We start from the raw sequence: 278,143 nt of genomic DNA, 5'->3' as shown, positions 1-278,143 counted from the left end.
ACCCCAGAAAAACAACTAAATGAAGTGGAGATAGGCAACCTTCCAGAAAAAGAATTCAGAATAATGATAGTGAAGATGATCCAGGACCTCGGAATAAGAATGGAGGCAAAGATTGAGAAGATGCAAGAAATGCTTAACAAAGACCTAGAAGAATTAAAGAACAAACAAACAGAGATGACCAATACAATAACTGAAATGAAAACTACACTAGAAGGAATCAATAGCAGAATAACTGAGGCAGAAGAATGGATAAGTGACCTGGAAGACAGAATGGTGGAATTCACTGCTGTGGAACAGACTAAAGAAAAAAGAATGAAAAGAAATGAAGACAGCCTAAGAGACCTCTGGGACAACATTAAACGCAACAACATTCGCATTATAAGGGTCCCAGAAGGAGAAGAGAGAGAGAAAGGACCCGAGAAAATATTTGAAGAGATTATAGTCGAAAACTTCCCTAACATGGGAAAGGAAATAGCCACCCAAGTCCAGGAAACGCAGAGAGTCCCATACAGGATAAACCCAAGGAGAAACACGCCGAGACACATAGTAATCAAAGTGGCAAAAATTAAAGACAAAGAAAAATTATTGAAAGCAGCAAGGGAAAAACGACAAATAACATACAAGGGAACTCCCATAAGGTTAACAGCTGATTTCTCAGCAGAAACTCTACAAGCCAGAAGGGAGTGCCATGAGATACTTAAAGTGATGAAAGGGAAGAACCTACAACCAAGATTACTCTACCCAGCAAGGATCTCATTTAGATTTGATGGAGAAATCAAAAGCTTTACAGACAAGCAAAAGCTAAGAGAATTCAGCACCACCAAACCAGCTCTACAACAAATGCTAAAGGAACTTCTCTAAGTGGGAAACACAAGAGAAGAAAAGGACCTACAAAAACAAACCCAAAACAATTAAGAAAAGGGTCATAGGAACATACATATCGATAATTACCTTAAACGTGAATGGATTAAATGCCCCAACCAAAAGACATAGACTGGCTGAATGGATACAAAAACAAGACCCATATATATGCTGTCTACAAGAGACCCACTTTAGACCTAGGGACACATACAGACTGAAAGTGAGGGGATGGAAAAAGATATTCCATGCAAATGGAAATCAAAAGAAAGCTGGAGTAGCTATACTCATATCAGATAAAATAGAATTTAAAGTAAAGAATGTTACAAGAGACAAAGAAGGACACTACATAATGATCAAGGGATCAATCCAAGAAGAAGATATAACAATTATAAATATATATGCACCCAACATAGGAGCACCTCAATACATAAGGCAACTGCTAACAGCCATAAAAGAGGAATTGTGTAACACAATAATAGTGGGGGACTTTAACACCTCACTTACACCAATGGACAGATCATCCAAAATGAAAATAAATAAGGAAACAGAAGCTTTAAATGACACAATAGACCAGATAGATTTAATTGATATATATAGGACATTCCATCCAAAAACAGCAGATTACACGTTCTTCTCAAGTGCGCACGGAACATTCTCCAGGATAGATCACATCTTGGGTCACAAATCAAGCCTCAGTAAATTTAAGAAAATTGAAATCATATCAAGCATCTTTTCTGACCACAACACTATGAGATTAGAAATGAATTACAGGGAAAAAAACGTAAAAAATACAAACACATGGAGGCTAAACAATACGTTACTAAATACCCAAGAGATCACTGAAGAAATCAAAGAGGAAATCAAAAAATACCTAGAGACAAATGACAATGAAAACACGACAATCCAAAACCTATGGGATGCAGCAAAAGCAGTTCTAAGAGGGAAGTTTATAGCTATAGAAGCCTACCTAAAGAAACAAGAAAAATCTCAAGTAAACAATCTAACCTTACACCTAAAGAAACTAGAGAAAGAAGAACAAACAAAACCCAAAGTTAGCAGAAGGAAAGAAATCATAAAGATCAGAGCAGAAATAAATGAAATAGAAACAAAGAAAACAATAGCAAAGATCAATAATACTAAAAGTTGGTTCTTTGAGAAGATAAACAAAATTGATAAGCCATTAGCCAGACTCATCAAGAAAAAGAGGGAGAGGACTCAAATCAATAAAATCAGAAATGAAAAAGGAGAAGTTACAACAGACACTGCAGAAATACAAAGCATCCTAAGAGACTACTACAAGCAACTTTATGCCAATAAAATGGACAACCTGGAAGAAATGGACAAATTTTTAGAAAGGTACAACCTTCTAAGACTGAACCAGGAAGAAACAGAAAATATGAACAGACCAATCACAAGTAATGAAATTGAAACTGTGATTACAAATCTTCCAACAAACAAAAGTCCAGGACCAGATGGCTTCACAGGTGAATTCTATCAAACATTTAGAGAAGAGCTAACACCTATCCTTCTCAAACTCTTCCAAAAAATTGCAGAGGAAGGAACACTCCCAAACTCATTCTATGAGGCCACCATCACCCTGATACCAAAACCAGACAAAGACACTACAAAAAAAGAAATTTACAGACCAATATCACTGATGAATATAGATGCAAAAATCCTCAACAAAATACTAGCAAACAGAATCCAACAACACATTAAAAGGATCATACACCACGATCAAGTGGGATTTATCCCAGGGATGCAAGGATTCTTCAATATACGCAAATCAATCAATGTGATACACCATATTAACAAATTGAAGAATAAAAACCATATGATCATCTCAATAGATGCAGAAAAAGCTTTTGACAAAATTCAACACCCATTTATGATAAAAACTCTCCAGAAAGTGGGCATAGAGGGAACCTACCTCAACATAATAAAGGCCATATATGACAAACCCACAGCAAACATCATTCTCAATGGTGAAAAACTGAAAGCATTTCCTCTAAGATCAGGAACGAGACAAGGATGTCCACTCTCACCACTATTATTCAACATAGTTCTGGAAGTCCTAGCCATGGCAATCAGAGAAGAAAAAGAAATAAAAGGAATACAAATTGGAAAAGAAGAAGTAAAACTGTCACTGTTTGCGGATGACATGATACTATACATAGAGAATCCTAAAACTGCCACCAGAAAACTGCTAGAGCTAATTAATGAATTTGGTAAAGTTGCAGGATACAAAATTAATGCACAGAAATCTCTTGCATTCCTATACACTAATGATGAAAAATCTGAAAGAGAAATTATGGAAACACTCCCATTTACCATTGCAACAAAAAGAATAAAATACCTAGGAATAAACCTACCTAGGGAGACAAAAGACCTGTATGCAGAAAACTATAAGACACTGATGAAAGAAATTAAAGATGATACCAACAGATGGAGAGATATACCATGTTCTTGGATTGGAAGAATCAACATTGTGAAAATGACTATACTACCCAAAGCAATCTACAGATTCAATGCAATCCCTATCAAATTACCAATGGCATTTTTTACGGAACTAGAACAAATCATCTAAAATTTGTATGGAGACACAAAAGACCCCGAATAGCCAAAGCAGTCTTGAGGGAAAAAAATGGAGCTGGAGGAATCAGACTCCCTGACTTCAGGCTATACTACAAAGCTACAGTAATCAAGACAATATGGTACTGGCACAAAAACAGAAACATAGATCAATGGAACAAGATAGAAAGCCCAGAGATTAACCCACGCACCTATGGTCAACTAATCTATGACAAAGGAGGCAAAGATATACAATGGAGAAAAGACAGTCTCTTCAATAAGTGGTGCTGGGAAAACTGGACAGTTGTATGTAAAAGAATGTAATTAGAATACTCCCTAACACCATACACAAAAATAAACTCAAAATGGATTAGAGACCTAAATATAAGACTGGACACTATAAAACTCTTAGAGGAAAACATAGGAAGAACACTCTTTGACATAAATCACAGCAAGATCTTTTTTGATCCACCTCCTAGAGTAATGGAAATAAAAACAAAAATAAACAAATGGGACCTAATGAAACTTAAAAGCTTTTGCACAGCAAAGGAAACCATAAACAAGACGAAAAGACAACCCTCAGAATGGGAGAAAATATTTGCAAACGAATCAACGGACAAAGGATTAATCTCCAAAATATATAAACAGCTCATTCAGCTCAATATTAAAGAAGCAAACACTCCAATCCAAAAATGGGCAGAAGACCTAAATAGACATTTCTCCAAAGAAGACATACAGACGGCCACGAAGCACATGAAAAGATGCTCAACATCACTAATTATTAGAGAAATGCAAATCAAAACTACAATGAGGTATCACCTCACTCCTGTTAGAATGGGCATCATCAGAAAATCTACAAACAACAAATGCTGGAGAGGGTGTGGAGAAAAGGGAACCCTCTTGCACTGTTGGTGGGAATGTAAATTGATACAGCCACTATGGAGAACAATATGGAGGTTCCTTAAAAAACTAAAAATAGAATTACCATATGACCCAGCCATCCCACTACTGGGCATATACCGAGAGAAAACCGTAATTCAAAAAGACACATGCACCCGAATGTTCATTGCAGCACTATTTACAATAGCCAGGTCATGGAAGCAACCTAAATGCCCATCAACAGATGAATGGATAAAGAAGTAGTGGTACATATATACAATGGAATATTACTCAGCCATAAAAAGAACAGAATTGAGTCATTTGTTGAGAAGTGGATGGATCTAGAGACTGTCATACAGAGTGAAGTAAGTCAGAAAGAGAAAAACAAATATCATATATTAATGCATGTATGTGGAACCTAGAAAAATGGTACAGATGAGCAGGTTTGCAGGGCAGAAGTTGAGACACAGATGTAGAGAACGGACATATGGACACCAAGGGGGGTAAAACTGCGGTGGGGTGGGGATGGTGGTGTGCTGAATTGGGCGATTGGGACTGACATGTATACACTGATGTGTATAAAATTGATGCCTAATAAGAACCTGCAGTATAAAAACAAACAAACAAACAAAACAACTAATACTAAACTTTCATTGGGTTATTTGTATGGAAATATGTTCATATAAATGTTTCAGACATTACATGAAATTTCTAAAAATCTTATATTTGTATTTGTATGGAAATATGTATGGAAATATGTTAATATAAATGTTTCAGACATTACATGAAATTTCTGAAAATCTTATATTTGTATTTGTATGGAAATATGTATGGAAATATGTTAATATAAATGTTTCAGACATTACATGAAATTTTTAAAAATCTTATATGTTCTGGTATAATGTTATAAGTAATAATTCTAGTTATTACTTTAAAATGTATATCTCAGAAATAACTAATTTTCTTGTCAACTGCATTATTATGAACTTTCATCAAATCTTTAACTGTGGTCATTTTTAAGTCTTTTGTCATTTACAGACAGTTCTGTGTGTACTCTGATGCTTTTGCAAATATGTTCCTATAAAAGGGTTTCATCTTCAAGAAATTCATGGAAAAGACTCTGACAAGTACAGGTTTCTGGTAACTGACTGTACTGCTGAACTGAATGAATAAGCATTTTCAGAACTCTAATGAAAAACTGATGAACTCATAAAAGTGCTAACAAAAGATCAAGATGAAAAAAAAAATTAATTACATGGGACTGAGTGAACTGATGAGGATGAGTATAATTTTTGTGACTTTCTGTCTGAATTTAAAAAAAAAAAATCCCACAAGGACTCAGAAGCAAAGAATATACAAGTCAATTTTCACTGCAAAGTAAAGGAGCTGTTACAGTGGAGGATTACTGGACTGAATGTCAATATTATGACATAGTATGAGTGTGTTTCATGTTTGGTAATTGCAATCATTGTTGCTTTTGTTGTGGTCATCCATGTACAATGCTTGGCGTCAGTCTGTTTATCTCTTGTAAAAATAAAATAGTGTGTGTGTGTGAAAAAAAAAAAAAAAGGAAAAAAAAAAAAAAAGAATATTGATTCACCGTACACGAATGCTGGGAGCTGGAGCACGCACGTGTGTCCCTCTGACCCATGTGTGTTCTGTCAGGTTCTATGGGGAAAGAGAAAAACATGAAGTAGAGAAGCTGGTGGCTGTGAAATGAATTTCCTGCTATATGTTTCAGGGAACCACAGGCAGGAAAGAAACAGCCAGGAAAGTCAGCAGTCATAGCCCACTCCAGAAACTGAATGTCATGCTCAGGGGTAGGTTGAGGAGGCGATGAGAGAACAGGAAGGGAAGTCATATCACCCCAAAACAGGAGAACTCTCAGAAATGGCAGGAAACCCACCGACTAGACCCTGCTTCCCCAGGGCCAGGGTGGCTCCTGGCTCCACAGACTCTCCTCACCACACCCACAGTGGACATCTTCAGGCCACTGAGACACAGGGCTGTGCAAGAAGAGGCACAAACAGAACTCACAACCTGCTTGTTTGGTGGGGGCGCAGGCACGTGAGACCAAAAGAAAAGAAGCATTCAGGGCTCTGCCACACTTGCCCTGGCCTCCCTGCTACTAATCACAGAAACAGAACTTGAGAGCAAAGATGATCTCACCCAAATCCAACAATTTCCAGATAAGAAACTCAAGTCCAGAGTGAGCAAGTGACTTTCTCATGGTAACAAAGGAAACTGGTCGCTTAGCTGACTCAGAACCAGCTCTCCTCACTCCCAGCCCAGGGCCCTGCCCCATCTCTGGATGTCCCCAAGGACCCAATGTGTGAACATCCCCAAAACTGAACTCTATAAACTCTCAGTTGTCCTCACTCAAGGCAGGCAGTGTAACTGGATCAGCCCTCCAAACGCGTCGTGGATGGTTCATATTTCCTCCTGTTTATCTGCACTGCCCGGCTCAGGGCCCTGAGGGAGACTAACCCTCCATTTCAGAAAAGATGGGGAGCACGCAGACCTCTGTGTGGGTGACAGGATTTCCACTTCACATGCCAGGCTTCAACTCCACCATCCCCAACCCTCAGCATGTCCCCGCTCCTCATGGGGTGAAGCAGCTGAACCTCATGGAAAGCACCACCTCCACATCGAGGGTGGCCGGGCCTGAGAGGAACCACAGTGAAACTGCTCCTGTCCCAGCGCTCGTCCCCCCAGCACCAAACCACACAGATGGTGCCCCGCCCTCCCCCAGTCTGGTCCCACACAGGTGGTAAGCCACCCGGGACAGATGGCTGAGGGGGAGTGGGTGGGGAGGGGCTATAAGCGAGGAGAGAAGCAAATGAAGGGTGAAAGGAAAATGGGAATAAAAGCCACTGTCTCCAAACGTCTCCTCTAGCATAAGCATCAGCACGATTTCACGCATTCTCAGAACGGAATGTACCCCTCCAACGGCCCAGAGAAAGAAAGAAAGCAGAGACTACAGTGTCGACCTCACAGAGGGACGAGACCCAAACTGCAGGTGGCTGGAGAAGGCAGGATTCCATTGCCTTCCAGAACCAGACATCCAGCCCCAACTCAGTCTCAAATATCAGTGTTTGAGGTCCTGCTTTTGGTTGCTCCAAGGTGAGGCCTATACATCTGAATTTTTAACAAACATCCCAGATAACTCTGATGCAGATGATCTGAGGACCACCCCATGAGAAGTCCCGCCTCATCACTGCCCCACAGGACTGCTGAGTGGTTAGAGCACAAGTAGAAAGTCCCCCAGGCAACCTGGCTTCAAGTTCTGGCTCAAGCACTGCAGCTGCAAGGCCCTGGGCAACAGACTGCACCTTAGTCCCCTCATCTGTAAAAAAGGGCTAATAAAGTACCCACTGCATGTGCCCTTGTGAAGATCAAGTAAGGTCATCTCACTGAACCTCACGGAAAGCTCCACCTCCACATCGAGTGTGGCCGGGCCTGAGAGAAACCACCGTGCAACTGCGGTTAAAGTGTTTGTAGCACACTGCCTGGCCTGCAGTAAGCACACAATGTTTGATGACTATTAGTTGTTCTGTTAGTACATGACTAGTGGTACTAGTTGTCAATTGTACCGTAATTATTAGCAAGCAGGCTGAATTTGTTGGCTGTTAGGAGTTCATATTGCAATATGTACATATAAAACTCATTACTCCCAAGAAATTGACAGGTCAAGTAATTTTTCAGCAAAAAGTAGCCTTCCAAGGAGGTTTCTAGACCTAGTAGCCTAGATACTAGCTTCATCCTTCTAAGATACTTCTTCCCCTCTGCCCTCCCAGTCTCACCCCTCCCTCTTCTGCCCATGGACATGGTGCTCTCAACAAAACCTTACATTCACGTTGTGCTCTGTGTTTCATAATGAATGTTACAGTGCTTTATAGTGTGTTTGGAGTGCCTGCCCTTCTCTCCCATCTTCTCCACAAGTCCTTCCTTTCCTCCTCCCCTCTCCACCTCCCCCCTCGTCGACTAATAGCTCCCATTTTCCACAAGACTTACAGGCGGTTAGGATGTGACCCCAGGTTAAGAATATCTATCTGACCAAAACCCTGAAAAGTCACCCCTATCACAGAGAAAAGGTTGATGAAGAGTAGAAGTCAGCCCTGGACGCTTGACGAGGAGACCAGGCCGAGCAGTACGGCACAGGCATAGACCCTGGGCTCGCTCCCTCTTCTCCACCTCGGCCTCCACCGCTCACTTGCTGCAGCCCCAGCCTCCCTGTAGACCTCTCCCCACTGCCCACACAGTATTTCCACCCACACAGTCCACAGGCATCTTATCTAAACATATCCAAATCTGAGTTAGCATCTCGGTCCCTAGGCAACCACCGCTCATACTTCTCTCCGGGCTCATGACATCTGATCACCCAAGAGCCCAAACTGGACGCAGCTGCCGCTCATCTTCCGGCCTCCTCCTCACCACCCTCTCCTCTCTGGTCACTCACCAAGGCCTGCCAATTCTTCACAAAGCTCTCCTGTCCCCTGATCTCCGTGCCCTCTGCTCTCCCACTACAGATCTCAGACTCTCGTGGGGACTTCTCCACAGCCACAGTTCTCCCAACATAACAGCTGCCAGAGAGCAGGCCCCGAAACGCAGATCTGACCAGGTCGCTTCCACTTAAAAACTCTGGGGGCTTCCCTGGTGGCGTAGTGGTTGAGAATCCGCCTGCCAATGCAGGGGACACGGGTTCGAGCCCTGGTCTGGGAAGATCCCACATGCCGCAGAGCAACTGGGCCCGTGAGCCACAATTACTGAGCCTGTGCGTCTGGAGCCTGTGCTCTGCAACAAGAGAGGCCGCGATAGTGAGAGGCCCGCGCACCGCGATGAAGAGTGGCCCCCGCTCGCCGCAACTAGAGAAAGCCCTCGCACAGAAACCAAGACCCAACACAGCCATAAATAAATTAATTAATTAAAAAAAAAAAAAGCAACTTAAAAAAAAAAAAAAAACAACAACAAAACTCTGGTAGCTGGCTTCCCTGGTGGCGCAGTGGTTAAGAATCCGCCTGCCAACGCAGGGGACACGGGTTTGATCCCTGGTCCAGGAAGATCCCACATGCCACAGAGCAACTAATCCCATGTGCCACAACTACTGAGCCTGCACTCTGGAGACCGTGAGCCAAAACTACTTAGCCCACGTGCCACAACTACTGAAGCCCTCGCGCCTAGAGCCCGTGCTCCGCAACAAGAGAAGCCACCGCAATGAGAAGCCCGCGCACTGCAACAAAGAGTAGCTCCTGCTCGCCGCAACTGCAGAGAGACCGCGCGCAGCAACGAAGACCCAATGCAGCCAAAAATAAATTAATTAAATTTTTTAAAAAACAACAACAAAAAAACCTCTGGGGGCTTCCCTGGTGGCGCAGTGGTTGAGAATCTGCCTGCCAATGCAGAGCACACGGGTTCGAGCCCTGGTTTGGGAAGATCCCACATGCCGCGGAGCAACTGGGCCCGTGAGCCACAACTACTGAGCCTGCGCATCTGGAGCCTGTGCTCCGCAACAAGAAAGGCCGCGATAGTGAGAGGCCCGCGCACCGCGATGAAGAATGGCCCCCGCTCGCCGCAACTAGAGAAAGCCCTCGCACAGAAATGAAGACCCAACACAGCCATAAATAAATTAAAAAAAAAAAAAAAAGTATTTGCAAGGCAACTAAAAATAAAAAACACTTTAAAAAAAAAAAAAAAAAAAAAAACCTCTGGTAGCTCCTCACTCATGAGAGTCCAAACTCCTTGGCTGTTCCTCATCAAGACTTTCACTGTTTCATACAACGCTACCCCTCCTGCCACCAAAAAGAGCCCCAAATAAGACCAGGCCAAAAACACCCACCCCGTTCACTCTATCCTAAAAAACCAGCAACCGGTTACATGATATCTGGGAGTGGGTCCCCTCTCATACAGGCATTAGTCAAATTTATTTTATCTGATGGTAGATCCTTGGGTTCCGAAGGGATGATACAGATTTCAATGAGGAAGAGGAAAGAAAATGCATGGGAGGGCGTTCAAGCTGTAGGGCTTGAGTTCATCTAGTCAAATCTCCTCATTTTGCAGCAGGCGAAGGTAAGGCCTAGAAGAGTAAATCTACCAATTCAAGGTCAGAGCTTAGTCACCAGTCCCAGGGCGCAGGTTCCCTGGCCCACAATTCTGCTTCTCCTGCCAACAGGCCTAGAAGTCTTTCCCAAGCACAGCTGCCTGGGATCCCCACAACCCTCCCCATTCCCTGGATGCAAATCAGGACCCCCTACCGCACCACACAAGCCTGCAGATTCCAAGATGACCTGGAAGAAACAGAACAGGAAAGCTCAAACTGTGACACCAGTTCAGGGTGTAACTCCTGGGGACAAACACAAGGGCCTTTGACTATAGGGAAAAAATAGGCCTATTGTTTTGATGGGCAGAACCAAACCACAGCAGGATCAAGGAAACCAGTTCTATGCCCAGAGATCAGGACTTGGCCTGAAAATATCAGAGTGGAGAAGCGGGAAACGAGAAAGAAACACATACTTTGAGAAAACAAGGGCACTACAACAGTCCTTACTCACCCCTGGTTTTTGTTTTTTAGTGTTTTGTTTTTCTTTTCTCACATAGGCCTCTGAGTCTCCTAGGGTCTAGGAGGGCCAGGAAAAGGAGTGGTTCCCTGGAAGGCAGAGGGCTCGGGATGAGATTTGATGGCTCCATTATGACACTGTTAACAGAGAAGAAAGCCACTCCATCATCTCCCTAATTACAAGCAAAAGAAAACAAAAAACCAAAAACCAACTCTATCCCTCAACAAAGGAAACGTACCCTCCTGCAAAATACAGGGGACTCATTTGGAAACTTCCCACCTGCCCACCTCAGTAGTGCAAGAAACAGGAGGAGGGAAATGCAGAAAAGCCTGAGCCTTAAACAACAACTATTTCATGAGCACATCCTCCGCAGCCACCAAGTCTGAAGCTACTTGATATGATTTCAAATTGCCAGAATGTCTTGTTTCGCCCCCTAAGCCGTCTCTGACCATATTCCTTGATGCCTAGAGATTCATTCCTTTGGGTCTGATCCTTTGAAGTGATTGAACATTTAGACTGAAGAACAAAGTCTCGTGCTCAGCCCCAGACAAAGTCTATCATTCCTCCCTTCCTGCCCTGGCGCAAGCTGTTCCTCTACGTGTAACATCCTTCCTTCTGCCTTTGGCCTCAGCAAACTCAAATGTCATGCTCTCTCAGAGAGCGGGAAGGGGCTCCACAGGCAGATAAGTAGTGGTTCCCTCTCCATGCTCCCACAGTTCGTTGAACGTACCCCTATTTATAACATCACAAAGTAATGATATTTAATTTTTTATTTTTGAAAATTAAGATACAGTATGAAAAGATAAAGCACCACCTATATTCCATTTTCTACCCATAATCTAGACTTAATCATTGTTTAACAATTTGGCATATTTCTTCCAGTCTCCTTTTCTGGGTGGCATACTGTAACCTCCTGGAATGCAATGACGATATACTCTTTCCCCTGTTCCTACAGTTCTGGAGGTTAGAAGTCCAAAATGGGTGTCACTGGACTAAAATCAAGGTGTTGGCAGGATGGCATTCCTTCTGGAGAGCCAAGGAATGAATCCACTCCCCTACCTGATTCAGTTTCTAGAAGCCACCCACATTCCTTGGTGCTCAGCCCCCTTCATCTGCAAAGCCAGTGATGGCTGGTGGAGTTTTTCTCACGCTGCATCATTCTGACCCTGACTCTCCTGCCTCCCTCTGTCACTTATGAGGATTCCTGTGATGACATCGGGCCCACCTGGATAATCCAGGATACTCTCCCCATCTCAGGATCCTGAACTTCATCACATCTGCAAAGTCCCTTCTCCCAAATAAAGTAACATTCACAGGTTCCAGGGATTAGGATGCGGACATTTGGGGAGGACCATTATCTGCCTAAACTTTACCCACACCCAAAACTTGCTTTGCCTTCCTCCTCTTTCACTTTTCTTCTTTTTTAAAAATTTAATTTAGGGCTTCCCTGGTGGCGCAGTGGTTGGGAGTCCACCTGCCAATGCAGGGGACACGGGTTCGTGTCCCGGTCCGGGAAGATCCCACATGCCGCGGAGCGGCTAGGCCCGTGAGCCACAACTACTGAGCCTGCGCGTCTGGAGCCTGTGCTCTGCAATGGGAGAGGCCGCGACAGTGAGAGGCCCGCGCACCGCGATGAAGAGTGGCCCCCGCTCGCCGCAACTGGAGAAAGCCCTCGCACAGAAACGAAGACCCAACACAGCCAAAATAAATAAATAAATAAATATATTTAAAGTCCAAAAAAAAAAAAAAAAAAAGGAAACAGGAAATCTAAAAAAAAAAAAAATTTAATTTAAAAAAAAATTTTTTTTCAGTTATACATATACATGTACCTATTCTTTTTCAAATTCTTTTCCCAATTAGGTTGTTACATAACACTGAGCAGAGTTCCCTGTGCCATACAGTTGGTACTTGTTGCTTATCCATTTTATTATTTTTTCTTCTTTTAATTTATTTATTTGGTTGTACTGTGTCTTAGCTGCTGCAGGCAGCCTCCTTAGTTGCGGCTCGCAGGCTCCTTAGTTGTAGCATGCGAACTCTTAGTTGTGGCATGCGAGATCTAGTTCCCTGACCGGGGATCAAACCCGGTCCCCCTGCATTGGGAGCTCGGAGTCTTAATCACTGCACCACCAGGGAAATCCCTGGTTACCCATTTTAAATATAGCAGTGTATATATGACAATCCAAACTCCGTAACTATACCCCCCCAACCCTTCCCCCCTGGTAACCATAAGATCGTTCTCTAAGCCTGTGAGTCTGTGTCTGTTTTGTAAATAAGTTCATTTATATCATTTTTTTTTAGAATCTTCATATAAGTGATATCATATGATATTTCTTTCTCTGTCTGACTTACTTCACTCAATATGACAATCTCTAGGTCCATCCATGTTGCTGCAAATGGCATTATTTCATTCTTTTTAATGGCTGAGTAATATTCCATTGTATAAATGTACCACATCTTCTTTATGCCTTCTTCTGTCGATGGACATTTAGGTTGCTTCCACGTCTTGGCTATTGTAAATGGCGCTGCAGTGGACATTGGGGTGCATGCATCCTTTTGGACCATGTTTTTCTCCGGGTATATGCCCAGGAGTGGGATTGCAGGATCATATGGTAGCTCTATTTTTAGTTCCTTAAGGAACCTCCATACTGTTCTCCATAGTGGCTGCACCAATTTACATTCCCACCAACAGTATAGGAGGGTTCCCTTCTCTCCACACCCTCTCCAGCATTGTTTGTGAGTTTTTTGATGATAGCCATTCTGACTGGTGCGAGGTGATATCTTGTTGTAGTTTTGATTTGCATTTCTCTAATACTTAGTGATGTTGAACATCTTTTCATGTGCCTCTTGGCCATCTGTATATCTTCTTTGGAGAAATGTCTGTTTAGGTCTTCTGCTCATTTCTTGATTGGGTTGTTTGTTTTGATGATATTAAGCTGCATGAGCTGTTTGTAAATTTTGGAGATTAATCCCTTGTCAGAGACATCATTTGCAAATATTTTCTCCCATTCTGTGGGTTGTCTTTTCATTTTGTTTATGGTTTCCTTTGTTGTGCAAAAAGCTTTTGAGTTTAATTAGGTCCCATTTGTTTATTTTTATTTTTATTTCCATTATTCTGGGAGACAGATCAAAAAAGATATTGCTGCTATTTATGTCAGAGAGTGTTCTGCCTATGTTTTCCTCTAGGAGTTTTATAGTGACCAGTCTCACTTTTAGGTTGTTAATCCATTTTGAGTTTATTTTTGTGTATGGTGTTAAAGAATGTCCTAATTTCATTTTTTTACATGTAGCTGTCCAGTTTTCCCAGCACCATTTATTGAAGAGACTGTCTTTCCTCCATTATATAATGTTGCCTTCTTTGTCACAGATTAATTCATCGTAGGTGTGTGGTTTATTTCTGGGCTTTCTATCCTGTTCCATTGATCTATATTTCTATTTTTGTGCAGTACCATACTGTTTTTATTTTTTAAGTTTTTTTTTTTTAATATTTATTTATTTATTTATTTATTTGGTTGCACCGGGTCTTAGTTGCAGCACGCATGTGGGATCTAGTTCCCCTGCCAGGGATCGAACCCAGGCCCCCTGCATTGGGACCATGGAGTCTTAACCACTGTGCCACCAGGGAAGTCCCTAAGTTTTTTTTTTGATGTGAACCATTTTTAAAGTCTTTTATTGAATTTGCTACAATATTGCTTCTGTTCTATGACTTGGTTTTGGTTTTTTTTTTTTTTTTTCAAAGCCTCGTTGTTTTTTTTTTTTTTTTTAAAGATTTATTGATTGATTGATTGATTACTATGTTGGGTCTTTGTTTCTGTGCTAGGGCTTCCTGTAGTTGCGGCAAGCGGGGGCCACTCTTCATCGCGGTGCGCGGGCCTCTCACTACTGTGGCCTCTTTTTGTTGCGGAGCACAGGCTCCAGACGCGCAGGCTCAGTAGCTGTGGCTCACGGGCCTAGTTGCTCCGTGGCATGTGGGATCTTCCCAGACCAGGGCGCGAACCCGTGTCCCCTGCATTAGCAGGCAGATTCTCAACCACTGCGCCACCAGGGAAGCCCTATGACTTGGTTTTTTAGCCACAAGGTCATGTGAGATCCTACTTCCAGGACCAGGGATCGAACCCACAACCCCTGCATTGGAAGGTGAAGTCCTAACCACTGGACCGCCAGAGAAGTCCCAGTACCATACTGTTTTGATGACTACAGGTTTGTAGTATAGTCTGAAGTCAGGGAACCTGATTCCTCCAGCTCCATTTTTCTTCCTCAAGATTGCTTTGGTTATTCAGGGTCTTTTGTGTCTCCATACAAATTTTAAGATTTTTTGTTCTAGTTCTGTGAAAAATGCCATTGGTAATTTGATAGGGGTTGCATTGAATCTGTAGATTGCCTTGGGTAGTATAGTCATTTTGACAATATTGATTCTTCCAATCCAAGAACATGGTATATATTTCCATCTGTTTGTATCATCTTCAATTTGAAAAAGGGGAAGTTACAACTGACACCACAGAAATGCAAAGGATCGTAAGAGACTACTACAAGCAACTGTATGCCAATAAAATGGACAATCTGGAAGAAATGGACAAATTCTTAGAAAGGTACAAATTCCCAAGACTGAACCAGGAAGAAATAGAAAATACAAATAGACCGATAACAAGTACTGAAATTGAAACTGTGATTAAAAATCTCCCAACAAACAAAACTCCAGGACCAGATGGCTTCACAGGTGAATTCTGTCAAACATTTAGAGAAGATCTAACACCTATCCTTCTGAAACTGTTCTAAAACATGGCAGAGGAAGGCAAACTCCCAAACTCATTCTACAAGGCCACCATCACACTGATACCAAAACCAGACAAAGATACCACAAAAAAAGAAAATTACAGGCCAATATCACTGATAAACATAAATGCAAAAATCCTCAACAAAATACTAGTAATCCAAATCCAACAATACATGAAAAGGATCATACACCATGATCAAGTGGGATGTATCCAGGGATACAAGGATTTTTCAATATCCGCAAATCAATCAATGTGATACACCACATCAACAAACTGAAGAATAAAAACCATATGATCATCTCAATAGATGCAAAAAAAGCTTTTGACAAAATTGAACACCGATTTATGATAAAAACTCTCCAGAAAATGGGCATAGAGGGAACATACCTAAATATAATAAAGGCCATATACGACAAACCTACAGCTAACATCATACAAAACGGTGAAAAGCTAAAAACATTTCCTCTAAGATCAGGAACAAGACAAGGATGCCCTCTCGCCACTTTAATTCCACAAAGTTTTGGAAGTCCTAGCTATGGCAATCAGAGAAAAAAAAGAAATAAAAGGAATCCAAATTGGAAAAGAAGAAGTTAAACTGTCACTGTTTGCAGATGACATGATACTATACATAGAAAATCCTAAAAATGCTACCAGAAAACTACTAGAGCTCATCACTGAATTTGGTAAAGTTGCAGTTTACAAAATTAATACAAGGAAATCTTTTGCATCTCTATACACTAACAATGAAAGATCAGAAAAAAATTCAAGAAACAATCCCATTTACCATTGCATCAAAAAGAATAAAATACCTAGGAATAAACATACCTAAAGAGACAAAAGACCTGTACTCCAAAAACTATAAGACGCTGATGAAAGAAATAACTTTTCTTCCGATGCTGAGGCAGGAGCACAAGCTTCGAGGTGAAACACACTAGCTCTGTCACTAACTGGCTGGATGACCCTGGACCAGTCACTTCACCTCCCTTAGCCTCTTCTTCCTCACCTGTAACACAAGGGTAACTCTTACTGCATTAGGAAATGACAGTAAAAGAGTAGGTGAGATATCTAAGGCATTAAACACTGAGCCTGGTACGTGATGAGCCCTCAGTAAACATTCCTTTCAACCCGTGCCTTTTTCCATCCCATTTTCTCTCACCCTCGTCCATTTTCTCCTTCATCTCCTTTCACTTCAGTGACGCAGTCTAACCATTTAGCTAAAATGGTCACACATCCGTTTCCTGTGGTTCTGCTTCAGTGCTTCTTTGGATGGAATCTGATATCACTCAAGATAGTTCACTATACTTATACGGAGAGATCTGTTTTTTAAAAAGTCCTTTTACGTTCACATGAAGCTTTTATATACGTCCTCATAACTTACACCTGCCAGTCCTAATACTGCCCTGTTAATTTATACATACATTTCTTTATTTTATCGTTTTTCAGTCTTTCCCTTACACCTCATGAATAAGGATAGTACACAGACAAAAGTAATGCCTGGACACAACAGGGAACTCTTTAAGCAAATGAGTGCATTTTGCAAGACATCCCCTGAAGCCTGTTTCTAGGCTTGGCTTTCAGTGAAACCATTTAACTCTAGGACACATTCCCAGACTCCCAGGGACAATAACGGTGACCCAAGCCATACACCCTCCGGGTATTCCTGACATTTTGCTCTAAGACATTTTCCAGAACGTTGTTTATGAGTTACCTAATCCTTCCATTCCTGGAAGGTAAACCTCCCTCTGCCATTTCTTTTCCAGCTGGCCTGCCAGGACCCTGACTAGAAGATGCCTCCCCGCCCAGGTAACCAGGGTGGCATCTTTGCCTGTTCCCATAATTATTATAGCTCACACTCACTCACACTCACCACGTGCCAGGTACTATCCTAAGGACTTTATACGTAGGTACAGTCTTCACTAAAAATCTCTGCTTTTACAGATTAAAAAAACGGAGACAGAGAAGTTAATATTTACCCAGCATCGTACAACTCCATAATTTAACTTCATCTCTCACTCAATTAAATATTAATTATTTAATCTGGGCAAAGGACACTCTAAGATTTCTGAGGTCTCCTGAATGAAATCCACCTTTCAGAATGATTTTGCCCCCTCTGTTTTCAGGATTCAACAAACACAGCATTTTGTTTTCTGTCTTGCCCTTGACTTACACATCTGTTCCCTAACATTACACTCACAATTACACATCCCTTCATAAGAGCTAGCTTTTATGAATTTCAATCTCCTTGGGAAAGAAACAGGCTCAGGTTCGTCGTTCCCATGAAAAGTCATTTTTACTGAATTGTCAACTATTTGTGTTAGGAAACTGCTGACCGAAACCATTGACCGAGAGCCCCGCCCCAGGCCTGCTTGCCTGAGTTGTCTCACAACAGGAGGTCCTGATAAGGAACATGGTGCTGCCTCTGAAAACTAACGGTGAGAATTTGGGAGGGGCCAAAAGAGGGAGGAGATGACCAACCTCCCAGAGTCCTTCTCGCTGGAATCCATCTTGGCTGAGAGATAGATGCGTGAGCCACCAGGAATGACCCTGAGTCAGACTATGGGCCAAGCAAGATGATTGGCCACAGACAACCTGGAAACTAACCCCATTACCATAAAACCCAAGACTGTAAGCCACATGACAGAGCAGTTCTCCTGGGTTCCCTTACCCTGACGCTCTCCGCCCAGGTGCCCCTTCCCAGTAAAGTTTCTTGCTTTAACAGCACGTGTGTCTCCTCAGACAATTCATTTCTGAGTGTTAGACAAGAGCCCACTCTCAGGCCGTGGAAGGGGTCCCCCTTCCTGCAACATTTGCACAGACATTCTCTGGCCATATAAGGGGTGCACTAAGAAAACCATGTGTAATGAGAAGGAAAAAGAGGACGGAGAGTCCCTGGAATGATCACAAAGGAGAGGAGACTCCAAATGCAAAAACAGTCATAAAACACACCCAGTTTGTGGCCTTTGAACAATGGCAGCCCCACCTGCCTCTTTCAGTGCCTGCTGGCCTCTGACTTCCTCCTCAGCCCCACGTCCTGGCCCTGACTTCTTAGACCCGTAGTAGGGGCCTGGGACCTGGGGCCAAACCACAGCACCCAACACTGAGCTGTGTGGGTAGAGGGAGCAGAAAAGGTGTAAGTATTCAACTCACAGGGGACGTGACACCTGTGTACGCATCACTTGGGCAAGGAATGGATTAGTGAAGGGTTGCTATGCAGGACTCATGGTTCAGGGGGTCTTACTAAGGAGTCTACTTCCTCAGTGCTGTCCTGCTGAGAGCAAAGGTGGGTGTGGGAGGCATCAGAGCTTTCTCCCAATGTTTCTAACCCATTCTCTACCTGCCCCCACCCCGTTGGGTTACATTCCCCTATCCATAGGTCACTTATTTCTGAGTTGGCTTCCAGGGTAAAAAATCTCAGTTAAATTGCTTGAAGACTCACGCACTCAATTCAGTTCAAGTGTGTCTGTCATCTTAGTGCTGACCAGACACAAATATCTTTTACCGGCTCTGGAGGAAATTTTGACAAGAGCCTTTCACCACACACCACCTCTGTGAGGACAACTGAGCTACGAACAAGAGGAGGAAGGCGCCTCCTGTGTGCTGGGACCTTTATGTTTATACCTCATCTAAGGCTCACAACGACCCTTTAAAGTAGGTACTAGTACTATTCCTATTTGGCAATGAGAAACCAAAACTCCAAGAAGATCAGTTAACTTGTCCCTTATCCAAGAACTGATAGAAGTGGATCCAGGATTCAGACTCACATATTTCTGAATCTAAAGCTCATGTTTTCACTCCACACCATCCTACCTACCAGAATTCAAGGAGAGGAAAGATGACTGCTTCTAACAGAAATACTCATAAAAGACTTCAGTGAAGGGACAGGATCTGACATAGGCCTTAGGATGAAAAATAATTCAGGAGGCTGAGCAGGAAGAGAAGGGTATTATAGGAAGAAGGAAAAGAATTTGAATAAATGCAGACATGGGAATGTAAAATGTGGGTTCAGATCTTACTACATAGACCAAGGGAGCAGACAGGGTCATGCTTTGGGGATTTTTGAATGGCAGCTTCAAAATTTGAACTTCGTCTTAACAGATGACAGGAGTCACTAAAAAGTTTTGAGAAAGTCATAAACATGACAAAAAGCATTTTCAGCAAGATTACTCTGACAGTATTAGGCAAGATGACTTAGGAAAGTGGTTCTCAACTCTGGAAACTCATTAATTACCTGGAAGCTTCTTATTTTGCTTTTCTTTTCTTAACTTTTCATTTTAACATAATTTTAGACATTCAAAAATGTTTCAAAAATAGTCCGAGTTGCCATATACCCTTCACTCAACTTCCCCAAATATTAATGCTGTAGGTAAAACCACAGAGATTATCAAAATCAATAAATTATTATTGATATAATCAATTAACAAATCTACAGATTTTATTCAAATTTCATCATCTTTCCCACTAATGCCCTTTCTCTGAACTAGGATCCAATCTAGGATACCACACTGCATTTAGTTGTTTTGTCTCCTAAATCCCCTTTAATCTGGGCAAGTTCCTCAGAATTCCTTATACCTTCTTGACCTTCACATATTTAAGAGTATTAGCCAGTTATTTTGTAGAATGACCCTCAGTTTGAGATCATCTAATATTTCTTCATGATTAGACTTAGGTTATGCAATTTTGGCAAGAATACCAAAGAAGCAGTGCTATGCCTTCTCAGCCCATACCAGGCCCATGATATTATCTCATTACTGGTGATGTTAACTTTGAACACTTGGCTAATGTGGCTCAAAACTTTTTAGTGACTCCTGTCATCTGTTAAGATGAAGTTCAAATTTTGAAGCTGCCATTCAAAAATCCCCAGAGTATGACCCTGTCTGCTCCCTTGGTCTATGTAGTAAGATCTGAACCCACATTTTACATTCCCATGTCTGCATTTATTCAAATTCTTTTCCTTCTTCCTATGATACCCTTCCCTTCCTGCTCCCTCCACTCTGAAATGACTATTATTTTGCTTGGAAGCTTTTTAAAACTACCAGGGCCTGGGCCACACCACAGACCAATCAAAAAAGCCTCTCTGAGGATAAGGCACAGGGGTTGCTAGGTTTAGGTGTCCTGCAGGTGATTCTAATTAGCATCCAGGGTTGGAAACCACCAGCTGAGACAAGAAGATTAGAATTCTGGAAATCAGCAAGGAAGCCATTCCTTGGGCCTCTCTTTTTCAAACAACAGCTGGTTCCAGGCACAGATAATCATAACTGGACTTTGGCATGAACACATGGTAGGGGGAAGTAAAGGCCAAAAATCGCCTGATTGAGAAAGTGATGGGTGAGTAGACTGCTGTCCCATAAAAGAGAAGGCAGGATGCTTAGGTAACGTGTCCAGCCCTCCTGGTCTATTTTCTCTCCAGACCTCAGAGAAACCTTTGCTGCAGTGAAAGCACACACCATATAATTGTACTGTCATGAGCCTGATGTGAGCTCCTAAGTGCCACTGAGGGAGGGAATCATGGATCACGTGATATAAATATATGACCACACATGCAAAGATGAACACTTTCGGGTACAGTTGAATGAATAATTCACAGAATCTAGGTCAGAGGTATGTGACCTCCCTTAAACGACCTTGCCCTCCCCACCTGGTCTTTTGTCCTTAATCTCTTCTGAAATAAAAGAGAGTAAGGACTTCGTTAAAAATTTCATGAAATAGGAAAGTGTACACATCTCCTGTCACCAGGCTGTTGAAGCAATGATACTGTGCTCTACTTCCTTATCGGTATTTTCTAGGGGTTTCCCGAAAGAGATTTCATCAACCCCTTCCTTGGAGGGGCCATTCAATAACATACAAAGGGAAACACCAACTTACCCAAAATGCAGAGGCTGGAAGGAGCCTGACAAGAACTAGCCCTAAAGAATTCACAGACTACCAGGATCTGGTGCTGCTAGGCGATAAGTGACAAAAGGAAAGGCAGGGAGTACTCTAAAACTCAGCGAATACTAAAACAAGAGTTCATTCATTATCCCTCAATTCTTACACAGCCAGTTATCCCTGAAGCCTCGCTATGGGGTCTCACTGAAAGGGCTGGCAAATAATAAAATGCTAATAGACAGATGAAATAACTTATAGAAGCGTGGGCTCAACTAGGTGAGGAATGGCTGGGGAAGGTTTCACGAAAGAGGCAGGATTCAGGTTAGATCTTTGACTGGTTAACTCTCATGGAAACAGACAAAGAGAAACACAAACACAGAGAACCAAGTGTCAGGCACCACTGTAGATGCAAGTTTTGAAAAGGATTTCAGAAATGAGAGTGGGTTTGCATATGTTATTTTATTTACTCCACTTAGGGGTTATTTCAGAGGAGGATGCTGGTCCTCAGAAAGGTGAAGTAACTTGCCAAGGTCATCGATGGATCTGGAATTAGGAAGTAGGAATATCTAACTCCAAGCCCATGCCAGTACCACTACCACTGAGAGAGGACTGAACACAGTATGTTTAGGGAACAGGAAGGAGCAGGGAAAGCTACAGAGGAAACACAGGGTTAAGGAACAATGGATTTAAGTAAGCTTGCAAGAGTGGGACCACATGTGGTACAGCCATGAAAATGAGACTGAGACATTTGAACTTTATTTTGTGGTAAAAGAAGAGCCACTGAAGGTTTCGAATAAGGGAGTAACCAAAGTGATGCCTCGAGCAAAGATTAAACCAAATGGTGGTAAAAGTGAGAGTTATGATTCCCAAGCTACAGAGATGCCACCACAACAGGAAAGGGGGCCACACGATATAGTGGGGCAGGAAGTGGACTAAGAGTGAGAAGCCTGGGCTGAGATGTAGAAAGCTAAGTGCTGAAGTCATGGCTACGTCAGGCAAGGCACCTTCTCTCTCTGGACTTCTGCCTCTCTTCATCCATAAATTGGGGGAAAGGAGAATTAATCTACATGACCTCTAAGGCTTTGCTATTCAGAGTGTGGTCCAATAACCAACAGCAACGGCATCATCCGAAAGCTTATGAGAAATGCAGAATCTCAGGCTCCACCAGAAGAATCAAATCTGTATTTGAACAATATTCTTTGGTGATCTGTCTATAAGCACATTAAAGTTTGAGACACTTCTCTAAAGTGTCTTCCAGTTCTAAAATGCAATGGTTTGAGACTCACCTCAACTCTCTCACTTCGCAGAAGAAAAAAAAAAAGTTTACCTAGTCACTTCCCTTGTGCCCTTTTCCTGATCCTAACTTCATCTCCGACTCGCCCACGTCTGGGGAGTCTTCGGAAATACCAGCACTTAGGCAGTGCTGCCACCCTGTGGCCAAAATCTGTAAATGCACTTCATCTTACCTTTCTCACCAGTTAAGGAGCTGGGAGGGTTGGCTCTTCTTGCCCCAAACATCAGCACTTATTAAACATGACTCATTCCAGAGACTTTAGGAAATGGGCTCAAAGACGGCGGGAGTCTGGGCTTAAGTGCTGGGTGATATTTATGGGGCTGAGGGGAAAGTTAACAAGGAAGTCCTCCCTGGCTCCTCCAGGCAGGAGTGAGTAAAGGTGGTGTGACTTTTGTTCCAGCCAAGAGGAGGGAAGAGGCCAGGTGTAGTTTTTGTTTGCTCATTCTTACCCTCTCAATTTCAGATTATTTCTGCCTATGGACATGTTGGAGAGTTGACTGTAGACTTTGCTACTACAAACTTTATAAAGCGTCTGCAGGCGGCAGGCACCGTGCTAGGCAGTGGAGATTGTCCTCGAGTTGGAGGCTCGGTCTGCGCTTGGTCTGATGTAAACCACTGATGTGGCTCCTCCCTGGAAAATTCTAACAATGGTCTCTGTCCTCAGGAAGCTCAAGTTTAGCCAGGGAGATGACACACACTTCATAAAACCTAGAGATACAGTGCTACCAAGTTTCAGAAGTGGCAGCAGTTCACCATGGACGGTGAGTAGCTCAGCGGACTCTGGGTTCGGTGGAACTCGGGCTGGGTCTGGAGGGTGGGGTAGGATTTGTGTTGGTGGATGGCAGAGAGGAGGGCAGGGCCGAGGAGAAGCATGCAGCTAATTGGGTGGGGATTTTTGAGACAGGGGCTGTTAATTGTTCATTTTTACGTTCCTGAACTTATGTAGGGCCTGGCACTTTGTGGGTATTCTGTAAATGTTTGTTGAGTTGAATGATATTTTTGTAACCCTTTAACTAGGCCTGCTATGTTAGAAAGCATGTGAAAGTGCAGTCCCTTACCAGAAAAAAAAAAAATTTTTTTTCACACACATGGAGCCTGAGGGGGTGCTTTACTTTCCCATCAAGTCGTGCACTAGTAAGGTTTAGTAAGTGCTGATGTTCTGTACCCTTGATGTTTGCTCCAAGTAATGTTACCCACCAGGGTTCTTGGCCTCCTTAATCAATGGAAATTGATCAGAGGCCAGACAAGAAATTCAGGCAAGGGGTTACTGGGGCCCCTGCTGCAGCCGGGGGAAACAAGAACAAACAACAGGTTCCCTTGCTCATTTGTTCCCTGAGTGGGGGTGAGCTTGTTCCTTATATAGGGTGAGGGTAGGGGTGTGTCCAGGGGTCGGGCTGCAGGGGTAGCTTAGGTGGTTTCCCCATTCCTTAGGTGGTACTGTGTGCAGGGGGCATTCACAGTACCCTGCTTTTGCTCCCGACCCCCTGCTTTTGCTCTGGGCTCTTCAAAAGTGGCAGTTGGGTTTTTTGGTCTCTATCTTTTGTCAAGAATTTGCCCCAACTGCCAGTGCATGCAGTTATTTTTAGTCCCATACAGTTTCTTTGTATTTTGTTGCTCCAGGAGAGGTGTGTCCAGGCTCAAACATTGCAGCACTGCAGCAAAGGGTCCCAGGTCCCAGCCTCAGTATCACCTCCTTCTTTCACTTTGGGCTGTTTCCAAACAAGGTCTGAAACAAGAGCCCCAGCAGCCTGGGCAAACACCTTCCCCACTGTGGCTCCTGTTTCTCGAACCCTCTTGGACCTGAAGCCTTGAGGGTCTTCCACCAACCCAGTTCCCTCTCCTTTAGGCGGGAGCCACGAGGCCACAGCCACCTGCCTGACCAACAACAAGGAGGCCTGCTTTGACCCAGTGCCCCAGGCCAGGGTTCGGGGCAAGAGAGAAGAGCCTCTCCTCCTCGATCCTCTCTGCTTCCCTCTTTATGTGGACACAGATTTGGAGGAAATTGTAAACAGTGGGGACACGTCAACTTCCCAAACAACAACACTGCTATTGCTGATCCAAGGATGGGAGTGGGGAGGACAGAGGGGAAACACGCCGTGTGATTCTCTCTTTGCCAGCCCTTAGCACTCTCTTTCCTGACAGATACTAAGCTAGAAAATGTCACTCACATGTATAAGGAAATTCAAACAAGGAAAAAGACTTGGGGAAGAAATCATAGCACACTGGCGGGTAGGGAGGCGGGAGGGAGGAGGGGAGGGGCTGAGAACTGCTGCCAAGTTATCAGTCACCCTCTCATGTTCCAAAGAATATGCTTCACTCCTTCTCTTTGGCCAGTTTTACCTTCCATATTCCCATAAATCACATGGCCCAGTAACCTAACGAGACCAACGTCACTTGGCCGTTCTCGCCCTCTAATGGGAACACTGGCCTGGGAGTAAAGCGCAGACCCCCAAGCCACATACCACGCACGGCCTGAGCCACTCCAAGAACTCGGGACCCTCTCACTGGGAACCTTCCACACACTCTTCAAGCAACTCACAGCAGCACCAACATTTGAAATGAAAGTTCTAATCTCTTCCCTCCTTCTGTTGCTGCCACTAATGCTGGTGTCCACGGTCCACAGCAGCTCAAATCCAGGTAAAAAAAAATTTTTTTTCTATGAAAGATAAAGAGGGGGGAGAAACATGGCAAAACAGAAAAGAACATGACCACACAGGCAGTAAAATGTAGCCCCTTTAGGTTACAGGGATTAGGGGCAAGTTAGCCTGTCTCAGTGCCCGTTTCTTCATTTACAAAAAGGAAAGAACTGTACATAAATCCAAAGAGTGTTGTGAAAGTTAAAGAGGTCCGTGTGCATGGAAGTATCTGCAACTGTAGCTGGCGGGGGAGAAAAAAATAATGGCCCAACAGAGATTTGCTGCCTCACCTGCCCCCAATCCCTGTTCTAGAGAGTAATGAATGTCCCCAGGGCCAGGCTTGGAGGCAGCGGTGGGAGGGTGTTGAAGGCAACTGTACATCCACAGACAATAAGTCATCCTCGATTGTATTCTTTACAGTGCACCAGACGTGCCCCAACTATTTTTAATGCTATTTCACAGTATGGTGATAAACTAGAAAAATCACACCACCAGGTAGCACCCATGTTTGAAACTGTAGCCACACCAAGCCCTGTTTGAACAACTCACCTTTGGGAAGCAGACCCTGGGTTAGGGGCTCCGAATCGGCTCCACTTTTCACTACAGCTGAAGTGGCCTAGCCCTTAGCAGAACAGCTGTGCAGAAGAGACCTCATCCCGACCTATGTCTCCACTCGAGGGGAACATCTCCCCAAGGGCTACTTTGAGGTGAAATAGCTTTGTTATATATTGAGCATCAACTCTGTCCTAAAATCAGGAGTTCTCCTGACTCCACCCCAATGTCCAACATTCCCTCCCTATAGAGAGAGCTCTCTGGAAGCTGCTGGGCCCCCCAGCCCTGGGGCCTAGACCACCATTCTGGAAGGGAAGGCTTTTCCACCGCTATGACAGACACCAAGGCTAGAGTCCTGAGCCTGGATTCCAAGCTCCAGCCACAGCTGCCTTTCCAGTCCAGCCCTCCTCGCACTAAGTGCTCTGTGCTCCGTTCAACTAGACCTCGGGCTGCTCCCGAGCTGGTCTTGTGCTTTCCCACCAGCTCAACTTTGCTCACAAAACCCACCCCAAGCCACCTCCTCCCACAGCCTCCCTTGATTCGTCCCAGGACCATATGTGAGCCCTCCCTCCTGTGAACAAGCTTAAGCCTAACTCGACTCTCTGCCCTTTTCATGTTCTACCTTAAGTTGAAGTGTTGGTGTGCCTCTCCCACCTCCACCCCTGCCCTTCTACACTGTAACCTCCCCTCTGGCACAATCTGGTGTATTGTTTCCACGTCCCTCATGCTATCCCGCACGGTGCTCAGTAAATATTTGCCAAGTGAAAGAATCAATCCTCAGGTTTCTGAGTTCAAAATGTTGCCCTTAGGAGACTCGACACCCGCGTTTCATAGCAGCCCCACTGACATTAGGGCTGGATAACTCCTTGTTGTAAGGAGGGGGAGCTGCTCTGTGCTTTGTAACCTGTTTAACAACATCCGCGTGGCCTCCACCTGCTAGAAGCCAAGAGCAGCCTCTCCCCTACCACCCTCCCCCGCCCAGTTAGTACAGCCCAAAATATCTCCAGACATTGCCAAATGTCCCCTGGAGGGGGACCCACTGCCCAGTGGAGCCAGTGCTCTCTACCAATAATTCTCAAACATGGCGACACGTTTAGACTCACCTGGACCTTGACACTCAGACTTGAATTCAAGCGATTCAAATCCTGGCTCCGTCGCTTACTTTGCAACCCTGGACAAGATACTTAACATTCTTCAGCCTCAGGTTTATCATCTTAAAATGAATAAAATACCACTTAGCATGTACAACTGTTGTAACGAGTCAACGATTGATAATGTGAACTTAGTAAGGGTTCAGTCAATCAGGTGAGTAAAGTAGCTACTAAGGCAAAAAGGCAACGAGTTGAGGAAAGCTCACTGAGCTTCCAGGTGGCGCAATTACAAAGCAGAGGGGATCGGTGGTGGCCGGGCTCAATTCTTTTTTTTTTTTTTTTCAAATTGAAGTATAGTTGATTTACAATATTGTGTTAGTTTCAGGTGTATAGCAAAGTGATTCAGTTTTGGGGGTTTTTTTCAGGTTATTTTTCATCATAGGTTATTACAAGGTATTGAATATAGTTCCCAGTAAATCCTGTTGCTTATCTGTTTTATACATAGCAGTGTGGATCTGTTAATCCCATACTTCTAATATATCTTTTCCCCACCCTTACCCTTTGGTAACCATAAGTTTTCTATGTTTGTGAGTCTGTTTCTATTTTGTATATCGATTCATTTGTATTATTTTTTAGTTCCCACATATAAATGATATCATATAATATTTTTCTTTTTCTGACTTATTTCACATAGTATGATATTCTCTAGATCCAACCATGTTGCTGCTGCAAATGGCAGCAGTTCATTCTTTTTACGGCCGAGTAATATTCCATTGTGTGTGTATATAGCTATATCTATATCTATATATTTCGCATCTTCTTAAGCCAACTGTCTTTTGATGGGCACTTGGGTTGCTTCCATGTCTTGGCTATTGTAAATAGTGCTGCTATGAACATTAGGGTGCATGTAATTTTTCATTAGAGTTTTCATCTTTTCCGGATATATGCCCAGGAGTGGGATTGCTGGATCATGTGGTCACTCTATTTTTAGTTTTGTAAGGAACCTCCATACTGTTTTCATAGTGGCTGCACCAATTTACATTCCAACCAACAGTGTAGGAGGGTTCCCTTTTCTCCACACCGTCTCCAGAATTTATTACTTGTAGACTTTCTGATGGTGGCCAATCTAACTGGTGTGAGGTGATACCTCATTGTGGTTCTGGTTTGTATTTCTCTAATAATTAGAGATGTTGTGCATGTTTTCATGTCCCTGTTGGCCATCTGCATGTCTTCTTTGGAGCAATGTCTATTTAGGTCTTCTGCTCATTTTTTGATTGGAATGTTTGTTTTTTGGATATTGAGTTGTATGAGCTGTCTGTATATTTTGGATATTAACCCCTTGGCAGTCACATTGTTTGCAAATATTTTCTCCCATTCCACAGATTGACTTTTTGTTTGTTTATGGTTTCCTTTGCTCTGCAAAAACTTTTAAGTTTGATTAGGTCCCATTTGTTTATTTTTGCTTTTATTTCTTTTGCCTTAGGAGACTGATCTAAGAAAATATTGCTACAATTTATGTAAGAGAATGTTTTGCCTATGTTCTCTTCTAGGAGTTCTATGGCAGCATGTCTTATATTAGGTCTTTAAACCACTTTCAGTTTATTTTTGTATATGGTGTGAGGGAGTGGTCTAATTTCACTGATTTACATGTAACTGTCCAGTCTTCCCAACACCACTTGTTGAAGAGACTGTCTGTTCTCAATTGTATATTCTTGCTTCCTTTGTTGTAGATTAATTGACCGTAGGTGTGTGGGTTTATTTCTGGGCTCTGGATTCTGTTCCATTGATCTATGTGTCTGTTTCTGTGCCAATACCACACTGTTTTGATTACCGTAGCTTTGTAGTATTGTCTGAAGTCTGGGAGGGTTATGCCTCCAGCTTTGTTCTTCTTCCTCAGGACAGCTTTGGCAATTCAGGGTCTTCTGTGGTTCCATATAAATTTTAGGATTATTTGTTCTAGTTCTGTGAAAAATGTCATGGGTATTTTGATAGGGATCACATTAAATCTATAGATTTCTTTGGGTAGTATGGCCGTTTTAACAATATTAGTTCTTCCAGTCGAAGAGCATGGGATATTTTTCCGTTTCTTTGAATCATCTTCAATGTCCTTTATCAATGTTTTATAGTTTTCAGCATGTAGATCTTTCACCTCACCTCCTTGGTTAAGCTTATCCCTAGGGTTTTTGTTTCGTTTGCTTGTTTTTGATATGATTTTTTAAAATAAATTTATTTATTTATTTTTGGCTGTGTTGGGTCTTTCTTGCTGTGCACGGGCTTTCTCTAGTTGCGGAGAGTGGGGGCTACTCTTCGTTGTGGTGCACAGGCTTCTCATTGTGGTGGCTTCTCTTGTTGCGGATCACAGGCTCTAGGGCGCGTGCGCTTCAGTAGTTGTGGCACGCAGGCTCCGTAGTTGTGGCTCACGGGCTCTAGAGCGCAGGCTCAGTAGTTGTGGCACATGGGCTTAGTTGCTCCGCGGCATGTGGGATCTTCCCAGACCAGGGATTAAACCCATGTCCCCTGCATTGGAAGGTGGATTCTTAACCACTGTGCCACCAGGGAAGTCCCTGATGTCTTTTTTTTTTAACTTTTCATTCTTCAGACTTCAAAAATATGGTAAAAATAATCAGAGTTCCAATATCTCCTTCATGCAGTTTTTTTCAAATAACATCATACATAACCATAATATCGTTATCAAAACCAGAAAATTAGCAATGATACAGTACTATTAACTAATGTACAAATTTTTAGATTTTGCTAATCATCCCATTAGTGTTCTTTTTTTTGAATTTTATTTTATTTTGTTATACAGCAGGTTATTAGTTATCTATTTTATACATATTAGTATATATATGTCAATCCCAATCTCCCAATTCATCCCACTAGTATTCTTTTTCTGATCCAGAATCCAATCCAGGATCCTACACTGAAGAAATATATCATCTCTCCTGGTCTCCTCCAATCTAGGGTACTTTGTCAGCCTTCCTTGTCTTTCATGATCTTGACACTTTTGAAGAGTATTGTCAGTTATTTTATAGAATATCCCTCAACTTGGGCTTATCTGATGTTTCCTCATGACTAATTGCAGATTATGCATTTTTGGCAAGAACACCACAGAAGTGACGTTTGCCTTCTCAGCACATCAGAGGCCCACAGTAACAATACTCATTTATGCGTGATGTTAAGTTTGAACACTAGTTAAGGCGGTGTCCATAAAGGTACTATATTATCATTGTAGTTAATAAGTATCTTGTGGAGAGATACTTCGAAACTATGCAAATAGCCTGTTTCTTCTCGTCATACTTTTGCCCATTAATTTTTAAAATCCATTGATGATTCTCGCCTACAACAGGTATTACTATAGTCTTAGCCAAATGGTGATTTTCTATTTCCAACATTCCTTCTAAATGTATTAATTAGGATTCTACTATAAGAAAGAGCTCTTCCGGGGAATTCCCTGGTGGTCCAGTGGTTAGAACTCCATGCTTTCACTGCCAAGCGCGAGGGTTCAATCCCTGGTTGGGGAACTAGGATCCCGCAAGCTGTGTGGTGCAGCCAAGGGGAAAAAAAAAAAGAAAGAGCTCTTCCTTCTCTCTCATTTATTCAGGTATTCAATTATTTATTTATATAAGTAAATTCTCAGGGGTATTTGTGGATTATAATCCATTACTATCCTTATTTATAAAGTCATTCATATTGTCCCAAAACCGGCCACTAAGAACTTCTTCAAGTTGGCTTCTGCATCATTTTGACATATAGGGGGTTATTTTTAGCAGTTTCTGACTTTCTGACACCACTAGATGTTCCAAGCTCATCTTCTACTTTCCTTCCCTGTCCTTGGAGTCAGCCATTTCTCCTCAGAGCCACGGCTCCTTTCAGGGGAGAATGATATACACAAACCTTGGACACAAGGTATTGCCCATTGCTACAAGGGCTATTGCATCGAGGCCCTCTGGTGGACAGATGTATGCATACACACACCAACGTACTTTTTTTAGCCCCATTTTATAAATTAGGCAAATGAGGCACAGAAAAGTTAAGCAACTTGTCCAAAGTCACAAAGCTAATATGTAATAGAACTGGAAAGTCAAAAAATAATAGATCTATTGCAAAAACTAACAAGTGGAAGTTACTTCTTTACACATGCAAATCAGCAGAAAGCAATAAGACAAACATTCCAGCATAGACACACCCTTTGGGAAATAACTAGAAGTCTGCAATAATAACCACAATAATAACCATCATGTACTGAACACCTACTTGGGCACCAGGCCCCCAGTAGCTCCTTTATTCCTAACAACACTGCAAGGTGGATACTAATATCCACTCTTTACAAACCAGAGAACCAAAGATCATAGAAGCTAAGTGACTTCTCCCAGACTACAGAGTTAACTGACAGAGGAAGCAGCTGACCCCAGGTCTGCCTGGATATAAAGTCCATGCTTATTACATTGTATCAATATATTCCAAAACTGATTTTAGGTAGAACATAAATTAGTTTTTACTTTAATAGTTACATGTTTACTTTAATGCATGTTAGAAAAAAATCTAAGCATATATCAAACGGATAATCTCACAAAAAATATTGCATAGAATGAAGATGTTATGTAAATTAAATTTATTTAAAGAAAAAAGTATGAAATAAATAATAGTAGAGGTGGTATAAGCTATAGCAAAAATCATTAAGGTGGTCCAAAAATGCCTGACGTTTGGGGGACATAATACTATAGTAACGGCTTCATTTTCAGTTACACCATGACATTAGGTCATGTAGGGCTGCAGAAAGAACAGCAGAGTAGGAGTCTTGGACCTGGATTTTAGCTCCAGATGAGTCACCATTACCTTTGTGAACTTGGGCATTTCATTTGCTCTCTCTGGGTCTCAGTTTCCTCACCTGAAAATAAAAGGGACAGTGATTTAATTAATTAGTACAACTCTTTTAAAAGCAACTTGGTAAAGATATCAAGAAACATAAAACTGTTCTTAACTTTTGACCCAGTAATTCCACTTGGGAAATCTTCCCCGAGACAGAAATCCAACATTTAGAAAACAGTTACAAAGAAATTTATCAATATCCAAAAATAAAACAATCTAAATATTCAACAATGAGAGAACAATTAAGTAATCTGGGGACTCCCCTGGTGGTCCAGCAGTTAAGACTCTAAGCTCCCAATGCAGGGGGCCCGGGTTTGATCCCTGGTCAGGGAACTAGATCTTGCATGTTGCAACTAAGAGCCCGCACACCGCAATGAAGATCCCACGTACCGCAACTAAAACCTGGCGCAGCCAAATAAATAAATAAAATTTTTTTTTAAAAAAGTAATCTGAAAAGTAACACTTGGGAGTGTTATGTAGTCATTCAAAATGTCTGTTATAAATGTTGTAAGACAACATGGGAACAAGCTTATAAAGTGAACAAAAAGAAATTCGTTCACATACTGTGGTTATCACTATATTTAAAAAATCGTATTCACACTAAAATTCCAACAGTTGGTAAGAGTAAAGTTTATTTTGGACTTAACAAATTTTCTCTAATATAGTTATGTCCCATTAAAAATGAATATATATGGAATCTGAAAAAAAAAATGGTACTCATGAACCTAGTGGCAGGGCAGGAATAAAGATGTAGACATAGAGAATGGACTTAGGACATGGGGTGGGGAGGGGGAAGCTGGGGTGAAGTGAGAGTAGCATCGACATATACACACTACCGAATGTAAAATTGCTGGTGGGAAGCAGCAGCATAGCACAGGGAGATCAGCTCAGTGATTTGTGACAACTTAGAGGGGTGACATAGGGAGAGTGGGAGGGAGGCTCAAAAGGGAGGGGACATGGGGATATATGTATGCATATGGCTGATTCATTTTATTGCACAACAGAAACTAACACAGTATTGTGAAGCAATTATACTGCAATGAAGATCAGTTTTTTTAAAAATGAAGAAGAAAAACTCATCAGTGAAGGTGTTCCAAGATACCTCATCTCCAAGATACCTTCTGGCTCCAGTATTCTGTGGCTTTTCTCCAGAACCAGAAGTAGAGGTCAGGCGAGAGTAAAATATTAGAAAAGTTTAGACAGCAGGGGCCATGCTTGTTGAAATTAACACAACTCAAAACAGCACATGAGAACATTTGGAAGCCAGCAAGTAGGGAAATGATGCAACACCCTCCATCTGTGTGACAGAAAGGGCAGAAAGGGTCTGGGAAATAGGGCTGGATTGAACCAGATGCTGCTCTAAGGGCCCTCTCTGGACAACCTGTCCATCCACTTATCAAAAAAACATTTACCACGTGTCTACCATGTGTCAGGAGCCCTGTAGCTGAATGACTACTGAGCCATTGGTTCAGACTCTAGTGAGGGAGAAAGATTTTCAGTTTGCTAGGACTGCCATAACAAAATACCACAGGCTAGGAGACTTAAACAACAACAACTTATTTTATCACAATTCTGAAGGCTAGAAAGTTCAAGATAAAGTGTCAGCAACTTTGGTTTCTTCTGAGGCCTCTCTCCTTGGCTTACAGATGGCTATCTCCTTACTGTTTCCTCACCTGGTCATTCCTCTGTGCATGTACATGCCTGGTGTCTCTTTGTGTGCCCAAATCTCTTCTCCTTATAAGGACTCCAGTCAGATTGGATTAGAGCCCAACCATCAGGGCCTCATTTTAACTTAATCATCTCTTTAAAGTCCCTATCCTCAAATACAGTCATTCTGAGTTATTAAGGGTTAGGGCTTCAATGAGTTTTAGGGGGACACAGTTCAGTCCACAACACATTTCAAACAACAAGCTATGAGTGTAATTGTGCAATGATACAGCTGCATTCAAATGTGATGGGGAAACATGTGAAGGCATAATTAAGTCTGGCAGGAAATATGAGCAACTCCTATACAGAGGAAGCGTCATCTGGGCCCATTTCTAGTCCCAGAATCTCTATAAAACATCATACTTGATTGTCATAAAAATATTTTAGGTATCACAAAATGCAAATAAGATAGCATCAGGTGATAAGACAGACCTGAATGGAGGCCAAAACAGAATGGATTTGTTCCAGAGGAACAAAGGTAAATACCATCCTCTTATAGTTGAACTGGGATTATGGATTCAAATACAACCAAACATGGAGGTCAGGTGAAGTTCCTGACTGGTTAATGGAATAATCTACTCCTTGCTCTCATTCCTTAAGTCTTGAGGATTTTAATGGGGGGAGGATGTAAGGTCTGGATTAACCCCTACCTTTTGTGCTCTTTTCCATCCAGAAGCCATTCTTTCTCGACCTACTTCCAGGTAAGCTTTTCTCTAAGCCAGATTTTAAACTTCAATTCCTTATCCATTTAAAATACTCCTCTCTTGGGTGTGGAGAAAAGGGAACCCTCCCACCCTGGTGGTGGGAATGTAAATTGGTGCAGCCACTATAGAAAACAGTATGGAGGTTCCTCAAAAAACTAAAAATAGAATTGCCATATGATCTAGCAATCCCACTCCTGGGCATATATCCAGACAAAACTATAATTTGAAAAGATACATGCACCCCAATGTTCATAGCAGCACTATTTCCAATAGCCAAGACATGGAAGCAACCTAAATGTCCATTGACAGATGAATAGATAAAGAAGAGGTGGTACATATACACAATGGAATATTACTCAGCCATAAAAAAGAATGAAATGCCATTTGCAGCAACATGGATGGACCCAGAGATTATCATACTAAGTGAAGTAAGTCAGAAAGAGAAAGACAAATACCATATGATATCACTTATATGTGGAACCTAAAATATGACGCGAGTGAACTTATTTACGAAACAGAAACAGGCTCACAGACATTGAAAACAAACTTATGGCTACCAAAGGGGAAAGGGGGTGGGGGAAGGATAAACTAGGAGTTTGGGATTAGCAGATACAAACCATTATATATAAAATAGATAGGGGACTTCCCTGGTGGTCCAGTGGTTAAGAATCCACCTTCTAATGCAGGGACGTGGGTTGGGAACTAAGATCCCACATGCCGCTGGGCAACTAAGCCCACACACCACAACTACTGAGCCCGCACGCCGCAACTAGAGAAGCCTGTGTGCCACAACGAAAGTTCCCACATGCCGCAACTAAGATCCCGCGTGCCACAACTAACACCCGATGCAGCCAAATAAACTTAAAAAAAAAATAAAATAAAATAGACAAACAAAAAGGTCCTACAGTATAGCACAGGGACCTATATTCAATATACTGTAATACATCATAATGGAAAAGAATATGAAAAAGAATATGTGTGTGTGTGTGTGTTTGTATAAAACTGAATAACTTTGCTGTACACCAGAAATTAACACAACATCATAAATGAACTATACAATTTAAAAAATATAACAGGGAATTCCCTGGCATTCCAGTGGTTAGGACTCTGCACTTTCACTGCCAAGGGCCTGGGTTCAACCCCTGGTCAAGGAACAAAGATCCTACAAGCCACGCAGCATGGCCTAAATAAATAAATAAATAAAATACGTATAAAATACTCCTCTCTTCAAGTTCCCTAGATCCCTGAGTTAAAAAGGAAGAGCAATGGAGCTGCACTGACCTCAGTAGCACAATGACAGGGGACCAATTCTCTTGGCGCCTTTGCTTTCCAGTGACTGGAAATGATCTGTTTCCTTCTGACATGGGTCACCAGAGGCCATAGGGACCAACGCCAGGCTTCTGGGAGGTGGCTCTGAGAAGGCGCCCAAGAATGTGAGTGCAAAGGTCAGTAATTCAATATTGACAACAGGGGTGCACCATCAACATCCCAGCTTGCTCCCCTGAGTCCCTCTGGGACCAGAGCAGATGTTATCTGAGCTGACCTCACCCTCTCCCCTCTCCACAAGACCATCACATGCAGCAACAACACTTATTTTCTTTCTGACGCTTAGGCAAGAGCTGGACTCCTCCAAGGTCCAGGGGGGAGCTGGCTGAATCTCTGGCTGCCTCCTCTCCCTTACCCTTTTTTCCCCAACAACCCAGGGCTGCCTTCCAAGACCTTCCTGGACCCCATTCTCAACCTTATTTTACTCACAGGCAAGACTGAAATCAGAGAGGCAAGGCTTGCTTGAGGTAAAGCAGCCACTAAAAGGCAGTCACCTAGGTCTTATTCCTTTTTTTTCAGTCTCCCTAATGATACCCTGATGCCTCCTCCTAACCTGCCACCAAATTCTTTGCCCATACAGGTCAGGCAAATAACTTAGAGACCCTGGTGCTCATAGAACTGGATATCTCCACTGTTCTTGGTTGACCCTTTCCCACACCCACTGCAGTATGAAAACGAATCAAGAGGCAAGGACGATGGCAAGTAAAGTCCTAGCCCTCAAACTTGTTGACCCTCCTAAGCAGCAACCCCCTTACTTCAGATTGATTCCTGAGAGCCCCTGAAAGAAAACTCATGACAGTGCCCGGGCTGCCAAAGAAGCCACGTCCCTGTGATCATTTCAAGGGCAGAGTGAAGAAAACCAGTAAGTTGCAAAAGAATGACATTCCTTAAACGAGAGTCACTCTGTGGAATCAACTAGGGTTGAAGCAGGGGTTGCGAAGAGATAAGAGAGATGAAATGAAGATCAGGATAAGCACACTCCTCAGCCATTTCTACTCAATGTCAACTTGTGGGGAAAGAGGAAGACAAGAAAAGCAGAATACAGTTCTCTTACAACTAGAGAGGTATAACCAAATTCTTTAATGATAGAATGCCATTGCTTATCAAAGTGGAGGGAGATGGGGCTGTTGGGGACCTGGCCATTGATCTTTGGAGATGACACCAGTGTTGGTGTCAAACAGAATTTGATTGCTCCCTAGTCTGTTATTAAATGTCATATAAAAAGTATATTGGCAAATCTTAAACTGATTGATATTATGATATTATCAAGAATAAGATAAATCAAGAGGAGGAGACAAGATGGCAGAGTAGAAGGACATGAGCTCACCCCTTCTTACAGAAACACCAAAATCACAACTAACTGCTGAACAACCACCGATAAAAAAATGCTGGAAGCTACCAAAAAAGATATCCTACATCCAAAGACAAAGAAGAAGCCACAATAACATGGTAGGAGGGGTACAATCGCGACAAAATCAAATCCCATACACTTCGGGTGGGCAACTCACAAACTGGAAAATTATACCACAGAAGTTCTACCACAGGAATGAAAGTTCTGAGCCCCACGTCAGCCTCCTCAGCCTGAGGATCTGGCAACATGAAGAGGAGCCCCCAGAGAATCTGGCTTTGAGGGCCAGTGGGGATTGACTGCAGGAATTCCAAAGGACTGGGAGAAACAGAAACTCAACTCTTGGAGGGTAAACACAGGGTCTCGTGCACACCAGGACACAGGGGAAAAAGTGGTGACCTCATAAGACACTGGGCCAGACTTAACTGCTATTATTAGAGGATCCTGTGCAGAGGCAGAAGGTGGCTGTGGCTCACTGTGGGGACAAGAACACTGGCGGAGGCAGTTCTGGTGAGTACTCATTGGCATGAGGCTTCTTGAAGGCCACCATTTTCCCACCAAGACCTGCCCCCAGCCAATAGCCTGTACGCTCCAGTGCTGGGACGCCTCAGGCCAAACAACCAACAGGGTAGGAACACAGCCCCACCCATCAGCAGACAGGCTGCTTAAAGTCTTCCTGAATAAACAGCTACCCAATAAACACACCCCCTGACACAGCCCTGCCCAAGAGGGACAAGACGCAGCTCCACCCACCAGTAGGCAGGCACCAGTCCTCCTCACCAGGAAGCCTGCACAACCCTCTTAGACAGCATCATCCACCAGGGGACAGACAGCAGAAGCAAGAAGAACTACAACCCTGAAGCCTGTGGGACAGAAACTGCAATCACAGGAAGTTAGACAAAATGAGACAGCAGAGGAATATATCCCAGATGAAGGAACAAGATAAAACCCCAGAAGAACAACTATGTGAAGTGGAGAGAGGCAACCCACCTGAAAAGGAATTCAGAGTGATAATAGTAAAGATGATCCAAGATCTCAGAAAAAGAATGCAGGCACAGATTGAGTATATATAAGAAATGCTTAACAAACAGCTAGAAGAATTAAAGAACAAACAAACAGAGATGAAAAATACAATAACTGAAAACTACACTAGAAGGAATCAATAGCAGAAGAACTGAGGCAGAAGAATGGATAAGTGAGCTGGAAGACAGAATGGTGGAAATCACTGCCACAGAACACAATGAAAAAGAAAAAGAAATGAGGACAGTCTAAGAGACCTCTGGGACAACATTAAACGCACCAACATTCGCATTATAGGGGTCCCAGAAGGAGAGGAGAAAGAGAAAGAACCTGAGAAAATACTTGAAGAGATAATAGCTGAAAAATTCCCCAACATGGGAAAGGAAACAGTTACCCAAGTCCAGGAAGCACAGAATCCCAGGCAGGATAAACCTAAGGAGGAACACACCGAGACACATAGTAATCAAACTGACAAAAATTAAAGATAAAGAAAAAATAGTAAAAGCAACAAGGGAAAAGCAACAAATAACATGCAAGAGAACTCCCATAAAGTTATCAGCCATTTTCTCAGCAGAAACTCTGCAGGCCAGAAGGGAGTGGCATGATATATTTAAAGTGATGAAAGAGAAGAACCTACAACCAAGAATACTCTACCCAGCAAGGCTCTCATTCAGATTCAACAAAATTGAAGAAATCAAAAGCTTTAGAGACAAGCAAAATCTAAGAGAATTCAACCACCAGACCAGCTTTGCAACAGATGCTGTGAGTACTTCTCTAGGCAGAAAAGAAAAGGACACAACTAGAAACAAGAAAATTACAAATGGAAAAGCTCACTAGTAAAGGCAAACATACTATAAAGGTAGGAAATCATCCTCACATAAATATGATATCAAAACCAGTAATCATGAGAGGAGGAGGGTACAAATGCAGGATATTTGAAATGGATTTGAAATTAAAAGACCACCATCTTAAAACAATCTTGTTTATATATAGACTGCTATCAATATATCAAAACCTCATGGTAACTGCAAACCAAAAATCTACAACAGATACACACACAAAAAAGTAAAAGGAATCCAAACACAACACTAAAGTTACTCATCAATCACAAGAGAAGAGAACAAGAGAGGAAGGGAAGAAAAAACACCGCAAAAAACAAATCCAAAACAATTAACAAAATGGAAATAAGAACAAACATATTGATAATTACCTTAAACATAAATGGATTAAATGCTCCAATCAAAAGACACAGACTGACTGAATGGATACAAAAACAAGACCTGTATTGGGACTTCCCTGGCAGTCCAGTGGTTAAGGCTCTGCGCTTCCACAGCAGGGGGCACAGGTTTGATCCCTGGTCAGGGAACTAAGATCCCACATGCCACACAGCACAGCCAAAAAAAAAAAAAAAAAACCCAAGACCCATATATATGTTGTCTAAAAGAGACTGACTTCAGATCTAGGGACACATACAGACTGAAAGTGAGGGGATGGAAAAATGTATTCCATGCAAATGGAATTCAAGAGAAAGCTGGAGTAGCAATACTCATATCAGAAGAAATAGAATTTAAAATAAACACTGTTGGGTCTTCCCTGGTGGCGCAGTGGTTGAGAATCTGCCTGCCAATGCAGGGGACACGGGTTCGGGCCCTGGTCTGGGGGGATCCCACATGCCGTGGAGCGGCTGGGCCTGTGAGCCACAACTACTGAGCCTGCGCACCTGGAGCCTGTGCTCCTCAACAACAGAGGCCGCGACAGTGAGAGGCCTGTGCACCGTGATGAAGAGTGGCCCTCGCTCGCTGTAACTAGAGAAAGCCCTCTCACAGAAACAAAGACCCAACACAGCCAAAAATTAATTAATTAATTAATTAATTAATTAATTAAAATAAACACTGTTACAAGAGACAAAGAAGGGCATTACATAATGAACAAGGGATCAATCCAAGAAGGAGATATAACAATTGTAAATGTATATGCACCGTTAAAAAAAGAAAATGTATATGCACCACACATAGGAGCACCTCAGTATATAAGGCAAATGCTAACAGCCACAAAAGGAGAAATCAACACTAACACAATAATATTGGGGGGTCTTCAACACTCCATTTTCATCAGTGGACAGATCATCCAGACAGAAACTCAATAAGGAAACACAGGCCTTAAATGACACATTAGACCAGACCAACTTAATTGATATTTATAGAGCATTCCATCCAAAAGCAGCAGAATACACATTCTTTTCAAGTGCACATGGAACATTCCCCATGATTGATCACACGCTAGGCCACAAAGAGAGCCTCAGTAAATTTAAGAAAACTGAAATCATATCAAGCATCTTTTCCAACCACAACACTATGAGATTAGAAATCAACTACAAGAAAAAAACTGTAAAAAACACAAACACGTGGAGGCTAAACAATATGTTACTAAACAACCAATGGATCACTGAAGAAATCAAAGAGGAAATCAAAAAATACCTAGAGACAAATGAAAATGAAAGCACGACCATCCAAAACGTATGGGACAAAGCAAAAGCAGTTCTAAGAGGGAAGTTTATAGCAATAAAATCTTACCTCAAGCAGACTCTCAAATAAACAACCTAACAAGAAGAATCTCAAATAAACAACCTAACCTTACACCTAAAGCAACTACAGAAAGAAGAACAAACGAAATCCAACGTTAGTAGAAGAAAGGAAATCATAAAGATCAAAGCACAAAGAGTGAAATAGAGAGGAAGAAAACAATAGAAAAGATCAATGAAACTAAAAGCTGGTTATTTGAAAAGATAAACAAAATTGATAAACCTTTAGCCAGACTCATCAAGAAAAAGGAGGGGGGTGCTTCCCTGGTGGCGCAGTGGTTGGGAATCTGCCTGCCAGTGCAGGGGACACAGGTTCGAGCCCTGGCCTGGGAAGGTCCCACATGCCGTGGAGCAACTAAGCCCATGCGCCACAACTGCTGAGCCTGCGCTCTAGAGCTCATGAGCCACATCTGCTGAGCCCACGTGCCACAACTACTGAAGCCTGCATGCCTAGAGCCTGTGCTCTGCAACAAGAGAAGCCACCGCAACGAGAAGCCCGCGCACCGCAACAAAGAGTAGCCCCCACTCACTGCAACTAGAGAGAGCCAGCTCGCAGCAACGGAGACCGAGTGCAGCCAAAAATAAATAAATAAATAAATAAATTTATTAAAAAGGAGGGAGAGGGCTCAAATCAATAAAATAGAAATGAAAAAGGAGAAGTTATAACAGACACCACAGAAATACAAAGGATCAGGGCTTCCCTGGTGGCGCAGTGGTTGAGAATCTGCCTGTCAATGCAGGGAACACAGGTTCGAGCCCTGGTCTGGGAAGATCCCACATGCCACGGAGCAACTAGGCCCGTGAGCCACAACTACTGAGCCTGCACGTCTGGAGCTTGTGCTCCGCAACGAGAGGCCGCGATAGTGAGAGGTCCGCGCACCGCGATGAAGAATGGCCCCCGCTTGCCGCAACTAGAGAAAGCCCTTGCACAGAAACGAAGACCCAACACAGCCAAAAATAAATAAATAAATAAATAATAAAAATAAAGGAATTCAAAAAAAAAAGAAATACAAAGGATCATAAGAGACTACTACAAGCAGCTGTATGCAAATAAAATGGACAACCTAGAAGAAATGGATAAATTCTTAGAAAGGTACAATCTCCCAAGACTGAACCAGGAATAAACAGAAAATATGAACAAGACAAACCACAAGTACTGAAATTGAATCTGTGATTTAAAAACTCCCAACAAACAAAATCTATCAAACATTTAGAGAAGAGTTAACACCTATCCTTCTGAAACTATTCCAAAAAATCACAGAGGAAGGAACAGTCCCAAACTCATTCCATGAGGCCACTATCACCCTGACAGCAAAACCAGACAAAGATACTACAAAAAAAGAAAATTACAGGCCAATATCACTGATAAACAAACATGCAAAAATCCTCAACAAAATACTAGCAATCCAAATCCAACAATACATTAAAAGGACCATACACCATGATCAAGTAGGATTTAACCCAGGGATGCAAGGATTTTTCAATATCTGCAAATCAATCAGTGTGATACACCACACCAACAAATTGAAGAATAAAAGCCATATGTTTATCTCAATAGATTCAGAAAAAGCTTTTGACAAAATTCAACACCAATTTACAATAAAAACTCTCCAGAAGGTGGGCATAGAGGGAACATACCTCAACATAATAAAGGCCATATATTACAAGCCTACAGCTAACATCATACTCAATGGTGAAAAGCTGAAAGCATTTCCTCTAAGACCAGGAACCAGACACTCTCGCCACTTTTATTCAACATAGTTTTGGATGTTCTAGCCGTGGTCATCAGAGAAGAAAAAGAAATAAAGGGAATACGAATCGGAAAAGAGGAAGTAAAACTGTCATTGTTTGCAGATGACGTGATACTACATGTAGAAAATCCTAAAGATGCTACCAGAAAACTACTAGAGCTCATCCATGAATTCGGTAAAGTTGCAGGATGCAAAATAAACACACAGAAATCTGTCGCATTTCTATACGCTAACAACAAGAGATCAGAAGAGAAATTAAAGAAACAATCCCATTTACCATCGCATCACAATGCATAAAATACCTAGGAATAAACCTACCTAAGGAGGCAAAAGACCTGTACTCCGAAAACACAGGATGCTGATGAAAGAAATCGAAGATAACACAAACAGATGGAAAGATATATCATGTTCTTGGATTGGAAGAATCAATATTGTCAAAATGACATACTACCCAAGGCAGTCTACAGATTCAATGATTACCAATGGCATTTTTCACAAAACTAGAACAAAAAAAAATCTTAAAATTTGTATGGAGACAAAGAAGACCCCAAATAGCCAAAACAATCTTGAGAAAGAAAAGCAGAGTTGGAGGAACCAGGCTCCCTGACTTCACACTATACTACAAAGCTACCGTCATCAAAACAGTATGGTACTGGAACAAAAACAAAAATATGAATCAATGGAACAGGATAGAAAGCCCAGAAATAAACCCATGCACCTTTGGTCAATTAATCTACGACAAAGGAGGCAAGGGTATACAAAAGACAGTCTCTTCAATAAATGGTGCTGAGAAAACTGGACAGCTACACATAAAAAAATGAAATTAGAACATTCTTTAACACCATACACAAAAATAAACTCAAAATGGATTAAAGACCTAAAGCTAAGACCAGATACTATAAAACTCTTAGAGGAAAATATAGGCAGAGAACTCTTTGACATAAATTGCAGCAACATCTTTTTCAATCTGTTTCCTAGAGTAATGGAAATAAAAACAGAAATAAACAAATGGGACCTAATTAAACTCAAAAGCTTTTGCACAGCAAAGGAAACCAGAAACAAAATGAAAAGACAACCCACAGAATGGGAGAAAATATTTGCGATCGAAGCGACCGACAAGGGATTAATCTCCAAAATATACAAACAGCTCATATGGCTCAATATCAGAAAACCAAACAACCCACTCAAAAAAATGGGTGGAAGATCTTAATAGACATTTCTCCAAAGAAGACATACAGATAGCCAAAAACCACATGAAAAGATTCTCAACATCACTAATTATTAGAGAAGTACAAATCAAAACTACAATGAGGTGTCACCTCACACCAGTCAGAATGGCCATCATCCAAAAGTCTACAAACAATAAATGCTGGAGAGGGTGTGGAGAAATGGAAACCCTCCTACCTGTTGGTGGGAATGTAAATTGGTACAGCCACTATGGAGAACAGTATGGAGGTTCCTTAAAATCCTAAAAATAGAGCTACCGGGCTTCCCTGATGGCGCAGTGGTTGAGAATCTGCCTGCCAATGCAGGGGACACGGGTTCGAGCCCTGGTCTGGGAAGATCCCACATGCCACGGAGCAACTGGGCCCGTGAGCCACAATTACTGAGCCTGCGCTTCTGGAGCCTGTGCTCCGCAACAAGAGAGGCCACGATAATGAGAGCACCGCGCACCGTGATGAAAAGTGGCCCCCACTTGCCGCAACTAGAGAAAGCCCTCACACAGAAACGAAGACCCAACACAGCCATAAATAAATAAAACCCAAAAGTTTAAAAAAAAAATACTTAGTAAGAATAGGAAAAGAAAACATTTAAAAAAAAAAATAGAGCTACCATACAATCCAGCAATCTCACTCCTGGGCATATATACGGAGAAAAACATGGTTTGAAAGGATATATGCACCTCAGTGTTCATTGCAACACTGTTTACAATAGCCAAGACATGGAAGCAGCCTAAATGTCCATCAACAGATGAGGACAAAGAAGATATGGTGGGGACTTCCCTGGTGGCACAGTGGTTAAGAATCTGCCTGCCAATGCAGGGGACATGGGTTTGATCCCTGGTCCCGGAAGATCCCACATGTCACGGAGCAACTAAGCCCCTGTGCCACAACTACTGAGCCTGCGCTCTAGAGCCTGCGAGCCACAACTACTGAGCCCACGTGCCAAACTACTGAAACCCATGGGCCGAGAGCCCGTGTTCCACAACAAGAGAAGCCACCGAAATGAGAAGCCCATGCACTGCAGTGAAGAGTAGCCCCCGCTCGCCGCAACTAGAGAAAGCCCGTGCTCAGCAACAAAGACCCAATGCAGCCAGAAATAAATAAATTAAATAAATAAATTTTTTTAAAAAAGAAGATATGGTACAAATATACAATGGAATATTACTCAACCATTAAAAAGAATGAAATAATGCCATGCAGCAACATGGATGGACCTGGAGATTATCACACTAAGTGAAGTAAATCAGACAGAGAAAGACAAATATCATGATATCACTTATATGTGGAATCTTTAAAAAAAATGATACAAATGAACTTATTTACAGAAACAGAAACAGACTCACAGACTTAGTGAATGAACTTATGGTTACGGGAGGGAAGAGGGGTGGGGGAGGGATAGACTGGGAGTTTGGGATTGACATGTACACACTGCTATATTTAAAATAGATAACCAACAAGGACCTACTGTATAGCACAGGGAGCTCTGCTCAATACACTGTAATAACCCAAATGGAAAAAGAATTTGAAAAAGAATAGATACATGTATATGTATAACTGAATCACTCTGCTGTACACTTGAAACTAACACAACATTGTTAATCAACTATAGTCCAATATAAAATATAAATTTTTAAAAAAGAATAAGATAAATCAAGATCTTTATCACTGTTGATGGAGGTAAAATACAATTTGGTAGTATACCTATCAAAAACAGGGAGTTCCCTGGCGGTCCAGTGGTTAGGACTCGGCGCTTTCACTGCCAGGACCCCGGTTCAATGCCTGGTCAGGGAAATAACATCCTGCAAGCCGAGAGGCGTGGCCAAAAAAAAAAAAAACTTAAATGTGTGCACCTTTTAACCAGTGATCTCACTTCACAATCTCTAGTATAGAATATTAGCATGCATACTCAAAGATATATGTACAAGCATATCAATTATACCAGTATTTGTACTGACAAATAAATGAAATTTTAAATGTTCATCATTAACAGACTTATTCTGTGATCATTTCACCATGTATACAAATATCGAATCATTATGTTGTACACGTGAAACTAATATAATGTTACATGTCAATTATACCTCAGTTTAAAAACTCATCAAAAGCAAATTGGGCACTTCTGCAGTTGACAAAAATAATTAGGTAGATCATTATGTATTCATTGGAAAGATATCCACAATACATTAAGTGAAATAAAGGTGCAGAGACCCCTCTATTTTAAACCCATCACAAAAATAAAATTCAGTGAATTAAAGATCTAAATATGAAAAACAAAGGAATGTAGGAGAATATATTCATGACCTTGGGGTAGGAAAGGATTTCTTAAACAAGATACAAAAAATACGTCATAAAGGAAAAGATTAATAAATCGTCATTCATTGAAATTAAGAATTTTGATCATCAAAAGAATAAAATGGGGAATTCCCTGGCGGTCCAGTGGTTAGGACTCAGCGCTCTCACTGCCAAGGGCGTGGGTTTGCTCCCTGGTCAGGGAACTAAAATCCCACAAGCTGCGTGGCACAGACAAAACAAAACAAAACCAAAAGGAAGAATAAAACGACAGTCTACAGAGTAGGAGTAATGTCTACAACATATATGATCAACAAAGGATTACTATTCAGACTATATAAGGAATTCCTGTATATCAATGGCAGGCAACACAACAAATAGGAAAAAGACTTGAATAGGCACTTCAGAGACAAGAAATCCAGGTAACTAATAAACATGTGAAATGGCACTCAACCCTTCTAGTAACTGGAAAAATGTGAATTAAACCCAAACAGAGATCATTATATATCATCAGACTGGCAACAATTTTAATGTCTGACAATACCAAGTATTGGCAGAGAGTAGAACAGAGAAACTCTCATCTCCTGCTAATGGGAGTGTAAATTGCTAAATCACTTTGAAAAAGTGCTGGTGGTTATTTACTAAAGTTTAAGCTTTGTGACCAAGCAATTCCACTCTTAGATGTATTCTCAAAAAGAATGCTTGCTTATGTACAGCGGGAGACATGAACAAGGATTTCATAGCAGCGTTGTTCATAACTACCCCAAACTGAAAACTGATCCATGAATAAATAAATAGTACTATATTCAAATATTATATATCTATGAGAATGAACAATAAAAAAAAACATAAATGAATATTACAAACATAATGTTGAATAAAAGAAAAAAAACAAAAGAAAATAGTTATTGCCTGATTTCATATACATAAAGTTCAAAAAAAGGCAAAATTAAACTATTTAGGAATTTATACGTAGGTGGTAAAACTATAAAGAAAAAAAGTAAATGTTTACTATAAAAGTCGGGATTACCAATGTGAGGGGGAGAGAGAGGTTAGTAATCAGAAAAGGAGGAGGGTTGTTGGCAATATTCTATTTCTAGGCCTGGGTAGTAGTTTCATGAATATCTTCCTTGTAACTATTTATTGAACTGCACACATAAGTTTTATGGACTTCTATAGATGTATAATATTGTGTGATGGGGACTTCCCTGGTGGTCCAGTGGCTAAGACTCCATGCTCCCAATGCAGGGGGCCTGGGTTCAATCCCTGGTCAGGGAACTAGATCCCACACACTGAAACTGAGATCTCGCACGTGGCAACGAAGATCCTGCATGCCACAACTAAGACTCGGCACAGCCAAATAAATAAATAAATTTAAAATATATATATATTGTGCAATAGGGGCTTCCCTGGTGGCACAGTGGTTAAGAATCCGCCTGCCAATGCAGGGGACACAGGTTCAAGCCCTGGTCCGGGAGAATCCCACATGCCTCGGAGCAACTAAGCCCGTGCACCACAACTACTGAGCCTGCGCTCTAGAGCTCATGTTCCGCAACAAGAGAAGCCACCGCGATGAGAAGCCCGTGCACCACAATGAAGAGTAGCCCCCGTGACTTCTCTGGTGGCGCAGTGGTTATGAATCCGCCTGCCAATTCAGGGGACACGGGTTCAAGCCCTGGTCCGGGAGGATCCCACATGCCTCGGAGCATCTAAGCCCGTGCGCCACAGCTACTGAGCCTGTGCTCTAGAGCCCACAAGCCACAACTACTGAGCATGCGTGCCACAACTACTGAAGCCCACAGCCTAGAGCCCATGCTCTGCAACAAGAGAAGCCACCGCAATGAGAAGCCCACGCACCGCAAGGAAGAGAAGCCCCCGCTCGCCGCAACTAGAGCAAGCCCGCACAGCAACAAGACCCAAAGCAGCCAAAAGATAAATTTAATTAATTAATTAATTAATAGTTGTTTTTAAAAAAGAGTAGCCCCCACTCGCCGCAACTAGAGAAAGCCTGCGCGCAGCAATGCAGACCCAATGCAGTCCAAAAATAAATAAATTTAAAAAATATTGTGCAATAGTAAAAGATTTGTTAAAGGTACAGAGCAAAACAATATGTATAGTATAAGCTCATTTTTTTTAAAGTAAACTATTATGTTTACCTACAAAAAGATATGGAGAACAAACTATTATGTATAAAATAAATAAGTTTTATTTTAATTTTTCCACTAGATGAGTCTTACTTTTAACATTTTAAAAGCTCTCATAAAAATTAAATTTAAAAAATGCATTAACAGTAGTCTCCCCCTTTTGTTTTCAACCTAGGACACTAAAGACACCACAAGAAGCCAACCAAGCCCTCCAGAGCCTGCCAGCAATTTCTCAGCTGGCAAGCTTTGCTCTGCCCTTACAGGAGCTATGAGAGCCCACCCTCCTGATGAAACATTCTCAGTCAACAAGGCAGTGAGCGCACCTTAAGATGCTCTTCTCCCACCTCAAGCTCCCTATCCCTGTCTCTACTCCCTAAACCATTCTAGTGTTCTCAAAAAAAAGCATTATCACCAAAATTATTGCTCCCTCTAATGCCTTCTCCTGACGGTCTTTTCCTGTGCCCTCTACCTACCCAGGCTTAAGCTTACTTACCTGAAAGAAACCAGGAAATCCAGGTTTCCTAGCTGGCACCACCTGACCTTAAATACAACCAGGCAAGTAGCAAACATAAGTCAATTAATATACCTAAATCTAATAGAGCAAAATCATTTTGTTTCAAAGGGGTCCGGAAATTCACGTTCAACCCAGTCGACCCATTTTACCCTGTAAATTCTAAACTTAATCCAGATTCTACACACACCTCTCCCCAACACCACCCTCAATCTTTCTCCACTGCCCAACCTGTTATTCCTTTACTCATTCAACAAACCCTTCTGAGCTAAGAGCTAGGTGGGGCAAAGAAAGGAGTTAAAGCAATGAATCAGACATTGTCTTAGTAAAGATAATATAGATTAAAAAAAAACCTGACACAATTTCCTAGCAGGTAAAATGCTTCCAGTATGTATGATTATCATCATCATCATCATCATCACCATCATCATCATCATCATCAATGGTCATCTGACTCTGTAACTTTCCAATCTACTACAGAATACATATATGCAGAAGCAGAGTTGAAAGCTAGAGACATGGTGTGGTCCTGAAAAGGGCTTCAAGTGAAAAAATGAGAGGGTGCCTTTTTTTTAACATGGGAGTAAAATGATCAGAACGATAATATAAGGAAATAAAATGGCAACCATTTGAAAGAATGAATAAAGAGGAAAACATTAAAACAGTGTAGATCCGGGGAATTCCCCGGCGGTCCAGTAGTTAGGACTCAGCACTCTCACTGCTGTGGCCCTGGATTCAATCCCTGGTTGGGGAACTAAGATCCCGCAAACCGCAGCAGCCAAAAAAAAAAAAAAAAAATGTGTAGATCCTGCCTCCCCCTCTGACCATTTCCTCAAACATCAGAAGGGGAGAAAAGAAAAGAAACACCAAGCCAGAATCTGGCTTCTATCATCCAGGTTGAACAGAGGACTAAGTTGGGATGCTGGCCTTATGAGGAGCAGCATTTTAACTGAGTGGTGAGTTGGGCGGGGTCCTAGTTATGACACAACAGGGCAAGCCCCTCCCCTCTGATAGGAGAGTGTGCTGGGCACACAGCCTCCTCCTGTTCCCAATCCTCCTCTGAAAGCAGGAGGAACAGAGCACATCACTTGGCACAGGAGTAGGGGGCCACTTGCCAACTGCCTTAAAAAAGGAAGAGCAGGGATGCCAGGATGAAGGAGTGGAACCCAAAGGGAGGAGCCATCATGGGCAATCAGTGAGGGATCTGTGACAAAGGAGGCCTGTGGGGGCCGAGAAGGATGAAGCCTGGGAGATCAACATCTCCCTTCCGGGAAATAACAACAATGGAGCCAGGTTCTAAGTTAGATTCTAGGCCTGACTGGGAACCTGAGCCACACCAGACACCCATCACCCAGTCAGAGTCTGGGCCAGAAAAGACACCCACAGCTCAGCCAGCATCTAAGGTTCAGCAGGGACCCGATACCCAACAGAAGCACACTGCACAGCAAAGACCCCTTGCCCAACATGAAGCTGAATCCCAGCAGGAACCTCCAGCACAGCAAAAATCTGCTTTGCAGCAGGAATTTCTTGCCCCACAGGAGCCTGCACCACAGCAGTCACCTCCCATCCAAAGGGTGCCCTTCAGGAAACAGGAAGCTGCCTCACAGCACAGACCTGGGCCAGGAAAAGATTCTAGAACTCAACAGGAGCCGGAATTGAGAGAGGGAGCTGGAGCCCAGGTAGGACCTGGACCCCAAAATGGACCACCTGCCCAGACGGAACTGGTGTCCCAAGAGAGAAGGCGACAGTCAGACCCTACAGCCCAGCACGCAGCTCCAGCCCAGGGAGCCAAATCCCAAGAGGGATCTTTGGCTGAGTGGCAATTTCTGTCAAAACCAAACGAACCATCCATACAGCAACCGGCCTCAGAACATAAGACATTTCTTGAATGGGTCACAGATTCAGGCCCAGAATCAGATTTGGGGTTCATGTTAGAGACCAATTTGCCAGCCAAGAGGGGTGGAACAGTGGCCCAGGGAATGAAGCTGGTCTCCAAGGGGAAACCTGGTTATGAAGTGATGTCAGGATTTGGTGGGACGTCATTACCCAGTAAGAAAACCAGCAGCCAGAACCCCAGACACTACCGGAACCCAGGTAAGTTGAGCTTGGAGGAAGGGGGCCTCCCAGGGATGGTCATTCATTTGGTCAGGAAGAACTTAGACCTGCCAGAATGTCAGGTGAGCTCAGGTGACCCCGCAACAGTCCCGGCAGACACTGATCAACAGCCCCATTTGACGGAGGAGGAAGCTGAGCCCTAGAGAAGAGAGGGATCCTGCAGGAGGCTGGGCAGTTAGGGGCTGGCCAAGCCAGGATCCCCATCTAGCCTCTGACTCCTTCCCCTGCTCCAGGCTGCCTCCCCGCGGGGATCTGGGGGAACTCGAACAGAAACTAAAAAAGGCCCTGGGCGAGGGCCCCGTACTCATCCCTTGGGCCCCCAACTCCGAGCACCGCTCTGGGGCGGGCACCAAGTGGGCCACCGCGGCACCCTGCTGAACGTGGACCCTTACCCTCGCCGAGTGTCCACGCAGGCCAGGCCGAAAACCGGGCAGGAGCGACCCTTGAGCTCTCTGGGTTGTCCAGTGGGCAGGAAGACACTCGTCCCCAGGGAGTCCCAGGCCCGACGGGCCCATGGCCTCGTGGGTTGTGATCTCAGGAAGGGGGCGCCTGGGAGAGGCGCTGGGGCTCCGTCCCAGGCGAGGTCGGCGCTGACGGGAGGGAGAGCTGGGGGAGCGGCGTGGGCGGGTCGTGGGCACAAGACTCCGCTGGCGGCAGCATCCCCGCCCCTCCTCCGAAGCCGGCCATGGTGCCCCCGGGGAGCAGGCTCGGGCCCTGAGCTCCTTCTCTGCGCTCAGAAGCCCTGCCCTGCACAAGGGGGGCCCGCAAGTTCTCTCCGGGGAACGTGGGGAGACTCGGTGAAACAGCCAGAGGGGGGGAAACAAGGCGGCCCCAATCCGGAAGCTGAGGGCGCTGTGAGGACGGTTAGTCCGAAGGCTGGTAATGGGGATCTCAGCCCAGAGGCCTGTGTCCCCCGGAAGGGCTGGGCCGCCTCTCTCAGGACTGAGGAGAAGAGGGTCATCGGTGTCTCTCAGTGCCACGGCTGCTCGTGTGCTTTGGGAGGGCGGGGAGGAGGGACGGGATGGTGCTTCTGGTGCTAAACAGCGGTTTCCCTGGGCCTCCCGAACCCAGTCTCAAGGTACGCCTTCACCACAGCGCCGCCACAGACAAAGCCGCCTCTCCGGGACCCTCAGAAAGACAATTGAGTGTGTGCGCACGCGCGAGCCTCGAGCCTCCTCTGTTTCCCGCCTTTTCCCAGGTTCGCGCAGTTCCCGCGTTCGCCTCTCCTCCCTGCGGGCCAGTGCACGGCTTGGAGCTAGTGCGCAGGCGCCGAGCACTCTACAACCCCCTCCCTTCCATTCTCGCGGGCAGGGACAGGGCAGAGAGGAGAATCCCAAGAAACGGAGCAATAGGAGAACTAAAAGACAGAGGACAGGGGGGAAAGGCGGGGCTTCCTCCTCCAAAGGCTCCCTGGCAGAGCCACGCCTCCTGCACTGCAGTCCCGCCTCGGCTTTGAATTGCCCGAGGACCTGGCCCGCTCCCCGCCGCTAGGCGGAGGATAAGTGGCACCCGGCTCACCTCTCGGCGGGCAGACCCGGTGCGTTCTAGACAATCCCTACGTGGGAAGGTGAGTGGGAAGACAAGGATGACAGCCAACACGTGACAACATCGGGGCTTCCTTGCTGGGGTGACCCCCGTGGGACTCCCCACTAGTTCTGACCGAATACGCTTTTAGCCGCCTCCAGGGATGCTTTTTTGTTGGTCGCGGGCCCTTTAATGCGTGCGAGGAGGCGGGGCCAGGTTGTAGGCACTAGCGGTGGTGGGCGGGACCCGACCGTGGAGGGCGGCTCTCCTTGCTCAGAGGGCGGGACCCAGAGAGAAGCAAGTCCAAGATTGGGTGGTGTGGGGGCCCGACGGTGGTACGTAGCGAGGATTGATCCTCGGGGCGGTGACTGGCGGCTGGAATTGGCCCAGGTGGGTGGAATTGGCCCCGGGGCCCGGACCGCGGAAAATTGATGGAGTTGGCCAGGGAAATGCGGTTCCCGGTGGCCGCTGGGGCTCCGGGCTCGAAGAAGGTTCAAGAGGGGTCCAAAAGTCAAAGGCGCGGGCGGTGGCGAAAAGGCAAAGCCAAAGGTGAGTGGGAGGAGGCCGGAAGGAACCTTAGACATCCTGTGGGAAACTGGGGACTGAATGGACTGACCTCCTGCCACAAGAAGTGGGGGGGCCCGTGGACTGTCTCATTGCTGCCCTGCGGGGCGGGGGTGCGGGGATAATTCACTGTGAGAAGCGGGTGATGTGAGAGGGAAATATCATCTCCAGCATAGAAACTCTCGGACGCCCCAGTACCGTCTTGGGAGTAGAGTCCAGAATGTTAGTGTCCCGAACCAGGGTTCCCGCTCTAGCTCCGTATTCGCTGTGTGACCGTGGCAGCTCTTGCCTTGTGATTTCAACGTGGGAGATGGTTCAAACGCCGATTTTCAGGTCTCTGACACTCTTGAGACGGTAATGGAGAAGAGATTTAGAAGCTGTGGCCCAAAGAGGAAGTTTAGGGGTGAGTCAGGTAGGAGGAAGGGGTGCCCTATAGTGGGGAATGCCTGGAGGAGGGGTGCAGTACAGCTTCAGACTGTCCTGTCCCACCATCCTTCATTCAATCCGATCATCCATTCGTTGTCAGTCCGCCTGCCTCAGCCTGGCTGCCCTAGGACATAAATTCCTGACTCCTACTCCTAGGACTAAGGGGCCCTGGGTTGGCTTTGGACAGCCTAACCTTCACTTGGGAGAAGGAAGTGCTGTCACCTGGGTTCCCTAGGGGGTCACATTATTTACAGGTCTCAGCGGGCTGGAGAAACACTGACAGACCAACAGAGATGCTGCAAGCCTCGGGCAGAGGCACACATGAAGTCCTTGCTGGATTAGGAGTATGTGTCAGTCCAAGTGAGGACCTATGGGAATTTCCTGAGCAGGAAAGAAACTGACATAGCCCCCGGGCCCAGAGACCCCCAGACTCATCATCCTCCCTGCCATAGACATCATCATTAGCCAAGGATAGAACTGGAGTTGGCTCCAGACGCACACAGGAAGGCTCAGACAGGCTCAGAGCTCAGACTCTCTTTATCCTGAGAGCAAGGGTGGAGGTGTTGAAGGGTTGGGAGTGTGTGACCAGATTTAAGTTTTAGAAAAATCTTCTGGCTGCTATGTGGAAAAGACATGGAGGGGGCAAAAACAGAGACACAGAAAGAGTTGTTACAGTCATCTAGAGAAAGGGGCAGTGGAGGTGGGAGAAGGGCCAGGTTCCAGTGCTTTCTAGGGGAGGCAGGGGGAACAGGACTTCATGATGGATTGGATGGGACTGGGAGGTGGCCATGCTGATGCCCTGGGTTCGAACTGGAGCAAATGGGAAGAGATGGGTACCATACACACACACACACACACACACACACACACACACACACACACACACAAAAGATATACGTCCATACACATACAAACACATGGCCACACAATCTCACAGGCCAAGAGAAATAGAGACACAGAAACCCTCACAGGCTGAGCAACACAGATAGGCCGTGACACATGCATACAAATATGCTTGCAGACATACTGAGCAACGAAAACACACAGACTGAGAAAAAATGTGGACACACTCACCCACAAACACAGGCCGGGACCAATGCTAGGCATGACAGGAACCTACATATGTATGTACCTCCATGTGAACCTCAAAGACATACTCACACCTGCCCACCCAGAAAGCACAGAGCTGAGACATGACAGAAGGAGCAACACGGATACACACAGAAACACAGCAGAGAAGCTGTGCCATCCTTGCTGGCTCGGTGACCCTGGGCGGTATGTCACCTCTCTGCATCTCAGTTTTCTCATCTGCCAAAATGGGTCATGATGGTTCCTACCTCACGGGTTGTGGAAAGGATGAAACAAGTTACCTGGCCTAAAGCACAGAAAGAGGGCAGTGCCTGGCACACAGCTGTCTTAGAGCAGTGTCTGCTCTTTCGTGCCGACACAGTCAGGGACAGAGCCACGGCCACTGCCCCCTCGCCTGCATCTGCCCCCAGGCCTCTCCCCTTCAGAAGGCCTTGCCCCTCCCAGGCCCCATACCTGGCCCTTCCTCCATCTTCCCCTCACTTACTTCCCTACCACCCTTCTCTCTCCTGCTCAGTCCCCAGGGATCAAAATCCAGGCCGGGTCCAGTTGTCCTGTGACCGTTTAGGGCAAAGGGCTAGTGCCCAGGCTGCAGGACCCTCACCCTTCCCTCTGCCCCAGTCCTCACCCAAGGCCCTGATGGCCTGCCCCTGCCCCAGTGCCCTCTGCCTCAGATTCTTGGCAAGCCTCTGGCAACCTCAGCATCCCACCCTCCCTGCTCCATCCGGCCCAGCCCCCAGGGAGCCGCCTGGAACAGGGCAAAGGGCAGCGCCTGGGATCCAGCCTCTTCCTCACTGCTTTGTGCAGGTTACTTCTTCTGTCCAGATCTCCTGTGCCCTCATGTTCGATAAGGAGCCCTACCCCAGAGACAGGAAGTAAATGACAGCTGCTTTATAAAATGGGAAACCGCAGCCATGCAATAAATACCACGCTAGCCCTGTGCCGGGCATGAGCAAGGGATGGGGGTACAGCAGTGAACAAAACAAAGTCCCTGCCCATAGGGAGCCTATAATCTAGTGTCAGACACAGAAGGCAAACAGCACAAGCAGTAAATTGTACAGTATGTTAGATGGAAAAATGACCCGATACACATCTCAGTGAGGCTGAGTGAGAACCACAAAGCAAACCACGAGCAGAAATGCCGCCGTGGGGTCCTGCTTACGAAGATCATTTCCAGCCCTCAGTGGGCAGGATGGCCAAGTGCAGTTTCCAGATGAGGAGAGCAAGCTCATCTAGGATCACCTGGCCAGTGGCTTAGGCCGGTGTTCTGTCGTCACAGCCACCAAGCTCAGAGCTGCCTCCAGAGGCCTCTGTCTGTCCATCCGTTTGTTTGTCCTGGGAGGGGTGGGCCTGTCCCAAACTCCCATCCAGTCCCTCCTGCCCCCACTCTGTCTCTTCCCTTTCCTTCCTTCTTCAAATATTTGCTGAGCACTTGCTATGTGCTAGACCCCATGATGGACCCTGGGGCCATCCCGTGCCCCCATGGGGATGATATCCCAGGCAGAGTGACAGGGGAGGATTCAGCTACAGCCAAGCACATGACACTGAGGCCTCTCATTTGCACAGGCCTCTTCCAAGACCCTGTACCTAATATCATACTTGTGGTTTTCTATTCTTTTTCCTAAAGAGCCCCACCTCCACTTGTAAAAGCGTCACAGCTCCATGAAGCCTGGTTCTGCCCCTGGGGGGACACAAACAACAAACATGGAAACAAATAAATGGAAAACTGCAAATATGTAAAATTCTAGGAAGAAGAACAGCTTAAAGATGATGGCAGAAAGCAGTGGTAGGGGGTGCATCTTAGATGGGGAGAAGCAGTTAGGGAACGCCCTCCTGGAGGAGGTGAGAAGCTGAGTCCTGAGGGTGAGAAAGAGCTGGCCAGGCAAGGAGCACGTGGCATAACGAAGGTGAAGTGTGTCTGAGCTTCAGTTTCCCATGTGTGAGGTGGGAATGACAGTCACAGCAGGATGGGCTGGAAGGGTAAGTGGCAGGTGCAGGGTGCCCAGGGTGGGAACACCACACGGCAGGACCTGTAGCTTGGGTCCCTAGCTGAGCTTGGCACTGCCCTTAATCAGCTGTTGTCCTCCTGGGAGGGACAGGCAAGGCTGGCTGCCTTCTCTCTCCCCACCAGCTGGGGCCAGCTGTGCCACGGCCAGTCTGGGGGCAGGAGCTGCTATCAGTCATGGTGCTTTTGCTCCCTGAATCCACCCTGGGGAGAAGGAGGGCAGCCAGGCTGGGTGAGAGGGCACACTTTGTTCAGGACTAGGGTGAGACTTCTGGGTCTAAGGGAGGAGGGGACAGGGGAACTGCATGCCTCAGTTTCTAACTGTTGAGGGGACTAGGGGTCTGGACTCCTGGGACTGAGCGAAGAGGGCCTTGGTGGCCCAAACTCCAGGGTTCAAAGCCAGAGGAGGAGCCTGGGAGTCGGGCCCCAGGCTCTGTTTACAGCACTGGGCTCTCACTGTCCTTTCTGGGTGGGAGGTGGAGCTGGTGGCCACACCCCGGGCAGGCTGGGCCCCTCCCCGGGATTATCACCCCAGGCTGCAACTGGCACTAGCCACAGTCAGCAGTCCCAGCCCTGGGGAGCTCTGAAGAGGCCTGGGAGGGGTGAGTTCACTGCCAGCTGACAGACAGGAGTAGCTGCTGCCAAACCCCAGGGCCTAGAAGGGAAAAGAGACACCTTTTTCTGGGGGATCAGGGGACCCTCGACTTGGGAGTCAGGCAAGGTGCTGGATGGGCTTCAGGAGGGAAGAGTATCTGAAGCAGAGGGCAGCATCCCCGCCAAGGGGCGCAAGAACAGCTTGTCCAGGACCTGGGTGACAGGACAGGGATCCCGAAGGGAAGACTAACCGGGGACCCTGAAGTGTGGGGAGTCAGGCCTAGTCCAGGGCAAGTTTTTGAGGGCCAGAGCTAGAGGCCCAGTCTCCAGAGCCCTGGGACGGAGACCAGCAAAAGTAACGGCTCTGGCCCCAGAGATCTGGGTCTGACTTCTGCTCTGCCGCTTTCAATGCAACTTTCATCTCCTTACTTAACACCTCTGAGCCTCAAGTTTCCTCTCTTGTAAGATGGGAATGCTCCTAATAACAGCTGAAACATGAACCGAGGCAGTCTGGGCCTCAGAGGGTTAGTGAGAACCTAAAGGAGCAAACAGAGAAAGCTCTTAGCACAGAGTCTGATGCAGAGTGAGTTCAAGGTTAATGGCAGGGATGAATGCCATCCTAGGCAGGGAGCAGGGCCGGCCCGTGCAAGCTAAGCCAGGCCTGAAGGCCAGGGACCCAGCTGGGGGAGGAGTGGAACCAAGGTTTGGGGACCCCCAGAGAAGATTGGAGGGGATTCCACAGCCAGACTGGAGGGACCAGGAGGGGGCAGGAGTGACCCCTCAGCTGTACGTAAGGCTAGAAATATGAACTCCTGGGTTCAGGAAGAGAATTGGGCTTGGGACCAGGGTCCTGGAACACCACCAGGTGGATGGGAATCGGTGGGTTGAGGGCTGAACTCTCCCAAATATTGCAGAAGGCAAGGGCCTGTGGGCGACCCCTGGGACCTGAGAAGGAGGTAGGATGGGGGCTTGAACTCCTGGTCCTGAGAGAGGGGACCAACAGGGGGTCCAGACTGCTCAGAACCTAGAGGGAGTCCTGGGCCCCGGGAGAGTAAATGGAGACAGATGCCTGAACTTGGGTCCCTAGAAGGGAGAAAGGGTTACATAGACTCCTGGGCTGTAGGACAGATTCTGGAGCTAAGGAATCAATCAGTGTCCCAAATAAGAGAGGACAGGGACTCCTGGGGCCTGAAGAAGAGGGTTCTGGGGCCTGGACTCCTGGGTCTTAGGATGGTGGGGACTGAGGGATCAAACTTGGCTCTTGAGGAGGGAGAAGGTGGGTACCTGGACTCATGGGTCCCAAGGAAGGAAGGAACTGGAGCCCTAGACTCCATCCTTCGGTCTGAAGGAGGGGCTGTGGTCTGACGTGAGTCTGCGGGAGGAGGGGGTAGAGCCTGGACTCCTGGACGCCAGGGCCCAGCTGATCCAGCCCTGCCTTAATGTGCCTCCCGACCTGCCCGCAGCCTCACGGCTCTCGCACAGCATGGACCTGCGCACAATGACACAGTCGCTGGTGACCCTGGCAGAGGACAACATGGCCTTCTTCTCCAGCCAGGGCCCTGGGGAGACAGCACGGCGGCTGTCAGGCGTCTTTGCAGGTGTTCGGGAACAGGCACTGGGGCTGGAGCCAACCCTGGGCCGCCTGCTGAGCGTGGCACACCTCTTTGACCTGGACGCAGAGACGCCGGCCAACGGGTACCGCAGCCTGGTGCACACAGCCCGCTGCTGCCTGGGGCACCTGCTGCACAAGTCCCGCTACGTGGCCTCTAACCGCCGCAGCATCTTCTTCCGTACCAGCCACAACCTGGCCGAACTTGAGGCCTACCTGGCCGCTCTCACCCAGCTCCGTGCTCTGGCCTACTACGCTCAGCACCTGCTGGCCACCAACCAGCCCGGGAGGCTCTTCTTCGAGGGTGATGAGAGGTTCATTGCCGACTTCCTGCACGAGTACGTCACTCTGCACAAGGGCTGCTTCTACGGCCGCTGCCTGGGCTTCCAGGTGAGCCCCCTGCCCTGCCCCTCCGGGCCCATGGTGAAGGCACACGGTGGGCCCCAACCAGGCCCAGTAGCATAGTAGAGGAACCACAATGGTCTGTGTTACTGGATTCAGCAAACAGCAGATGCAGGAAGGGGAAGCCGTCTGGGGCTCAGACAGCACTGCACGAAGGGTCTCAAACTTGTGGCCCTTTGGCCGAATCTACCGTGGAGGAAGAAATCTTTAACTTGCATGGCTTCTTGCACCAGGATCTCCACTGCTCCCTATCGTCCTACACTCAGGAGATTCATTCACTCTTTTTTTTTTTTTTTTTTTAAATTTTATTTATTTATTTATGGCTGTGTTGGGTCTTCGCTTCTGTGCGAGGGCTTTCTCTAATTGCGGCAAGCTGGGGCCACTCTTCATCGCGGTGCGCGGGTCCCTCACTATCGCGGCCTCTCTTGTTGCGGAGCACAGGCTCCAGACGCGCAAGCTCGGTAGTTGTGGCTCACGGGCCTAGTTGCTCCGCGGCATGTGGGATCTTCCCGGACCAGGGCTCGAACCCGTGTCCCCTGCATTGGCAGGCAGACTCCCAACCACTGCGCCACCAGGGAAGCCCCATTCACTCTTTTATGTGACCTGTCTGGCACCTGAATTCATTGGAGACCCTCTAGGAGAGTAGCCAGTACTGTTCTCAAGGCCAGTTTGTAAGAGCACGTCCCACTTAGTCATCCCCACCGAAGGCCTGGCAGGCAGGGAGGAAAGGTGCCAGCCCCATTTTACAGAAGTTCAAGGGGAGGGGCCCCAAGCTTCTCAACTGGACCCACGTCAGCCTGGGCATATCGACTCACCTAAGGCACAGTAGAATCCAGATGTTCAGGTTTCAGGGAGAGCCAGGGAGCATATCCAAGTTGGTGGCAGTGAGGAAGACCTGGTTGTGGCCCCTCTCCTCCCTGAACCGGGGCCCTGACCCCCAGCTGCAGGCCTTCTCCTGTCCTCTGCCCACCCCAAACCACCCTCAGGGAGACACAGCTTATCTCAGAACTGACAGGGAAGCAGCCCTGAGGCCTTTGGACTCACAGGAAGAGTATTTCGGGGACTCAGAATTGGGAAGCACTTGGAGCACCAGGCGCAGAGCCAAGGCCCAACTTGCCCCCATCTGGGGTCAGTGCTGGGTCCACAGTCCCCAGCCACATCTGGGACCCCCAACAGGAGTATATGGAGCTGTGTAACCCTGTACCCCTTCAGACCCTCTCTGGGCCTCCCCCAGCCTCAGTGTAGCTGAGCTTGGCAGTCTCAGCCTCTTCCCACCACACCCCACCTTTCTCTGCTTCCACACGGGGCAGCCCGTCCTCACCAATCCAGCCTGGGCTTTCCCGGGAACTTCCCCTCGCCCAAGCTGAACCCACAAATACTGATCGGCCCAGCTGGGCCAGCCTGCTCCTCCCTGTGACCCGGCCGTCCCCTCGAGGCTCGGGAGTGAGAACCCAGGGCCACCTGAGCCCGGCTGTGCTCTCTGGCCCACTGGGCCCCCGGCCAGGGGCAGGGCCATGCCTGACAGCTCCTCTCTGAGGGCCCAGCTGTGCCATGTTGCAGGACAGCCTGCCCCTGTAAAATGCCAGCCCCAGGGGGCAGAGGCCCTCTCTGTCTAGGTCTCGTTCAGCCCCTGCTCCAGCCCAGTGCCTAGCACGCAGTAGGACCCAGGCCAGTATTTGCTGAATGAACAGAAGAACCCTGCTGGCCCCTTGCCCAGCCTTCTGTGGCTTTCTTTTTCCTCTGATCTGGTCTCTCTATTGTCCTTTCTTAGCTGCCTGGCTCCTCTCAGAAGCTGGGTCTCCCCATCTGACTCTTTCTGCCTCAGGATCTTGGGCCCTGTCTCTGACCTTTCCCATTTCTGTCTCCCTGCTGCCCCTTAACTGGCCCCCACTGCCTGCGTCACCTCATCTCTGTCCTCGCTGAGTTTCAGGGATCCCTGCATCATCCTTCTCCCAGCTCACCACCCTCTATGGCTCCATCCACATCTAGAACAAATCCAAATCCTCAGGCTCCACGTGAGCCGCCTTTGCTTCTCTGATCTCAGCCCCTATCCCCTCCCCTGGCTCACTCTGCTCCCGCCACACACATCATCACACCAAGCACAGAGCCACCTCAGAGCCTTTGCATGTGTCCCGCCCCCTGCAGGGAACAGCCTTCCCTCGCTTCATTCCCATCCCTCCTCAAGTCCCCTCCTGGAGACCCGTATGAGGAGTCAGACCCCTAATCATCAGTCTGTCCCCTCCACCTGCCGTCTTTTCAAACATCGATCGTTACTTCACATTATATGGCACGCCTTTATTTGAGTATTCTCTGTCTTTTCGACAACATCAGCTCCGTGAAGGCGCCTAGAGCAGTGCCTGGCACGCAGCCAGAGCTCACTAAATATTTGCTGAATGACCACATCTACCCCCCATGTCTCTGCCCCACCCCACTCCTGCCCACCCCTGGTCCCTGACTTGGAGGCATGTCTCCACAGTTCACGCCCGCCATCCGGCCATTCCTGCAGACCATCTCCATCGGGCTGGTGTCCTTCGGGGAGCACTACAAACGCAACGAGACGGGCCTGAGTGAGTCCCTGCAGGGACCTGCCTGCAGCCTCCCCTCCCCTCCTGTCCCTCCTCCGCACCGCTGCCCCAGCGAGGCTGCCAGGGGCTCCCTGACACCCCTCCTGACCCCCAGGTGTGACAGCCAGCTCCCTCTTCACCGGCGGCCGCTTTGCCATCGACCCAGAGCTGCGTGGGGCCGAGTTTGAGCGGATCGTACAGAACCTGGACGTGCACTTCTGGAAAGCCTTCTGGAATATCACAGAGATCCAGGTGCTATCGGTGAGCACGGGGCACGGTGAGGGCCCCAACCTGGTGCATGATAGGGAAACTGAGGCCCAGAGACACGTCCCGGGCCTCTGCAGTGTTCCAGGTCCAGGGATAGCACGGGAGGAAAAAGACTGGGGGTCGGGGGGGAGGTGTGAGGGGAACCCCTGCCAGCAGCCCCTCCCAGCGCGCCTTCTCTTCCCTCCCACCAGTCTCTAGCAAACATGGCATCAGCCACCGTGAGGGTAAGCCGCCTGCTCAGCCTGCCACCCACCGCCTTTGAAATGCCGCTGACTGCTGACCCCAAGGTCACGGTCACCATCTCACCCCCACTGGCCCACACAGGCCCCGGGCCCGTCCTCGTCAGGCTCATCTCCTATGACCTGCGTGAAGGACAGGTAGGGTCCCTGCCTCAGCCAGAACAGGTACAGAGCTGAGGAGCACGGGTGCACCTTCCCCAGACGTCCTCCCGCCTCTCACTGCCCACACCTGCCCCGACTCCTGTCTCTGAGCACATACCCTTGGTGGGGTGAGGCCCAGGAGGAGCACACCGGCCTGACCCACCTCCTCGTTCCTCACCCCCAGGACAGCGAGGAGCTCAGCAGGCTGGTGAGGTCCGAGGGCCCCAGGAGCCTGGAGCTGCGGTCACGGCCCCAGCAGGCACCCCGTTCCAGGTGCCTGGTGGTGCACATCCATGGCGGCGGCTTCGTGGCCCAGACCTCCAAATCCCACGAGCCTTACCTCAAGAGCTGGGCCCAGGAGCTGGGCGCCCCCATCCTCTCCATCGACTACTCCCTGGCCCCCGAGGCCCCCTTCCCCCGGGCGCTGGAGGAGTGCTTCTACGCCTACTGCTGGGCCGTCAAGCACTGTGCCCTCCTCGGTGAGCCTGAGCCCCTCACTGCCACCGGCTCCCCGGGCCCGCCCCGGCCTGCTGCAGGGGGAACGAGCCATTAGTTGCTCAGGCCTCAGTCTTGCACGCCCCGCCTCCCCTTCCATCTCCTGCCACCCGGCCCTCTGCCGCCTGTTCGCCCCGCTTGTCCCACCGGCCCACTCTTCCAGCTCCGCCGCAGTGCTCCCACCTTCCATCTCAACCACTTCCTCCTCCTGCCTCCGGCTTCCGCCCACTCTAGTCCCCCACCTCCCCATGGCCTCCGACCTTTCCTTCCCTCCTCCCGTTTCTCTACCCACTGCTGTCCTGTGCTGGCAGCCACCTGGCCTCGCTCCAGCCCATTCTCCCAGCTCCTCCGACCTCCCACTTCCCACAGCTTGGGAAGCACAGGATGAGGCCGTGCGTCAGGGCACAGGGCCCGTGGCCCTCGCGTGCAGTCAGCCTGAACCCTGGCTTCCATCTGCTGGCCTCGATGCCCCTCCCTCCTGAAATGTGCCCTTGCTCTCCCCTTTCCACCACCCTCCCTCCTTGCTTCTGACCTCCAGCCTCCCAAGCTTCCCAGAGCTTCCTGCTCTCCAGGCCTCTCCGTGTCCCAAGGCTGCCTTATCCTCTGACCGCTATCCCCCACATGGGTCCAAATCCCTGCCTTAGTTTTACCAGTGTCTAAAATTGCAATTGGCTAGACCCTGGGGTTGGGCCCCTGACGCCCGACCTCTGAGAGCCCAGTGCTCCTGGCCCAGAGCTCCAGTTCCTCCCTGCCAGGCTTGACCAAGCCCCCTCCAAACCAGGCTCAACGGGCGAGCGGATATGCCTCGCAGGAGACAGCGCAGGAGGGAACCTCTGCTTCACCGTGTCCCTTCGGGCAGCGGCCTACGGCGTGCGGCTGCCAGATGGCATCATGGCAGCCTACCCGGCCACAATGCTGCAGGCGACCGCCTCTCCTTCCCGCCTTCTGAGCCTCATGGACCCCCTGCTGCCCCTCAGCATACTCTCCAAGTGTGTCAGTGCCTATGCTGGTTAGTCCCACACCCACTCGACTGGGGCCCTGCGGGTGTTTGGATACCTGGGTCCTTTGGGGTCAGAGACTAGAGCCCTGTCTCGGTGGGTATGAAGGAGAGGGAATCTGAGACTCCTTGTTCCTGCTGAAGCCATCAGATATTCTGGGTCCCTGGGGGCACAGATGCCTGAGGTTCTGGGTGTTGAGACCGGGCCCAGAAAGAGAAGAGACCAACTCAGCCCCCCACGTACACTCCCAGGTGGGGAGACCGAGGACCACTCTGACTCGGGCCAGAAGGCGCTGGGCATGATGGGGCTGGTGCAGCGGGACACAGCCCTGCTCTTCCGAGACCTCCGCCTGGGCGCCTCCTCGTGGCTCAACTCCTTTCTGGAGCTGAGCGGGCATAAGTCCCACCCGAACTCGGTGCCCATAGCAGGTGAGTGATGCCCTTTCCTCACACACCCATCCAGCGTGGCCAGGAGGGACAGCCTGGCACACCAAAAGTCCTGGGGGAGGCAAGAGGCTGTGCCCTGGGCCCTCAGGGAAGCAGAGATCACCTTCCTGGCTCTGCCCCATATCTGTGCCAAGTCCCTACCACAAAGCCTTGATTGTCCACGACAGCCCACATCCTAGAAATTCCAGGACTCTGGTCCCCCGGGTCAACTCAGAATCCCAGGAACTGTAAGATTTAGCTTTCTAAACAGCCTCTCTCAGAAAGGCACCCTGGGGAATGACTCAGAAGGCCTGCCGAGGGTCCTGATTTTCAGTCCCAAGAAGCCCACCCAAATCCCTTGGGCCCTCGGTGGGAGTCCAACCCTCCTAAATTCTTTCCAGACTTTTAACAGAAGTGCATGGGGATATACCCCCTCCAGGGGCTGGCCCTGGCATGGGGAGATCAGAAGATTGGACAGACCTCAGGAAGGGGAGGAGATTCCCAGCCCTGGGTGGGTAGAAGGACCCTCAGGCAGCCAAAAATCACTTCCATCCAGGGATCCATTTTTTCCCACCATTTCCTAACATTTTAAGGATTTTAAAGCACAACCAATTCAAATCACTTTCAATAGTATTTTCTGGGTAATAGAAATTGCATGTTCAAAAGTAGATACATTAAAAAAAAAAATACCAGATACAGTTCCCACAGAATTTCCTGGTGGTCCAGTGGTTAGGACTCTGTGCTTTCACAGCCGAGGGCGCAGGTTCAATCCCTGGTCGGGGAAGTAGGATCCCGCAAGCCGCGGCCAAAAAAAAAGTAGATACAGTTTCTGTTATTCAGAAAAACATTCCAATTGAATGTGCTTTATTTTAAATTCAGTTTTTAATATTAGGATATTCCAATGGTTGCAAATAAATATACCCAAAAACAATTAAAAGAGATTTTGAATTTCAGGCACATGGACCATTGGGCATAAGCGGTTTCCTTGTAGGAGAAAGGTGACAAGAGCAAACCCTAGAGGCGCACACGCCAGTCTAGAGGCGCACACGCCAGTCTAGCTCCCTACTATACCAGGTACTGGCTGGTTGCTGGCTGACGTGGGCAGGTCACGGTATCTGTGAGCCTTGCTTTGCTCCTCTGTGAAATGGGTACAATAAGAATACCTGCCTCATAAAGTTGTTGTAAGGACTGCATACACCTATTTGTGCCAAGCACCCAGCACAATACCTGGCACACAGTAGGTGCTCCTTGAAGATGCTGGTCCCCTGACTGGTGCCCTGTGACTCTAGCCAACAGTTCTGTTCCAGTGACCCTCTGGGGCACAGGGCACCTTTGCAGTTATTTTCATATCGTCTTGCGTTTTGCCTTTATGGATTTATAAAGGCAAGTGGAAAAAAAACTGAAAAATGTAAGGTCCTGGCCCTAGTGGTAAGCAGCATGAGTCTGATAAAGTCAGTGGAGCTGAGGCCAAGGTGGGTATACCAGGCAGGCCTGAAGCATACCTTTAGCATCATTTGGGCACTTGCTTGTCTGGTCATTCAAAAGGAATGGATGGGGAATTTCCTGGGGATCCAGTGGTTAAGACTCCACGCTCCCAATGCTGGGGGCACGGGTTTGATCCCTGATCAGGGAACTAAGATCCCGCATGCCACCCAGCGTGGCCGAAAGAAACGAAACAAAGGGAAGAGATGAAGTGAACATGAAGGAACTTTTGGGAGCATATGTACGTGGCTAAAGATGTGGGATCTCTAGGAACCTGATATGTCCTCAAGATTCTTTTTAGCTCCCTGTGAACAGAGCCTCCTTTCAAGCCGTGTGGGCCTGCTGACTACTCCACTTTGATCCATTCATACCCTCTGTGTCAAGTGACAATAAAAAGTTGACTGGGCCTCGTGCTTGGGCCAGGGAGGCAGCTGGAACTGGGCACCTGGTAATAAAACATAAATATTGATATATTATGACCTCCCAGGGGTAGCACTACCTAATCCCAAATCTTATTATCCCACTGAGTTCTCACCACCTCCTATGAGGTAAGGGCTATTTTTATCCCCTTTGTACAGAGAAGGAAACAGGCTCCCAGAAGTAAACAAACACCCTCTATTAGCACACAGCTCCACCTCCAAGACCTGCGACTCCTTCCACCTCCCCCTTGGAGTTGCAGCCTGGGGCATCCTGGAGTTCCCCGCCCACCCCCAGGGAAGGAGTCTGGGGGAACACTCTAGGCCTCCACAGCCCTAGGGTGCAACTCCTCCACCGGCCACTGCTCTTCCCATGATCTTCCCGGCCAGCCAACCATACACACAGCCAACAGAGCCAGGCTTACCTGTGTCCCTGGCTGGCCCCCTAACCCTGCTCCTCTCGCAGAGCCGATGCGGTGCAGTGTGTCTGAAACAGCACTGGCCCAGCCTGAGGGCCCACTGGGAACAGACTCCCTCAAAGCCCTGACGCTGCATGACCTGAGCCTAAGGGGCAGCTCTGAGACACCGGACACCCCAGAGCTGTCACTGTCAGCGGAGGCACGTGGCCACTCCACACCCTCAGCCATCAACTTCTTACTTCGGCCTGAGGTTGCATCTGAAGAATCTGAGGCCGGGGCTGAGCTGAGCACCAAGGACGGAGTTCAAGGTGTGTGTGCTGCCTTCCCTGAGGGTTTCCACCCCAGGCGCTCCAGCCACGGTGCCAAACGGATGACCCCCTACTCGTCGCCCATCGTCAAGAATCCCTTCATGTCACCGCTGCTGGCACCTGACAGCATGCTGCAGACCCTGCCACCTGTGCACATCGTGGTGAGTGCCAGACAGGGAAGGTGGAGCTGGCAAGGAGCGAGGAGGGCGGGGCAATGGTGCACCTGGGGAAGGGAGCCCCCAGCGGGGGCAGAGTGGGGGGAATGGAGGAAGCCTGCCTAAGCCTGGCTGAAGAGGAGGGAAGGCCCGGCAACGGGTGGACTAAGGGAGTCTTGTTGAGTACCTGGGGCAGGCGCTGGGCTTGGAGAGTCGGGGAAGGGGAAAAGAGAGGGTGGGTCTCTGGGGGAAGGGAGAAGCTAGGCAGAGGCCAGTTAAACTCATTCTCCGACTCTCCGCCCCCCTCCCCATGTCTCCTGCCTCTATCCACCCCCATGGCCACGTATTTCCCCGCGTTCATCTACCCTGCCCCTGTGCCCCACCCCCGCCGTCCCGCAGGCGTGCGCGCTGGACCCCATGCTGGACGACTCAGTCATGTTCGCGCGGCGGCTGCGCAGCCTGGGCCAGCCCGTGACGCTGCGCGTGGTGGAGGACCTGCCGCACGGCTTCCTGAGCCTGGCGGCGCTGTGCCATGAGACGCGGCAGGCCGCCGCGCTGTGTGTGGAGCACATCCGCCTCGTCCTCAATCCGCCGGGCCCGCCGGTCTGAGCCGTGGAACGGAGCCAGGCCACGCGGGGAGAGGGGGGCTGCGAGGGGCGACACTAAAGGCCTCTTGTACCCATCTGCGCAGGGCTCCGTAGTGAATGCGCCTCGGAAAGGGCGGCGGGGACCCCTGCCCGCGGCTCCCGGCCCATCCGGAAGGGGGCGGGCTGTGCCTTAAATCGAGGGTGCGGCAAGGGTGGGGGCGGGGCGAGGGCCCCCGAAAGCTAAGACCCTGGCCTGCGGGAGGGGGGCGCCCACAAACCAGTCTCCGAGACAGCTGGACCTGCACTCCACCACTGCCTTCTGCTGCCGCGACCACCGCAGGGGCGGGGCCTGACCCTACTTTGCAGAAAGGTTTGCTTTGTTTGTATTTTGTAAATAAAAGTATTTAATTAGTTTGCCCTCTCGCAGATAGAGTGGGTGGGGGGGTCGCCCACCAGGGGGCAGCATCGGAAACCGAGAAACTTGGCCCCGGAGAGCAGAGGCTCAAGGTCTGGATCCTGAGGAAGGAGGGGTCTCCGGGCCTGGATTCTCTAGTGAGGAAGGACAGGACCGCCCCCTACTAACACAGACCCACCTCCCCCTCAGACCTAATTCAGGTACAGTGCCACAGGACTCTGGCTTCTCAGCTACTCCTCTCTACAAACCCAGCCCCAGGATACACCAGGAAAAGAAAACCCGAACTCCGTAGAGAACTGGGGCAAAGCTAACAGGAAACCAGAAACAAACTGGTCACCCAAAATACTGGAACCCAAGCTCTACCCAGCTGTGACAGTCACTCAGTCCCTCACCCTTTGTAGGCCCTAAGTTTGGAGCAGAGATTTCCATCCAGGGCCAGCCTTCAAGAAATTTCCGACCCTGGACTCAGGGAGGGTGTGGGGAGAGACCCAGACACAGGCTGTCGCAGTCCCCGCAGGCTCCATCTGTGGTAGTCAGGGAGTCCTTCACAGAGGAGGTGATCCAAGGATGAGCAAAAGTTTGCTAAGAAGAAGAAACACGCAACGTTGTGGGAGCCCACAGGCAGTGGTCAAGGCTTCTGCCTGGCCAGAAGTTCAGGTGCAAAGTGGGGAGTGGTCAGCAGCAGATCGTGAAGGGCCTGGAGTGCAATTTGGACTATAAATGAAGGGCAGTGGGAGCCACAGAAGGGCTTTGAGCAGGGGAGGGACAGGATCAGCTCAGGCACTGAAAGAGCCTAGTGGGAAACTGGGGAACGGACTGAAAAGGGCAAGACTAGAGCCCTGGAAGCAAAAGAGGAGGCTGGGGACAGGGAAGACAAGCCCTGAGCTGGGGCAGAGGCCATGAAGGTAAGGAGTAGAAGTAGGGGCGGAGCAGATCCCAGAGCCATAACTGAGGCTGGATAAATGGGACTTATTGAGGGTGGAGCAGAGGTTACAGGAAGGCAGGGGGATGAAGGGGACACTCAGGTCTGGACGGGGGAGCAGGTGGACAGTGAGACTCTTTACTGGGAGGAGACTCAGGCATGTGAGAGGTGGGTGAGGTACTGAGGGTTGTTTTGCACACAGATCAAAAGGTCTTCATGAACACAAACAGGCTCAGGGACATAGAGAACAGACTTACGGTTGCCAAGGGGGAAGAGATTGGGGTGGGATGGAGTGGGAGGTTGGGGTTAGCAGATGTAAGCTATTCTATATGGAATGGATAAACAAGGGTCCGACTATATAGCACAGAGAACTATATTCAGTATCCTATGATAAACCGTAATGGAAAAGAATACTAAAAAGAATATATATATATATATATATATATATATATATATATACTGAATCACTTTGCTGTACAGCAGAAATTAACACATTGTAAATCAACTATACTTCAATAAAAAAAAAAAGTCTTCATGAGACAATCCAGGGGTACATCAAGGAGGCAGGAGGAGTCAGAAGAGGGAGGTTCCCTCCTCTGAAACCTTTCCTGACCCACTAAACCCAAAAAAGACTCTCTTGGACTCCCCTGCCTCTGCCCACCCCTGCATATCAATATGTGGGTCTGTCCTCCCACCTGACCTGGCCTCCTTGAGGACACAGCCCAGGCCTGATTCATCTTGGTTACCACCATCGCCCAGCACGAGGCTTAGCACATTGGAAGCCTCAGGAAATGTTTAAGTAATGGGTGGCCGAGTGTGTGAATGAGCGGGTGCCAGTGAGTGGCTATACGAGGAAATCAGTGAGTGAGGTACTTAATGAGGGCAGGAAGGACTGAACGCATGGGTGAGCAGGATGGGTAGGGGCAGACGAGAATCAAGTTTAGGGTGGGAGGAAGGGAATGGATGGATGAATCTCTTAGATTGTGCACCCAGCTCCCCGCTCCGCCTCAAGCCTCACCAAGGCTCACCGTTTCCCGTCCGAGCTATGTCCAGAACCCCAATACTGGGTGTTCTGTGAAGGGCTTACCAGGACAGCCTCGCAGAACCTGTCCACTCAAGAGCCGCTCCAGCGTCTAAGAAGCAGACCCCAACACCAACCGGCAAAGGCCCGGCCTCCTGACACCCTGGCAGGACAGGCGGGGAGACTGGGTCTATCGCTGTCAGACTCGAGCTGTGGGCCCCGCCTACCAGGGAACTCGCCCTGCTCTGAGTGGCCCAGGGAGTTAGGAGGCGGAGTATCTATTGGCTGGAAGATAGTGACTGACGTCGTGGGTAGCTTATCACAGCTCGACTGCCGCGGAGTGCTCGCGTGTCAGACACGCCTCTAGAAAGACAGAAATGGGAGATAGCTGAGGGCGTGGTCGACTGCAGAAGGACCAGGAACGAGGTTTCCGGCTGCACGAAGCTGGAAAGTTCGACGGACTGATCCTGTCCTGAGGGAGGATGAGAGTCCGGATTCCTTGGTCCTGAGGGGGGAGGGACTGAGGAGCCTAGACTTCTGAGTCTGATTGAGGAAGAGGCTGAGCGTCCGGATTCCTGGATCTTGAGGGAGGGAGGAGCTGGGAACCTGAAGGGTCACGCTCTAGGGACAGGGATTCCTGGATCCCAAGAGTCACTGGCCTGACCAAGGAAGACAGATTTGGGGTTCGGGGCTTTATGTGGCTCTGTATTGTACTGGAGCCAGACCTTGTCCCCAGGCCAGAGTTCTGGGTCCTGAGGTGGGGCTTGGAGTAGAGATGAAAAGGAAAAGGCTTAGGGGAAGCTCTGGCCTCGATAATGCCCTTTCCTCATCCCTGAAAGGGAACCCAGGGGCGGGTGCTGTGTGCAAAAGGAACCCAGAGCAGGAGGAGACTTGAGACTCATGTGGAAACAAAGAGAAAAACATACATACCAACTGAGAGATTAAAATACTGAAAACAATAAAAATAATAGAGGCTTCCCCAGTGGCACAGTGGTTAAGAATCCGCCTGCCAAAGCAGGGGACATGGGTTCGAGCCCTGGTCTGGGAAGATCCCACATGCCTCGGAGCAACTAAGCCCGTGCGCCACAACTACTGAGCCCGCGTGCCTAGAGCCCGTGCTCTGCAACAAGAGAAGCCATCGCAATGAGAAGCCCGGGCACCGCAACAAAGAGTAGCCCCTGCTCACCACAACTAGAGGAAGTCCGCATGCAGCAATGAAGACCCAACGCAGCCAAAAGTAAATAAAATAAATTAATTAAAATATATATATATAAAAAGTAATAACACTCACTTGTATGGGATTTACTGTGGCCCAGGTTCTGTGCTAAGCATTTTACATAATTATCTCATGTCTTCCTCCTACCAGCTCTAAGAGATTGGATTATTATTATTATTAATCCCATTTTACAAGTGAGAAAATTGAGGCCCAGTGAGAGAGAATCAAGATACAGATGTAAAGAGACAGGAGAGACACAACACACAGATGGAGATAAACAGATAAAGACAGGCCCAGAGAGAGAAGAGAAGGTACACAGCAAAAAAAGAAGGACTGAGAGCTGGGACTCCCAGGCGGTGGGGGTGGGGGCTTGAGGTCTGGGACTCCTGGGGCCTGGGGGAGGAAGGACCAGGGATGGGGACTCCCAGGTATGTCCTCCTCGACTGCAAGATACCAGGCTTGTTCAACCCTTCTCACTGTGGGTGCTGGGCCTGACTGAGGTCGAAAATAGTGATTAGGAGGGTACAGGTGGGTCATTATCCTATTAGGAGATGATAAGAAAATGATTCACAGGGGTGCTCCTGGCCTGGGAGGATCCTTTCCCCCATGGCCTATGTGTTCTTTGATCTGGACAGATCAGCCTCAGGGAGGATCGGAGAGGGGCAGGTCCCTCTCTGTCCCTCCCCATTGCTGCATCCCCATCACTCAGAACTGTCACTGAGGCCCACTGTGGACGCAGGTGGGCCACCCTGGGGCAGCAAAAGCTTTCTTGGTGGGTCTTCATCCCTCTAGGTCTCTCTACCTTGAACCAATGCCTGCCAGAGGTCCTGGCACATTGCAGGGGCTCAGCAAATGCTTATGGAATGGACGGACGAACATCCACATCTCTCTGTGTGGCTCTTCCTCTGTCCCCATCCGCCATCTCTCTCTGTTTTCCCATCATGTTCTTTCTCATCCTCGCCCAGGCCTGACCTGTCTCCTCCCACCTTCCCTTTCACCCTGGTGTCTCTCCTGAAGCCACTGGGCCCACCATCCCCATTAGGGAGAAACTGCAGCTCATTTTGAAATGAGTTTGTCCTACGGGGCATGTAAAGGAGTGGCTGAGAGATGAGTTCTCAAGACCCCAAATACAGGCACATCCCTGGCACCTCAGAGTCAGAAGTGTAAGATCACAGCAAACATGTGTCCTCACAACACCCGCTTGGTGTGATCTTGCATTTACACCCACACAAGCAGAGAATCCACACACGGCATGTGCAATTACCTACAAACACACACATAGGCACACAATCGTGGAATCGCTCGCACTGACAACACAAAGAAATATCCCATTCCTCATGCAAAACAGACACCCCAGTTATGCAGTTATATGCCCAGCCATAGACAGGCCATTCATCTAATCCCTACTAGGTCCATGAGCAAAGACCTGGTTTTATTCACTATTGTATCTCCAGCAACTAGAGCACCGTCGTCATCCCCATAAACACAAAAATGTTTCCCATGGTCCAGGTGCAATTCTTTACATGGATTAACTCGTTTAATCCTCTCAGCAACTCTATTCCCAGCAACCCATCTTGTAGATGGAAAAATTGAGGTCCACAGAAGTTTAGTGGTTTGCCCAGGGTTTCACAGCCATTCAGAGGCCATCAAGATTTGAACTAAGGTTTTCTGGCTCTGGAGTCCAGCATACAAAGCTACCACTCAAAAAATAATTCCTGCCTTAATCTAGTCAGAATTAGGGAACTTTCACAACTGAGACCACACCCAAACACAGATGCACAGTAAGGAGAATCACAGGAGGGCAATACAGACACGCAAATAGAAAAGACCTCCTCACATGTCATACCCCAGAATGCGGGAACACGCAAAGAGAGACACATTGTGACAAACCCCACACAGATGCACAGCACCCGGAGAAGCACACACCACACAAAAGAGATACAACACACCCAAACCCAGACACGGTGACGCATCCAGAGCTCCGAGTCCCTCCTGTTCCGCTCCCAGCCCCGCTGGGCTGGCCCTGGAGGATGCAGCAGGCTTACAATGGGAAGGGGGCCACCTCACTTGCCTGCTCAGCCAGACCGGTTCCGCCAGTGCCATAGATGGCACCACCCGCCTTGTGAAACCCACGTTGGGCAACTGTACCCTGAACTGGCCTGGACACCTGAATTCTGGGGAGAAAGAGGCTGGGAGCCTGGACTCCTGGGTTCTGAGGGAGTAGGGGCTGGGTACCTCATTCATGGATTCTAGGGGAGGAGAGGAGTGGGAGTGGGACCTGGAGTCTGAGGAGGGATTCCTGGGTTCTGGGAAAAGACCCAGGGACGTGGATTCCCCTCTTTGAAGGTAAGTTTCCAGATTTAGCAAATAAAAATACTGGACACCAAGTTAAATTGGAATTTCAGATAAACAGCAAATACTTTTTAAGTATAAGTATGCTCCATCCAATACTTGGGACATACTTATACTAAAAAAGTATTTGTTGTTTATCTGAAATTCTAATTGAACTGGACATCCTGCATTTTATCTGGCAACCCTATTTGAGGGGGATGCAGGCCAGAAGCCTGGAGACGCTGCCATGCTCACTCCTCAGCCCCCAGCTCTCCTCTTCCTGCCACTGCCCTCCTCCTCACCCCCAAGCAGGCCACCTCACAGCTTTCCCAGTCCTGATTTCCTCACGTACATGAGTTTCTGTATCTATCTAATTGGGGCCCTCAGGCTGTGTCAGAGTTGGGAGAGGAAACTTGAGGACAACTCAGGTTGTCATCTTGGGAGCCCTAGGGTCTGACCCTGAGTCACCTGCAGCCCATGGTCTGGACAGCTGGGGGATGGGGCTCTGTGGCTGCCTCCATAGGGCAAGCCTCAGGATGGGGAGAGATGCTGAGATAGGACGCAGAGACTTCAGGATAAGGACACTGAGACACAGAGCTTGGGAAGAGAGACTCAGAGATGAGGAGACAGAGAACCAGGAGAAATTTGGAAACAGATCTGCAGAGATAAGGAAAGAAGGAAAGGAGAGATTCAGAGCCAGAGAGACAAAGATGTGGAGATGGGGGAGGGGGAGGGGTGGGGGGACAGGGACCCTAGAACAGAAGGGGGCAGAAGATGTTTCCCAGACATGCAGGCTCCCGGACCAAGTGATGGACACTGACAGACAAGACGCTGAGTGCTGCCCTTACGTCTGGGGACAAGGACAGCAAGCCATCTGGGTGGTGTCAGGAAATCAAGGATTGCGGGGGGAAAGCTGGGATCCCAGACCAGCAGGGTGATCCACCTCATCATCCCATACTCATACCCAGTGTGGTGACAGCACCACCTTCTCTGCAGCCGACACCCCAATTTTCTGGTGCCTCCTACATTTTTGGAATGACACCCGTGGTGGGAACCCCACCCAGCTCTAATTCTGCTTCATTCACTGAGTCACCTCCAACCCCGCCAGACCTGTTGAGGGGAGACTTTGGTGACTCAGGCCTCCAGGCCCCCATCTCTTTCATCTCCCAGGAAGCCAGCAGTCTGGGTATTCCAAGACCCCTACCCCACGCAGGGATGAAGCCTAGCTTAACCCCAAGAGTCTGGACGCCCAGCCCCCTCCTCCCTCAGACCCAGGCGTCCGGGGCCCCAGTCCTCTGCTCTGTTAGGACTGAAGTGTCCTAGACCACATCCACCTCCCTCAGGAACCAGAAGTTTCTCAGTCCCCAGCCTCCTCCCTTCCCAATTTGGAGTTGGGTGAGGTGGGTTTATTTACTTTGGTTCCAGCATGGGTCACCCCCAAAACACACTGCCCCCCATGTGCCCGGTGGCCCTGAATGGGGGCACAAAGCCCCTTCTCCCCGGGAAGTCGGGGCCTCACTAAGGATGGTGGGAGGGGGCCCAATGGGATCCCACTCCGCACTCTCCTGCACCACCGGCCTTTCTCCTCTCCCTGTTTCCCTTCCCTCTAAGCCTTGGTGTGGCCAGTGGCTGGCGCCTCCAGTCACCTGACCCTCCACCTTTCTATCTTTGTGTCTTTTTTCTGAACCTCTTCTCCCCCTTGTTATTTCTCCCCAGATCTTTGTGCCTCTCTGTCTCGGCATCTCTTTCTCTCTCTCTCCATGTCTTCTCATCTTATCTCTCTCCATCTCTCTGAATCTCCTTGTCTCTCTCTCCCCTCTGGGCCTCTCCTTCTCTCTCTGTCTCCCATTCCCTCCCTATCTCTCTTGTCTCTCCCTCTCTTTTGGTGTCTGTACAGCTGTGCCCCTTGCACCTCCCCTCAGCCTTCTCTCTCCATCTCTCGGTCTCTCTGCCCACTTCCCTTTAGACCTCTACTCCCAGCTCCTCATCCTTGGACCCCTTCCCCCACGATTTCCTTGGTCCTCTGAGGCCAGGCAGGAGGCAGGAGAGGGGGATGAGGGATGGAGAAGGAGGAAGGGGAAGTCCCAGTGTGGGGAAGAGGGTCAGACAGACCGGCTTGGCTCCCTGGGCATCTCTGTCAGAGCCCCACCCAGGGCCACGTGGCCCGCCCAGATATAAGCAACTCAGTTCCCAGTTGTCACCCACACCTCTGTCTCCATCATCGCCGTAGCAGTCCTGCAGGTAGGAGCATCTGCCCACAGCCTTCTGCACAAAGGTTGGTGCCTCTGCTCTGTTCTCCCCCCACCCAACTCCACTCACATCTCTCTGTCCCCTTACAAGTCTCTGTTTACCTCTCTGGACATCCCTGTCTTTCTCAATATCCCCTGTGAGTTGAAGTTGGAAGTTCTGGGGGCCAGTACCCCCTCTACTAACCCTCTTGGCTGGGCCATCAGATGTGAGGCATTTCTCTTCAGCTCACTGAGCCTCAGTGTGCTGTCTGTGAAATGGGCTTGCAGAAAAAGAGTACTGGGCAGGTGTGACTGTTACTGGTGGCATCTCTATAGGCACCTACCTCTGATCTCTTTCTCCCCTTGTCTCTGACTCTGCCTGTCTCTGTCTCTTGGTCTTTCTCTCCAGCTCTGCCTTTGGTATGAGGAGGTTTCTCTGGGGTCTGTGGGCAGCTGCACAGAGATGGGCGAGTTTCTCGCCCCCAACCCCATACAACCCTATCCCACGTCTCTCCTAGCCGGCAAGCTGATTTGGCCTCTTTCTCCCCAGCTTCCTTACCCCTGAGAACCCAGCCCCCAGTGCCCCTGCCCCTTGCCCTGACCTCCCCCAGTATCCAGCATCCCTTGGACAGATTCTGACGCTGTCACCACTGCCACCTCTACTGTCCCCAACGGCCACCTCCTCAGGGCCAGCAAGATGCAATTTGAGATGCACGACAACGTGAAAGGCAAAGGTGGGATTGCTGGATGGAACCACAAACCTTCCAGCCCCCGGAACATGGCCACTTCCTTCCCCTGGGCGCCCTGGCTTCGAAGACAGACAGCGCCTACTTGCACCCCAGAAGCCCCGACATGCAGGGACCCAGCTCCCCAGGCCCAGGCGTGGAGGAAGCGGCGGCACGTCTCCGCCACGCCCACATGTGGCACCAACCTTCCCTAGACTTGCAGGCTCCCCGCCCACCCCACCCCCAGCTGAACCAGTTGTGCAGGAGGCACCAACAACAGGGACAGACTGGGGCGTCGATGCCCAGATGTGGCATAAAGAACGGGGGAGGCACAGTGGTGTCCCCTCAGTGGGCGGCCTGGTGGCCTCGCCCGGACTGCATAGGTGCAAGGGCCCAGGAGGTGCTGCGAAGCTGCCCGCTGACCCCCGTCTCCCCCCTCCGCAGCCATGTCCTACCCAGTGACCAGCCAGCCCCAGGGTGCCAGCAGCTGCTACCAGACCCAGCCCTGTGACTGGAACACCACTCTCATGGACTGCTGCAATGACATGCCCATCTGTGAGTGCCCGCCGCTCCCTCCCCAGGCCCGGGGAAAGAGCGGGAGGGGAGCGAAGGTCACCCCCAGCCCCTTCCTCGCCCTACTAACCCCACTCCCCGTTTCCTTCCTTGGGCCCTGAATTCCCAGTCTCTAACCCTCATGCCTTCCTGGGACGCCCGACACTCCCTAGGATCCCGGCCTCACACCTTCCAACTTCCACTGGGACCCTCAACGTCCCCCTTGCACCCTCACTTGTCTTCCTTAGGGCCCCAACTCCCCCTTCAAACCCTATTTCCCCATCTTGAAACCCCACTCTTCGGACCCCTAATTCCCTCTGGGACCCTCACTTCCACCAACACTCAGCTGCCTCTGGGCCCCTCAACCGCGCGCCGCGGACCCCGCCTCGCCCCTCCCCGAGGCGGAGCCGGCCGGTGGCACCCTGTGGGCCCCGCCCTTAGAGCCCCGCGTCCCCTCCAGGTCTGTGCGGCACTTTCGTCCCTCTGTGCCTCGCCTGCCGCATCGCCGACGACTTCGGCGAGTGCTGCGGCACTCCCTGCCTTCCCGGAAGCCTGAACTCCCTGCGCACCGGCATGCGCGAGCGCTACCACATCCAGGTGCGCGCCGGCCCCGGGACCCGCAGGAGCCGAGGGCTGGGGACGGGCCTCCTGGGATGCAAGTTAGGGCTGCTAACCTCTTTCTCCCACCCTCCAGGGCTCTATCGGGAAAGACTGGGCGGCCCTCACCTTTTGTTTGCCCTGCGCCCTCTGTCAGATGGCGCGGGAACTGAAGATCCGAGAGTGAAGACGTTCCCCTCACCCTTCTCCTTTTCCACCCGTCACGCCTGCCCTCCTCCGCCTTCTCTTGGGAGGTCCTAACCCTCCGCCCTATCCCGCCACCAGAAATGCACCCACAATAAAAAAAAAACCTAAAAACCAATTCCGCCTACATCCTTTTTGTCCTAGGGAAGGAATCTGGGTGGAGAAGGAGGTTTGGTGAGGGAGGCGGGGACACAGGGAACATGCCTAGGTGTGGAAGGAGTTCCAGAGTCGAGTCAGATGCTTGACCCGGATCTGCTCCGTACGACATTGGCAAGTCTCTTCCCTCACTAAGCCGGGGAGTCCTCACTAACAAAGTAAAACCACCAACTCCCTAGCTGCCTACCTGAAGCTCCGCGCAGAGCCTGAAAATAAGCAAAACCAGAAAGGCTGTCTGGGGACTGTCCAGGTAATAACCATTCAAAGAAAAAATTAGGAGAGTCCCCCTGATCATTCAATACCTATGGACTCTTGGCCTGCACACAATCCTAACAGATGTGGAGGCTCTCTGTCTTCAAAGCACACAACTGTCAGGTTTAAAACTCTCTAGAGCTGAAAGGCAGACTCAAAGATCATACAATTCAATCCACCCCCTTTACTGAAAAGCAACTAGCAGATTAGAAAATGTTTGGGTCTCAAAGTTGGACAGACCTGGGATTCAATCTTGACTCTTGCCACTTACCAGCTGTGTTCTCTTAGTAAATTAATAAACCTTTCTGAGTCTGTTTCTCCCTCTGAGGATAATCCCTAATATGTCATATGGCTACCGTGAGAGCAAGAGATGGAACAGATGGAAAGGCCAGAGTCAATTTAACAAACTGTTGTTAATATTATTAGATTATGTAATAATTTATAACTATTCTAATATTAATATATTATTTGTATTATTTGCTATTCTTCTGTGTGTATTCAACCATCGAGTGACATTCTTCACTTGGAATGTCTAATAAGCATCTTAAGTTTAACGTGTCTAAGACCTGACCCCTGATTCCCCACCGCCCCCAAGTCTGCTCTTCCCACAGTCTTCCTCATCTCAGGAAATGGCAATCCCCATCTCTTCTGTTGCCCACTTTCTCTCTCACCCAGTGTCCAAACTGTCAACAAATTCTGTTGGTTCTACTTTCAGAACAGATCCAGAATCTCCCTCCACCCCATTCTACTGAGCCTCCTTGTTCCAACCACCCTCCTCTTTGGCCTAAACAAATGCAGTGCCTCCTCACTGGGCTTCCTGCCCTAACTCCACCCTTTTAGTCTCTTCCACACGGAGAAGCCCTGTGGCCATCTGAAATAGATCACATGCCTCCTGTGCTCAGAACCCTCTGACGGCTCCTCCTGCACGTCGTAAAAGCCAGAGTCCTCACGGTGGCTCAAGGACCTGCAAAATCTGCCTCTTATTCCCTCTGTGACCTTACCTCCTCTTTATTCTCTCTACTCCACGAGTCTCTTTGTTGTTTCCCTTAAGATGTTAGGCACACTCCCACGTCAGGATCCTTGCACTGGCTGTTCCCTCAACTCGGAATTCTCTTTCCTCAGATGTCCCTATGGCTCACTCTTTCACTTCTGCTCACATGTCATCTTAAGAGTGAGGCCCGCCCAGGACTTCCCTGGTGGCACAGTGGTTAAGAATCTGCCTGCCAATACAGGGGACATGGGTTCGATCCCTGGTCCTGGAAGATCCCACATGCCGCGGAGCAACTAAGCCTGTGCTCCACAACTACTGAGCCTGCACTCTAGAGCCCGCGAGCCACAACTACTGAGCCGATGTGCTGCAACTACTGAAAACCATGCTCCTAGAGCCAGGGCTCCGCAACAAGAGAAGCCACTGCAATGAGAAGCCCCTGCACCGCAACGAAGAGTACCCCCAGCTTGCTGCAACTAGAGAAAGCCTGCACGCACTGACAAAGACCCAACGCAGCCAAAAATAAATTTTGAAAAGAAGAGTGAGGCCCCCGCTTCCACCTTACATTAAATAGCAAGTACCTACCTCCCCATCCCCCTCCTTCACCGCCTTGTTTTTCCAGTCATTTTTCAACATACCGAATCTTTTATTATTTGGCTCCCCACTGGCTTGTCAGCTCCATGAGAGCAGGGACCTTGTTGACGGCTATATGTCCAGAACAGTGTGGAGCCCAATAGAGGTGGAGACAATGTGTGATCACAGGTGGGAGACGTTGGCTTAGAAAAGGCAAGAGATTTTAGAGGTAATACATGGGGGCAATGGAAAGTCAGACAGGCTTGTGTCGGAATCTGGACTCGTCTACTAATCTGCCCTGAGCTTTAGGCAAGGGACTTAACTTCCGAATCTGCAGAATGGGGGAACATGCCCATACCTCCCAGCTGTGATGTTGGGAAGATTAAAAGACTCATGCCAAGCACCCAGCACAGTGCTGGAGTTCTGTAGGCCCTTGGTAAAATTTCTCCCCTTTTCCTGAAGTCCCTAGGGCATCAGTGGCCACACATGGGCTAGAATCCAGGTCCCTAGCATCCCGTGTCCAGGCTTTCTCTCACTTCACCACAAGCCCCTTGCATTCGGGTGTGCGGGTACCAGGGAGAGGCAACCGCTGAGGGGCTGACATGGAAAAGGAGGAACACGTGCTGTGGGGCACTGGTACAGGGGCATCTGCATAGCAGTGACAGGAGCTGGAGTGAAGGTGGCTCTGTGCCCCAGAGCAAAAGTCCAGTCATTGCAAACGCTCTGCTCAGCAAGGCAAAGCCACAGGGTGACTGCTAATAAGAGACCTTACCAAAGGGTCCAAACACAACATGGAGTCTTTTTTTTTTTTCCTAAGCATTTAGCAGGACCTGGCAGAGGGCCAGCACTTTTGTTTATTTTATTTATTTTTGGCTGTGTTGGGTCTTCGTTGCTGTGTGCGGGCTTTCTCTAGTTGCAGCGAGCGGGGGCTACTCCTCGTTGCGGTGAGCGGGCTTCTCATTGCGGTGGCTTCTCTTGTCGTGGAACACGGGCTCTAGGCACGCAGGCTTCAGTAGTTGTGGCTCACGGGCTCTAGAGCACAGGCTCAGTAGTTGTGGCGCCCGGGCTTAGTTGCTCCGTGGCATGTGGGATCCTCCCGGACCGGGGCTCGAACCCGTGTCCCCTGCATTGGCAGGTGGGTTCTTAACCACTGCGCCACCAGAGAAGCCCCCATGGAGGAGTCTTGAAGAACCACCTTAACTCTTTTCTGGTTATGCGGGATGACCCCACTGGCCTCAGGACTCCCTGAGGCAGCATGTCCCACTGCTAGTTAGCTCCCCAGTTGGGAAATTCTGCCTTGTCCGGAGCAGAAATTGGTCATTTGGAACACCTACTCCTAGTGTCCACTCTGTGCTGAGACAGCTAGGTCAACTTATGCTAAATAAAGCAGTCCTTCCTTGGGAGGTGGAAGAGCCTGGTGGTCAGGAACGTGGATGTGAGAGTCAGGTCTGGGTTCAAATGGCAGCTGTCACTCAACAGCTAAATAATGTCTATCAACTTCTGTCTTCTCATCTGCAAGATGGGGATTACATGGTACCTACCTCATAGAGTTGATTGTTGGAAAGATCATGAAAACATCAAGCGAGCCATCTGGCATTAGTATTCAGTAAAATGTAAGCTCACAGTCACGTCTTGGAGGTTAGGTACGACTATCAGCTCATAAAGGCAAAACGTGTGTGGGCAGAGTAATCCCTGAAAATTCCTTAAATTGCTCATAAAGTCTGAAAATACTATGATATTCACAGGCCACACTGGAGACCCACGGGCCCCCTAAATCCAACACATCGTCATGGCCTTGGCTCAGTATCAGATGAAGCAGCCGGTCTGTACCTAGGGGCTGGGTTGTAAGTACACTGTGGAATGCTCCCAGCAAGACTCCCACACTGAGCGAGGCCCACTGACGGGATGGAGATCTCCCACTCCCACCTTCCCTCACAACAGGCCTCTTGCTTGGCCGGGGGACTGGCGGATAAAGGTTCCCAGGATGCTTTTGGTTTGGGCTGAGAATCTACTTGAATTAGAGAAGAATCACCATGCTAGGGCCTCATCTCAGTCTTTGCGCTGCCTGAATTCTCTTACGTCAGGGGCCAGAATAAAACCCAAACCTGGGACCAAGGCAGTCTGTTTTCCTTCCTGAGACGAGCAGGGGTCTCCTTGTGACAGGGATCTGGGCAAGGGTCAAAGGCCTCACTGTCCTCATGTCCCCTCAGTTCATCCCTCCTGGGGAACAGGAGCTTCTGTAGTGGCACCACCCCCGCCAGGAGAGACAGTGAAGAGCCAGGCTCAGGCCACGTGGCTTGGAGGGGGCACCAAGATAAGGACATTTATCTGATTTAACCAGCTCTCAGGTGCTGGGTCAGAGAGCCAAGACGGCCCACCTGCTGCATACAGACAGCACTTGGACACTGGATCTTCCCCACACTATTTGTTGCTTTAATTGCTCCCCCTCTTTCAGACGGCCTCTGATGGCACACATGGTCTCAGACGGAGAGGAAGACACAGGGCCCAGCTCCCCAGGGTCCAAAAAAACAGCTGAGGGATGGAGTCTTGGGAAAGGAGGAGTCCCAAGTTCAAGATGGTTAGGATGGGGTGGGGGGCAGAGGCGGTCCTCAAGGGGCAGAAGGGCTCAGAAGTCCAAGGTGGTGGCTGGGGTGAGGGTAGGCCCTGGGGAAAGGCCAGATGCTGCTTCAAGGCAGCGTTGTCTGGGAAGAGAGCTGTATGTCGAAAACTCTGCCATTTCTATTCCCAACCCTGGTGTCCCCCACCCAACCCTGCCTTTCCTGGGGCGGCATCTCAGGCAGGGGCTTTGTCTCCTTATGCCCCCTCTGAGCACAGTGACCCTGGTCCTGGGGTCAGGTAACACCGCCTGAGCCTCGTCCCCCCAGCCTAGTGGTGGCGGCAGCAGCACCCTGCTCTGGCTCGCCCCTGGGCTGCCTCACTGTCCCATCTCTTCTCGGCAGCGTCCCTCACCAGTACGGCCAATCCCCGCACTCAGCTCCCTTTGCTGAAATACTCCGGGTGACTCTGTTTCCCTGGTTGGACCTACCCGAAGAGATGTCTCTAAAGGGGATCTTAGGTCTAAAGCTGGACTCCTGGTCTCCCCCCCAACAGCTCCAGTCTGCCCGGTCTTTATAAACCCACCTTCCACCCACAGTTTGGGCCACAAAGTTGGGGTCAGCCTGGATTCCTTCCCTCCCTCGCTCCGACGTCCACACCATCGTCACATCCTTCCACCCACAGCCTGCACCTGTTCCCGACTCCTCTTCTCACGGCCACTTCCCTGATCTGGCCCATCTCTTGTCCCCCCGCAGCCGCTCTCTCACCGTCTCCAGTCCACTCTCCACACAGCTGCGTGACCTCTTAAATACATCGGGTCCTGTCATTCTCCCTCCTAAAACTGTCTGATGGCCGCCCAATGCCCTGAGAATAAAACCCCAAACCCTATGTGTGGCCCACAGGCAGGCCCTGGGTGATCCGCCCCCTGCCTGACCCTGACCTCATCTCCTCTTCACACTTGGTCTGGGTCACACTGGCCAGCTTTCCTATCCTTCCAATAACAGAAGGTGGTTCCCGCCTCAGGGCCTTTGTCCTTGCAGTTCCCTCTGCCTGGATCCCACTTTCCACAGCTCTCCCCACAGCCAGTTTCCTTCTTAAAGTCTAGCTTCGCACAATGACCAACTGACTACCCCGAGGTTCCTCACAGCCACGTCCCGTTGCCACCTCACGGCACTCGTCCCATTCGCAGTGGCCTGACTCATCTGTGTGTGCGCGCGTGTGTGCGTGCATGCCGACGGTCTCCCTTCGCTAGAACCTAAATCCCACGAGATCAGGGAACCTTGGCTGTCTTGGTTCCCGCTCTGCCCAGTGCCTTCAACAGTGCCTGGCACATAGTAGGTATTCAATAAATAATTGTTGAATGCAGAACAAAGAATGCCCTGTCTGGGGACCCCACCCCACACCCCCACACCCCCACCCCCGCCCAGGGGAAGGAAACCAGAGGTCTCTGAGGACACAGTGTCCCAGGTGGAGGGGCCCCAAGTCCAGGGCGGCCCCCTCAGGGGACTCCACTGCTGTGGCTGAGGGTCCCACCACGGGTCAGAGGGACATGCTGGTGAGGTTGTCCTGGCTCAGCAGTCCCTTCCGGCCTGCACCAGCCCCGTGCCCACCGCCCCCAGCACCCCCGCTCCCCCCACAGTACTCATGCAGCCTGTGCCGCAGAGTGACAAGGGCTGACCCCAGGCAGGCGCCGTTGGGTGCGTGGGGCCCGCCAGGCAGCTGGAGCAACAGGGTGGCCACGCCGGCCATGCCATCTTCAGTGGGCTCGAGGGTGATAGGCCCGGCTCGCAGGCCGGCAGTGGTGGCGGGGATGGCTGGTGGGCAGCAGCTCCCTCCCACGGGTCCCCAGGGCCCACTGGCCCCCGTCAGCAGCAAGGGTGCCAAGAAGGGCTCAGAGCGGCGGAAGGCGGGTGGTGGGAGCCCGGCCGGCTTCCAGGCGGGGGCCGGGGCAGCAGGGTCGGGCGGGAAGCAGACGGTGACCTTGGCGAAGGGGCGGCTGGCCATCTTGGTCATTTCTTGCAGGTGCCGGCGCTGTTCCTGCCGCTGATCCAGGGCCTGCTTGGCCTTCCAGAGCAGCACGCAGAGTGAGAGGAAGAGGAAGAAGCAGGAGAAGAAGACGGAGAAGAAGACAAACAGGTCGATGTGGGCCTGGTCCTGCCGGAAGAAGAGCAGGCCCTGCGAGTCGGCCGAGCCATTGGCACTGGGTCCACTTGGGTCTCCCACGCCCAGCAGGAGCAGGTAGAAACGGCTGGACTTGAGAGTGTGGTGCTCGTGCGGGTAAGTGATGACCAGCCGGTCCCGCACGCCACGGACCACCAGCACCACGGATGGCTCCGTCACCGTCACGTAGGTGATCAGGCCCCGTGGCCACACCTCCCGCACTCGTGGCTCCGTTGGGGTGGCCGGCCCACCTCCGGCCCCGGGTCCCCCCAGATCCCCAGCCCCCCGGGGCCCACCGTCAGCAGGGGGTGGGGGGGCTGGGGGAGGCGGTGGTGGCTGGATGTGTACGGTGTGGACGCCAGTGTCGGGGGCCACACGGACCACGAAGGTGTCATAGGAGGTGGAGACGTAGAGGTCCACGGCGCCAAAGGTCACGTCCAGCGTCAGGCGGATGTCCACATTGGTGAACTTGGGCTGCACGCCGAAGAGGACCGTGCGGCCGGGGCCCAGAGCGCGGCGCTTTGGCTCGTGGAAGCAGTTGGTCTGGGACGTGGGGTCCAGGCAGTACTCCTGCTCCACGGAGATGAGGCGGTAGCACTGCTGGCCACCCAGCGGGCTCCCGTGGAATGACTCCCGGCACTTGGCACACTGCGGGCAGGGTAGGGAGTGGAAGTGGCCATCAGAGCTGAACTCAGTGTCCAGCTCTCCTCCAAGGAGGACTGATATTTTGTACCTACTGCTAAGTAGCCCGTGCCCTGGGTTTCCACAGTGTCCCAGCAGCTTCCTTGTGACCCCCCTGGATTTCCCTGACACAGTGTGGACACTAACAGCATCCTACACTCCAGCACTGCTGTTCCTGGTGTCACCCCAGTGACCACAGCACCCTAATGGCAAGGCCCCTGGAACTCTGAGGCACAGCAATGAAGAGCTCTGTTGAATCCTGGCTCTACCTCCTCACTAGCTGTGTGGCCTTGGAATAGTGACTTAACCTTGCTGAACTGGAGATTCTTCCTCTGTACACAGATAGTAAACACTACTGAAATCACAGGCCCAGCACAGGTGAGCCAGCCTTGCCTGCTAGCCTTGCTGTTTCTGGACTATATTGGGTAGGTCCTGCCTCAGGGCCTTTGCACTGGTTGAGTCTCTGCGTGGATCGCTCTCCTGCCTTCCCCGCCCCCCGCCCCCCGCCCCCCATGTTTGAATGTCTTTACTCAAGTGTCATATTCTCACTGAGGCCTTCCTTGGCCACTGTATCTACCATTTCCGTTCCCAACATTTCCTAGCCCTCCTTTCTGCTTAATTTTCCTCCTTACTGCTCATCACTCACACACTGCATGTCTGACATATTCATTTGTTGGTTGCTGGACTCCTCCATGAATTCCCTGAGGACACAACATTTCGCCTGTTTTGTTCCCTACTGTGTCCCAGTGCCTTGCACAGTGCCTGGAATATATTAGGTGCTCAGTAAACAGGTGTTGAGTGAATGAGTTGGCTGGATAATAGCTATTTTGATTCCTGTAGTCCAGTGGAAACCACTCAATCTCTGAGATTGACCAGGGTCAGTCCAAGCTCCAAACCCAGCCAGCTGTCTGACCTGGGACAAGTCTCTGAGCCTCCTTTTGCTCTTATGCCCACAGCTCACCGAGGCCCTAGCACGGCCTTCATGAGCCTTCCATGTCTGTGCTGTCTCCACTGTATCTATGGCAGGCACTCCTTACATACTAACCACTACTGCTATCATTAGAAGCTAAAGAAACTGCTGTTTCAGAGCTACCCACAGAGCTGCTGGAGGAGGAGGTCTGAATGAAGCTCTGAAGTTGTCTGTTTTGACAAAGACCAATGGGCCTTTTGATTATGCATCAAGCAAGCAAAAATTCTGGGGACTTCCCTGGCGGTCCAGTGGTTAAGACCCCGAGCTCCCAATGCAGGGGGCACGGGTTCGATCCCTGGTTGGGGAACTAAGATCACGCATGCCGCACGGCAAGGCTGAAAAAAAAAAAAAAAAAAAGAAAGCAAAAATTCTGGTCTTGGATGGAAATGTTAGGGGTCACTAAGGCTTGTGAAGCTCTGTCGTCATTTTGGGTGTAGTCGCATCTTTGCCAATAGATGGGTAGGGAGACTGAGGCAAGCAAGGGATTCCCTCTTCCTTCTGGAACTAGAGAGAAGGTAGGTGGGTGGGGTGGTAGGAGCTGTATTCCAAGGAAGGAACATGGAATATCCCCTCTGTGGGAGGTGAGCCTGCAACACAGTAACCAACGAGGCAGTCAGTACGGGGGCTCCAGGAGCCCCCCAGCTGAAGAAAAGGGATATGGACTCAAGGGGAATTTGCATATGGGTATTAGTAATAATATGAGATCCCCTACTGGCCCCAAGTGATCAGGTGAGGGCCACCACTTGAGCAAAAACTTGCCTGAGAATGAAGCCAACCCAGAGGAAAGCAGAGTCAAGATCCAGGGAAAGAAGGACTCCTGACTGCATTGTGTGAGCACCCCGATCTGGCCATTCCTGAAGTGGACTCCAGACCTCAGTTTGGAGAGCCAACACATTTTCTTTTTTGCTTAAGCCACTATGAGATGAGTTTTCTGGCATCTGCAATCTTTAAGTTGTGACTATCCGTAATGGAGTCCGTCTCCTCACCCCCACCGCCCACAAGAGGCTCATTTCTGGGTTCCCAGCATCACCGCCCGGGTCCTGAAACTGACTAGGGCTCAGGAACAGTCCATCAAGTTGACCTTGATCCCCAAGACCACAGATATCGGAACCACGCTGTCAGTCCTGCCCGGGCCAGGCTACCTCATCCCAGCTCTGACCTCCTCTGGGCATGGGGCCCTTGGCCCATAACTTGCTTCTCCAGCCGCACCTGGTACTTGTAGCAGTCTCGGCGGTCATTGGGGGAGCTGCCCTGGCACGTGCCCGTCTCTGTGTTGTTCTGACACGGGCAGCCTGTCCCGTCCTGCTCGTTACATGTGTCCGCATGGCCATTACACTGACATCTGAAGAGAGGGAAGAAGACAGGGGTTATAGAGCTCCCATGACCTACAGGGCCCCAGGCTGGATGCTGCAAACATGAGCTCCAATCCATGAGGCCAGAAGAGGAAACTGAGGCTCACAGAGGTCAAGCCGTTGACCCCAAGGCCACAGTGTTGTTCAGTGGCAGAGTCAGGATTAGAACCCAGGATGGACGGACTCCAGGGCTTACTGACCATTCAGAAGGAAGGGGGTGGAATGGGGAGCCTGTCTTGAGGCCTCTCCCTCAGGGCCCTCTCTCTTTGCCCAAGAGTCTCCACCAGGGCTGCTCGGTAGCCTGCGTTTCAGCACTGGCCTGAGGGAGAGGGTCTCCCACCTCAGTCTAGTTCATCGCCCCCAACCCCCGCCTCAGGGGATCTCATCCTTTCCCGACTGAGGGCAGAGGACCGGGGAGAGGAGCCTGGCTCCCAGAGCTATTCCTACTGAGCGGGGCTAAGGGTTCCTGGCCCCCCTTCCACTTACTTGGTGCACTTCCCATCGAGGAGGAAGTAGCCATGGAGGCAGCTCTCACATTTGTCCCCATAGCTATTATTCTGGCAGTTCACACACACGGCCTCGTCTTCACTAGGACCCTCTGTCACCCAGTTTTCGATCTGGCCAAGGAAGGACAGGGTGATCACAAAAAGGCATGGACCAGCCCCTCCTCCCTCAGAGCCAGGAGTCCAGACCCCAGCAGCCTCCTCCTCCCTCAGACTAGGAGTCCAAGCCCCCGGCCCCCTCCTCCTTCAGACCCAGGAGTTCAGGACCCCAGCCTCTTTCACCTCATCTGGATCCAGCGAGTACTTCTCCGGCTCCCTCCTGGCCATTTCAAGCTCCTTCCTGGAGACGCAGACCTGGCTGTTGCCCCGGCAAAAGGCGTGGCAGGGCCGGCAGGTCCCGCCCCCCACGGCTGAACCCACGAACAGGGGGAGGCACTGCTCACAGTGGCTGCCCTGGAAACCAGGGAAAGGGCGGTCAGAGGGGGTGAAGAGTCACAGCCGGTGTGAGAGTGGGGGAAGGTTCTGAGAGCACCAGGGGAGGGCAGCAACGGCGCAGGCATTTGGCTTGGGCAGTCCCAGCCCAGCTGCCATTTAGCCCTCCGCCTTCACTTGCACACCTCCAGTGATGGGGCTTCACTCCCTTCAGCCCCAAGTGTTGAGCTCAGAAAGCCCTTCCCCACAGGATTCCAGATGCTCCTCCACGTGATCCCCCCTCCCTGGTCCAGTACTAAATCTGTCCTGCTATCCAGGGCCCTGGATAGCGGCTCCTCTGTGATACAGACCCAGACGGTGTCCCCAGGGTCCTCTCGTACTCCCCTGGGATAGGGCCAGGCCCCCTCCTCCCTGTGCCTAGCTCACTGGGGCTTGGAAGGAGGCTCAAGATGCCTGAGTGTCGGCTCAAGGCACAGAGGCCCGGGGCGAGGGCCTGAGGTCCCGGACGGACACCTTGGTGTGATTGTGGCAGAGCAGGCAGTGGTCGCGGGCCCCCACGCCGGCGCACTCGCTGTGGCGGTTGCAGCGACACTCCGTGGAGCAGTTGTGGCCGACAAAGCCGAAGTGGCAGCGGCAGTGGTCGGGCTCCACACACGAGCCGTTCACGCAGCCCTGGGCGCACACGGGGCGGCACAGCCCCGTCACGCTGCAGGGGTGGGGCAGGAGTCAGCGCAGGGCAGCGGGCCGCTCCCTCCCAAAGGCACACCCAGCCGTCCACACGGTCCTCACCTCGCCTCTGAGGCCACCACCGGCCAGCCCACCCTCTTCACAACTAGTCCACCGCCCGGTCTGCTGCATCACTCCCCTGCCCCAGGTCCAGCCCAGCGCCTCCTCCAGGGGCGACGACCCCCTCCCCAGGGTACCCTGTTAAACTAACTGACCAACCTTGCCCTCCACGACCCAGCCCCCGCCCTCACACCCTCCTCCACACCTTGGACTATGTTTTCTTGTGTCCCACTTTGATCCATGCCCCTTCCTCTACCGCTCCCCACAGACTCTCCCACCCCACGGTCTGCCTGGCCCCGCTCCCCTCAACCCCACCCAAGCCCCCCCGTCTGGCCTGTAGCCTCACTTGTCCATGGTGTAGCCCGTCTTGCAGCTGCACTCGTAACCGTGGGGCCGGTCATGGCAGTTCTGTGTTTCGTTGCAGTCGTGGTGCCCGTTTGCACACTCGTCCTCAGGGGGGCAGGACAGGAAGGCCCAGGAGGCCCCAGGTCGCCCACATGTCAGCCCTGGCACGAGGATACAGGGCTTCACTGTGGAGGCCTCCGAACCACCTGCCTAGCCACCCGGGCCCCTGCTCCCCCTTCCCCTGAGCGCCACCTGTGAGGGCCCCCAGCGCCCCTCCACGTTCCCTGCACCAAGCCCCACGTCAGAACGCAGACAGGGGCCAGCCCCACTCACCCCATCCGCAAACCCGTCTCACCATCGCGGGGGCCGCTGAGTCCACCCTCCAGGCAGCGGCCGCCCCCATCCTGGCCCCCCCAGGCACACCAGCCGCAGTGGGGCCGCCGCAGGCACAGGGCGCACTGCGTTGCCTGAGCACAGCCCAGGGAGCAGCTCTCGGGTCCTCGGAGCAGCCGCCCGCAGCCTCCGGCCATACATCGCAGGGGCAGGTAGGAGGGGCTCAGACACTACAGGGGAGGGGAAATGGCAGAGAAAGAAGATCAAACAAACACCTCCTGGGTATCTTCCTGGATTGCACCCTCTTCTCAGAGATCTCACCCCTGCTGGCCACAACCGGGTGGACCAAAATGGACATCAGCTGGGGTCATCACATTCTCCCTCCTCGGCATTTGTAACTGCAAGTTCAGACCAGAAGTCAGGCTAGGGACATCCTTGAAACTAGATTGTGTAGACTAGGGCTGGCTGGGCCGTTTGAATGAACAAATGACAGCAAATGAAGAGAGCAGAGAGAGGCAAGAAAAGAGCAGAGACAGAAGGAAGCAGAGATGAGACTCACACACCCCAAAGACAGGCAGACAGGCAGCTTTCCGGGCTCCATCTCCAGCCCCTGGTACGGCCTGGCTGCACTCTCCACCTGGGTTACAAGAGGCACCACTGTGTCGGTATGATGAGCCCCTTTACCCACCTGGCTTGGGATGCAGCTGTTTCTTACAATCAAAGAAAGGCAATGATCCCAGGTGGAAAAGGAAACAAGCCATCAGGAGTGGGGGTGCCAGCCACAGCCTCTTAGAAAGAACATGGACCCAGCTGCTGGGGCAACAGGATCCTCCCGCCCTGGGCTGGGAAGCTGAGGAGTCCGTGGTCAGGGGCTGCAGAGCAGCTCACACACACCATCACTTATCGTGTCCTGGGACCCAGACACGGTGCTCAACGAGGTTCACACTCCTAACTTACCTCACTGTATGAGGGCATTTTATTTACGGCTTGGGCCTTAAGTAAAGTATAAGAGGAAAGAGATTAGTCTAGGCTGGCTGTCTGGAAGCACTCAGGAAGAAACAAAGCTACCCTGCAGTCCTGAAATAGAAAACCCCGACAGCTGTGGCCGGAGCTCTGAGTCCCTACGGGTCACGCCGGTGATGAGCCGAGCCTGGCTGAACTGCCAGAGCCAAATTCTCCTCCAGGTTAGGCTTCCAGATCTGAATTTAGTGCACCCCTTGGCAAACAGCGGGGCAATCTGGAAGGGGGCCAAGAGAAGCCCGAGGCTCCAGTCTGCTCAGCACTTTCTGCTGGGACCCCCCCCCCCTAGTGGCCAAATGTGATTCTGCCCAATACCATAAACTGCATTTCCTGTGTTCCTGGAAGAGATGCAGGATCCTAGCTCGTCTGCTGACATATGCCCACAGCCTAGCAAAGTGCCCGGCACAAGGAAGGTGCTCAATGAAGAATTTGGGAAAAGGACAAAGGGAAGGAGGGAAGCCGCCAGCCAGCCAGCCAGCCGGCCAGCCGGCCAGCCAGCCAGGCGGGGAAGAGAGCACCTTGTTGTCTGTCCCAGGCTCTGAGGCCAAAGGCATTCAGAAGAACAATGCCTGACTTAAAATAAGGCTGCCCTTGAGCCGAATCACAACAGGTCTGGTCTGCGCACCTGATCTGTGTTTTTAACACACCTGAGCCAACAGTTTTAACTGATTTTCCCAGAAATCAGAAGATCTGGCAGCAGCCCTCTGACACTCCCATGCAGCATCAGCTCCGCGCTCCCCACTCGGCCGCCCCACCACTCCCTCCCGCCTCACGCCTCCTGAGCTGCCTGCAGGCTCTCTGGTGTCTGGTCCCAGTCCCTGGGATCCCGATAAAGACAAACAATGGAAATCTCAATAATATTTAGGGAGGACGTGTATCACCGGAAGGACCCCAGGCCTGAGGACGAGAGGCCTCTGCTTGTTAGAGGTGCCACCGCAGGGGGCCTCTGCCCTTGCAGCCACCCTGAGAGCCCCACGGGGAGCACCCCCCACTCCCAGCCGCTGCACTGACCCTCTTGGTGTGTCCCAGACAGCGGAGGCTGGGAATCCTCCCAGTGGGCCGAACGTGGGGATGTTACTGAGTTTTTACTGAATAGCAGGTCGGGCTCCACGCTCTACATACATTCTCCCATCTAATTTGGACGACCTTCCTATGGGACGGTGTGGTATGATACAAAAATGTATCTGGCCTTTGTCCCCGGTTCCTGGTACTGAGCTACTAAAACACAAAGGGGTTCCTGAGCAGTGGGGATGTCTTTTGCTGTTTCATAAGGAACCCCTTTTACACCTGAGTTTATGCTAACGGGGTGACTTAGGGGAGTCAGAAGAAAAACCAAGTGATTAGAGCCCCACCCACTCACCCGGGGTCAGGGGAAAGATTGAGCTCTATAAAAACACTTGAACAATGAGATTCAGGGGACTTCCCTGGCGGTCCGGTGGTTAGGACTCTGCTTTCACTGCTGTGGGCTGGGGTTCAATCCCTGGTCGGGGAAATAAGATCCCGTAAGCCGCGCGGCATGGCCAAAAAAAAAAAAGAACAACAACAACAGTGAGATTCAGAGAGCTTCCAGGCTGATGAATGCATCTTCTGGGAGGGTGGCGTGTCCAGAGAAGACATGGAAACTCTGCATGCCTTGCCCTATTCATCTCTTCTATTTGGCTCTTCCTGAGTTGTATCCTTTATAATAAACCAGTATTAGTAAGTAAATGTTTCTCTGAGTTCTGTGAGCCATTCTAGCAAATTATCAAACCTGCAGAGGGGGTGGTAGGAACCCCCAATTTACAGCCAGTTAGCCTGGATTTGTGACTGGTATCTGAAGTGGGAGCAGTCTTGTGGAACTGAACACTTTAACCTGTGGGATCTGACTCTGATCTCAGGTAGATAGCGTCAGAAATTAACTGAACTGTTGAACACATAGTTGGCGTCCAGAGAACTGGAGAACTGGTTGTTGGTGTTGGAAAACACCCCAGACAGGGTCTGTTGATAGCACTCCTATTTTACCAAAGACTCGTGTGGGCTCTTGGGTTGTGAGCTGGTGAGTAATCACACCTCAGTTGGGTCTTGCACAGTCTTGCACAATAAAGATGAATGAGGAGTAGACAGACTCACAACTCTGGCCCAGTGACACTGTTTCTGGATATGAGAGCAGTAGCTGAAGCTTTCTTATCTCCTGCTGGGGATAAGGGGTGGGGCTGGGGTTGACTGCCTGTGTCTGCCACCGGGACAGCTAAATCATGCCAGGCAGAGGCATCTTTGGTTTTTTTGTTTTGTTTTGTTTTTCGGCCGTGCCGCACAGCTTGTGGGATCTTAGTTCCCCGACCAGGGATTGAACCCGGGTCCTCGGCAGTGAAAGTGCGGAGTCCTAACCACTGGACCACCAGGGAATTCCTCCCAGAGGCATCTCTGGATGGACTTTATGAGACAGCACGCACTGGGCAGCCAAGGGGTGGACTGTACCTCCCCAGACCATGCCCATGTTCAAGAATCATCTCTAGACCACAGCCATGGATGAGGGGTGGGTCTGAATGGCCGTGTCAGAAGCAGTGCTCCTTCCCTTCCCTGGCCACATCTCACTGGACCACGGCTGGACATCTAACTCGTGAGCTGAGCTGAAGTCTTCCCCGAGAATGTGAACTAACAGAAGAACACAGAGATGACTGTGGTCTCTGGAATCAGAAAGTCACATAGAGACTCCCCTGGTGGCACAGTGGTTAAGAATCCGCCTTCCAATGCAGGGGACGTGGGTTCGACCCTTGGTCGGGGAACTAAGATCCCACATGCCGTGGGGCAACTAAGCCTGCGTGCCGCAATTACTGAGCCCGTGTGCCACAACTACAGAGAAGCCTGCGCGCCACAACAAAGAGCCCGCAGGCCGCAACTAAGACCCAACGCAGCCAAGTAAATAAATAAATAAATAAATATTTTTTTAAAAAAAGAAATTCACATAGACTGAGGGTCAAGGTTTGCCAGTTGAGGCGGTGTGTGTTGATGATCAAGCCAAGAGAAACCAGAGGATGGAGATGTGCAGAAAACAGCTGAGATCAGACACCAGGCGGCCCGAGAAGGATGAAGCAACAGTACTTCCTACCTTCAGACAACATCAAATACCCCCGGTTCCTTATAATAACACCAGCTCGAGTGGGTTTCTGTTTCTTACAACCAAAACTTCTAAAAGTAGAGAGAGAAAGAGATGGAGGAGGAAAGTGGAAAGGTGTGGGAGGGAGAAGGGAGATGGTATTGAGCCATGGGAAGGATGGGGCGAGGAGAGCTTAATTGAGAGTTGGAGAGACACCAGGGCTGAGGAGTCAGGAAGGGGGCGCTGGGACATGACGGGGAGACTCACAAGGCAAGGAGAGGGACTTCCCTGGTGATCCAGTGGTTAAGACTCCACGCTTCCACTGGGGGCGCGGGTTCGATCTCTGGTCAGGGAACTAAGATCCCCCAAGCCGTGAGACGTGGCCAAAAAAAAAAAAAAAACAACAAGAACAAGGCGAAGGGACTTCCCTGGTGGCGCAGTGGTTAAGAATCCGCCTGCCAATGCAGGGGACACGGGTTCAATCCCTGCTCCAGGAAGACCCCACATGCCATGGAGCAACTAAGCCTGTGCGCCACAACTACTGAGCCTGCACTCTACAGCCTGCGAGCCACAACTACTGAGCCCACATGCCGCAACTACTGAGCCCTCATGCTGCAACGACTGAAGCCCGTGCGCCTAGAGCCCATGCTCCGCAACAATAGAAGCCACCGTAATGAGAAGCCCGCACACCGCAACAAAGACCCAACGCAGCCAAAAATGAATTTTAAAAAATAAATAAATAAATAAATTTAAAAAAAAAAAAAAAAAGAACAAGGCGAAGAGGGAAGAAAGAGATGTTGGAAGGGGAGAGAGAAGAGAAAGTGGGAAGAAAGAGAAAGTGTGATGGTGGGACCAGCCCTAAGGAAATGGAGGCGGACGTAGGACAGCGGCGGCGGGGCTGGAGAAAGGTCAGTGCGCAGCAGGGAGGAGGGCCACCGCACACCCCGCTGGGGGCAGTCAGTACCTGTTGGAGGCTGCTGCTCCAGACACAGTGCTGCCAGCCCCCGTCTGCACCCTTGGAGTCCAGGCAGGAGGTGCAGTTGGGCAGGAGGTGACAGGGCGTGGGGCAGGGCAGCGGGGGCGATGATTCCACCGGCATCGGGGACACGTTCAGCAGAGAGTGGCTGAAGCACGTCCAGTCATAGGTGGGCTGCACCGAGAGGATGCGGCGGGTCTCCCCTGGGGTTGGGGGCACACGGATTAGAAGCAGGTCCGGGCCCCCAGCCCAGCTCCTCCCTCAAACCAGGCCCCTGAGCCCCCTGCGTCCTTGGAGCAGGAATCCAGGCCCCCAGACTCTCCTCTCGGGGAGCAGGCCTCAGTGCTCACCAGTCCTCTTGAACTGCCGCGTCCACATGCACTTGCCCTCCCTCGTGCACTGCTCGCAGTCGGCCGCCCCACACACGGCCTCCGAGCAGTTCCCAGCCCAGAAGACCTCGCGCTGGTTGATGCGACAGTCATTCTCCGAGGTGCAGGACCCATTGCGCCCGATGCAGGCACCCTCAGGGCAGTTGGTACACCACTTACAGCGGGGGGCAGATGCCTGGCGGGGGGATACGGGCTCAGCGGGGTTGTCAGGGCCCCCAGCATCCCTCCAGCCTCAGCTCTTGCCACCCAATCCCAGCTGAAGAGCTCAGTGGTGCCTGAGCCATGCCCCCGCCCCCACCCCCACCCCCACCAGTCACCTCTCCATCTCCAGGCTGCAGGGTCCGGGGATGGCGGGCCAGGCACTCACTACAGGTCCGCAGGCGTCGACATTCCTCGGGGGAGTGGGGCATTGGCGAGCAGGCGGGACCACCACAGCCCAGCCTGGGGGGACATGAGGTCTGGCTCATCACATTCAGCCAGGCCCCACCCTTCCTCCTCACCCTCGCCTCTTCCTGGTGCCTCGTGGACACCGTCCTGCAGGCCCCACATATGCATCCCAAACTGCTCTCAGCACAGGCCTCCCAAAGCTGCTCCTCCCCACCTCACTTGGTGAGGGTCCCACGTCCACCTATCACCCAGGCCAGAGACACTGAACGATACCCCATGTCCTCCTGGCCCTCCAGCCATCGAGGCCTCTGCCTCCTGAATTCTTCTCCGACCGTCCCCTCCTCCTCCACCCCTGCAGCCCCCCGCCCAGTTCAAGCCTCCCCCTTCCAGGCCTCCACCTGCAGCCTCCCCTCACCACCCCCTCCTTCACAAGCCTGCCCCTGCCCTCTCCTGCTTAAACCTTCTGGGGCTCCCCATCACCCACAGTGGAGGGCCATAATCCCTTACTCAAAATCCTTGAAGGCACACCTGTTCCAGAACTTTCCAGGTTTTAGAAAAGCAGTGCGTGCACCCGCTGTGACATAACACCCCTAGCAGAGTCTGGGGGAGCACCTTAAAAATCACTCCCTTTAATATTCTCTAGTAAACATGGTGACACATACAATGGGGCAAAACAAAGCCCGTTAGTAGCCTCATACCAGTGCAGGATAACTGCGCAGTCAAGTTAGTTTGTGCTAAACCTAGGACAGCGCCTTCAGCCTCCTGATGTGTTTGGATTCCCAGACTCCAGACGAGGAGTCTCTGGAGCTGGACGGAGCCCAGTTCAGCCACAGGCACTGGAAGCCCTGTCTGAGCCGACCCACCCACCTCTCCAATCTCGTTCTTCCCCAACTCACATGGTTTCTAAAATACACCAGATACAGCCCCACCTCTGAACCCTCATGGTCTAAACTTGACTGGGTCATTTAGGGCCCAGGTCTGACTCAGCTAACCCCAGCCCACAAACAGGGCTCCCCACTCGGTGAGGTCCCCGAGCCTGCCCCTGCCTGTGATAAGCTGCCCATTTTCCCATGTGAGCTGGTCTCCTAACCAGACCATACCCTGCTGAGGCCTCCCCCACAGGCCTGGCCTGGCACAGAACCCACTTTGGAGGGCACCAGTACCACCCCCCCACCCACGTGCTGTCAGTCTCCATGGTTACCTATGGGCCTGGTCCCCGGACAGGCAGGCCCCATGGCACCAGGTACAGGCCCCAGACTGGTTACAAGCTTCGGGCGAGGGCAGCAGGTGGCAGGGGTCAAGGGGCAGGGTCAGGGCCAGCAGGCGGCCCAGGGCCACTCCCCCAAAGCCTCCTGAGATATACAGGCGACCCCCTACCGCCGCCACAGCGTGGGCCACAGACTCCTCCATTGGCGGTCCCACAGAGGCTGGGCCTGGGGAGAGACAGAAAGTTCAGAGAGAGAGAGCAGGAGACTCGAGGAAGAGATTCACACAAAGGTACCAGTCAGACAGGGATGCTGAGAGGAGAGACAGTCTAAGGAGAGCAGAGACAGACAACGAAAGACAGAGAGAAGGTAGATAAGGCCAAATAGGACAAGAGCATCAGACACAGACAGCAAGACAAAAGAGAGGGAGAGAGACACACAAACAGAAAAGAGTGGAATAAGAACAGAGACAAATGTTGTGGAACCCGGGGACTTCCCTGGCGGACCAGTGGTTAAGACTCCGCGCTTCCGGGCTTCCCTGGTGGCGCAGTGGTTGAGAGTCTGCCTGCCAGTGCAGGGGACACGGGTTCGAGCCCTGGTCTGGGAAGATCCCACATGCCGCGGAGCAACTGGGCCCGTGAGCCACAGCTGCTGAGCCTGCGCGTCTGGAGCCTGTGCTCCGCAACAAGAGAGGTCACGATGGTGGGAGGCCCGCGCACCGCGTTGAAGAGTGGCCCCCGCTTGCCGCAACTAGAGAAAGCCCTCGCACAGAAACGAAGACCCAACACATACAAAAATAAATAAATAAATTTTAAAAAATAATAAAATAAAAGACACTATGGACTTCTGCTATACTTGGACTCTTTAAAAAAAAAAAAAAAAAAAAAAAAGACTCCGCGCTTCCACTGCCGGGGGCGTGGGTTCCATCCCTGGTCGGGGAACTAAGATCCTACATGCCGCGTGGCACGGCCAAAAAAAAAAAAATGCTTTGGAACAAGACCAAGGTGGTGGTTGAACCACACTGTGAAGGTACTAAATGTCGCTGAATTGTTCATTTTACGATGACTAATTTTGTTATGTGAATTTCACCTAAATTTTTTTAAATCCTCAAAAAAAAAAAAAAGAGCCACAGAATAGTGGAAAAAATAGATTAAGAGCAAAAGAGAGTAGGAGACAGAGGGTCAGAGAGAGAAACAAAAAGCAAAGGAGACAGGCCCAGAGACACACACACACACACACACACACACACACACACACAGAGTCAGTCACTTACAATGACTGTCAAATGAAATAAAACTGCAAGATACAATCCCTTTCCAGCCTATGAACTGGAAGGAAGCACCCTCACATATGACAGTCGTTGTCTCCAGAGAATGGGATTATGGGGGATTTTTTCCTTCCTAGTTTACAAATTATCTACAATGACTATCATTACTTCATAAACAGAATTTAAAATTTTCTAAGGAAAAAGAAGGAGGGTGTCTCCGTGGGTGCTTAGATAACGTGGAGAGGACAGGAGCTTCGCTTGTGGGCCTGAAGGGGCCCAAATGACCCCTAATGAGTGAGAGTTGCAGGACAGGGCCAGGGCTCCCCCTGGTCGTCCCGGGGCCTCCCAGGGAGAGTGGCGGACTTACGGATGAGGTCGGGCAGGAGCCAGGTGTTGCAGTTGACCTGGTAGAGCAGAACATCGCTGCTGAACTCGTCAGGGTCCGAGCGCCCCCCGAGGACCACCATGGTGTCCCCTAGCAAGGCTGAGGCGTGGAAAAGTCGGGGGCGGGGCTGATGGGGAGACACACGGCAGGACGGGCTGTCAGAGCCCACAGTCGTCCGCTCTTCGTGCTCCCTCTCAGCTCACCCGCCACTCCGAACCTCCCCACGCCCCAGCCCTTTCCAGCCCACCCAATCCTAACCTTCCTCAAATCTCACCTCCTTCCTTCCGGGAAACCTCCCTCACTCCTCAGAGCCGTCTCCACAGCCATCTCCTTTCCCTGAACTCCCAGAACCCCCAAACCCCATGCAGTTCCTCAGGAACCCAGCCTCCGATGCTTGAGATGAGCCCCACATTTCCTGTGTGACCTCGCCAGCTGGGCCGGGGCGTATCCTGCTGGGGCTCTTACTTCCATCTCCCTTGCGGTCCAGCCCCAAGAAGGGCTTGGGAATATGTTTGGGAATATGTTTGTGGACGGCAAATGCAATTGTCTCTAATCAGCATACCCGGGGTTTCATGCTCTCCCACACACTGTCTCCTTTGGCCTTGAAGGCAGAAGCACAAGGAGCCTCAGTGTCCCGTTTCACAGCTGGAGAGGCCAGGAAGGGGAGGGACCTGTCACAGCCACGCCCAGAGTGTGGCAGAGCTGGGGCAGAACCCAGGCCTCTGACCTCCTGGTCTAGGATTCTTACCTCCAAGTCACAGAGGGAAGAAGGGGAGACTTGGGGTACTGGAAAGGAGGCAGAGTAGGAATCCAAGGTTCAGCCAGTCCCTGGGGCACTGGGAAAGGGGGGCCCCTCCCTCCTGCCCCCTACACTCATCTGTCTGGACCTTCTTTCCTGACCTTTGCCCCCTGAGAAGGGGCCAGCAGGCTCCAGGTGCGGTCAGGACAGTGCAGGGAGTAGAGCTCAGGGGATGGGGCCGCCAGCTCCACGTGGAAGCGGAAGCCCCCAAACACGTAGAGGGAGTCAGTGGCCTCGTGATACACAGCGGAATGACCATAGAGACCTGGGGGCGGAGGATGAGTGAGCACAGAGGCTGGGGGAAGGGCTGGTGATCAGGAACACTCCCCATCTTCCTGGGCTCCCCCTCTCAAGACCACACCACCACCCTACCAGGCCCTGAGGCCAGAGACCGGGAAGCCTTTCTCAACCCCTCCCTCTCCCTTCGGTTCTAAAGGACAACCATTAAAGAGACTCTGGGAAAGGGAAGAGAGGGAGACGGTGACCAGAATGACCTTGCGGACGGTGATCAAAGAATGTAGAAGGAGAGAGAGAGAAAGGAAAATACTTGAAGGGCACTGATCTAAGACCTGGAAGAGGGAAAATGTGACCCACTGCTACTGGGCAGGAGGTGGGCAGCTTCTCATGAAGTCTGGGAGGGGTATATAGAGAAACTGAACTTCTCAAAAGGCGGTATCCTGAGAATGTGGGTGGGTGATGGGGGTAGACAGGGAGACAACAGGTAGTGGGGGCAGTGACTGCAGACTACAGGAGTGGACAGAGAGGACGGCTGGGAGTCAAAAGCGCAGCGCCCCCTCCCCGCCACGCCCCGTCCCCAGGCCCACCTGTGGGAGGTGTCCCGCTCTGGGCTCCGGACACCCAGGTGCCGGTCGCCAGCTGGTACTCAAGCAGCTGCTGGTTGAAGCCATTTTCAGGGGAGTAACCACCCACCAGGAGCAGAGACAGGCCTCGGCGGGCAGTAAGGGTGTGACCAGCAACTGCTGGCAGCTCCACGGTCTGCGGGGCCTCGGGGATGAAGGGTGGAGGTCACGGGGGTGGGGGGGCAGAGGTCAGGGGTCATTTTGTGGGTAGAAGCAAGGCTCAGAGTTCCCCGAACTCCCCTTGAACCACTAAGGAGGTAGTGAGCTGCCTGGGGCTGGTCAGACCCCAGGCCTTCCCGCCAGCCATGGTCCCGGCAGGTGAGCAGCAGACCTCTTGCTGTTTCTGCCTGCTCAGCGTCACTTCTTCAGGTAGGAGTAGCCTGGGAGCCTTTGGGAAGCCCTTGCCCCTCGGCTCTCACTCTGGCTGCATGGGGCTGACCGCACCGGCTCCACAGCGGGCTGCGCCCCAGCCTGGAGACCAGAGCCTCGCGTCCCCTCGGCCAGGGGTTGACTCAGGAATTAAATGTGACCCAGAGCGGCCAATGAAATTCAATGCTGGGACTTGTGCTGGAGCCCCGGGAGGAAGCCTCTTCCTCCGGGGGCAAAGCTGGCAGGAGCTGCTTTGGTCATCTTTGCTAGAGCCTGGTTGTGGGGACTAGGGGAGGGGAGAGATGCTCACCTTCTCCTGCCGCCACTGCAGGGTGGTGAGGTTGAGGACCCAGAAATCCCGGGCGACGCCCCCAGCCGTGAGCCCCCCCAACAGGTACATGGCACCACGGCCAGCAGGCACATAGGCAGCTGCATGGAAGGAGCGGGGTGAGGGGCCTGGGCCCCCATCCTCAGCTCCTGCCAACATCTGTGTCCACCGCCGTTCGCTCACTGAGTACCTGGGGCCAAGATGCAAAAAAGCAGCCTCACTATACAGTCATACCAGCATCCTCTTGGATGACCCCCCCACACACACTGGTATCCCAGCATCCCCTGGGATCACCCCCACACTTGGCAGGTATCCCAAAACCCCTAAGGTGACCCTCCTATGACAATCACCTTACCATCCCCTGGGGTAGCACCACCCAAATAAGTATCCCAGTCCCTGAGGTCAGCCTCCTGCGACAAGTGTCCCAGCATCCTTTGGGGTATCCTTCACCTGTAGAGGTTTTTCTGCACCCTCCCCCCCCGAGGGGACTCTTATGTGAGAGGCATCTCAGTGTCCCCTGAGGTAACCTTTTCTCATTCAGGTATCCCACCTCCCCAGGGCAGTCCTCACCTGTACAGGTTTCCCAGCAGCCCCTGGGGCAGACCCAGGCCCCCAAACATCCACAAGGTGGCCTCAGGTCCCTCCACCATAGTGTGCCCCAGGCGGTGCAGGAAGCGGCTAGCGGTGTCCTGTGGGTGGAGTGCGGATATGAGGGCTCAGGTAAGGTCATTACAGAGCGTCAGGCTGGGTCTAGGGTCTACGGGGTAGTCTCAGGAGTGGAATGGGGCTGCACGGCACCTCCCCGGAGAGTGGCGTCCACAACTCACGGCTGAGAGGCGGCTGTCCATGAGGGTCTCCCAGACCAGCTGCCCACCGTCCAGCTTTGTGGCACAGTCAGGGCCCCCGAAGCCCTCAGCACAGATGCACACGCCCAGGCTCTGGGGAACAGCAGAAGGAAGCTGGGGAGGAGCCCTGACTACCCCCACCCAGCTCCCTGTCCCGCCCAGCTTGCCCTCTTTCACCTGTACCTGGTTACAGGTCCCTGCCCCGTTGTGGGCATTACAGTTCTCAGGACACAGAGCCATGCGGCAGTGTGGGCCAGCCCAGCCCTGGGGACATCGGCAGAGTCCAGCATCTGCGGCCCCGTCCTGGGGCACACACTCCTGGGGGACAGGGCAACTCCCGGGGCCCCCTGACCCACAGCGGGCAGAGCCCACGGAGGCATTGAAGCCCCAGGACGAGGAGCCGTTGGCCTCCCAGTGCAGCACCAGCAGCCCTGTTGGAGAGAGTCCAGAGGCTTGTCACAAGGCCTCAGTAAAGTGATATTTAAAAAGGAGGGGGGGGGGGGCTTCCCCGGTGGCACAGTGGTTAAGGACCCACCTGCCAATGCAGGGGACACGGGTTCGAGCCCTGGTCCGGGAAGATCCCACATGCCGTGGAGCAAATAAGCCCGTGTGCCACAACTACTGAGCCTGTGCTCTAGAGCCACGAGCCACAACTACGGAGCCCGCGTGCCACAACTACTGAAGCCCACGCGCCTAGAGCCCGGGCTCCACAACAAGAGAAGCCACCGCAATGGCAAGCCCACGCACCGCAACGAAGAGTAGCCCCCGCTCGCCGCAACTAGGGAAAGCCCGCGTGCAGCAACAAAGACCCAACGCAGCCAAAAATAAATAAAAATAAAAATAAAAATAAATAAATTTATTAAAAAAAAGACAGAGGGGTGGCCTGCAGGCCCTCTGACCTCATCACCTCCCACTCTCCCGGCCCTCTTGGCTCCAGCACCACCGACCCGCTTCCTGTTCTCAGAGCCTGGGCATCTGCTCTTCCTCCACCTGAACTAGTTGCCCCTTGCCCACACCGTGAAATCCCCCTTCTGCAAAGACTCCCTCCCCAGCTCCCCAGACAAGCCAGGCTCCCCACTCCTTTCCATTTCCTCCTGTCCCTTACCAAAAGTGTCACTATTCTGACTACAACTTGTTCCCTGGTCTTCGTCACTCCCCACCTCTGCTGTGAGTCCGTGAAGGCAGCGCCTGTGTCCCTTGTTCACTGCTACATGCACAGAATTTAGCTCAGGCCCAGCTTACTGCAGGTAAACATTTGCTGAGTGAAATGAAATCGAGGGCCCCTCAGCTCTAGTTGCTCACTGTGAAGGGTCTGGGCTTGTGTGCAATCGCCGTCAGGCCAACTACAACTCTGCCCTCTCTCTCACAGCCTTGGAGCCACTCTGATTTACAATATGAAGAGAAGCATTTCCAAGCCTAGGCCCTTTAACTGCCATGGGTAACAAATTATTTCTAGTGCATCTCCATCAACTAAGCGCAGCTGAGGTAACGGGGCCTGGTAATTCTTGGTTGTGGGGGCTATAGCCTGTGCACTGCAGGATGCAGAGTAGCATCTCTCACCTCCACCCACGGGATGCCAGTAGCAGCCCCAGTCATGACAATCAGAATGTCTCCAGACATAGCCAAATGACCCAAGGGGCAAAGTCACTCCTGGTTGAGAACCAGCGGGCTGAGGAGATAGACGCTCAGGGGCCCTCGCACCAGCTACATTCTGTGTGTCCCTAAAACATGTCCCACGTGGACCTTCTTCCCAGAGACACAACCCAGCCAGTACAATCCTCTCTATTTGCCTCTCAGCTGAAGAAACTGAGACCCAGTGGTGGCAAGGGACTGCCAGCAAGTCTCCCAGCAGGTCAGCTGGCAGAGTCAGGCTGGGTTTTGAGCCCACCTCAGGTAGCAAGGTACAGGGACAAAGGACAGCCCAGGACAGAGGTCCCACTTCCCCCAGTCCCCATACCAGACAGGGCCTGCACAGTGAGGGGCCTGTCCCGCCGCTGGCCGCAGAAGGCAGCAATGAGGCTACGGTCCGACTGGACGACACCAGTGTCCAGGAAGCGTGGGAATCCATCAAAGGCCAGGACATAGCTCAGCTGGAGAGGTGTAGAGTAGGATCAGGGGATGATGAGGATGAGAAAGAGGAATGCTTGGGGTCTGGGAGGAGGTGCAGCTCAAGAAGAGAGGGCAATCTGAGACTGGGGAAAAGGCTGCTTGAACCACCTGGGCAGACTGTCAAACTGTGGCATGGAGGCCACCATTCCCACTCCTGTGTTCATAACAGACATGGTTAATCAATCAGGCACTCTTGTAGGGAGCCTCTTTCTCAATACACAGATCCTGGCAGCCACTACCAATCGATCAGAGTTGGCACACAAGGTACCAATATTTACCATACCTGGACTGGGGAATGGGAAACTGGAGTCCAGGAAACAGGAGGCAATCTGGGAAATGGGAGGGTCTGTGGGCTTAGGAACAAATGGATAGGGGTCTGAGGAATAGAGTTGGGGGTTTGATGGATGAAAAAAAAAGGGACATGGGGGCCAGGGTCCATCTGAAGATTCAGACTGGGTGGGGGAGACGTGGGCCTGTAATCAGTGCCCTTGGTGCTCACCGTGCAGGGGGTGCTGCTGTCGGGGGAGAAGGTGAGGGTAAGTGGGGGACAGAGGGTCCCAGGGGCACAGGGCTGTAGCACCTCGGTGGCTGAGACAACCCACACACAATAGGACAGGCCTGGCCCAGCTCTCGCTGCCCCACCACCTGGAGGCAGTAGCCCCCCAACCCGGCGTGAGCCCAGTGCCACGGAGGACACGTTGGTGAGGAGGGCACGACCCCCACACTCCCGGAAGCAGGAGCCACCAGCCCTGGGGAGATGGAGGAGAGCCAGCGTCAGACCAGTCCTGCCCTATCCCACCACGTCCCTAACCCCACCCTGCCCCGCCTGGCTGGCCCCTGGCTCACCGGGGGTCCCCATAGTAGCCAGGGGAGCAGAGCTGGCAGTGGGCGCCCTCAGTGTGGTCCTGGCAGAAGCAGAGCCCGCTGAGGTTGTCGCAGTGGCCTCGGCGTGGGTCCCCATGCCCGTTGCACTGGCAGGGCCGGCAGCCTCCCGAGCCTGTGGCGTTACCAAAGCTGCCCGGCCGGCACCGTTCGCAGTGTTCCCCCCAGGTCCAGTCTGTGGAGGCCCCAGCAGCCAGGATGCAGAGTCAGGGCAAGGGTGAGAAGGAGCCCGACCCTCCCCAACCCCACCTGGCTCAAAGGAGGGTAACTGGAACCCCGACTGGGGAGCAACTGCAAATCCCAAGAGGGAGTGCTGAGGCCCGCCAGAGAGGTGGGTGGCACCGAAACCTGTCTGGGGGTAAGGGGCAGGCAATGGGACAGAGGGACTCAGAGCTGGGTGAGGGGACGCCGAACCCCACACAGACAAAAGAAAACAGAAGCCCCAAGGAGGCTCCCTTGAGGCCAGTCCCGAGGAGCTCAGGATGAGGGCTGCTCACCCTGGCACTCATCGCAGAAGCCAGGCCCCCGCTTGTGGCAGTGGCTGTGGAAGTTGCAGCCACAGTCCCGGGAACAGCGGGGGGCGGGGGGTCCTGGGGCAGGCGTGGGAGGGGGCGGGTCCGATGTCCAGCCCAGGTCACACACGCAGGTGAAGTCTGGGGGGCCACTGCACACGCCATGGCCACAGTCCTCCAGGCACCTGAGGGGGTGTGGCGGGGGTGGCGGAAGGACTGGGCAGGCTTGGAGCCCCCAAGGCATCCACCCCTCACCCCACTCCACCCCCATTATCTCCATGGCAACACCATCATAAGCTACTGCCTGTTCCACAGATCCTGGACTACATGGGTGGCCGTGTCTCCAAGGCAACCCCATCACATGTAGTAACTCCTGTCTCTATAGTAACCAAATATCACCACTGGTGATCTGTTCCCTGTGAAAACCCCTTTCAACTTGGTCCTCCTCTATCTCTATGGCAACGCTGAAGCCTGTGGCCTGCAGTCCATGGGTGACCTGTCTCCACAGTAACTAGTGTTACGTTGAGGACCCTATCACTCTAATAAGGGCCTGCTCTGCAAGGCAAAAACCCAAGGCTCACTGGGGAGGCAGCCCAGCACCATGATCACTTCCTCCCAACATCTCCGCATGCACCAGCCCTGGGGCGACATCTCCATGGAAACTCATGCCCCACTCACGTGCGGTTGCAGTATGTGATGCCATCACCCTGGTAGCCCCTCTGGCAGTGACACTCATAGCTGAGGGGTGTGTTCAGGCAGGTCGCCCGCAGGTGGCACCGCGCCAGGCCCAAGCGACACTCATCCACGTCTGGACAGCGGGCATATGCCCAGCGGGCAGGGAGGGCCACAGACAGCCCCAGGCCCTCCCCGACCCACAGGGAGCAGTTACCCCCACCCAGAGGCCCGGAGAAGTCCCCCTGGAGGCAACTGGGGAGGGGGGGGCAGGTTGAAGAAGGTGGTTCGGTCGGGGCCGGGGTGCGGGGATGATAAAGAAACAAGAGACAGAGACAGCAAAACAGGAACAGGGAGAGGGGCGATCAATCAGAGAGAGAGAAAGAAATATGAATACGGAGAAAGACAGAAAGCGAAATGGAAGAGAGGCAGAGAAAAACCCAGAGAAGCCAGACAAAAAAAGATTTTAAAAGACAGGAGAGAGAGAGGGATACAGTGAAAGGGAGCCAGAAGAGAAACAGAAACAGACAAGAAGAAAGAAAACAGAAGGAAAGATGAGAGAAAACAAGTCACAGAGACAGGGAAAGAGATGGCAGGGAGAAAAGAGAGAGAGAAACAGAGAGAAGGAGAAGAGGGGGGAGAAAAACAGAGATGACGGTAAGAAAAAGGCAAAGGGGCAGAAAAACAAAGAGGCCGTTAGAATTAGGGTGGGCGGAGAGCCCCCACCCGGCCCCGCCCCCCAGGCCCCTGCCCTGCCTCACCGTCCCAGCGTGGGGTTGTCCTCATTGCCACACCAGCCACACTCGTGGCTCTGCAGACACTCGTGGCAGGTCAGGAAGCGGTCACAGCTCCGGCACCGCGGCTCTGAGTGCACGCTGCAGGGTGATGGGCGTGGGGCTGTCAGAGCCACCCCGCTACCCTGGTCCCTGCCCTCCCCTCCTGGAACCCTGCCCCCCGGACTGCACCTGTCGTCCCAGCCGCGGCAGCCCCCGTGCGGGTACCGGGCCAGGTAGGCGGCGAACATGAAGCAGGCGTGGGTGGACTGGCACCAGGCGCACTGGCTGGAGTTGGCCAGGCAGTCGTCGCAGGTCAGGCGCCTGGCGCGGGGAGCGGCGGCACGGTCACCCCACGGCCTGGCCCCCACACACCATCACGCACCCCCTCCCTGGGCCCAGCTGCGCTCACTGGCTGCAGAGCGGGGGACACTCTTGCAGGCTCTTCAGGGCACCCCGACCCCGGCCCCGCCGGCTGCACGCTGCGTCCCCCTTGCGGCTGGTGCTCTGATGCCACTCGCAGAAGGGGTCCTGGGAGGTCGGAGGAAGAAGAGCCCGGCTTAGCCTTCTCCCTGGGGCTCCCAGCGCCAGTCTCCCAGCACCAGTTCAACAGGCAGCTGCCTCCCTTGCCTGCCAGGGCCCACAGACCCCTGTTCCAAGCCCAGCTCCTTGCTACAGCCACTGACATCCATGGGTTCTGCCTGACCGGCACCCACTCCCTTTTTGGGCAGTAGCACCACTTTATGTGGTCCAGGTGGGGCTGATTCAATCCCTGGGGTCCAGAGGTGGTCAGGGGGACACTCTCCTTCCTCCCAGCCTCATTGATTGGTCCAGGAGCTGGCACAAGCCCCAACTAGAGCAAATGAAGGCACTTTTGAGACTTCTGTTGAACTGAGGGGTGAGAGTGAGATGGGGACAGAAAGGTGCTCTCCTTCCCCTTGGGGCTCCAGTGGCTGGGTGGGGGGATAAAAGTCTGGAGCCCCTGAGGCTCCCTTGCCACTCCCAAGGAATGAACCTCCAGGGAAAACGAGAACGTGGAATGGAGGGAGGTGAACAGCTGACTACACGGTTTGAACCTCTGGAGCTAGCAGGCCTAAAGCCCTACTCTTGGACTCTGGTGTCTAAGGGGATAAATGCCCCTCTGGTGCAGAGGTGCTGAGTTGGGTTTTCTGACCCCTGCAATATGCAGAGTCATGACTGCCAGGAGCTGACTCTCCAGCCCCTCTCCGCAGCTCACAAACGACAAGGGCCCCAACTGTCTACCCCACCACCGCCCACAGGGCCCCTCAGCTGCCCATGCCAGCTCTGGGGGGCCCACCCCCTTGCTCAGTCGCCTGCTTTGGCTGACTCCGTGCCGAGACCTCCCCACTGTGGCCTGGTGGGCACCTGGGTGCAGGCGTGGCAGTCTCGATGCTCCTCACAGAGTGGGCAGAGGGCAGGCACCAGCACCAGCAGGGACCCGCCGGCCCCGCGGTCCCCGCAGTGGGCCCCGCTCTGGCGCAGGTGGCAGGTCGCGCTGGCCAGGCACCAGCCACAGCCCTGGTCTGCCAAGCAGCCCAGGCAGGAGGAGTAGGAGGTGCAGGCCGACGAGCGATAGGGCTCCAGGAAGAAGAAGGAGATCTCCTGGGGGAGGGGGTCATATGAGGGTCAGGGGCCCATGCTCCAAGTCAAGGTTTGGGATAGGGATTAGAGTTTAGAGCTAAAGACTTAAGTGTTTGGAGACAAGGTTGAGAACTCGGGCCTGTAGAAAGTCAGGATTTAGGACATCACCAGACAAAAGGGGATCAGGGTTTGAGAAAATCCAGAGATTAGAGGTCAAAGTATGGAGGGCAGAAGTCAGGGTCAGCAAGATCAGGGCAGGAGGAGTCAGAGACGTGGGCAGGGGTCAGAATATGAGATCAGGTCAGACTCTGGGGGTCGGATGTTGGGGTCTAGGGGGGGTTCAAGGTGAGGCCCAGAGTTCAAGAGCCAAGGAGTAAGAGGTCAGGGTCAAGGGAGTTAGTTTGTGGCCCAGGGCATCTGAGGCCAGGGGCTGGGGTAGGGTCAGAGGCGGGGACCTTGGTACTCACGCTGCCACCTGGCACGCCAGTCCGGTCCCACAGCAGGGTGAGCTCGCTGTGTCCAGGGCCCGCTGAGCCGTTGAGCTGGCCCCGGATCTCTACCGCGTACTTGTGGCCCCGGCCAGGCAGTGGGAAGAGGCGAGCAGACCCTGGACGCTGCAGGCGCCTCGTCTCCTTCTCCTGCTGAGCCACCCAGCGCCCTACCTCCTCCTGAAGTAGGGGTGAGGGGCAGACAGGGGCCTCAGAACTTTCCACCCACGCTGACCCCCTGAAACCCCCAAGAGCCCCAAACCCACCTAGCACCCACCCCCTCCTCTTCCCAGGAGGGCCTCAGAGTTTCTTAGACCCCCAAAACCTCCAAGCGCCCCTAAACCTCCCAGCAACCCACCTCCTCAGGGGAGTCTGACTTGGTAACTCAGACCTTCCCCTTTCTTCAAACCCCCCCCCACCCAGTTCTGTTCACAACTGAAAACCCCAGGGCCCTCCCGCCACTAAGGATAGATCCCATGCCTCTGATTTCTCCCCATTCCTCCTCCCCACCACACATCCAAGCCCCCATATTTACCATAAACAGCCCCCTGCATGTCCCAGGCACCCTCACCATGTTTTCCGTGTCAGGGCCACGGGCCATCCGGGCCAGTACGTGCAGGCGCTGGGCCCGGGCCCACACGGCCACGTCCTCAGCCCCTGGCCCTCCAGGCCCTCCTGGCAGCAGTGGGTGGATGAAGCCACGGTAGACCAAGGACACGTCAGTCTCTGAGCTAGGTGTCAGGGTGATGGTCGTACTGCGGACAATCAAGACCTGTGCCAGCCAAGGAGGGAGGCGTGCATGAGGACCTCTCTGCATCGCCCCACAGTCCTCACACCTCTCCAGCCACATCAGAGCTAGAAAAGACCGGGCAACCCAATCTCCTTCCCTAGTTTACTAAATGGGAGACTGAGGCCAGAAGCAGGGGGGATAGCTCGCCCACGGTTACTCTGGGAGAAGAGTTGGGACTCCGACTCAGACAGCAGACAACAGGGTCCCAGCCCCTGCTCATCTCCACCTCTCATTAAACTCCAAGACCCTGGACCTTTCAGCATCTTCTTCCTCAACACCCCATCTTTCCACCTAAGCCCTTAAGAGTCCAGATCCCGTAACTAGTGGGTTTGGAGAACTTACAGGTTAGTAAACACATTCATGTGCCAGGAGGGTGTCACACCCCAACTCCCCAGGGACAGAAGCTCAGGCCCCTTCTGGACCTCATCCTATGTATCACATTCTTTGTTATATAATGAACCAGTATATATGTTTAAAAAAAAAAAGAGTCCAGATCCAATTCCAACGTTTGAAGCGACGCACATACTATGTGATTTACTGCTAGTATGTGTTCTTGTAATTGTAAAAGAGTGAACAACCCAAGTGTTCATCATGGGAGACTGTTTAAATAAACTGTAACACTACAGCATCAGAATGTAAATAGAGTATTATGAAGCTGTTAAAAAAGAAAAAAAAAAGAGGGTGTTTCCTAAGTTCTGTTAATGGGAAGCTTGCCGGGATACATTAAGAAAAAAAAAGAGAATGAAAAAACAACAACAACAAAAAAAAGACAAAAAAAAAAGAAAAAAAGGGAAGTGGTAGTACAGTGTAGATAATATATTACTTTTGGTGCAAGAAAGAAAAATAATTAAATGTCACATTTACTTGTATTTGAATAGTTGTAAACAGCGGGATATATAAGAAATCCAAATAGATCTCCTGGGGAGAGTTAGGGTGGTCTTGAGTTAGGGGGATGCTGAGGCCAGCTTCCCACACTGAGGGGTGAGGACTGGGGTAGATGGAAGAGACTTTTCACTTAACAAATTTTTACATTGTTGTGGGGTTTTATTCTGTTGTTTTTGTTCTTAACTATCTAGGATTCATTTATTCTATTTTATTTTATTTTTTTTAGCCACACTGTGCACGGCATGTGGGATCTTAGCTCCCCGACCAGGGGTTGAACCCTTGTCCCCTGCATTGGAAGCTCAGAGTCTTAACCACTGGATGCCAGGGAAGTCCCCATTGTTATGGTTTTTGAACCATGTGACTATAATACCTATTTTTAAAATTAATAAGGAACCACTGTGGAAAACACTTTGATGATTCCGCAATAAGTTAAACATAGGATTACCCCAGCAATTCCGCTCATGCTGAAAATAGGTTTTCATTGCAATATTTGCAAATATCAATTCATTATGCTGTACACTTAAAACTAATATAAGGTTGTTTGTCAATTATACCTCAATTAAAAAAAAAAAAAAAAAGAGGGACTTCCCTGGTGGTCCAGTGGTTAAGAATCCACCTTGCAATGCAGGGGACACTGGTTCAATCCCTGGCTGGGGAACTAAGATCCCACATGCCGCAGGGCAACTAATCCCGTGCGCCACAACTAGAGAGCCCTCATGCCACAACTATAGAGCCCACGTGCTATGGAGCCTGTATGCCACAACTAGAGAGAAGCCTGCACACCGCAACAAAGAGCCCCCACGCCACTACGAAAGATTCCGCGTGCCACAACTAAGACCCGACAGAGCCAATAAATAAATAAATAAATAAAATATTTTTTTAAAAAGGATAAATTTGCCAACAGGTGTAAACAACCCAAATGTTATCAGCTGATGAATGGACATGGCTTGGCCATACAATGGAATGTTATTCAGCCATAGAAAGGAACGAAGTTCTGGGACTTCCCTGGTGGTCCAGTAGCTAAGACTCTGTGCTCCCAATGGAGGGGGCCCGGGTTTGACTCCTGGTCAGGGAACTAGATCCCACAGGTCACAACTAAGAGTTTGCATGCTGCAACTAAAGATCCCATGTGCCACAACTAAGACCTGACACAGCTAAATAAATAAATAAAATTAAAAAAAAAAAAATGAAGAAAGTTCTGACACATGCCACAACACGGATGAGCCTTGAAAACGTTATGCTGAGTGAATGGAGTCACACACAAAAGGCCACATGTTGTATGGCGCCATTTATATGACCTATCCAGAATTAACAAATCCAGATACAGAAAAAGGAAAAGGTTAGTGGTTGCCAGGGGCCAAGGGGAGAGGGGAATGGAGAGTGATTACTTAATGGACCTGGGGTTTCCTTTTGGGGTTATAAAAATGTTCTGGGGGGGCACATCTCCAGTGGTCTAGTAAGGCTCCATGGTCCCAATGCAGGGGGCCTGGATTCAATCCCTGGTCGGGGAACTAGATCCCACATGCATGCCGCAACTAAGAGTTCACATTCCACAACTAAAAACAAAAAAACAAAAAAACAGGGCTTCCCTGGTGGTGCAGTGGTTAAGAATCTGCCTGCCAATGCAAGGGACATGGGTTCAAGCCCTGGTCCAGGAAGGTCCCACATGCCACGGAGCAAATAAGCCTGTGTGCCACAACTACTGAGCCTGTGCTCTAGAGCCCACGAGCCACAACTACTGAGCCCATGTGCCACAACTACTGAGCCCGCGTGCCACAACTACTGAAGCCTGCGCGCCTAGAGCCCGTGCTCCGCAACAACAGAAGCCACCGCAGTGAGAAGCCCGAGCACCGCAACAAAGAGTAGCCCCCGCTCGCCTCAACTAGAGGAAGCCCACGCGCAGCAAGAAAGACCCAACGCAGCCAAAAAAATTTTTTTAAATAAAAATAAAATGAATACATTTAAAACAAAACAAACAAAAAAACATGCCTCAACGAAGATCCTGCGGGCCGCAATTAAGACCCGGCGCAGCTTAAGAAAAAAAAAAAAAAGTTCTGGGGACTTCCCTGGTGGTCCAGCGGTTAGGGCTCCGCGCTTCCACCACAGGGGCGCGGGTTTGATCCCTGGTTGGGGAACTAGGATCCTGGATGCCGCGCGGTGCGGCCAAAAAAAAAAAAAAAAATGTTCTTGAACTAGAGAGTGGTGATAGTTGCACAGTATTGTGAAGGTGATAAATGTCACTAACGTTAAGTTTTATGTTATGTGCATTCCACCAGTTAAAACTTCTCTTAAGTCAATAAGGAAAATCAGACCCTTGCACGTAAAGACTTAAGGGGTGAACGCAAGAGTGATAAAGATCCATTTGAAAAATGAAAACTCTAAGACCAAGCCCTTCAACACTCCACACTGGGCCCCATCCCCTGGCTCCCCACCTTGTCAGGCTGGGAGGCGTTGGGCGGCTGCTGGAAGGTGAGCAGGTGCAGGCCAGGCAGGAAGCTCTGGGTGACACAGGCCTCCAGGGAGGTAACGAAGACAGGTACGGGCCCCCACCAGCCCACGGTGCCTGAGATCTGCTCCCCTCGGCAGCGGGCCTGCTCTGTGAGGACAGGAGGGTCGGGAGATGGGGGTTGGCGTGGGGTGCTATGCTGCCCCCTCCCACACTGCCACTGGACACTCACCAGGCCGAGGGAGGCAGCTCTCGTTGTGCACGCACCAGCCCAGGGCGCCGGGCCCCCGGGGAGGAGCGGCGGTGCTGCTGAACGCCAGGCAGGCCTGGCAGTCACCCAGGAGGCGGCCCAGGCCCAGGCAGCTGGCAGCCGGACACTGCAGAGAAGGGAAAGACAGGGGTCACTACCCACTGGGGCTTCAGGGACCTGGGAAAAGCTGTGGATTCCGGAGGCTGGGGGCGGAAAGGTCAGGGGATTGGAGAAGGGAATTGAAAGCTGGGTTGGAACGAGAAAGATCAAGAGGACAGGGGTGGGGGATCCAGGGACAGAGACGTAAGTTCAAAAGGATCGGGAAGAGGGTCATAGGTTCAAGGGTCAGTAGTCAGGAATGCTGATCTTAGGTGTGAAAACGAGTCTCCCAAGCGCAGGTCTGGGCAGAAGAAGACACTGCGGACCAGGTCTCCGTGCTAAGGGGCAGAGTACTAGGACGGTCACTCACAGCCCCCGAGGGAGTCCCAGGAGGCGGTGCAGCCTGGCAGGCTCCCTGACACCAGCTGCATTCCGGGTCTCGGGAGCAGACGCTGTGGTCCGTGTACATGGAGCAATAGTCCAGGTGGTACTGTAGAGAGATGGGCAGGGAGGAGGGGGCGCCTCAGACCTGGGGCCTGCTCCCACGTCCTCGCTCGCTTTGATGAGCCCAGGGAACCCCAACTGCTCAGAACCTCGAGGACCCCTATCCACTTCTCCCCCAGCCCCAGGGACCACTGCCCCTCTGCCCTCAGCTCCAGGGACCACCCACCATTCCTCCTCCCTTGGACCTGGGGACTGACCTCCCTCCTCTCATGGCCCTAGGGACCTCCTCTCCTTCTCCCAGGGACCCCCCCCAACTTCCTCCCTTAACCATGGGAAACATGCTACCTCCTCCCCAGCCACCCTCTCCCTATCACCCCAGTGCTCACATCTGGAGCAGGCGCCTGGAACACAAAAGGAGGCACCTTGTAGGCCATCAAGTCCCCACGGGGCCGGCCACTGTACCCCCCTGCCACCAACAGGACACTGCCACCAAGCACAGCCGCCACATGTGAGTACCGACCACTGGGAGGTGCTGCTCGGCCTAGGAGAATACAGACCCCCAGAGGACATGTGACCCCCCCCATCCCCCCTTCATGGCTCCCACCTTGAGGACCACCCCTGACTCTCCTGTGCCTCAACCCCACTTGCCCAAGGAAACCCTCCCAGCCTGCCTGGCCCTGCTCTAGTCTTAGTTCTCTCACCTCCTGGAGCTCCCACACTGCTGCCCAAGTCACCTTCCAGACAGACCATGATCTTTGGGGTCAAATCCTGGATCTACCATTTCCTTGGTTTCAAATCATGGATCAACTACTGACTAGCTGTGTGTGGCCTTGGGCAGGAGACCCAATTTCTCTGAGTCTTGGTCTCCTCCTCCGTGCATGGAACCTTGCCCTGGGGGAGCGGTGGGGCAGGCTGCCTGGCTCTCACCCGTTGTTGTCTGTCTGACAACAGCCTCCCTTCTGGTGACAGCTGCTGACTTTCCTCTGGAAAACCACCCCTCCCACCCACAGTCCACAAGGCTCAAGTCGAGCTGTCCCTGCCTCTAGCAGCAGCCGGGCTTGAGCCCAGGCCTATAAGACAGAGTCAGTGACTAGTTCAGGGAGGGGACCCAATTGCTACAGTTCTTGGGAAAAAGGTACTGTCTTCCCTCTGGGCATTTTCAAGGGGTAGGATATAATCCCAGGGCTGCTGGTGACCATCTACAAAAGGCAAACCTGCTACAGACTGAAGGAAATCCAGCTGAGAACTGGGGAGAGAAATGGCTCATGCCATTATGTGAGCACCTGGACCCAGGCCGGCCTGCAGCCAGTTTTCACTCAAGTGAGTCAAGAAATTCTTCTTTTTGCTTAAGCTGGTTGGGTGGGGTTTCTGTCACTCACAACCAAGAGTCCTGACTGACGGGTAAGCGGTCAGTGATTGGTGACTCCCTCACACTCTTACTGACCTGTATGCTCTGTAAGTGTATGGGACTTGGCCCAGAGGATCAAAATCTACAAAGAAGGAAGAGGCCTCCAGAAACCTCACACTCCGTGTGGAGGGACAGGAGAAGCACTGGAGCCCTGGATTGGAGGCCTCCAAAGCTAGGCTAAGGCTTTATTCCTTTTTTTCTTTTTTTTTAATATTTATTTATTTATTTATTTGGTTGCACTGGGTCTCAGTTGCAGCAGGCGGGCTCCTTAGCTGCGGCTCGCCAGTTCCTTAGTTGCGGCTTGCTGGCTCCTTAATTGTGGCATGCAAACTCCTAGTTGCAGCATGCACGTGGGATCTGGTTCTCTGACCAGGGATCAAACCCGGGCCCCCAGCATTGGGAGCACGGAGTCTTAACCACTGCACCACCAGGGAAGTCCCATTCCTGATGGTCAAACAGGACTCCTTGGGGACCCTTCCTCTTGCCCAACCCTTTAATGTTACTGTCCCTTCTTTTATGTTTGTCCTTTGTCCTCACTCTTCTGTTCAGAAGGCTGGGGAGAACAGATGGGCCTCTGGGAAGTCCACAGTCCCCTGAAAGGATATGCCCAGTTTGTGCACACAAGTGCCTTTCTGAGGAGAGGGCCTGTGACTTTCCTCCCATTCACAAAGCAGTCTCTGATCTAATGAGCTTGAAAGGCTTCTCCACACCCCCTCCAGGTGAGCCCTCTGGCCTTGCGCTATTAGGACAATGTGTTGGGCCCTCCACTGGACTGTCTTCTTTCTTCACTTCATTTTACTCAATTTATTCTCACAACAGCCCAGTGGTTTAAGTGTTATTACATTTTACAGAGGGGGAAGCTGAGGTGCAGAGAGATTAAATGATGGTTTTTGTACAAAAGGTTGTCTAGGAATGGCCATCCTGGTTCTGCCACTTGCCCACTGTGTGACCTTGAAGAAGTTGCTTCTTTGTAGGCAGTCCCCTGGGACAGCTGATAATTGGCAAAACCTGGATTGGAACCTAGATCTGATGCTTCTGAAAATGTCTCCCATCTCCATAGCAACAATGCCCTGGTCCTAGCTCTAGTGCAGGTGTGCCTCCTGAGGCCAGCTCCGATAGGATATTGGGCTCACCCCAACAAGGACCGGGGTGGCTCCTGCCCAAAGCCCAGTATCACTGTGGGAGCAAGCGTGACCCTCAGGAGCCCCTCATGGAAAGAGAGGGGCCACTCACCCTCAGGAGTTCCTGGAGGGGCAAGCTCGGCCCCCGACACCCACTGATGGCAGCCAAGGTGGTAGAAGAAGATGCCATCTTCATAGCACTTTTCCTCCTGGTAATGGGTGTGCACGTTGCCCCCTGGGAAAGGAGGAAAGGAACACAGCTGGCAAGCCTGGGGGAGGTGAGGACACCCCTGCAGGGAGCCTCAGCTCAGCCTTGGGCCCCTGGCAGGCAGGCAGGTAGGTGGGATCGGGGCGCCTCCTCACCATAGACCACCATGTAGTTGCCCAGGACACTGGCTGTGTGAAAGGCCCGCTCCCGTGGGCCCTGAAGCCCATCCCGGCCCTTCAGGGTGGTCCACACGCGCCGATCCACGTGGAAGAGCTCGGTGGAGTTCACCCGCACAGAGAACCTGTAGGGGAGGGGTAGAGGAGGAGCTTGAGGCAGGAAGGGCCTCTCTCCCTCCTCTGGGCTCTTACGAGTTGTGTGATCACCCATAGTTGAGACTGGCTTTACTGGATTTATATCCCCTCAGAACTAGAAGCTCCTCATGGGCAGGACCCAGGTTTGATTGATCTCTGGGTTCCCCGCATAATCTAGCCAGGGCTAGACACCAAGCAGGGGTTGGTTAAATGACTGGATGAGTGGGAGTGCGTGGGGAAGCAAGTGACCAAGAGATTGAATGACAGATTAGAGAATGTGTGAGTCGGGGAGTAAATGAGTGAATAAACAAATGAGTGAATGAATGACAGACGGGGTGACTGAATGACTGCAGGGGTCTATCAGTGGGCAAAGACCGTTAAAGCATAAAGGCCCAGGGTGCTAGACCGGGCCTGGCCCTGCAAGGCATGGGCTGTGGGGCAGGTCACTCACCGGGCAGTGGAGGGCCGGTGTCCACCGTGAACCAGCAGGGCACGCGACGGGGCATGGAACACCATGGAATGGCCAGTGGCGGCAGGGGGCCGCCCACCTGCCGGAATCACCTGCTCCCAATAGCCCCCACTGGTGCTGTCGAGGCGGAAACGGAAGAGGCCAGAGGAGAAGAGGTCGTGCTGGGTGCGGCCACCAGACACATAGAGCCAGATGCTGTCCACTAGGGCTGCTGCGTGACCTGCCAGGCCTGGCGGCCCTGAGGAACTGGAAGCAGCTGGTGCCAGAAGCTCCCAGTGGCCACCGCCCAGCGGACTAAAGGCCCAAACGTCACTGGTGAGGGAGCCGTCAGCCAACTCACCACCCATCAGCACCAGGGAGCCGGCCCAAGCCACAGCCACGTGGGAGTGACGGGCAGCCTGTGAGGAAGAGACCAGGAGACAGAGATGGAGAGGGAAACAGATGGTGACACAGAGGAAGAGAAAGACAGAGAGAGATGCAGAGACAGGGCAAGATGGAGAGACAGAGATACAGAGAAAGAGAAGGTGAGAGAGGGGCAGAGATAAAGACAGATAGAGACATGCAAAGAGAGAAAAGAAGAGAGACGGACCCAGAAAGACAGACACATGCGAATAAAAACAGAGGTGTGACAGAGAAACACAATAAGAGAAGGCGGAGTCAGGGAGAAATGACAGAGACCAGTAGAGAGAGTAAGAGGTATAACCCACAGAGAAGGAGACACAGAGACCGAGAGAGAGCAGACGACCAAGAGTCAGAAACAAAAACCGAAAGATGGACCAAGAGAGACAGGAGACACACAGAAAGGTAAGATGCAGAAAGGAAGATAAACGAAGAAGAAAGAAAATCAAAGACACAAAAGCAGAAGCGGGAGGTGTAGGTGGTCATGTATCACGCTGCGGGAGCTGGGGGTGTGCAGGGTGATGGGGTCGCTCTGGGGCGCCCTGGCTGGGTCTGACAGAGTAGACAGGCACCTCCAGGCAGGGCAGAGGTGGGGTCCATACCGGGGCAGGACTCAGGTCCCAGCGCTCCCAGGTGTTGGCAGAGAAGTTGTACAGGACGAGGTCACCCAGGGCGCTGTTGAGGTCCTGGCCTGTGGAGAGGTGGACAGTCTCAGGCCCTGGCCACAGGCTGCCAGGCCTCTAGACCCCAGACTCATATCCCATCTGCTCACCTCCGAAAACAGCCAGCAGCCCCGGTGGGGACAGGAAGGCACCAGCCGCCCCGATACGGGCGGAGAAGGCGGGGTCCCCGGCACTCACGTTGTGCCACCAGCCAGCCCCCTGGTTCTCCCATAGGTGCAGGTCACAGGCGCGTCCCAGGAAACCAGGCTCACAGCGGCACGGTCCCAGGGGCTGGGGGGAAGGGGGCACAAAGGCAGGGACAGAGAGAGAGAGAAAGAAACAGACAGGGAGCAGAGAGAGAGCCAGAGTGAGACAGATGGAGCAAAACGGAGAAGGAGAGAGATGAACAGGAAAGGAGAGGACGGAAAAATAAAGATAGAGAGACAAAGAAAGAGACAGGAAGGAGACAGGCCAACAGACAGGAAGACATGGACACAGAGACACAATCAGAGGGAGGCAGAGGAGAGGAGAAAAGAAGACAGACCAACAGAAAAAGGGAAAGAACAAAGAAAAAGACCCAGAAAGGAAAATGAGGACAGATAGAAAGACAGGTTGGAGAAAAAAAAACTGATGAAGTCAATGTCGGCCTGGGCTGGAAGAGCTCAGATCCGCGGAGGTCAAGGCAGGGAGGGCTCAAGGCGTGATCCAGTCCCGAAGCTGGATATGCATGGCTTAGGCCCAAGGTCAGTGGTCAAAAGTCAGAAGTCGTGGCTGGGGGCCCAGGGCCAGACAGAGTGGCTGGGTGGGAGGGTGGAGTCAGGCCTGGCACGAGGAAGGCAGGCAGGTTCACTGGTGAGAAGCGGGCTACAGGTGAGGCTGGGAGTGAGCTCAGGCAGAGGAGGGGCCCCCAGGGAAGGTGGAGTGGAAGTGGAGTAACGGGTGGGGGGAGTGGGATCTGGAAGGAGAGGGAGGAGAACGTAGGAGGGAGCAGGGCCCCTGGCGGGGTCAGCGTCATGGGAGAGGATGGGACGGCAGGGGTTGTTTCAGGCAGGGGCAGAGTCAGGTCTAGGACACGGGAGCGGTAGCGGTGATCACAGGGCAGGGCCCCAGGGGGACACAGCTGGGGGCAGGCTCACCGAGGCGCAGGTGCCATGGCTGCCACAGTAGGCTGGGCACTCCTGCAGGCCGCAGTCAGGGCCCCCCCAGCCCGGCTCACAGACACACACCCCCGGGGGCTGGCACTGCCCATGGCTGTAGCAGCCCCCCGGGCACAGGGAGAAGCGGAACGAGGCGTTGAAGCCCAGCAGGTTGTAGTTGGCATCGCTGAAGAGGTGCAGCAGCATCTGCAGGCACAAGGTGGGTAGGGCTCTGGGGCTGGACTGGGAGGGGGTCCACTCCTGCCCCCACCCCACCCTGGGGTCCCCATCTCCTTTCTTTGTCTCTCTCCACCTTTCTTTGTCCCTGTATCCTTCTGACTGATGTCAAGCCCCCCGCCTTCTGCTTCCCTCTGTGTATCCACCCGCCTGCCCTGCACACTCCACTCGGATCCTCCAGCCACAGCCCCGCAGCCTGGCCCCACCAACCTTGCCTGAGGAAGCCTCAATGGGCGGAGGCCGGGTGCTCCCACTCAGACTGGCAAGCAGGGGCCCGCGGGGGGAGTCACCATCATACACGAACAGGTAGTCATACGTGCATTCTGTGTCCAGGAAAAGGAAGTCCAGCAGGATCCGGTACTGGGAGCTCGGGGCTGAGCAGTGAGAACAGGTGGGCCAGGCTCAGATGTGGACCCTCTCCCCATGCCTCCATGCAGCCCCCCCCCCGACAAACACCGAGCCCTGCTCCTCGTAACGCTGGGATGCGGGCCCAAAGATGAGTCAGACCTGGGCCTTGCCTTCAAGGGGCTCCCAGGCTCACAGCCCAGGGAGGTCAGAGCTGGGACAGCAAGAGGGACAGAAGCTCAAAGAAGAAATTACAGTATCATCCCTGGAAAGGACCCCTGAGATCAGGCTGAACACCGCCTCCTATTCAGATGCGGAAACTGAAGTGCAGAGAGAGGAACCCCATCCCAGTGGTCACACAGAACTTCCCATTTATTCTTGAGCCTCAGACATGCCCAAGCCTGAGGGTCGGTCCAGGCGTGAGCAGAGAGGCATACTCCCAGCTGGAAAAGGGCCTCTGTGAGGGTCCTCTGTTCTGGGCTCAAAAGAGCTCTCAGGGAAGAGGTCCCTTGCTTCCCCCTGGCCAAAGACTGAAGCTTGGAGCACCACAGCTCCCCTCTGTCCCCACCCAGGGTCTCTTCTCTCTGTTTATTGTATTGAATAGTAGCTACGGGCACAGACTCCGGAGCCAGACTGCCTGGGCTCCAATCTTGGCTCTGCCACTTACTAGCCACTAGCTGTGTGACCTTGGGCAAGTCAGCTAACCTCTCTGGATCTGTTTCTTCATCCCTAAAACGGGGATATAATCACTCTGGTCGATTCAAACTTCTTGGCCACTAATCCCATCAAGAGATGATGGCTGACTCCCGGCCCCTTGTATCTGGGAAGAGCCTCAGAGACTAGCTTGGCCAATACAAACCAGAAGAAGTGATGCTCTGGGACTTCCAAGGCTAGATCAGAGGAAGCCTGCAATTTTTACCTGGGCCTCGTAGAATACTCCTTCGCAGAACCCAGCTGTCATGCTATGAAAAGCCAAAGTCACGTGGAGGGGCCGTGTGCAGGCGTCCCAGCTGTCACCCCAGCTGAGCTTCCAGCTGACAGCCGGCATCAACTGCCAGCCCCGTGACGGAGCCTTCTCGGAAGCCCGGCCCAGGTGAGCGTTCAGATGACTGCAGTCCCCGCTGGTCTCACTGCGACCACATGGGAGGCCAGAACGGATAATGCACCTAAAGCCCTTATGATACGGCCTAGCACTTCAGAATGCTACTACTCCTAGCACTGTCGCGCTTCTTGCTCTCTGCCAGGTCCTGGTTGCAGAAGGTTCTCTCAGCCCACATCTCCCACTAGGGGCTCAGGGAAGGCTTGTGGGCTGAGGAGACTAGGAGACCTGGGTTCCAGCTCTGCTCCTGACCCTAGGCCAGCCCCTTTACCCATGCTCCTCAGTACACCCATCTGCATACTGGAGATGCTCGTCCACTATTCACGAGCTGTGTGATCTTGGGCCAGTTCCATGGGCTCTCTGGGCCTCAGTTTCCTTGATGTAAAATGGGGATAATTCTCCTCAGCCACCAAGGCTGGTATGAAGACCCTAGATGGTGACTCTAACGTGCCAGCCCAGGCCTTGTCCTCCCTCACCAGGACCAGTGATCCAGCCTCCTTCCTGGCCTCCTGGCCTGCGCTGACATGGGTCCCTGAGGGATCTCCCCAGCTCGACATCTGGCCCTTACCCTCCCCCGCTCAAAAGCCCTCCATGGCTCCCCACCATCTCCAGGAGAAAGTCCAGCTCCCTGACCTGGTGTTTGGAGTCTCAACTTGTCTCACATCACCCCACGGCTTACAGCTCTATCAGGAGCTGGGCCTGTGCAGAAGTTCCTCTCTCTGTCTAGAGCACATTCTCCCTTCCTGCCAGCAAACTTCCCCACCTTCTCCAAGAAGCCTTCCCTGATGCCCCCTGGCTGGGTTAGGTGCCCCTCTAGGTTCTCACTTTCCAATACGACCTTCATTCCTCTGGGCCAGGACCATCTGTGTCCAGGTGTGTCTCTCCTGCAGCCTAGGAGGCCCACAGGACAGGGCCTGGGCCTACTCATCTTGGGGATCCCTCCCCGACATTGCCCAGAACAGGGCTTGGTATTGAGAAAGGGCTCTGGATACTGGATGAAGGAAGGAAGAGATGCACAAGACAGAATACTGAAGTTGGCAGCTCTCCCTCAGGCTCTGGCCAGAGCCCCCAAGAACATCACACATAGACCCCGAGCTGTGGTCTGGAGAACGCAGAAGAACAATTCAGTCAGGCCAGGCAGCCAGACCTCCCAGAATCTTACCAGCCACAACCAAACTATAAAGCTCTGATCCTAGAATCACAAGCACATCTTTGCCAAGTGCCCACCAGGGGCCGGCTCACCATCTGCCTTCCTCACGTTCCACCTTAAGTTCAAGTCCTCCTGTTTCTGCCCAACATGGGCCTAACCCCCAGACCATCCTGGACAGAGATCTGACCCTAAATGCCCCTGCTTTTCAAAAGCATATGCCTCTTATCCACGAGGATGTTATGAGGACTGGCCACAATGAAGTGTGAACACGGTACAAAAGTAAGTGGGTCAGTTGCTTATTTTTTAATAGATGGGGGAGCATGTTGGTTCTTAGAGGTGACGGACATTGGGAAGGATGGGAGCTCAAGGGGGGTCCAGAAGTCTCCTGGACTCCTTCTTACCCCAACATCCAGCCAATCGGTCCCCCAAGTCTCACTGGTGAAACTTCACGAATCTCTCAGTGTTCTCTGTGCCTCTCCACCCCCTTAGTTCCTGCCCCAGTTCAGAACTCATCCTCTCCCACAAGACGAGCACACCAAGTCTCCAGTCCACCCCCGACCCAGCCTGAGAGCCATGCCCCACTCCTGCTCAAAATCCCCCTTTGGCTCCCCATCAATCCCAAGAGAAAAGTCAAGTTGCTCAGCATGGCATTCAAGGCCCCTCTTCCCCTCCTTCTGGTGCCCTCCGCTCCTCCCAGCCAACAGTTTAGCCAGACCAGACAAGCCTAGACATGGCTCCTGAGACCCACCAGGCCCTCTTTTGTCTTCCTAGAGGCTGTTCCCTTTTCTCACCAGGTAAACCCCTTTGTATGTTTCAGAACCCTGCTCTGGTGGCTCTTCCTCTGTGACTCCCAGCAGAGTCTTCTCACTCCCCTAGGCCCGTCTACCCAACCCTGCACCTCCGTCGGTCTCAGCCCTGAGCACACCGGGGGCTAAATGTCTGTGTCCATCCCCAACCAGGCTGGAGCTCTTCAAAGCCAGAGAATGATTTATACCCCTAACACATACACACACTTCCCATTCTCTTCTCATCCCCTAGACAGGAATGGCCCCCAAGCTGGGGACAACACACTTCGCCCCAAAAAACATGCTTCATCCATACCCCACACAACAGCCATAGAGATCTTCTAAAACGTAAATTAAATCATGTCTTTCCCCTGCTCAAAACCTTCCATAGATGCCCAGTGTCCCCAGACAAAGACCAAGCTCCAAAGGCTGCAAAAGGAGGCCCTGCACGATCCAGACCCTGTCACACCTCTGGCCTTTGCCCAGGACCTCCTCTGGGGGACTCCCACCTCTCCCTGGAGGCCAGCTCCTCATCCACTGCCAAGGGAGCCTTCCTGGACCTCTCCAGCCACTGTCTTGGATTTCTCTTCCACCTCCCTACTGCCCTCAGGACACAGCTCAAAAATCACAACGTCCTACACCGCCTGCTTCCTCCCAACCCTTCAACCTCTGGCTCATTGTTTGTCTTCTTGGATTCTGTGTCCCAGCACACAGATTTCTAGTTCCTCAAAAGCATCATATCCTCCTGTTTCCAGGCCTTTGCACAGGCTATTCTTCTTACCTGGAATGCCCTTTTGCTCTCTCCTGCACATGCCTCTGGTCTCAGGTATAGCCCAGGCTAAGTCAGATGTCATCTCTGGGATTCCCACTCCCTGGGGGTGGGTTTGTTTCCCCCACTAGACTGGGAGCCCAGGAGGGTAGAGATGGTGCCTTTGCACAGGCTGTTCCCGCTTCCTGGAATGACTTTCTCCTCCTCCTGGCTAATTCCTATTGGTTCTTCAGGTCTCAGCTCAGACATCTCCTCCAGGAAGCCTTCTCTGCTCTCTCCCGCCCAACAGGTCAGGCACCTCCTCTGGGCTCCCCAGACCCGTGGGGTTCCTCCATCACAGCCCCTACCACTCTGGACTGGACTGTCTGTTAACATGTTTGCCTCCCCCACTGGATTCCAAGCCCCAAGTCATCGGGGATTGCTGGGGCTGTGGAGGTCTCTGCTATGTCCCAGAGGCAAAGACAATGCCTGGCACATGAATGACTGAAAGAAATGCTTTTATTGAAGTACTTTAAAAAGGACAACACTAATAATCCTAAGACCATTTACTGGGCATTTATTATGTGCCAGGCACAGTAAATACCAGTTCTCATTTAAGTCCAACAGCCCTATGAGGGGAGTACTATTACTATCCACACTTGCAGGAAGGGAAAGCTGAACCTCAAAGGAAGGAAGCCACCTGCCCAAATTCACAAAGCTGGTAAGAAGTGGAACCCAAATTTGAAGCCAGGTGGTTGGGCTCAGAGCCTGAGTTTCTAACAGTTACTCAGAATACCCCTCACTGATGCTTCTGGCTTGTAATTGTCCATCTGGGTCTGGGTGCAACTCCCCCATCAGACTTCAAGGCCTTCCAAGGCAAGGCCTAGGCTGGCTGCATTTTAGAGCAAAGGGCCTGCACCAGAACCGGTTCCGGGAACATGGTGAGTGGATGCAAGATTGCACAAATGGATGAATTAGCACACCAGCCAGTGTGTGACCCACACGGCCCCACTCACCCTCGATGAGCCACTCGCAATTGCCATTGACGCTGTAGTTGCCCGCACCATCTGTCACGAAGCCTGGCGCCTCCCGCAGCACTTGCCGCTGTCCCTTGCAGTCCCCTGCCCGGGCCCCAGGGGACAGTGGCCCCAGCACGGCCAAAGATAGAGCCAGCGCCGCGGCCAGAGCCCGGCCCAGGGCCATCGCTGTCTCCAGCACTGACCCTTACAGAGGGACGGGTCCTAAAGACCCGGAGAAGCCCCTCCACCCGGTTTGAAGACCTGCAAATGCGACCTCTATAGATGGGACATGGTCTTGAAGACCAGGGAGGTCCAGGAGTCGCTGTCCCCGCGACGGAAACCTCCGCTGTTGATGGGCTCTGGAAACCGAGGGGTGGGCCCTATAGACCCACGGAAAACCCCGTAAATGGGGTCGTTACGTACGGGGCAGACCCCTAGGGGCCATGGGAGTCCCTTATAGACATGGGCCCCCATACGCTGGCTGACCTCATAAACGGGCCGCTGCAGGCCGAAATGGACCTCGTAGACCACTGGGTCCCCAGTGGGCGAAGGGCTCTACAGCTCGGCGGGGGCCTACATAGAGTGCGGGCCGGGCCTGGCCCGGATGGTCCTCCGGGAGAGACCCCCCTCCAGCCAGGGGCGGGGCGCGAGCGGGTGCCCAGGGCAGAGTCAGTCTTCAGGGGCTCAGGCCTGGACACCACAGACGAACTCCCTTGCTCACCCACCCGCGCCTCCCTTCCGAGCCGGATGAGCCAGATCAGAAAGATGAAGGGACGCTCGGGCCAGAGCGGCCCCGGGAAGACCCGCTTGGAGGGCGAGAGGGCGGGGGCCGAGTGGCCGCGATGGGAGGGAGGACGGAGAGGAGGCGAGAGTCGCGGAGACGCAGGTCAGAGCGGCCCTGGGAGGACTGCGGAGCATCCAATCCCACCCCTCCACAAAGGGAGACTTCCGGAAACTTCCCCGCCCATTTGTTCCTAAACGCATGCGCAGCAGTGACCTCCTTGGCTGGCGAAGTAAGAATCACACATGCGCAGTGCTAAAATCGTAACCCGAACTCCCGGCGCAGGTGGCTGAGCGAAGCTTCGGCCACTGGAGGGCGCGTCTGCCTCTAACTGGGGAAGAGAAGGTAAAAATAAAGAAGCCGTACAATAAGAGGACTCTGCTAGATGATGATTTATATTTTCAGGGCTCCCAGATTCTGGGTCAACAAAAGGTCAGGTTATGCAGGCCCCTCCCAAGATACCATTTCACAGTTGGGCGCACTGAGGTCCCGAGCCTGGAACGGTTCTTGCTCAGCCCCGTCTCTGAGCACTGTCAAGATGTAAAAGAGCCCATCTTAAACATAAAAACTCAACGAATCCTCTTTATTTTGGCAAGAAGGGGAAAAAAGTCTTTCTGCCAAGGACCTGAGGGAGGGCCTCCGGGATGGAGATAGGGTGGACAGAGTACGGGTCCTAGGTCACAGAGATCCCAAGGGAAGGTATGAGTCGAGACTAGCTTCACAACATCCGTCCCGGGAGCGGTGGCTCGGGGTCGCGGAGTCCTGGAGAGTCACAGGCAGGGTCCCGGCGATCGTCACTGGTGTTCCGGGGTCCGGCGGGGTCAGAGGTCTCGGAGAGGGCCAGGGGGCCGGAGGTCACGGAACAGCGGGAGCCCAGAATCCGGTGCCGCTCGGGGCAGGGGCTGAGGGAGGGGACGGGGAGAGCGGCTCCCGCGGGACTGTTTGGCACAAGAGTCGGGGGAAGGGGCGGGAGCGGGACACTACGCACCCCTACCTGGGCGCGCGGGGTGGGGAGGTTTGGGAAGGCCGGGGTTGGCAGAGCCCTGGGGCCGGGATAGAGCGGGGATCCGGAGCCCGGCCGGAGTCCGGCCGGGGCCCGGCGCGCGGCCCATGGGGCAGGGGCGGGCAGGGGTGCTCAGACCGGGGGTGCGGTTCCCCCGGCCGTGTGCATGCTGAAGTATTCGGTGAAGCCGGTGTGCGGCGCCGCTGTCTGGGGCACGAGCGGCTGGTAGGGCGGCGTCGGGCCATCCCAGCTCGGGTCGGCCGCCTTGGGGAACCGAGAGGAAGGGGACGGGGAGGCCGCGCCCGGCTCGGCCATGGTCACCACGCGGCCCCTCGGGGCCACCGCCGCCGCCACCGCTGTCTCCTCCACCTGCTTCCCGGCCTGGGAGGGGGGTCAGGGTCAGAGGCCGTCCAGGACCCACAGGGGGCAGATGCGGCCCCGAAGGCCCGTCCCTCTTCCCCCGATGATCCCCCCTCCCGAGGTGTGGGCGCAGGTGTCAGTCAGGGGCGCCTGGACAGTGGGGCCAGGTACTCAAGGGGCGGCATCGGGGTGCGCCGGGCGAACTCCGGCGGCGGCCGGGGAGGTGGGGGAGAACCGCGGAAGGCCGGCGGCGGCGGCGGGGGCACCGCGCGGGGTGTCTGAGGGGGCGTACGCAACAGCGCCAGGACCCAGTCCGGCAAGGTGGGCGCGGGCGCCGGGGGACGGTCGCGGCGCGGCGTTGGGGCGCTGGGGGTGCGAAAGGCAGGGGGTGGGCTCAGGCGCCTGGACGTGGAGGGCGGTGGAGGGGCCGGGAGCGGGGTCAAGTACTCCAGGGGCGGCGCCAGCAGCTCCTCCGGCGCCGGGGCCGCGGGGCTTACGCAGGAGGTGGGCGGGGGGATGGAGAAGAGCTCCGTGAAGTTGGGCACCGAGTCGCTGATGAACGTCACGTTCCCGTAGACGTGTTGCGGGAAGGCCTTGTCTGCGGATTGGCTTCCTCCGGGGCCTGGGGCTCCGGCCGAGGCGATCTGCGATGTGCGCACGTGGTACGGGAAGTTCTTGTTGGCCGCCGAAGGGCGTGTCATGATCTGGGGCGAAGGGCAGGCGCAGGTTGGAGAAGGACTGTCCAGGTCTCAAGCTGCCTCCATAAACATGAGGCCCTGAGGATTCCCCTTCACTTGACATCCCCCGCTTCCCTGAAACCCTTCAACTGGATTAGGCGCCTCCCCTGAGCTCTCGCAGTGCCCTGGCCTCTAACCTTTCCCGTCCATCACAACTCTTACTACTCTGCCGATGCTTCCTCCATCAGAGCCCTGATCAGCCGGTTATCACTGAATGGTTAAGCTTCAGCGTCCTACTCTGTCTAGTATGATAGCTACTAGCTATATGTGGCTATTTAAATTTAAATTAATCAAAATTAAACTAAAACTTTCATTTCTCAGTCACACTAGCCACATTTAAGTGCTCAATAGCCACATGTGGTTAGTAGCTATTGTATGGGACAGCACAGATTGTAGAATATTTTCATAAACACAGGAAGTTCAATTGGACAGCAACTGACAGACTCTAGAATGTTAGCTCCATGAGGGCAGGTACTTGACTGTTCTCTTCCCTGCTGAATCCCCAATACCTTTAGAACAGTGCCTGACACATACAAGCTCTCAATAAATATTGGTTGAATGCAGAGATGTCTCCTGAATTAGCTGGCAGGCCATGAGGGCAGGGACCGGGTGTGACCCTAGCACTGCAACAAGGGAGCCCAGCACAGTCCCTCTAAGGTAGTTGCTGAATAAGTGAACAAGGAGCTGAAACCGAAGAACTGTAGAGTGCCAGAGGTGGAGCTGTGCTGAGCTAACATGAGCATTTTTAGGAAGGAAACTGGTTGAAGGTGAAGTCTAACAGAAAGGGCACCCCACCTCCCGGCCCCACAGCTCACTGAGTGTGGGATCTGGGGCACATTGATTAAACTCCCAGAGCCTCACTGCAGAAAAGGGGTTACAGTGCCTACTTGGAAAGATGAAGAGAGGGTGGAAATGAAAACCACTGGTGCAGAGCCTGGCACGTGGTGGGTTCTCAGCATTTCTCCTCTCTCTGTCCCTTTGTGACTTCCTGGAACAGAGCCTCAAGAGGGACTGTCCCGGGAAAGTGAGTCTGTACGTAAGGTTCTAGGGTAGAACATGTGGGACCTGGCCCCCTCCCTCAGTGGCTCAGTATATTCCCTGCAAAGAATACATGGTGGACCCCTTGAGTCAGGAGCCGGGGTCTTCAGCAATGCCTATTTCCCTGTGTGATTCCTTCTTATGCCAGATCTTGTGGTCTGCTGGAGAAGGATGGGGTTCAAAGTCTCCCTGCCCCCCGCCACCAAAGGCCATGGAGCCTGGCAGGTCACCTCCCTTCTCTGGGCTTTAGCTTCCCCTCTCTGTATAGTGGGTTCAGTGATGGTTATCCATCCTGGCTGGGGTTGCTCTGCCAATTAAACAAGAGGACGAAATAAATGCACGTGAGTGTTCCCAGCATGAAACAGAGGCTGGTTCGAGACAGGTGTCCGTTGAATGGTGGATGGATGGATGGATGGATGGATGGATGGATGGATAGAAGAACTGTCAGCCAGAAGGCCAGATAGGATGTAAACCAAGGCAAAGAAGAGGTTTGGTGCTCGAACCCTCTGCTGCCATTCAGACTTAGGCCCCCTGAAGCCCCAGCCTGACCCACCCCAGTTGCTTCTTCCTGTGATAGAGCAGCAGAGATGGAAGAGTGTGGGGGGGAGGGGGGAGGAGAGACCAAGGGGCTTAGGGAAGGCAGTGGGGATAAGAAGGGAAGAGTGAGAGTCTAGGGACACAGGGTCAGGATGGAAATGGGGAGGGGGGCAAAGAAAGAGGGTGGGGTTGGGGGAAGAGGCCAGGACACAAAAGTGGGAGAGAGGAATAGAAGAGGGTGGACTCTGGGGGATACAGTGGAATAGCCTGCCAGAACCCAGCAGGCTCTCAATAAGTGTCTATCGAATGCCTAAAGGGATGAAGTGAAGGAAATGGATCAAGAGCTCAGAACAGAAGGTTCAGGCAGCTCAGGCGTGGAGAGCCTCATGTACCCTCCACCCACTGGTTTCCCATCCCCAACTGGATGCCCAGCCTCACCAGGAACACGCCGTGGGCATACAAATGGATCCCCAGCTGGATGCCATTGACAATCTTCTCCCGGGCCCACTTGGGGATCCCAAAGTTGGCGATCAGGGCCATGACCGGAACTGCAAAGAACCTGAAGGGGAGGTATTGGGTCTGTAGAGACACTGTCCCTGCCTTCCACCCCACCCCATGGCCCCAAATACCCTGCTATGCACACACATAGGTCCCAGGTGGGTCCCAAACTGGAGGGAAGCCAGTGTGACCTTCAAAAGCCAGAGGTTAAAAGGAGACAGGAATCCCACTGGCATGGGAAATTTGGGGGGGGGGGGGGCAAGGAGTAGGTTGAATTTAACTCAGTTCTATCCCACCCCAATCCTGGCACCTGATAGGAAATCAATAGATGTTTGATGAATGAATTAACATATGATAAAAACAATTAAGGACTTACTTCATGCCAGACCTGTTTCTAAGCATTTCACATATATACGGTCATCTAACTCTCACAGTGACTCTATGAGGCAGGTACAACTTCCATCCCCATTAAACAGGTGAGGAAACCGAGGCAGAGAGAATTTAATTGACTTGTATAGGGTCACACAGTTTACAAGCTTTAGAACTGGGTCTAAACCCAGGCAATCTGGCTTAGAATCCATCTACTTTACTGCTGTGTTATGTTGAATAAAAAATATCACAACTAGCTTTTATTGGACATTTACTATGTGCCAGACTCGAAGCCCTCATCTGTTGCCCTATGCATGCTCAAGATAACCCTTTGCAGGAGATACCCCTGACAGCCTTTCTTTATGGGTAAGTAACCTGAGGCACTCTTTTTTTCACTTAGGGAAAGTAATTCTTTCCAGGTTACAAAGTGAGTAAGTGGCAGACTCTGGTGACAGCTGCCTAACTTGAAAGCCCATCTGCCTCCAAGAGGAGGGTTTGAGTTGGGAACAGCCATTTCTGAGAAGCCGGGGAAGGCAGGGGCAGGTTGGGGGCCCAGCACGTCTCACCAGAGGGTGTAGGCAGCAAAGAAGGGCACATAAAAGGGCTGCTTCTCTGGGAAGTGGCGCAAGGAGATGAGCACGGCATAGCAGAACCACACGTAAGCTGCCACCTGTAGCCCGATGAGCCCGTAGCCCGCTGGCGACTCATACGTGTACAGTACCTGGCCCGGGTCAAAGAACTGGACCCAAGGGAGAAGGCTGGTCATAGCCCTGGCCTCCAGCCCTCCACACAGGGACCCCAGACCCCACCCTCAGGTACCCAGGGGGCAGAGGTACTTGGTCAGGACAGAAGCAGCAGGAGAATGAGAGATAGAGATGAAAGCATATAGAAGTAGACAGAGAGGGCGAAAAGATAGAGAATATATCTGCTACCATGGGCCCAACACTGGGGGCTAAACAGCACCATGTGTAAGCTTTTCCATTGGCATCAACTTGATGAAGTAGTTCTTATTTTCACCCCACTTCACAGAAGGGGAAACTGAGGCTAAGCAGGAAGACTTTCGGCCAAAGTCAAGGTGATATAAAGCCTTAGAGAAGTCCCCTGGGGGTAGGTAAGATCCTCCTAATTTTACAGAAGAGGAAACAGGCCCAGAGAGGGGGGCCATCAGCCAAGGTTAGCCAGCTGGGAAGTGGGAGAACCAGAGCGGAATCCAGGTCTGTGTGACTCCTGAACTTAATCACGACACTGAGCATTAAATGTGACAGACAGTGAGAGACAGAGGGAGGAGGAAGAGAGCTACTCAGAGATGGTGAAGAGGGGAGGAATGCACTTAGACAGATGGGAAGGCGGAAAACCACAGAGTGGGAGAGAGGGAGCCAGGAAGAGCGCGATGTGGGGAAGGGCTAGCAGACAGGTGGAAGAGGCCACCAAAAGCTTTGAAGGGCGAGGAGGACGGGGCAGAGCCTGAGCAGTGGCAGGCAGGACTCACCTCGGCCTCATAGATGAGCAGCGCCACGTGGGTGAGGGTGTACAGGGTCATGTAGACAGACAGCTTCACCGAGCCCGAGTGGCTGATGCGGCCCCTGGCGGCATGCCGTGAGGGGGGACAGCAGGGGTGGGGGCCGTCAAGAGAGGAGGGGGCAGCCACCCCCCCAGCCCAATCTCTGCCCTGCTCCCTAGCCCAGCCACCACCCCCCCACAGTGGTCCCTCCCGCCCCAGCCCGGGCACCGTGTCACCGTGAATCCCTTCCCCAGAAGGATGAGCATCAGCAGGAAGATGAGGAAGCTGGAGGAGAAGAGCAGCTTGGCTGGTAGGAGGGAGGAGAGGGCAGCTCAGACACAGGCTCAAATTGGAGAGGAGCCCCAGCACCCTCCCGGACCCACTTCATTCTCACCCAAGATCTTCAGACTCTCATTGCCAATGCCATCAGTGGCATATTGGCCCCAGTAGATGCAGAAGAACAGGAGGCTCAGGACTGAGGGGAGGATGGGCAGAGAGAGGAAAGGACAGAAAGCAGCTTTAGGGCATCACTGTTCCCTAACACTATGATCCAGATGACCAAAACCCTTTCTTCAGCCCCGTCAGGATTCTAGACCCTTTATTCCCACTGACCTCCTAGGAAACTCTGGAGTCCAGGCCCCAGACCCCTCCTCCCTCTGACCCAGGAGTCCAGGCCCCCAGCCCCTCCTCTCCCAGGACCCAGGAGTCCAGGCCCCCAGCCCCTCCTTGCTTAGGCCCAGGTACATGAGCCCTAAGGCCCTCCTCTCACAGAACTCAAAAGTTGGAATACTCTACACCTCACCCTCCACTCCTGCTGCAGCCATGAACATTTTATAAGTCGTGTGGAGCAACTGACGACCCTTCAGCAAATCTGGAAGGAGGGTGGGGAAGGCTGTACACAGACAGGAGGGGAGAGCAGCTCATCTCCTCCAACCTTGTTTCCCCTCTCCCATCTCTCCCCCCCACCCCATGTGCTGGACTCACATCCAAAGTAACAGGAGAGGAAGAAGATGAGGATGAAGACGAGAAGAAAAGTCACATCCGTCTCCAGGATCCCTGCCAATTTGGTGGAAGGAGGAAACCGTGCAGTCAGGATGGGTGTCCCTCAACAGGCTCCCAGCTCCAGGCTCCCACAAAAGATCTGGGGTCCCCGTATGCTCACCAAACTCATCAGCAGAGAAATGCCGTGTCCAGAAGGACTTGCCATTGGTGAGGACCATCTCATACTCCAGCTGCAGCCCATCTCCCTGTGGGGAGTGTGGAGGCCTAAGGGGGGCCCTGGGCAGGGAGGGGGTCGGCAGGAAGGCAAGGAGGAGAAGGCAGGCCCTGGTGGCCGGCCCAGCCCCTTACCCCACACTTGCTGAGTGCAATGTACCACCACCTTTCACGCACTGAGCGGAAGCTGCGGCCGCTCGAGCAGCTCAGGTAGCGCATTCCCTCCTCTGACACCACCTGGGGAGGAGCAAGAAGGCTGAAGCCTGCCTGTGCCTCCCCCTGGCCCTTGACCTCCAGCACCTGCCCATTCCCCACAAGCTGGGCCCATACCTGACAGCCTGACCAGGCATACTGGGTGGTGAGGTTGATGACCTGGTTGTTTTCTGGCCTGATCACCGACTCCTTGGCCAGGCAGTCCTAGGGGAGGCAGGGCCATGGTCACTCCTTGGCTAGCCTCAACCTTATCGCCCCTCCCCTACACCCTCCTCACAGACTTCACCTTGTCCCCTGTCTTGTACACGGCTGGCCACTGGGATGGGTCGTCGAAATAGAGGAGGATGTTCTGACAGCACTTGGCCTGCAGACCCAAAGATTTGGGGGGTTGGGGGAGCATAGGGAGCTGGGGTAACCCTTGCCTTGGGAAGCCAAGGGAGCATCCAGCCTTAGCATGGTGAGTGCTTGGGGAAGGCTCACCTCAGGGTATCGGAAACGGAAGTCCAGTCGGCCGTAATCCGAGAGGAAGCAAAATCTCGTCAGGAACACCCAGTCCTGGAAAAGGGGCCCACTCAGACCCTCTTCTGAGTCCCTTGAGAACTCTCCTCGACTCCACAGACAACCCCCCAACTTTTCGTCCCTACCCTGGAATACCTGCTTTCCCAAGAAGCGTAAGGGGACCAAGTCACCTCCAAAATTCTTCTGCGATCATTTCACCTTGGTTCCAGGATTCCTCCTTCAGATGCCCCACCCCGCCCCAAGTTTCTTCCCCTCCTTTCAAACACTTCTCCCATTTGCCAGGCGCCTGAGAAAGACCCTGGAGGGCCAGATCCCCATCCTGGACACCTTTTATCAGGGATACCATCCCACCAGCTTTGCCCTAATTATCCACACATGCCCTCACGGTGGTCCCAGAGACCATTAGGTGCTGGGGAGTATTCCAAACGGCCCTCTCCTGGTCCTGAACAGGAGTGTGGACTCAGGCTCAATGCGCAGTGAAAAGTGCTGTCCCTTCAGCACCACCTCGGCGTCCCCCACCCCCACCCCAAACTCCGACTCTCCCAACCCGGTCCCCCTCCTCGCCCAACTCTGACCTCAATGTCCCTCCTACAATCCCCGAGTCTCCTCTCGACCCAATGGCCCCCCTCAGCCTCAACCCAGACCCAGTCCCGCACTGTGCCTGCCCACCCCCCACCCCAGCCCCCACGCAGCACTCAGGGACCGCCCGGGGGAGGCGGCAGGGGGCGGGGCGGCACCTGCCCACTCCCCTCCCTCTCTTCCCTCGAGGGCCTGGCGGGTGGCAGGGGAGGGCCCGGCGCGCTCACCTCCTTGGAACTGAGGTTGCCCCTCACATACTTGGCGCGGGCGCGGGGGTGCAGTGGCAGCAGCAGGAGTAGCAGCGGCGGCAGCAGCAGGCGGCGCAGAGCGGGCGCGCGCGGGGGCTCCATTCCACCCGCTCCGGCCCCAGCTCGGGCTCCGCTCCGGCTCCCACTCCGGCCCGGCGACGGCGGCGAGAGCGCGCGGGCCGGCTGGCGCGCGCCCCCGATTAAAGGGGCCGCCGGGCGCCGCGTTCCCTGCCCCCTCCTCCACAGGATGACCCGGCCTGGACCCTTCCCAATCCCCGTGGGAGGGGACGCCCCTTTCCCATCCTCTCCACGCCTCCGCAGCCTCAGTCCTCCCCTCTGGGAATCTCCTTGGTACCTCCAGCTCCCTGTGTCCTAAAGTGAACTCACATTCCCCCAAGCCGAGTATCCTCCTCCAGATTGCCATCTCAGGATGGCCCACAACCCCCAGGCCCCAGCTCTGTCCTGACCTCCCCCCAGTTTAGTCCCCAAACTGCTCTTTGACTGCCCATCCCCGCCCCCATAACAGCCATCACCAGCTGTGAACACCACAAATCCCATGCACTCTGTGAAGTTCCTACAGAGACACAGAGGCACAGAGTAGGCAAACCACTTGTTCTGGGTCACACAGCTCCAAGGTGGCAGAGAGCCCTCAGCCACAACCACTACACCCTGCTGCCTGACCCTGCCCTGTCACTGCTTACCAGGGTCTGAAACCAGCTGCTGTGAGGCAGAAGAGGTGGTATTGCGAGAAACCCACAAGCAGACCCTGAAATCAATTGCTTGGGCTCAGATCCCAGCATTGCCACTTCCTTCCCATAAAACCTCAGCCAAGTCACAGCTGTGTGACCTCCCAGTTCAGTCTCCTACACCCTGGTACTTACTTTATGGTTTCCCTGTGGGCAATGGGGAGGCCTGGAAAAGCTTTACAGAGTACAGTCCAAGCCCCTCAGCTTCATTTTCCTGATCAGATTCCAACACATTTCCAGCTTCATCCCTCCCCCTCCACTGCAGAAAATCTGCTGCTCCTCAAAATATCATTTTAAAAAACTTTCTAAGTCAGGAGGCCAAGCAGGAAACGTAAGTGTGTGAAATGCTTTCAAAGGAGAGTGTGGACCCCACAAAAAAGGAGCCTCTGCTACTTGGCTTCAGCCAGTTGTTGACAGGAGGGATAGTAGGTCTGCTGCCAGGTTTTCCTTCCTCCCTCCCTCCTTCCTTCTCTCCTTCTTTTCTTTCTTTCTTTTTTTCTTTTGAGAGAGAAGCCAGAATTTCTTTTTTTTTCAAATCAAGCACACTGGTTTGTAACAGTAGATAACTGATTCTAAAATGTTAAATATACTGTAGCCCAAAGAAAAAAGTCTATCGCCATAGCCAGGCTTCATGTGCCATTCCTGCCCGGATCCTGCACACACACTGTTCCTGTGCCCACCAGACCAGAAGCCTCTCACAGGTAGAACCCAGACGGGACTCACTCTAGATCCCAACATGGCCTAGGGATATAGGCTGAATGAAAATGGTCCCACATCCCCTATTTGCCCTCCTCCAGGCCTTACACATGTTGTTCCACAGAAGAGCATTTCTAGATTGCCTGAAATATTCTTTTCCTACTGTACTAGCAAGTTTCTACCAAACTTAAAAAATACAAGGGTCTTATGTCAACTCCCTCATCAGCAGGGCAGAGTCATGACTCCCTCCTTGGACTCTCAGCCCCTGCACCTCTCTCTCTCCCAGATGCAACCACTAGGGCTGAAACTGTCTGTGTTCACCACTGTACTGGGAGTCCCCTGGGGACACAGCCTCAGTCTCACTCACTCTGGAGCCCCAGCATTATCAGAGCTCAGAGTCGAGCACATAGTTGCAGTGGGTGGATGTGTTAGACTGACTGAAGGCCCCTGGGCCCTAGGAAGGCAACAAGTGACAGTACCTTCCCCTCCACCCTGGACCCAGAACTCAGAGCTAGGAAAAGCTGCTCTCCTGGGCCAGCCACTCACTAAAAACCAAGAGGATCATGAGGAAGGTACTTTATTGAAGTGATCAGAGTATGGGATTCCTTCCCCCAACCCAGCCTCAGCCTGCTCAGTACAGTCTCATGGGTGGAAAGCACCAGGCCCCTGGGCTGCTCTGGGCCACCACCCAGGAGAGGCTGGGCAGTGGGGCAGGGGGGCTGGGGCTCCAGTCCAGGGCAGAGGTTCGGGACAACAAGGGTGATGGTGGCTGAGGCAGGGGTTGTGGTGGGCCAATCCCCCAGGGCCGGGGAGGGGGAGGTGTGTCTACCAGCCAGATGCTTTTCAGCAGATCAAAGGCTGTTGGGGGGCCGCAGGCCGCCCCAGATGGCGAAGGCAATGGGGACAATGGGGGTGGCCAGGGACCTTTAGGTGGTGCCAGGTTCACCCGGTACACAGTAGAAGTGCTGGCGGTGTGAGACATGGCGAAGGTGAGCTCCTTTGTCCCCTCTCGCCTCCTCTGCCTCCCCTCCCCTGGGGCCTCCTCAGGGCTGTTGATCCAGGAGGGTGTCATCCTTTGTCTCTCAGGGCCCCTAGGCTTGGTCCCTGGCACAGAGGAAAGAAGCATGGGGCACAGCTGAGCTAGAGCAGACAAAAGAAAAGGAAGCTCAGGGGGCAGGAGGTGAGCTCACCTGGCAAGTGTGGCTGGCAGCCCCGGAGCACCAGAGTAAGGTCAGGCACGCAGCCATGGCAGGCCTGTAAGGTGCCCACGATGGCATCCCTGGCCTCTTGTACTAGGTTCCTCCTGGGGAAGGCCTGTGGCAGAATCAGCTGGCATTGCAGCTCCCCCAGCAGCTGCCCCAAGCCAGGGAGCTGGGGGGGACTAGGTGGGCCTGGGCCCGAGGCTCCAGGCACCTGGTTTTCCTTGCCCCTTGACGGTGGGGCTGGTTCTTGGGCCCTGCCTGGGCTTGGGGAGGACTTGGTGGGGAGCGCAGGGGTGCCTGACTCCAGGGACCCACTGCTAAGCAGCCGTGCCACGTCCAGAGATTTCACCTCGTGGTTGAAGAGACCCCGGTGCTCCCGGCTCAGGCGCCCCTGGGTTATGACCACGAGCTTGGGGGCAGCAGGCACCACAGAATTCCGGAGGACCACATGAGGATCCCGACTGGCCACGGGAGGATCCTGATGGGCCAATGGCCGGCGACTGCCCGCCAGGGCCTCGTTAAGCTCCCGCCTGGTCTTCCGACGGCGGACACGACCAGGTTTCTCAGGCCGCTGGAAAGGCTTGGGGGCTGGCCCCCTGGGGTCCATGGTGCCCTGGAAGATAAAGACAGGGTGGTCATCAGCATGCAGAAAAGTCAAAGACCTAGAAGTGAGTAGTGAGAAGAGATGGTTTGGGATGAGCTGGGAGTATTATTTAGAGACACAAGATGGACAAAGGGATTGGTAGAGAGCAACTGGAAAAGGCTTGGTCAGGGTAAGGTCAGAAAAAAAGGCAGGGTCATAGGAGTAGGATGAGGTCAAGGGAGTCATGCTGAATGGGAAGATTTATCAGGGGATAGAGAAAGGGTTAGAGAGAACAGGGATATGAAGAAATAGCTAAAAAATGGGGGATGGGAAAGGGATCATTATATTGGAGGGATCTGGTGAACCAGAAAGGGACTTTGGACAGAGGAGAAATCCAGGGGTAGAGGAGGTACTGGAGATTGCAGAAAGTGGAGAGAGATGGTAGAGAGAAAAAGGCAGGAAAGAGAATGGAAGTTGGAGAAACAGAGAATAACTCGGAAGGACACAAAGGGCAACAGAGGAGCTATCAGGGACTGGGGCCTGGTCATGGAAGGGGGTAGGAAACAAGGCTGCGTGAGGCAGATGAGGTAGGGAAGGGGGTACAGTTGGTGGGGACGGGGCAGGGCAGGGAAAGGGCACCTCACCTTCTCCTGACTCCAACGAACCCCCCCCTCCCCGCCCACTCCACGTGGCTGTGTGGTACAATGGCTTCTTTTCCGCGGTGACCCTAGCTCCGGAAGCGCCTGATGCTCTTCCGGGCCTCACACAGGGCCTCGTGCAAGCACGCATGCGCGTGCCCCTCCCACGCCCTTTGGCTCCCCACCCCCACGCCAAGAGGCACAGGCCCAGGGGCACGTGCCAGCTGCCCTGAGTGCAGGTTATAGCCCCGCCCCTCCTGACCTCACATTCGGAAACCTCTTTCATTTGTCCTTAGGCACCTCCTATCCACCAATTGGCTGTGAGGTCAACTAGGCCCGCCCCCTTCCTCAATGCTGATTGGTTTAGACATCTACCGCGGACTTTCTCTCTGGAGCGCGGAGATGTAGGCGAAGCCAAGGGGGAGAAGGGCTATGGTAGCCTCTACACACAGCCAGTCTCCAAGCAGTCACAGGCTTTATCCCTAGAGAGTCAGTATAGTGTCGTCATTCAGAGCTAGGCTCTAGAGCTACACTACCTAGGTTCAAATGCCCAGGCACATTTGAGCTCTGTGACCTCGGAAAAGCATGTAACTGCTCAGAGATTCAGTTTCCTAATCTGTAAAATGGAGTTGGTATCTTCTCCTTCTTATAACTGCTGTTAAGTATGAAATGAGCCAACATACAATTTGAAAACAGCGCTTGGTGAATGGATGCCTGTAAATTTTGTTTCTCACTACACTTGTCCCCTCAGACTTTTTTTTTTTTTTTGGCCGCGTGGCTTGAGGGATCTCAGTTTCCTGACCAGGGATTGGACACCGGCCACAGCAGTGAAAGCCCGGAATCCTAACCACTAGGCCACCAGTGAGCTCCCCCCTCAGAGTTTCAAATCAAGCTATGCCAGGGTATTCCCCATACCCTAATAAGCTATATTCTATATTACCTGGTAATATTGCTTGCCCAACCTTCACTATCTTTCAAAGCCTAACTCCTTAGATACTACTCCTTCTAGGAAATCCCTCACCCTGAGTCCTTCTCTTTCTCCTCCCACAGAGGTCCTCTGTGCATTCCTTAATCACAACCTTGATCCCTCCCTCAGCTTTGTGTCTGGATCTGCCTCCCCCAACACACTGGGACAAGGCCAGGATCTGACCCATTCCTTTAATACTCATTCAGCAAGTACTTGTGAACAGCCATAGATAGTACTTGGTATTAATACTGGGAGTCAGGCCCTGTTCCAGGCAAATGGATTGAGGCAAAACACAAACACAATAAATAAGATTCATCTCTATATCTCAGTATCAACCTACCTAGAAGGAATGAATAGATAGGAAGATCCCATCTGGGAGTGGAGCTACAGGAATATGACCAGGACTTTGAGGGTGGTGTGGGACCCCCACCTGGTCCCCCAGAACAGGGAGATCTGGGAAGACTTGAGGTCTGAGATTAATTTGGGGCAGGAGGTGGGGGGCAGCGACCTTAGATGGCCTTGGCTGTGGATGTAAGTTTTGGAGCTCAGACACACCCAGCTGAAATTGTTGGTCAGCCATAGGTTTAGGGAGGGGAGCAGAGGCCACAGATCTGTAAGACGAGCTGCGCGGGAGGGGCTCCAGGCTGGATTTGGGCCTTGCAGCATCTCTAATTTCCTTTATCTTTCTGCGTCTTCCACTACCCTCTTGGCAGGGTAATGTCTGTAATGCAAAGACATATAGTTTAGAAATCATGCCACAAAAACTGGCATAATTTGAGCAGGGGAGGCCCATTAGCAGATAGGCTCACTAAAGTCCTGGCACTGCCTTAGCGTGAGTGTCTCCTTACAGCTGAGCCTCTAATTTTCACATTTCCATCCTCCTTTTCTCTCCCCCACGTCAGAAGAAAATGGGAGCGTCCCTTCCTTGCCAGGTGCATTTGAGCCACCCCCTCAAGGATCCAGCATGGACTCGTCCACTCACTCCCCTACCACCACGTGAATGAGACACACAGACACAGACACACACCCCCACACACAGTAGGTGGTTCCTTCCCCACATTTCTCGCCCTACAGCAAATGGTTTCTTCCCCCGAGGAAGGGCGCTAGATTTTCCCCACTCTGCTTTCACGGTAGGGTGGTTTCTCTCTCCTCCCCTCCACGGGTGCTGGATGGTCTCGCCTCCCCCCACGCCCCGTGCCGCCGCCGCTGCCGGAGAGTGAGCGGCCCGGGCAGGAAGCGCCGGACGAGCCCACTGCGCGGCCGCCGTGGGGGAAGCAATTCCTCTAAGTGAAGGTTTCCGCCCCGGAGAGGAGGTGGCGCCCGGGATCGGCCGCGCCCTCCGCTGGAGTGCGGGCTTCGGGACAGTCCATTGTTGCCTGAGGGGTAGGGGTGGGCGTGGCGGCGCCGCCTCCTCCGGGAACACTCCCCGGCTGACCGCGCTCGCTCATCCTGCTGGAGACGCGGCGCCAAGATGAGTGGAGAAGAGAACCCAGCCAGCAAGCCCACGCCGGTGCAGGACGTGCAGGGCGACGGGCGCTGGATGTCCCTGGTGAGCGACCCCGCCCGCGATACTTTGGAGTCCGGGGCTGGGGGCTGGGGACTGGGGGCTGGGGGCGGGGGAGGGGGGAAGGCTCTGAGAGAGTAGCTGGTTTGCGCCGCTCTCATTACGAGATTGGGAAACTGAGGGCACTTGGCGTGGTGCCGCCTAAGGAAGCGGGGCGGGGCGGGCCCAGCAGCGCGCGTGCCATTGACTCCCCCTTTACGTCCCCAAAGCACCATCGGTTCGTAGCCGACAGCAAAGATAAAGAACCCGAAGTCGTCTTCATCGGGGACTCCTTAGTCCAGCTAATGCACCAGTGCGAGGTGAGGCCCGTCCCTCTCCTCCTGCCCCACCCCCGCCTGTGCCCTCACAGACAGACCTGGACCAGAGCCCAGGCCAGGCGGTGTATGGGGTACCCGAAATAGCCTCAGGTAGCGCCGGGCACCCAGAATCTCAGTATAATGTGCCACATTCTACTGAGAAGGAAGTGTGTGTCCTGGCTTTGTCATACTGGGTTTGTGTATAGTGAGACTTAAAATGAGGCTTCGTGCAAGATTGCCTAGGATGAGGCTCTTTGTTTGCTTAAACTAGTGCCCAGCCCTAATGGATTTCCACAAAGCTATAGTTATTTCCACAAAGTGAAGGTCAACGGTAATAGGTCTCTACTAAGGGGGCTCAATTCTATCTTTCCATTAAGCGATGTTAAACCATGGCTTTCCTCAAAGTGAGGTTCAACTGGAATGCTGCTGGTTCGATGCCTGGCTCAAGTAGAATGGGTTTCCATGCCTGGCTCAAGTAGAATGGGTTTCCGTGAAGGGAGTCCTGCTTCCATGGGGTTTTGTGAAAGTGAGACTATAATGGGTTTGCATAAAATGAGGTTTGACCATATTGGGGTTTGCTCAAGGTGAGATTTAACCAGACTGCTTCCGTAAAGCAAGGCTCTTCCATGATGACATTTGGTTAACCTTTGGATAGGGAGCGGTGGTCCATGCTGACAGTGCCCCTGTGCCCACACCACTTCTTGCCCACAGATCTGGCGGGAGCTCTTTTCCCCTCTTCATGCACTTAACTTTGGCATTGGCGGTGACAACACGCAGCATGTGCTGTGGCGTCTGGAGAACGGGGAGCTGGAACACATCCGGCCCAAGGTGAGCAGGGCTTGGGTGGGCAGCTCGAGCACCCTTAGCCTGCCCCCTCACCACTGCTTCATGCCTCTCTTTCCACAGATTGTGGTGGTCTGGGTGGGTACCAATAACCACGGGCACACCGCAGAGCAGGTGGCTGGAGGCATCAAGGCCATCGTGCAACTGGTGAACCAGCGGCAGCCCCAGGCCCGGGTCGTGGTGCTGGTGAGAGAGTGGGAGGATGGGAAGGGAAGAACGGCAGTGTTCTGGGACCCCTGGGCAGCTTAGCACAGAGCAGTGGTTGAAGGCAAAATCTCATGTTGAAGCTTGCTACACCCATCAGAGGGGCTGTGGTTAAGGACATGTTCAGGGACCAATTAGCCCCTTTTGCCCAAGGGACTGCTAGAGATTCCTGGGGTGTTGAGAAATTCAAGACACTTAAAGAACCAAAAGTTGTCAGGCATTCCCAGGGTTAATCTTGCTTCCATTACTTCCAGAAGGTCTCACTTCTAGAATAAGGTCTCAGACCATCATCTTCCCATCCCTAGTGTATTCTGCAGCTGGGGACTTACTGGTGGGGGGTGGAGGACAGCTTGGCACAGGGAACAGGATACCCAGAGGCTGGTAGGATGCCTCCTCACAACTTTTCTTGCCTTCCTCAGGGCCTGCTTCCTCGGGGCCAGCACCCCAACCCACTTCGCGAGAAAAACCGACAGGTGAATGAGCTGGTACGGGCAGCACTGGCTGGCCACCCACGGGCGCACTTCCTGGACGCAGACCCTGGCTTTGTGCACTCAGATGGTACCATAAGCCACCATGACATGTATGATTACCTGCATCTCAGCCGGCTGGGGTACACACCTGTTTGCCGGACCCTGCACTCCCTGCTTCTGCGTCTGCTGGCCCAAGACCAGGGACAGGGTGGTGCTCCCCCGCCAGAACCCACACCCTAAGCATCTGCCTTCCTGCAACATTAAATTTTCATTCTTCAGTCTCCCATTCTCTGCTTTATGGCCAAGCCCTTCTGGGTACCTGAATCTCAACTCCAATGTCTGTGACCCTGCAGCTCTACCCAAGGCAGGCCACACCAATCCATCAAGATACTCTGGCTCTTGTAGAGTCAGGCAGATTTCTGTCATCACAGTGGTGCTCCAGGCAGGCATGACCAATCAGTAAGACACGAAGTGAAACTGGTTTGCTAACATGACCCTATAGGATTATGGTCAAGCAAGAATTCTGGGTGACCCAACAGTCAAAGCCCACCCAAAGCTGCCCTCCAATCTGCACATGCTCTTCCCCCTGACTGGAACTTCTGGTGCTCTGGTCCTAGCTTAAGTGTGGCTTCCTGTGGAAGCTTCCTGACCTTCCCACCCCTAGCAGTCATCCCTCCACACAGCGTATGGGTATTTTTCTCTCCAGAGAAGCACTGTCCCCAGGCTGTGACAGAAGCGTAAACCAGGAGAGGTTCCTTCTGGCCTGGCTGCAGTGCTGGCTCAGGCCCACAAGGGCAGCAGGGGTCACTGGAGACAGCATGGTACTCGGGCTGACTGGCCTCCCCACCCAGTGCCACCCCTGGCTCAGACCTCTCTCGTTCAACTGGAACGTCAGAGGTGAACTGCCCTTCCTGCAGTACCACATCACAGGCCTCCCCCAACTCGTGCGTGTTGGACGGGTGAACAGGCATCTTGACTCTGCCCACCACGTCCCCCTGATGTAGGGAAGGGACGGTCCTGGAATCGCACCCCCCACCTCACGGTGGTTAGGGGGAGAAGTCCAGCTCCACGGCCAGCTGGGGGTCGGACTGGTACGACCAACATCCCTTCTCCCTTCCGAGCAGGCAGCCACACAGGTGTGTTAAACAGCTTTAATCTCGGTCATTGCGGCTTCTCAGCACAGTAAGAAATATTGCACATGATCAACATGTTTTGTTCTGGGGATGGGGACAGGGTCGGGGAATCACCTTCTTAGAAAGTACAACCCAAGCTGGGAGGGCAGAGGGGGTGGGGAGAGAACCCTCCCCGTGCCTGTGGCAAAGTGCAGGAGCCCCCACCCCCAAACTAACCTGAGTCCAGCCCCTCTGGGGAAAAAAGGGGTACATGAACTCCCCCTACTCCACAGGCGCCTCCCTGTGGCCCGAGGCCCACACTACCCTCCAGCTTGCAGCCCTCACACGAGCCATTTTGCATAAAGTACAAGTGAAAAGGTCTGAAGGTAACACACTCCAGGTTATGTACAGGGGCTCGGTGGAGGGAGACTGTGCCCCCTGCTTCCCCTCAGCTGCCCCCCATCACAGGGAGGGAGCTGTGGGGGGAGGGGGATAGACAAGAGGAGCAGGCCTCATTCCGTCCCAAACTGGAAAGGACGCAATGGCTTCGCTGGGGAGGAGGTAACCATCCTGCCCCCCCATTCCTGCCACCTACATACTGTCCGTGTCCTGAGGGGAGTACTGTGGGTCTGGGGTCTTCTCAGGAGCCCCTCACCTGCCTGTGGCAGCTGTGGAGGGACCAGAGGGGGGTGGTGAGGGTTGGGGGGGCCCCTCCCAGCCAGGCTGTCCGGGCCCCGGCTCTGGGGGCGGAGGCAATGGCGGGGCAGCCGGGGCCGTGCCAGAGTCCGAGCCAGGTGAGGTGGGGTCAGGGCCCCCAGCAGGGCTGGGAGTGGGGACAGGGGCAGCAGCAGTGACAGTGGGGGGCGGTCCAGGGAGGGGGGCCTCGGCTCCCGGGGGCTGCTCCGTGGGAGTGGCCGCCTGCATGATCTTCTGGCGCACCTCACGGATCTTCAGCTGCAGACAGACCTTAGAGGGGAAGATGTCTGCGTAGCGGGCCTGGAAGGCTGCCGTGGCCTGGGCTGTGGACAGAAGGGTGGTGGGGAGGGCAGGGTGAGATGAGTGGGTAGGCCCCCTCCAAGTGCCCCCCAAGACTCCGACACCTGCTCACCTGATGGGAAGAAGCCATGGTCCTGGAAGAGCTGCATGACGAGGGCCCGGCGCTGGTCCAGGGTGCGCCGCAGCGACGAGTATGGCACCTTCTCATATTCCAGCTCCCCGAGCACATCCTCAGCTTCTGTACCTGGGAGCAGCGCAGGGAGCACAGTCGAGCCTCCGCAGCAGCCTGGCCCTCCACCACTGTCCGGGGGGCCACTCCGCCCTCACTGAATTCTATTTCACAGCGGGGTTTAGAGACGGAACCCACCCAAGGTCACGTACCAACTTAGGGGCCTGTTGAATATCAGAACCCACCCTTGACCTGCTGTCCCTCCTCTCAGCAACACCCACCCCACCTCTCCCATCTTTAACCCCGTTCCTGAGACCCCCACCCCTCTTGGAGGCCCAAGGACCCCCGTAGCTCTGCCTGCCACCACACCGGCACCTGTACGGTCAAAAGTGAAGATGTCCCCCTCGCACTTGGCACTCTTGGGGGTGTTGGGCTCCGAGCTGCAACTGGAGCGTCTCCTCATCTTACGCTTGGGCGAGGTGGGGTCCTCGGGGGCTGAATCCAGGTCTGGTCAAATGGAAGCAGGCTCAGTGGAGATGGCCCCGGTCTGTCCCCCACCTACCCTGGGTGCTTTACGCTCGCCTACCAGTGGAGTTCTTCCTCTTCTTGCGGTAGGAACCCAGGATGGCCCGGGGTGAGGTGGCCAGAGACTGCAGGGTGGGCGAGGGCAAGACCTCCTCAGGCCGAAACTCGGGCAGCTCAGCAAAGCGCTCTTCGAAGTCCACCTCTGACAGGACCCTGCTGGAGAGCGGGCAGGGTCACCTCCTCTGCCCCAGCCTGCAGCTGCCCCCTCTGCCACCAACCCACACACTCCAAGTCCCCCAGCCCATGCTCACTTGTCCACAGAGTCAAAGGTCTTCTTCAGGGGCGGGGGCCGCACCTTGACCTTCTTGCCAGCACTAGCCGCCTCCTTGCGCTCGGGGGTGTCCCCAGCTGCCCTCCCACTGCTGCCCTCACTGCTGCTGCCGCTGCTACCAGGGGCTGGGGCCGGAGCTGGGGCCGGGCTGGGAGGGGTGGGAGGCTCCCCTCGGCTCTCCAGGCCCAGCCCGGGGACACGCCAGTCTGAAGATGAGCTGGGGAATTTGCTGGCCTGGGGTGAGGATGGCAGGGAGATGGAGGACACTGGGTTCAGACTCACCTGGGCAAGACCCAGAAATACAAGAGATGAACGCTGACGGCCAAGACACAGAGCCACGGGGAAGACCCAGTCATGCAGACAGACAGGCAGGAGGACAGAGGAGGAGCCACAAGAGTTCAGACAGAGACAGAAGAGGGGTGGAACAGAAGGGCAGGCAGGGGACTGAGGGGCCGAGCCCAGCAGCAGGGAACCCCCAGGCCTGCTGGGCACTCACCATGGTCTCAGGGCCCTTGGCACTGGTCCGCTCCTCAGCAGGTGGGGGCGGCGGGGGACTGCTCCGGGCCGGGGGAGCCCAGGTCTCTGGGGGCAGTGGAGGGGCTGGTGTGGTTGGCCGTCCCTCAAGCTCTGACTCGGATGCAGGGGGCTCACGAGCTGGGCCAGGCTCCAACGGCTGCCGGGGCGCAGGGCCTGGCCGCCCAGGGGCACCTGCCTCAAAGGAGCCCACGGGAATGCTGGCGATGGCCGCCTTCACTTTCTGGGGGGCCTTGGGGGTGGGCCGCTGGGCCTTGGGGGCCACTAAACTGTAGGTCATGGAGCCTGCTGGTAAAGAGAGTATTCGCTGAGCCAGGCCTGACTGGAGCCCATCCCCTGGGTCTCCCCACTCACCCCACCCTCGGTTGGCCCGACACCCACCTGTGGCACTAGGGAAAGGGCTGGTAGGGGCCGGGGTGGCAGTGGCGGGGGCCGGTGGGCCCTTGGGCAGGATGGTGGCAGCAGGTGGGGTGGTGTTGGTGGCCACGGTGTAGACCAGGCCGGGGGGGGCCTGGGATGGCTGGGCCAGGGGTGCTGAGGAGGTGGGTACGGGGCTGCCAGGGTAAAACGCTGTGATGACGGGACCACTGGGGGCTGCGCAGGTGGGAGGCAGCTGGGGGCTGGGCACGGGTGACACGCCCACCTGGCCAGGAGCCAGCAATGGGGCTTGGCCTGCAGAGAGAGAGACAGAGGAGAGGCAGGGGGCCGAGTTAGGGCCGGAGCTGCCTCAGCCCCACCCTTGGTCCCCAGCTGCCTGCCAGGCCACCCCTCACCTGAAAGCAGGGGCTGCACGAAGGCGGGGCCGCTGGGCCCCAGCGAGGTGAAGCCTAGGGCTACTGAGCTCGTGGGTCCGTACGAGGTGACTGTTCCAGCCTGACTGGACGCAGGACCGGTGCCCAGGGGCAGCGCATGCCCGCCTGCTGACTGCACGTAGGTGATTCTGCCGCAGGGAGAGGAAAGAGGAAGGTGTAGGTGAGCTGGCCCCACCTAACCCCTTCCCTGCACTCACCTCCCGATGAGGGCTCAACTGCCATTACCTGGTGGAGGAGGGCAGCAGAACCTTCTGAGGCTGAGAGGCGGGTCCGGGGAGCGTAGCCGGGCTGAGGGGCGGCACCAGGCCGCTGGGTGTGCTCACAGGCACTGGAGTCAGCTGGATGATCTGTGGGCAAGGACACCACAGGCTGAGGTGAGCTGGGGACCCAGAATGGGGCAGGGGAGGACCAAGACCTCGGAGGCTGGACCTCAGCAGAGACACAGGACAGAGAAATCGGGATGCGGACGGGAAGGGAGAAACAAAGACAAAGAAGACAGCGAGAGATAGGAAACACAGAGAAGGGACAAGGTACAAACACGGAGAGCAGAATCAAGATAGCGAACAGATGTCGAGCAAGACAGGGGCCAAAAGACAAAAAGGGAGAAAAGGAAAAGACTGAACAAAAGGCAAACACAGAAACCGTGGGACACAGAGGCTAACACCCAGGAAGAGAAGAATAAGAAACAGGCGGGGCCACCACCAAGGTACCCTTACCTTGCTGGGTGGCTGAGCACCATTCTGCACAGGTACTGAGAAGGGTGGGCTCACCAGGGGCAGCGGCTGGCCGGCCCCTCCTCCCCGCACTGACATGCTAGGGGTGGCCAAGGGCACTAGTACCTTCCCAGGTAGCAGCTGGGCTGAGCCACCCGGGGGTGGGGCCTGCACAGGAGAAACTGACTGGGCTGCAAGTGGAGAGACGAGGGAGCAGGTGGTTACAAAGGAGTTGAATAAGCCTGTGGTCCCTCTCCGTGTGCTGCGCAGCCCAGGCCTCACCTTTGGGGGGCGGGGCGGAGGGTACGGACTGCAGGATGGGGATGCCAGGAGTGGGTGCGGTGGCAGCCAGGACTTTGCCGTTGGTGGAGGTGCCCGGCGGGAGGGTGAAACGGATGCTGGTGGTGGGTGCAGGGCCGCTGGGAGCCGCTGCCTTGGTCCCAGGGGCTGGTGCTGGGGCAGGCGCCACTTGAAGTTGCTGGGGCAGCGTGGGCAGAATGTACTGCACCTGGGTGATTCCCCCAGCCTTGCCCAGGGGACCTGGCTGCAGGATGCCCAGGGGCATTGGCCCATTGGGCCCACTCCCAGCACCTGCTCCTGAGCCCGCAGCCGTCCCGCTGCCAGGGCCCCCCTGGGCAATGAACTGGACAGCGGGGGGCGCTGGGGCCCCATAGCCCGGGGCGCCCACCAGCAGGTTGGTGACAGTGGCAGGCGCCTTCCCCACAGTGCCCAGTAGGGGTCCAGCCACCAGATGTGGGGCTGTTGAGGTGGCTGCTCCCGACTTCTTGTCCGAATACACTAAGCTGACGCCCAGTGGGGAGCCCCCAGGTGCCCGGGACCCAGCGACTGTCTCAGTCCTGGCACCGGCTGTGTCATTTGGAGACGCTTCTGCCCGGCCAGAAGTGGGGAAAGGCTTAGAGGCGATGGGCACAGGAGTGCTGCTGACAGGCCGCACCACATTGGTGACCATGGTGGCGGCCGGGCGGGACAGGGGGGCTGCTGGGGCCCCATAGGCCAGAGATGGGGCTGGGGCCGAGGGCATGCGAGCTCCACTGCCCTCCCGTTCCTCCTTGTTTGAGGGCAGGACCAGTGTCTGCAGAACACTTCCTCCCCCGCTGGGAGGTGCCGCAATGACTGAGGGGCCTGGTGGCTCCAGGCCCCCCACGCTTTCAGGTCTCTTGCGCCGGAAGGTGGCAGGATCCGTGGGGAGAAACCGGGTGGCCTTAGGTGTTGCTGGGCCCCCAGTTCCAGGGGGTGGGGGCCGTAGGGGACCTGTTGTGCTGCCCTGACCTGACTCCTGGGCTTTGAAGGTCCCTGAGCCCAGCGGGAAGGAGGTGGCTGCTGAGGCTGAGGAGGAGGCAGGCGAGGATGAGGAGGATGGGGTGGGCCCGTAGCCTTTGCCGAAGCCTGCAGGTGGATCTGGGGGCCCTGGGGGCTCAGGGTCCAGCGATGGACGGCAGTGAGTAAAGGAGGAACGGATCACAGGCGAGAACACCTTCCGACCAAAGCCCTGAGTGGCAGGAGAAGGGAGACACGAGCATGTCAGGGGAGCCTGGATACCCACACCCTGCCCATCCCGCCCATCCCAACCTCCCCGTCCCGCCTGGCAACCAGGCCAGCCGAAGGCCTCCACTCATCCAGACTGAGACCCAGTTCCCCATGAAGCAAGTAGCTCACCTTCTCTGCGCCTTAATCTTCCCCTCTGTCAAGGTACAGAGAAGTAACATTCCCCCCCATTCCCAGGATGCATGAGACCAGACAGCAGCAAGTCCCAAGCCCTCACCTTGCTGCCCTCTGGGTCCTCCCCAGAGCTGTCTCCGCTCTCGCTGTCGGTCACCCGCTCCTTGCACTTGAGGTCAATGTCAGTGGTGCTGAAGCCATCGTCAGCTGAGAGAGCAGAGGGAACAGGGCTGGTAAAGGGCTGGGTGCAGGGCTGCCAGGAGGGACAGTGTGGAGCCTGGCTCTGGCCTCGGCTCTGCCCCGAGTTAGCAGTTAAGTGCTGTCCAGGAATGCTGTTCCTCACCAGGAACAAATGTTGTTCCAAGTGTTGTCCAAGAATGCTCTGCCCACCTGCCCGCCAGCAGACCCTAAGAGCACACTGGTAATAGCATCTAATACTGTGTCCATTGGCCCGGCCATGCCCGTGTCCTCCCGGCTTCCTGTCAGGCTTGGGGCTTCTTGAGGGTAGGGCTGGGCTTACTCAGTAGGGCCTGAACTGAACATGCCCGCAATCACAAACGCAATCACAAACGAACGTGGAAGGGAAGAAAAAGAAGGGGCCTAAGGGCCTGGACCAAATCTTCACCCACCCTCCAAACCTTAGCCAGCTGCTCCCTGGACAGGATTCTGGGCCCTGCAACTGCTTACCAATGACATCATCATCCCCTTCCTCCTCACAGATGACCATGCGTTCCTCGTCACTGGTCATGTCCTCACTGGCTGCACGCTGGGAACGGGAGGCCCGGGTGGGCAGCAGTGGGGGCCGCCCACTGGCTGCCAGAGTGCCTCCCTCACCGGGGGCCGCAAAGGGGCCTGGAGCCCCATATTGGGTGGAAGGCTTTGGGCCAGAGTAGGATGCAGGGCCAGACACCATCTGCAGGGGAAGTGCAGGGAGAGTTCAGCCAGTGCTGTCACCGTGGGCAGCGCTCCCTGCACATCGCCCCTACCCCCATGGCCTGCACTCCAGACCTGAGTCAGTTCCTGTAGTGCCTGGCTGTCTACTTCCCCACCATCCAGGCTGTGGACCCCGCTGTGGGAGAAGGCTCGGGGCCGGGCTGAGGCAGGTCCGCCGACTGCGTGCAGACGTTCTGCCCCACAAGAGCTGCTCCCCGGAGCCTTGGTGTCCGAGCTCAAGAGCGTCTGGGCTGTGACGGACAGGAGCTCCGAGGACACTGTAGGGTGGAAAGAAAAAAGTGTCGCAGTCAGGAAGCCTCCTCCCAGTACCCAGGCTGGCCAAGCCATCCACAGATATTTCTAGATACCAGGCAGAGGCAGGTTGGACTTCCTGGGCCACCTGGCAGAAAAGAGATACCACCTACCAGGCCAGCATTTCCCCTGGTTCCTGCCCTCTTGGGCTGCGAGGAGGAAGCCCACTGCTCCCTGGGAGGCAGCCTTTCTGAGAGCATGAAAGCCTGGAGACAGGTATGTGTGGCGTTGCCTAGCTAATAACCAGTGGACTGTCTGAGCCTCTACTCCCTCATCTCGGAGAAAAAGGAACGTCTCCTCCCTCACAGAGTCATGGGCCCAAACCCACAGGATCACTCCAGAGAAGCGCCTCAGAATGGTGCCGGGCACACTAAACACCCTCAGTCAGTAGAAGCAGCCAACGAGGGGCTTCCAACTGTGGTCTTGAGAGCCAGATGAGCTGGGGTTTAAATTCAAGCTTTGCTACTTACTAGTTTTTTAGTGAGTTCAAGCAAGTGCTTTTGTCTCTCTAAGCCGTTTCTTCATCTGGAATATTAGGTGTGCTTTTGAATACTAGAGATTATGCCCTTCTTGATGCCTGTGACATAGTAAATGCTCAGCAAATGGCACTTCACAATAAGATTTCTGTTCAGAAATCTAATCTATTTGGATCTCTCTGACCCCCTCACAAGAGATAAATACCAGTTCCTTTGTGAATAAGGGTCCTCAGATAAAAGAGATAAAGCTGAGAGGAGCTTCTGGGGAAGGGGGTGAGCAAGCAAAGGGGAGGTCGGTGTCAGGGCAGAAAAGCCAAAGGGCTCACTAACCTCCAGGGGCAGCGGCGGTGCCTGTCTCCGACATGCTCCGCTCCCTTGGCTCCTTGTGCCCTCCTGCCAGCCCCAGGCTTGTAGGCTTGGCCTCTGAGCTGGACTTCTTCCGGTCCTTGTTGCACCACTTCCAGTCTGGGTGGGCCTTAAAGTGGGCCTCTTTCACCTGGCAGGAGAGGGCAGGGAGACCCTTCACTCACCCACCCTGCCAGAGGAAGCGGAGGAGCCAAAAGGAGGTGGAGTTACCTGGAAGGCCAGGTCGTGGTACTTCTGCTTCTCCTTGGGCCCCAGAGCGTACCACCACTCGCCCAGGATCTTACTGACGGTCCGGTTGTCCTGGTTGGGGTGACGCTGGTGGACCAGGGCCCGGTGCCGCTTGCTGAAGATCATGAAGGCATTCATGGGCCGCCGGATATGGTCCTTCTCCCTCTGCAGCAGACACGGGCCCGAGCAGGAAGGTTAGGACTGGGGAGACGGGCTTGGGCGGCCACAGGGTGAGTTGGGGACAGGTGGAGATGAGGCACCTTGTTGGGGCTGCGTCCATCCTTCTCTGAAGATGAGTCTCGTTCCTTGGGCAGGGCGCTGAGAGACTGCGTCCGGCGTTTCCCAGGCGGCAGAGGCAACTGGATCTCAGGAGACATGATGGAGAGGAAGCTGTGGCGGGAGCGGCAGGGCAGTGAGAGCCACGTCTCTGGCCACTCCACCCTCCTCCCCAGTCCCAAGCCTCAGGGCACTCACGCATCGTCGTGGTCACTCTCTGTCTCACTGTCCAGCCTGGGCTCTCCTGGAGGACCGGGGGCCTCCTCCTCCGTGGTGGGAAGGGGGCCCTTTCCAGGTTCCACCACCCCCAGAGTGTGGGGGGGTCCAGGCCCTGGGCTCTCAGGGCATGTAGCTCCAGGGGGCCGCCCGGGGTCAGCATTCCCCGTCCCGCCTGGTGGCTGCTCGTGAGCAACAGCCGCCGACTCAGCAGGTTCTGGGGACAGAGCGGCAGGCAGATCAGAGAGCTCCTGGGCCATCTCGACCCCATCCCCATGCCTTCCCACAGCCTCCCAACCCTCACCTTTGCTCTGGTTGGAGGCCACTAGATGGCTAGCAGGTTGCTGGGCCTCACTTGGCTGCACGGAGGGGTCAGGCTGGCTGGGGGCCAGGAAGGGGACTAAGGAATGCCAGGGGAACACGGCCACAGAGCGAGGTTCCACGTTCGTCCACACTGTGGGAAGGACTCAGCTGAGCTGTGCGGCAGGAGAGCTTGGCCTTGACCCCCAACTCAAACTCTTCTCCACCCTGGACAAGGTGGCTCCACCCCTTCTTTACACCCCCTTCCTCAATCCCAGAGCCCCCTGGGCTCGTGCATGCGACATCACTCAGGAAAAACTCCTCCCTGAAAGATTTCTATATTTTTAAGAAAGAAAACAGAAGCAGGGAAACGGTCCTCACACCCCACTCCCTCCCCCACTTCCACCCCCACCTCCACCTCCACCAGCCTTGCCACCAGGGACCAGGCCAGAGAAACGACTGGCTCCTGTCGCCAACCAGGCCATGTTCGCTTGCCAACTCACTCTCTCAAGGCCCCTAGACCTTAGCAAGGCCGCAGACCCTCCCTCAGTCAATTCCTATCACCGTGTTGCCGTCTGACACAGCCCCTCACCTTGGCCTCATACTCCCTTTTTCCTTTCCTGAGGCAGATGGCCCAGTCTCCCCACCCTCCCCTCTCCTCCCCACCTTCCCCTCCCCTCCCCACTACTCACAGGACATGGGGTCTCAGGCCTTTCTCCTTGCCTCCCTCCCCCCTACCACAGACCCCAGGGAGCCAGATCTGCCTTTCCCAGGCTGGGCACAGGTGACTCCAGCATCTCCTTCCTCCTCAAAGAGAATCTACTGCCCATGAAGAGACCTCCCAGCCTCCCTCACTCTATACCCCTGAGCTTATCTCTAGTGTAGTGTCCAGCCCCCTTACCCCAAAAGATGGGAGGGTGTGGTAAACTCTTCAGACAAAAAGGCACAGACAATGGGACAGACGAGAGAATTATTACGAGACTCTGCCCAGGCAAGGCAAAGGGGCCAGGTGTTTCCTTAAGGCTACGCACAGGAAGGTACTTCCCTCACCAGGGCGCTGCTCCTAGAGGTCCAACCTTCTGCTCCAGGAGCTGGGTGGTAGAGGAGCCAGCCCACCCCTTATGGCTGAGTCCCACCCCTGGCTGGACTCCTGGGGCTGGCCCAGGCTGGGAGTGGGCTTCCTACTCACTGCCAGCTCCCTGGGGGAAGTGGAAGCAGCAGAGGAGGCCCCTGCTAGGGGAAGACCAAGAAGAGAAGAGGGAAACGCCCTAGCCCTGGTCCCCATCATTCCAGGCTCCCCCTGATCTAGATCAATCTGACCTAGGCTGATCCCCCCCCACCCCCGCCAATGCCTTCAGAAGGCTGGCCTAGGGGAGCCCCTATGTGAGGCACTGACCTCAAGACCTGATTCTGTGAGGTGCTGACAAAACAAAAAAGTAGACATCAAGGCAACAGGAGACGAACAAAGAAGCCCACACTAGAAAAGGACTCAAAACACTGTGAAGATTCCATCCACTAGCACGGGGGCACTGGAGCCCCAAAAGCCTGCTGGGCCCTCCAAACCCATGACAGCCTTCAGAGACCTGGACCTGTCCCTCTCTTCACAAGGATCTTTCCCATCAGGCCCCCTCATCTTCTGCTAGGTGGGAAAGAAAGGGCCCAGTATACAATGGTAGAACAGTCCTTTGGTCCTGTCCCTCCTGAACTCCTCCCTAGTGCACTACCCTCCAGGTTCCTGGGTCTCTTCCTCTCTCTGAAAAGCAAACCACCAACACGTCACTCTGTTCTGAGCAAACAGTGCCTCACTCCCTTCCCAAGACCTGTCCTTAGCCCCACTACTCAATCACAGCCCCTAGTCCCTTCTCCCTCTATTCCACACCTGGCACCAGCAGGTCTCACGCTGCTCCTATTCTAATCCATGCTCTGAAGCCAGGTACTCTGCACCCCTCCTCACCTCCCATGACAACATACCTTTTCCACCCTACACCTAAACACCACAGCTGTCCTCAGCTACTCCCCACTCTGCACTCCCATCCCTCCACTACACTCCCACCTGCCGTCACTAACCACTCAGCCCAGCCGAGCTCTGTAACTTTCCCCTCTACTCTGCCTCCACCGTTCTCTTACTATAACCCCATCACCATTACTCCGCACTCAGCACCCCGACACCTTGACCCCTGGAGTCCCAGGGCCCAGGCGCTACTGACCGAACATGCCGAGGCCACGGGAGGCCGCGCCGGACGCGGGCACCAGGGGCCTGTGGGCTGAGTACATGGTCCGGCACGGGGTGGCCCGGCCGGGGCTCGCGCCTCCTCAGCGGCCGCCGCCGTTCCGCCCGCCGCCGGCTCCTCGGCCGCCACCGCTCGGGCCCGGGGGGAGCTGGAGGCCGTCGCCGCATGCCCCCCCCCACCGCCCCCCCTCCGGCTGCCCCACGCGGGGGGTCTCAGCCGGGCGCGCCTGCGCACAACGCCACCTGCCTCCCGCCGCCCGGGGGGCGGGGGGAGGTCAGAGCGCGCCGGCCCCGCCCCGCCCCCCGGCGCGCGCGGGGGCCGTCACGGGGCGCGCAGCACCCAGGCCATCGGCGCCGCCCCCTCCTTCTCCCTCCTCCCGCGCGGAGCCGGGCGGGCGGGGCAGGTGGGGCGGGGCGCGGCGCGCGTGCGCGGGGGCGGCCCCCTCCCTTCCCCGTTCGCTGGCTCCCTCCCTCCCTCCCTCGCAGCTCTGGCGGGTAACGGCTCTGGCCCCGAGCGCCCCGGTTTGCCGGCGCCGCGCCCCGCCTTTCCGGGCCTGGGGCCCGCGGCTCAGCGCCGGGTCGGCCTCCGGCCCCGGGCGGGCAGACGGACGAGCGTGCGTGCGTCCGTGCGCTCCGAGCGAGCCCCGCGCCGAACCGCCGCCGCCTCCCCGCCCCGCCACTACTACGCGCTCCCCTCCCCCCGCGCACCTCCCCCCGCCCCTTCCCCGCTTCCCCCGCGGCCTTCCGCGCAAGCCCGGCCCACCGCGCGCGAGCCCATTGGCTGCCGCCGCCGCGCGCGGGTCAGGCCCCGCCGCGCCTGCCCCCATTGGCCGCCCCAGGGGAACGTCAGTCATATGCAAATAAGGGCAGGGCGGGGCGGGCTCCGGTTGGACCCAAGCCGGCCCGGGGCGGGACCGTGGGAGGAGGGCGGCAGGGAGGGCGCACTGCAGTAAAGGCACTGAGCCAGGGGGGCGGTTCGGGGCGCCGCGCTGCAGAGGCCCGGGGCTGTGGGTGGTGCTTGTGTGTCCAGTCCGCGCGAGGAACACGCTCACGCGCGGCTCGGCCCACCTCCCTCACGCCCACCTGGGCACGCGCGGCCCCGCAGGGCAGACAAACTGCGTGTAGGATTGGGCGAGCCACCCCTGAGCCCTCACCAACTCTCACAACAGCAGTCACAAACACACACACACACACTCCTCATAGACAGACTTTCCTACCACACCCATTATCTCATACACAGTCCAGGGTCACATGTACCCTCGGTCTTACACACGAAGTCACACACCCGGAACACCTCACATAAATGTACTACCTCCCACACTAAACGTCCATCACTCCCCACCCACCATCACACACACTTGTTCTCACCCATCTTCTTCACATCACCCATTTCATACATGCCCTGTCATATGTGCTTCATCAAAGCATATCCTCATACACATCCACCAGCCCATGTGACTCATACAAACACACAACATATCAAACAGGCAGAATTATCTCATACACCTCATCACAGCCACTGCTTGTCCACAGCACACATCCTACATCCCTCCAACACAACCACACACTCATATGGCCTTCCCGGCACCCCCCAACCCCAACACAGGTAACTCTCACAAATGCCATCATACTGACCCCAAACACTATGTAAACTTACCCTGGTGAGCACTAACTACTTCAGTACCCTGGCTCATCAGGTATGCAAAGTGCCATGGCCATTCCCATTGATTCAGCTACCCTGCCTGACACTTAGCAGCCACCTGGGACCCTCTACCTCACAGTGGAAGGCAGGGGGCCACCACTCTGGCCTGGGAGCCACCCTTTCCAAAAGACGGCCAAGAGGAAGAAAGGAAACTAACACTGGGGCTGCTACATGCTGGGAGCTTGTATGTATAACCCTGTGCATTGAATCCTCACAGCCACTAGGGAAGTACACTTTATTATGCCTATTGTTCAGATGAGAAAATGAGGCTCAGAGAAATTGAATAAATTGTGCAAGATCATGCAGCCAGGACGTAACAGCCCAGCACTCCAACTCAAGTGCTCTTTCCACTACTGAAAATTTCACCTCAGGGTGGACACAGGCAGAGACTCCCAACAGAGGCCTGGGAATATGTTCAGACAATGGTATCGGAGAGACTGGTGAACTATAGAAAGGTCAGAGGGTACACACCGAGACACAGGCAAGGTCTGGGGCCCACCAGGCAGAGAGGCAGAGGCCTTGGATCACCCAAGAAGGGCCCTGAGGCCACATCCAGTAAAGGCAGAGGCGTGGGGTCATACCTGGGCAGGTAAAGATTGCACAGGCTCAGATGCACCAAGACTGGGCTCCCACACATGTGGGATCAGTGATGGGCACAGACAAACCCTTTTCCCAGCCTTCTGCAGCTACAGACAGAGATGAAGGCATGGAGAGGGGGCAAAAACCGGGTAACCTGGGCCCAGAGGGGAAGGGGAGGTCTGTAGTCCTCTGACCTCCAGAGACTACAGGGCCAGACACTTGGCTGTGGGCCTGGAGAGACCAACAGAGGGACTATTAGGTGACTGCCCCCTCCTCCCTATGCAGCCCCAGACTCAGACCCTCCATTACCTCACTGCCCCAGGGACTGCAATGTGAAGCAGAAATCAAGGCTGAAATCAATGTGGCCTGCTCTATCTCCCTACCGCTGCCCCCTCCTCTCCCCACCGGTGAGTCACCTACTGGCAAGTTAACCCCTTCCCAACTGCAATGAAGCCCAGGGACTGAGCTCAGAGGAACCCTACTGCCAGCTCCCCCAGTTCTGTTGGGTGAGAAAAAGAGCTAAGCCTGGCACAGTAGGGAAAGAGGGCCCCATACATCTGGGAGGGTTGCACATCTGGTAGAAGACAGTGCCCACATAGGAGGGATGGGAAGAGGCCCCTTACAGGGTAGGGTACAGCCAAGTGGGGGCCCAGCCTAGCAGGGAGGGGCCGGAATCCGGGCGGGAAGGGCCCCCCTGCCCTGGGCGCTGGGCCAGCCCTATACTTAGCTTCCATTGTTTGGAATGGAGGAACCCTGAGTGGGGGTGATTAGGAGTGGAGAAGAGGGAGCAGGTCCTGTCCCCAGACAGCTCCATCTCTCTAGCCATCCCCAACCCTAACTGGGGCCTCCCTAGTTGGAAAAGTCTGAGGGAGTTCCCCCAAACCAGGGCCCCAGCCCCATCAGAGAGGGGGGTGCATCGCCATCCTTCACTCAAAGCAGGTACTAGGCAGAACTACGGTGCAACCACCCCCTGCACTACCCCATAGCCAACTCCACAAAAGGTTTGGCCCCAAACAGCCCGCACAGCCCCACCCCACCCCAGCCTGGGGACAGGGAGCCCAGATGGAGAAAGCAAGTGCCACCCAGGGTGGCACAGGCTGAGGCCTGCCCAAAGGCCTGGGGCGCACAGCCAGGGATGCTGACAGGCTGAGGGACAGGCAGACATGCTCTGAACTCACGGGCCCCCGTTTACTGAGCCCGAGAGGCACCGCGCCCTGCCGCCTGCGGCTCCCCACCCTGCTCTCCAGGCCCGGGTCCCCGCCTCGGCTCACCACCCCAGTGTCCCCAGCTCCCCTCACCCGCTCCCCACATACACACCCACCCACCCACCCCGGGCGGCGTCGGAGACGGCCAGGGTTGCCTGGGGAACGAGCCCAGGATTGGACTGGTGCTGCTCGGGAGGGATGGGGGCCTAAAAATAGCGCCAGGGTGAGTCAGTGAGTGGGGCTGGGGTAGGCAGGGGGACCAGAAGGGAAAGAGAGGCAAGCGAGAGGTGCGGGGGAGGCTCCCCAGGGATTGGAAGATGGGCGGGATAGGATGGAGAGCGGGATGTGGATTTGGGGGTAGAAGAGGGGGTTGAGCGGGAGTGTACAGGCGCCGGGGCTGCGAGGGCTGGTCCGCGCGGGCTGAGGGAGGGGCCACTGCCTGGGCGGAGGAGGGGGCGCCGCCCTGCGCTCTCCTCCCCAGCCCCGAGCTCACGAGATTTTCCACTCGCCGCCTGGCCCCCAGCCAGCCCCCGGCGGGCCCCACAAAGCCGCTTTGTGCTGGGAGGGCGGGCGGGCGGGCACCCGGCCGGGCTGACACCCACGCGGGCAGCGGCGGTGCGCGGGTCAGCTGGCACCCGAACTGTCTGCTGCGGGGGGGTGGGGGCCCCCACCCAGCCCGAGGACGCGGCCGCGCAAGGGTTAATGACGCAGGGGCCAGGGTAGCAAGTCTCGGCCAATCGGCGTCGGCGGGCGCGACAGCGGCCAATGGGAAGGCCGGAGGCCCGACGCCCCGGGCCTACCCCCTGGGGCGCGGGAATGGGCGCGGCCCTGACTGGGTGCCCGTCTGGATCCACAAAGCCCCCGATGCACCGTTTCCCGGGCTGCTTCGCAAAAAACAGGCTCAGAAGGGCGTAGGATCTCGCAGTCAGGAGGTGGCACGGTCAAGATTCGAGCCCAGGTCTGCCTGGCTTCACAAATCAGCTTTTCCACCGAAATGGGGAGACGGGGGTTCCCAGTCCCAGGCCCCCAAGCGGAGCGGGAACAGGCAGGGGACGGGGTGCGGGCGGAGGCGGCGGCGCGGCAGGCTAGGGTCCAGCCGCCTGCGGTGCAGCCGCTGCCGCCGGTGGTAATGGGAGCCAGACGCCGTCGTCGCCGCTAATGCGCCTCCCTCTCGGCCACTAATGGAGCCATTAATGCCCGGGCGCCGGGGGCTGCGGGCCACACACACCACCCCGCCGCTGCGCATGCGCGCGCCAGCAGCCCCGCCACCCGCCGCCAGCAGGAGGCAGCCTGACCCCTTGCAGTGCCTGGCGCCGGGGGCTGTTCCAAGACTCACTCCTGCTACCTCAAAAAAGCCTCTTCTCTCTCCCGCAAATCATCCTCTTCTTCCCAGTCTAGGTCTCCTTCCTTTCCAGGGATCTTTGACACCCTGATCCAACCCTTTCCCTCTGCTCTAAACCCTTTCTCGGCTCTTCACAGGCTGACATTCAAGCATGGCCTGGCTGGACCTGTCCTCCTTGGCACCCTTCTGCCAAGACTAGGCTCGTGTCAGCTCCAGCCTCAACTGGCCACTCAGAGGTCATGCACTTTCACCCCTCCTGGCCTTTGCTCCTGTGGCTGCCTAAGCCTGGATGGCCCTTCCCTTTCTTTCACTACCCTGAAATCCTCATTCCTGCTTCAGCTCAAATGTCACCTCCAGCGAGAAGCCTACCTGAACCTTCACTCATGGCCTCGCATTAAGCCAGAGTTTTCTCTCTCCTCTGGCCTCCCCAGGCTCTGTATCTCCCTCTGCTCATCCTTGCCGGTGCCTGCATCCACATCTGCCTCCCCCACCCACTTATCCCAGGGCTGCTCAGCCTGGACCTGGTAGAGGGATGAGGAGTGACTTCCGGTGAGAGAGAAGGGGTTCACTGTTTGAGACAAAACAAATTCTGGTGAGCAGAATCTGGATCTGGATATGGGGAGTCAGGACACTCTTGGCTCCTCTTTGGGCCTCATTTTCCCGACACACCCAAGCATAGTTGGTGGATGTTGCCTGGTCTCTGAGGTCCTACTGGTTGGGGTGGACTACACGTGGGACTCAATTAAATGGAGCTGGCACCAAAGTGTCTCCTGAAAGGCGATGGGGGTGGTGGTGGTAAGGGTGATCTGGGTCATGCCCTCGAGCAGGTGGGTGGGCACAGGAGCTGCTTTCCTGCTTCTCCCCCACAGCCGGATCTCCTAGCTTGGCCCAAAAAGCCCCCGCCTTCCTGCCTGTCTTGGGAACAGGTGCTTGGGTGTGATGGGTCTGCAGGATGGCTCCCAACACCTCTCAGCAGATTTCAGGGACATTAGTGGGCATTTAATTTGTCAAGGGACAAGCGGGGGCTCCCAGGCCTAGACATTCTCCCAACACTCCCCATTCTCCCACCTGTTCCCCAAGGAGCAGGAGATCTGGTGCTTAGCAACTACCCACTGACTTAAAGGAACAGAGTACCTGATGTGCACAGAGTGTGGGTGGGGGCTAGGATGGGGGAAACATGTCTGTCTAAAGAATGGGAGAAGGAGGGCCAGAGGAGAGGCCAAGGCTGGACCAGAGACAGGATTCCAAGATGGGGGAATCAAAACAGAAAGAAGGTGGAATGAAGCCTCAGACCAGAACTGATGTCTAAGGAGGTACAAACCTGGAAAGGCATAGCGAGCCAGACTCAGAGAAAGTCAGACAGAAGTCCAGAGAGAGAGAGACTCGGGGCCAGAAACAGAGACCTAGACAAGAGACAGACATAGGAACCCGAGAGAGACAGACATACAGTGGGTCAAACAGGCAGATGGGCAGACAGGCCCAGGAGAAGGGGCACTGCCTGTGAATATGGGGAAACCAGGCGGGAGCTGGGAGCTGGAAGGCAGGCCATGCCAGAAACAGGGCTGAGACATCTGGCCTCCTGGGTCAGGGCTGCAGGCCCTGGGGCGGCTTCCTCTCCTGGGGAGCAGGCGGGAAGAGTCAGAGGGAGGTGGCAATGGCAGCTGGCTGGCCCGGCCATGCATAGAATGTAGAGAATGCAGGCCCGCCTGCTCCGGCAAGTCCCCCAGCGGAAGCAAATGCCTGGCGGGGGGCAGAAGCAGGCAGGCTGCCCCGGGCCACCCCCTCACACCTGCTGTCCTGACTGAGGGTCAGGCCCTGGCATGGGCGGGCAGAAGGGGCCAGGACTACAGCCTCACTCTTCCACTGGGCACAGTCTGCCCTATCTGGGCCTCAGAGAGAGAAGGCCCCAAGGTGCCTACCTCCCAAGGGTTTAGGGAGGCCTCTGAGAGAAGAACAAAAGGGCCTGCTGGCTGGGAACCTGAGGGCAGCCTGGATACCTCAGCATGGGTGTAGTCAGGGAGGCGCTGCTCAGAACCGCCAGGACAGGCACTGGACAAGTTCTGACGACCAGGTGGCTTCCAGCAAGGGGCCTCCCCTCCCTGAACCGCAGTTCCCCCCCTCCCCCTGACAACAGGGCTGGTAATCCCTGTTTCATAGTATCAGGAGGTTTCGATGAGATGGCCCCACGCTTGAGGCTGGGCACATGGTAAATGCTCGGTAAAGTGGGCTACTATTATTGTTTTCATTATTCTAATTGAGAGTGCTTAAGAGCCTGGGCTCTGGAGCCAGACAGCCTGGATTCACACTCTGGCTCTCCCTCTTCCTAGCTGAGTGACCTTGGGCAAGTCACTTTGCCTCTCGGGCTACAGTTTCCTCCTCTGTCTACTGGAACTAATAATCGTGCTGATCTCCTGGGTTGTTGTGAGGATTCAGTGAGTAAAGGCTCAGTCAGCGCTTACTGAGCAGTGTGCCAAGCACATGCATGGGTGGTACTCAATAAATTATTATTACTGTTACTTCTAGTAGGAAGACTCCTGTGATCTAGAGATCAAGAGACCTGGTTCAAGGCCCAGTCCTGCCCCTCCCTGGCTGGGTGACCTTAATCAGGACTCTTTTTCTGTCAGGGCCTCATTTTCCGCATCTGGAAAATGGTGGCAGGAACCCCCCACCCCCACCCCCGCCGGACCACCCTGGTAGGTCTCAGGTCACCTGCATCGTGCCATCCCTCCCCACACAGCAGCAGTGAGGGTCATGACTGACCGATGCTATGTATGAGGGCAATGTCGGGGGCTGTAGGCATGCGGGGGTGGGGGCTGAGGGGGATGGTAGGAGTCCTTCTGCTTCAGTTTCTTCATCTGCCTAAGGATAGGAATCCCCGCTGTGCCCACTTTGTGGAATTTTGCTCATATCAACTACGATAACAAATGTAAAAAATGTTGGGGGTGGGGCAAAAAACACAGCTCACAACCTCAGTATATGAGCATGAGGGGCAAGCGTAGCCTTTGTGTCCCTCTGCCCGGGTCTGGGCTGGAGCTCAGTGAGGGCAGGGTCTGGGCCCCTTCCTATATTGGTCTTTGCACCAGACCAAGACACAGCGGCTCCTACCCAGATCCACAGCCCAGACTCCTTCCTCCCTGGTCTCCCTGCCTCTGGTCTCAGGGGCTGGAACTCACCCTTCATGGTACAGCCGTGGTTGGGTCGGCTCAAAACCTTGCATGGCTCCCTAGTGCCCTCAGGATAAAGTGCCCAAGTCTTAGAAGGACCCTCTAGGATCTGCCCCTTGTTGTACTGCTCACCAACACAGCCACACATCCCAACACTCACCCACTGTCTAGAGCCCCTGACTTTGCAGATTCAACTTCCTTCAAATTCTTGCTTTTGCCTCAAGGCCTTTGCACACTCTTCCCTCTGCCTGAAGGTCCTCCTGCCGGCCGTGCCAGGCTCCCTTCTGCACACCCTTCAGGTCTCACTTTAGACTGTGCAGGTCTCACTTTAGACCCTGCAGGTCTCACTTTAGACCCTGCAGGTCTCACTGGCCCCTTCTCCAAGAAGTCCTCCCTGACTTCATATGGCCTCCTGGGCTTCCTCCATCCCAGCCCTGACCACTCTGGACAGCTACTATCTGGGGACAGGTCTGTCTGCTCCAGGGACCATGAGCCCTTTGAGGACAGGGCTGTGTCCTTAGCATCAGCCAGCATAGGGCCAGACACAGAGAGGGGGCCTCAGTCAACAGTGAATTCGTAAGTAAATAAGAAAAAAATGCTAGGGAAGGGGCTGGTGATGGGTCTGTCACCCTCCATGAAAGTTGCTCTGACAAGGCCCAGGCCAGCTGGCTCTCCAGCACCATCTCAGAAATGCCTCTCCCCGCACCGCTGGCCTTAGCCCTCTAGCCACTCTGGCTGTCCTCAGCTGTGCTCCTTCTGGCCTCGGAGCCTTCCCAACGGCCTCCTAGGAGGTTCTCCTGTCCCACAGCTGCTGGTTCCAACTCATCCTTCAACTCTCGGCTTACACGCCCTTTCCTGAGGGCAGCCAGACTAGGTTCACATCTGGAAGCATGCCCAGCACACGCCCAGCTCCCCGCCATGGCACTGACCACACCTGTGCTATTTCCCAGGTGCAGCGGTGAAGATGAGGGCTCCAGTCCTGGTCCTGCCACTACCTGGCCGAAGGACCTGTTGGAGCCTCAGTCTTCCCATCAGTAACCCAGGCAGGTTGGTCACGAACCAACCTGCCTGGGTTTGAAGGCTGGCTCTAGGATTTACTAGCCATGTGACCCTGGGCAAGTTACTAACCTGGCCTCAGTTTCCTCTAATTTTTTTTTTTTTTTTTTTTTTTTTTTTGGCTGCACTGCGCGGCTTGTGGGATCTTAGTTCCCCGACCGGGGATCGAACCCGGATCCCTGCAGTGGAAGTACGGAGTCCCAACCACCGGACCACCAGGAAATTCCCAGTTTCCTCTAAATGAGCATAATCATAGCAGAGTTCAGAATGTTGTGAGTGCTACGTTAAGGGGTGGGTGTGAGGATTAGGTGCGATAACCCACTTGCAGTGCTTGTCACGGTGATACCCCTGCCAGTCCTCCAGACGTGCGAGCTGTCATCATGATTATCATCTCTGTTACCCCATCAGCTCTGTGGGGGTCTGGCTTTGAGCCTGCACTCAGGAAAGGTTTGCTGACTGATGGACCCCTTCAGAGTACATTCCCAACAGGAGGCTTCTGGAAACACTGCACTGAGCCTTCAAAGTCCACGCCTGGGGACTTCCCTGGCGGTCCAGTGGTTAAGAATCCGCGCTTCCACTGTAGAGGACACGGGTTCGATCCCTGGTCGGGGAACTAAGATCCTGCTTGCCACACAGTGCAGCCGGAAAAAAAGAAAAAGAAAAACTCCACGCCCTTGCCTGACAGGTGAACTCCCACCGGAACATCTGTGCAGAAAGGAGGCCAGCCTCCACTTGAATCCCACCCAAGGTGGGGAGCTCACCTCTCTTGAGAGCCAGTTAGCAAGGGGCCCTGTGCAAAATGAGCCCTCGCCCAGCCCATCCACCCGAACCTCTTACCTGTCCCAGGCCGGCCCATGATGACTTCCTTTTTGGGGGCAGGATGGCTGGTGTAGCTGCTGGGCACCAGGACGGGCAACAGGGCAGCAGGTGAGGGGTGGAAGGCCACCGGCTGGAAGGGCGAGGAAGCCAGGCCAAAGGTGGGCATCGGCTGGGCCACAGCCGTCGGCGCAGCTGGAGGCACAGTGATGGGCACAGGGGCCGGCAGAGGTGGGGGCAGGCCAGGCTTCCCACTGGCCATCCCGGGCGGCACCGGAGTCTCTCGGCAGCCCCGCCCAGGCCCCCCGGCCCGTGCCTCACTGCCAGCGCCCACCTCCCCAGGGAATTTGGAGGGCAGCGGCACGTCGGGGTTGCGGACGATGACAGGCGAGTCCCGCTGCACGGCAGGCACCCTGCGCACGGAAGGCCCAGGATCCGAGGTGAGGCCGGCAGGTGGAGGCAGCAGCAGCAACGGCGAGGGCTGGCGGGAGCGGGAGAAGGGCACGGCGGGCGACACGGCACGGAAGCCAGCCGGTGTGGAGGGGGTAGGTGTGTGGGACACCGAATCCACACCAGAGTCTAAGCTGTCGCTCTTGGGGAAGTCTGGGGCGGCTCCTCCGCCCGCTGCACCAGGGGCCCCCAACGCCCCTGGGTGGGGCAGCAGCTCTGTCTTCCGTCGCCCAGGGCTGATGGGCACAGTAAAGGTCAGGTTGGTCTGGAAGGTGGGTAGGATGCCAGAGGAATGGCGCTCTCGGGGGGCAGGCGGGGGTGGGTGAGGGCCCAGGTCTGGTGGCGTCAGCACGCCTGCCTTAGGGGTGCTGGCGCTGAGGTGGCGACTGCGAACAGCAGTGCGTTGGATGACTGGCGAAGCGTTGATGGGGCTGAAGTTGGCAGGGCGGAAGCCGAAGAGTGGTGAGGGTGAGGGTGACGGGGCTGGCGAGAAAGGTGACTGCGTAGAGACGGGGGAGAAGGAGGGTGTGCCCGAGCGAGAGCTGCCCAGTGACACCAGCATCACAGCCGCTTCACACTCATCGAACTCAAAGCGTGACAGGTCCGCGGGGGCCACCAGGCGTGGGCGTGAGTCTCCCCGGGCTGCCACGCTGCTGGCCTCACTGTCTCGAGACGTCTCGTCACCCCAGTCGAACTCGGTGCTGCCCTCACGGGCCGCCACCCCAGCTGGCCGCCCAGCCCCACCTGGGCCACTGTCCGCCAGGCCCTCCATCTCCTTGGTTCGCATGGACAGGTGGCGGGAGCAGTAGCCCCGCCGCTGGGACTCCTTCATGCAGCCATCTCTCGAGCACAGCCGTCGCCACTGCTTGCCGTTGAATTTCTTTCGAATTCCATTGGGTGTGCAGACCACGTCGCCCTTCTTGTATTTCTGCTGGGCTGCTGTCAGTGGCGTGCGGGCCCGGGCAGCCGGTGCAGCCCCCTTCTCCAGGGAGGCCACGCTGCTGCTGCGGCTGCCGCCCTGGCTCCCCTCCTGGCAGGGCGACGGCTGCTCACCAGGGCGGCCTGGGCCGGCGAAGGCTGGGGACTTGGGTGGCGGTGACAGGAGCTGGGGCGGGGGCAGTGGGAGCAAGGCCGGGGTGCCCAGGGCTGGCGGGTGCTTCTCCTCACCCTCCTCGCAAGCCCCCAGGTGGCCACCAAAGCTGATCTTGGAGACCTCGGCATCCTCGGGCTGCTTGAGGTCCAGGGCAGCAGGGCAGGGGGGAAGGGCGGCCCCCGGCTCGGCCTGCTCCTCCTCAGGACCCGCCGGGGGCTTCCTCGGCAGGGCTTCGGGCTCCCACGGGGGCCGCAGCAGGCGCAGGCTGGAGCGGGCCACCCACACCGCGTCCTCGGGCTCACGCTGTGGCGGCTGCGGCGGGGTGGCCGCCGGGCCCGGCTGGGAGCTGGGGCCAGGGCTGAAGCGGACCTTGTAGGCAGCCGGCTTGGCGGCCACCTCCACCACCACCCCCGCACGGTAGGCAGCCACACCGGGCTCCACACAGGTACAGACCGCTGTGCCCACCACCAGCGCAGCCGGCGGTGGCGTGGCATCCAAAACCACATCCACACCACTGCCAGGTGCCCCCTCGTAGAAAGTCAGGGACCGGTCCCCAGGGAACTGCACACCCAGGTCCTGGCTTCGGCGCACCTGGCGCACCACAGCTGGCAGGAAGAGACCGTCCCCACGCCGAGCCAGCACCCGCTGGGAGCGCAGCTGCCGCAGGTCATAGCCACCGCTGGTGCTGCCAGGGGGCCAGGGGCCTAAACCACCAGCTTCGGCCGGCTCATCTTCCAGGTCAGCCGAGTGCTCGCTGGCTGTGTCGGTGGAGGAGGAGCGGGCAGAGGTGGGTGGCTGCGGAGGCACCCCCGGGGTGCCCGCCTCCTCGGGGGTCCGTGCCCGCTCTTCAGGGGCACCAGCCGCCCCACTGCTGCCACTGCCAGCCCCATGCTCCTCCACATACTTCTTCTTGGGCGCTCGTGACTTGAACGTGGCCGTCTTTCGGCTGAGTGAGGGCTCCCAGCGGCCTGCCTCGCCCTCCCCCTTGGGTTCCTCGGCTGGGCCTGGGGCCGGGTGGTCAGGGTGCAACTCTGGGGGCAGCCCTTCCGCCCCAGTGCCCCGCTCGGCCTCCTCCTCCTCACCCTCCTCAGCCTCTTCTGGCCCCGGCTGCTGCTGCTGCGCCTCGTCATCTTCCTCCTCTGGCTTGTCACCCTCCCCAGCCCCTCGCCGCCTCAGGGCCTTGGCCCTGGTGGCTGGTGGGGACTTGCCACCGCTGCCAGAACCTGGGAGGCCGGTGCACGCCTTCTTCATTGGTTTCATCTTTCGTCCACCTGCAGGGTGAGAGGACAGACGAGGCTCACTGGGAGCGACTCAGGAACACCTCTACACCCACTGTCCCCCAAGACTTCCTACTTGCTGAGGTCACTGCCCCAACTCCATGGTCCCCAAGGTCTCCTTCCTGGCTGTCTTCAACTCATGTAGGCCCCTGGCCAGCACCCAGACACAGACTGGCACTCATGTCCCCTGAGCTATACACTCTGGTTCCTTGGGGACCCTCACATAATCTGCTTCCTCTGCAGAGGACAGTAGGTGCATGCACACACTCTGACTGCCCCAAGGGGACGTGAGAAGCACTAACGGTTCACGTCTATGGAGCACTCACTTTGAGCCGAGCCCTGGGCTAAACTTGCCTTTATTAACCCATGTCATCCTCACAACAGCCCTAAGAGGCAGATGCTACTATCAGTCCCATTTACACTCGAGGAAACTGGGGCACAGAGAGATCAAGCAACTTGTCCAAATTCATCCAGCTAGGAAATGGCAGAGCTAAGATCTGAACCCAGGCAATCTGGCTCCAGAGTCTGTGCTCCTAACCGTTTCAGCGTGCCGCCTGTCACATGATCCTCGCACTGTCACTGTCCAGAGAGCACACACACTCACACACACACACGCGCACAGGCACACAGTCACAGAAAGGGAGGCGACTGGGCTGTGATGTGAGCCTCTCTCCACCACCCCCCACCCCTGCCCGGGCAGCCTGGCATGGCCAGGCATTGTGGGAAGGAGTGGGCAGCTAAGAGTCCCAAGGGACAGCTGCCCACTCTGCTCTGCACCCCAGGCCTGCCAGGTATAGCCATCTCCCCAGATCCTGGCAGGGAACAGGCAGGGGCACGTCTGGGGCAATAGCTCATACCTAGTGCTACCACAGGGCCGTGCATAAGCACACACACGCGTGCGCGCGCACACACACACACACGGCACACACACACACGGCACACACACACGTCATCACACAGTGGGACACAGCGCTACACCGCAGGGTTTCGCTGTCCCACTGGATGGGAGCCTGCCCCTCCCCCCACAGCACCCAGCATGATACCCAAAAGCCCAGCCACCCCCCTTCTGGTCTGCTTGCATCCCCGCCCTGACTGGGCTGGCTCTGACAGGGTGGCTGAGCCGACTGGGCCCCCCTGGCCCCCAAATATGCCCTCGGACTCCAGGTGGGGGTAAGTGGGAGAAGGTCAAAGAAAGCAGGACAAGCCCAGCGGGCCAACCTCACCCACTTCCTGAACAGTCATTACTGCCCGCCCCCTTTCAAGCTGCCCTGAGAAAAGAGAAGGGAAAAAACTTTACTCTGAAGTGACTAAGAGAACCTGAGAGGACAAAAAAGGGGCCTCTGGGAGGGTTGGGGGATCCAGGACCATAAGCCAAACACAATCAGAGGCACCCCGACTCAGTCTTCAGGCTCCCATGGTACCCCTGACCTCATGGGAGAGTGACCTATCCCACTTGGGGCCTGCTGCTCCTTAGGATCCTGCAGTCCCAGGATGCCCCTTCTCTGAGCCAATCCTGGGGTCCTCATAGGCAGAGGCTGGAGGGCCCGGGGCTTCTCACACTGGGGCAGGCACCCAAGTACCCGGGAGTTGGGCAGCCGCCACCATCTTCTCCCCACTGACCTGCTGGGCCACCATCCTGGGCATACCCCACCCAGGGCCTATAACCACACTGCTTGGCACCCCTGGACCCTGCTGCCTGGCCCAGCCTCTTCACACCAGAAGCCAAGCCTCTTTCTTTCCCCTGGGACCTACTCTCTTCCTGTCCACACCTCTTTGGATAACTCCCACCCAAGGCCCTGTGGGCCCTCACCTCCCTCAGAATCTGAGCAGTAACTCCTGAAGCCCAGGCTGGCCCAGGCTTTTCAGGGTCTCATGTCCTCTGCTCCCAACAGGCCTCCTGGCACCAGCTTCTCTGCCACTCTCTCTCCCATCCTGTCACCATCTCTATCTCTAGCTCTCTCTTCACAGGCCCTAGGCCCCCTCCTCAGTCACCCCCTCCTTGTCACTCTCATCTATCTCTATCACCTCCTCCTCCCAGTCACTCTCATGTCAGCCATCTCTGGACCTGTCACCTTCTCTCCCCATCACCTCTCCTTGTCACCCCCTCCAACTCTGTCCCCTCCCTCTCCCTGTCACCCTGATCTAGTCCTGTCACCCCTCCATTCCTGTTACCCATTCTCTGCCCACCACCCCCTCCTTGTCACCCTTTTTCTGTCACTCCTCCTCCCCACCACTTCCTCCACTCTGTCCCCGCTTCCCACCACCCCACTCACCCCTTTTCCCCTGTACCCCCTCCCCGTCCCTGCCACCTGTCCCCTCTCGGCCCCCAGCACCCCAAATCCCCCCTTCCCGTGTCAACCCTGGCCCCGCCCCTCACCTCGGACTCAGCGGGGTTACGGGGCGGGGGGCCGTGGCCCCGGCTCGGTCCGGTCCGGTCCCTCCCCGCCCCCCTCCGGCTCTCCCTCTCGTTTCTCCCTTTTTTTTTACTCCAACACACAAAATGGTGAATGGACCTGCAACAGCTGGAGCAGCCAGCCAATCAGCGGCCACAACCCCGCTGACCGGCGCCGTCCTAGACCAATAGATATTCGGAGCCTCGTCGGCTCCGCCTCTCAACGACGAGCGACGCTTGCCACAACCAATCGCGCCCACCCGGCAGCGCTGGTGGGCGGGGCCAAAGTCCAAGATCGGCCTCCCTCTGGGACCGACACCAACCTGAGCCTACGACCGCCTGATCAGCCTAGGGTCCTGCCCCGCAATAAGTAATGGACACCAGCATTGACCAATCGCAGTCCGCTTTAGTGCAGAATGACGAATACAGTACCCAGTCGTCTTGCACTCTAGGCCGGAACCCAGCCTCTGCGAGGGACAGTAGCCAATGAAGTGCAAGAAGGAGGGGCTAAGGGACAGGCTCTCCAATGAGCAAGCTCAGAAGGCGTGGCCTCAGCGTTTGTTGACCGGCTAGTCGCAATTCCTGCTGGGAATGGTAGTCTTCTTACGTCTCCGGCCCATAGTCGACAGGACATGGCAGACTACAACTCCCATGTGACAGAGTGCCTGGAGCTCCGAAGAACCCGTGCTAGGAGAAAAAGTCGAAAGGGCAGTTCCTCGTGAGTCTCACTGGGCGCCAGGAGCATCTTAGACCCAGGGCCCCGACTCACCCGGATTCCCGGCTCTGGCGTCGCTGCTGGCTCCTCTCGGTGGCGGCGGTAGCGGCACAAGGGGGAGGTGCGAGGAGCAGCCAACCGCCACCCGCGAGGCCCGCAGCCAATCAGCAGCGGTCGGGGCGGCGCAATGACCTCACCGGGTTCTACTCTCTTACCCCTCCCCCACGTGGTTGTTGCTGCCGGTAGCCGGGAGTAGGGAAGTTGGGGGGGGAGGGGAGGAGAATAAGTGATGTCACCTTTCCCCCGCTTGATTGGCTGCCGGGTGGCCGGGACTACAACCAATCAACAGTCTCGGAAAGTCTGGCGCGGCCCCGCGGAAAGCCCTGTTGCCACCGGGAGGGGAGAGAACGAGCACTTGCGGTGTGGCGCGCGCTGCAGAGTAGTCTCCGCGTGTGGCCTGGGGCTTGGTGGCCTTGAGGACAGGCCACCTCTTCCAAGACTTTGACATTTAGGGCGGCGCAGTTTTCTGACAGCCCCCCTAGACATGGGGTGGGGGGAGGCACGAGATGGGGAAGTACAGCTCTTCATGGGGCGTCACACTGCATTCCGTGAAGAGCTACGCTTTGTAGGTGTTCACACCTGGCGGGAGCAAGATTTTTTTTTTTTTTTTTTAAGGTGGGGTGATCACACTGGGGGTTGGGAGGAGAGGAATATGCCCTGTCAGTAGTAGATTACTCCTGCCCAGATACGGGATTCACACCAGCTGTGAACCTGTTGGCAGTGCATCCGTACTCTGCACATGGCATTTGCCCTGGCTAGCCGGTAATGGGCCGTCGTCTCCTGCTGCGTCTAATGGGTTCGCAGTATCCACAAGGGATTCACACCAGGTGTGAGGAAAATGCCGCCTCCTATTGCAGGTTCTTAATGCCTGTAACATTCGCACTACCGGTGACAGAGTGTACTGTGACATGGCCAGTTCACTCTGGGCTAGAGGGAAATATCACTTGTCCAATGGGATTCACTGAGTATGAAGGAGATTCACGTTATCCATGAGATTCACATTATGCACTGTCCACAGAAGGTTTGCCTTGAGAGGGGGGGAAATTTCACTGTCTTGTACAAGTTCACACTGGAGAGGAATCTTACACTGTTACTTATGCTATTATGTTATGACATACTATCTTATACTGTCATAACTACTATTTTAATATCCTTCTAAAAGAGAGTTTGCACGTCCATGTTGAGTGGGCCCTGAGTTGAGGGAAATTTTACAGGGCTGTTTATACTGTGCCCATTAGGTAAGGGTTGGGTGTGAGCAAAGTTTATGTTCGTCAGAGAGTTCCCACAGCCCACTTAGGTAGACCCTTGGAGAATGGTTCGTGCTGTCCCACGAGGGGTTCACAGCAGCCACAGAAAGTTCCCCACGCGTGGAGATATTCACTGTCCATGTTAACTCTGTCACAGATATGAAAGAGATTAATTACACCGGCCATGGGGAGCCTCATACTGCGTGAAAATTCACATTGCCCGTGACAGCTTACATTGTGTTGGTGGCGGGGTGGGGAGGGGAGGATTTCCATTGATTGGGATGGTGTTTCATGTTCCACAGTCAGTTCACATCAGGTGTGAGGGAGAATTAGACTCAATGGGGAGATCTGGACTCTCCATGAAGGAATTCACCCTGCCTAGGAAGCACAGGGGGTAAAAGGGGGTCTCTACTGTCTGTTCAGGATTGTCTCTGGCCGTGGTGTGTTTTTAATGTCCACAGAGGAACCCCCACTGCTTATTCGAGTTACACCATGCATAAAGGAGACCCATCTGTGGGAGTCCACACTGTCCAAGGCCTATTTCACCTGTCCCTGGAAGAATTACATAAAACACAGTTAACTTACACAGTTCATTGAAATTACACTTTCATGTGGAGCGGGGGTGATGTTGCAGGAAGAAGAATAACACAGGCTTAGCCAGGTTGCTCAGGGTCAAACTGAGCTGGGCTTCTTCCCAGTTGTGTGACCTTGGGCAAATCACTTAATCCCTCTATGCCTCCATTTCTACATCTGTAATGGGATAATTTTTTTTTTAATCCTATGGCATAGGGTTGTTATGAAGATGTAATGAGTTAAGATGTGCAAAGCAATTAGGTCTGTGTCTCTAGCAGGGTAAATCCTCAAAAATGTTAACTATTGCTGTGATTATTATTATTCAGAAGGAGCTTATCACTACCCGAAGAGTCTATGCTGTCACAACCTTACTGGTAACCTGTCCATAGTTTGTATGTGTTGTAGTCGTGCTGGTGGTGGTGCTTTTTGAAAGGATTCCAGGGTTCAGCATATCTGTGGGGCATTTATCAATCCATCAGGAGGCATTATGGTCTACTGCTTGATGTCCCAGCTGTAACAGTTTTTAGCTGTGTAGCCTTGGGCCTGTACCCTCTCTCAGTCTCACTCTCCTCATCTGAAAAGTGGGGATCATTAGAATATCTATCTCATAAAGTTGAGGTGAGGATGAAATGAGATGCTGAATCTAGGGCCTTGCACATAGTAAGTGCTCAATAAATGGGAGCGGTGATTTTTGTATGCCTTATCCTGCATTGGACTCTGGGAAATCCCTGCCATTCAAGAAGTCACCATTTCTTGGCCTTTATCTGGGGCCTATTGTTGATGATGGGTTACACCACCCTTCAGGGAGTCATACTATCCTAATACGTGTGTGTGTTGAAGGGGAGTTGGGTAACTTTTTATTGGAGAGTGAAGACTTTCCAGGTTGGGGGGATTAGTATAATTGTATGAAAATTACAAAAGCCCAGAGGGTTGTTGTTTTTTTAATGTTAACAGTCTTTCAACTTTAGTGAATTTTTTTATAACCATTATCAGTTAGATTTCACTTCAGACACAAGTAATAGAAATCCAAACAACAGTGGCTTAAATAAAATAGAGATGTATTTTTCTCTTACCTCTGAAGAGATTGAATCACCTTCTGGTCTTTTCAGTCATACTTAGCTCCTCTGCCTCAGTGGCTGCTGGAGCTCTTGCCATCCGCTCCAAGTTCCAAGCAGGGATATGGGATGTAAGGGTTTGACACTTTGAATCTTTTACCTTTTAGAAGCCTTGTGGAAGCCCCACTCGATCCGTACTTCTTACATCTTATTTGCCAGGTGTGTTATTTGGCCACCTCTATTTGAGCCCAGAGGGTTTAACTGGGACAGGGAGTTTCTTCCTGTCTACGGGAAAGGGCTACATTATCCATGACTTAATAAAACTGACAGTGACATTGGGGCTTATTACACCCTTTGGTTGAGTCTACACTATTCACAGAGTGGTCCACCCAGGCAGGTGGCACTGTCCACGCGGGGACACAGTGTCCTGCATGAGGCCATGCTGACTATGGGGCTACATTATTCCCATGAAGGCTCACACTGCTTATTGAGGTAATCCTGTTTATATGCTTATCTACACTATGCATGTGAGGTTTACCCAGTTGTGGGAATTGACCCTACTGCTAGAGGAATTCACACAACGTTAAACAAGTTATGCCGCCTCTGTGGTAGCGCACACTAAGGAGAGGACAAGGGCTTCCCTGGTGGCGCAGTGGTTGAGAACCTGCCTGCCAATGCAGGGGACACGGGTTCGAGCCCTGGTCTGGGAAGATCCCACATGTCGTGGAGCAACTAAGCCCATGCACCACAACTACTGAGCCTGCGCTCTAGAGCCCGTGAGCCACAACTACTGAGCCCGCGAGCCACAACTACTGAAGCCTGCGCGCCTAGAGCCCGTGCTCCGCAACAAGAGAAGCCACCGCAATGAGAAACCCATGCACGGCAACGAAGAGTAGCCCCTGCTCGCCACGACTAGAGAAAGACCGCGTGCAGCAACGAAGACCCAATGCAGCCAAAAATAAAAAAAATTATTTTAAAAAAAGGAGGGGACAAGCCATTTGTATGGGGGGGTGCACGTTGTTCATTTGCTTTCTCACCATCTATATGAGGCTCACACTGTTTATGAGGGTTACACTGCCTATGTGGGGTTTACACCGTTTATGTGGGTTGCCCTGTTATATGGGTCCACACGGTTTATGAAGTACTTTTGGATGAGGCTCAGATCATTTATGAGAGCTAGCCTATCTGGACAAGGTTTATGAGGGTCATGCTGCCTATATTGGGGTTCACACTGTTTTTGAGCATTACACTGTCTATTGGGGGTTTACACTGTCCATGTGAGAGTCACACTGTATATGGGGTTTACATCAGTTACGGACACTGTATGGGATCTGGTTGTGGGGTTATACCAGCTGTATGCAGACTCAGTTCACTTCAGCAAATACATATTACCAGCCTACTCTTATGACAGACCCTGGTCTAGGCACTGGTGATAAAGCAATGAAGAATGTGAAGAATACGGATCAAGTCCCTGTCTTTGTGGAACTGACATTGAGTAGGACAAGTTCACCTTTTATGGAGGTTTCCCTGTTTATGAGATTCACATCGGGATTCATACTCTTTAGGGGGTTGCACTGGCATCAACTGTCCAGGAGGGTTTCTCTGTGTGTATGGAGCTACATGTTATTGGCATTACATTGGGCATAAGGGAGTTCACTGTCCAAAGATGAGCTTATCCATTCATTATTGATTGCCATGCTCTTGGGGATGCTATAGGCAACAAAACAGACAAAAATCCGTGCCCTCTTAGAGCTGATATTATGGAGGAGGGATTCAAATGACAAGCAAATACATTATGAAAATATATGTCAAATGATGCTAAGTGCTATGGAGAAAAATAGTGCATAGAAGGGACACAGGGATCTAGGAAGGGGGCTCCAGTTTAAAATATAGTGGTCAGGGACTTCCTTGGTGGTCCAGTGGTTGAGACTCCACGTTTCCACTGCAGGGGGCAGGGGTCTGATCCCTTGTCAGGGAACTGAGAGTCCTACATGCCACGTGGTGTGCCAAAAAAAAAAAAAATATATATATATATATATATATATATGTATATGTATATATAGTGGTCAGACATAGTCATATTGGGAAGGTGGTTTGTTTATTTTATTTTTTAATTTTTGGCCACACACTGAGTGGCTTGCAGGATCACAGTTCCCCAACGTGCCCTCAGCAGTGAAAGCATGGAGTCCTAACCACTGGACCACCAGGGAATTCCTGGGAAGGTGATTTTTAAGTAAAAACCTGGAAGGGATGAGGGACAGAGCTATGTAGACCTCTGGGGGAAAAGTCTTCAAGGCAGATGGAATAGCATGGCAAAATCCCTGAGGGAGGAGTGTGCCTGGCATATTCAAGAAACAGCAAAGAGGCTGGAGCGTAGTTGGAAAAGAAATGAAGGGGAAAGGTGGGAAGTGAGGTCAGGAAGGAAGGGCCTTGCAGGCAAGGAGCTGTAAAAGCAAGGGGTTGGCTTTTACTCCCAGTGAGCAGAGGGGCTATTGGAGGGTTTGGGGCAGCAAAGGGATGTCATGTGGTTGACTAAAACCGTTCTGGCTGCTCGTAGAGCACAAACTATAGGGACCAGTGGCAGCAGGGAGACCAGTGAGGAGACCCTAGACCAGGATGGTGGTGGCAGGGGAGGGTGGCTGATTCTGAAACAGCTGAAGGAAGAGCTAGCTGATGGGAGTTCCCTTCAGATTGGATGTAGGATGAGAGAAAGGAATTAAGGATGATTCCAAGGTATTCAGCTTGAGCAACCAGCAAAATGGAGTTGCAGTTTCCTGAGATGGGGAAGACTGGAGGTGGGGGGACAGTTTGGGGGAGCTCCGGAAGACCATTATGACTTGGCAAACTCGAGAAATCCAAATGGAAACACTGATGAGGCAGTTCAACATGTGAGATTGGAGTTCAGGGTAGAGTCCTGAGATGGAGATAGAAATTCGGGTGTAATCAGCATAGAGATGGTATATGAAACCGTGGTCCTGGTGGAGATTGTCAAAGGAATGGGTGTAGATGGAGAAAAGAAGAGGACCTGGGACTGAGCTCTGGGGCCCTTCAGCATTTCAAGTCAGGGAGATGAGGAAGGGTGATACTATAAAGGGGTTACATTTTCTGTTTGACAATGGTTACACTGTTTAGGTGGCTCTGCTCTCTAAACAGTGTGGGTGGGTCCTACTATTTCTAAGGGAATGACAATAGAGTAGTAGTGGTTCATTATTGCTTATATGGGTAATGGGTGGGTTGCAATTATGATTTTTATCGTCCACACAGTTTCCTTTCTAAGTGTGAAGTCTGTGAAGAGTTGTGACTTCTGTGGGGATAGGTTCTGTCCATGCCTTTGCCTGACAACAATAGGATAAATGTTATCTGTGTCAGGACAGTAAACTGGAACAAGAACTACTAGGTCCATGGGATTCGGGGTGTCCTCACTGTCCAGAGTTGTTTTCTCCATGGAGTGTTACACTATTCATCCCAGGCACATCCTAGGTCTGTGAGAGGCTGTGCTTTTTACCAGCCCCAGGGGCATTTGTGGAGGCTTTCCATAGTGAACTGAGGAAAGGGGGGGTGGTCCTTGCTCATTGGAGTTCACATGGCCTTGGTTGGATGGTATATCTTCAAGGAATGACCAGTGGTGATGGACAGTTTCCATCACAAGCTCACAACATCTAGGTGTTTCACATAGGAATGGTGGGGTTCACCATCCATGGGGGTGGTTTTCAGTGTTCACAAGACAACTGAAGTATCCGAGACAGTCCACACTTCTATGGTGGAGTCACACAGACCCCTGAGGGGTTATAATATCTGTGGACACGCCATTTTCACCAGGCACTCCCATTCTCTGTGGATGGCTGAGAGTCTCCCGTGAGGCATAGCCACCATCTATGATTGTGTTTCACAGAAACTGTGGAATTGAGTTATCCAGCTGGGTCAGGGTAGGATTATGCCATTAACAGGAAATTTCACTGTCAATGCTGTGTGTTTATTGCCAACAGTTGGAGTCTATAGGGTGAGGGGTGCTTACCTCATTCACAGGGTATATCGTTCACTCTGCTAATAATTATTACCAGTATTTATTGCGTACTTACCTCAAATCTCTGATTTCTCACAACAACCTAATCATGTAGGGCCTATTATTATCTCCATTTTACAGATGAAGAAGCTGAGGCTCAAAGAGATAAATTCACTTGCTCTATGTCGCGTACAGGAAATAGCAGAGTTTGGGTTGCCACCCCAGTCTCTGTCTTGCTGGTGGGAGTATGGAGGTCACTGAGGCTGTTATAGACCTATTATCTTTTAAACTTTGCATCATCTTTTTCTGAGGGGGGGGCAGTAAAAGAGGTAGTAAAATATAGTGGTTAAGGGTGGTGATTTTGAATTGGGTAGGTTGGGTTTGAATCCTGGCTCCAACACTTCCTGAGCCTCATTTTCTTAATCTGTAAATGGGGCTAACAATAGTAATTCCCTTCTTTGGGGTTTTGTGAGGATTGAATGAGAAGATGTCCCGACAATGCTTGGCCCAGTGCCTGGCACATCATGAGCGTTAGCAATTGGGGAGGGAGCTGTTATAATAACAATGATGATGATTATCATGGCTGGACCACACTGCTCCCAGAGGGTTACAATATCCGTGGGGGAGCTGCACTGTCCGTAGGCAAGGTTACATAATTCCCCAGGAGGGTGATGCTTCCCGGGAGGCCTTGGTCTCCCTGAGGAAGAGGCCTGAGACTTCTGAGGCACTGGTGAGGTTCTGCTCTAACGCCGCTAGGAACCCAGCAACAGAGGCTGGGCTTGAAGCCCTAAGCACCCAGAGCCGGACCCTTCAGACCTTCCCTCTCTGTGGCCTGTTCGTCTCTCCCTGTCTTCTTGATTTCACTCTCTCTGAGCATCTCCCCCCACCCTCCCCACTTCGTTTCCTTTGGTACCTCAGAGTCTTTTCTGAGACTCTGTTTCCAGGATCAGCCTGTGAATATAGCTTCTATTTGCCCTCGACTGTTGGCCATCTGATCATTGCTGATTTCCTGTTTCCCAAAGCCTCAGGCTCCATCCATTCCTCCCAGCTGCAGAGAACAGACTTAACACTGCCCTATGCGCTGGCCTTCATCCTTAAACCCTGCCTTCCTCTCTGCTGGCGACCCCCCAGTGCCCCTTTGGGAGCACATTTGTTCCGACTTTGCTCACCCCCTCGCATCCTGACCCCATCCCCGGAACCCCCTGCCCTGGAGGTGGAGGTGGGGGTACCTCCGGCGCCAGCCGTGTCCCCAGGACAGCTGCAGTCTGGGGATGGGGGGGCGGGCTCCCGTGTGCATTCTCTCTGGTCACTTCCTCCCCAGTTGGGACTGGGGCTATCTGGAAGGCCAAGACCCCATCCCTGGAGGAACGGAGGGCACAGCCGCCTCCCTATTTCCGATGCTGGGAAATGCCTCCCACCCATTCCACCCCACCCCTGGACAGCTGCCCCCATTCAGGCTCAGGGTTGTTGGTGGGGGGACATGGTGAGCCCAGCCTGGGAAATGCTGTGGTCTGGATCATCCTCCAAGGTCCTGACCCGGCCCCCCTGCAGAGAAAATTCTGCCTCCTCCCAAAAGGTCCATACTCCTCCTCACAAAAGTTTCTGACACTCATCAGAAGGTACCCCCCAACCCCTCTTACAGGCTTCCAAAGAAAATCTGGACCCCGCAGTGGGCAGGAGAGGAGGAGGGGCGGCAGGTCGCGAGTCCTGAGGACTTAAGTTATCTTCAGACTTGGAGCCTCAGAGAAGGGTCATGACCCCCCGGACCCCATCCCACCCCAACCCCCTCCATCCCTCCTCCCCCGTCGCGCGGCCCCTTTAAGCCTAGAGCCGGCCGGTCCTCAGTGGCTGCGCGCCGACGAGTGTGTGTGTGTGTGTGTGCGTGCGTGCGTGTGTGTGTGTGTGAGAGTGCGCGGGGAGGGGGCGGGCGCAGTGTCTCCATGGCGACGCGGCGGTGACGTCGCCGGCCGGGGGGCGTGGGCGTCCCGGCCCCGGAGTGCGATATTAACCCGGGAGGCGGCGGCGGGGAGGGGAGAGGCTCTGAGAGGCGAGGCCGGGTGAATCGGCGAGGGCGGCCCGACGGGCTCGGGACGGGACGGGGCAGCGCGGGCGCCGGGAGCTGCGGCCCGGAGTCGGGGCGCCTCGCCCCGGGCCCCCCAGCATGAAGACCCCGGCGGACACAGGTGGGGGCGGGGGCAGCACGTGTGGGGGAGACTTGTTGCCCCGGGAAACCAGGCGGAGAAACTTTGGGGGGGCTGAAGGGTTCTGGGGGAGCCCGAGTGATCCCCAGTTCCGGGGGACCCCCAATCACTCCAGACCTGTTGCTTCTTGCGGCGCGAGCGGGGGTGTGCACCGGACCCCCAATTCCTGCCTCTGGGCGCAGTGGTATGGGTGCTGCGAGTCCTGGTTCTCTCCTTGCCTGGACCCCGAAAGCTGGGCTCTCCCTTACTCCCGGGATCACGGGGGTGGCTGGGTTCCTCCCCGCCGCTCTGTCACGTTGCACTCTGGGGGCCGGGACGTGTGCGGGGTGTGTGTGTGCGGGGGGGGCTGTCCACAGGGCCCGCTATCCCAGGTTCCGCGCTGCGCGGTCCGGCCCGTGACCTTCACCGCGATGCGTGCCCCGCACCGGCTTAGAGGGGGATACAGGATGGCCTCTAGGAGGAGGGCGTGAGTGGGGAGCCCGGGACTCGGGGACCGGGCTGCACCGCCCCTCCCCCGCCCGTCTCCGCCGGCTCCTCGCTCCCCCGCCCGCGCCGAGTCGCAAAGTTCCAAAGCGCAGCCCGAACGTTCGAAAAAGGAACTTTTTGTTTCCGACCTTAGAACGCGCGGCTTTAAGGTCGCTCGGGAGAGACCTGGGAACCCTCCTCCCTCGCCTCCGGGGACCCGGGGTTGGGGAGGGTGGGGAAGGTGGGGGTGGACGCGGAGGCTCCCCCCCCGCCCCCCTCCCTCATCCAGCTCTTCTCTTTCAACCGGCCGTCTCTTCCCTCCTCCCCCCTCTTCCCCGCCAACTTGCTCCTCCTTAAGGGGCCAAGGTTCCCCTCCCCCGCCCCGGTCGGCGGGCGGGGGGCAGCAGGATTAACCCCCCCCCCCCGGACTTTCCCCCTTCCCCTCCCCCGCCGCCCCCGGGCTCTCGCTGGCTGGACTTTGCGCCCGAGCGCGCTGGGGGAGGGGTCCCAGCCGCCCCCTGCCCGTCTACCCCGTCGGAATCCGGCCCGGGGCGGGGACGGGGGAGGGGGAAGGGGGCCGGGCGCCGCTGTTCAAACTTGTTTCCTTCCCCCGGCGGCGGCGGCCGCGGCTAGGGCTCCTGTGTGAGGGTGTGTGCCCCGACCGGCCCACCCACCCCGCCCCCCCGTCGCTCGGCGGGTGGGGGCGGCTCTTAAAGGGCTCCGAGCCGGGCTCCGGCGCCTGGGGATTGGGGCCTAGGAGGGGGCTGGGCGTGGGGCAGGGGTTCGGAGTGCAGTAGGGTCAGTCACGTGCGTCCCACATACTCTCTGGCTCCCAAAGGCTCCAGGGCCGCTGGGCCTTGGGGGCATCAGGAGCCTCCCCTCGCCGGAGGAGGGGGCCGAGGCACCCAGACAACCCCGCCTCGTCTTCCCTCCCTGCTACGGGCCTTCGCCTGGTGGGACCGGCTGGGCCGCTCCCCCAACCCAGTCTTGGGGCCGCGCCGTGTGGGTTCTCTGGCTAGGGGAAGGGGCGGGGGCCTGTACTGGTCTCCCAGTCGGTCCATGGGTCCATCTGCCTCCTGGCTGGCCGCTGCGCGCCCCTCCATCCGATCCTCCATCCCGGCCCCTCTCTCCTCTGCCGCGGCTGTTTCCCACTTCCTGTTTTCTTCCCGGCTCTGGCGCCACCGAAGGCTGCCTGGACTGGGGGAGGTGGCGGGGCCCCCCAGGAGGCCGGCGTGTTCTTCCTCTACCACTACCCCTCCCTTCCGACCCCCAGAGTCCTTTTAAAAAAAGTTTGGGCAGTTATGTGAATTTGAGGGGCGCCCAATAATTCTGCAAACCCCCCCTCCCAGGTTTCCACAGTCTGTCTGGGAGATTCCCTACCCCGCCTCCGTGGGACCCAGGTGTGCCTTCTGGGACCCCGCCATCCCAGCCTTTCCTGTCTGCTGCCTCTTCTCCACCCTGTCTGGCAATGTCCTCAGCTCTTCTCTCAGTGTCAGCTGCTCTGTCTCTGCCTCGCTGTACCCCCATGCTCCAGAGGTCCTGCACCCCCAAGCTTTCTTGGTGCGGGCCGGGTGGTTCCCTGTTTTAAGCACGTGGACCCATACACAACACACACTCACACATGCTCCCCTTGCCCGTGCCTGGCTCCTGGCTCCAAAGCCTGGGGAACAGAGCCCCATTGAGACACCCTGACGTCACCCCTCATCTTCCTTCTCCCCCCAAAGCTGGGAACAGGCCCTCATGTATGCCATGTCCGATGAGGAAAGCTGGCTTTGGGGTGGGCCTGGGAATAGGGAGGGCCCTTGCCACGAGTGGGAGCCAGGGTTCTGGCCTGGGAGGTGGTTTGTTCAGGGTGGGGGCTTAACTAGGGGGCCTGGGTCAGCCCCCGGAATGCAGCTTGAGGCCTTTCCAGAGCCCCCCACCTCCCTTCCCTTTGTGTTGCATGTAGTCTCTCTCACTCCTTCTCTTCTGCAAAGTTTATTTTTAGCCTCCTGCTCCCCCGCTCCCAGGACTGTCGCTGCACACACGTTGCCTGGTTACCGGGACAAGGAGGCTGGGGCGGGTGGGCTGGGAAGGGTGGCTTTAATTTTGGGGGGAGGGTGGAAATCAGTACACACCCCAGCTCTAGACTGATGTCTCAGGGGCTTCGGCCCCCACCCCGAGTCGGAGAGCCAGATTGGGGTTTAGGTGGGGGGGAGCGCAAAGCTTGGTGCCCTGAAGGGAGACAGGAGTTTGGAGGAGGTTGGAGGGTACATGGAGCGGGCGGACTCTTGGGTTCCCAGGGACCTCTGGGCCCTCAGCAAGACCCTGGGACCTGGGTTCTCTGGCAGGGTGAGCGTAAAGGGGTGAACGCCTGGATTCCCAAGAGAGGGATGGGGCTGTGGATGCTGGGGTCCATGGAAGGTGTTGTCAGGGGCTGTCACTTCTGAATGGAGCAGGGGCTGCTGGTACAGTACCCTGGGTCTGTGACCAGCTGGAGGTCATATGGTCATAGCCCTGGAGCCCTGAGGGGCTGGTTTGAGGCTGGAATTTCTGAATGAGGCAGGGACCAGGTGGGGAATGCCGGCCATCCCAGTCTCCCCAATGCCAGGGGTCAGGGAGCTGGGTCCCAGTAGAGGTTAGAGTCGGCTCTGATTTAGAGGGAGTGGCCCCTGTGGGAATAGGAACTGCTGATCCCCTGGGTCCCCATGGGGAAGGATCCCCTGTTGGATTCCAGACTTGGGTGGAGTCTTTGGGGGAGGTTCCATGTTGCCCCAGGCCTGGTTGGTACCTGCTTGAGCTGGGGTGTGAGCAGGGCCAGGGGAGGGAGGCTGACCCTTGCAGCCTGATTGGGACTTGGGACCCCGCCCATCCTTAGCTGTCCACCTTGGCCTTCTCCCTCTAGTGGCACCAGGACTTCTGTCTTGCCTCCCCCCTTCTCTTCCTCCCTTTCCCTCCTCCCACCTCTCCATTACCGGCTGCCTAGTGCTGAATTATTGATGACCCCTGATTACCCGGGGGTTTGGGAAATGACAACAACCGCAGCCCCTCCAACTCTCCCCCCCAGGCTGCCCACCACCTCTAGGGACCAGCCAGCCCACCACCAACCTCTACCCAAGGTTAATGCTGGGGGCGGGTAGGTAGGTGGGCAGGGAAGAAGCTGAGGATGAGAAGGCAGGAGGGGGAGCAGGCTACAGTGAGCGGTGCCTGTTCAGTCTTGAGGCCCTCCAGCCAGGTTGGGTCCGTGCGCCCGGGTCTGGGTAGGGCAGTGCAGCACAGAGGGTCCAGGGCTTGATGGCGGGGCGGGGGGGCGCTCTCTCAGACAGTCTGGGTTTCACTCTCCAGGGAAGACAGAAGCCTCTGTGTGTGCAAGCGCTGACCTCATCGTCAACCAGCCACCCCACCCCTCCTGGTCCTTTTAAGAAAAAAAAAATCCTCCTCTCGGGGCCTAGGGTGGGAGTAAGGGCTCCGGTAGGTCTTGGGAGGGAGACAGTGTACGTTCCTAGGAGGGGAACAGAGAAGGTCGGGGGGGCAGGGGGGGGCGGCGTGGTAGTGACTGACCCTGAACGGGAGTGCGAGTGGGCTGGGGGGGGCTAGCCCCAACCCGTCTGGCCACGTGTGCCCCTTCCTGCCCCTCCCCCACTGGCAGCCTTGCCCGCCGGCCTGGCTTGGTGCCTGGCCCCCTGGCACTGGCCCCGGGACCCGCCGCCGACGGTTTCCTGTTTCTCCCGGTGTCGCTGGAGTAGGCTCCAGCTTCCCCTCCCCCCAGCTCCTGTCTAGCCCCCCTCACACACAGACAGACACACACTGTCTCCCTCTAACCAGGTCCTGGCTTGGCAGGGGGAGACGGATTTCCCCACGTTAAGGGCGGGGTAGAGGGTGGACCCTGGGATGGGCCCCAGGGCCCCAGACTTGGCGCCCTGACCCGGGGCCGCACCCCTGCCTCCTGTCCCCAGGGTTTGCCTTCCCGGATTGGGCCTACAAGCCGGAGTCGTCCCCCGGCTCGAGGCAGATCCAGCTGTGGCACTTTATCCTGGAGCTGCTGCGGAAGGAGGAGTACCAGGGTGTCATCGCCTGGCAGGGGGACTACGGGGAATTCGTCATCAAGGACCCCGACGAGGTGGCTCGGCTCTGGGGTGTCCGCAAGTGCAAGCCCCAGATGAATTATGACAAGCTGAGCCGGGCCCTGCGGTGAGGAGGGCAGATGCCCCTGGGCAGATGTGGACAGCCCCCCACTGGTTGGGAGCCCCTGGCCCATGGGAATAGGCTTTGGGTTTGCCTTCCGGGTCCAAATCGCAGCTGTGTGACCTTGGGCAAGTCCCAGCCCCTCTCTGAGACCATTTGTCACACCGAGGTGTCCTGAGGAGAGAATACAGCCAGGGACGTGGCCTCTAGTCTGGCCCCAGAACTGAGGGGAGAGCTGGTCTCCACCCTCTGGACCTTGATTTCTCTCGGGTGGCCCATGTTTCTCGGTCGCCCTTTGCGAGCAGCTCTCACACGTGTCAAGGTACGGGGTCTGGACTTGGGTCCCGTGTGACTGACCATCCGATGGTGTTTCTACATCCACAGCTATTATTACAACAAACGTATTCTGCATAAGACTAAGGGGAAACGGTTCACCTACAAGTTCAACTTCAACAAACTGGTGCTGGTTAATTACCCTTTCATCGATGTGGGGTTGGCTGGTGAGTACAAGGGCTGGTAAGCATGGCCTCAGAGGGAGGACAGGGTCTGTCTGAATGTCCAGGCGAGGCTGGGGGCCTTGACATCGTGTCTCCCCTCTCCCGCCAGGGGGTGCGGTGCCCCAGAGCGCCCCGCCAGTGCCGACGGGCGGCAGCCACTTCCGCTTCCCTCCCTCGACGCCCTCCGAGGTGCTGTCTCCCACCGAGGACCCCCGCTCACCACCGGCCTGCTCTTCGTCCTCATCCTCCCTCTTCTCGGCTGTGGTGGCCCGACGCCTGGGCCGAGGCTCTGTCAGTGACTGTAGCGATGGCACGTCAGAGCTGGAAGAGCCACTGGGAGAGGACCCCCGGGCCCGACCGCCTGGCCCCCCGGAGCTGGGTGCCTTCCGCGGGCCCCCGCTGGCCCGCCTGCCCCATGACCCTGGTGTCTTCCGTGTCTACCCCCGGCCCCGGGGTGGCCCTGAGCCCCTCAGCCCTTTCCCTGTGTCGCCTCTAGCCGGGCCTGGCTCCCTGCTGCCCCCTCAGCTCTCACCGGCTCTGCCCATGACACCCACCCACCTGGCCTACACTCCCTCACCCACGCTGAGCCCTATGTACCCCAGTGGTGGCGGGGGCCCCAGCGGCTCGGGGGGAGGCTCCCACTTCTCCTTCAGCCCTGAGGACATGAAACGGTACCTGCAGGCCCACACCCAAAGCGTCTACAACTACCACCTCAGCCCCCGCGCCTTCCTGCACTACCCTGGGCTGGTGGTGCCGCAGCCCCAGCGCGCTGACAAGTGCCCGCTGCCGCCCATGGCACCTGAGACCCCGCCAGTCCCCTCCTCAGCCTCGTCCTCCTCTTCTTCCTCCTCCTCTCCATTCAAGTTTAAGCTCCAGCCGCCCCCACTGGGACGCCGGCAGCGGGCGGCTGGGGAGAAGGCTCTGGCGGGCGCTGACAAGGGCAGTGGCGGTGCCCTCGGTGGCGGTGGCAGCGCAGGTGGGCTGGCCGAGGGGGCCGGGGCGCTGGCCCCCCCCGCCCCCCCACCGCCCCCTCCCCAGATCAAGGTGGAGCCTATCTCAGAAGGCGAGTCAGAGGAGGTGGAGGTGACTGACATCAGCGACGAGGATGAGGAAGACGGGGAAGTGTTCAAGACGCCTCGTGCCCCCCCTGCACCCCCAAAGCCCGACCCCGGCGAGGCACCCGGGGCAGCCCAATGCATGCCCCTCAAGTTGCGCTTTAAACGGCGCTGGAGTGAAGACTGTCGCCTGGAGGGGGGTGGGGGTGGGGGTGGGGGCCCCACTGGGGGCCTCGAGGATGAGGGAGAGGACAAGAAGGTGCGTGGGGAGGGGCCTGGGGAGGCCGGGGGGCCCCTCACCCCAAGGCGGGTGAGTTCTGACCTCCAGCACGCTACCGCCCAGCTCTCTCTGGAGCATCGAGATTCCTGAGGGCTGTGGGCAGGGGACCCCCGTTCCCTCCACCCCCCCCCTCTTTTGCTGCCTTAACCCCCCCCATTCCCTGGAGGTGAGGGCAGCTTTCTCGTCTCTTCCCTGCCTCCTCCCTTTCCCCTCCCTCATGTTTTGTATGAAACTTTTAATTTCTTTTTTTTTTTTTTTAACGGTGAGGGTGGGTGGGTGCCCAGGGCTGGGGGCTGTCCCCTGTCTCTATGGGTTTCTAAGCTCCGGGCAGAGTGGTAGGGGGGAGGGGGGAGTTAAGGGGGCCACCTCCATTCTGGGGAATTTATATTTGAACTGAGGCTCTGGCCTCAAAGCCCAGGAACTTTTTTATTACAATCGCTTAGGAAGTAAAGCCTTGTCTCCCTCCCTGTTCTCTGCCTCCTGTACCTCTCCCTTTCCACCCCCCGGCCATCCTCAGCCCCGATCCTGCCTTCCCTGCCCCTCCAGGGGCCATGAGTGCCTGGGTTTCTCATACCCCCCCACAGGGTTGCGGCAGAGGAGGGAGGAACGTTTTATGATGAACCTGAACCAAAAATTCTGTTGGGGGGGGGGTTGGGGGTGGAGGAGGGTGAGGGGTGCCGCCCATAGGCCACAAATCTCTACAAGTGCCTGCTATCCCTCTCCTACTTCCCACCCCAGCGCCAGTCCAACCCCTTCACCCCCAGCTGCTCCTAGGAACTAGCCCGTAGGCAGGCAGGTGGGAAGGGGGTGCCCTGAAACCAAACTGGAAGCCCCCTCTGCCTCCCAGCTGGGGCCCCTGGGCTGGGGGTCTGTGGTCAAGCCTTATTCTGTATTGGGGACGGAGGGTTGGGGGGAGGGAAGTTGGGGGCTGCTGGAGAATGTATTCAAAACAATAAAACTTTGGACCTTTGGATGCAGTGATCTGTCCTGGGTGCTGGGTGCAGCCACTGCAGGGCAACAGCCTTTGCTTGGTTCTTAAGGACAGGGACCTAGACTGGACCCCCAAATGGACCTATGGCCAGAGGGCCTAACCCCATCTGAACGGGGCAAATCCAGGCCTGGGAAATGAACTCCTGGCCTTGGGTGGCACTTAACCCCTGGGCCTGATGATGAAGGTCTCAGGCATGCTCTGGCCCTCTGACTGCTCCCCTCTTCCATGGGGGATCTGCTCCTCCTTGGGAGCCCCTTAGGCTCTTCAACACCACGCCATGGCCCTTGCTCTCCTGCCTACAATGTCTTTCCTCTCTGTGAATTCCTAGCCGTGCCTCCATGGAGCTCCTTTTGCGCACCTCTGATGTTCTCCCACACGTCACTCTCCTTAGATGCGCTTATGAGCTAATCTGGGAGTCCTTTGGCAACAGGCTTGCTGGCTGTTGAAATGTAGACCTTGCAAGGTACCTTAGTGATCTTCTCATCAAACCATGGAAACATTCTCCGCCAGCAAGTTAAGAAGGGACTGGCTTCATCATAGTTGCTATTGATTGACCTACTGTATGCCAGGTACCTAGTTGGGAGGTGCAGCGCTTTATCTCCAACATCCAGCAAGGTAGGGGCAAGCGGCTCACTTAAATCACTTGCCCAAGACCTTAAGCCCAGCTAGGACTTTAAGTGAAGTCTGTCTCTGAAGCCCATGTTCTTTCAACAACTGAGTTCTCCTCCTAAAGCCAGGACGTTGGACCTAGACCAGGATCTCAAGATCATAGGATCTAAGAGGTGAGCTCATAAGGCTAGAAGCCCAAGTTGGAGAGCTTGAATCAGAGATGAAAGAATCAGGAGGAGGAATCCAAGCTGGAGGTGCCCTTAGAGACAGCGCAACCCGTTCAGTGCAGGTGAGGTGCTGGAGGCCCAGAGAGGGGAAAGAGTTCCCCAAGGCCACACAGCTGCTAAGAGAGAGTGAGAATTGAGGGCTCAGGGCCTGTTGGACTGGCTTCCCCGTGAAATATCACCCTGTGTAACTCTGAGGGGGAAGGGGCTAGAAACTCCTACCCACTCTCATTTCATCCTCATTTCATGCCAGCCCAGGGTGGGTGGTCCCAAATGATGCCCACTGGCAGCGAAGAGAGGATCCAGGGCTGGGGTACTGGCAGGAAACTGAGGCTCTCGTGGCAGCCTATGGGCAACTGCTCCCTCTCCTGGGTGATGTAAGTCACTCCCTTAGGGTGGGGGCCACTGGGCTATTTCTGGAAGTTGGGATGAGGCCTGTCTCCTGGCAACATAGATGCAGCTGAGTTGGTGGTGGTGGTGGTGTGATGGAGAAAGAGGGCTGTCATCATTGGAGGCAGGAGGGAGGACCCTGATTAGTAGTCTCAGCACCTGATTCTAGCGCCTTCAAAGCACCTCTAAACCGGGTCTATCGTGGACTCAAAAGCACTCAGCTCCAGAACTGCTCTCCAGGTTATTCCACAGCCCAAGCAGACTTCCTGCCCCAAATTCTGGCTGAGTGGGATGTCACAGGTGGCATCTGGTCTTGAAAATTCCAGAGGCTCCTCTAATCTTTAAGGACCCACCTAAATCTATTCACAGTTTCTGCAAGACCATACCCTTGCTCCCTTCCACATCCTCCGGGATCTCTGATAACCAAGTATAAAGCCCTTTATAGATCTCAAGACACTTCATCAATTAATTCATCCCATGAGAGACCCTCTTCTTACCGATAATCTCCAGTACTCCCACAGTCCCCCAAAGGTCCTTCCTTATGCTTCTCAACCATCCCTCAGAGATACCCTCAGTCACCAGTAGTTTCTCACAGTTTCCCACAGACCTTTTACAGACACCCCAAGTCCTCTCTGACTTCACTGGTCTCCAGGAAGACCAGTTCACCTCTTCAAAGACTCCCCTGAGCACCTCCAGACACCCATAGGCCCCTCATAGCCACTTACAACCCGCTCTAGCACCCCTCAACAAACGTTCTCAGCTCGTACAGACACTCAGGTAAGATTCCCTCAGACTCCGACGGACCCCAATCCCCTCTGGCGGTTGCCCACGCGCGGCCCACTGCGCATGTCTCACGGGTTCTGGCCGTTAAGTAACCGCCGCTATTCCGCCCTGCTCTTCTGCCCTTGCAGACCTTCTTGGTCCAGTTTAGGATTCCCTAGGCTTTGGGGCTTGACTCGGATTTTTGCTTGTGGACTCCGAGCCGCCGCCAGAGGGCAGCAGACACTGTTTGACTGAGAAACTACTACAATTCCCAGAAGTACCCGCTCTGGGCTGTGCGTGATGCAGCCTCCTTCATTAAGAAGAGAGCGGAAGTGTGACTGCGCTTTGCCTTCTGGTTAATGCAGTTTGAAAAGGCTTTAGCGCTACCGTCTGTCCTACCCCAGGGGTTTGTGTCCGCTGGGAATTGCGGTCAGTTACAGACCGAGTGGACGAGACTTTCTTCAGGCTTCAGAAAGGACAAGACAATTAGTGTGATCACAGGATCTGATTAAAGTGAAGTCTAGAGACTCCATTTCCCATCATTCCACAAGGCAGGAGGGGCGGAGGGTGATTTCATTCTAGTTCCAAGTACTTCCGGGACACACACACTCTCTCTCTCTCACTCTCTCTCTCTCTCTCTCTCTCACACACACACACACACACACACACACACACACACACACACACGAACTCTGTTTCCCAGCGCGCTTTGGGGCTACTGTCCTTCCGGGTATGAATCGATAAGTGGGGCGATATAATGCGTGCACAAAACCCAAGGCTACTCCTAGCAGCCGGCTTCCTTCTTTTGGGCCTTTCAGGATCCTGTGATTTAGGAAGCGTGAGGATGCAAAAAGCTTAATGGGGGTTCAAGAAAAATTCTATTTTCATTTCTTTCAAACTTCGGCTCAGCCTGCTGGTGCAACCTACATTGCTAGAAAAAGCTAGACAGTATCCGAAGACTGTATTGTCCTGATAAACCACCGGAAACTTTGTTTCCTAAATCGTTTGCGGGGAGGGTTTTCCTTCCGGATTTGTGGAAACTTGGAACTTGGAGTGTTTGCACTCCATTTTCCAGCAGCCCCTGATAGACTTCGGCTCTTTCTTGGGACCTGGCGGCGGGGCGGGAGGCGTTGAAACTTTCTTCAGTCTCCCCTAGGCGACTACTGTCTTTCACCTGTCGCTCACGCTCTCCCGAAGGTACCTATTAGACTACACTTCCCGGCAAGCCTCTGCAGTCTCGCCTCACAAACGGTCGGAATCCGGTCTGGACTATTCCCCAGCATGCTTCAGGATCATGGTAGATCCCTCCCCTTCAGTCAGTGGGAAGGCTGCCTTGAACTCCATTTCCCAGAAGACACAAGGGCTCGCTGTAGCAACTGCTCCGAAGCCTCGGTGTTGACTACATTTTCCAGCGGGGACTGCGGCCTAGCGAACTAGGGAGGAGGAATGCTATTCCATTTCCTAGCCTATCTCTGGAACTGCAGTATCCACTTGGGGTTTAGGGATCATATGGGACTCCATTTCCCGGCGTGCTTTGGGAGTAGCTTCACACCTGCAATGCGGTGAGGGCGTGGCGATGACTCCATTTCCCGGCTTGCCTCACGGCCCGATTGCGGCGGGTCCGCGGGTTCCGACTCAATTTCCCAGAGTGCACCTGGCGCTGGTCGGCATACAGCCAATATACTAAGTGAGCGACTGAACTCCGTTTCCCGGATTGCATCAGGTCTACACAGCTCATTGATGGAGTACTACATTTCTGAGCCACACCTAGGGACGCGCGGTTGCCGCAATGGAGTGAGTGTGCGACTCTGATCCTACTTCCGAAAGTGCTTCAGGGTCCGCTGTGGGCACAGTCGGCCAACTTATTGCCCAGGACTGTGTTTCCCGAGGTGCAGAGCGACCTATCATCCCCGCGGTCCACTCTGAGGTCTTTGCGGACTCCATTTCCCGGCGTGCCGCGCGGCTCTCTGTGAGGGCCGACAGCGGCGACGGCGGCGCGCAGGGTCGGTGGACTGCATCTCCCGGCGTGCCCCGCGGCGGGCGCTGGGCCGGAGCCGGAGCCGGAGCCCGAGCGGCGCGGCCTGGAAGAGGCCGGAGCCCGGGGGAGGCGGCGGCAGCGGCAGCGGCGGGGGCAACCCGGGCAGCCCGAGCCCCGCGACCTGGGCCTGCGCTCGGCGCCATGAGCGGTGGCGCGCCTTCAGGGGGCGGCCCTGGGGGCTCGGGCCGGGCGCGGACCAGCTCATTCGCGGAGCCAGGCGGCGGCGGCGGCGGCGGCGGCGGCCCCGGGGGTTCGGCTTCTGGCCCAGGCGGCAGTGGCGGCGGGAAGACGTCAGTCGGAGCCATGGGCGGGGGCGTGGGGGCCTCGAGCTCCGGGGGTGGCCCCAGCGGCAGCGGCGGAGGAGGCAGCGGCGGCCCCGGCGCGGGCACCAGCTTCCCGCCGCCCGGAGTGAAGCTGGGCCGTGAGTACTAGCGTCGCCCGTGGCGGGTGGAGATCGGATTCCTGAAGTCACTTAGACGTCGATCAGGTTTTTCTTTATGCTTAGAGAGGAGCTCGAGGTCACTGTGCCTCCCCAAACTGGGATCTGAGCTCTCCCCCATCCCAGAGAAAGGGATTTGGGGGGGTTACCATCACTTGGAGTTTAGAATTAGATTTAGTAATTCTCTAAGAGACAGGGGTCACAGGTTCCTGTTCTTCCAGTACCGAAGTCTTGGGTCCGAGAGCCTTCAAAACAGGGATCCGATGTTGCCATCCATTCGAGAACAGGATCAGGGGTCATTGTCGCTTGCAAATGGGGCTCAAGGGTTATTGTTTCCCAAGAGAACAAGAATAAGATCATCATCATCCAGAAGGAGGGATCTGAATGTGCTTCCCTTCAGAGCATGGGGATTTGGAGAGAATATCACTTAGAAGCAGGGATTTGCGTTTGCTGTGTCCCCTAAGAACAGGGCCAGGGCTTTCCAAACCTGGTACATAGTCACCTTCCGTTTTAAAAGAATAGGCCTACTATCATTACCTGTCCGTAATATGTAGAATTGTGCCCCCAATGGTAGAAATTAATGATTGCTGCTTCTTGAGGATAGATTGGAAGTCAGCATACTTTTCAGACCAAGTCCATAGTCAGTATTATTCAAAAAAGATGGGTCAGTGGGTCTCCTTTCACAGAAATGGAATGAGGGCAGGGGAGGGTCCCAGTTCCACCCCATAGAATAGAGATGTGAAGTTATACCTATCTCATTATTCTGAGGAATGATGTCACTGGCTCTGGAAAAATAGCTATGTAGGATCATCTCCCTCCAAAAGATGGTGTCACTGGCCCCTCAGAATGGATCTGATTCATCATTGATCCCTTTTCTTTGGGGAACCTTTCATCAGTTACCCAAAGAAGAGGGATCACTATCCCCCAAGAATGCTGCCAAATTTTGTTGCCATTTACAGAATGGAATTGGGAATTATAGCTTTCCTTTAAAGCACTGAGGCTGGGATAGCTCCCTGATGATAGAGATCAGGTGCACCATTCTCACTATTAAGTGCTTGTTCATTAGAGACCAGTTACACACAGGATGGGGTCTGGGGCTCTGGACCTCACAGATGAGGTCAGGCCAGTGCTTTTTTCTAGCCCCAAAGTATTTGGGTAAGAGCTAATTGTCCCCCCAACGTGAGAGTTAGGGCACTAGCACTCATTACTGGAGGAGTCATTCATTTCTGTCACCAGAAACCAGTGGTGAAGTTACCAGTTCCAGTTAGGGAGGACTTAAGAGATCACTATACCCTGAGCTGTGAGAAAGGTTAGTGCTTTCCTAAAGTAGAATTACCTCAGGGTTACCGCTCTCAAGCAGAAGAGGTTAGGTCAGGCTTTCCCCAGTGAGGAGGGACCAGAAGGCAGTTAGCTCATAGTGGATGGATTCAACATCTGGCAGTGTTGGTGCCTCCTCAAATCAGGAGGGACCAGTGATTTGCTGCTTACTAGAAGTGGAAATTAGGGGTCACCAACCCTTGAACAGCAAGAGGTTTTATGTGTCAGTATCCTCTCCTATGGGAGGAGTCAGGATTTGGGGTTCCATGAAGGGTAGAGGGGAAAGGGCACTGGGAGGCATCCAGTAGCCATCTTTGAAGATTGGGGAAGGGACAAAGAACCCCCCCAGTGAGCTTCCTGTAGTGACTCCCCTCCCTCTCACAGCCCCAGGATGGGGTGGTGGCCAGAGGGGAAAGGTCAGTAGATCTTGTGTTCCCTTTGCTCCCCAGGTGACAGTGGGAAGGTGACCACAGTGGTAGCCACTCTAGGCCAAGGCCCAGAGCGCTCCCAGGAGGTGGCTTACACAGACATCAAAGTGATTGGCAGTGGCTCATTTGGGGTCGTGTACCAGGCACGGCTGGCAGACACGAGGGAATTGGTGGCCATCAAGAAGGTTCTCCAGGACAAGAGGTTCAAGGTAGCTTGGGGGGAACGGGGACAAGGAGGTTTGACTGCACATGACTGGTGAGAGAACTCCAGCAAGAGTGCTGGGCTTGGGCTTCCACGGGGGATCTGAGCATGGGCCAGAGGAGAAGGGAGCAAGTTGTGTGGAAGATGGGAATGTGGATTCCAGGAGAGCCCAGAGCTGACTTTATTGGGCTTTTGCTGTAAGTGCTTTATAGGTGAGTTTAACTTGTGGAAAGATTGTCTGAGAGTAGGTACTGTTGTTATTCCCATTCTGAGTAAGCGGAAACTGGAAACTGAGACTCAGATGAGAGAATTGCCCAAGGTCAAGACTAGAATCTGATTCCCAAGCCCTTCACCTTAACCACTAAGTTACACCCCTGCCCAGAGGAGAAAGGAAGCTGGTGGGGCTAATGAGTATATTTGCGAAGGTCAAGCTCTGCTCCAAGGGTTTGACAGGTGCAGGGAGACATCCTGCCTGTGCTGCACATGCCTTGGTTTGGGGCTCTGTCCCGTCTGAGGAAGGGACAGGGTCTGAGGCCCTTTCCTCATTCATACAGAGGTGCCCTGTGAGCTAATAGAGGCCCTTTGGATCCTAGGCTACTCTGGATGTAGGAGAACTGAGCCTAGGCTGAAGGGAACCAGGTCAGAGCCTAGGTCCTGGGCAGTGAGGACTCTCAGGGGAGCTCCAGGGTGCTGCTCAGAATTTGATGATAGTTGAGTCCCAGGAATGAGAGGGATCTGAGGATAGGGAGCTCTGAGGCCCTGAGGGGAACAGAGAATAGAGAAGAATGCTGAGACTGGGTCTCCTGGGAAGAGGTTGAGGCTGGATTCCCCTGGGAAGATGAGGATTGGAAGCCTGGAGTCTGGGACTCTGGAACCAAGCCGGGGTCCAAGGGCTCAGATGCCTCTAGTGAAAGCAGTGGGGAGGAGTGGGGACCAGGGTGAACTGTCGTTGCTTGCGCCAGGCAGGGAGGTGGGCCTCATGTGGCCACGTCATCTGATTTTTCAAGAGAAGCTGGAAAACTTAGATTATATGTGAAGGCATTTGATTTGTAAATCTCAGCAAAAAAATCAAACATCTTTAAAAAGTAGGCTGCAGAAAGCACATAGAAGTGGTCTGAGTTTAGCCCACAGCTTGTGTGAGAGGGGAGTGGGCTGGGGGTGAGGAATTAGGGGCTGCGCCATGGGGCCTTGGAGCTGGGACACAGGGAGTAGCTGCTTGGCTCTGTTGGCAGGAGTGGGGGAGTAGAGCTGTGGTGAGGGGTGCTACGGAGGGGAGGCAGGGAGAGCTGGTGGTTTTCTGAGGCTGCCTTCTTTTGCCCCCAAGAACCGAGAGCTGCAGATTATGCGTAAGCTGGACCACTGCAATATCGTGAGGCTGAGATACTTTTTCTACTCCAGTGGGGAGAAGGTGAGACCTCAGTGTGTGGAGGAGTCCTCCACTTTGACTCCACCCGTTTGCCTGCCTGCCTTCCTCGTGACTGCTGGTCTCTTCCCCCGTTATTCCTCACAGACCCTCCCGCCCCCCCTTCCTTGCTCTTTTCTCACAATGCCCCACACCTCTCCTTTGCTCTCTGCAGAAAGACGAGCTTTATCTAAATCTGGTGCTGGAATATGTGCCCGAGACGGTGTACCGGGTGGCCCGCCATTTTACCAAGGCCAAGTTGACCATCCCTATCATCTATGTCAAGGTAGGCAGGCAGGCAGGCTGCTGGGGCCCAGGCCCACAAAGCCAGGAGCTCCGGACAGACACTCCTGCCTCTGTGGTTTCCCTCATCTCCAAGTTTTACATTGGTCTCTGGAGGCCTCACGTTCCCTGCCCTTGTCCCTATACCCCCAGAGATGGAGCGCGCCAAAGGCAGGGCAGCCCAACCCAAGGCCTGACTCAATCAGGGAGGCAGGCTGACCAGGCTGGGGAGGCCGCTTGGGTCCATACTGGGAGCCCACTGGTACCGGTTAGTGTTGGTGGAGTTAGCTCAGAATCGAGGTGGGGACCTAGAATGCAGAGGGGAGACGATGAGGTCAGAGTCCTGGCCTTTGGAGCCTTGGCAGAGGGGTGATGGGAAGGAGGCAGGGTTGCGGGAAGGTTAGTGTTCACAGAGCCAAGAACGCATGAGTCTTCATTCATCACCTGTGCAGGCTTATTCCCCAGTGCTTGGTGCTGTGCCCTGTATGTTACTATCCGTAAGGAGGTGTTTGAACGAATGGATGAGTGAATGGGCCTAGGGATACTGTGGAGAACAAGGCTGGAGCAGCCAGCTGCATTGGGAGGCGGAGGTTGGGTGCGAGTTTGTTGGAGGTTGCATGGGGCCCCGTTTTTCCTCCCGCTGGCTTTAAGTACCCCAGGCCTAGGTGAGCCCTGGGGCTCTACCAGTGGTGGGAGCTGTGGGACCTCGCTTCCTGGGAGGCAGTGGTGTGGTTTGTTGAATGCGTCCTGTGGCTGCCTGTGTTCCGGGGCCAGCACTGAGCAGTTCTAGAGGCCCAGTTGACTGAGACCCAGGCCTTGCTCCTGAAGAGCTCTCAGTTTAACAGGGTAGACAGGTGTTATCACAGAGAACTATAAAACTACTAGCAACTGCCATACTGGAAGGAGCACAGGGGATTCTGGAAACAGGAGGTCCTGCCTGCTTTGGGAGTGAGAAGGATCAAGGAAGTATTTTGGGAGGAGACCAGGCACAGGGCAAGAGTGGCATCTCTGGCCGAGGGCACTGGTAACAGAGGAGGAGGGGGCCCAGGAAGCATCCCTGAGCAGATATTATGTGCCAGGCACTGGTCTAGGCCCTGGGGGATGCAGCAGTGATGGAACCACAAAGATCTCTGCTCTTTTGGCACTTACATCCTAGTCAGTAGGGAAGAGGGTGGCAGGAAAATCCAGCTGGAGAGGGGCTGGCTCGTGGGTGGTTTTGACTGGTGGGCAAAGGAGGCTGAGCCTTTCCTATAGCCAGTGGTTTTGGTGAGGCTCCCCAGCCTGTTTTAAAAGGCCTTCCTGATGTATCTGTCTCATTCATCAGGCTTCTGCTGAAGTGTGTGCTTGAAGCAATGGTTTCCAAAGTATGGACCAGCACCAGCACTAGGGGGCTTGTTGCAAATGCCTCATCCTGAACTACTGAATCAGAAACTCTTGAGCGTGGGGCCCAGCAGTCCGCAGTCCCTGTTTTAACAAGGCCGCCAAGTGATTCTGGTGCTCACTAAAGTTCGAGAACCAAGGGGCAGCGAACTGTTTTCAAGTCAGGGAGAGTGGGTGGAAGGGCTCTTCAGGCCAAGATGGTGGAGCAGGGGTGTGCTCTGCGGGGAGAGCTGGGCTGGAGTTCTGCTGTCCCCTGCCTGCCCCAGGTGTACATGTACCAGCTCTTCCGGAGCTTGGCCTACATCCACTCCCAGGGTGTGTGTCACCGCGACATCAAGCCCCAGAACCTGCTGGTGGACCCCGACACTGCCGTCCTCAAGCTCTGCGATTTTGGCAGGTGGGCCTGACCCGGGGTGTGCTGGGTGGCTGAAGGGGCGAGGAGGGATCCCGAGCCTTGGCTTGTGTTGACTCCTGCCTACCCATATCTTCCCACAGTGCAAAGCAGCTGGTCCGAGGAGAGCCCAATGTCTCCTACATCTGTTCTCGCTACTACCGGGCCCCAGAGCTGATCTTCGGAGCCACTGATTACACCTCATCCATCGGTCAGATTTGAGGGAGGGTGGGGGTGGGAATAGCAGTCATGGCAGTTTTTGAGTTCTTCCTGTGTGTCTGCCAGGCTCGGTGATAAAAGCTTAACATCTGTTCTTTTAGCCAGTCCTCAGATTTAGGAAGGTGATGCTGTCATGTGTGCATTTTACAGTTGAGCAGTCTGAAGCTTAGAGTGGTGAGGCCACCTGCCCGCAGTCACACTGCTGGGACTGGGCAGGGCTGGGCTTTGAAAGCTGACCTGACTCCAGAGTCCATACCAGCTCTGGAACCTCCCAGTCAGTCCTCTCTTCTCAGGCAGGGGGAGGGGCTGACGGTGACCTTGGGGGAATCGGGAGGTAAGGCTTTGCCATCATGAGGGTGTGACCTGCTCACAGGGCCTCCATGTCCTTTCCTGTTGCTGGGGATGACAGCGCCAACTTCCAGGCATTAGGAGAGGGTGTGAAAGTGTTTGGAAGAGAACAGTCATCAGCAGTGTGAGGAAACTTCATGGTCCCTAGATGTGAACTTGCGCTGTGGCGGTCAAGGTTCAGACCAGGGAGGGGTGACTACCGGCCTATAGCTATTCCCAAGGGCAGGATAGAGGCCAGAAGTGAGTAAGGCAGCCCACTTAATGCTTTACCTTCCTGAGGCCCAAAGAACACAGGTACCTGTTCTTGGCCTGTTGATCTGTCCTCTGAAGCTAGAGGCAGAGAAAAGGCTTATTGGGGTCACAAAGTGGAGAGAGGCAATGGAAACATCTAGGTTGGAGAGTACAGTGCAGTCAGGTAGACTTGGAGGTTCAAAGTCAGGCTCCTATGTTCCTAAGCTGTGTGTGACCTTGAGCAAGGCACTTCCTCTCTGAGGCGAGAAAATGGGGCTCCCTGGCATCTCTCAGGATGACCATGAGGATAGGAATGTATGCCAGGGGATGGGCATGGTAGTTCTCACCCTGCCCCATTCCTCTTCAGATGTGTGGTCAGCTGGCTGCGTACTGGCCGAGCTCCTCCTGGGCCAGCCCATCTTCCCTGGGGACAGTGGGGTAGACCAGCTGGTGGAGATCATCAAGGTGAGGGCAGGGCCAGGGTGGGCAGGGATTGGGCTAAGCGCTAAGGGCCTTGGCTCAGACCCCTCCCTTTCCCTACAGGTGCTGGGAACACCAACCCGGGAACAGATTCGAGAGATGAACCCCAACTACACGGAGTTCAAGTTCCCCCAGATTAAAGCTCACCCCTGGACAAAGGTGGGGCAGGGCTAGGGGCTCAGGCAGCATGGCTGAGGTCCCCATTGGAGGCCAACCGGTCTGGGGACCTGGCTAGAGTCATGGCTCAGTGGTGGGTCAGTAACTTTCATCACATTTCAAAGGTTTTGGAATCTCCCATACTCTAAAAGTTGAGGACCCACAGTAAATACAAGAGTCCTGTTTTTCTGGTGGGGAAACACGCTCACAGCAGGGCCCACACAGTCATGGGACCTGAGCGGGTTGCTCATCTGATACAAACTGACCTCCCCTCAGAGGCCGGGCCTCAGTTGCCTCATGTGGAAAGTGGGCTTGTGGGAGGTGGGCAGGAGTATACCAGGGCCCAGAGCGTCTCACCCTTGTCACCTCTGCCCCCTCCACCCCCCAAGGTGTTCAAATCCCGAACGCCACCTGAGGCCATCGCGCTCTGCTCTAGCCTGCTGGAGTACACACCGTCCTCGAGGCTCTCCCCGCTGGAAGCCTGTGCCCACAGCTTCTTTGATGAACTGCGATGTCCTGGAACCCAGCTCCCCAACAACCGCCCGCTTCCCCCCCTCTTCAATTTCAGTCCTGGCGGTGAGGGCACAGCCTGGGATCTGGGTTGTTGGAGGGGCAGCCAAAGATTGTGAAGAGCCTGGTGTTGAAGACAGGAGTGGGGAGCTGAGGGTGGGCTGCCAGGCAGTCCTGGGGCTCAGGAAATGCCCCTGATTCCGGGAGACCCAAACCGACTTCATCTGCGCTCTGCAATCTCCTGTGTTAGGCTCTTGCCAGTTTTTCATTTAAAGTGTTCAGTGGCTACGTGTGTCCCCAGGCAACTGGCCTTGCTCAGAGCTGGGTCCCTATTTGGTGCCCCTTCCTATCCCCAACTGGGTCTCCAGGTGCCCTGTCCCCTGACTAGGCATGTCCATTCCTGTCTCTAGAACTCACCATCCAACCATCTCTCAACGCCATTCTCATCCCTCCTCACTTGAGGTCCCCGGCGGGCACTGCCTCCCTCACCCCATCCTCACAAGGTAAGTTGGGGGCCATCTTCTGAGCATTAAAGCTGCATTTCTCAGCCCGGGGGGTGGGGACGGGTCTGTTCTCTGTTCTCACAACCCCTGCGTTTCCTGCAAAATAGTTGACATTCTGACAGAAAGCATATTTTACATGTGAATGGCCACCTTTGTGAGGCATTATTGCCTGTATCTGTGTTTAAATGCAAACTGGAAAACCAAAGACATAAGTTTAGCCTGCACAAACAAACAAAAAGTTAAATTTGTTGCTCACATTAAAAAACTGGGGCCATTTTATGTACAAATCCAGATTTCCTGTTTCTCTTGGGGAAGAAAATAAGACTGGGCAGCAGTGGGCCTGCCTCTGCTCAGGGCAGTATTACCAGCTGGAGCTGAGTTCCAGCTGCCCCCTGTTCTGTGGGGCCTGGCTTTCTGGTGAGTCACTCAATGACCAACCTGGCCCTTTGGCATTTGAGTTTGCAACCCTAGACCTAAAGTGACAGCTTTCCATTTCTAATGTAGCATCTCACACCAGCTTCCTGCTCTTGGGGGTGGGGGTGGGGGGCTAAAAGGCAAAGGCTAACTGTCTGCTCCTTCCTTCCCCCTCAGCTTTAAGTGAGGCTCAGACCGGCCCGGACTGGCAGTCGACCGATGCCACAGCTCCCCTCACTAACTCTTCCTGAGGGCGCCACCAACTGCCCTTCCATCTGGGAGCCCCTGGTGGGGCTGGGAAGGGGGGCCATAGCCTGTCAAGCTCCTGCCCTGACCAGGCCCCTAGACTAGAGGGCAGAGGTAAATGAGTCCCTATCCCCACCTCCAGTCCCTCCCTCACCAGCCTCACCCCTGTGGTGGGCTTTTTAAGAGGATTTTAACTGGTTGTGGGGAGGGAAGAGAAGGAAGGACCGGGGATTGGGGGGAGGGGGCGGGCGGCATGAGGACCTCCTACCCCCTCAGCTCCCTCCCCTCCCCCCAGGTCTCCACCTCCTCCAACCCCCCTCCCCTCCTGTATCCCTTGTAAATAGAACCAGACCAGCCCTTCTCCTCCTCTTCCCTTCCCTGGCCCCCGGGTGTAAATAGATTGTTATAATTTTTTTCTTAAAGAAAATGTCGATTCGCACCGTCCAACCTGGCCCTTTCCCCTCCAACAGCTGTGTCCCCCCCTCCTGTTCTCTGCCCCTAAGGCCTCCTCCCGCCTCTCCCCATCCTGGAGGGCAGGGGCAGTGGGGGAGCTCCTGATGTCTTAGTTTTCACAGTAAGGTTTGCCTGTGTACAGACCTCCGTTCAATAAATTATTGGCATGAAAACCTGCTTGCTGTCTGGACACCTGTTTTCACAGAGGTGAGGGAGGTGCCTGGGGGGCTGTCCTGGGACAGGAGTGGGCTGCATCTCAGGCAGGGGAACGGTGGGATGAACCCAGGCTGGCCCTGGCTCAGGCGCCCAAGCTTCCTGTGCTCCCTCCTCTGCACATGTGATGAGCTAGCTCTGGCTTATCCGCTGCAGCACAAATCATCTGCTTCCACTGAGGGAGGGAAGCACTGTCATTCCCAGGTGACTGGTGAGAGAACTGGCCGTCAGATAGGTCAAGGCCACAGAGTACAGGTGGCAAAGTCAAGGTTTGAACAGAGGGCTCCCTATCTCATAGCCTGAGCTACCTGCTACTTCAGGGGGACACAGGATGATGGGGGGGGTGGGTCACTCAGGCCAAGACAACCTTGGTATAGACTCTTAGTGGGCATGGATGGGGGCAGAGGAGCTGCCCAAACCCTAGCAGTTCCCCAAGCCTTCATTTCCGCCTTAAACAGGGCCCCACCTGGCCCACCTCTTTAGGGATGCTGGGAAGTGACAACCCTGGGAAGGCTGTCGCAGAGAGTGTGGCTTTTTCCCTTGCTTTGAAAACATGCTGGGGCCAGGTGGTGGGGCCATGGGCAGAGGAAAATGGCATCTCCTCCACATGGTGCCAATGGTAGGCGAGGGCAGGAGGCCCTAGAGGTAAAAGGGAGCCTGGACAGGAGCAACTGACATGTCCTCCACTGGACTCCATTTGTGAAGAAAAAGGGAGAAGAGTTTTGAACATATCCCAGAGGGTGTTCAGGGACTGTTCCTGTAGCATCTGGGCTCCGCTGTCTGCTTAGGCGAGCCCCAGGGGCATCTGTATACTGCCCAGAGCAATCCCTGGCCCTCCCTGCTCAACACCATCCAGATGTCACCTCGTTTGTAGGATGAACACATAGAGCAAGTGGACTGGGTAAGGGAAGGAGGGCTGGTCTGGACAAGGGGCTAACCTCGGGCTCCTGGGCTCCTGGGCTCACACCCAGTGGGCTATGAGGTCACTGAGTGTGTCCTACACCCTCCTCCCACCCCCATGGCCTCTGCCCAGGTCTGGCCCCATCCTCTACTTCCTGGACCATCTCCAGTTTCCCCTGCCCCACCCTGATGCCAGGGAGCCCTAACCCCACCTATGACCCTCACCCCATCCCATCCCCCACAGTGCCCCAACTTCTTAGCCTGGCTTTCAAGGCCTTCCCAGGTCTAGGCTTCCCTCCTTCCCTGCTCTGCCGCCCCTCCTCTGCCCAGCCTCCCTCCCAGACAGCTCAGCCGCAGCCATGTCCTGCTGCACCTGTCTGAATACCCTGGTCTGCAGAGGCCTGAGACAAGCCTTCCCGATGGACCTGCCATAAATCATCTACTTTCATTTGGAGAGGGAAGGATTGTCAGCCCAGGTAACCTTTGAAAAGGTTGGGGATTCCTTCCTGTTCCCAAGACTTTTTATCTTTTGAGGCCCCTTAAACTCCAATTGCTCTGTGACAATGGCTCACTTTTCCTCCAGTTACCATGACTCCTCCTCTGAGCCCCCGCCCCTGCAGCTGTTTCAGGTCACAATCAGTCCACAGCTGTATCAGTTACAGATATGGGCTAAAAGGTCTTGGCCAATGCCTCTGCCCAGCTATGAGATCTTGGGCGAGTCTCTGTCCCTGTTTTCTCACTTGGGATAATACTGAGATCACCTCACAGGCCTGCTGAGATCATTACACGTGTATAGTGCTAACCGCAGTGCCTGCCATGGCCGGGCAGTCAAATGTTTGCTGTTATTGGTCGTCCGTCAATAACTGGACAACCTCCAAGTATACCAAGAACTCACCCTCCTTGCGGTGCTGCCTGCCTGGAATATTTTCTTCGTCTTCCACTAGCAGATGTCTACTTTTTCTTCAAAGATTAACTCCTCTAGGAAGCCTCTGACTCCTGATCTAACATGGAGATTTGTTCCCTGCTCTGGGATCCTACTGTCCCTGCACATCCCCGCTGCAACCCTGAGGGTCCTGGGGCTGATATCCCAGGGCTGAGCCCTGGGATCCCACCTGGGCAGGGCAGAGGCCTGATTCGTCTCTGGCCCCCAGCACACGGGAGGGAGGCCTTAGGACACTCAGGCTGAATAAATCAACAAGACATTCAGAGAGCAAGGCCATCTGTATTTGTGGGTGTTCCTCCTACCACACTGCGTGGCTCCTGGGGCAGAGCCCATGTCTGACTCATTCCTGGGTTTCCAACATCACCCACCTGCAGCTGAATACCGGGGTACCTATAGATTGCCCTCCACGTTGTCAAAAGTGAGATCAAGGAAGCCCAGAGAAGTCAGGTGCCTTCTTCCACCAGGCAGAGCCAAATCCTGGGAGCCCAGAGTCCAGAGAAGGCTAGGGCCGGGGGGAAAAGCAGAGGACGTGAAGAGGTATGTGACAGGGCCCAGCACAGAGCTGGCACACGGTTGGGGCTCACGAAAGGTTACCTGATGTTGCTGGGCACCAGGGTGATGCAGAGCAAAGAGCCTTGGAGAACCCCGCTTTGCAACGCAGTGGGGTGACCGGGACAGATCATATCGTGTCTCAGAGCTTCAGCGTCCCCTCAGGCAGAGAAAGGTGACGCCTGGTGGGGCCATTCTGAGGAGTCAGTGGGTAAGAGGCCAGGGTGAATGCTGGCACCCGGTGGGCGCCAGAGTGGCTTGCCAGGGCGTGGCCCCCTTTCTCCCCAGAGGTGCCCACACTTGATTCTGCAACCAAACTCTTTTATTGTTGCTCTTCAGCTGTGTCACACAAAGGCCGTGTCCAACTGCAACAGCCCGCTCGCTTCAGTGGCCCCCAGTGCCGCCTGGCACAGCTGCAGCGTGTCCACAAGTGCCAGTGGCTGGGACGTCTCGATGATGGCAATGGTCTCCCCGAGCTCGGTGCACATGATAGTCTGCTGAGGCTCGGGGGGCGGGGGCGGGGCAGGAGGGGGTGATCTGGGAGGCTGCAGTGTCATCGTCCGAGCTTGGGCGTGGACCCGCTGATGCAGTCGCAGGCCCGCCATGGCACGGAACCAGCGGCCGCAGGTCCCGCAGTAGTAGGGGCTCTTGTTGTAGAGACCGGTGATGGGGAGGCGGGGCGCACGGGCAAAGGCGACTGGCCGCAGGTGCAGCCTCCGGTGCTGCTGCAGGTTGGAGCTCTGCGTGAAGCGCTTGCCACAGTCCAGGCACTGGTAGGGACGCACACCCGTGTGGGTCAGCTGGTGGCGGCTGAGGTTGGCCAGAGAAGCAAAAGTCTTGCCACAGGAATGGCACTGGAAGGGCCTCTCGCCCGTGTGCGTCCGCAGATGGTTGCGCACGTGAACCAGCTTCTTGAAGCCCTTGCCACAGACACCGCAGCGGTGTCGCCGCTCAGGGGGCCCGTGGACCGCGCGCCGGTGCCGGGAGAGCCGGGAGGCGGAGGCAAAGGACTTGGAGCACTGCGGGCAGGGCAGCTGGGCGGGTGGGGCAGGGGGCAGCGGCGGGGGCGTGGGCTCGGCAGGAGCCGGGGAGGTGGCCGCCACCGCCGCCGCCGTGGGAGGTGCCCCGCTCTTGCCGGCGTGAGTGCGCCGGTGGTAGAGGAACTTGGTCATGTTGCTGAACGTTTTGCCGCAGCGGCAGCGGTGCAGTGGGTTGGCGGTGTGGGCCCGCCGGTGGGCCACCAACGTGAGCTCTGTGCTGAAGCCACGGCCGCAGTCCACGCAGAGGTAGCGGGCTTCGCCACGGTGCAGCCGCAGGTGCTGCTCCAGCGAGGCTGCTTTCTTGAAGACCTTGGAGCAGGTCGTACATTCGTGTGTGCCACCAACATGGGCCCGCCCGTGAGCCAGAAGCCGGTTTGCTGAGCTGAAGCTGCGCTGGCACTGGCTGCAGTGGAAGGGGTGAGCCGCTGACGCTGGGCCACGGGACGCCCGCCGGTGTCGCCGGCGTGCCCCTGCTGAGGTGCAGCGTTGAGGACAATCCCCACAGCCCTGGGCCTGGCCGGCTGTGGACTTGTCCGCTCCCTTAGCATCATCACCAACCTCTGCTGCTGCCTCTTCCTCGTCCTCTGTCTCTTCGTCGTCATCTTCTTCATCCTCACCCTCCTCCTCCTCCTCTAGCCCGTTGCGCTCTTCTTTCTCTAGGGAGTCAAAGTGGGTGCCCTGGTGCTCCAAGAACTCCTCAGGGGTGGTACACAGGGCAGAGCACTCAGGACACTCATAGGGCTCCATCCTGACTTCGGGTGGAGCAGGGGGTGGAGGTGGGGAGGGGAGGGGAGGCAGAGGAGGCGGCACCGGAGCTTTAGCTGCTGCAGCAGCAGAAAGGTGCTGGGCCTTCCGATGAGCCACCCACAGCTCAGGTGAGGGAAACAGCTCCTGGCAGTCTCCACACTGGTACTGGATCTGGCTTGCAGACTCCCGCAGGTGGGCATCCTGGTGGGCCAGGAGCTCGCTGGGGGAGAGGATGAGCTGGCTGCACTCACCGCACTGGAAAGGCCCATCCTCAGTGCCTGGCACCAGCTCCGGCTCCAGGCCAGTGTCCTGGGTGGTCAGCGCCTCCTCCTCTGTGACAGTGGGCACATGCTGCTCCTGGTGTGAGAGGACTTCTTCCAGTGTGTTGTAGAGGCTGCCACATTCAGAGCACATGAACTGGAAGAAGAGGGATGAGGCAAGGGCCTCCCCAGGTGTCATCTCAGTCACCTCCGTTAACATCTCCATTTTCTCCCCTAACATCGGTGTTGACACTTCCACTGCCCCTGGTGACATCTGTGTTGGCATCTCAGCCACTTCAGCTGCCTCAGCCACCACCTCTGCCATTGTGTAGAAGGCAGTACCTGGAGAAAGAAGGGGGTGCCTAGTGAGACCAGGAACTCAAGGGGAGGGGGGATGTCTCAGGAGTTCCCTTGCCCATCCCATCACTGACCAGCCTCTAACAATCAGCAAGTCTGGATCCAATATTTATATCTCAGTCTTCAGTGAGCCTGCGACCCTGTAGCTGAACTGCACCCCATGGCGGTCAGGTATCTGCAGAAAAGAAACAGCCCTTCTCAGTCTGGCCTCTGATGCTACCCTCCTTACCCAGAGGACTGGTCACACCCTTTGCAAGCACAGAATGTGTCTTTTGGGGTCTCTTGGCCTTGGCCTGTGCAGTTTCCTCTCTGTGCAGCATCTTCCCTCTATCTACTTACACACAGAGAGATGTAGCAAGGTGTTTAAGAGCATAGGCTCTGGACCAGACTGCCCTTGGCTTGAATCTGAGCTCCACCACTTACTTCATCTCTCAGAGACTGTTTTCTCATTTGTGAAATGGACTAAAAGTAATACTGACCACAAAGTCCCTGGTACTTTGTAAAGCTTAGATAGAACCATTACTTGTAATTCTCCAGAAATGTTGTTTTTGGACCCTAAGTCTTTGATGCTGCTATTCCTTCTGCCAACAAAGTTCTCTCTTCTTTTCTAGCAAACTCTACATCCACAGGGTGGTGGCCACTCCCTCCTCCTTGGGGTTCTTATGGTATCCTGTGCCACCTCCATCATAGCAAATATCATGAACTTGGGATAGAGTCTGTGCTCCTCACCAGACTGAGCTTGCCGGCAGGGCAAGTCTGATTTATTGTAGGGGCTGCTGTCACCAACAAAGCCACTGACCAAGGACAGGGATTTTAACTTTTGAACTTCCCTCTACGTGCCCCATCTCTCCCTCTACAGGTGTGGGCTCAACCCAACCCAGGCCCCTTCACACAACAGGGGCTCAGAGTCCCTACAGCAAATGACTGCCGCCCATGCAAGCCTAAGCAGTAATTTTCCAAATATAATCCCCACCATCTCCATTTCTTCTTCAACTCATCTGTTAGTGCCAGAGGGCAGGTGGAGTTCAGCTTACAGCTCTGCACACAAAAGTTGCTCATGTTAAGCTCCCAGAGGTCTCACCATAATAAGCACTGAGTAGATTTGGTGAATGAATTAAGCTCCCTCCAGGAAGTGTGGCCCCGAGAGTTTAACTGTCCTTGTGCACATTCCACTTTTCCCACCAGACCAGCCCTCCTATTAGACTGTGAATTCCCACAGTAACAAGGCCCAGCACAGGGCTCTCTATCAGCTGCTTTCCAATAAATGCTCCTTAAGTAAATGATTCACTAAAAGCCCAAGAGCTAAACTTTCCAACTCCCTCACTAATTTTTGAGTTGCCCGGGCCCTGACACACAAAAGCCATTCAATAACGTACCTTCCTGGAAACAGTCAACCAGGGGCCTGACAGTTCAACTTTGCATCGTTTACAGCCCCACTCCCAACAGAGAACTCCCCTCCAGCGAGGCCCAGTAGGCACCCAGTAAATGTCTAGAAAATGGCCCGAAGGACCTGATATTTGGACTTTCCTAGTCTGCATTCCCCATTTCCCAATCCTGGACTGTGAATTATTGGGGGGAAGGATGGGTTTTTTTTATACAGTGGACCAATAAAAGTCCTTCCAAGAAAGAGCCCACCAGGGGCCTGGAAGTTCAACTATCCTGAGACACATCCCTTTTCTCTGACCAGACTTATCAACTACGCAACCTGAGAGTTCCCTGCAAACGGTGGGGGCCGGGCGAGCTCAATCAAACGTAGGGTCCTGCACACCTCAGGCGCTCTATCAACGCTCCAGGGCACAGAGGAAGCAGCACTCTCTTTCCACTCCGCGTCGCTCCCGCCCTAGCGCAGGCCCCAAAGCTCCTCGACCCCCGGGGTCGGGTCCCCCTCGTTCTCCCTCCGCCCTCTCCGTAAGCCCAGCGTTCTCTTCCCCGGCCCGCCCCGCGGCGCCCTCACCCGTCTCTCTTGCCTCCTGCAGCCCCCGCCGCTCTTGACACAGACCCTCTGCTCCAGGCGTGTGGGACCCCTCACTATCCACGCCTCCCATTGGGCGCCGCCCTTACCCGCGGCGACCAATCAGAGCCGAAAGCGGAGGGCACGCTCTCCTGCGCCTGCGTATGGACGCTTAGGCGGGGCTCGGCGAGTTTCTCCACGCACACAACTGCGCCCTGTGGGCGGGGCTCCGGGCTCGGAGAAGCGCCTGCGCAGTTCTCCCGGGCCGCTCCGCCAAGTCTGAAAGTTAAGTGGAGAGAAGTGAACATCACTGGAAAGCAAGGATCATGGAGTGGACTGCGTGGCGGGAGACCTTGACAGAACTGTCATTTCATAGCTAAAGACCCAGAGCATCTCTGAGAGCACAGCTTTGGAGTCAAACACAGTTGGGGTACTTCCCCTCTCTCGGCCTCACTTTTACTCCTACGTAAAATGGGCTTGAATCACATCCACCTCAAAGGCTGTTGAGGGGATTGGATGAAATCAAACAGGTAAAAGCAGTCAGCACAAGGCCTGATACACCGTGGATGCTCACTTTAACCCATCTAACATGGACATAGATAGTCCTTCCCTGTTTGTAAAATTGCCTTCCCTTCCCTCACCCTCTTTGGTTGATTTAATGATATTCACTTATTGGGCTCCTACTGTGTGTCCGGCCCAGGATTGGGTTTCAATAGGTGACAACTGCCATCAGGGAGAGGGGAAGGGACTCTTCGGAGGTCACTGCCTCAGCCCAAGCAGAGCTAGTGCTGAACCAGTGCCAGGCGGGACCCAGGACTTCCGCCTCCCAAAGGGTGATAATTCCGGGGGTGGGAACAGGTCCGGGGAGGGGCCTTGTCTCAAGGCACGAGCGGGCCCTGACCTTGAGTCACCTAAGTGGGGGGCAGGGTGGCGGTGCTCAGACATGCAGTCTCGATGCCAAATCTCCTGATAGAGACCTGCTCTTGCCAGAGTGAAACTGGCAGGTGCAGGTTAAAGAAGGGCTATTGGGAGTCCCCGTGACCTTGGAGGGCAGAGATTGGAAGGGGTTATGGGGGGGGCATTAGAGTTCCTTGAGGGGGGAGTCTGACTGTAATGGGGGAGTCATGATGGACGCCATCAGGAGGTGCACAGTGGAGATGGAGGGACCTATTGTAATCAGGAAGGAGGTATTGATTTCTAAGATGAGATGAGGGAGTCTTGGTCTTGATCGGGGAAGGAACTTATAGATGGGGGAATTTCTGTTGGATGAGGAGGGATTGCAGTCGAGATCATGAGATGGCACAGATGGGATGTAGGTCGCCAAAAGAAGTAAGGGGCAGTCTAACAGAGGGGAGTCCAAGTCCGGATCATAAGGGACCTGGGTGCTACTCGGAGCTAGGACGGTCGTGATTGTGGTCCTTTGCCATGGGCAGCTGGGAGCAGTGGTAATGTGGGCGTTTAGGTCGTGATTAGGAGGGGGCTGTAGTCCGTGACATGAGTAGTTTCAACAGGTCGTGAGGGCAACAAGGACCCTGTAGCTTATGTCACCGGCAGAAGCGATCCGGCAAAATGGTACCAGATCCAGCCCAGACGCAGAACCACTCTCGCTCTGCGCAGGCGCAGTACAGGGCGGCCGGACGTTACGGTTGGGGGCGGGCCCGGAGGGAGGGGCTTGGAAGCCTCTCTGCGCTTGCGCCTAAGGGGCGTGGCGGTCGCACCTGCGCGAGTTGGGGGAAGGAGGAGGAGCGAGGTGACGCAGGCGTAATAATAGAGAAGGTGCCAGAAAGATCCAAAACAAGTGGCTGCGGCCGTCGCCTAGGAGTCGTGAGGCGCCGGAATTCGGTGAGGATGTGGAGAGGCCTACAAGCTACTGGTGGCGGGTAGACCGGACCACCTGGGTGCTGGGGAGAGGGCGGTACCACCCTTACAGGGCGAGGGGGTCGGATTCGCACAGCGCCACCTGTGTGGAGCAAAGGGCTGCTTTGGTCGGTCCCATTGTAGGGGGCAGAGGGTCACTTTAGGACTGTACCACTTAGGTGGAGCTGTGGGGCTGATCGGACAGTATCTCTGGATGCAGCCAGGGAACATGTCTGGAACATACCCATAGTCAAAGGGTACTTGGTGGGGTGCCCCGCGTTGGGCCCCCAGGCTTGTTCGGACTGAGTCACTTAGTCGGGTGGGAGATTTGTTCGGAACATACCACCTGGGGAGGGGCATTCGGGCTGGGCCTGCCCGACTGGTCGGAGGACGAGCGGGGTCTGGCGTCTGGACGTGTTACTAGGGGACCTCGGGCGATACCATTCTCTTGAGGGAGAAGGGGGAGGCTAAAACGGCTGAGACGTGAGGGTGGCCCTGCCCGGCGGCACGCGGAGGGGGAGACGCACTGGCGGGGGTGAGGTCCGGGTCCCCGCGTCGCTGACCACTGCCCCCTCCCCGCTGTGTGTGTTCTAGGCCCTCGTTCTGAGCTTATTCCGCCCCCTTCCCCCGGGTATGGCGCTGTCCGGGTCGACCCCGGCCCCGAGCTGGGAGGAGGATGAGTGCCTGGACTACTACGGGATGCTGTCGCTTCACCGTATGTTCGAGGTGGTGGGCGGGCAACTGACCGAGTGCGAGTTGGAGCTGCTAGCCTTCCTGCTGGACGAGGTCCCCGGCGCCGCCGGCGGCCTGGCCCGCGCCCGCAGCGGCCTGGAGCTGCTGCTGGAGCTGGAGCGCCGCGGGCAGTGCGACGAGAGCAACCTGCGGCTGCTGGGGCAACTCCTGCGCGTGCTGTCCCGTCACGATTTGCTGCCACACCTGGCGCGCAAGAGGCGCTGGCCAGGTATGGTGGAATGGGAGGGTGACAGACTTCCGGTGGGGAGAGGGCCTTGCTTTCGCTGGGCCTCCACGGTGTCTGATATGGAGAGTGCCATCTCAGTATGTGTCCTATCACACTCTTTCCTCCTCCCAGGGTATCAATGAGAAACACAAGAGGGAGGAGGCATGGCATTGGGAGGGGTGAGCTTGTGGAATTTGGCTACATCAATAGTCATGTTTGTGGCGTCTGTTTACAGAGGGCTTACTTCTTGCCAGGCACAGCAGTAAGCCCTTCTTCATATGTACTATCACCCTATATCCTCCCGGTAATCCTAAGAGGAAGTCCTTTCACCGTCCCCACTGTACAGAGAAAGCAGTAGGTTGGAGAAGTTAGGCAGATTGCCCACATATAACAGCTGAATCCTGTGTGCCCGGGGAATAGGGAACAGGAGTTACAGCTTGACGGGACTGACAAAGTGTTACATGAGGAACAAACATTTGGGGGGAGTATCAAGACTCTAAGACAGATGAACGATTTACTTTTTCTAATTCTGTATATGAAGATGATTTTATTTGAACGATTTACTTTTAGATGTAGTTATGGAAGGATTGAAACAGAGTCATGGAGCAGAGAGAGAGGGTGGGGAGTGGAATGCTTCAGAGTGAAAGGAGGCCGCCTTAAGATTCCATAACCAGTCAAGACCTTTCTGAGAAGGTGGCGTTTGAACTGAGGCTGCACTACCACTCTGGTGCATAGATCTCAGAGTAGGAAATTCCAGGCAGAGGGAAAGACAAGCTTTTAAGTCCTGAGGTAGGACTGAGTTTGGCATTATCAGAGGTCAGTGTGGCAGGAGCAGAGGTCAAAGTAAGGGCAGAGAGGTAGGTGAGAAGCCATGTCACATAGGAGCTTGCAGATAACACAGCTAGAAAGTGGGAGCTAGGATTTAAACCTTGCTGGTTTGTCTCCAGAGTTGATGCCCTTAATCCTTGTAAGGGAAGTGCTCCTATAGGACAGCAGTCCTGAGAAGGTGAAGAGCTCCTTGTGTGCATAGGCTTTGAGCTTTTGAGCCCTTGGCGGGATTACTAGAGGTGCTGTGGCTAGTTTAGGGAGGGGTTTTGTGAGCTTCCCTGCCCAGGGTAAGCCCATGGGATTTGGGTAACCAGGAGAAAGGCATCCCTTGTGCAGAACTGACAGCATTTTTGGAAAAATATGTCTGGAGGTCAGGCTCTGGAAGAGAAGATTTGGGGACCCTGCAGAGGCCTGCTTACTCTTCGGGGCCTCAGGGAGAGCCGGGGGCAGTTGACGGATGGGGGCAGGCAGCATTACAGGAATCCTGACCATAACTCAGCGTACAGGATAACTGACAATTGGAGCTGCTGTAGACATGGATTGGGTGGCCCCAGAAGGTGATGAGTCTTTTACCCCGGGAGGCACCGAGCAATTACTGGGCTGCAGGTGTTTGAGAGGGAGTGGGTATCTGGGCTTTGAGTTCTGGGGAACTCAGGCACCCTGTGGGGCAGGCTTTCTTCTGGGGTGGGGGTAAGGGGGTGGGAATTGGAGGCTGGGCCTGGGAGAAGTCGCAGGCTTTGAATACTTCTTTCCATTCGTCTCTCCCCAGTGTCTCCAGAACGCTCCAGCTATGGCACGTCCAGCTCTTCTTCAAAGAGGACGGAGGGCGGCTGCCGTCGCAGTCAGCAGTCAAGGAGTTCTTCAAATGCTGAGCAGGGTCAGTGGGAGACAGGTGAGCCCAGCCCTGTGGGCGTGCCAGCAGTCTCTCTCTCTTCCTTCTGAACCGTGATGAACCTACCCCATCCTGACCCATCAAGGAAGGAGCCCGTGGGGTGATTCTGTCTCATTTTTGCTTTGTGTTTGTGTGTGTGTGTGTGTGTGTGTGTATGTTGTTGCAAAAGCACGTGTCCAGAAACAACTTATGGAATTGTTTCTTGTGGTTTTATATGTCATTTAAATGGCCCCACATCATGGGTGTCATTCTTCACATGGCTGTCTTTGTTGGACATGTTTCTGAGATTTATTCATGTTAGGTTTCTAACTGGTTTTGTTTAATTGCCATGGCAATTAATTTATCCACTCTCCTCCCCTCCCCCTAGTTTTTAATCATTCAAACGTATTTCAAATATACCGAGAAGTTGAAAGATTAGTACAGTGAATGTGTTTGTATCTTCCACCTAGACTCAATAATTTTAACATTTTGCCAGTTTTGCTTTATGTGCGTGTATATGTAATTCTTTTTTTTTTTTAAATATTTATTCGTTTGTTTTTGGCTGCATCGGGTCTTAGTTTCGGCACTTGGGATTTTTCGTTGCAGTGTGCAGGCTTCTCTCTAGCTGTGGCACTTGCGGGCTCAATTGCCCCGTGGCATGTGAGATTTTAGTTCCCCGACCAGGGATCGGACCTGTGTCCCCTGCATTGGAAGGTGGATTCTCAACCACTGGACCACCAGGGAAGTCCCTAATTCTGTTTTTTTTTGTTAAACTCTTTGAAAGTAAATTATAGGCATCAGGACACTTTACCCGTAAATTGGCAGGCATCTCCTGAGAATCAGAAGATTGTCTGATACCACTTCAAGACTACTGTCATACCTAAGAAAGGACATAAGTACTAATTCTCTGATATCCTAATGGTCCATTTTCAGATCTTCTCAATATTGTCTGCACTTTCAGGACCCACTCACAGTTGTGTTGCTGTACATTCAGTTATTAGTCTCCTTAATCTCTTACTGTGGAACCCCCCCACCCCCACCCCGTACCTTTTTCTTTTTTCCCCCATGACATTGACTAGGCCACTTGTTTTGTACAATGTCCTGATTGTTTCCGGATATGCCTAATAATTTCCTGATGGTATCATTTAACTTATCCATCTGTCCCCTGTAGTTTGGGAATCGGGTTTGGAGAGTTGGTTAGATTCAGGCTACGTGTTTTTGGCTGGAATTCTCCTTGGTTGATGCCGTGGTCTTCACATTAGAGCACATCAGGAGGCCTGGTTTTCCTGTTGTGAGTGAGCAAGTTTGATCACTTGGTTAAGGTGGTGTCTGCTGTATTTGTCCTTCGTATAGAGATATTTTTTTCCCCTCGTGGTTAGTAAATAATCTGTGGGATGACCCTTTGGCATGTCGTGTTCCCCAACAGCATCCCCAGTGGGTTTAGCAGCCACTGGTGATCTCTGCCTGAACCAGTTATTACATTGGTGTTCATGAAATGGTGTTTTTCTAATTCTTTCCTATGTCTATTAGCTGGCATTTTCTCAAGAGGAGTTTTACTTTTCTCTTTTCCTCCATCCCTCCCTCTCTCTTTTTACTTAGTGAGGGGTGTCACCATAGACTCATGTATTCTTATTTATTTATTGTTATAATCAATTAGTTATTCTTCCTGGTGTTCAAATGGGCTAGGTCCTGTGTCCTTTTGATGTGTCTCCATCATTCTTTGGGTGCTTCCTGCTTTGTAGGACTGCAAGATGGACTGCAAGATGTCCTGGATTCACTTGTATATTCCCTTCCCCAGCCCTGGAATCAGCTGTTTCCAGAAGCCTGGTTTCTCTTAGAGGCAGCGGTATTTGGAGACCAAGATCTGGGTGCTGAGTATGCGCATTGTTTTTAGGCGCTTACAGTGAACAGAACTAGAAACTGCTTTTCATAAAAGTTCATATTAGCATTTTCAATTCAAACATAACATTATAAGGATTTTTTTTTTTTTGGCTGCGCTGCTTGCGGGGACGTTAGTTCCCTGACCAGGGATTGAACCTGCGCCCTCAGCAGTGAAATTGTGGGGTCGTAACCACTGGACCACCAGGGAATTCCCTACAAGGACTTTTTTTTTTTTTTAAATTAATTTATATTTGGCTGCGTTGGGTCTTCGTTGCTGTGTGTGGGCTTTCTCTAGTTGCGGCGAGCGGGGGCTGTTCTTCGTTGTGGTACGCGGGCTTCTCATTGTGGTGGCTTCTCTTTGTTGCGGAGCCCGTCTCTAGGGTGCGCGGGCTTCAGTAGTTGTGGCACACGGGCTCAGTAGTCCTACGAGGGCTTTTTTGTCTTACACTGAAAATCTTGGTTCTTGGTAACATTAAGACATGGACTTATTTTGCTTTATTTTACAACAATAAAGAAATAGCTTCAAATTTATAATGTCAGTACCACTGTTGTGTCTACTGAATGAAACATAATATATTTTTGTGGTTCTAATTGTTTTCAGAGTATATCCTACTGAGAGTTTACAGTCAGAATGTTCTTGCTAGTTACTTAAGATCCTTCTTTTTCCTGCTGCTTGTTACTGATTTTATATGTAGCTAGATCCATTTGTTTCTGTTTCTGTTTAATTTTATGGTTTGTTTCTTTTGTCTCTTTTAATTTTTTGAGTATGTTGTAAAACAGTTACATGATTCCAAAGTCAAAACTAAAGTATGTAAAAAAGATGTTCTTAGAAGTATCATTCCCATTGGTGTCTTTCTCTCTCCCAATAGATAATCAATTTTATTCATTTCTGACATAGCCTTACAGTGTTTCATCTTGCAAAAATAGCAAATAATATATATATTCTTGTTTTCCCTCCTTTTTTATACAAAACATAGCAAACTGTAGATATTTGTTTTTCACTTGCTTTATTTCATTAAGCAATCTATTGTGGAAATTACTCTGTGTACCTTTTGCCAGACATTTACATTGTTTTCAGGTTTATGTGGTTAGGAACTATAAACAAAGCTCCAGCTACTGTTGTCCTGCCTGTTTCCTGGTGTGAGTAGTCAGGGTTTCTCTGGGGTCACACCTGAGAGTGGGACTGCCAGGTGGTGGGATGTGCTCATCTGTCCTTCTAGATGATGCTAACTTGTACTTATTCGCCATCTTAGGGCCCAGGAAGCAGAGGGGCTCACCCAGGGTCTGACAGCATGGAGTCCAGCCTTGAGCGCTTCCTTGGGCACCCACCTTGGCGCTCCACCCATCATCTGGTCTTCAACCTACACCATCTTTCTCTCCTCAGGTTCTCCCCCAACTAAACGGCAGCGGCGGAGTCGGGGCCGTCCCAGTGGTGGCGCCAGACGGCGGCAGAGAGGGGGTCCAGCCACCCCCCAGCAGCAGCAGGAGCCAGCCGGGCCCACCTCAGAAGGCAAAGTGACCTGTGGTAGGTGTCTGTGCGTGCCTTGGGAGTGCATGTGCGGTGCCTGTGGCAGCCAGTGGAGCTGAAGGGTGGGAGAAGTGGGCCCTCATCTGGAGTGTGACACCCAGTGGGTGGTCAGCAGCTCCATGCATCTGTACAGCACAGTGGAATCCCTGTCCTTTCTGTTGCCTACTCGCTTGTCTACATCCTGCCCATAGTTGAAGGATTGTGTTGTGTGCCGCCTCCTCCAGGAAGCCTTTCCTGACAGTCCCCTGCCCTCATTGTCATTTTTTGTTGGAGGAGCCAGGCAGGGGCTGAGCAGCTGGGCCTGGCAGGCCTCAGAGCAGATGGGAGTTAGATTTTATTCTATGAGTCAAGTGCTTTCCAAGGGTTTTTAGCAAGGGAGTGAAGTGATCTGATACCAGTTTTTAAAGGAACTCCGATTTCATCTGGAAAATCAGTTAATAAATGAGTTACAATTTGCAGAGTGCTTAGAACAGGCCTGGACATGCAGCACATGCTCTGTAGGTGCACATGAAATAAATCCAGCAAAGTGGAAGCAGGGAAATGAGTGGAGGGGCTTCACAGTCCAACAAGGATGAGGCAGAGGTCTGGCCTGGGGTAGTGGCATTGGAGAGGGTGAGAAGGAGGTGGACTTAAGGAAATAAACATTTTGGATATAGGGTTGACTGTACCTACAGACAGGTGGGTTGGGTGGGTTAGGGGACTCTGCTATGCAGACTCATGCAGACCTTGCCCTTGAGAAATTCTCACTGGTCCTGAGGGGAGGACACAGGCACGGGTAGGGCACACGCTCTCTCACACACTCCCACACGCCCCTCTGGTACCCCCTCCTCTGAGTTGGGCAAGGCTCTGGTCACAGAGGGTGTCAGCTGGTGAGCCGCTCAGGCTGGCTGGGTGGGGGTGGAATTACAGGAGGGACGGTTGAGGGGCAGGTGGCGGCAGCTCTGCATCCCCCAGGAGACCTTGGCCTCGGGGCGCTTCCTCCTGCCATCTGCAGAGCCTCCAGCCCCCAGAGCGCATGAGCCTGCCTCCTCGCGGTGCCCATTGCGGTCTTCCGGGCCCTGGTGGTCCTAGCCGCTCCCTAGATGAGGCTGTAGACACCTGTGCTGGCTGCTTTCAGGAGGAACAGGCCAGTGGAGCCAGCCTGAGTCCTCAGACAGCCCGCACTTGAGGGGGTGGCTGTTTGGTCGTGCCGCTCCCCAGAGTCAGGAGTTAATTACCAGAGCCACCCCCTGGCTGGGTGGCCTAGAGAGTCACTGCCTCCCTAGGGAGCAGGCCAGGCTGAGGCCGGCAGGGTCTTGCTGCTGGAGGCCTCCGTCTCTTCTCTGAGGGTGGGGAGGTTGTGAACCCGGGTGTGGCGGTCTCTTGCTGTGGGGCATGGCTGTGCAGGTCTGACTGCTGACTCACCAGGCAGGGTGGGGCCGGAGGGAGGCTTTCCCCGGTAGGGCCCTGGTTTTCTGCCTTGAAGATGGCGATGGCCTAGTCCCAGGGGTGGAAGGAGGTCCCTCCAGACCTGAGTGAGGAACGGGTCTGCCATTCTTGCCGCCTCCTCCCCTGTGATAGCTATGGGGGTCGACCCCCAGGCAACTGCCTTCCACTGAGGGAGAGAACCAGACTGAACTCCTGAGGCCCCAAGAGTGTGAGGCAGGGGCCATGGGGGATCCTGGGCTCAGACACAGGACCTCTGAGTCTGCACACCCCTCTCAGGGCCGTCCACTGCGCTCTGTGCTGAGCGTGCTCTTCACCTCACCTTGAGTTCTCAAGACGGCCCTTGGGGTACGGGTGCCGTCCCCCACCGTGCGGAGTGGCAGGGCTGGGCTGGAGCTCGGGTTTGCTCATCTGGTTGTTCCACGTGTGTTTATAGAGCATTGACTACCTGCTTACATCCAGCAGAAGGGACTGGAGGCCCCTGTCCTCATGGAGCTTGTGTTCTGGTGGGAGGAGAAGGCTAAGGGAAGGAAGAGAAACTTCAGATGTCAGCTGTGAGGAGAAACAAGTAGAGAATGATGGAAAATGCAGTTCTAGGTGGATTTTCAAGGTAGGGTGGTCTAGGAAGGCCTCTCAGAAGACAGGAAGAGAGGTAGGAGTGTGTGGATGGCTGAGGCAGGGTGTTTCAGATTGAGGGGACAGCAGGAGCAGAGGCCTGTGTGGGGACACGGCAGTGGTGGTGCTGGGATCGAGAGGAAGCTGGCAGGGCTGGAGCAGAGGGAGTGCGGGAGGCTGCCAGGAGGTGAGGGCAGGAGAGGTGACCAGGGGCCCAACCTGCAGAGCCTGGGAGCCACGGGCCAGGCTTTGCGTTTTTTTAAATGATGGAAAGCAGTTGGAGGACTTGAATGACAGGCTGAGCTTTGCGTTTTTTCCCTTCAGTGTTTCCTGTGGAGAAGAAATAGAAGCAGACAGATTAGCATAACGAATCCTGGCTCCCCGGCACCCAGCCTCAGCAGTTGTCAGGTCGTGGCTGATCTTGTTTCATTAGCCACGTTGTTTTGGAGTCAGTTCCAGGTGTCCTTTTATTTCACTGGTAGATTTTTCACTGTGTGTTTCTAGAAGATAAGAATTGGGGAGTTCCCTGACGGTCCAGTGGTTAGGACTTGGACTTGGCGCTTTCACTGCCGTGGCCCGGGTTCAGTTCCTGGTTGGGAAACTAAGATCCTGCAACCTGCGCAGACAAAAAAAAAGGATAAGAATTCTTAAAAAAAAAAAAAAAAATCACACCAAAAAAATAACAATAACTTCTTACTCTCATGTGTCTGCTCAGTGCTTAAATTTCTAATTCTTATAAATATTGGTTCTCTTAAGTCTCTTCTAATTTATAGGATTCCCCCACCACCTCTTATTTCTCCCCCACCACCCTTGCATTGTATTTGTTGAAAGTAGTTGTCCCGTAGTGTTTCCCAAAGACTGGATTTTACAGATTGCATTCTGTGGTAGGATTGACAGAACATGTTCCCCTGTCGTATTTCCTGAAAATTGGTAGTTGGGCCTGGAGAGGATTGATCAGATTCTGGTTTGATGGTTTTGTTTTTTTGTTTTCTTATTTTGGCCACGCTGTGCGGCTTGCAGGATCTTAGTTTCCTGACCAGGGATCGAACCCCCGCCCTTGGCAACGAAAGTGCAGCATCCTAACCCCTGGACCGCCAGGAAATGCCCTTCTTTTTTTTTAAAAAATAATTTTAATTAATTAATTAATTAATTTTGGGGGCTGCATTGGGTCTTCGTTGCTGCGTGTGGGCTTCTCATTGCGGTGGCTTCTCTTGTTGCATGGGCTTCAGTAGTTGTGGCACGTGGGCTCAGTAGTTGTGGCTCGAGGGCTCTAGAGCACAGGCTCAGTACTTGTGGTGCACGGGCTTAGGTGCTCCGCGGCATGTGGGATCTTCCTGGACCAGGCATCGAACCTGTGTCCGCTGCATTGACAAGCGGATTCTTAACCACTGCGCCACCAGGGAAGCCCCCCTTCTGTTTTTTTTCAAGCTCACCTCCTAGGTGGTATTGTGCCCTTCCTTTAGGAAGCAGGCAGACGCTGCTTGTCTGTTACTGCCCTTGGTGTCAGCAGCTGCTCACTGCCTCCATCCATTAGTTCAGGAAAGGTTGAAGAACTTTACAGTGACACCGTGACTCTGTCTGTGCCTTGGGGAAAAGACTGGAGCAGGAGAGGAGGCCGGCTTTAGTCCAGAGGAGGTGCTGGTATTGGTGTGGCATTGGAGGGCGGAGTCTGTCCCTTAGAGCTTACTGGCTGATTCTCTCTGCTGGGCACAGGTCCTCTGTGTCCCCAGCCTTTCCTATTAGTAACTCCCGGAGGGGAGACCTGAGTGAGAGTCATCCCTGGCCTCCAACCACACCCAGCACAGGGTCTGGCACGGAAGGCTGCTCACCTGCTCACCTGGGCCTGTCCCTCATACCTTTCCTGATCCCCCACTGGAAAGCCCCTCCCATTTCCCTCTGCGGCCCATTCTGTCCCAGAAGAGAGACTGATGAGGTGTCGGGTAGAGGGACAAGAGAGTGTTGGGGGGCTTCCCTGGTGGCGCAGTGGTTAAGAATCCGCCTGCCAATTCAGGGGACACGGGTTCGAGCCCTGGTCCAGGAAGATTCCACATGCTGTGAGTAACTAAGCCTGGGCACCACAACTACTGAGCCTGTGCTCTGGAGCCCACGAGCCACAACTGCTGAGCCCGCGTGCCACAACTACCAAAGCCCGCGCGTGCCTAGAGCCCGTGCTCTGCAACAAGAGAAGCCACCGCAGTGAGAAGCCCGCGCACCACAACGAAGAGTAGCCCCCGCTCTCCGCAACTAGAGAAAGCCCGTGCGCAGCAACGAGGACCTAACGCAGCCAAAAATAAATAAATAAATAAATAATTTTTTTTTTAAAAAAAAAGTGTTGGGGCCCACCTGAGTGCAGGAAGCGGGAGCAGCTCTCCTCTCGAGGAAGACGGGGCCCCACCCTCCGCCCTGGGGGCAGGGAGCATCTCCCTACCATTGGAGAGGGACTGTTGACATATGCTTGGTGTGTTCCTGGCCGGAGGAAACTATTCAGCCACCTTCAGCCTTCCCTGAGTGCTGCCCTGGCTCTTTTTCTGACCGCCCTGCTGCTTCTGCAGAGCAGCTGGAGTTGGCTTGGTATCTTGAGGCCACTTCCTTCCTGCTGCACTCAGAGGAGTGCCAGACACTGGCCTCAGCCCTTTACCTGCATCCAGCCGTGTAATCCTCACAGTGGCCCCATGAGAACAGGTACTGGGGTGAGGTGGTTCTATGGAGGAGGCCACCGAGGTGCAGAGAGGTGTGGTCAGCTCAGGAGGCCCCAGACTCCCCGCCCCAACCTGCCAGGGCGCGGTCAGCCCCGCGCCTCCAGTTGTCCCCTTGTACCCTTTTCCACCATGCTGGCCCCCAGCCTGTGAACGCCCCAAGTTCATTTTTTGCCTCTGGACTTTCACACACACCGATCTCTTCTGGGAAAGTCGCTCTTCTCTTTTCACTGCTTTCCTGTCTCGACTTACTTGTCCTCTGTCACATTTTACTTCCAATGTCATTTCCCGGAGAGGTCCTCTCTGATTGTTTCGATCTAAATCGTTCTCTATAATTTCCTCTCCTGACCCTTGGAATGTCTTTTAATTATGGACTTCTGTGTCTGGTTGTATGAGAGGCAGCAAACAGGATAGGGGTAGGTGAAAGAGCTTGGGCTCTGGGGCCAGGCATCTTGGTTGGAATTCCAGCTCTGCCATTTCCTGCCTGTGTGGCCTTGGGCCGGTGACTCATCCTCTGTGCCTTAGTTTCCTCATCTACAAAAAGGGGACAATAGCACTGCCTCATAAGGTTGTAGGCATGATCAAAAAGGTCAATAGATGTGAAGGTGTATGTGATAGATGTGAAATGTGTGAAGGTAGTGCAGTAAGTACTATGTAAGTGTCACCTACGGTTATTTTGGCGAGGAATAAAGAGAGATTGTGCGTGATGCCCGTGATTCAGGGCCGGGGTGGAGCAGTGGCTCAGATAACGCATGTCTCTCCTTTTCTCCAGTGGGGCTTCCCTGTCCTCCCCTTCTGTGTACTGTCCTCTTGTGTTCCAGACCAGAGGTTGGGCCATGTCCTCAGCTGTATTTGGGATAATGGAAGTGCTGTGAGGACTCCGGGGTTAAGACAGGGAAAGCACTGGGGTAGGGCCCGGCCTATGCAAAGTGCTCCTCGACTGGGGCTCACGTGTCTTCCAGTCCCACTTGTGGCGGGGCGCTCGTGTCTCCCCACCATCCCTGGCACTTAGTAAATGTCTGTTGAATGGAAGGATGAATGGGACACATGAGGGTCCCCCCGCTCCTGTCCTCCTTCCACCCCCACCACGCCCGGTGGGCTCTGGGTGAATAGACAGTTTCCACCTCAGGTCTAGTAGCAGTCTGTGCTGAGGAGAAAGGCCATCTGGGAGGGGATTCACCTGGGCGGGCCACAGGTCCCGTGAGCCGGGCCTTGGTGGGTGATGGGCATTCTGGGCAGAAGAGGTGGACAGGTCATTTTGTGAGTAAGGCTTGTACTGAGACCACTTCCCTTGTGACTGGAGGGCAGGGTATGGGAGCATGTAGCTGGGATTGAAGAAGGAGGGGAGGGGAGGAGGTTGGCTCAGGGGCCCAGGTGAGAGAGGGCGAGGCCTAGGCAGGGGCTGTGGCGGTAGAGAGGTGAGTGTTGAAATCACAGTTCCTGTTTTGGGGTGCCTTCGCCGTCTAGGCCCTGAGTCAAATGCTTCATGAGTTGCCTAATTTAATCCTCATGACCCCATCGTGCAGCAGGGACCCCTTGTTTGTCTGTTTGTTTTTCAGATGGGGAAACTGAGGCTCAGAGAGGTGAGGTCACATGCCCAAGGCCCCACAGCTAGAGAGTGGCGGAGCCGGGACTCGCCTCAAGGTCTGTCGTTCTCCGCCACCAGGCTCTGTGCCTCTGCCACTGAGCAGCCCCGTGCGGCCTTGGACAGGTGCTGCCCCTCCCAGCCCCCTGCCTCCTGGCTCACGCTCACGGAGGGCACGGCTAGACACTCAGAGGAGCCCAGGGTGGGGGCCCAGAGGTCTTATCTGATCCTTAGGGTGGGGGGAGCCAGGCCTGAGTGTTGTGGGAAGTCCTGGGGGCTAAGGCCAGGTAGGTTTTCCTGGGCCTCAAGCAGAGAGGGTGAGCTTCCCCTCAAGGCAGAAAAAGGAAGCATTTGGGGTTTGGGGTGGGAGGAGGAAGTGGGTGGTGCTGAGAAGTCGCCTGGGGAAGCAGGGACCTGCCTTCTACTTTCTGCTCTGTGGTGACACAGTCTTTGAAAGGTGAAAGGAGTCAGGGGTATGACACTTCCCCTCCCAGAGCGTCAGTTACCTCATCTGTCAAATGGGTTCATTGTGGCCCCTGCCCCACAGGGCTGATCAGGCTGAATCTCCAAGGGCAAAGCGTTTGGCACAGCAGAGCTGCTGGTGGCTGCCATTTTTTAGCACCCATCGGTGGACCATCATCTGAACAGGCTTTCCAGTAGGGATTGTCCCCTGGTTTAGGCAGGAACCTGGGCTCAGAGAGGTGGTGACTTGTCCCAGGTCACATAGCTAGCGCCTGAAGGCTCCTGGATTAGAATCAGCTCCACTGACCTGAAGCTGCTCTGTGGGGCGTGGGAGGGTCAGTGCCCTCTGTCATGCCTTGCTACTCCCTGGCCGTGCGACCTTGGGCAAATCATTTCTCCTTGCTTCCATTTCCTCCTCTGTAAGTTGGGGTGACAGTAGGGCCTGCCTCACAGGGTCGTTTGTGAATTAAATGAGTTCGTGTGATTCTACTGCTTGTCATTTCCAGCTTATAGCAGATCCTCAGGATAGCCTTTGTTGTGAGTGGAGAGGAAGCTCTGTTAGTAGCCCGATTCACAGGTGGGAATTCAGTAATCCCACAGGGGGGTGATATGCCTGAGGTCACATTTACAGGGATAGCCTTGGAAGTTCCATGTCCTATCCCCTGCACAGAACTGCCACCACATTTGGGTGGATGTAGGCAGGGTTATAAGTGACAAACACAACTCAGACTGGCTTAAGCAAAAAGGAACTTGATTATAGCTGAAGATCCAGGTGCTCCAGGCACACGTGATGAACCTCAGGAGTCTTTTCCTCTCTATCCTTGGCCTTGTGTAGGTTTCATTCTTTCCCCTCCTGGTGGCAAAACGGCCCCCAGCAGCTATGGGCTTAACAGCCCACCTTCTTGGCAGCCTCTGTGGAAAGAGAGCTGCTGCTTGCAGTAGAGCCAGCCCAGGTCCAGCCTTGAGCCTCCTGGGCCTGGTGCTTGCTTGGTGGTTGGGGGGCTGAGGATATGACTGACCCCACGTGAATCTCCCTGTTCGAGGACGCAAGAGGGGTAAAGCTGCTTACTTAAAAAGCAAGTCCATTCATTCGTGCATTGGTTCTTTCACAAATGTGTATTGAGTACCTACTGTATGTGACGGGGCTACACTAGTGAACAAGACAGACAAAAATCCCTTCCTTCAGGGAGCTCACATTGCGGGGAGACAGGTGATAAGCCTGACGGTAAGGGAGAGCTTAGAGTAGGTTAGAAGGTGATAAGTGCCTTGGGAAGAAATGGAGCAAGGAAAGGGGAGCCGAGAATCCTGGGGCCGGGTGGTGGTGGTAAACAGGGTGGTCGAGGTAGGCTCATTGGGGAGGTGGCCTCTGAGCAAAGGCCTGTAGGAAGTGAGGGAGTAAGTCCTGTGGACGCTGGGGAGAGAACACCCCGGGCTGAGGAGAGGCAGGGCCGGGCGGAACCTGCCTGCTGGTGGGGGGAGCAGCGAGGAGGTGGTGAGGCTGGAGTGGGACACGTGAGGGGAAGAGCAAGGCCACCAGGTCAGGAGGTAACAGGTCAGACCACAAGAGAGAAGCCGAGTGAGGGTGTCACCTGTACTTGGGTGTGGTTACCAGAAGGGGGAAGGATGTGGGGCTGGTGCAGTGCAACCCACAGTGAGGGGCAGCAGGAGGAGGCTGGAGGGAGCGAGGGAGGGTGGCGGTCCCCCTCTTCCCCCTGGCCCCCCTGCGCCGTGTGTCGGGTGTCGGCCCCTCCCTGACCAGTCCCTCCTTCTCCGCAGACATCCGGCTCAGGGTGCGAGCAGAGTACTGCGAGCATGGGCCGGCCTTGGAGCAGGGCGTGGCATCCCGGCGGCCCCAGGCCCTGGCACGGCAGCTGGACGTGTTTGGGCAGGCCACGGCGGTGCTGCGCTCACGGGACCTGGGCTCTGTGGTCTGTGACATCAAGTTCTCAGAGCTCTCCTATCTGGACGCCTTCTGGGGTGACTACCTGAGTGGTGCCCTGCTGCAGGCCCTGCGGGGCGTGTTCCTGACTGAGGCTCTGCGTGAAGCCGTGGGCCGGGAGGCTGTCCGCCTGCTGGTCAGTGTGGACGAGGCTGATTACGAGGCTGGCCGGCGCCGCCTGCTTCTGATGGAGGAGGAGGGGGGAAGGCGCTCGCCTGAGGCCTCCTGATCCTGGATCTGGCAGGACTGACCCCACCTCCTAGCCTCTGGGCCACCTTCTCCCCTGGAGGTTGTCGACCATCTCTACTCCTAGAGGACTGTCACTCCACTAGCTCTGAGGACTGTGACAGCCAGGCCCCTTGATAGACCCTCCCACAGGATGTGGGCTTTGAGGCCTAAACCACTTCCAGCTGAGCTTCCTTTCCAACACCCCCCCCCCCGCCCTGCCCCCCCCGCCCATTAGGTGCGTTCCCTTCAGGAGGCCAGGGGCTCAGGCCTGCAGATCCGAAAGGAAGGGAGGCATAGCCACACACCAAAGGCCCCTTTCACATCATATTCCTGACCCTGGGCTGTGTGCATGCACGCACGCTGCCCCCTCTGAAATCTCTCCTGGGCTCCTGCCCTGGCCTGTTCCACTTACTGCTTTGGCCTAAGGGCTTCTCTCTCAGGATCTCTGATTATACCGCCCCTAAACCCTGAGCTTCAGCCACACCAGTGGGCACTGGAGCTGGGGTGCATCTGGGGCCTGCTCACCTTGCCTGCACATCTCTACAGCCAGCCGGGCTCTGCCCAGCTTCCACACACAGACCTGGCTCTCCCCCTTCTGCTCCCTGAAGCTGGACACAGATTTGCACATGGATCTGCACCGAGTGTCACACATGTGTTGCAGCGGCATCAGACCAAGTGTGCTGTTTCCCAGGAGGCCAGGACCAGGAACCAACTTCTTTCTCAGAAAGGGAAGGCAAAGGCTTGGGGCTGATGGGAAAGGCCTTTTACGAGTGACACCAATAAAACTGCCCTGGATAGGGCATAGGTGGGCATCAAGGCTGTACTCTTTCTTTATGGGCTGGAGGAAGGAGCTGATTAGAGCCTGGGCCCCGTACCAATCCCGGAGTTCCTCGCCTGGTGTCTGGCTGGAGGGTGGGCAGGACGCTGGACCATCATGTGCTGGCTGCTGCCATGGGCTTGCCCTCCTTTTGGCTTCAGTTTCCTCATCTGTTGAAGGAGGAAATACTGCCTTGGAGTCATAGACTCTCCCAACCTCATTCACACGTGCTTCGCTCCTGTATGTCCTTGGGAGTGCTGGTATTTTTTAACTAGTTCGGTGAGGTGGGCCAGCTGTCTATCTCCAAGGCCGACAGAGCCCAAGGGTTTGGAAACCAAATGGACCAGCAGCCAGTGCTCTCTGCCTAGAAGCCTCTCCAGGTGCTCTTCACCCCTCACAGCTTCTGGACAGTTACTTATCTTAAATCGGGAGCTCTGTTGTTTCTCCTCCTGAGGCCAAACGCTACTTCCTGCTGCCCCATGGCTACAGCTGAGGTTGTGGCCTCTTGCTCTTTCCCTACTCCTTGTTTTAAGAGTGTAGGAACTCAAGTTTCTTACACAATACTGGGGGCTTTCCTTCCTGGGCGAGAAGGGGACCTGGGCTGGGAGTTGGGGAGGGGCGGGGCAGGGATTCCCAACTGCTGGCTTTTCTTGGGGGAAAGGATGCAGCTATCCACGCCTGGGAACCTTTCCTGGCCCCCTGACCTGTGTTGATAAACAGGGATCCAGTGGCAAGTCTAGGAGTTGAATCCTGTCCAGGAGTCAAGACCTGACCCATCTAGTTGCTGTGTGATCCCAGACTGTCTCCATTTACCTTCTCTGGGAGGGAGGTAATGTCTGCTGGGCACCTAGATAAGATCTATTTAATACTTAGCCAGCTGTGTGAAGTAGGGATTTTGGAAGTGACTTGCCTCAGGAGTAGAGAAGCACTGAGGTGGCAAACAGCTCTCTGCTGGTGGATGCCGTCAGGTTGGGAAGGCAGGTGGGGGCTTCCACGTGCTTTCTCCTTCCCTCAACTAGGGGAGTCTCCTTGGCTGGTATGGGACATAGGCTTGCTTTTCACGACCTGTCAACATCTGGGGCCTTCCTCTACCTGGGGCTTCCCGTGCTTGTGGGGTGGGGGTTGCTGCTTGTCCTCACCTACCCTGAGCTGAACTTCAGCGTCCGCCTCTCCCACAGGCCCTGGGGCGTCTCCCCACCAACCTCCAGGTTGCGAATGGTGGGCCCAGCCTCTTTAGCGGACAAGATTCAAGCCCTGGCCCTTCCCCCACTTCCACTCCCATCCCCGCTTCAGTTCCTTGCGGAAGCCCCCCGCCTCCTGCCTCAGCCCCGCCCTATTCCTTAGGCCCTCCCTCCTACAAGCCCCGCCCCATGCCTTAGGCCCCGCCCGCTCCACCCTTTTCAGCCGGGGGTGGGGAGGGGGGTGTGTCTTTCATGGCAAGTGCATGCCGGAAGTAAGGGAGCCTAACCTTGAGGCCGCGGGAGCCTGCGCGGGCGCAGTGTATGCCAAGAGCCGGCGGTGGCGGGAACCTTGAGGCAGTGTCTTGCGCTTCCAGAACCTCCCTGAGCGCATGCGCTAGGGAGCTCGCCTGGGCTTGCCAGAGCCCGTGTTGGGTGTTTGACAGAGTCCTGAGGAGGCCTATTAAGTGGGTCAGACCCAGGCTAAGAGGACAACCCAGGGAGATCAGAGAGCTTCAGAAGTCTAGAAAGATTCTATGGGGCAGGACATGGACAGGCTGCAGCCAAGGGAAATAGGGGCCTGTGGGAACTCAGAGGAAGGCGGGCCATGGTTTCACAGAGGAGAGGAGCCTGGAGCTGGCTCTTGAAGGATGAGTAGGAGTTCAGCAGAATGGCAGAGAGGGACCATTCCAGGCAGAGAACATTCCTCGAGGAGGCCTTAGGGAACATTCCTGAATGGGACGTAGAGAGACAGATGGACTGAGTCAAAGGTAAGTGGCAATGCAGAGTCAGCCACGCCGTCTTTCGGTCAGCAGTCATCTCCTACCACACTGCTAGCAGACACACAGGGGCCCTGACGATGACAACGTGAGGTGGTAAGTGAGGCAGGCCCCGTGTGCCTGCACAGCAGAACATGTTCCGAGCGGCCTCCCGGTTGCCCGGCCCTGGGCTGGCTGGCCCCTGCTGGGGATCCTGAGAGGACTCTAGCCTGGGCGCTGGCTCTGGACAGCTCCTGTTCTGGTGGGTGAGCCAGACTGGGACACCGTGGGTCACAGCCCAGAGTGGTCAGTGACTGAACAAGCAGCAGAGGCTGGGGGTGCTCAGATGACCCTGGATGGAGGGACCCAGGAAAGCTTCATGGATTGGGAAGCTCCCTGTTCATTTTATTAAAAATTATCACCACCACCGCCGCCACCAAGGTACTTTTTTTTTTTTTTTTTTGGCCATGCGGCATGAGGGATCTTAATTCCCCGACCAGGGATCGAACCCGCGGCCCCTGCAGTGGAAGCACCGCGTCATAACCACTGGACCGCCGGGGAAGTCCCGCCAAGATACTTTTGTGAAATATAACAAATATCACAATATAACATATAATTGTGAAATATAACATTCAGAAAAGTGCATAAAACATAAATGTACAGTTAATAAGCTGTTGTAAAACACCCGTGCCTCCCATGATAAGACATACATTAGCAGCACCCCAGAATTCCCCCCACCCCCTTTCTGTCATGTGCGCCCTCCTGATCACAACTCTCCTCTTCCCCTAGCTAGGAACACTATTCTTTCTTTTACAGTAATAATTCCGTGCTTTTCTTTAACTTTCTAGTTTTATGTCACTCAGTGAAATAGTTAATTTTATCTCTTTTTGAATTTGATATAAATGGAGTCATACAATATGTTTTCTGTTGTGTCTGGTTTCTTTTGTTCAACCTTGTGTCTGTGAGATTCTTCCACGTTCTGTTTATTTGTAGTTGACTCATTTTTATTGCTGCATAGTATTCATTGTATGACCATCCCACAGGTAGTTCACGCATTGCACTGTTGATGGACATTGGGTTGTTAGCAGTTTGGAGCTGTACTGTATAAAGTTGCTGTGAACATTCTTACGTGTGTGTGTGTGTGTGTGTGTGTGAAGAAATGCTTACTTTTTTCTTTTTTTAAATTTATTTTTGGTTGCATTGGGTCTTCGTTGCTGCGCGTGGGCTTTCTCTAGTTGCGGCGAGCGGGGGCTTCTCTTCACTGCGGTGCGCGGGCTTCTCACTGCGGTGGCTTCTCTTGTTGCGGAGCACGGGCTCTAGAGCGCAGGCTCAGTAGTTGTGGTGCACGGGCTTAGTTGCTCCGTGGCATGTGGGATCTTCCCGGACCAGGGATCGAACCTGTGTCCCCTGCATTGGCAGGCAGATTCTTGTCCACTGCGCCACCAGGGAAGCCCAACGCTTACATTTCTGTTGGAATATACCTGGAAGGAGAATTGGAGAATTTCTGGACATGGGCAAGAGTATGTTCAGGTTTGGTCAATACTGCCTAATTAGTTTCCTATGAGTGCTGTAACAAATTACCACAAACCTAGTGGATTAACACAACATAAATGTATTCTCTCACAGTTCTGGAGGCCAGAAGTCTAAAATTAGTTTCACTGGGCCAAAGTCAAGGTGTTGGCAGGCCCGTACTCCCCTTGGAGGCTCTACGTGAGAATTTGTTCCTTGCCTACTCCGGCTTCTGGTGGCTGCCAGTATTCCTTGGTCTGTGGCTGCATTACTCCAATTTCTGCTTCTGTAGTTACATTGCCTCCTCTCTGTCAGTGTCAAATCTCCCTTTGCCTCCTTATAAGGATACTTGTGATTGCACTTAGGGCTCACTCAAATAATCCACAATAGTCTCCTCATCTCAAAATCTTTAATCACATCTGCAAAGTTCTTTTTGCCACATAAAATAACATTCACAGATTCCAGACATTAAGCCATGGACTTTTTTTTTTTTTTTTTGGCTGTGCTGCATGGCTTGCGGGATCTTAGTTCCCTGACCAGGAATCGAACCTGTGCCCCCTGCAGTGAAAGGGCAAAATCCTAACCACTGCCAGAGAATTTCCTTGGGGGATGTTTTTCAGCCTACTACACTGACAAACTTCTTTTCTAAATTGTTTATACCGATTTACTGTCCCACCAGCACTGAGTGAGAGTTCTCTTTGCCTCACATCCTTGCCAATACCTGGTATTGTCAGACACTTTTAATTTTGTGGTAGGATATCATTGTGGTTTATCTTTCTTCTCCCTCATGATTAATTTCTGCTCATTCTTGAATGAGGAGTAGGAGATCTTTGGGTGGATAGAATGGGCAAGGGTATTCCAGACAGGTGGAGTACCATGTATGAAAGGTCTCAGGAAACATTTGTTTAAACTGAGTAAGAGGTTGCTTTTTTTTTTTAAGCATTAAGTTATTAAAAGTAAAGAGTATGCAGAGAGATAAGTGGAACAAAGTCAAGGGTAAATAAGATGGTCCAATATGAGGCTCTGGTTGGGCAGGGAAGGGAGAGGAGCCAGGAAGGGGTCTGGCCAACTGGCAGAAAACAGAAGGATCAAGGGAGTGGAGCTCTCTCTATGAGTTGATGCTACAGGTGTGATGGCAGCAGAGGCCTGCCAGCCCTGAAAGGTAGGTTCCGGGGTCAGAGCGCAGGATACTGGATTTTGAACATGGAAGACAGTACTGGGTTGTGGTTTAAACCATGGATTTTAAAATTTTTAATTTATTTTTTAAATTGAAGTACAGTTGATTTACAATGTTGTGTTAATTTCTGCTGTACAGCAAAGTGATTCAGTTATACATATATATACATTCTTTTTTATATTCTTTTCCATTATAGTTTATCACAGGATACTGAATACAGTTCCATATTCTATACAGTAGGGCCTTGTTGTTTATCCATTCTATACATAATAATTTGCATCTGCTAACCCAAAACTCCCAATCCTCCCCTCTCCCACCAAGCCCCCCTTGGCAACCACAAGTCTGTTCTCTATGTCTATGAGTCTGTTTCTGTAAAACCAGGGATTTTTAATTTGGGACCCAGAGAGTCCTGTGTTACAGTCCTGGCTCTGCCCCTTTACTGAATGTTACCCATGACTTTTCTCCTTCCCTCACCCCCAAATCATTCAACAATCATTTACCAATGTATACTTCTAGCTACTATAGGATGGGTCAGATCCAATCCCTCTCTTGACATGCTCTGGCTTTGTGGGGTATGTGATCTCTGAGGGCATCTCAAAGGGACGTATGAGGGGCTGTGGGAACTCAGATGAGGCAGACACCAACTCTAATCTGGCTTCACAGAACCCAGACTTCCTTGAGCCTTAGGTCCTCGGGTTCTGTCACCCTCTGTTCCACTTCCTCATTGACATCTGTTGACTCCTTGCTTACTCCCCCTCATTCCTGAAGACTCTAGCACATCCTCACAGACTTCCTCTCCACCTCAGCCCCTGCCGTTCTGCTGGGATACGTAACCTCCGTGTGGTGACCCATCCTTCTAGTTATCTAGCCTCTTGGTCTCTTTCCACCTCATCCTTGGTGACCTTCCTCCCACGCCAGCCATCCACTCCCATGACCACACCCTGGACTTAGTCATGACCCGGAAGGGCAGTGCACATAGTGAACATTTACTGGGCACTTATACCACATGCCAGGCACTGTGCCAAACGGTTTACACGTTTACCCATCCCAAAAACCTGTAGGGTTGGTATTTTAAAGATGAGGATACACACTCAGGAAGGTGAAGTCACTTCCCTGGGTGGCACATTTAGTAAAGGGGCAGAGCCAAGATTGTAACAGAGCACTCTCTGGGTCCCAAATTAAAAATCCCTGGTTTTAACCACAACCCCGTACTATCTGCCATGTTCAAAATCCAGTATCCTCTGCTCTGATCCCAGCACCTACCTTCCAGGCCTGGCAGGCCTCTGCTGCCATCACACCTGTAGCATCAACTCATAGAGAGAGCTCCACTTCCTTGACCCCTCTGTTTTCTGCCAGTTGGCCAGACCCCTCCTGGCTCCTCTCCCTTCCCTGCCCAGCCAGAGCCTCACATTGGACCATCTGATCTCTCTGGCTAGCTCTCTAATAGTCAGGGTCCCAGCGGGAAACAGAGGGCACCACAGCTGGCATTTCAAAGATCATTTAATGAAGGGACTTTTTGCAGAGAGTGTGGGTCAGGTTGAGAGGACCAACAAGGGAGGTGAAGGCAGCGGGAAGTTGGGACCACTCTGAGGTCTGCAGGGGTCAGGAGAGGAAATGATATTACTGGAGCCTGGTGAGACCGTGGAACATACCTGAGCAGTGTCAGCGTTGTGGAGGGTGCAGCCACTCTCAGAACTACGGTACTCTGACTTCCCTGGCGGTCCAGTGGTTAAGACTCCGCGCATCCAATGCAGGGAGCGCAGGTTTTGTCCCTGGTCAGGGAACTTAAGATCCACGTGCCACGTGGCTCCCCCCCCCCCCAAAAAAAAGAAAAGGGACAAAAAACCATGGTAGTGGGAATTCCTTGGTGGTCCAGTGGTTAGGATTCCGTGCTTCCACTGCCAGGGGCCCAGGTTCGATCCCTAGTTGGGGAACTAAGATCCTGCAAGCCACGTGGCATGGCCAAGAAACAAGCAAACAAACAAACAAACCACGGTACCGATCCAGAGCTGGGAGTAGGAGATGAAATATCCAGAATGACCCAGTTAGAAGCCAGAGGGCAAGGGAGCCTGGATGATGCTGTTCATACGGGCAGAGAAGGGTGGAGGTGGACCTGGAGGGGCAAATGGAAAATGAGCAGCACGCTCTGGATTCCTGTGCACCCTGGCCTCTGCCTCATCTATCAGCACATCCCTAACCCTGGTTCAGGTGGTTGAGATCGGCTCAGAGAAGAATGGTGGCAAAGTGGTACATATAGGTGCCACTCCGACTTCTTGGTCAACCCCCTCTCTCAGTCACCACGCTCCCATGAACATCCCCCAACCCTACCCTTTCAGTCTCAACAAATAAAACTAAGGCTAATCAGTCATTCATTTCTTTCAGCTTCCTACCCACACCTATAGGAATTCACACCCACCTTTACTTCCGTTCTCCATAGTCCAGCCTCTGCACCCATGCATCGCCTATCATTATGACTCCCAGAATATTACTCCATCATTCTTCCCTTCTCTGTTTCTTTCTTTTTTTTTTTTAATTAATTAATTCTTATTTATTTATTTATTTTTGGCTGTGTTGGGTCTTCGTTTCTGTGCGAGGGCTTTCTCCAGTTGCGGCAAGCGGGGGCCACTCTTCATCGCGGTGCGCGGGCCTCTCACTATCGCGGCCTCTCCTGTTGCGGAGCACAGGCTCCAGACGCGCAAGCTCGGTAGCTGTGGCTCACGGGCCTAGTTGCTCCGCGGCACGTGAGATCTTCCCAGACCAGGGCTCGAACCCATGTCCCCTGCATTAGCAGGCAGATTCTCAACCACTGCGCCACCAGGGAAGCCCCCCTTCTCTGTTTCAACAGTCCTTCCTTCTCGCTCCTTCTTCTTAGCCTATACATATATGCAAATTTCTACCACTTTAACAACTAACAAGGACTTTGCTGGTGGTCCAGTGGGTAAGGCTCTGGGCTCCCAATACAGGAGCCCTGGGTTCCATCCCTGGTTGGGGAACTAGATCCCACATGCTGCAACTAAAGATCCCGCGTGCTGCAACTAAGACCCGGTGCAGCCTAAATAAAAAAACAAAACCAAAACCAAAAAACTAACAAAAAACCTCCACCTCCCTTTACTCTGTGCTCCCTCTAGCGCCTGTCCTTTGTCTTTCTCCTCATCCCACCCAAAATTCTTGAAAATAAGTATGAGTTAGGGTTTTTCGGCTGCAAGCAACAGAGACTGACTTGCTAGCTTAAGCAAGCAAGGAATTTGTTAGAAGGAGGTAAAGGTGGCACACACAGTGGAAGGAATGACCGAAGAACCTGGCTTCAGAAAAGACTGGAGCCAGGGCAGGGGCGGGAATCGAGAGAGCAGGAAGGAATGGCGGTTTCCTCAGGGCCCTGGCTGCTGCATGAATCAGCTCCAACCAGGTTCTGGCGTCCTGTCACATAAGCTCACAATTCAAATTCCAGGGAGAGCTTCTGATTGGTGCAGTTTGAGTCATGTGATCTCCCTTTGGCCTGTGGACAGCTGGGCACCCTGGCGGACGCAGTCTCATGGAATCGTACGTATCCGGTAGGCCATGGGTGGTTACTCAGAGAAAAATCAGGGAGCTGTCGTAGACGGTGGGGAAACGGATGCGGGGCAGGCAGAAACAACAGATGTCCGCGCACGCCTGCTCGTCAGTCAGCCCCAGCCTTCATCTCCCATCTGAGTCCTCAACTCGCTGAAACCATTTGCACCGAGCTTGTTAATGACTTTCTCTTGCCACATCCAAGGATGTTTTTCAGTCTTCATCTGCAGTTTTTAACTCCACTGACCAGTGCCTCTCTTTTGAAAATCTTTCCTCCCTTGGCTTCTGCATAACAAATCAACCCAAGACTTAACACCTTAAAATAACAAACATTTATTATCTCATAGTTTCTGCAGGTCAGAAATCCATGAGCGGCCTAGCTGAGGGGTTGTGGTCTCTTCTGAAGGCTTGGGTTGTGTGTGTGTGATGGATAACATGACCTAGTTTCCCCCAGTGTGAGTGATCCAGTAGAGAGAGAGAGAGAGAGAGAGAGAGAGAGAGGGAGGGAGGGAGGGAGGGAGGAAGGAGAGAGACAGGAGAGATGGGGGAAAAGGAAGACATGCACTACACAGGCAAGGAAGCTGTGGTGTTTTTTGTTTTGTTTTGGTTTGGGTTTTTTTGGTTTGCAGGATCTTAGTTCCCCAACCAGGGACTGAACCCTGGGCCCTCGGCAGTGAGAGCATGGAGTCCTAACCACTGGATTGCCAGGGAATTCCCAGTGTGGTCCTTTTTATAACCTAATCTTGGAAGTGACATCCCATCACTTCTGCCATATTCTGTTTATTAGAAGTGAGTCACTAGGTCCAGCCCACATTCATGGGGAAGGGATCACACAAGCACATGAGTATCAGGAGGCAGGGGTCACCGGGGGCCTCTTAGGGGCTGCCCACCTCAGCTTCCATAACATAGCACATTCATGGTTCTCCTTCCTCCCTGACAGCTTCTCTGGTCCTTGTAGGGGCTCCTCTTACTCTACCCTGCCTTTGAAATAGGGCTCTTCCCCTGTGCTCCTTCCTTGGCCCATAGCTCTCTCATTCTTCATATTCTTTCTGAGAGATGTCATCCACCCTCATGATCTGAGCTATCACCTGTACGCTGATGATGCCCAAATCTTCAGTGCAGACCTGTCTCCATGATACTGCACGTAAACATGTCCAAATATTGACTGCAGAGCCAATATAATAAACTCTTGGACCCAGGGCACGTCCCATGAGCACCGCAGACATAAGAAGTTCCATAAAGGGACTTGCCTGGTGGTGCAGTGGTTAAGAATCCGCCTGCCAGAGCAGGGGACACGGGTTTGAGCCCTGGTCTGGAAAGATCCCACATGCCGTGGAGCAACTAAGCCCGCGTGCCACAACTACTGAGCCTGCGCTCTAGAGCCCGTGAGCCGCAACTACTGAGCCCGCGTGCCACAACTACTGAAGCCCGCGCACCTAGAGCCCGTGCTCCGCAACGAGAAGCCACTGCAATGAGAAGCCTGCACACCGTAACGAAGAGTAGCCCCCGCTCGCTGCAGCTAGAGAAAGCCCATGTGCAGCAACAAAGACCCAACGCAGCCAAAAATAAATAAATAAATACATTTATATTAAAAAGAAAAGTTCCGTAAAAACTTCACTGGGGAATTCCCTGGCAGTCCAGTGATTAGGACTCTTCGCTTTCACTGCTGAGGGCCCAGGTTCAGTCCCTGGTTGGGGAGCTAGGATCCCGCAAGCCTCACAGCGCAGCCAAAAACAAACAAACACAACAACAAAAAAAGAACTTCATTGAATAAGTTCTGTGCCACCTCTTATTCTCTCCCAGCTCAGCAAATGGGACCTCCACCTACCCTGGCATCCAGCTGAGGAGCGTGCCCTTGACACCACTCTCTCCCTTACCCTCATATCCAAGTGTAAAGCCTTGCTGACTGGATTTACCTCAAGGTTTTTGCAGCCTGTGCCCTCCTCTGTGTCCGTGATACCAACGTCGTAATACTAGCTTTCAGTACCCCTTGCCTAGGCTATTGCAACAGTTTCCTGATTTTTCTGGCCCCCGCTCAAAAATGCAAAAGTGCCCTTGATGAAACTCCCATGGCCTCTGAGATCAAAAGATGCTTAATGACTGGACCCCATCCAGCCTCTCCAGCAGCATCTTTCTCTCACAGCTTGTGGTCTAGCAACCCCCCCCCCCCCGCCTGTCTGCACACACCCTGCTCTTCCTCATGTGCCCGTTTTTTTCTGTTCATACTGTCCTCTCTGAGTTTAATACCCCCTGCAATTTCGAGAGAATGATTTCCCCTTGAAAACTCAAGAGAATTTGAGCTCTTGACAGCAGGAATTATATCCTCTCCTGCTTTGCCTCCCTAGCACCTTCCATGGAAGTCACACTTATATAGGTACCTCAGCTTGTGTATGGAATGGGTGGATGTATAAACTGGAGATTTACAGTAGCATAGGGTATGGGAGCTGGTTCTTTTTTTTTTTTTCCACTCAGTCAAGTTTATTGAGAATCTACCACGTGCTCAGCACTGTCCTCGGCAGTAACGTGAGAAAAATTACAAAACAAGATATCAAGAAGGGAGAAATACACTTTGCACTCTGTTAATTTGCAATCTTTTCCATGTTGCTTTTCAAAAGTGTTCTTGGGTTGTTTTGGGATATGCGATCTCCCTCCTTTTTCCATGTCCCCCTAAGGTTTCCAGCACTGTCAAGTTACGTGCCACTATGGCCATCCCCTAAAGAACAGAGGATGGGACAGGACGAACAGCTTCCTGCTGATGGGGCAGTCAGGGTCCTGCTGATGGGGTCCAGGGCTGGGGTTCCATAGCGGGGTAGATACTTTGGGCGGGAACCCGTCAACCCCGAGGGCTCAGGGCACTCACAGTGAATCATGAAAAGGCTAGACTTGGGGAAGCCCCAGACAGGGCCCTGGGGCCCTTGCTCACCCCCTCCCCGGAAGACGTGTTTAAAGTGCTAACACTGTAAGAAAACAAGGCATAGCTGCATGCAGGCCTGGACGCACCAGGCTTCTCACCTCCCATTCTTCCCCTTTCTTGTGCTAACACCAGGCGCTGGCACCACCAGGGCCCAGGCCAGTGGGGAAGTCTAGTGCCAAGTGAAGAAGTGGAGAAGGTCCAATGTATAACCTATGATGCCCAGGAGGGGGCTGGGGCAGAGAGGTATGCAGCAGAGGGTACTGGTTTGTGCTTGGCCAGCGCTGCTGGGCCAGGGGTGAGTTCCTGTGCAAAGGGCAGGTTGGTTCTCTGCAGCTAGCAGGGTCCTAAATTTTCCCTGAGGGAACAAAGCTGCATAGCATGGGAAGGAGATCCAGGACGTGCAGGGCCCTCCCAACCAGGCATGCCCCATGCCTGCTGTACACGGTGCTGAGGAGCACCGGCGTGGGGCACAGAGCTGCCCCAAGCCGACAGGGCCACTCCACGCTTAGATGCTGGATGACCTCCAGGCACACCTGGACAGAGAGCCCCATCCGCCTGGGCACAGGCAATCACACAGGCCCTCAACCAGAGTTGGAACAAGGACTTAGGTCCAGCTGGCAGCCTTGCCGAGGATACCAGTGACCCAGAGGACAAGCAAAAGTGGCAGTGGCATGGCCTCTTCCCGTTGGCAATGTGGCCAGGCAGAGGATGCCTTGGAGGAGGACCGGGAGGGTGCCCAGGGGCCAAGAAGGCACCCTCTGTCTTAGCCTCAGCTCAGAGCCAGATCTCATCACTGCTCACACTGGACACCCGATAAATGCACCAGGCCCAGACACACACACACACACACACACACACACACACACACACACGCATAAACGCTCGGGTACACGTGCCCCTCCCCCAAAGGGACCGTCCTTCTCCCGACCCCGGCTCTCTCCCTCACCCATCTACGCTCCTTGTCCCCTCCTCTGGATTTGGGCCGAAGAGGAGGGGACCCCGGCTCTCTCCCTCACCCATCTACGCTCCTTGTCCCCTCCTCTGGATTTGGGCCGAAGAGGAGGGGATCCGGGAGGCGGGGGTCACGAAGCATGCCCGCCCCTGCCTCTGGGAGCTGGTTCTTGAAGTCTAATAGGTTAGCCAGGGGGAGAAGAGTGGGAAGGACATTCTAGTTACAGGGAACTGCATGTACCAAGGCCAGGAGGTAAGAGGAGGCATTCAAGGAAGTAGTGGTGGTCCAGTGTGGTCGGAGGATAGGCTGCATGGTGGGCAGGGACTGGAGGGGGAGGGGAGCCAGATATTGCAAAGGGCCTGAAAAGCTGGCTAAAGGGTTTGGCTTTTGTCCTGTTGGCAACAGGGAGCCCTGAGAGAGTTTGAAGCAGGGAGTGACTTCATCAGAGGCATGCTGTGGAACGATCACCCCAGTGGCCAGAATGGAAACTGGGAGGCCAGGTAGGAAGCAGGTGCATCGGGCCAAGCAGGAAGTGTGGAGGCATGAACCAGGACACTGGGGGCAGGGAAGAGAAGAGGAGATGAATTTGAGAAGTATTAGGTTGAATTCTTTGAAACTGCTCTTTTGTAAAAAAAAAAAAAAGCTGATTGACGATTGGTAATTTTCATACGGTTCATCTTTTTAAAAAATAATTTTATTGTTTTTTTCAGTTGGTTTCTACATTTTATTTATTTTAAAATTTTTATTTTATATTGGAGTATAGTTGATTAACAATGTTGTGTTAGTTTCAGGTGTACAGCACAGTGATTCAGCTATACATATACATGTATCTATTCTTTTTTTTTTTTTTTAAAGTTTAATTTTTATTTATTTATTTATTTATGGCTGTGTTGGGTCTTCGTTTCTGTGCGAGGGCTTTCTCTAGTTGTGGCAAGCGGGGGCCCCTCTTCATCGCGGTGCACGGGCCTCTCACCATCGCGGCCTCTCTTGTTGCGGAGCACAGGCTCCAGATGCGCAGGCTCAGCAATTGTGGCTCACGGGCCTAGTTGCTCTGCGGCATGTGGGATCTTCCCAGACCAGGGCTCGAACCCGTGTCCCCTGCATTGGCAGGCAGATTCTCAACCACTGCGCCACCAGGGAAGCCCATGTATCTATTCTTTTTCAAATTCTTTTCCCATTCAGGTTATTACAGAATACTGAGCAGAGTTCCCTGTGCTATACAGTAGGTCCTTGTTGTTATCTATTTTAAATATAGCAGTGTGTACATGTCAGTCTCAAACTCCCAATCTATCCCTCCGCACCGTTTCATCTTAATATTAAGGAGGTAAATGAACTGAATTGGATTTCAAGCCCGATTTGGATATGAATGTGAGGAAGAGGCTGTCAGGCTGGGGGCCATTTTTCTTGACTTGATTGCCAGATCGGATGGAGGTGCTACTATGGGGGGAGGGACCTCAAGTGTGTGTGTGTGTTGGGGGGGCATGATGGGGAAGAGGCATTTCAGGTTAGACTTCTTGATTCTGAGGTGCCTTTGGGACCTCCAGGAGGTGGCTGGATATCTGGTCTGAAGCTTAGGAGAGAGGGATAAGCTGGAGACAAATTTGGGGTTACCAGCAGAGAGAAGACAGTTTGGGATAGGGATGATTCACTCTGGGAGAGCAGCCGAGACAGCAGGAGAACCAAAGGAGTGAACTTTCTTAGATGTAAAGAGGATTTTTAAAAGATGGTTGTGACCGTGTGCTGCAGAGAAGGCAAGTCCCGTAGGACTGAAAAGCGCCTGTTGGATTTAGCAAGGAGGAGGCCATCTGCGAGGGGGAACCTTGATGGGAGTGGCCCGGACTGGGCTCTGGTGGGGCAGAGACTAGGCCCTGGCCTTGACCCTGTCCCTTCATCCTCAGTAATGCATGGCTCCAGCCACCAGGGGGCAGTGGCCACATGGAATCCAGGCCGGAGGGATCCACTGGGGCCAGCAAGCTTGCAGATAGATGTGGGCTGTGGGCAGGGACTGGGGGGGCAGGGGCATGGCCCACTTCAGAGGCTGTTGCCTGGTGGGGAGGGACGTTCCCACGTGAAGGGAGCAGGGAAGAAGTTCTGGAAGGACAGGGGAAGGAACTCCTATCTGTGGGGCAGCCGAGGGCAGATTAGCAATTCCCAGTCCTGTCTTGCTTTCAGTTTCCCTCTTTTGGGCCTTTGGGGGTGCAGGTGGGGTTTATTCAACCCAGTACTCCCAATGGTCATGAGGTTTGTATTTTGGACCTTGATTTTCTCTACTCTCATTACTTGATAGCCCTACTTTGCATTCTGTGTTTGAGGCATACTGAACTTTTTTCAGTCCTCACCTGCTACCATGTGAAAGTCCTTCTTCCATGGAAACGCCTTACCCCCACCCCCATCCTTAAGGTCTTATCTCAGGCATCACCTCCTCCTGGAAGCCCTCCCTCACTACCCCCTCCACCTCCTTTTGGTTCCTACAGAGCACAGTTTTCCCTATCTTGAGCCTTAACAACAGTTAACAGTTGTTAAAGTTAAACTTAACAGTTTTCCCTATCTTGAGCCTTCTGGCGCATAATTTTTTGTTTATTTATGTATTTTTAGTCAGCTTTATTGCAGTATAATTTAAATACAATCATTCACCACCTGTAAGTGTACAGTGTGATGGTTCTTCACACACACAGGGTCATGTAACTACCACCACAGTCATGATGCAAAACATTTCCGTTACCCCCCAAAGTTCCCTCCTGTCCCTTTTCTACAGTCCCTCCTCCCAATCCCAGCTCCTTTCCACCACTGAGCTACTTTTCTGTCACTAGAGTTTCGCTCTGTCTAGAATTTCGTGTAAATGGAATCCTACCGTATGTAGTCTCCTGTGACAAGCCTTGTTCACTTTGCTTTTCGGGTTCATCTGCGTTGCTGAGTGTATCAGTAACTGCATATTTATTGTCTTTTTCCACCCCACAACAGGGTCTCTGTGAGGGTCACCTTTGTGTTTTCAGCTCATAGCACGGTCCTAGCACATACTAGCACTCATTGAATGTTTCTTAAATGGGACTGAATCATATGCTCTGGGAGAGACAACCTAGAAGAGCTTCTTGATCCTTGGAAGTGCATAATGCTAGGCCCATCTGCAAGATGCCCAGTGGCCTTCACGTCGCCCTCCAGCCGCTCCTCCATTTGCCCTGGCTATTTCTAGCCAGCAGGCTCTCGCTCCTCTGCTCCTTTCTAAGCTTCTTCCCTCTACCTGGTCCTTGGTTCTCCACTCCTGCCCGCCCTTCTGGCCTTTGGAAACCTCTGTACCACGGAGCCCTCACCTCCTTGAGTCTGCCAGCTCCTCCTCCCACTGCCTCCTGGACCCTCCCCCTGCAGCTGCCTCCACACCTCGGGCTGGCTCTGGGTACCATTCTCTGTGCCCCAGGAGCCCTTCTCTCTGAGCTCCTTTTGGGATGCTGGAGGCAGCTCTCTGCCCCATCCCGAGAGGCTGAGTTACGATTTCTCTTCCCTCCTCTCTTCTGCTTCCTGCCATCCCCCTTCATGCCCCACTCAAACACCTTCCCATGGGAGGACCTTGGGGGAATCTCTGAATTTTGTACTGGCCAGAAAAACCTCTATCTCTCTGATTTCTTTCCCTCTCCTCCTTCCCTCCATCTCTCATCTCGTTTCTCCTCTCCCCAGTCTGGGTCCCTCTTCTTGACACCTTTAGCCCACTCTCTTCTTGCTGGTCTCCTGTCTGCCCCACTTACCTCCTTTCTCCTCCAGTCTCCCCTCCATTCTCTCCATCCATTTACCTGCTGTCCCTGTGCTCCGCCCTTTCTCATCCACTGTCTCCCGTCTGCCTCTGTCCCCACAGCCTCCTTCCTTCCTTCCTTCCCGAGGTCCCATTCCACTTCTACTTCTCTTTTCCCCCCCTTCTTCTTGTACCACTTCTCTCCTCCTTCTCCCAGTTTCCTTCCTCCACCCCATGTGCCTCCATTTCCCATATCTTACCCCCTTTACCCTCAGGGGTGTAAGGGAGACCCAAGACTTGGGAGCCAGACACAAAGATACACACACACACACACACACACACACACACGTGGCCACAGATGCGTGAACAGACACGTTGCATTAGCGAGCATGTGCCTCTATCCAGAGGTGCGTTCAGATATGCAGACACAATTATAGGTATCCATAGCTTACAACATATTGCATTTATAACACCAGGTACCGTTATTTTTACACAAGTTTCTGAAATGTGAATGGGCCGAACGAGGAAGGGTGAGAGCTAAGCACACAAGTTCACTCGCAGGGGAAGAGCTGCGTGCATGCATATCTGTACCCAGACACGGCCCTCACTCAGACGCCCCCCCCCCCCCCCACACACACACTCTTCAGAGGAATCCACACTTCTGGAATCAGGGCTCTTTCAGAAGCAGGGAGAGCACGCACATATTCCCAGCGTTGTGTGCCATGTCCCCCATACATCTTCGAACGTGCCTGGTGGTTGCCTCAACCCTCCCAGGGTTATGACTCAGGGCTGGGTGGAGCCCTCGAGAGCATTTAGGACAACCTGCACCCAGGGCTGTCCTCCTGCATCTGCTTCCGGTACGTACATGAGGAATGTCAGCTTCTGACATTGATATGGATATTCTGGATAATTAGGGGATACCTATCCTACGTGGGCCACTCAACATCCTGTCTAGTGAGCATCTGAAATGGACTTCGCATGTAGCAAATCAATGTTTTTGCATCCTTAACACTGGTACTCGTGTCCTTAGTGCGTATTCATCATACATATAATTATCGCATACTTGGTCATTCTTAGAAGGGATGAGCCCTCACCACATGCCGTCCTTTTAGGTGCTGGGGGGCGAGGCAGAGCACAGCCCATCCTTGTCCTTGGCCCCAGCCCTGGCCTGGAACCTCCCTTCTGGCAGTCACCCTCTGTCTGTTGTGCACACACACACCGGGGTCTGTTGGGTACGTTCATTGCAGGGTCCGTGTTCCTTCTTGCTCTTTCCAGAGTGGGCCATTCCTGAGTTGTCATTACACACACACCTTTTTTTGGGTTTCCTTCTTCCTAGCGGGACCCATGTGCCTTTGTCTGCAAACGGAGTGGGAGTTTCTTATAGTAACTTGTGTTATACTCACGTTGTGGGTCTCCAGAACCTGCTCGTGGGCCTCTCTTCACGGTGACACTAGGGAGGCCCATTAGGTCATGCGCCTGCGTCATAGGCACAGGCCATACAGTACTCCCTGCGTTCATTTGCGCTGTGCATACACAGTGTGGATTCTGGCAAGCTGCTTGGTATGTGGTTCCTACGTCCATGCCCTCCCTGTAGGTCCTGTGTGCCTAGTCTTGCGCAGGTGGGGCAGGCATTTCCTGTATTTATTTGTGTCCTGCACAGTCAGTGTGGGTGGGGCCTGAGGGCCTGAGGGCCTGAGGGCCTGCGTTGTGTAGGATGCATTAAGTGGTTCCGTGTCTCTTATGCACGGGCTGCGAAAGTCCCTGTACCTACTTTGTATGCACACGGGGTGAGTATTTCTTGCATTTGTTTGTTTTGTGCACACAGTGTGGGTCCCAAGAGGCTGCTGCGCACACGGGGTAGTAGGTACTTCCGTGTCTGTTAAGCACGCTGCACGGGCCCGTGTACTTACTTTGTACGCCCGCGGGGTAGGTGTTTCCTGTATTTATTTCTGTTACGCACTTGCATTGTAGGTCCCGGGAGCCCTCTCGGTACACGTGGGCAGTTGGCGATTCTCATGTTTCTCTCACGCACCCAACGCGACGATCCTGTGTGCCCATTCAGTCGGCACGGGGCAGCCGGATGACGGGTAACAAAGCGACAGGCTGTTGCTGAGCCCAGACCGCGCGGCGCGCCCGCGCCCTCCTCCCCCAAACCCCTTCCCGGTCTGGGTACCACTCGCAGCCCCATCCTCCTCCCTGCACCGCAGCGCCCCCGCCGGCCGGGGCTGGCAGCCACGTGTCCTCCTCAGACTCGGAGCGGACTTTGCCCGGGGCCCAGGGTCCCTTCCCCTTCAGCCTCCCTTTCCTTCCTCTCCCTCCCCAGCCTTACTGTGTCGGGCACAGGGGAGGTGTTCAGTGACCCTGTCCTGCCCTCCTTGCCTCCCTCCCCTCCCTGCTATTTTTGTCTCCCCCAACCTGCTCTCCTGTTCTCTCCCCCTCCGCTCTCCTAGACCCCCTTGTCCCTCTCCTGGTCTCTGCTCTCACCCCAGCCTGCACCTTTCTGCTTTCCCTAGGCTCTGCCCCTTTGTCCCCCACCCTACCACACACATCTTTTCCAGTCTCATTCTGTATTTTGGACTCTCCATTTATCTCTTAGTGTCTCTGTCTTGTACCTCCCTATGGATTTCTGTCCACCAGGGCACCTCTTCCAGTGTCTGTCTGTCTCCATCGACCATATCTCTCTCTGTCTCTTTAGATGTCTCCTCTGTCTCTTGCAGTCTCTGTCCAGGTCTCTGTATCTCTGTGTTTCTCTGCGTCATCACTTTGCCTCTGTAAATCTCTGTCTTTGCTTTCTGTCTCTCACTGTCCGTATTTCTTCTTGTCTCTTTTTCCCTCTTGGCCTCTGTGTCTCTCTTTGCACATTTCTTTCTCTCTGTCTCTTAGGTTTCCTCTCAGAATCCCTATGTTTCTCTATGTTTCTGTCTACAACTCACTAGTCATCTATCTCCTTGTCTGCCTCTGCCCTTCTCTCTCTGTGCCTCTTTCTCTTTCTCTATCTCAGTCTCTGTATCTTTTGGTCTCTGTCAGTGTCTTTCTGGCTTTGCCTCTCTCTGGCTCTTTCTTCATATCTCTCTGACTCTGCATGTCTCTCTTATCTCTGTGTCTATCTCTCTGTGCCTGTCTCTGTCTCTGTGTCTTCCTATCTCTCTATCTCTCCGGCTCTGTCTTGCCTCTTCCTCCCTCTTTCTCTGAGTGTGGCTCTTTCTCCTATCTCTGATTCTTGCATGTCTCTCTCTCTTATCTGTGTCTCTGTCTCTGTCTCTCTCTATGACTATTCACATCTGCTGTCTGTCTGCTTCTTTGTGGCTGTTTTTCTGACTCTTCATCTCTCTCTCTGCATGGATCTCTTCTCCTTATCTCTTTGTCTCTGAGTGTCTCTGGTTCTAAGTGCCTCTCTTTGCTTTCATGTCCCCATCTGCTCTCCCCACCTCTCTCCTCACCACCCGCCCATGCCTGTGTCTACATGTTTCTGTGTGTCTCTGGCATCTCTCTGCCTCTGTTAGTCTCTCCCTGCCTCCGTATCCCCTGTACTCCCAGCCTCTCCCCTCTCCCTTTCCTTCCTGTATTCTGTGTCTCTGGTGTCTCTTTGAGTCTCTGGGTCTTAGGACATCTCCCTGCCTTTGAGTCCCCCTCTGTTCCCCACCCCTCTCGCTCTGTCTCTGTGTTTATATGTTTCTGTGTCTCTGTGTCTCTCTGACTCTATGTCTCTGTCTCTGGGCATCTCTTTGTCTCTATGAGTCTTTCCCTGCCTCTGAGTCCTCTGTGCTCCCTGCCTATTCCCTCTCCCTTTTTCCCCTTGTCTCTGTCTCTGGATGTCTCTGTGTCTCTGGGTGTTTCTGTGAGTCTCCAGGCCTCAGGGCACCTCCCTGCTTTTGAGTCCCCCTCTGCTCCCTGCCCCTCCCTTTCCCCTCTGTCTCTTTCTGTATGTCTCTGTGTATCTCTGTGTGTCTCTGTAGGTCTCTGTGCTTTTCCTTGTCTCTGTGTCCCCCTCTATTCCCTACCCCTCTCCCTGTTACTGCATCTCTATCTGTTTCAGCCTATCTCTGCGTGTCTCTGTCTCTGTGAATCTCTGTGTCTCTGTGAGTCTGGGGCCTCTCCCTGCCTCCGTGTCCCCTGCGCTCCCCGCCCTCTCCCTCTCCCTCTCTCCCCCCTCGCTCTCTCGCTCGCGCTCTCTCTCTGAGCATCCTTGGGCCCGGGGTTGCCATGGGGACAAGGTGGGAGCCGGGGATGGCGCGCGCCTGGGCTCGCGCCGGCAGCTCAGGCGAGGAGCAGCGGCCAGAGCAGCGCCAGCAGCAGGCAGCGAGCGGGCGCGGGAGCGGGAGCGGGAGCGGGGGTAGCGTTGGCGGCGGCGGCTCCTCCTCGGCCATCCCCTCGGAGCCGTGCAGCTGACGCGCATGGCGAAGACAGCGGCGCCTACCGATGGGAGCAGCGGTAAGGCAAGGCGGCGCGGCGCAGCCGGGCGGGCGGGCGGGCGGCGGGCAGCCTCCTCCTCTCCCCAGCTCGCCTGCGCGCCGCCCGCCCGCCCTCCCTTCTTCCCTCTCCCCTCGCAGCCCCTGCCTGCCCGCCCGCGCCGCGCTCGCCCTTCCATTTAAAAATCTTTAAAACTTTGCATATTAATATCTGCGCTTTGCATAATCTGACCCGCGCTTTATTGATTGCAAGAAGCTTAATGCAGCCGGCTCGGCCTATTGCAGAGAGCTCTCCGGGCGGGAGCCGGGCGGGCGCCGCTCGCTCCGCACCGCGCTCGGGCTGCCCGCCGCCGCTGCGGCCCCGGCCCTCTCGCCTCCCTCCCGGCGCCCGGCGTCGGGGCTTTGCCCCCTGGCTGGGTATTTTTATTATTTGGGGGCAAGGTGTGTGTGTGGGGTCGGCTTACTGTTGGTGGCAGCGAGGGAACCAAAGGAGAGATGTGCGTGGTTGGGGGGGGAGGGATGGGAAGAAATGGGGACGCAGAGGAGGTGAAGAGGGAGAGAAAAAGGGGAGAAGGGGCAAGAAGGAAGGGGAACGGAGAGGCGTGGAGGAGGAGGCAGTAGAGAGAGGAGAGAGCAGTCGACTGGGGACGGAGCTGAAAGGACGGAGGAGCAGAGCGGAGACAGAGAAGAGAAAGGAGGGAGGCCCAGGAGCGCAGACTAGAGAAAGAGCGGCTGGCCGGGAGCTGGCGGAGGAGACGGGCGGTGGGCGCTTTCATCGCTGCCGCCCCCAGGCCAAAAAAATAAAGAAAAAGAGGGAAAAAAATAACACCAATAAAAAGACGAAAATAAACCACATCGCGGCTGGGGCCATCATATACAAAAAGGAGCGAGAGGAGAGACAAGGTGGCATCTGCGCCCGACTGGCTTCGTTCGGCGCTTTGGAGAGGCTCCCCGGGCTGGGCGGGATCCCCATTTTGGACCCTGCGTTTGGGGAACGGGCGACTGTGGAGAAAATGAGGCGAGAGGGGGTCAGGGCTGGTGGCAGTGCCGCCTGTTTTTTTTTTTTTTTCCCCTCCCTTTCCTGGGGGTGTGGGGGCCGGTGTAGTGTGATGATGGTGAGGATATTGGTTGGTGATGCTGTCTGAAGCTCGGAAGCAAGCAGGGTGCGTGGGGGGGAGAGGTAAGAGGGCACGGGGAACGAGAAAGGGCTGGGGGTGGGAACGAGGGGCAAGAGAAAGAAGCGGGGTGCCTTGGACTGCCAGAAGGGCGGAAGGCGGGATCGGGGCTCGAAGAGGCCTCGGCATCTCTGGCCGGAGAGGTGGTCAGCGGAGCTCCAGGGCCGCGGAGCGATGTTGGGGAGCCAGGGTGCGCCCCTCAGTTCTCTGGGCAAAGTCTGTAACTTGGGGAACCCCCTCGGCCGCCTCCTCCTGCCTCTTTGCTCCCTTCTCTTTTCTTCCTCTCATGTCCTACCTCGGGCTCCTTTTTCTCCATCTCCTTTGCTGGTGTCTCTTTCTCCCTGTTTTCCAGTTTCTCTGTCTCTTCCTCCTCTCCAGAAAAACTACCCCCCACCCCCTCAGGTTTTCTTTTTTTGCCATCTTCCTTTTCTCCACCCTCCCTTTCTTTTTCTCTCTTTTCCCCCTTCCCCCTGTCTCCCTCCCTGCCACTCATTTTCCCTGTCGCCCCGTCCTTTCTACCCCCTCCCTCAGTTTCATTTATTCATCACTTTTGTAGCATTCGGCTTGAACAGCGTGCCAGGGAGAGGGGCTCTGTGCAAAGACAGGACTCCCCCAAGTTCCCACCAGAGTCTAAGCCTTATTCCGCAGACCCATGTATTTCTACCCTCTTTTATCCCTGCTGGGGGCTTGGGTCTGCCCCGGGTGGGGGGGTTCTAGCGCCATCCCCCTATTTCCTCTGGCCTCCTGGAGAAGTCCTGCTGGGTGCTCACTGGGGCCATGGCAGGGGGAGGGGAAGACTTTAAGTGAGGGCTCATGGTTCTGGACTCAGCCCCGCTGAGAGAGAAGGGTGTGGACGGAGAAGAAAATGACACTGATGGCTAGTGGGAAGTGAAAAGGGGAGGCAGTTTGTGCGGGGGTCCATCTGAGAGGGTCCTCAGAGCTTTTGCGCCCCAGGTAAGAGATCCAAAGAGAAAGCCTCTGGCCTGCTGACCACTCCCCGCTCTTTCCCTCCCTCCTGAGGCCTGCAGAGTTAGGGAGCTGGTCCTGGATTTAGGGAAAGACCCAATGAGACGCTTAACTCAGTAGCTTTTAGCCTCTTACCATCCTGCCAGGTGAATTTGCCCCCTCCCCCAGGGCAGGAAGGGAGAGTGTGGTGTCAGTGCGCCGTGAGGGGCTGGAGTGTACAGTCAGACCATGGCGGCCATGTGCATGTGTACACGGCCTACGGGCATTGAGAGAGGCGTGCAGGACGGACTGACTGTGTGCAGGGCTTGGGAGCCTTGGCAGAGTGAAGAGCCAAAGGTGTAGAATCATGACATGTGTGTCCAGCGGGGGGAGACCGGGTACTGGGGGTTCCCATTGTGGGTGATGCGTGTGCAGGAGGGAGTTGGCGCGAGTATTTATCCTGGAAGGTCCTTCCCTTGTCTCGATGTCCATGGAGCCCTCACTGCGTGTGCACTCGGGAGGCACTCTGGCTCTGTGCGTGGCGGCCGTTGGCGCGTGTGCAGATCTGTGTGCCAAGTCTGGCATCGGCGGTGGGTGCGTCAGTCTGTACGTGTAGCGTGGTTGGCCTACAGGCTCTGCGTGCAAGTACTAGGTCTGACTGTGGTGTGTGCCCCAAGAGTACACATGGAATAAAGTCACCTGTGTGAAAGTGTAATACCGTTTTGACATAGAGCTATTATTACTGTTGTTGTTGTTGTTATTCTTGTTAGGTGTCTCTGGGTCTCTGTGTGTCCTGGGTCAGAAGGAGGGTGGGTTTGTGAAGTAGGGTCCCGGTTTAGTGATGAGAAATGTGCACAGAGGTCGTGGGCGTAGGGGTGGGCTTGACAGCATGCTTGCACAGCAACCTTGAAGCTGGGTTCAAGAAAACAAAACAAGAAAAGATCCCGCCTCCCCGAAGTCTGCCAGCCCACAGAAACCTTCCCTGGCTCTTCTGTAGTAACAAAGCGTCCCATGGCAGGGGGTGGCAGGCGGGCCAGGAGGGAATCGCATCAAGGCCACCGGCAGCATCTCCAGTTGCTGGTAATGGGATTCCGCATCTACTTCCTGATTTCTGGATAAGGCTGGACAGAGGCCCATCCACGTCCATTGGAAAGGTCCAGATCCCCATTTCCCTTAGGCTGCTGGCCAACCCTCCGGTCGGTTGCAATGCCATCCTTGGGGACCTTGGTTGCCCTCACTTCCCTCTGTCAGTCTTTGCAGGGAAAATGGAGGGTGTCTGTTTCACGGACCGTGGTATGGAAAGAAGTCAGCCACAGTGTGTGTGTTTGTGTGTGTGTGTGCGCCCACACCCATGCTGTGTGTGTGTGATGGAGGTTAGCCCATACATCCTAAACAGCATGCTAGCCAGATTTTTTTCCAGCAGACCCATCAGTGGTCACCCCAGGCCCCCTGCATTCTGGTTCATACACATTCGCTCCTTGCATGCAGGGGCCATAGGCCAGAAGCCTTTCCCCCACCGATGTGACAGCCAAGCTAGGGGCCTCAACCTCAGCACCCCGCTGGGTAGAGCTTGTCAGAGCTCTGGTGCATATTCGTAGTGTGTTGGGGCATGACCCTGGATCGGGGGACAGATGGCTATGCCAGTGGGTACTTGGACTTAGACGGGGGCAAGGAAGCAGTTTCCCTGTCTGGCATGTGCTGGTTAATTTCCAGTATTTTTTTCAGGATTGAAATGGTTGAGAAACCCTTGGGGAATTGTTGGAGGAGAGAGTGGACGTGGGGGTCTCCTCAGACCGGGGTCTGTTCTTTCTTCTAAATATATATCACTCATTGTTTTTCCTTTGGGCCTAACAACTTCTAATCTAATAATAATAATAATAATAATAATAATAATAATAATAATAATAATAATAATAATAACGATGATGACGCCCCTTACCACCGCCTACCTCTTACGGCAGCCCTGATGGTGCCCCTTTCACAGATGAGGGCTTGATTCTCTCAGCCTATGAGCACCCAAGCGGTGCTAGGACTGAGGTCTTGGACTCCTGGTATCAAGCCTGGCCTGTCTTTGGAGGCCTGCCCCTCTCCTCTTATCTGTCCCAGCACCATTTCCTTTCCCTGGCTCGGCGCCTTCCCCCACTTCCTCCCCGCCCCCTGAGACGTCCATCCACAGGCCCTCTCCCAGGACCTGTCAGGTGGATGGGTGCCTTACGTGGCTCAGCAAGGGCTTTGAGGACCTGGGTTTCGCTTTGTATCTTGCAGGGAAAGCCAGCAAAGGAGTGAGGTTGAGCGCCCACTCTGTGGGTGACAGTTTGGGGCTGGCCGTCTTCAATGACAGGGTTACCAATGAGCTTATGTCCCCCCCCGCCCCCCCCCGCCCCTGCTGGTGGGCCCCGTGCTGCACAGCCACCTTCCCAGATGCAGGTGGTGGCCTTGGGAGGCAGGTGCCCCTTCCCTCACTCATCCACAGCCCCACCTTCTTTAGATCCTCGGGGCAGGCAGCTTTCCCAGCTCTGACACACTCGGAAGGAGGCTGGAGGGGGTGACCCCACCTCCTAGGTCCCCGAATTCAATAGGTATTTACTGAGTGGTGTGAGTCACCCAGCTAATGAAGTACAGTTAGTTCCCTGAGGTAGTCAGGCCATGGCAGCATGATCGCTCCTTACCTGAAAACGATTGTTAGGGACCAACCACGGGCTCTGAAGTGGACCCAGCCTTAGACAAGATTCTGGGTGCCTGGAGCACAAAGGGAGCTTCTGGGTCATTGGGAACCCGGAGGAGGGAGGTGTGTGTTTAAACAGGGAAGTGGGTCTTTGAGGATGCGCAGGCACTGAGGAAGGGGGCACGGGGGGAGGGCGGAAAGATGACCGAGGGAAGCGGGGAGCAGGGAGGAAGCGGCCCAGGTTGGGGGCACGGCCCTAAGAGCTGAGGTTGGCACGGTGTCGCAGGGCCTATCTCTGGAGGTTCTGAGAAGTTTGGACTTGATCGCTCTGGCCCTGGGGAGCTATCACGTGTGTGATCTTGAGCGCACATGTGCATCTTACGGCAGTGTGCCTTGGACAACACGGACTGGAGTGTGCACGTGAGTGAGCGCCTGTGCACACACACACACACAGCCCTTCACCCCGGCGTCCATTCGGACGCGCTCTCCTTCAGAGAAACTGGCAAGGGGGTACTTTAGCCGTCATCCCCAAGACCCTATACCGTTCAGGGCTGTGGCCCGCACACGTGAGTGTAAGAGCAGGCTGGGGACCCTCCCCCACCGGGGTGCGGACTCATGTGGCATTCACAGACTTAATCCCCCGCAGTGAGGCCAGGGAGGCAGCATCTGTCACTTTCACAAACACAGGCAGCAGACTCTGGGGGAGACACACTCCGCTTGCTCACAACCGCTTGCAAAGCAGAAGCCTGTACCGCGCTGATCCCCATGCCCGAGACAGAAACAGTCCCTCACAGCCCCTGCACCAAGGCCAGACCCGTACACCCAGTCACTCCCTGCATTCCAGCACGCACACATGTGCACATGCACGCACACACGTGTGAAGCACGCCCCTGACATCCTAACTCCCCATACGCACAACCACACGCTCAGATACTCCTTGACTTTAAGCACAGCTGCTGGTATCCTAAGCCCTATTCACACACACACACAGACACACTCACGCACGCACATGCACACACTCCTTTTGACTTAAAGCACAGCTGTAGCCACCCCACCAGCCATACACACATGCCTACAAGAGGACTCACACACACACACACACACACACACACACACACACACACACTCAAACACACAGCCTCGAGATCCACCAGAACCACCGTGGGCAGCGGTCATTGAAGAATGACCGCCTGAGCGGTGCGCCGAGGGGAGGGGGTCGCCCTGAGGCCTGGGCTGAGGGTCACACGACAGGGGACCTCAGAATCCCTTGGGGAAGGGGTCAGGCAGACCCTGAAAGGGCTCCGTTGGTCTGGACGGTTCTGCCAGGTAAGGGAGACTCAACAAACACAGGCCAGAGGCGGGAGCCGACTAATGGCCGAGGCCGCTGATGGCCGAGATGGCCGGTCAGCGAGGAGGGAGGCTCGACAATTGATGTGACTCGGGGCTGGACAAATGATGGCGCGTTTGGCTGGAGCCGGCTGGGGGGCCACAGACCAGAGACCGGGTGGCCCTTCTCGCCTCAGTGGGGAGAGGGCCAGAGCCGGCTGTGTTGCGACAGGGTGGGTTTCCCAGCCTGGTCCTGCCGGCATCCTGCCTGGTGTGCGTGTCTTGGGGTCTTTGTATGGGTGAGTGTGCACGCGTGCGTATGTGCGTGTGCATACATCAGCGTGCACCTGCCTCCGTAGAACTTTGTGTCCTGGGCACTCTTGTGGTGCATCTGTGTGCATCTTCGTATGTGCATTTGTGTGTGTGTGTGTGTACCTACCCACCCACAAAGTGCTCAGGGACCCTTCTTGATGCACCTCGTGTACCTCTGTGCTCATACGTGCATGTGTGTATTGAGTGTGCAAGGACCTTTCTTTTCACGAGATGCCGTGCACTCTTGTGTGCTTGTATTTTTTTTCGGTGTTGGGTGAAGGTTGGGGCGAGGGAGAAGGAATGGCCTGGACTCCAGCTGTCCATGCACCTGGTGGCCCACAAGGCCGCCTTTGTGCATCCGTCAGAGCCTCTGTCTGGGCATCAGCGGGTGTGGGCTTGTGTGCTTGCCTGCTCCAGAGTCTGAATATCTGTGTGTCCACACAGCATCTCCCTCTGAGCATAGCTGTGGGTGGGGTGGGCCAGACCAGATGAGGGGGACATCTCCCTGAATCTATACATCGTCCCTCTGGAGGGGGTCACACAACCCAGGCTGGGCCTGGCGGGGACCCAGCAACGCCGCACAGTACAGACCACCCCTCCTCCTCCTTCTCCCCGCGTGACCTTTGAGCACAGCAGCCCCAAATACATATTTATCAGAGGGGCTGTGGGGACCAGCCCCTCCCCACCACTCCCCTCAGGGCCCAGCCTGCCTGGCTGCGGAGAAATTAACCTTGTGACACAGGAGCTCGCTGACACCCTGGCCCCCTCCCCATCCGCGCGGCACATGTGAGCATGGGTGGGTGCGCGTGAGAGAGAGGCAGAGAAGCGGTACTCATCCAGGCTGGAAAGGGGAAGAGGGACACACAGGTGTACCCATGTCCATGTCATTCTTGACACACGCACATACACACACACAGAGACACACGCACACACACCCTCCAAACTACAAAGTATAGTCAGAGACTTTGAAATTTTGAAATAGATATACATGCAGACACATGCAGTGGTTCTAAAATAGACACACACACACACACATTCTCAAATACATGACAGATCTGTGCACCCGTGGGTCCTGAGACTCAGGTACCTGTCCCCTTGGTCAGAGATTCTCTTTAGAAAGCACGTAGATATAAAAGCCTACAAATCCACACAGATGCTTGTGCACACGTCTCCAGAGATGTTGAAATGGACATACCAGATATAAAAACAAGGATAAGCACGCACTCACACACAGGTATGAAAGCCCAGACATCCATGCGTGCTCGTAGGTACCGAGACATCACACGGCAAGACAAACACTAAAACCCCAGGGTGCTCCTCACGTGGAGAGTCTTTTCAGCAGGAAAGGTACAAACACAGATACTAAATATGGCGGCATCTCAGCCCGCCTGCCCATGGGTACACACAGGCCACGTTCAGAGGTCCCACAGGGAAGCCACTCACAGTGACCTGAAGGGACGTGTTCTGAGTTATAGCACCCAGACATCCCCCACTTTAGACTTGTTCCCTTAGAGCAAAATGAAAATGGGTAGATGCTCAGTTCTAAAAACGTTCACGGAATGAATTCATTCATCACACATTCACGGAATGAATTCATTCATCACACAGGAACTGGGCCCTACGTGAGCCAGGCCCTATCTTAGAAGCTGGGAAACAGTGATTCACAAGACAGACCTGGGCCTTGCTCTCCAAGAGCTTGGAGCCAACAGGATGGGTACTGATTGGACCTCAGTGTGTAGTTAGTTATGAACGGTGATAACATCTGGGAAGGAAAGGAACAAGGGACCGGGGGAAGGGATCGTGGGAGAACTTGGTTGAGATGGGTGGGTCAGGTGTAACACCTCTGTGGACATGACATTTAAGCTGAGCGTTAGACACGACATACTGATTCTAAATGTGCACACACAACCCTCCCAAAACTTACTGAGGCTGCATAGGCATAAATAATGCAGGACACAGATGCCCCCACCCCCAGTCCTCTGTACCTCAGTGACCCTTTAGAAAACTCCTCTGGTGGAAAGTGGGGTCCCCCTGGCTGGGGTCCAGATGTCTGGGCTCTGACAGAGGTGCACAGAGTGTGCCAGGGCTGTGCTGCCTGAGAGGGTCCAGGGGGCTTCACTGAGGAGGTGACATGGAGAATTGTGGGCAGGGTCCAGAGGAAAAGGGGAGGCAGAGGGCTGTCCAAATAGAGGCACTCCCGGGAATTCCCTGGCAGTCCAGCGGTTAGGACATCGCAATTCCACTGCAGGGGTTGTGGGTTCGATCCCTGGTCGGGAACTACGATCCCGCAAGCCTCGCCGTGCAGCCAAAAATAAAAAATAATAAAAAATAAAGAAATAGAGGCGCTCCCTGTGCACAGGCACGGAGGTGTGAGCAAATGTGCACATCACTGGACTTGCAGGTGTGTTCAGGTAGGGGCGAGAAATGAAGCTTGACATCACTGGGAAGGGCTGTGAGGCTCGGATTTATTTCAGGCGCACCGCGTAGACAGAAGGGTTTTGAGGAGGGGCTTGACAGGATGTGAGCCATGTACTAAGTCAGGGATCTCAGAGTCTGGTGAGGAGGAGGGACGGGAGGAGGACAGGGAGACCCCCAGAGGGAGGGGTCCTGCCCATCCACTCTGGGAACCCTGGACAAGGCCTGGCCAGGGCAGTGCCACAGCTGCCTTCCCCCTGCTCCAGCCCCTTCTCTCTGCCGCTGGGCAGAGTTGAACAAGCTACAACTCGCTCCCACAGGGAGATTTGCTGGGAGGTGGAGGTCAAGGGTGACAGTCCTTTTTAGTGACCATTGACACTCTGCTGTTTTCTGAGGCCTCCTGTGGCCCGGCCTTAGCTGGGTGCCAAGGTGCACGGATGAGCCAGTCCCTTCCCTGCCCCAGAGGAGTCCCCAGGATGGGAGGGTCGACCCTGAAGGAGCCTTGTCTGGGACTCCAAGGGTTTATTGAAGGCATCTGGAGCTTGTTCTTAGAGAATGAATGGGTCAGAAGGCCCCACGTGGTATATGGGGAAGCAGTGAGGATGGAGCTTGGTTTTTGAAGGTGAGACCAACTTTCATCTGCCATATTGAGTCCCCCAACACACTTAGAACATCTTCTTTAGCCTGGAAGCCCTGCATGAACTGGTACCCGCTTGCCCGTTCAACTTGCACACCTTTCCTCCTGCCTCCAGAAGCTCAGGCCACCCTGGCCTTCTTGCTCTTCTTCAAACACATCAACCTTGTTCCTGCTTCAGGGCCTTTGCACCTGCTGTTCCTTTTGCCAGGAAAGCTCTTACCCCCAACACTACTCAAAGCCCACCTTCCCCCACAGGCCTTTCCTGACCTCTCAGTCTAAAGTAACATCATCTTGTAACCTACCCCTTCACCTGCTTTATTTTCCTTCTTAGCTCTGAGGTATATATTCTTATCTATTGTATCTCCTCCTCCACTAGAAAGTCAACACTGTGAGGGCAGGGACTTTGTCTTGTCCACGGCTGTATCCCCACTGCCTAGACTATGCTCAGCACACAGTAAGTGCACAGCGGATGTTTGTCAGGTGAACAGGAGCTGGGTCCCTTGTCATCCAAGCTGCCCAGTATAATAGTAGAGCTGGACGTCGGCGGTGCTGAACAGGAGTGGAGGGAGCTCACCTTCTGGGGGAGATGGGGGCCTGCACCTACTAGTGTGGTAGGGGCATCGGCAAGTCAGGCCACCTCCTGCCTGAGGAAGGAAGCCAGCTGGCTGAAGCAGCCAGACTCTACACCCATCATCCTGGGCCTGTACACTCCACTCCATCTTCCTGACAATGCTCCCCTCACCCCAGCCAACGCATCCTTGCCCCCCCCATCATCACGTCTGCTTACCCCCCAACTGTTGCCCTTCCCCCACTCCCTGACCCTGACAACCCACCCCATGACAGGAAAAGGCAGACCCCAGACTGTAGGGTCGCACACACCCTGCTTTGAGTCCCAGCCACGGCTGTGGGCAAATCACATCTCTCCTTTTAAACCTCAATTTTTCTCGTCGGCAAAATAAGGTTTTTGTAGGGATCAAGAGTGATCTGGTGTGTGATGATGATGCTAATAATAGCTGCTATTTATCGAGGACCTGCCAGGTGTTAGGCATTGTGCTAGGCGCTTTGAACATTTTTTTTTTTTCATTAAAAAAAAAACAGAGGAAAAAAAAAAAAATCGAGCACGGTGTGTCCCCAGAGTGTCAGGCCTGGTGTGCGGGGCTGTGAATCACAAAGGTGAACACAGCCCGTCTGCACAGACCTTACTATTCCTACGTGTGCTCGCACACCCACCTGAGGTACCGCACCGGGCAGGCGGTGGGGGCTCGCGCTCCTGCTCGGCCCCTTTCAGCAGAAGCCTCAAAGGGTGGTTTGGAGGCCACTGAGGCAAGCAACTCTCACAGATGAGAGAGCAGCCCAGCCATCCCCAATTCCTCTTTACTAACTCAGCGGGAACTCCCATTGTTCATATGTGGATTGCAGGGCTTGACACAGGGTCTGACCTAGAATTGGCCTCAGGAAGTGCTTATTGGATGAATGAATGGATGAATGAATGAACAAGTGAACAAAGGAACATATAAATATATATTTTTGGCTGTGCCACGCGGCATGTGGGATCTTTAGTTTCCTGACCAGGGATGGAACCTGTGTCCCCTGCAGTGGAAGCTCGGAGTCTTAACCGCTGGGCCGCCAGGGAAGTCTCTAAAGGAACATATTGAGCCAGGTGTCTTCATTGCATTTGTTCACCCCAAGACAGAGCACCGGGACACGCCTCCCTCCTGCCCCCCGCACTGCATTCCCTTCCGCACCCTGCACATCCTACTCACATACATCATTTGTGGGCTGATAATCCTAATATCATTTCCACCACTCACTTGCCCCTTTCTGTGTCAGTCCCTCTCCTAAGTTGGTTGTAAGCATGGTCTTGTTGACTTCTCACACCACCACTGTGAGGCAGGTGTTATCCCCGTTTTATGTTTGAGCAAACTGAGGCTCAGAGAGATGAAGTGACTTGCCCAGGGTCACACAGCTTTTTGACCACCATGCTCTTCTGCTCCGTAGAATCGCACACCCTCTCACTAGTCCTCTGGCCTGCGTGCACACTTGATCTTGCAGGTTTTTCTCCTCTCGGCAGTGGGATGGCACAACCCAGGAGCCGGCTTTGGTCCCAGCTCTGTTACAACCAGCTATGTGATGCTGGGAAAATCCTTTCCTTCCCTCTGGGCCTCGGCTTCCCCTCCAGCTGTCCCTCCTGCCCATAAGCCCTCAGCCAGTTTCCTGAAGCGGGGACAGGGCACAGAATTCCGCTCGGTCCTACCCTGTCCTCTCTAATAGAGGAGAAGCCAGAGGAGCTTCTCCACTCAGCAGATTTCAGATTCATTCACATACTTGGGGGCTCTAGGCTCGGCTGGGCTTGGACTCAGGGGGAACATAAGACAAGCCTGTCCGGGAAAGGGAAAGGGGTCGGAGAAACACTGCTCATCGCGTGTCTGCCCAGCGCCTCGCCACAGTCCTGCTGATGCAGGACTCATTAGCCCCGCCTTTTGCAATTACAAACAGGTGTCAACTCATGTGACACATGTTCATTGTAGGAAAAGTAGAAAATGCAGATATGCAAAGGGATAAAAAATCCCACCATGATCATCTAGTTAAATGAAAAACAAAATTAACTTCTTGATGCCTATCTTTCTAGATAGCTTTTCCTCCAATGGGAGTATGCCTACGAGTTTACCCAAAGAATGTATTAAAAGTTAGATGCCTGGGACCAAACTCTGAATTCTGACTTCTGGGACTTCCCTGGCGGTCCAGTGGTTAGAACTCTGCTTTCACTGCTGGGGCCCAGGGATTGGGCACGGGTTCAATTTCTGGTCGGGGAACTAAGATCTCCCAAGCTGCGCGGTGCAGCCAAAAAAAAAAAATTAAAAAATAAAAAAGAATTCTGATTTCTGCTCTAAACCTTTTTCTTTAGGAAAATTAAAAAAAGTGTGTGTGTATGTGCGCGCGTTTCATAAAAATGGAACCATAAACTACATACCAGTTTATAACCTGCCTTTTCTTCCTTCCTAACAATGGATTAGGAATGTCGCTTCCTTGTCAATGAATTTATTTCAAGCATATTTTCTGCAACTCCGCAGCCCTCCATTATGTGGCTGCCGCACCATCATGAGTTGTACCAGTCCCCAGTCACAGGACATCTAGGTTGTTTCCTGGCATTTCCTATTGCAATTATCCCCAGTTTACAGAAAAGGACATTGAGGCACAGAGAAGTCCCTCATATGTGTGAGAAGCTAAGGCACGATCCAAGGGGACCTGGGAATGGCTTGGGTGCTGGGGACGGTTCCCAGCCTCACTCAGGGTGGGGCTGAGGGGCCCTGACCGGAGGGAGAGGCTTGAGTAGAAGCCACACGCAGAAAACACATGACCGTGGGGTTTCCCTGGTGGTCCAGTCTCAATGCAGGGGACGCGGGTTCGATCCCTGGTCAGGGAACTAAGATCCCACATGCTGTGCGCACGGCCAAAAAAAAAAAAAAAGAGGAAGAAGAAGAAGACACATGACCTATCAGAGGGGAGATGGGTGGGGGCACTTGAGGAGGAAACCGCCCACCCTCTCCCAGGCCCCCAGACCCAGGCACACCGTGGGCCTGTGCACTGACCATCGGGCTGCCCCCCAGCCCTCTCGCTGCCGTCCTTCCTGAGCCCTCTCCGCCTGCTCCATCTTTGCCAGCTTATCAATAGGTTAAGTGGTCAGGTCAGTGATATTGACCATTTGATTAGGACCTTGTCAGATCAATCCCTGGCTCATCTCACGGACCTCCTCCCCTGCCCGCACACGCGCCCTGCCTCCGCGCCAGGGAGCAGGTGGCTGGGGAAGCCTCCACCCTCCCCACGCAGCACCCCAGAACCCTTCGGGGCTCTTCGGAGCCCTCCGGCAAGTTCAGAGAAGGTGAGAGCCAGCCTCGGCCTCACCATCTCCCATCCTCGTCCTGCCAGGTCAGGAGCTTCGAGGGCTGTCTCCAGTTTTGCTCCGCCCCTTGCTTGCCCCACCCCTGCCTCAGGGGCCTCTGTGGGCCCCTCCTGGACCTCTGCCTAGGCGCTGGGTTCCTGCACCCCCTCCTTGCATCCACTCTCTTGCTTGCAGTCATTAGATCTTGTTCGCTCTGTGTCCTGTTCCCCTCAGAGTCCGGTCAGACTGAGCTGCCCCCTCTTGGCTGTGTGACCTTGGGCAAGTGACTTCACCTCTCTGAGCCTCCATTTCCTCATCTGTATCGTGAGAATGATACTCACCAAAGGGTTGTGAGGATTCTTCAAGATCACACCCGCAGAGCAACGCACCACACCTGGCACGCAGCTAGCACCCAGGAAACCCCGGCTGCTCTCACTACGAGCTACTCTGCTGAATTTAGCTGAGCTAGTGTGTTTGTGGGAGACGGTTGCTCTGTCTGTCTGCTCCTCAGTGAAAGTGTATGTGGGCAGTGTGTGTGGGGGGCCGATGGGCACTGTCATCCTCAGGCCTGTCCCAAGCTCCAGCTCAGGGCCATACCCTGTACTGGGTGGTGTAGGGACCCCCAGTGGAGCCAGACTCCAGCCTACCCTCCAGAAGCAGTTCTAGTGGCTTCAAGGAGAGCTGAGGGGCCAGGACCTTCTCTCCTTCCCCAGGAAACATTGGAATCTTCCCCTCCTCTGTGGCGTGGCTGCGAGGACCAGAGACTCCGGAGTCAGAGAAGTCAGGGTTCCGGTCCTGATTCCCGCGCCAGGTCACCATGGGCCACCTGCTTTTTCCCTCTGTTCCCCAGAGTTCCCATCTGTGAAATGGGGAGAAGGCACCTTCTAAGTAGCTCCCATTCCCATCTTCCAGTCTCAAGGTCCTGCTGGGAATACGGCTCCCAGCTCCCACAGGGCTTGCCTCTTCCGTGGGGAGATGTTAGCTACTTGGGAGAGGGATTTGTCAGGGGAATATGGGGGTTCAGGGACCTGGGAGATGGCACGAGGAGGAGAATTGGAGGCAGACGGGCCAGGGGTGGTCCTGCCTGTGGGCATCGCAGATGAGGGTGGCAGAGGGCAGAGGGCAGAGACCAGGGCGGGGGGGGGGGGCGCCGCCTCCAGGGAGGACCCCAGCCTGAAGGCACTGCCTGACTCCGGGCCCCTAAGAGGCCTGGGGATTCCCCTGCCCGCCCCGCCATCACTTACACCAATATTGACGGTTAATGCTGTGTCGCCACCGTGTTCAACACTCAGCGCGGCTAATTGTTTTGACTGGGAATCGGCAAGGCGATTAAACGCCATCGATTTTGCCCTGCGCGCTGCATCGATTTTTAAATTTCCTATTGATCCCAGCCCTAAATCTCCTTAACCAAGACCTCACCGTGGAGATGACAGCCGCTGATTAGCTCCGGGGGCGGGGGTGCGGGTGGTGGGCAGCCTTTGAGTGGGGAAGGAACCCCAGCTCCTCCCTCCCCACAGGGACCAGGGGTCCGGGTCCCCTTGACCCCTGAAGATGGAGGCCCAGGTAGAGAGAGGGAGAGGGGGGAGGGGGGAGGAGTTGGGTGGACCCCCTGTTACTTTTACACCCCTTCTTTACTTTCCCATTTGGGCTTCTCTCTGGCCTCTCTGCTTGGGCTCCCTCCATTCCTCCTCTGTCTGTCTGTGTCTCCCCATCTCTCTTCTCTTTCCTTTCTTCCTATCTATCTATCTATCTATCTATCTATCATCACTCTCCCCACTGTCTCAGTTCATCTTCTTCTCTTTCTCTTTCCTCCTCCTGAACTCCAGTCCCGCCTCCACCAATTCCTTGTGTCCTTGGCTGGTCCTGGGCCTCAGTTTCCCCATCTGTGCCAGCAGATTTGCCGTGAGATAGAAAAGTAGCCTGCCAAACGTTAAGGTCCATGGCCATCCTGCACATCCCCCTGAGGTCTCCCCTCTGGAGAGTGCACCCACAGGGACACACAGATGTCAGGCAGGTGTGAGCTTCCTGGCTGTGTGACCCCACCCACAGGGCTCTCCCTCTCTGAGCCACTGCTTCTGACGTTGCCCACCGCCCACTCATCAGGACCCGCCTGGTGGGAAGGTCTCCTTGAAACCCTGTCTCCTCTGGGAAGTCTCTCCCTATCCTCCAGTCCCTGCTCCTTCTCTGAATGCCCACAACAAGGGTGGTCTTTGTGTGGGTTCAAGCAGCTTTTCCAAGAAGACCACGTTCCCAGAAGGCAGGAAACAGGGTTTCAGTAGGAGGCACGCAGGCCTGAGCTTTCTAACCAGCTCCGCCCCTCACCGAGCTGTACAGGATTCTGGGGAAGTCAGTCTCCTCATAGCCTCGCCTGCTGCAGCTGTAAAGTGGGGATGACACCAGCCGTCACTCTGCCTTCCTGCAGGGCGGCAGAGAGGCTCAGCAAACACTCTTTGGAGAGGGTCTCCCCATTTCCTGTAGACCTCTCCGTCCTCCCCATCTTCTACATAGCATGCAGTGGGACCTTTCTGAAGACAAGCTGCATCATCTCCCTCCCCGCCAGCTGCTCGGACCAGGCCCTGCTGGGTGCAGCCCTTGCCATCTCTGCAGCCTCATCTTTCCCATGTCTCTCGCTGAGCCCTGCGAGACCAAAGGCCTGACATTCTCTTTCCTCCCACGCGGCCCCTCCACCTGACTAAAGTGGATTCGTCCGCCAGGCTTGGCTCCGGGGTTGCATCCTCCCTGGGTCTTCCCTGACCTCCCCTGGGATTCCCACTGCATCCTCTGCTTACCCCAGTGTGTGGGCATCGGTTCTTTATTCAGTCTCCCCAGCTTGCCTTCGAGCTCCCGGTAGACGGGGCAGAGACCTTGTCTAATCCATCTCCATACCTCCCACACTTGGTCCGGAGACCAGCTCAGATGAGCCTCAGTATTTGCTGATTAACCAAATGAATAAATGAGTGAACAAATATACCAGTTAGAAACATCATCGTGACTTTTATGTTCATCTCCCCACAGCACACAGGCACCTAATAATGAATAACCCTTTCACATTTCTTTCTCATTTGACCCTCCCTGCAGTCCTTTGAGATACATAGTTTGTCAATTAATTAATCCCTCCATCCATCCATCCATTCACTCAATCATCCATCATGTACTTAATGAGCATCCCACGTTTGCCAGGCCCTCTGTCAAAGGCTAAAGGTGTAAGACACAGTCCCTGCCCTTTAAGGAGCTTCCAGTCTGCTGGGAAAAACAGATGTTCAACAAGAGAAGGCATCAGTTATCCCCATTCATAAGATGGGGACAACTGAGGCTTAGAGCCCAGAAATGAAGGTAACCAGTGGCTGTCGGGACCTGAGTTTCCATTCACCAACTTGTGGATCCTCATGGTGTGACGGGAGCAGGGTCCCTTGGCCCCAGGAGGGCCTCATTCTGCCCGAGGGGGAGACGTTTCATGATTTCCCCAGGATGCTCACTCCCTTCTCCTCTCTCTCCAGGTTCTCTACTGGACCGGGTTGGTGGCTTGAATGTATTAGCTTCGCTGCTTCTGCCCAAGAGGTAAGGACCACGGTCCCAGAGCTTTGCTTATTGCTGTGCTCCGGCTCCTGTCTCCTCTCGGAAGCCCCTGCTTTCCCATCCTCATCCCCGGCCCCACCCCGGGGGTGCTGCCCTTCCCCGTTCTGCCTCTGTCCTCTGCGAGGTTACTCTGACTGATCTGTGTTTTCATCCTCTGTGTGTCCTGCGGCTTTCTGGCCAAACCCATGGTTCTGGACGTTGGTGACCGTGGGGCTTTCTGCCAATGAGTGGTAGGTAGACTCAGTAGGAGAGAGATGGGGGTAACTTGGTGGCTCAGATCACAGCTTGGGGTCAGGTCCTCCCGCGTCAGAATCTCTTTTCTGTCCCTTCCTAACTGCGAGTGACTTGGGACGGTCAGAGCCTCCATTTCCTCGTCTATAAAAGGGCATAATAACAGAACCCACTTTGCTCGCTGTCCTGAGGATGGAAGCCTAGTGAGGCTCTTCAGGTTCCAGCTCGGGAGCCAGACAGCCCCAGCTCTGCCCGCTGCCAGCTGTGAGAGCCTCAGTTTCCCCATCTGTCAAAGGAGGGTAATAACAGCACCCCTGCACACACACACGCACAGGATGTGAGGATGAAAGAAGTTACTCCGTGAAAGCATGTAGCCTCAGGAATCAGGAGCCTGAAGTGCAGCTGGAAGCTCCCCTGAACAAGTGAGGATTTGTGAGGCCCCTCCTTGGAGCCCGCTGAGACTCCCAGACAGAAGCAGGAGTCCTCTAGCCGCTCAGCTCTGCAGGAAGCAGAGGCTCTGGGCATCTGCTCTGGGGTTTGCTCCACTCAGCTTGGTGAGGCCCTGGCTGTGAGCATCTGGGGAGGGGTAGGGACAGTGCCTCTGGGGTGGGACCCTGCCTCGTGCTGCCCCAACCAGAACAGTTTAACCCACAGGCCTCAGGACCCCAGGGAGGCCTCTGCGTGCCCTCATAGCCTCGTTGCTCTGGGGGTGGAGGGGGTCGCAGCCTTACTTTAAGAAGCAGATGAAAGCTGTAGCCTAGGGTTTGCGATCTGGTGTGGTAGGGACCGTGGTGGACTGGAAAATGCATTGGCAGGGCTGGGGGAGCTGCTCTTCAGCTCCACTGACCGTCCCCAAGCAGAGACGGACGTACCCGCCACTTGCCAGATTTTCCGATTTTTCAAGAGAAGCCGGAAGTCCAGACTTTCATGTGAAATCTCTCGATTTTTCAACATTGGCAACTACCCCCAAATTTCAAAAATCCCCTTGTGGTCCAAACCACATGTTTCAGGCAAACTTTGGCCCATGGATTTCCAGTTTTACAATATTTAGTGTAGACCTTCTCCCAAGAAAACGCATCCCTATGTCTACCCAATTGTGCTCCAACCTCAGGATGTTCACAGACCCCCCCGAAGCTCATCCATGGGCACTATTCTAGCCGGTAAGGAACCTAGGAGTCTGAACTACACGATGTGTGCTTTCTCCAGGGAACCAGAAGGGTAGCTTTCCCAGGAACCATCATGTCCGCCGATGCTCTTGACGTTGAAAAGAAGGTCAAGGAGCTTCCAGGCTGCAGAATTCATTTGGGGGCTAGAGGCTGGCCCTTGAGAAATGCCTGAAAGTTGGGCTAAAGTAACAGAGGTGTTTAAAAAGAATTGTGTCAGAGTTGATGGAGGTTGCAGTCAGGGCTGTGATTTTAGTTCTTTGTGGTCAGATAGATGTTTGTTAAGTATCCAAAGTTTCTTGGACATACGCACGACAGATTGGGTAACACGTGCCAGAGAGCTGTTATATCCTAATAAGGAAACTGATGTTTATTAGGGGCCTCCTCTATGCCAGGGCCTGTTCTGGGCACTCCCTCCCACCCTGTGAAGTAGCTGTTGAGTCACTGTTGCAAGAGAAGGAAACTGAGCCACAGAGAAGGAAGGCGCAGCTGGCCTAAGGTTACCTAAGGTTACCATGGTAACCTTAATGATAGAGTCAGAATTTGGACTCAGGTCTGTCTGAACTTCAAGCTCTCATTCTTCCATTTCACCAAAATCCACTCCAGGTTTGGAATCTCCTCTGTGTGGCCAATCTTTGTGCTTTGGGAATGATTTTGATTTGTGGGGTGGGGTGGAGAAGGGAACACCTGAAGTCTTATTTGGAGCCAACTCTGATAAATTTAGCAGTGCTAATATTAATCACGGATCATACTGGGGCTACTTGTTGGTGTTTTGATAGAAACTAGAGACAATTATACAATAGAGATGTTTTGTTGATGGAGTCCGTAAACTAAACTGGCCTTGAAAGCTGTTGCCAAAACATCTGAGTGGTTCCAGGAAAAGTTCAGCCTCCCAGGGACACATGTTTGAAGGGAGCCACACCCTTTTAGGTATTTAATTTTGTTGCAAAACAATTACAATGAACATTGCCCCCACCCCCCATTGTCTTTGCTTTATAACCATACTTGGAAGGTGAGTGGTTCCCCAAACGTGTCCAGAGGCCTCCTCAATGCCCTGGAGGGAGCTGGAGCGTGGAGCCCAGGGTGAGCGAGACCCCCTCCAGCCCTGGAGGTGCTGGTCTGCCTCTGGCGCCCACGCGGCTACCCCTCCTTCACTCCCTCTGGCCCTTCCTCTGGCTTTCTTCCCACCCCTGCCAGGGCCTTCTCTCCACTCTTGGTTGGGCTCACCCTTCCACCTCTCTCAGATCTCCATCTAGGGCTCCCCGACCCCCCTGGCCTGGACTGGCCCCCCTACCCTGTTCTTCCCTCTCGCCCATTGTCACGGTATCTGATCGTATATTCTCCGGGTAGTGTTTCCCTGCCCTAAGCTTCATGGTTGAGGCAGGGAGAGACGTCTCTATTTGTCCAACACATCAACACCCAGTCCCTGGCACAGTGTAAATGCTCAATTAAGTATTTGTTGAATGGGGACTTCCCTGGCGGTCCAGTGGTTAGGACTCCGAGCTTCCACTGCAGGGGTCATGGGTTCGATCCCAGTTGGGGAGCTAAGATCCCGCATGCCACATGGCATGGCCAAAAAAAAAAAAAAGTATTTGTTGAATAAATAAATAAGTGAACACATAGGCAAATAAACCCACATCTATCCATTTATTCCTTCAGCCACCATTTCCTGGGGGTTCTTTTGTGCCGAGCCTTGTGCCGCTAGATCCCAAGAGAAGGATGTAATTCACCTGCCTGGGGGGGCCTCAGGGAGTCTTTGGGAGGAGGAGTGGGACGGCGTCTCCTGAGGGTTAGGAGAAGCCAAGGAGGAAGTTATGGCTCGGGTTGGGGGGGGTCACTCCTGGGGGCCATGGATGCTGGCCTGGTCTGAGTCCCCATGGCCATCTGAGGCAGGAGCAGGGCTGTGTCCCCACCTTGTCTCCCTCCCTTCTGTCCTTTCACCCTTCCACAAAAAGACACAGTGGCCTTCGGTGTGGACCAGGCCCTGGGGTCCCAGAGGTGACTCCGGCACGAGTGCCGGGGCCTGCCTAGAGTGCCCGCCCACCCCGAGGGGGCCTGGAATACCTCGGAAGCAGGAGCTTAGTGGTGGGTGAGACCCGGCTTCCATTGCCAGGTCTGGTGAGGTGACTTGTACAGCACCCAGGGCTGTATAAGGAAGAAGACGTTGAGCTGCACGGTGGGCACGTCCTCTCTGGAGGGTGCAGGTGTGGCCCTGGGATGCTCCGGGAAGTGCAGGCCTGCGTGGCAGCGCAGGTGTTCTGCAGACAAGAACCAAGAAGCCAGTAGGTCCCTCTAGGGTCCTGGGATTTGCTCTGATCCCCCAGGCCCATTTAGCCACCTCTCTGTTGTGCCCGGGGTGAGGGCTTTGGCTCCAGGAATAGGGTGTGTGCTGTTACAGATGTGGCCTTGGGGTGGGGGGCAGGCTGGAGCTTCGGTGCGGTGCGGGGCGGCTCCTTGGATGCTGCTTCTGGGCAGGCCCCAGGGGTTGGTCCACGGGCCACGGCTGGGTGAGGCTGAGGGCCGGGCTGTGCTGCTGTAGCAGGTTGGCCGGGCCGCAGGCAGGCGGTGGCGCTTCTCGCTGGGTGTGGAGTTGGGATGGGAGGGGCTGTTTGTCGTCCGTGGGGTGCGGGGAAGCCGCTAGAGATCCCTTTGGTTGCCTTTGCTGTCCCTGAGTGGTTGGAGACAGCTGCCACCCACCCAGGACTGGGAGTGGCTGTCAGCCACGGGGTGGGGCGTCACAGATGCGGAGGGGGTGAAAGTGGCTGGCATCTCTTACACCTTCTGGGACCGATGAGTCCCTGGCACCCCAGACAGTACTAGAGCAAACGAAGGCCGAGTCCCGGCAAGCATGGAGCCCCAGGGGCTGAGGGCAGGCACTTGACCCTGATTCCACACAGAGGGCACTGGTGAGGGCTTGGTGGCAGCAGACAGGTCACAGAGTCTGACCCTAGATATTCAGCAGTGAGCACCCGACCCCCACCCCTGACACTGTCCAGCTCACGTTGCCCGCCGGTCTCTGCAGGTCTCTGGTTTCCCTCTTCTCCTCTTCCTCGCCCTGGCGCTCCACCTCCATCGCCCTCTTCTTTTTTCCTTGTCTTGGTCTTCATCCATGTCTGGCCTCTTCCTCCCACCCTGATTGCCTCCTTTTCCTCTGAGCCTGGATCTGTTTGCAGTCTTGCGTGTAGGGTGTATATGGGTCCATGTCTAGCTTTCTGTCTCCAGAGAGAGCCATGGGGAGATGTGGACCTGCCGCAGGTGGGGAGAGGGGGCGAGGAAGAGAGAAGGAAAAAAGGCACTTGAAGGAAAAGCAAGAAAGGAGGTGCCCCACCCCCCAACTCCAGGACAGCTTCTGAGGCCCCTGCACGGCCATCGGCCCTCCTCCTCTTGGGGCGCGAGGGGACAGGAGGGCCAGAGGGGTCATCTGAGAAAGGGGGGGGGGGTCCAGGAATACGCCAGAGAGGAGTAGAGTGGGAGAGAGCGACTCGGGGAGACCCAGAGTGCATCCCAAGACAGAGAAATGCCTGGAGGGAAGGAGCAACGGAGACAGCAAAAAAGTCTGCCGGGAAGCAGAGTCAGAGATAGAAAGAAAGCAGAGAGCGTGTGAGCGTGTGAGCGTGAGACCGTGAGGGCCAGCGTGCTGCTGAGGCCACCAGGCTTGGGGGAGGGGGCAATAAGAAAGATGGGGCTGAGGGCAGCCGGGGAAGGTGTGCAAGGCTGTGGGCCAGGAGGGACTCGCTCCATGCCTGCTCTCTGGGGTCCCCACCCCCCGACCAGCCTGCTGTGCCTGGAAGAGTGTAAGGAACGGCCGAGGCCCTTGGTGTGTGTGTCCCTGCGTGTGGCGGGAGGAGACGGTGACAGGGAGTGGGCAGGAGGGATGTACTGCTCCCGCCCACCCTTGCGATCCTGAGCCCACTCTGCTCTGTCCCCTCCTGCGCGGTTCCATCCCTGGGTGTTCGGTTCTGTTTTGCTCTGGCTCACGGGAGCCCAGAGGGCCGTGGGGAGCGCTTGGGCACCCCTGACTTCTGGCCTGGGGGAGGGGGGAAGCCGTGTGTGTGTGCGTGTGCATGTGCGTGTGTATGTGTGTGTGTGTGTGAGAGAGAGAGAGAGAGAGAGAGAGAGAGAGAGAAAGCGCGCTCGAGGTCACTCTGGACTTGGTCTCCCTTCAGCCCCGCTCCAGCTTTGCTGTCTGTCTCTCCTGCATTATCAACTTCCCTCCACCTCTAGCTGCCCGTCTCTCTGGGCCCCTCTCACCAGCTGTCTCTCACTTTCTCTGTCTCCTCTGCCTGTCCCTCTCTGTCTTTTATCTCTCTGTCTCTCAACCTCATCTCGTTCTCTCACTGTCTTTCTGTTCCTCTGTGTATCGCTCCCATTCTCTTTCTCTCTCTCTCTCTCTCTCTCTCCCCCTCTGTTTTCTAGCTCTCCCTGTCTCTGGCCCCGTCCTCTCTTTATCTGCACCTCTTCTCCGTGCAGCTCCAGCCCTGGGTTTTCGGTTCTGCTGCGTTCTGGCACTCTCTGTTTCGCTCTCTCCGGTCTCTGTTTCTGTGTGTCTCTCCATCGGGTCCTCCCGTTTGCCCTTCCTCTGCTCTTTTTCTCTGCCTTTGCCTCCTGTGTCTGTGTCTATGTCTCTTCTAGTCTCTTTCATCTTCTGTCTCTCCCCGTCTGTTCTCTCACATTCTCTGTGTGTCTCTCTTGTCCCTTGTCTCTGCGGGTCTCTGGCTGTCCATCCCTGCCTGTGTGTGTGTGTGTGTCTCTCGCTCCCCCCTCCCTTCCCCCCTTTTTTTTTTCCTGTTTCTAACACCCACACTCACATCCTACCTCAGGAGTAATTGCTTTTGTCTGGGTTGGACTGGACTTGTGGTGGGGGGAGGGTGGGGGGAGCTGGTGGTGCTGGGGGGGTTGGGAGGGACGGAGGTCGCTTGGTGGAGTTGAGGTGGCCTCCTCCAGAGCAGGGGGTGCTGAGGAGCAGAGGTCCGGCCGCCCAAGGTGGTTGGGGAAGGGGGCCCTGGGCCCAACCTGGCAGGGGTCTGGGGCCTCTGGCAGGGAAGGAAGAAAGGCAGACAGGCCCTCACGTTCGGATTTGGAGACGAGGTAGTGATAAAACGGGCTAGCCAGCATCGCAGTGGCAGTCTCGGCCTTGAACCCTCCCCCATTCAGATACACTCCCAAACCCCGAAACACCATCATATGCACCAAGTCACCATGACACACACGGGGACACAGCCAGAGCCTCCGACCCACTCATGGAAACACACTCGGGCATCGGCACACAGGGACGCCTGAAGTCACACAGATGCGTGGAGCGCACACGGGATCTCTGACACTCTCGAAAAGAAAGAGCCTCCAATACACCAGAGACAAACACACCTACAGCCACCCACAGACACAGGCACAGCATCCATACACATGGACGCATGGGGACTTGTGTCATGGTTCCCAGACACTCACAGAACCATCCATGCTCAGTACACGTGGATGGGGGCTCGCGCACACACACGACAGATTTCCTGGAACACAGGAACACGCAGCCGCCACACTGCCTGGGCACTGGGGGTCACTGAGATGCCCCAGGGGACACACCCACACCTCCTCGAGGGACAGGCAGATCCGCACACACACATTTAGACATTTGGGGACACCCAGGTACAGGAGACACTCATGGAAGGACACACACACACAGAGCCCCCGAGTCCCCTGGGACACACCCACAGACTCCTGGTCACACAGAGGTGACTCAGTAGCTGAGACACTCGGGGACACACAGTCCCGGAGTCCCACGCAGAGCTGAAGGACTCAAAGACACGGCCACCCAGGCACACCGGGGACACACACACACCCTACACATATGGCAACTCAGACACCACAGCCCTCCCCTGGAATCTCCTGTCCGATGCCTCACAAGCCCTCCCTGCCCACACACACACACACACACACACACACACACACACACACACACAGTGCAGTCCAGGCCCTGGGGCGAGGCCAACGTGGAGCTGCCCACAGAGACCGAAGGAGGGGGAAGCCAGGGCTCTGTGGGTGGGCAACAGGCTGCCTGGGGGTTGCCCCACTGTTTTTGGCATCCACTCACCCAAGCTTAATCCAGCACCCCCCAGGCCTTCCCCCAACCCCATGGGCTCAGGACAATGTCTCCCCAGCCCCCAGGTACCCCCTGCCCACCTCCCAGAGGTCCATCCTTCTCATACCTTCAAAGGGCCCCATCTCCCTGAGCTGCTTCCAACTGAGGGGATGCCTGCTTCCTCCCAGGGCGTCTGTCCCTCAGTTTCTCCCAGCCCTTTTACCTGCCAGCGTGACCCCCGTCCCCATCTGCTTCCCTCCCCACTCTCATACTCACCCCCTCTCCTGGCTGTTCAACCTCTCAGCCTCCCTAAGCTCTCCTGCTGTAGGGGGGTGGTGCTGGGGGGCCCTGGCCCCTCAGAGGCATGGGTAAGGGGTACACGGGGGTGGGGGGTGGGGCCTGGGTGCGGCTCCGGGAAAGGGAAGCGAGGCAAGCGGGGGAGAGAGAGAGAGAGACAGAGGCAGGCAGGCAGCCAGCCGGCTTTATATCCCTGCCGTATTGATCTACCATGTCACAGACCCGGTCGATAGCCAGCCCAGAAAGAGAGGGGGAGAAGGGAGGGGAGGTTTGGGGGAGGGCAGTGGGACCCCCTATAGTCCTTGGCCCATCTGGGGCCCCCTTGGCAGGCTATGGGGGCCTGTTCCAGCCGGCCCCCCCCCCAAGAAGAGGCCCGTTGTATCCTCCTCCTCTTCCTCTTGGCTGTGGCCCTCTCCCTGAGAGCCACCTTGGCAGAAGAATTTAAGTACAGAAGATGTGCACGTTTCTTTCTCTCTCTAGAGGCTCTTCATCTCTCCCGTGGGCACGGGGAGTGGGGGGCTCCCAGCTGTTCACTGCCTCAGCTCCCCTTGGCCCTCAGTCGGGCTGGGCAGGTGGGAGGCCCAGAGGCAGTGTCCGGTTAGGTCAAGGACGGACGGGAGTGCACATCTCCCTTCTTTGCTGTGTGACCTTGGGCAAGCCAGAGAACCTCTCTGAACGCCCTCTTCCAAAGCCATCGCTAGCGCTGGAGGGCTCTGTCCACGTTGGGTTGTTCTGCCCTTTTTGACTTGACGTTCCACCTCGAAACTGCACCAGGCCAATGCTAGAGACAGACCACATTTAGAATTTCTTTCTCCTGATCCGCCCACCCCAGCGGCCTGGGGCCTCTCCCTCTCCTCAGCCTCCTCTGCCCTCTCTGAAGAACATTCTACCGCCTGCCTACCCCCCACCCCACCGCAGCCATCTAGGGCTCCCCTGACTGGGCAGGAAGGGAGGGGTGTCTCCCTAGGCAGGAAGGGGAAACGAAGGCGAGGCTCCGGGACAGTGCTGAGAACCCTGGGGCTGTGCCTCCATCCTGGATCCAGCCCTGCCTCTGTCTCCTCTCTGGGCCTCAGTTTCCCCCCACCCCCAAGCTCCAACCCTCCCCAAGCTCTGAGGTTCCGTATGGCTCTGGGATCCACGGGGATTGGTACGGAGGGGAGGCAGGGCCATCCGGAGGGTGAGACCAAGGCCAGAGGGGTGTCTGCTGCCCCTCCCTCGGCCAGGACTGCCTGGGTCCCAGGTGCGTCCCCCCCAGCATCCAACTCCCCAGGGCTCGGGCTCTTTGTCCAGATCCTCCTCCCCTCCCAGCCCAGCCTCCGAGAGAGGTTGAGGAATCACCTTAGCCTTGACCCGAGGGGGAGGGCAGAGGAGGGGCAGGCAGGCCCCAGCCCCGCCTCCTGCCCACGGCCAGCCCCACAACCTCTTTCCTCCCTGCTTCCCCCAGTACCAGGCCGCCCCCCACCCCCCAGTGTCAGGCCGCTGCTCCCTTTGTTAGGAAGGGGGAGGGGAAAGAGCTGAGCTGAGGGGACTGTGGCCTGACCCTCGACCTCTCCCCTTCCCTCCTCCCATCTGGGTCCCCAGGGGCTCAGAGCCCCCTTGACGGACAGTTCTGACCATCAGCCAAATGGCTCTGGGAGTGCGCGGGGGACCAGGTAGGGGGGAGGGGAGGAAGGCCTAGCCAGGGCCCTGAGCCCACCAGAGGGGGATGTCATTTCATGGGTGGGCGAAGGCCCTTAGGATGAGGGGCAGGGGAAGATAGGTACCCATATCTTGGGGGGAGCCTGATTGGACGGGGGCGGGGGGGGGGATGTGGAAGCAAAGTGGGGCTTAGCCCGGAGCCAGCAGCTCTGGACGCCCTATGGGTAGGGGCCCGGCCTCGGCAGAGGCCTCCACCCTACCCACACCCGGCCTGCGGCGTTGGGAGTGCAGCGAGTTTTTTAAAAAATTAAAAGAAAAAAAAAATATAACAGGAGCAGGAGAAGCTGGGGGAAAAAATATATAAGAAAAAATATAATAAGAACTAAGCGGTGGCTGCAGGAGAGAGAAAGGGCAGGAGGCAAGGAGGGGGGCGCAGGGGGGAGGGCGGCTTGGGCCCTGGTCGCTGCGGAGGCCCGGCCGCCGGCCTCTGCGCTGAGCCCTCCGCGTCCCCCCTGCCGGCCCCCTCCAGCCCCGATCGATCCAGTTTCTTGGCAATAAAGCATTTTTATTGTCAGCTGCCCTGAATGCCAAATGTGAGCCTGGTCCTGCTCCCCCCCTCAACCCGCATCTTCACCACCCCTCCCCCAGCCCTCCTCCACCCCCTCTCCTGCCGGGCCCCCCCCCCACCACAGAATCAGCATCGTCCATCACCACGACCCCCTCCTCTTCCTCCTGGCTCACGTCAGCCGCAGTCCTGTACATCCTCGATAATCCACCAAGCCCCCTCCCTAGCTAGGCCGCTGGGCACCCTTCCCTAACCCCAAACCCCCAGGGGAGCAGAGAGGTGGTCTCTGGATGAGTGGTCTGGGGGGCGCAGGGATGGACAGCAGGGTATCAGGGTGGGCAGGCAGGGAGAGGACGACCACAGGTTGAGGGAGGCGTGGGCAGAAGGCAGGGGGGCAGAAGGCAGGGGGCGAGAACAGGTGGGGGAGGACCCGGGGCGCCCCGTCGTGGTTCTCCAGGGTCTGCCCCACCCCTTGCACACGGAACTTGGGCCCCTGCCTCGGTGAGGCAGCTGGGGGCCGGGGAAAGAGATAGCCTGGGGCTGGACACCCCTCCCACATACCCACCTCAGCCCCTTCAGGTCTGGGGACCGTGCCACACACCCCGCAGGAGTGCGGGTGTGAGGGCCAGATGAGAGGGTGTCAGGGAAGCAATTTACAGAAGGTCCTGGCGGCCCCACCCCGCCTGCCCTTCCTCCTCCCACTTTCTGTTCTCTCTTTTTCTCTTTGTCTCTCTTTCCACTTTACCCGTCTCTGTTTCTCTTTCTTTGCATCTTTCTGTCTCTGTCTCTCCCTGTGTGACTCTCCTGTATTGCTGCCTCTCCCTCCAGGGATTTAAGCATCTCCACATCCGTCTCTGTTCTACCTGCATAGTCCTGGTCATTCCTCCCCTGCACCCCTCTTTCTCTACTCGGCTGCATGCTTTTCCCTCGAACTTTCTTGTCCTGACTGTTCCCCCACGTGCCCCTCTCATTTCAGTCTCTTTTGGGTTACCTCCCCTCCCACAGCTGGGGAAATAAACAGAGGCCCAGGTCCTGGGAGGGGCAGCAGAAGACACAGAGAACAGAGCTCAGCGACTCTTCTCTCTTTCTCTTGGGAGCGCCAGTGTCAGGAGGAGCGCGGCCGGGTCTACACCTGCAGAGGTGCAACTGGAGAACTGGGGCTGGGTCCTGTCTGTCTGCCCCAGACTTGCTTTGTGTCTCTGCTCCAGTCACGTGCCTGCTCTGAACCTCGGTTTGCCCCTGAAAAGTGCGCTGCTCAGAGGGCATTTTTGGCCCCTCCTGTGGAAAACCTGTGCCTTGAAGGCCCAGAGTTCTCTGGGGAGGGAGTGGGAGACAGGATCCTTCCGCCGGGGAGCGTGGTCACCCCTCCAGCCGGGTGCTCCTACGAAGGCATCTCAAGGCTGCAAGCCTACCCTCTCCCCTTCTCCTGGCGGCTGGGGAAGGTGAAGCTGGAGAGAGCCTAGGATGCCAAGCTTTTCCCTCTCTGTCTGGGTAGGGGAGTGGCCCCACCAGAGTGGTGCTTTAGGGAGCAGCGCAGGGCATGGACTCAAGACCCCAGGGCCACCTCCACTGTCAGCTCTGGAAGGCAGGGGCTTCTTCACTTGTCCCCAACTCAGTGTCTGCCACATGGATGGGGTTCAGGAGATACATGTGGAACCAGTGAAGAAGTGAGGAAGGACCCAGGCAATATACAGGCTGGAGAGGAGACAGAGAGAGAGAGAGAGAGAGAGGGAGGGAGAAGGCTGGGAGATGGGGCAGAGCTGGGGACAGGGGTGCAGCGATGGGGCAGAGCGGGTGGCGGGGGAAAGAGCAGAGGGAGTCAGACACCTGTGGGTTGAATCCATGGGAAGTTGGGGGACACTGCGGAGGAGGAGGGTTCTGAGATGACCCCAGGTCTCCTTGCCAAGCCGCCACCCTTCACCGAGGACTCAGTGACCCACCCGTCAACGAATCCCTGCATTCGCGCTGCACCCGCATCCCCCCACCCCTCGGGCCTCGCAGCGACCCCTTTGCCAAGGGGGTTAAAGAGCTCTGTGTTGGATCCCTCTGGCACATAGGAAGAGGCAGTTTGGTTTAAAAGGTGATGTATGTACACATGTACCTACTCACATGTCACGTGCTTGCTTACGCCTAAAACAGTTCTCACTTTTCACCTTTATGAATTATTTGGTATTATCTTCAGATTATAGTTTTCCAACTAACAGAAGAGAGAAGGGTCCCTGTGGGCTGTGTAGGGAAGGCCGGGCCCCGCTGAGCTGGATCCGGCCTGGGCCCTGGGATGGAGACGAGGTTAGCAGGTGACTGAGGTGTAAGGGATTCCGACCAAGGCCTAGGAAACCTGGAAGGAAGTAAGGGGTCTGGTAGAGTCGAGAGCGGAAGGAGATCAGGAGACCCCTCCACAGCTTCCCTCTTCCCTCCTCCACAGCCAGGCGCAGACTTGGGAGTCCCTTTCTGTCTGGTTCCAGATGCCCCTCCTTTGAGAGGTCCTTTCTGATGACTCTCTCTCCACTGACTTCTCATCTTCTCCCTGATCTGCCCCAAACCTTTGCTCATGCTGTTCCCTCACATGGAAGATTAACAAGGTAACAGCTGCTCATGGACCGCTCACTGCATGCTAAGCACTCGACCTTTGGGCTCTTGCCGAATCCCCTGGCCACCCTAGGTGGTAGGCATGATCATTATTCCCATTTTGCAGATGGGGACACTGAGGCTCGGGGAAGGGGAGTGGCTCACCCAAGATCACCAGCCAGTGACTGGCAGAGCCAGGACTGCCATTCAGGCCCTCTTCATTGGTCCAACCCACAAATGTTTGTCAAGAACCCACTGAGAGAACTTCCCTGGTGGTCCAGTGGTTAGGACTCCGTGCTTCCACTACGGGGGCACGGGTTCGATCCCTGGTTGGGGAACTAAGATCCCGCATGCCACTCAGCATGAAAAAAAAAAAAAAAAAAACACTGCAAGGGGTCAAGTTTTGTTGGAGGTGCATGGGAAACGTGACTGCCTCGCTGTGAGGGGTTCAAATCCCAGCTCTGCCACGGACTTGCTGTGACACTGTGGGAAGGTGGTTTCTCCTCTCTGAACTTTGATTTCCTCCTCTGGGTCAGTGCCACCATCTCATAGGAGACAGTGAACAAGGAGATGTAAAATGTCTGGCAGATAAAGTTACTTGACAAATGGCCATGCCCTCCTCTCTTGTTCTTCTCTGATTCTGGCCCATCCTCGAGGTTCCAGCTCTTGCGAGCTTTTATATTTGAAGAGCATTTTCCCCAAAGCACCGTCAATATTCATCGTCTCTTGGGATCCTCACCACTACCTGTAAGGAAGGCATTATTATCTTTTTTTTCTTTAATATTTATTTATTTACTTATTTGGTTGCACTGGGTGTTAGTTGCAGCAGGCGGGCTCCTTAGTTGTGGCACATGGGCTCCTTAGTTGTGGCATACGAACTCTTAGTTGCAGCATGCATGTGGGATCTAGGTCCCTGACCAGGGATCGAACCCAGGCCCCCTGCACTGGGAGCGCAGAGTCTTATCTACTGCGCCACCAGGGAAGTCCTGAGGCATTATTATCTTGATTTGACAGAAATGGAAACTGAGGCTCAGAAGACTCAAGTCCTCTGCCTCGGGTCCTTGTCCCCATCCATTTGTCTGAGCACTTGCTGTGTGCCGGGCCCTGTATTGGGCACTGGAGATAAAGAAGTGAACAAAACTGGCACAGCTGATGTCCACGGAGCCGACAAACTAAGAGGGGATGCAGATCTTTAAGTGTAAATATCGATTAAATGCAAAATCAGAAATTGCGATCAAGTCCCCTAAAGGAGAGACAAGAATAGGGAGCCAACACAGAGAGGGAAAGACATTTAAGCTGAGCCTTGAAAGATGAGTAGGATTTAACCAGGCAGGGAGCATTCGAGGCAGAGGGACCGGCACATGCAAAGGGCCTGGGGTAGGAAAGAACTTGGTTTGAGGAGGCGGCGAAGCTTAGAGCAAGGTAGGTGAAGGGGAGAGTGGTGGGGGGAAGAGAGGAGAGCTGTCAGCAGAGGCCAGATCACACAGGACTCTGTAGGCTGGATTAAGCGGTTTGTTTTTGTTTTTTGTTTCTTTGGCCACCGCGTGGCTTGCGGGATCCTAGTTCCTTGACCAGGGATTGAACCCGAGCCCTCGGCAGTGAAAGCGCAGAGTCCTAACCACTGGACCGCCAGGGAGTTCCTGGACTAAGGGGTTTGGGTTTTATTCCCCAAAGCAGGGAGGCCCCTGAAAAGTCTGAAGCAAGGGAGCGACACAGCCTGATTAAGTTTCAGAAAGACCCTCTCTGGGTGTGGGGAGCAGACGAGACTATCAGGGTCAGGCGTGGAAGCACAGAGACCTGCAGGGAGAAGGCCGCTGATGTCCCTGGGGCCAGAGACGGTGGTGGCCTGGGGAGTGGAGAAATCGGGGAGAACCTTTGGAATTGTGCCGATATCAAGGCTCAGAGAAGTGGGGTTGCCAATCCAAGGTCACACAGCTGGTCAGGCAGAGCGAGGGTCTGACCCTGCGCACACCTGTGATTTCCCCTCACTGGACAGGTGCTGCTTTGCCTCTGGGAAAATCTCTGGGAGGCAGAGCCCTGGGTTCTATCTATTTGGTGTTCTCCACACAAACCTCAAAGTGCCTGGTGCTCTTGGCGCTGAGGAGAAGTCCATTGTCAGAAAGAGGTCCTGTGTGAAGGTAAGGGAGAGGCCTTTCCTGGAGAGGCTCCACGAAGGAGGTAAGCAGGGAGTGAGCGGGTCTGAAGGTATGTGAGCTTGGAGAAGGGACCAGGGCCCCAGGGAACACCGTTGAGTGTGCAGCCCAGACTTGCTGTGACTCAAGGTGGGCCAGCAATGTGAAAGCTTTTAGGGAACGGCTCATATTGGCAGGAGGCCATCATGGGTCAGGGATGGGAGGCACGTGAATGTCTCAGGCGGCAAGCCCAGGTCCAAGTCCAGTGTTTCCTGCTGAGCCAAAGGGAAGAGGCCCACAGGGGTCTGGGGTTGAAGTGGAGTCCACTTGCCTGGATGCTAATCCTGGTTCCGTCTGTGGGGTCCCAGGCAAATGATTCAATCTTGCAGAGCATCAGTTCTTTCATCTGTAAAATGGGCATGGTGACAATCGTTCTCTTGTCGAGTGTGGAGGACATTCAGTGAAAAGATGCATGCAAAGTGTTTCTAACCGTAGTTCAGGGTTTCTCCTTTAACTGTCTAAAGCAGAATTCTAGATTCCCTGTCCCTGAGCTCTTCCAGGAGCTTGTCGCCGTCTCAGTAAATGGTTATCACACCAAAAACCTACCCTTCTGCCGAGAGCCCTCACTTTCCTTAAAGTGTCCAGAGCTCAGAGTTTGCTTCCATGATGGCAGGGACTATGTCTCATATGGTCTGAGTCAACCTGATTCCGTCAAGTTAAATTCCTCTGAATAAATGTTTGTGGAACAGGGCCCTTTGCGGATGTTGCCCAGAGACCGCACAATTCCGGAAGAGGCACAGAGAGGTTGAGTGGCTTGCTTGAAGTCACATAGCAAGGACTCAGCAGGCTCCACAGAGGCTGAGGGAGGCCAGGCCACTTCTCATTTGTGAGCCCAGTATGCTAAGAATGAAAGAAGGCTGAAATGGAGTTACAGGCTGGGCTCTAAGCAACGACGACAACAAAATGCCACATTGACTGATATTTACAAAGTCATTGCAGGATTTATTAAAACAAAATTCAGAGCGTCCTACAGGTGATATGGTCTGGCAGTGGCACCCAACTGTAAAATCAAAAATGCACATCTCATTTAATGAGGCCCTTCACGAATATAATACCTGGGCCACATGACACCCCTGCCACCGCCACCCCCGCATGCCTCACTGAGCCCTGCGGCTGGGACCTAACCACCTGTTATGTGACTTCAAAGTTGACACCTTTTCCATCATCCTCAGTTGCTTTTGCAGAGAGGCAGGCGGCCCAGGACCGCTCGAATTTTCGAGG

General features: G+C 53.9%; 11 protein-coding genes across 33 annotated transcripts; 6 read left to right on the top strand and 5 right to left on the bottom strand.

The window, feature by feature from the left end:
• The first annotated feature begins 49,834 nt into the window (after positions 1–49,834).
• LIPE (lipase E, hormone sensitive type) lies at positions 49,835–67,788 on the top strand. Of its 3 annotated transcripts, none has more exons than XM_059904467.1 (10): positions 49,835–50,645; positions 58,329–58,864; positions 61,353–61,443; positions 61,556–61,701; positions 61,899–62,084; positions 62,272–62,566; positions 63,364–63,591; positions 63,832–64,008; positions 66,370–66,791; positions 67,185–67,788. In XM_059904467.1, exons 1-10 carry the CDS (start codon positions 49,835–49,837, stop codon positions 67,392–67,394), a joined length of 3,102 nt encoding a protein of 1,033 aa, XP_059760450.1. In that variant the 3' UTR covers positions 67,395–67,788. The 3 variants fall into 3 exon arrangements, with proteins under 3 accessions (XP_059760450.1, XP_059760451.1, XP_059760452.1); XM_059904468.1 differs by lacking the exon at positions 49,835–50,645 and adding an exon at positions 52,547–52,739; XM_059904469.1 differs by lacking the exon at positions 49,835–50,645 and adding an exon at positions 56,820–56,873.
• Positions 67,789–70,877: 3,089 nt separating this feature from the next.
• On the top strand, positions 70,878–77,666 carry CNFN (cornifelin). Of its 2 annotated transcripts, XM_059904730.1 has the most exons (4): positions 70,878–70,967; positions 76,675–76,785; positions 77,243–77,379; positions 77,477–77,666. In XM_059904730.1, exons 2-4 carry the CDS (start codon positions 76,677–76,679, stop codon positions 77,564–77,566), a joined length of 336 nt encoding a protein of 111 aa, XP_059760713.1. In that variant the 5' UTR covers positions 70,878–70,967; positions 76,675–76,676; the 3' UTR covers positions 77,567–77,666. The 2 variants fall into 2 exon arrangements, with proteins under 2 accessions (XP_059760713.1, XP_059760712.1); XM_059904729.1 differs by lacking the exon at positions 70,878–70,967 and having other exon boundaries at positions 76,439–76,785.
• A 5,860-nt stretch (positions 77,667–83,526) lies between these two features.
• MEGF8 (multiple EGF like domains 8) lies at positions 83,527–125,542 on the bottom strand. Of its 4 annotated transcripts, none has more exons than XM_059906117.1 (41): positions 124,623–125,542; positions 119,690–119,853; positions 119,243–119,449; positions 118,217–118,397; positions 118,047–118,135; positions 117,028–117,443; positions 116,421–116,566; positions 116,170–116,292; positions 113,915–114,069; positions 113,455–113,574; positions 112,968–113,112; positions 112,722–112,885; positions 109,186–109,386; positions 108,594–108,794; positions 107,911–108,147; positions 106,937–107,055; positions 106,717–106,848; positions 106,513–106,626; positions 105,758–106,006; positions 105,065–105,264; positions 104,532–104,742; positions 104,185–104,434; positions 103,534–103,666; positions 101,760–102,007; positions 101,559–101,669; positions 101,302–101,420; positions 100,714–100,921; positions 99,999–100,179; positions 99,276–99,439; positions 98,358–98,502; positions 96,720–96,951; positions 95,449–95,572; positions 95,093–95,306; positions 94,731–94,945; positions 89,693–89,900; positions 89,339–89,498; positions 88,720–88,912; positions 88,057–88,227; positions 87,758–87,888; positions 87,129–87,261; positions 83,527–84,916 (listed from the first exon to the last, which is right to left on the bottom strand). In XM_059906117.1, the coding sequence occupies exons 1-41, from the start codon at positions 124,807–124,809 to the stop codon at positions 83,648–83,650; spliced, it is 8,370 nt and encodes a 2,789-aa protein (XP_059762100.1). In that variant the 5' UTR covers positions 124,810–125,542; the 3' UTR covers positions 83,527–83,647. The 4 variants fall into 4 exon arrangements, with proteins under 4 accessions (XP_059762100.1, XP_059762101.1, XP_059762102.1 ...); XM_059906118.1 differs by having other exon boundaries at positions 99,999–100,170; XM_059906119.1 differs by lacking the exons at positions 118,217–118,397; positions 119,243–119,449; positions 119,690–119,853; positions 124,623–125,542 and having other exon boundaries at positions 117,028–117,162; positions 118,047–118,101.
• Positions 125,543–125,961: 419 nt separating this feature from the next.
• Positions 125,962–134,383, bottom strand: TMEM145 (transmembrane protein 145). 6 transcript variants are annotated; one of them, XM_059903988.1, is made up of 15 exons: positions 134,203–134,383; positions 133,358–133,432; positions 133,164–133,241; positions 132,995–133,081; positions 132,800–132,901; positions 132,612–132,696; positions 132,434–132,505; positions 132,252–132,320; positions 131,844–131,924; positions 131,678–131,756; positions 131,438–131,531; positions 130,515–130,687; positions 129,520–129,640; positions 127,267–127,473; positions 125,962–126,308 (listed from the first exon to the last, which is right to left on the bottom strand). In XM_059903988.1, exons 1-15 carry the CDS (start codon positions 134,323–134,325, stop codon positions 126,228–126,230), a joined length of 1,527 nt encoding a protein of 508 aa, XP_059759971.1. In that variant the 5' UTR covers positions 134,326–134,383; the 3' UTR covers positions 125,962–126,227. The 6 variants fall into 6 exon arrangements, with proteins under 6 accessions (XP_059759971.1, XP_059759970.1, XP_059759969.1 ...); XM_059903986.1 differs by lacking the exon at positions 125,962–126,308 and adding an exon at positions 126,451–126,790; XM_059903987.1 differs by lacking the exon at positions 130,515–130,687 and having other exon boundaries at positions 126,220–126,790.
• Positions 134,384–136,258: 1,875 nt separating this feature from the next.
• Positions 136,259–137,474, bottom strand: PRR19 (proline rich 19). The gene is made up of 2 exons (XM_059904885.1): positions 136,856–137,474; positions 136,259–136,769 (listed from the first exon to the last, which is right to left on the bottom strand). Exons 1-2 carry the CDS (start codon positions 137,472–137,474, stop codon positions 136,297–136,299), a joined length of 1,092 nt encoding a protein of 363 aa, XP_059760868.1. The 3' UTR covers positions 136,259–136,296.
• A 2,654-nt stretch (positions 137,475–140,128) lies between these two features.
• On the top strand, positions 140,129–142,713 carry PAFAH1B3 (platelet activating factor acetylhydrolase 1b catalytic subunit 3). The gene is made up of 5 exons (XM_059904293.1): positions 140,129–140,604; positions 140,829–140,918; positions 141,627–141,743; positions 141,822–141,944; positions 142,382–142,713. The coding sequence occupies exons 1-5, from the start codon at positions 140,527–140,529 to the stop codon at positions 142,670–142,672; spliced, it is 699 nt and encodes a 232-aa protein (XP_059760276.1). The 5' UTR covers positions 140,129–140,526; the 3' UTR covers positions 142,673–142,713.
• Positions 142,714–143,569: 856 nt separating this feature from the next.
• CIC (capicua transcriptional repressor) lies at positions 143,570–170,652 on the bottom strand. Of its 11 annotated transcripts, XM_059903607.1 has the most exons (22): positions 170,487–170,652; positions 170,150–170,404; positions 164,527–167,319; positions 152,416–152,565; positions 152,094–152,328; positions 151,880–152,009; positions 151,602–151,784; positions 151,356–151,521; positions 150,313–150,515; positions 149,992–150,217; positions 149,408–149,511; positions 147,907–149,134; positions 147,628–147,815; positions 147,137–147,258; positions 146,873–147,039; positions 146,481–146,771; positions 146,062–146,387; positions 145,546–145,847; positions 145,296–145,450; positions 145,085–145,216; positions 144,653–144,784; positions 143,570–144,563 (listed from the first exon to the last, which is right to left on the bottom strand). In XM_059903607.1, the coding sequence occupies exons 3-22, from the start codon at positions 167,306–167,308 to the stop codon at positions 144,196–144,198; spliced, it is 7,590 nt and encodes a 2,529-aa protein (XP_059759590.1). In that variant the 5' UTR covers positions 167,309–167,319; positions 170,150–170,404; positions 170,487–170,652; the 3' UTR covers positions 143,570–144,195. The 11 variants fall into 11 exon arrangements, with proteins under 11 accessions (XP_059759590.1, XP_059759592.1, XP_059759591.1 ...); XM_059903609.1 differs by lacking the exon at positions 170,150–170,404; XM_059903608.1 differs by lacking the exons at positions 170,150–170,404; positions 170,487–170,652 and adding an exon at positions 170,041–170,135.
• Positions 170,653–179,392: 8,740 nt separating this feature from the next.
• Positions 179,393–187,003, top strand: ERF (ETS2 repressor factor). The gene is made up of 4 exons (XM_059904747.1): positions 179,393–179,553; positions 183,972–184,206; positions 184,585–184,700; positions 184,807–187,003. Exons 1-4 carry the CDS (start codon positions 179,532–179,534, stop codon positions 186,120–186,122), a joined length of 1,689 nt encoding a protein of 562 aa, XP_059760730.1. The 5' UTR covers positions 179,393–179,531; the 3' UTR covers positions 186,123–187,003.
• Positions 187,004–191,044: 4,041 nt separating this feature from the next.
• On the top strand, positions 191,045–200,624 carry GSK3A (glycogen synthase kinase 3 alpha). Its single transcript, XM_059903714.1, has 11 exons — positions 191,045–191,467; positions 193,252–193,439; positions 194,757–194,840; positions 195,010–195,120; positions 196,763–196,893; positions 196,992–197,098; positions 198,053–198,150; positions 198,229–198,324; positions 198,711–198,897; positions 199,242–199,334; positions 199,926–200,624. Exons 1-11 carry the CDS (start codon positions 191,188–191,190, stop codon positions 199,997–199,999), a joined length of 1,449 nt encoding a protein of 482 aa, XP_059759697.1. The 5' UTR covers positions 191,045–191,187; the 3' UTR covers positions 200,000–200,624.
• Positions 200,625–202,762: 2,138 nt separating this feature from the next.
• On the bottom strand, positions 202,763–207,493 carry ZNF526 (zinc finger protein 526). Of its 2 annotated transcripts, XM_059903712.1 has the most exons (3): positions 207,411–207,493; positions 205,531–205,631; positions 202,763–205,441 (listed from the first exon to the last, which is right to left on the bottom strand). In XM_059903712.1, the coding sequence occupies exon 3, from the start codon at positions 205,422–205,424 to the stop codon at positions 203,397–203,399; it is 2,028 nt and encodes a 675-aa protein (XP_059759695.1). In that variant the 5' UTR covers positions 205,425–205,441; positions 205,531–205,631; positions 207,411–207,493; the 3' UTR covers positions 202,763–203,396. The 2 variants fall into 2 exon arrangements, with proteins under 2 accessions (XP_059759695.1, XP_059759696.1); XM_059903713.1 differs by lacking the exon at positions 205,531–205,631 and having other exon boundaries at positions 207,411–207,487.
• A 1,625-nt stretch (positions 207,494–209,118) lies between these two features.
• Positions 209,119–225,096, top strand: DEDD2 (death effector domain containing 2). The gene is made up of 5 exons (XM_059904851.1): positions 209,119–209,249; positions 209,859–210,225; positions 211,820–211,942; positions 215,187–215,327; positions 223,890–225,096. The coding sequence occupies exons 2-5, from the start codon at positions 209,898–209,900 to the stop codon at positions 224,279–224,281; spliced, it is 984 nt and encodes a 327-aa protein (XP_059760834.1). The 5' UTR covers positions 209,119–209,249; positions 209,859–209,897; the 3' UTR covers positions 224,282–225,096.
• The last annotated feature ends 53,047 nt before the right edge of the window (positions 225,097–278,143 follow it).

Source organism: Balaenoptera ricei, chromosome 19 (genome assembly GCF_028023285.1).
Source record: "Balaenoptera ricei isolate mBalRic1 chromosome 19, mBalRic1.hap2, whole genome shotgun sequence".
Lineage (NCBI taxonomy): Eukaryota > Metazoa > Chordata > Mammalia > Artiodactyla > Balaenopteridae > Balaenoptera > Balaenoptera ricei.
Note: the sequence above shows the minus strand (reverse complement) of the source record. Positions and strands in the feature narration are given on the sequence as shown.

Coding starts and splice junctions, on each gene's coding strand:
- PRR19 (XM_059904885.1), bottom strand. CDS start 137,474: ATGGACCCCAGGGGGCCAGCCCCCAAGCCTTTCCAGCGGCCTGAGAAA. Junction 136,770..136,855: donor CTGCCAGCCACACTTGCCAG/GTGAGCTCACCT, acceptor CCTCTGTGCCAG/GGACCAAGCCTAGGGGCCCT.
- PAFAH1B3 (XM_059904293.1), top strand. CDS start 140,527: ATGAGTGGAGAAGAGAACCCAGCCAGCAAGCCCACGCCGGTGCAGGAC. Junction 140,605..140,828: donor ACGGGCGCTGGATGTCCCTG/GTGAGCGACCCC, acceptor ACGTCCCCAAAG/CACCATCGGTTCGTAGCCGA. Junction 141,744..141,821: donor TGGAACACATCCGGCCCAAG/GTGAGCAGGGCT, acceptor CTCTTTCCACAG/ATTGTGGTGGTCTGGGTGGG.
- GSK3A (XM_059903714.1), top strand. CDS start 191,188: ATGAGCGGTGGCGCGCCTTCAGGGGGCGGCCCTGGGGGCTCGGGCCGG. Junction 198,151..198,228: donor AGCTGGTGGAGATCATCAAG/GTGAGGGCAGGG, acceptor CTTTCCCTACAG/GTGCTGGGAACACCAACCCG. Junction 199,335..199,925: donor CCTCACCCCATCCTCACAAG/GTAAGTTGGGGG, acceptor CTTCCCCCTCAG/CTTTAAGTGAGGCTCAGACC.
- MEGF8 (XM_059906117.1), bottom strand. CDS start 124,809: ATGGCCCTGGGCCGGGCTCTGGCCGCGGCGCTGGCTCTATCTTTGGCC. Junction 102,008..103,533: donor CACTGTGCAGGCCCTGTCTG/GTATGGGGACTG, acceptor TCTCTCCAACAG/GGCTGCTGGTGCTGCACTGG. Junction 87,889..88,056: donor ACTCGCTGGATCCAGATGAG/GTGAAAGAGGCT, acceptor TTCCTTGGCCAG/ATCGAAAACTGGGTGACAGA.
- LIPE (XM_059904467.1), top strand. CDS start 49,835: ATGGAGCCAGGTTCTAAGTTAGATTCTAGGCCTGACTGGGAACCTGAG. Junction 61,444..61,555: donor ACGCAACGAGACGGGCCTGA/GTGAGTCCCTGC, acceptor CCTGACCCCCAG/GTGTGACAGCCAGCTCCCTC. Junction 63,592..63,831: donor GTGTGTCAGTGCCTATGCTG/GTTAGTCCCACA, acceptor GTACACTCCCAG/GTGGGGAGACCGAGGACCAC.
- CNFN (XM_059904730.1), top strand. CDS start 76,677: ATGTCCTACCCAGTGACCAGCCAGCCCCAGGGTGCCAGCAGCTGCTAC. Junction 76,786..77,242: donor CTGCAATGACATGCCCATCT/GTGAGTGCCCGC, acceptor CGTCCCCTCCAG/GTCTGTGCGGCACTTTCGTC. Junction 77,380..77,476: donor GCGAGCGCTACCACATCCAG/GTGCGCGCCGGC, acceptor CCCACCCTCCAG/GGCTCTATCGGGAAAGACTG.
- TMEM145 (XM_059903984.1), bottom strand. CDS start 134,325: ATGGAGCCCCCGCGCGCGCCCGCTCTGCGCCGCCTGCTGCTGCCGCCG. Junction 132,697..132,799: donor TTGCACTCAGCAAGTGTGGG/GTAAGGGGCTGG, acceptor CACTCCCCACAG/GGAGATGGGCTGCAGCTGGA. Junction 132,321..132,433: donor CCTCTCCTGTTACTTTGGAT/GTGAGTCCAGCA, acceptor CCCTCCTTCCAG/ATTTGCTGAAGGGTCGTCAG.
- CIC (XM_059903607.1), bottom strand. CDS start 167,308: ATGAAACCAATGAAGAAGGCGTGCACCGGCCTCCCAGGTTCTGGCAGC. Junction 151,522..151,601: donor ACCACGACCTGGCCTTCCAG/GTAACTCCACCT, acceptor CTCTCCTGCCAG/GTGAAAGAGGCCCACTTTAA. Junction 146,772..146,872: donor CGTGCAGCCCCTGCTTTCAG/GTGAGGGGTGGC, acceptor CTCTCTCTGCAG/GCCAAGCCCCATTGCTGGCT.
- ZNF526 (XM_059903712.1), bottom strand. CDS start 205,424: ATGGCAGAGGTGGTGGCTGAGGCAGCTGAAGTGGCTGAGATGCCAACA.
- DEDD2 (XM_059904851.1), top strand. CDS start 209,898: ATGGCGCTGTCCGGGTCGACCCCGGCCCCGAGCTGGGAGGAGGATGAG. Junction 210,226..211,819: donor GCGCAAGAGGCGCTGGCCAG/GTATGGTGGAAT, acceptor GTCTCTCCCCAG/TGTCTCCAGAACGCTCCAGC. Junction 215,328..223,889: donor AGAAGGCAAAGTGACCTGTG/GTAGGTGTCTGT, acceptor CCTTCTCCGCAG/ACATCCGGCTCAGGGTGCGA.
- ERF (XM_059904747.1), top strand. CDS start 179,532: ATGAAGACCCCGGCGGACACAG. Junction 179,554..183,971: donor GAAGACCCCGGCGGACACAG/GTGGGGGCGGGG, acceptor TCCTGTCCCCAG/GGTTTGCCTTCCCGGATTGG. Junction 184,207..184,584: donor AAGCTGAGCCGGGCCCTGCG/GTGAGGAGGGCA, acceptor CTACATCCACAG/CTATTATTACAACAAACGTA.